Below are 202598 nucleotides of genomic sequence, written 5' to 3'. Positions count from 1 at the left end.
ATATGTCCAACATTTATTATAAGAAAATTCAGGCAATTATTCTCTGTTAATAAATTATAAAAAGATAACAGTTACTTTTTCCTTTGGTGACTTATTCCAGTCAATTTCTGAAGAATGACTGTAAGATTGAGGAGCTTCTATATATCAGTCCCAACTCGGCTATTTACAAACTATGACCTTAGTCAATACAAGTATTCATTGTATTTTAATCTGTTAAATGAGAATATTTATTTGGTCTGTTCATAGAGATCAACAAACAGAAATATCACATGACTACGTAAGCGCCAAAACGGAGAAACTTACTATTCCTTTTCTAGAAAGGCTAGCGTTCCACCTTCCACCCTAGCCTAGCGTTCCCAATTCTACACACCCAATCATAAAAGCTCCTCCTTTTTTGGAGAAGCAAAATTCCATTAGGTACCTTCAATCATTATTTAATCAAATTCTGGGCCTCTCTCTTTTTGAAAAAGTGTTTCATACTTTTTTTAAGTGAAGCACAGATGTAATGTTCTTCAACACATAAGGAGTTCACATAAATTCTGATTACAGATGTAGCCTTATAAATCTGTATCAAAATATTTTTGACATTATTATTACAACAGGCGCAGTAGACAAACATTAGCATTCTTTCTTTGCATTATTTACTTAAAATGGGGAATAACTTCTAGATAGTAACCTCAGAACACACATCACATCACACATTTCACTTTTTGTGGCCTTCATGCACTACAAGATTCATGCAACTATTAAATCCAGAACTCTAACATATCAATGCTCCCTAAATTAGCAAAGCATTTATAAAACAAGTTTTTGGTCCTTTCATTGACTATCTTTGCATAGTCCAAAGCAGCCCTCTGAAACCCAGAGCCAATACGAGAATCCAGCTTGGAGGCATGAAATGCTGAAACTGAACAAGCTGGTACTATATATTCTCTTTCTTTCCCCCCCACCCCCCATAATCTGATGATTCACAAGGAATAGAACCAAAAGTGAGTACAAAACTGTGAAAACACAAAACCACAGCCTTTTAAAAAGTAAACAAAAACCCCAACCCAAAACAACCTGACATCAATAACATTTAGGTTTTTTAGGGGTACACAGAAGCCAAGCAAGACCAGGTGGTTATTGAATCGAGTTTATCAGCTTTTCCATAACAGCATCCACAATATTTCACTCCAAATGCAAAACTAAAAAAAATATTTGCATTCCTATGCTGTTGAGGACAAGCTAAAGCCAGGCTGCAGATCTGCAACACATGCCTATGCACAGGATTGCATGGTGAAATTCACCATAACGCAAAAAATTCATGTGGTCATTCACAGGGATTTCACATAATCCTGACATTAACAAAAATAAGGATTCCAGTTCTTTACAAAGACTGTGAACACAGCAGCTCATTTGTTAACTGTAGCCCTTAGTATACCTACTTAGTATTCGGCCTTGCTTGATCAACTATGGATAACATCAAAGCAACAGCATGACTGAAATATTTGTCCCGAGTGGACTCCTGTAGCCTGTATAAAGCTCAGAGCAGAACAGTTATGCTTTTGGCACATAAGCTATTCAGTTTTAAGCTAGTTTATCAAATACCTTTACACAAGGTAAAGATATATTTATCTGCAGTACAAGCACAAATAGTTAAGGGGCACCAATAAGTTAAGGTCACACACGCCTAAAATAGAAGCGTGTGATAGGCCTTGTCATTATAGCACTAAGCACACCAGCAACTCATCAACTTCCACTACCAGGAAGCCTAGCTCCAATACACATGAAAACAGGGCCCAGAGTCAGGTGGCTTTGCCCATCAAATTTACAGTGAAGAAAACAGACTGATACTGTCCTAATTATGTAAGGAACCACAAGAGGGTGCATGGAAAAGTGCTATTCTGTGCATAAGAGCAGCAAAACTTAGTCTCAAATCTTATTTTCTGTGTCCACAACCCTCCTTATTTACTCTGACGTGAGACTAGCACATGCTGTAGATGGTCTGGAGCTAAGCACAGACATAAGCTGTAGGAATTTCTGAGACTTCTACCCTTTCAAATCTGGCTAGTACTTTTTAGTGACTATTGTCCCAGTCAGCAACAGAAAAATGGGTCAGAAAAAAAAAATACTATTGCCTACCCTTTTTTCATGACAATGTCAAGCTTGAATAAAAATATACAAAACCAGACAGCTTTTTTTATTGAAAAGTTAGAGTTACACAGTTTCAATGGGCAGGTAACAATATATTGTACAGTACATTTATTCTTAAGAATTCATAATAGGACTCCAATGATAGTTTATTCTGCAAACAAGTATCAGTTTAGAACATGTAACTGAGAATAGCTAAATCATACGATTTTTAACACCAGTGGTACGTAGTAGTTTTACATCTTTCCACCAGCAATTTATTTCTTCAAAATCTGGCACACTATAGCCTGATCTGCAGTCATGCACCAGGAGCCTGGAGCACACTGGCCCATGAATGCTTACCTCTGCCCCATGCATGTACGCACGTGTGTGCCTGGAGCAGGCTTCCACACATCCTTTGATTTGACAATAGTTTTTGAAGAATAATTCAATTACTTTCATATTGCACAGTTTATTTCTGGTAGGGCTTTAACAGCATCAACTATTAATTTCCAATCTCACTAAGTAAACTAACCAGCAATGTCTTACTTTCAATTTCACATCCATTTTCTTGTTCATGCAAGAAAGCTTCTTCCACTGTTCCAGTTTGCTAACTTCAGAACATTTAAAGTACTTTGTTTACTTAATTAACACATCTAATACTGAAACAGTAAGTTTCCCAGAAGTAGTTTATACACAGGACTAAAACAGAGCACCTATCCCAGTGCATCCAGTTCCCCATAATCATGTAATAAGCACCTGGTGGAGAATGAAAGGGATTTCATGTCATCAGTACACCAGACAAAACATTGCAGCATTTCCATTAAGTTCTGTTACTCTGCTTTGAAAAAAAAAAACAGCAAACAAAAGAAAACAAAAAACCAAACCCAAACAACTGCACTGCTCCCCAGAAAAAAACAACTACTGGATACCAAACAAAAAAAGGAAGAATGTTTCATGTTTTGTCAACTCCCAGATATTCTTTGGGAAACACAATGGTAGCTCTGTATCCTCCAGTATGTCTCCTCTTCTTACATCTCATCTTTTTAGTGACTCTCATTTAGTAGAGAAGACCAGTACTTAGTATCTTTTTCTTATCCAGTTAGTGAAGAGGTTATATTTTACCTGAAGAAACTTTTAACTAAAAGGCAAACTGATTTCATAAAAGCAACCTAGTGTTAGGCTGTCTGGAAGGCCATCCGCTTCCTATATCCTCTCCACAACGGATTTTTTTTGTAGGCATGCTAGATGCAGAAGAAACAATTTAAATTGACATCAACTTAAAACTAATTTTAAATAAGATACCTGAAATGCTTATACATATATTCTTCAGATTATCACTCACTGTTTTTAGAGTAAGACTAACCCACTACATTACCCAAGAGGCTGAACGTAGATTACACAGCAAATAGGATTCTGAGAGTTCAAGTGTTCAAACTAGAAAATGTCAGTATTAAATTTTTTAATATACACTTGTTAAAAGTGGTATTTATATATGGTGACTGTAATATTTAAGAGTGCCTAAATGGCAGCTACAGATGGTTTGTAGAAGATTGTGCAGACTGTCTGAAGCAGGAGTCAAAAAGACAGAACAAAATGCAATTCAGTGTTCACAGCTCAGCTGAATAAGCCTCTGCAAAAACTTCAGCTAATGAATTTCCCAATAATAATATCCTCATGTAGTACCAGGTAATGTAAAATTTCTATGTACAAACTATACAGAATTAATCTACAGAGAGGCAGTTCGTTGTGACAGAATTTGTGCAAGTATAATTAGACATAGAAGTGTTTCTAAATATTGTGAATCATGCTTTTATAGTGGAACATTGAAATAATATGCATGTACTATGCACGTAACACTAGACAAATTAAAATATAATATTGACAGTAACAGCTCTTTCCCCGATATTAGCACATTATCAATGTCAGCACATCAAAGAGACAAACACCTCTAACAATAGAATCATAGAATGGCTTGGGTTGGAAGGGACCTTAAAGATCATCTAGATCCACCCCCCCTGCTACGGTTCCAGTAGACGAGGTTACTCAAAGCCCCATACAATCTGGCTTTGACCACTTCCAGGGATGGGGTAACTTCGCTAGGCAATCTGTTCCTGTGTCTCACCACCCTGACAGTAAAGAATTTCTACCTAATATCTAAGCTTAATCTACTCTCATTCAGTTTAAAACCTTTACCTCTCATCCCATCACTATGCTCCCTGATAGAGTCCCTCCCCATCTTTCCTGTAGGCCCCCTTTAGGTACTGGAAGGCCACTATAAGATCTCCCTGGAACCTTCTATTCTCCAGGCTAAACAACCTCAAATCTTGCAGCCTGTCTTCATAGGAGAGGTGCTCCAGCCCTCGGATCATCTTCATGGCCCTCCTCTGGACTTGCTCCAACAGATCCATATCCTTTTCATGTTGGGGGCCACAGAGCTGGACGCATTACACCCCCAAGTCCTTCTCCTCAGGGATGTTCTCAATCCATTCTCTGCCCAGCCTGTATTTGTGCTTTGGATTGCTCCAACCCCCATGCAGGACCTTGCACTTGGCCTTGTTGAACCTCATGAGGTTCATACAGGCCCACCTCTCAAGCCTCTCCAGGTCCCTCTGGCTGACACCCCTTCCTTTCAGCATGTCAACTGCACTACACAGCTTAGTTGGCAAACTTGCAGAGGGTGCACTCAATCCCACTATCCATGTCACCACCAAAGATGTTAAACAGCACTGGTCCCAATACTGACCCCTGAGGGACGGCACTCATCACCACTTGGATATCAAGCTTTTGACTGCAACTCTTGGAGTGCGACCATCCAGCAAATTCCTTATCCACCGAGTGGTCCATCCATCAAATCCACATCTCTCCAATTTAGGAACAAGGATGTCATGCGGACAGTGTCAAATGCCTTGCACAAGTCCAGGTAGATGATGTGAGTTGCTCTTCCCTTATCCATCAATACTGTAACCCCATTGCGGAAGGTCACCAAATTTGTCAGGCGTGATTTGCCCTTAGTGAAGCCATGCTGGCTGTCACCGATCACTTCCCTGTTTTCCATGTGCCTTAGCATAGTTTCCAGGAGGATCTGCTCCATGATCTTGCTGGGCACAGAGGTGAGACTTCCTTTTTGTGTTTGAGTTTGTCCAGGAGCTCCTTGTTCATCCATGCAGGCTTCCTGGCATTTTTACCTGCCTTCCTCTTTGTTGGTATGCATTGCTCTTGAGCTTGAATATTAACCAGCTTTCTTGGGCCCCTCTTCCCTCCAGGGCTTTATCCCATGGTAGTCTACCAAGCAGACCCCTGAGGAGGCCAGAGTCTGCTCTCCTGAAGTCCAGGATAGTGAGCTTGATGTGTGCCTTCCTTGCTGCCCTAAGGATCTTGAACTCCACCATTTCATGGTCACTGCAGTCAAGGCTGCCATTGAGCTTCCCATTCCCCACCAGCCCCTCCTTGTTGGTGAGAACAAGGTCCAGCATAGCACCTCTCCTTGTTGGCTCCTAATATTAATGCCCAACTAAGTTGTGAAGACATGAAAAGGGCTTTAGGATCTTTCACATGTGTAAATGAAAGTAGTATTATGGAAATCAATGATGCCCAGCGGTATTGAGTTTTAAATTTTCCATCCACATTTTTAATTCCAACTGCTTCAAGGTAGCCTTCAGAAAGCACCACAGAAGCTTTATTAATTCTCACAGTACAATATTATAAATCTTCTGACAAGTGTGGAAGAGTATTTGTTTTCAGAGATGGGAAGTGGAATTTAAAAGCCACTTGATATTGTATGGAAGTTCCAGGCAGTCAGGTGGCTTGAATCAATCAATCCCAACTCTAGAATCAGTCACACAGATATTCACACCTTTTTATTTTATACTCAGCGCACTGGCATAGATCCTTCCTCAAGTCTTACGTCAAGAATTGCCAATGCTTTACTTAAGATAAGCCTTATATACTATTGTGAGATTAATTTGGTTACAAACACAGAATCCTTATGCTTTTCAGACTTTTTAGTGTTACTCTATGTAACTAAAATTGCTTTCAAAATGCAAAAAAGAAACACAAATAGCCAGTAATAGTTATTCTAAGGCACAAACGGAGCTCAGCACCACTCTTCACAGCATAACATTTCAAAGAGAAGTTTTTAATTACACAGTAGTGCTAAGTCAGAGCTATCACGCGTAGGACATGTGCTGATGCTAGGCATGGCAACATTATTTCATCCCTTCTGCAGTCAAACAAAAAAATCACTGTAGTTGTGCAATCTTATGACAAGCATATGCCTAGAATAATAGTAGTCACTCTGCAACTACTACTCAGTTCCTATTAGAGGATTGTAACTTGTTATTTATGAGTATAAATGGCATCTAGACACAGTATTTAAATCTCTCTCAGGAAGTGTTAAAAATGCTAAGAACACTGCTGTGGCAGCAGCACATATTATATTTAGTAAATGAACTCCAAAGTATTCTGTTGTATTAGTTAAGCATTCCACTATATTCATAATACTCCAATGATTTTGTTTTTGTAGAAAACCATCACCATCTAGAGTACAGATAACAGCAGGAGAACAAAGAGCTCACATTCTATTGAGGATCCTTCAAGAATTTGTAAGTTTGAATGTTAACATAGTCAGTTAAGAATACCTCTTTTAAAAGCAAAAAGCAGAGCAGAGTATCAAGTTGCTTACTCTTTTTGTTTGAGCTCAAAAGTTACCTATACCAAAAAAATCTTGTAAATTGCAAGGTACACATTATATACAAATGAATAAAAATACAGCCCTAATTCACATTTTAAAAGTTTCTGCTTTTGTTCCTTAAATAGTAACAATACAACATATTTTGGTCAGAATTATTTTATTTGGATTATAGCAATTAGTATCATTGATCAGTAGGCCAAATCCAGGCAGAGAGCACAGAATCAATTTCACAAGGCAACAACACGGACTAGTATTTTAGCATACAAATCATTTCACTGCATTATCAAGTAGAAATATCTCCCAAACATGCATAAAAATTCTATGCTTAGTCTTTCAGAGCTCCAAGTAATACCCGATTCCTAAATATACAAAAAATACATTTAACTTATAATAATCTTAGTGAATCAGACTTATAAAATTACAATTTTATTCTTCACAACATAGAAAAAATACAAAAATGACTGTATATAGTTTTCACCCAAATTTCACTGACATAAATATACATCAAAATGTATGATTTGATGTATACTTATGAAAATTTTGGGCTGAAAGATAGGTTTTAAAATGACATTGCAGATTGGTCCACACAAATGCCAACCTTTCTACCGATAAATAAAAAAAAAGCTTTGATAGAAACATCACATTGTGAAAAATTACAATTACCTGCACTGTTACCTGCATCTTACTGTAATTTACAATATGAACATTTCTACAATTCCAGTTGTAAACTATACACTGGTAAGAACCTTGGTCTTTTAGACAGCAATGACTAACTTGGACAAAGCCAGCATGGTAGAACATAAAGTATTGTCGACTGAACCAGTGCACACAACACAAAGACTACCAAAGCAGAAAACATGTCTGCTGCAGAAGTTTGGTGATGCTGACAGAAAACATGCAAGCCAAGTAAATAGTCTGGGGGGAAAAAAAAGCCCTCTAGATTTGTGACAGAGAGTACTAATCAAAGCTTCTATTATAAAGTTCACATAAATCACATTATAATTTCAGTGACAGATAAGGGGAATTTTGTCCTTATTTTATGAGGTGGAAAACACCCACACGTGTGACCAAAGTCAGTATTAGGGCAAAACCCAAACTGTATTAGGGCATCGCACTACAGTTCTTACTCAAGATCACCTTCCAGTGATTTCCATTGAAGCTAAGCCCCGAAAGCTGAAGTGCTGGAATTTTTGTACATACTAACTGCATGTTCATACTTCAGAATATAATTGTTAAATCAACTTTGCTGATAAGATTTCTTACTATCAAAGCAATTTCTTTTTCTTTTAGAAGGAAAAGTAACTCCATTTTCTTTTGAAAGGCTGTGGTTTATTTGCATTTGTGTGGTAAATATTTTCAATTAAAATAAATACTCCATAACAAAGCTTATTCAGTAAAGACATTGGTTGTACAAGCCTTCTCCCTACTGGCAGCACTCTCTGCTCCTCTGTAGTGCCAATGCTATCTAATACAGATCTGTACTATGTCTTTCTCATCAACAGAGCTATGAGTTTTGTTTCATATAGGAATATTACACAGCCACTTTTTTCTCCAAATTGAACCAACAAATTTGAAACCAAATCTTTCATTTGGGCACAGAAATCAAATCAAGGCAAGTTCAGGAGCTGAGCATCAACACTATCCAGTAACCTCAGTACATTAGGAAATCAGATCTTTTAGATAACATTCTTCAGGAATACTGACACTAACTCCTTTGATAGCAAGTATAAGCAAAAGGAGGTGTTCTGTTCAGAGGTTGGAGTTTACACTTTTGAACAATGAGTTCAGTAAAATGCAGTATTTCTGAGGTCACTGCAACAAAGCACCACATAACCTAATGGAGAAATTAATTGGAATTGTTGCATCTTTGAACACAAAACCACTTTGAGGTTGTAGCGTTTTTGATTACAGCCAATAACTGTCTCCAGAAGGTTTAAAATAGAAGCAAAGATCATTATTGTCTCTTACCCTCTCCCTGCTTACAAAGTCCTGTTTGTGTTGAACAGGAAAGATATGTGTTACTGAGCACTAAGAAAATTGTCAGACTTTTTGATGGAGCCAAATTAAATTAATAAGAATGCAAAGTGGATTTTTTTTTAAATATAGCTCTACAAACATAAACCAGAATAATTGTAAATCCAGCTCTCCCCACGTGCTAGAACAGAGAGCCTGTGCCCTTAGTAGTTACTGGCTATGTTTAGGGAGAGCTGCAACGCCTCAAGCACAAGCAACTGGGACAAAGATATGGGCCACGTCCAGGGGGAGGTGCTGGCAGGCACAGCACAAGACTAGTATTGCAGGTACCATGGTAGTGGTCAAACCTTATTTATGCACTAAATCACGTTACAAGAGGCAAGGCAGAGAAGCCCTTGTGTTCTGTCAAGTGGCTCTGACTGGGTGAAGACAGGACTATTCAACTATCAATTCCTAACAGAGCAAAGACCATAAAGTACATTTTGTTTTGCCTTTGCTTGGATATCTGTTCATTTCTCTGCTCTCTTATCCCTTCCATTCCTCCCCCTTTGCCCCATCAGTTTGTTCATATCTTGGGGCACTGCTCAGACAGAATTAGCGCATTCTGCCTCAACACAAGGTTTTCTCAGTTCTTTCCTATTCTGTTTTACCTTCCCAAGGGAATGCTTAGCCTGAGAACCCAGAGAAAGCACCTCAGAAAATTGAACTTTCAATGGTTTTCTGCTCTTTCAAAAGAGCAGATGAGGGAAGGCTTGTCCAATCTGCAAAAGCAGCATGTAACACATGAGATAACCTGCTTTCAAAGAAGGAGCTTATGACTTTGCAATATTTCAAAAGCTGAGTGCCCGGAACTGCCTGCTTGGATGTGCTAGAGTGATATGCGTTAGTCACTTGAGAAAAGTTAAGTTGAGGAACAAGGCCCTCAAATGATTCCACAGTAGACCAAATAGTCCTTGACAATGAAAGACAAGTACCACTGAGATAGTGGACAGTGATTAGAGATGATAATTTAAAGTAAAAAAGGAAGAACTGCACCTGTTTCTGGGTGACCTGCCTCCTTATATTGTTTAGATTCATTACTGATATCACTAGAAATATTACAGTTAGTATTATTTTTTTAATATTTAAAAAAGTATCTAGAGATGCAGTACTTAGAGGGGTTTCAATGTTTCAGATAAGCATTATAGCCTCTGAATTAACATTAACATTTGAGTAAATCAGCTTAAACAAGATCTTCAGAGAACACGATCTGGTCAGACACCCTACTGTTAAATTCCTAAAGAACCACATTCCCCTCATTTCCCATAAATGGTTTCCCGTTCTTGTCCCCATCACCTTTTAAATGCACAACCTACCTTTCTAAATTCAAACACTCTGCCCGGATTACATTGTCCACTGGAGTCTCAAAATTCTAAAGTATTCCAGAGCCTATTCTTTGCTTTCATAGCAATACATACAGTTTCTGGCATGCAGTCAAGCACTTAAAAAAAAAAAAGAGGTATCAGTAATATAATCCCAATTCAAGCATTTAATGGGTACAACTTCATCACTCATACTGCAACCTTCAGGCATTTAGTAATAAATGAAAACCATTTAGCACATCGTTTAAGGAAAAGGCTAACTGCCAAGCCATACAAAGTTTAAAAGTTTTCTGAAGCACTGCAAGCTGAAAATTATTTCTATGTTTTATATTGTGAAATTTCAGTGAATTCAGATTTATTGGGTATTCTTGCTAAATTATTGGTCTTCTACCTCTGACTTATTTTATCCTGGTATATTCTTTATAAATGTGCTGGGTATTGAAAATCTGCAGCATTTTGATGTTTGAAAAGTTCTGAAAAAGTTGGAATTACTCTGACTTCTTGTGTTCTTCAGTGTGAGAGAGTACCTTTCGCCTCTGATGTAGCATATGAAAATACAGCTGAGGAAAGACTGAAGAGAAAACAGACTTAGGTAAGTAAAGTATAAAGTGAGGCTTACATGTCAATGTAAGATGCACGGTCACATGCTCAAGGTCACCAATTGCCTATTACAAGAAAACATGCCTATCCACTTTCCACTCAAGTCATCTATTGCCTTTTATTCTTTAAGGAAAATAAGTTATATTTTCCTTAGGCTTCAGGTACTATTTATTTTTTTGCTAAAGCAATCACATTTCTAATTAAGTGCAAAATGTACAAGCAGGATGACAAGTTTCCTGAACTGCACACACACGGTAGAAAGAAAATACATTGCAGGGAGGAAAAAGTCCTTCTGAAAGAATGAAATTTCCAGATTTGTTTAATTTCTATAATTCTAGTGTCACTTTTTCAGGATCTAAGGAACTTTATATAAACTGGTGCCTCTTTCATCTCTTCTCTCTTTATCCTCCATGCAAAGCTTTTTCTCCTCCTATTTCTAAGACAACATTACACAGTATGCTTGCAAAACAACAAAGTAGGGGATGAAAAACAAACACAAACAGCAAAAGCTAAAATTGTCATGAGACACTAAACCTTCGTGAACCATATGAAAATTAAACAAGGTCAGCATCAGCCTAAATTATATGAATTACACGTGCAAAGCATTTGTCATAAACATAGGCCAAAGTCTATTTAATTTGCATACTAAATATTTTTTTCAGGTCAACATTTTTTCTTTTGGCTTTCTTTACTCTGTATTTCATTTCTTGATTGTTTCCCCCCTATCATGATTCGCTCCACCAGTGTCAGGGAATGAATACAGCTGTCCAGAGACATAACAGAATACAGAGCTACGTGGTTTCTCCATTAGAAGTCTTAAGTAATCCATTATGTGCAAAGAATTTAATGACATCTTTTCTAGCAAGATGCCAATTTTGGCAGACAAGTAGTAAATTAGATATTTAAAGTGAGCTAAATGGTAAGATGCAATTACCAAGAACGTAAAAACTCAATTTTGAACAACAGTATTCAAAGCTTGCTTTCCTTGTGATATTAACATTCCCAAAATTTTCAAGATCTTCAGTGGGTTCAGAAGGCATAACTCCTGCATAAGTAGCTTTTATGAATGAACAACCAAACTGCAATCAACGAGTGCAATGAACATTGCTTTTCTTGTATCTCAGGAATACCGCAGAAATACCTTCATGTGAAAAGGCACCTAAGACTGCTTGAGTCCCAAGCAGTTGGTTCTCAGTGTTAATGTACCAATTCACAATAGTTAAAAAATAATAAAAAAATAAAAAGAAAATGGCATTCAAGTTACGCATCCAGCAAATGATAATAGATCACAAAAATACCTCATTTCAGCAATTTTAATGGAGAAAGTGGGCTAAAATTGTTACGTGGGTTCTCTCTCATATGGCCTGTCAACTGTGATCTAGGTACTGCACAAGAAGTAATTAATACTCGTGGTTATTTGACTAAAACAAAGATATTATTCTGGCTGCTTGACTTGGTAACATCACCATTTTTTTATAAGCGGGACAAAGAGAAACATGCATGAAAAGTGGTTTTTTTTTTTTTTTTTGTTTGTTTGATTTTTTTTTTTTAAGAACAGCGGGAAAAACTTAAGCACCTTGATGTCAGAATTACAAGATGGTTCACAGGAGTGTAAGTGCTTGTTATAGAAACAGCAACACTACTGAAATTTAAATCTTTGAATATGGTTTATCATTCTGCACAAACAACAAGGTTCATATAAAGACAGCTGCAGAGAAAGCCAACAGCAGCAACATCATCACTACATTATTCTGCATGTTAGACTTTATTTGCACATTTAAATTTGCTAAGGGCTTCCGTGTTCCTATTCCCCATTTCAAAGCAGCAAAACAAAACCTTCATTCCATCTATAGAAACGTCAACCAGAGATTACGTCAATTCAAGTTAATTCAACAGAAATGGTTCCCTACACACTAATGCAAAAGCAATGTTCTTATTCCTGATAAAGAACTAAATTTTAAGAGGCTGTTTTGAACTTTGTTCTCCTGAAAGTCTGTAAGTCGGGGGAAAAAAATAATAATGAATATGTCAATGTTTGCCAAGGAGTACCACCATTATTTAATATTCGAAGTGTTAGAGAAAGAACATGTATTACTGTTTTGCAGGTGTTGGTAAAAAGCAATCCCTGCAGTTTTAGCTCTGAAATTTTTCCTTCGATAATTTTCAAAATTTTGCAAAATTAGTGAGTTATATGTATGTTAATCCCACAATTATTAGCTTTTCCTGTCACAACTTTTAATATTAAAAAAAAAACCAACAATAAAACAAACTAGCAAACTCATACTTACTTGGAATGTAAGAGATCATAACCAGGATCAGGAATGTATAGTAGTCAAAAGAAAAATTGTACTTGTTAGGTAAACTAATGGAATACAAGCCAGACTGCCTGACGAAGGGCAATGCAGCATATATTGTGAGTAACTCGCCTGAGACTCCCATTGGATACAATACTATAAACAAAGTGTACCTAAAACAAAACATTTATGGAAAGGATTAAAAGTTATGACAAACTCTGATGAGGTATTTGTTAAATGCTACTATGGATATTCAAATTTTAAATCCTCAACTCAGTATTCATTTACCTTAGCTCTTATTTGATTAGAGCACAGCAAAGTGTGAACATTATTGCAACGCAAGTATTCAAATCAGCAATCGGTTTGAATTATTTAAGGATTAGATTCTCAAAGGTAAAAACTATCTAAAAAATATTCTCCCCCACCTCCCACACACTTTGATTTCTGAACTCTTTGGTAGAGGTCATTATATTACATAAATGGGGTCAAACACAGTTGATATTAATCAATGAGCTTACAGATTGTTTTCAACCCTCAGATTCAAGGGTTACTGTTAAATGTCAGTTTACTTACAGTTACCCCTTACTGTTAAATGTCAGTTTCTGATAAACACAATCACTTTGTAAATGGAACTGAGTCCTGACAAACTATTCTTTCAGCTTACAATGTTATAGATCTTTTTAACCCAGAAATCTGCTGGAAAGAAGCTATGAAGTCACATTCACAAACAGACCAATTACCTCAAGGTAGAATCTAATTTTTTGTACTGCAACTATTTTATAAGATAAATATCCCTGTCAAATCAGTGCTTTAAGGCTATGATTCCTATTATGCCACCTACCTGGCCCATTTGATGAGATAGGGGAGATGGTTTAACAAGCTAAACGTGTAAAAAGAATAACGGATTATCTCAGTGATTGTCCAGGCCACCACAAACAACAGGACGCTATCTTCAGTTTGTACCTGTAAGAAAGAAAAAAAGCTCAATATGAATTCAAGCATTACTAATTAATCAACAGGTTCAAGAAAACCTCAAAGAAATCAAATTCCCACGGGTTGCTTTACTGCATCATTTTAGAGAACAGACTCCAAGAATGAGCTTAAAAGCAACATTAGTAACAACAATAAAAAAAACCCTTCTTATCATGCTCCTTATTTTTCTAGTGTCTTAAGAACAGCTCTGCTTGGTGATCACATAATTTAAGATTGCCCATTCTACGCAAGGTAAAGTAGTATAAGATATCCCTGAAATGATGAGAACAAATAGCTCTTCCCATTCCTATACAATACCAGCTTCTATTTCGGTCCTATGATTGCTTCTTAGTGCAGCAAGGACGCTAACACATTCGTCTAACACTTGATACCTGGTTCAGATTTTATATTCTGATCCTAGTCCGTGCTAATTCTGAGTAGAAACACTGTTTTCCTCTCTCTACAGATGAGAAACTGGGTCCTAATTTTGATGAGCAGCAAAATAGCTAACACCAAGGCGTGGGCTGGAGGAGAGAACAAACAGAAGCTCAGATTGTCTCACCTCGGATAAGGTTCACAGCTACTCGCTTCACTGTTCCTTGCTCCTTTTTCTGCTTATTGTAATCCAGCATAGTCCCTCTAATGTTACACTCAAGGCATTATTATGTTTCACTGCTTTACAGCTGTTAGAGCTTTTGTTTCAGACGCACGTGACTGAACCAGCTTTTATTCCCTTTATACTTTGAAGATTAATCTTCAAAAGCATGTATTTTAAAATGAATTGTTAGATTTATTAGATTGGGGAGTATAATTATGAGGTTTAAGTTTCAGATGGAATAACACTGATGAAGTATATGGGGTCACATACCTGCACTACAAACTCTTGAGAGCGCAAACTTGATTTTTATGCAGCCCTCCCACTCCTTCCCTCCCCTTCAACAGATTTCTCAGCTATATGAGTACCTTGAGCCCAAATTCAGTGGACCGTGGGAACAAAAAGAGCTCAACCACAGGGGCATGCATTTTCTTTTTTCCTCCAGCTCTTGAAAAAAGGGAAAAGGAAGTCAGTAGGTAGGGGTAGTACACTCTATTCATCTTGGGCAAAGTACATGTAAAATGAAAAAAGGAAAAAGAAAATACATGGGCAATCGGAAACCTTTTAATAGGAGGGGACTGATCATATATTCGTGTGTAAAAAACACTCATATGGATTACCCATAAAAAACTTTCTGTTACAGACTACAAAACCCAGAAAGATTTATATAGAAATCTTGGGATATCCTGGAATGTAGAGCTGCTGTTAATCTATATTCTGCTGTGTATAGCATTTCAAGTCACTTTCATTTCGTTTTGCAGCAAATGCACCTTGTCCTTTTTCCACATGAAACTGATAATTTGCTTACATATTAATCTTCCTTACATCAGCACAAAAGAACAAAATCCAAAACTTATTTCAAGATTTTTCAGAGAAACAACCGAATCTATTTTTACAGGATCCAAATCTTGTTTTGGGTCGGCTTTATAAGCAAGACTTAGTTCTCAACCTGGAAAAGTTAACAGCACTTCACAGATTATGCTGTTCCCAAGAAGCAACATGCTTCACAAGCACTCTAGAGCTGCATCTTCTGGTCAAATCAGGAGTAACAGCTTAGAGAGTGCACCTAAACCTATGCATCACAGACTCCAACCTGTACTTTGAAACCCCACTTCTTTCCCTAACTATGGAAGCCAGTAAAACCAACAAACAAAAATTATAGCTTGAAGTAGCAGCCAAGAACACAAGCAAGGACAAGAGACTGTGAAACTAACAGTGAATGATATATGTAGAAGTAGAAAATCTGCCAGTTACAATCCAGTTCTATCACAGGACTTCTGTAACACTGCCTTCTCAGGTCTAACTTTCCCATCTACTTTAATATTAGAACTGTGTTTAGAAGTTATTAAAACAGTTCACACCATTATAACACACACACATAGAACCCTGTTAAGGTCACTTAAAAAAATCACTGATTGTGCCTTTATAGCTTGTGTCCCTGTTTAAGGAAGAAAGAATACTAGAAATTGGTGGTAGTTTTCATACAAAAGTAACCTATACAGTTTTCAAATAGTTCCATTCTGTGCAGTAAGGAACAGGAGACTACTGCACTTTTTGTCATCATATTTTAACTACATGCCACAGCTCATCATTAAAAAGTATGTTTCTTACACACTAACAGATCTGTCAGAAGTCTGTCACTATTAGAACATCTCTTTGAGGACTGACAATTTTTCAGTATTTCAAATACAGATGCCCAAGATGCACATTATCAAACCCCTGGGAACTGATTTACAAAACAGTCTCTCCAGAGTCTTATTCATTTAGGCACTGCCAATGCTGCATTTGTATCATTCCTCTTCCAAGTTGAGGATAAGGAGGATAGTACAGCCAATAAAAAGTAGACACTTAATAAACCACTAAGTCCAACGCTGCCCTCAGAACTCAATTTCTCTTCCTCTACTTTTTCATGCCAGGTGTTAGACAAAGTCAAAGCACATTTTACACTTCACTTACAACTTATTTGTCCGACTGCCTTAATAAAGGTCAGTCATACCACAGGCATAATTTTTTAGCACATTTCAAATGAATTTATCATCAAGGAGGGTCCTGAATATATTTTAACTTATCTTCAATACTATGAATAGCAAACAATGTTTTTTAAAATGTAAGAGAATCCACACCCTTAAGGTGCAAAGATGAGAACTGGGAATTGCCAAAATAAAACCTGAAAGGTTTTTACTGTTCCTTATGTGTGAAAAGACAAATTCAATAGATTTGTCCACGTTAAGACTAACAGTTTGACAAATTATTTGCAGAAAATTTCAGCTAAACACAGAATTAAGCAATCCAGTGCAGAAGAGTAAAACCAGCAGCACTATGCAACTGTAATGATGAAACAGTACATCTCCCTCCAGAGTGCTGGTTCCTCATACACCAACGAAAAAAAAAAAAAAGGCCAGCTTCACAGTAGGCACAAAGGGCCTGACAGACATTTGTGTTATACAGTATTACTCATATTTTACATAGATGTAAAGCAGTGATGAATCAGGCTCTTCAACTGCACTCACCCATTTAGAGTTTCTGAACTTTGCAGCATGGACTTCTTTTACTACAACTTAGTGTTAAATATCATAAATTAAGATGTTCTTCCCTCTTTAAGTATGCTTTACTGCTGACTGAAGATGTCAAGTCACAACTGCAGATACTGGAGTCTTAATTACCAGCTCAATATGCTGTACATGTCATCTTCACACCACCCCTTTTGACTGTCTCTTTTAGAAAGGTTCCTCTAAATATACACTATACTTATCTGCAACTTATCTGTAACTGCACCCAATTGGATAAGCATTAAATCACTGCTGACACCATTTTTTAATTACCCATCAGAACTGGGTGCAGAATTATCTATCAGAATAGAACTCTGCAAAGGGCTGCCATGATGTTACCAGATGATCTCATTGTTCACACAAATTCAGAAAGACAACTTCCAACTGAAGGGCACCTTCTGTTCTCTTATGCCTACTTTCTTCTAGCCCTTCACACCAGTCTGCTCATTTTCTTCCCTCCTTTGTAGGAGAAACAGTAAAATTCACCAAACTGATTCTTTTCCCATGTAATGACAAAACAATTACAAGTACCATATTACATGCCAGGCCCTCCTCCACTAAGCTAACAGCTACTCATATGGTGGAGGTAAGGGGAATCTCATTGCTACCCAAAGAAGTGTGCAATGCTTTAACATTTGCCATGCTTTAACATTATAAATACTTTCATATTGAATTTAACAACACATCAGCACTAAATTCAACAAAAAGCACAAACATGTTAGTGGCAAGAAGCATGCTTCAAATCACATCACATATCTAGAAGTGTATTCTGACAGAAAGAAGGGATGCAATACAAATGTTTCTTCTTTTAACTGTATTATATATGAAAGCAGTCTGGAAAAGCAAGATACTGAACAAGTCTCACTCAAAAAGTTAAAGAGTAAAACTGTGTTTTATTTTACAAGAACCTCATCATGCAACTGCATAGCTTACAAGTTCCATAAAGCTGTGTGAGAATTTAATCCTGGACTTCACCATGGAGCTCACTTGTGCAGACAGCCCTTTAGAAAAAGTAGAACACTCATGACACTTTCAATACATCTCCCCAGGTGAGACTGCATGCTCTCTGCTTGGGGGGAAGGGGAGGGGTCAGAATATAGCCTCTTCATTTGATTTATTTGCTCTAAGTCACAAGTAAAAAACTCATCGTGGGTTTTCTCATCCTTACCATTCTTATGCCCACTTTCTAAGACATTAAAAATAAGTAACACGTAATAGAATCTCTTGCAAGACTTCAACCAAAAGACCACACAAACGCGGGGAAAAAACTGCGTGTAATATTGTTGAAAGAATCCTTGTTAAAAATTGAATGTTAGGCTGAACTTGTTGCTCACATTTTTTTCCCATTTTGCTGGTTTTCTCAGGTGAGAAAAGTTGGCGTAAGTGGGCATAAGTTTCAAAAAACCTAACCCAGAATCATTTTACAGACTTCCTTTTGATGTCTAACAGACAACACATGGAATAATTCTAATCTATGCAATCCAACCTTTAACATTTGGGTTACCTCAAAACCAGGAGGCAATTCATAAAAACAGATTATCACTGTTCTTTATGAAGCACCAGGTACCCTAACATTATACAGGTAACAAGGAAAAATACAGGTATATTTCTTTAAAGATATTTTACACATGTTATCTAAAATCTAATGTCTTGGGATTACAGTTTTTTTTTTTTTTGTTCAAAATCTAGTATTTATCTCCAGTGAATTAAGAAACTAGAGTACATTTATTTGCGCCAAAAGTGAAATCCATACAGAAGGTAAGTATTTACAAGATTTTGAGCTTACTGAGAAAAATAACATTCCTCCACTTCAAACAGCATGAAACTAAGGCTCCACATGAACAAGCATCATAATATCAGAAAGGGCTGTTAATTACTAGGAACACTACAGTGACTTATGTTACTCTACATGTGGATGGATGCTCTGATTACAGGTTTGGAATAAGGAAGAAAAAGCAGCTGCCCTGAAGATTTGGTAATGAGACAAGCTCCTTGACACATGCTCCATGTCAAGTCACAGAAGATCTTATGCATATAATAACATTAGATAACCACCACTTTTTTCAGGCAGCCATGCTGACACTGGCATCAAGACTAACTTCTTTCTTTAACAAGAAGCAAGTTGGCTAAAGTAACAACACAGATGTGGCATATCTGGGCTACTGCAAGGTATTCAGATGATGTGAAAGAATCAGTCAGCATGATCTATATCAATTAAAGCATGTTTAGATTTTAAAATAACTGTCAGGAATAATTTTCAAATAAAATTGCTTCCAAAAGATTCTGCATAGATTTGCATAAAGTACAGCAATATTTGGTGTGGTAAGTAATGAGAAAAAACACGCAGGCCCCCAAACCCACCTGCGCTTGAATGTAAGAAAAATGAATGAAGGACAGAGGGAAGATTATCCTGGAAACCGATAACGGAGAACATCCAGGCATTGCCGTGCACAAACAATTGCTGGGCAGCTTCCACACACCATGGTAAAAGAATGCAAATTTTATATGAAAGAGGGGGCAGTGAGAAGATTTTGCTATTAACTATGGAATAGCGAGATCAATACTAGAATGCTGTCCCAAATTCTGGGTTCCATATTACACACTGGAACATCTTTAACTTTCAGTAAGGACTTCAAAATCTATTCAGGAGCTAGATATCTTTCAGTCTATTTGACTGTCAAGAAAAGGTGACATCAGGTTTATTTTTATTTCTTTTAATCCACAAAAATTCACATAAACAATTTCATGTTGCGATACAAACAGAAGTCATTTTAAGGAAAATAAGACAGCAATCAACATTTGCTTTTCACCATGGGTCATTAGATTTTACATATATTTTGTAACTTAACTTACCTCTTTTACACTATGTGTTACTGCCCATGTCAGGAAAACCCTTGACATCACTTGGAAAGCAGTCAGAACAACAGAAGAGGGAACAATGCCTGGAAGATATTTTGCAATTAGTAAATAGTCCTGACTATGAGTGGGAGGTGGGGGTGGGGAAATAAAACACAGTTAAGCCAAAGTCCAGTTATTTGAAATTTCTGGAAGAAAAGCATTTTTTTTTTATTTGAGAGTATAAATTCTGTCCTGTGGTGTGTTTATACAGCCTAATACAATGCAATCCCCTGACAAGACTTTGTGCATCAAAATGCAAATAAAAGCAATTGGTCTCATTGCAATCATAGCACATTCCTTAATACACAGAACAGCTGAATAAGATGAGATAACCTCAATCAAATAGCTTTTGGGACAGTCTTTCAAATGAATCCTGTTTGATTAAACTATCCAAGATAGACTTCATTGCTGTGATTTAAAAAGTAAAACCAATAAAGATGTTTTGCACATTATATCCCAAAAATCAGCAAGCAAAAGGTAGAAGAAGAAACTTTGAAGAAACACTGACCTAGCCCATATTCTGATAGATACAAAGTTTATAATCCCTCCCTGGGAACACAACTTTTTAAAAACAAAACAAAACCAAACCAAACCCCAAGGAATAGCTGATGTGTTGGTAGGTACAGAGACATTTTTAAGATTTTCTCAAGGAAGCAGATTTCACTGGTTCTTCTAAGGAAGTTCCGAGGTGCTGATTAAACTGCCACGAGAAGGATCCTACACAGTCAGGTCTGACAGAGCAGGAATAGTTTAACACTGCAAGATTACACAAAATTTCTAAACTTAACAACACAAAGTTTTATTTTCTTCCAACAGCATGATGAAGACAAATGGAAGAGCAGTTGCAGCTCCTAATACACTGTAAAAAGTGCTTCTAAAACGAATGCAAATCACAGCAAGCAACGCAACAGCCTCAGAAAGATGTAAAGACCAAATTGGAAAGTGAAAAGGAAGAAAGAATAAGAAAAGCCAAAAGCAAATTTCATTAGAATTATTTTCAGTCACAAAACTGAAGTGTACTGAAGTATGCTTTCAGAGTAAAAGAAGGGAAAAAATCCTACAAATACAGTTCTCTTCAGTTTTATCTCATATTGTTCATAACCTAATTTCTCTTGAAAAACCTCAGGACAGAATTTCTGTTACGCAGACAACACAAAAGGGGGTGCTATAAAATCCCACAGTCTGTACTTATTAAAGGCTCACTCCTACAATATAGAGTAACTTTTCTTTTATACAATTTAGATCATCCTTTCCTAAACAAGATACACTAATGTTCTTGCAAAGGAATTTATAAGTAACCCAAAAAGACTGTGTAGGAACCATCCAAGTTTCTCTCACAAGTAAGGCAAACAAGTTTTTTCACTCCAGCCAAGACAATGCCAATCTATGCCAAAAACAGGAGATCAAAATAAGCGACTCACCACCTACAATTTATGTAAACTTTACTTGCCTCTAATTATTTACTCATTGCACTGAAAAGGTACCTGACAGACAATTTTAAACTTGGTATTTTTAAAAACATCTGTCACCACTCATCCAGCACTACATGTGCTAGAGCAGTGCTTGACAGAGGGCTCAGGTCCAGAACCAAGCGGCAAGTAAGGCATGCCTAGACCTCTTCCAGATCCTGGACTAGGCCCCCCACCTCTAGCAGGAAATCCTCCGACTCCCAAGTGCTTCCCCTCTCCCAGGGAACTCCTGACGGAGAACAGGCTGTATGCATAGCTTACAGGTGGAGCCCTTAGATCCCTCCTAACTGACCAGGCTAAAGCAAAGTCAACCAGTGCCGACTCTGGCTTACCAAAGGGTTACTGGTAAGCATCGCTACCATATGAAGGCTGGTACAGTAGTGATTCTGTAGGCTGGGCCTGTGCCCAGCAAAGCCTTGCTTTTCTCCTCTGTTCCCTTCACGAACTCCCTGTACTACTATTTCTTCTTCATTTTGGTGGCCCCTATCACCTCTTTCCATATCAAGTTCATCCAGGCAGAAGCTCTTCCATGCTATTAATGCCACTCATACACTTGCATTCTGTCTGCTACATAAGTCAAGGAATTGTTCACTTTCTGTTTGCCTGTCCTTCAGTCTCTCCTCTTGGTCTCTGGGTTACATATTACCTCCTCTCATCATGTAGAGCTCTCCTTCCTCATTTTTTAAATCTTTGCCACATGCCAAACTTCTGTTCCCCTATCAATCTTCGTATTTTGAAGAACTTGCCTCACAGATGCTAACATTTCAGATTCTGCTGAAAAGATGTGGAGAGAAAAGTTATGCTGATACACACAGCCATCTGTCACAGATAAGCTCCTCTATTGACAGAGAATTACAGCTCTGGTTATAGCAATTAGTTTAGCAGGGGCAAAGGAACCTGCAAATTTCCTGTTTCTCCCTCCATAAAAAACTTTTACCAGAGTCAGTAGGACTGCAGCAGACAGCGGCGGTGTAACCATGTAACCAGCTGTGCAAAACCCACTCATTTTATTTAGCTGACAAATGTTTCCATTAACAGAAAAAAAAAATAATCCATGAGCAGTTATAATAAGTGGGTTTTTTGGAAAAAACTTTGTTAAGGAAAGCAAAAAGATAGAGTTATAATGGTATAAAATGTTGCACTGTTCCACTAATGGCACTCTTCACTAATATTAAATTGTGTGACTGAGGATAACATGGGCTAAATCGATCCGCATCTCAAATCATCTGAGCCAGGATTATTAGCTTTGCACACAGACAGGCTGTTAAAGTCATCTTGTTTGCTGTTCTATACCAGCCTGAAAGGTGAGACCCAGGACTCTCTCATGCTATTCACTGATTTGTGTGGACATATACACTAAAGTGCAAGGAAAAGATAATCCAATTCATTTTTTTTACACTCTCTCTTAGATTTAGTACCAGTAAACATTAGCATCTGCACACAAGTTTAGCTTAAGAAAACTGTAAAGCATTATAGCTTTAGGATGGTAAAATAGCATTTTATTTGCAAGTTTTTTTGCCCATTGTTCTAAGATTTAACTTGTCCTTCTTGCCACTTGTTAAATAAGACTTCAGAAATTTCACACTTTATTATTAATTTTTGACAAATGTTTTAAAAGTATGGTTTATTCTGGTACAAAACATTAACTGAGATTTAGTAAAATAAAACAGTATTGGAAGGAATACCTTGGCAGCACAGGCAACTATATGATATGTATAGTTTATTCTGAGAAGCCTTTACATTAATATGAGTATATGATCATTCATTTCTTGGGATGATCTGTGATGTCTACATGTTGTCCTTTATGAAATAACATTTTCAGAGTAACAATTATTCAGGAAGGGCAGAACTACTTTATTAAACACAGAATTAGACTGCCCTCTGCTGACATATTTATGTATTTCATTTAATTTTTCCAGCTATGTTTGGTTATTCAGGAAAAAAAAAAAAATCTTTTTCACAGGAATTCAATATGAACTTACTTGTACCATAGTGATACACCCTCCAGTATGTAGATGGCTTGTACGATATGTCAACAATAGCAGGTTTGCAGCTGCAGCTTTAGGAACGTTAATGCCATCTTTCTCTTTAAATGGCAAACATTCAGATAGGAGTGCAAACACTTATATTTTAAGTCACAAGACCACAAAGAGACAGTCTTATTTATGTCCAGGTAGGTGAAGACTGGATTGTTTAGAAAAATCAGAGTTAAGCAAAGGTATGCAGACAGGCACTGCTCCCTTCTATAGCAAACTGGCTTTGATCTTGCAGAGATTGTGAAACATCATCTATTCTATGAACAAAACATTCAAAAGCTGAGGCCAAACTGTTCACTGCTCATGACGACTAACAAACCAGACAAGATGCAATCCTGTTACTCAGACATGAGGCTTTTCAGGTTGACTGAACCATGACACTGCTGCTGACCCCATGCCACTTATACACAACTGAGTTCCTGCTACCAGCCTAACAAACAAGCCCCATAGTACAGGCTAACAAGAATTGTTAAGTCAAGTCTTAAATAATTCTTATTCTCCTAAGCAGTTCCATTAAAGCACAGCCGAGTCTGCGAGAAAGAATGGTTACCCCTTCCTAATTTTACAACGTGTATCTATGGTCTATGGATGTGGGCAAAGTTCTAGTGCTTGAAATGTTATTTTAATTGGATTTTAAATTACTTCCAGCTGGAAATATTTCTTTTGGAGGAAAGACAGCTTAGTACAGATTATAGGATATAGAGATGGAGAGTAATGATCTACTATAAAACATTTATGAACTGCTCTAATAGTTGTAGAATTGGAAGGAATTAGATAAAAATAGAATGTCAAGTAATTGAAAACCTGTTACATTATTTTCCTTTTTGTGATTTAACTTGTCAAATTATTTAGTAAAAAATTGGAATGTACTTCAAGCAAAAATTAGTGAGTTATGCAAGAATTAAATCTGGCAATTCATGGACCATGACATCTTCCATGTTAATATATTGCTAACACTGCAGTCTTCTATAAAAATAATAAAACTGAAAATTTGCAAGCTTACCAAATGCACAGTGCAGGATCTAGAACAAAAAGAAAAATTCAAATCACTAACATTTCAAATGAAACAATTCAGAAACACATTTAGTTCTATCACAAGAGCTTAAGATTCAATATTTGTATTTCAAAGATTAAGCTTAATATTTAGCTCTGCTGCCCAAGCTAAATAGCAGACAGCTCCCTCACCGCTTGCTGAAAGGGAAGATTCAAACACTTGTGTGAGGCATATTTCTTACATTTATGTTCAAATCATTCTATAAATGCTAAATTCTATAAACGAAGAAACGGGTACCTAGAAAGCACTGTTCAACAAAGGCTGCCTTATTTCTCCTAAACAAAACACTCGTGCGAACATTAGTAATTCTAGGGAAGAAGACTACACCTACCTCAAGCAAAGCTCCAGTTTGGAAGAATTTCAGGGGCTTTTCTATTGAATAGTAAAGGCTATGGTAGCTACCTTTAGCCAGGTATGCTCGAACTAGACCAACTGCAATAACAAGCCATCTGAAAGAGAGAAAAAAGTCTAAGATAAGGAGACATTAAGCAGAGCATACATACAAAGAAATCCTTAATCCCTCTTCCAATATCTGAGAAAGCAACAGATATATAACTGTCCTGAGAAATACTTTTCGCCTACGCTCTGCAACACTGAAAACATTAAATATTTGGATTCTCTGCAAATTTATCAATGTTAAACATTATGCCTTTTTTAAACATATTTCAGCATGAACACGATACCAATATCGTTAAAATCTAAGTTTAATTTTCAGTGAGTTGTATTTAATTTACTTATGGAAGGCATTGACGACATTTTAAATAAGACTGGCATCACATTTTGTTTAGTTTAAGCAGAAAACCATTTACCGCTCATCAAAGATGTCTCACCATACTGTAACTTAAAGCAGCATGACATAAACAATTAAGATTCAGAAGGCTTTCATTTTAATGGCGATGGTCACGCCTGTTCCAGTTTTCCCTTTTAAGCAACAAATGTATCTATAGAAGTAGTGCCTATATAACTGCAACTATGCTGTAAACAATGTGACCCCTTAATCCTGCTGATTTTCCCTTAGGTAATTTAGGAAGCAACCCTGAAAGTTTTTACTCCAGTCCTGGCGGAAGCAGTAATATCTTTCACTACCACAGCTGTCCAGAGTTGGTGCTCGCCCACAACCTCAGAAATTCTTCAGTGGAGTCTCGGACAAGCCACAAAACAAAGGTGGGTACACCCTGGTCAAACACTTTTTCATTTGAAATTAGCATCTACAGTTAACTTTAGTTTCCATTTGCTGGTGGCAAACGGAGGGGGTGGGGGGTGGGGTGGTTGGTTGGTTGGTCGGTCAACAAAACGTGGGAATCCTTACCAGCAGCTCCCAAACTTTTCACTGACAGGCTCATCCTGGCTGTCTTGCCCTCAGCTACTCCTAACGCCACCCTACTTTGCCTCCACCTCCCTCCAAACCCAGAAGTACTGTTACAAAGCCTGTGCTAACAGTCACCAAGTGCTCCGCTAACAATGGCGCACCTCAGTGGAAGTGTGCGTAGACACAGAAAGTCCCCTAACTACGCAATAGCTTTTTACCCTTCAAAAAGAAATCTGCATCTGTGGTTTTGTAGCAGGGAAAATGAAGAAATTCCCTTAATTTACAGCATGTCCAATGCATACAAGTACCACATTAGCTTAGGTATTATGAAGTATATACAAATATTGTCCCAAATGCAACAGTTGTTTGAAATACACTGTAAAGTTTGTATTTTTCAATAATAAGTCACTCTGGCATACAAGTTTGTATTCGTAACAACAGTTGTTAGTACAACAACAAAAAAAGCTATTTCATTTCTGCCTGGACTTCCGAGAAGACGAGCATCAAAGAAAAGTAGTAGGAACAGGGAAGAAAAATGGAGAATGAGAAACAAGCCCTCCCTTTTTCAGTAGTGACAAGTTAAAGCTGTCTTGTGAAACTAAAAGACAAACATTTGCCAAGTAACTGCTGTTTACAAAGAAAGAATCAGACTAACGTGGTATTTGGACTACAACATAGAATAAACCAGTAAGCGCGACAGTATTAATGACTCTCTCTTGCGACACTGACTGTTTCTTTCAGAGCAGTAAACCAGCACAGATTGATGCTGCCCTGTTCATATCTGTCAAGTTTCTCGATTTTTCCTCATCTTCTACGTTTGTTGAGAAACTTTGCCAAATTGAGCAATTGCTCAGGTTGCACAAGATCTTGGTTGTGCCTGGAAACTGTTCTCACCTTAACTGAACAACTGGTGAAGTACGGGGCTCCCAGAGGAGCTCCAGCCCCTTGGGTCATCTCCACCCTCCCCATCAGATCACTGACTCCAGAAAGACCGTACTTTCCATTCCCAAAGACCACAACTCTCTTTCAATAATAAAATTACTGCCCTTCAAAAAACATTTCATACATATCAAAGTATTCATCTGTACAAAATTAAAAGCTGTGCCTACTTTGTGTTGAAGATTTTAGTACCTCTGTCCTGCTTCTATGATTCTTAAATAGTTCTTCACCCTCTATGACTACAAAAAATGGAGCAGGATCAGGTGAAAGCAAGGAAGATCAAGCGAAAAAGAAACTTGGTGAGAGGTTTAAAAGGGCAGCAAAAGGCACCACTGTCACATGGAAGCTAAGCTGTAAGTTCATTTTTCCAGCTTTCTGTTACCTAGACACTAAAGTCTACCAGATACATCAGCTGGAATTACATTTCATTGAATTACCACTGCCATGCATGTAAACTTTAAGCTAGACTCTTACACTCTTTGATTAATCCAAATCCAAACTAAAAAAAAATAAATACTGCATACACAAAATTTGCTGAGGGTCTGCATCATTTATGCAAGAAAGTACAACAAAGCTATGCAGTGAATGAACCTGAAGAGGCAGAAGTGTACCTTGACTCTCAACAACCAGTCACTGAAGACACGGACAATGAAAATCATAACCCAGAACACTACTTAACACTGATAACATGAACCTTTGCAAGTTGAAAAGCTATTAAGATCTATCTTGTTGAGTGAAATCCTTTCAAAATTCATTGTACCACCATCAGCTACTTCTACCCAAAAGTAGTAGTCAGTTATGGCACTTGACTAAAACCAAGAAACATAACCACATTTTAAAGCATCTTATCAAACATTTATACTCAGTTAACAGCATGCCCACCTGCCCTCCCTCCCTCCCCGTCTGTCTCCCCTCATTCAGTGACTTCAGGCAACCACAGTTTTTAGGAAATAATTTTTATGCTGTATCTATGCCTCCAGAATGAGCTTCCTATGCCAGGTCAGGCATGACTACATGACTTCACGCTGTGACGGGAAAACAACAGTTTGACTGAACACAAGAGAATAAAGATGCAATGCTTTCTCCATCTTAATGCTTTGATCCATGGTAAAAAAGCAACCCTGAGCAAGTATAGCTGAGAACCAACTGCGGGACTGGGTATTCCCAGTTGTATCATGTCGATCCCTTAACAGCCAAACATGAACCAAATGGTAAGTGTATGCAGCTTCACTTAGGGATCCACAGGTATAGACTTTTTCTACTGTTTTGCTCTTGCAAAAGCTATTGTATTACTAGGAATCCATATACTACATGCACTACAGTATAAAATTAGAAACGAGATCTACTATTTTTAAAATCAATGTTTTCTTTAGCTAAGTCAAGATAAATGCAAAGTAAATACAATAATTATGCCAAGAGTTTTCAATTGTTGCTTGATCCATTTTAAATAAAGCTAATATCTAAGGCAATTATGCTTTTAAAACATTTACTCTACTACCTGAATATTGCATGAAAAAGCTGTTGTGTGCTTCAGTTTAAAAGCCACCTTTTTATAAAAAAAAAAACAACCCAAAACAAAAAAATTCCCATGTGCTTTTACAGCATCGCTTCATCATCTGGGCACTTTCAATTTTTGGGTGTGAGAAACTAAGTCTGAGCACTGATTGACACAAGGACAGTAATCAATTACTGCCACCAGCTGTGTATCAATGTTTTCATATGAAAAACTGAGCTTCTGCCAACCCACCCCTGAAAAACTACCTTATTATGAAGTCTTTTAAAAAGAAGAAAATAACTAATCAATTTTTTTTCCTCAGCTCAACATTGTACATTTCAGCAGTGTCCAGGTGAAATGTAAAATCCTCATCCATTTGAAGCCAAGTCAGAGCCCTCTGTGACCTCCCCCAAAAGAACCAGAATTTTCTAGGAGGTTTGGTATCAATCAGGAAAACAGGTAACATTATGATCAAGGTTTACCTGACAATGGAAAGCTAAATACAGATTTATGCTATTTATTTCTGAGTTTCTAATACTTGGATTTGTTTTACTTTTTTCTTCTAATGAAATAGAAATTTCATATGCTCAGGAACTAAAAAAGTTCAGGACCTTTAAAGAAACACTCCATTTATACTGCAATTTTGCTCCCAGATTTTTGAGTTCTTTTATAAACATAAGTGAATTAAATATGAGCAGCTCAATGAACAGGCAAACGCTTTTACTTCTCAGAAGAGCTCAGAGAGCTTAACTTCTTAACATTGTTCAGGGACATCTCAACAAAACCAAAGAGCCCTCCTGACTGCCTGTACTGTGTTGTATTGCTCATGTAATTAAGATTTCTGAAACAAGAGATTAATTTTTATCAAACTGGTGGGTAAATATCATTCCCCTCTGAGTGAAATACCCTGCAAATATCACATGGAGCCATAAATCTGCTTAGCACTTCCATTTCCCAGTAACATACCTATTGGGTAATGGGTATAACGAGCACCTTACAAGAACTGCGCTCTCCCCTCTCAGCCACCTTTATTCCACCTAAGTGTAACTATCATATAATATGAAATAGCACCAGCTGCCACCAGCAAAGACAAGACCCATCACATGCAATTGCCTTATTGAAATAAATCATACCTATATTAATTCTTTACTAATCTTCCTCAAAAATAGTGAGACTAGTCTGTTTGTCACACTCCTCACCTGCCAGGATTTATCTAGCGGAAAACAGGCTCATTCAGGATCCATTTTAAAGGCTCTTTCCTCCTCCCACCCAAATATCCTCAATCTTTCAAAAGATGGTTTTATTTTTATCTGTATTCCAATAAGACTCTACAGCCCCTTAAAAAAAAAAAGAAAAAAAGTCTCCTTTATATGAATGAGAGTCCCCAGTTGTCGCTATTTTTATTTCTGTGCCGAAGAACACACCCAAGCCTGCACCAACCGCGCCAGGTCTCCATTTTGCTACCCAGGGCTAGAGCGGGCCATCAGGCAGGACCAGGAGCTCACACCTCGCACGCCACAGCCTTCAACCTCACCCCAAGTACAGAGCAGCTGAAGGGCTTACTGGGAAACCTAAAGGGCAGCAGCTTTGCCTTCTTAACTACCCCTATGGATAAATTCCCTGCCTTTAGGTTCTCCTCGCTACTGGGAAGTGCTGGAGTCCACACCACAGAGGCGGTGAGGCGAGAACAGTGATCTGTGCAACCACCTGAATGAGAGAACAGTCGTGGAGTAAATTAAGGTGTCAATTCCAAACTCCAGCAGATCCCAGAGAACGCGGACCCCTGCTGCTGCACTGCCTTCGCCGGGGAGGGGGCGATGGGAGCCGACCGGCGGCAGAGAGGCCTGGCACGGGCAGGGGACAGCGCACCTGTCACCCCGCCGGGTTACCCCCACAGCACACGGCGGAGCGAGCACGCAAAGCGGCTCTGCACACAGGCGCGACAGAGCCCTCCGCAGCACGGGAAGCGGCAGGAGAGGGCTCTGCTTATGGGTTTTTAGTGTTATCGAGAGCGCGAGGCACGACCCCCGACAGCACGAGGAACAGCGGGAACGGCACCGCGCCTCCGCCCGGCGCCGGGGGAGGACGGGGACAGAGCAGGGGACGGGCACCGCCACAGAGAGACCTCATCGTTCACTTCGGCCCAGCGCCCCGCGCCGGAGCTCCTCGCTCAGCCCGGCCCCGGCCCGGCCCCGCGCCCACACGCGTGCGTACCCCCACACACGGCCGCAGCCCGTCCGAGCGGAGCCCCCCGCGCCCGCAGGCTCCCACCCGCTGCCGCTCCGCTCCCGGGGGGCGCCGCCTCCGACGGGACGGGCTCCGCCGAGCCCGCGGGCGCCCGGGGAAGAAGGGGAGAGCCCGACTCGCCCCACCAGGCGGAGAGCAGCCGGCAAGGGGAAAGATTCCCCGGTGCGAGGGACGCCGGCGGCCCCTGCGCCGGGGAGGCGGGAGGGCGCTGAGGGGCCGCGGGGCGCCCGGGGGAGCCCGGGCGCAGGCGGGCGGCGCGCCCCGGCGGGGGAGACCCCCGGCCCCCGCAGGCCTCCTTACCCCGCCGTCATGACCACATTGTAGATAACCAGGTAGGCCGTGGCCAGAGCGCCCGGACCCTTCCTCCGCCGCGGCTGTTGGCTGCTGTAGCCGTTATCCGCCCGGCTACCGCCGCTGCCAGACGCCGCCATGTTGCGGCGCTCCCGCGGCCTCCGCCCGCTCTCAGCGTACGGCGGGACGACGGGGCGGGGCCGCTCCGCCTACCCCGGCGCCGCCGCCGCCATCTTGGAGGCGGGCAGAGCGCTGTGGGCAGCCGCCGGCCCTCCCTCCTGACAGCGCCGGGAGTGGGAAGGAGCCCCTGGGTCTGCGGCGACCGAGGGGCGCTCCGGTTGAGGGCCGGGCCCTCCGCTGCCCGCGGAGGGGAGCTCGAAAACGCGGAGCGGGAGCGGAGGCAGACTGCCGGGGCGCTTCCCGTCACGGCCCGGGCGGGGCGGCCCGCGGGGAGGCCGGGCCTGGCGCTCCCCGGCCCGCGGATAAACGACCTTTTTGGTCACAGTTTAATAATAATAATAACAATAATAAAAAGCAGGTTAAAATGCCCCTCTGCGGTCTCGCTCCTGCAGGAAGAAATAGGTCTGTCATTTCCTTAGGGAAATTAATAGCGTTAGTTTTCAAGGTAAGGTTATTTCAGGAATATTTAGTAGGTTTTCATCACTTGTATGGTTTAACAAGCTGCTGAAGCCGAGCGCAGCCGCAGCTGTAACTCATTTTCTGCTGAAGTTGTATAAAACTTGGGTAGTGTTACTTTCATAGCAACACAAACTCCAGCAGCCTCTTTAGGAGAGGCAGAACTAGCACTGCTTTTCCAGAAAGTTACAGCGAAAGGACAAAAATACTCCTTTTTTTCTTTTCGCTACAGAAATTGCAATTATTCAGTGGAATTACTTCTCAGCTTCTAGGAATAATTCTCAATTTTCTTTTCATGCTGGTTATGGTGCGGTTCCTTGATGAGCGGTGCAGAGTAAGAGCATGAGCCTCCCGCCTCCCCCCTCCCCTCCCCTCCCCCCCCCTCCCCTCCCCTCCCCTCCCCCCCCAGAAAATTCACTTTCGTGTAAGTGTGTACGTGCCCTGATAAACTCATGGCGTTACACGCACATCTCTTGCAGTCAATAGGGCTCAAAATTCAAAGGTGATTTATGAGAATTTAATTTTAAAGTAACGTTTTAGTGCAATGTTCCAATAAATATTCCAAGAAATTTTAGAGAAACGGATCATTCCTTAGTCATGTATGCAACTGAAAAATTTTCTCCATTTAAATCCTGACACCTGCTACAGAGGAGGGAGATATGAAGTGCTGTGCTGACTTCCTTCTGAGCAAAGAGAAACAGCGACAGAGAATCTTTGCATACCGCACATACAATTAGCAAACATCTCTTCATTAACCAGAAATACGCACAGGTTGCTTGGGTGGTTGGACAGACCTGTAATTAAGTAAATTAAGTTTCTGGAAATCCAGAAAGCCAAATTTTCCATGTCTCTTGAGACGACTGAATTTTGTACAAAAGAAACACAAGAAGAATGAAGCCCATCTCGGGCAGTCCCAATGTCCTGCGTAACCTCTGCTGTTGAGGATTGTTTCAACCCTACCACGCCCCAAGAGGGGCTCTCTGCAAACGTTACACAAGCAAGACAAGGTTTATAGGAAGAGGTAGTAGCTTTTATTAGGCCAAGTAGGTTTGCTGGCAAAATTAGACAGGGTTTCAAGTACATAGAATATCCTTCTTCAGTGGAAAGAGAATAATCTTCTATTCTTCAAGCAAAAAAAAAGATTCAAGGTCAAATACAGGTTGGAGTCAATTGCTCAGAATTGAATTAGATTATACGTATCACATAATTTTTGAAGCAGAGGTCATTGTTTCCTGCAGACTAGAAGGGATGTTAATAGGAGGCAGCAGGGAGATGGTAAGCTAGTTATATCCTTGGGGAAAAAAGAAATAGGCGGTTTACAGACATTGAAGGACTGGTAAAGGGGGAGAGGGAAGGGAAAATCTGCGCAGGAACACCAATATTGAGCCTGTGGGTGTTGATACCCAGTACGTGTCCCTGCAGACCTTGCCGTGCCCACAGAGCAGGCCATCAGAGCCGGACCTTCTACTGCTTTGTGCATGCGCCTACCTGAACAGAAACCGGTGGTCAATGAATAAAGTTAGTTACATTCACAGGTCAGTAGAGCACATCTTGCAAAGATGACTGTTTCAAGGGCTGAAGACTTGCTCAAGACGTGTTGCTACAAGCAGGATGTTTCACAGTCTTTGCTTTCAGGATTTTCTGCGTGGTCCTGAGCGGTCTGTGGTGTCTTGGACTGCACGCTAGTAGTCGTCTGCATAAAGGCAGTGCAAGCATATTTGCTAAATATCTTAATCTTTACAGTTTGTAGGAACATAGGTATAAGTACACATCTACATCCCTGAATTTTTTATCTTGCTCTTACGTGCTTTCTGAACTATACATTTCCCCACCATAAGGGAATTCTCAACTGTAAAAGAAAACCGAAGCTGTCGTGGTGCCCCATCCATGTTTATGCTTCTGTTCACTGTGAAGGATGCGGCGAGGCTGGAGACGTGCAGCACACGCTACAACTGCTGTCAGCCCCAGGCTGTACCTGGTGGCGCTCAGGCAGAGCAGCCCCCGCACAGCACTAGCCTGCGCTGAACGGGTCAGAGCCCAGCAGCAACACAAAGATCAAGGAGGTTTCGCTGTTGCCACCTCCTCCGTTTTTGTGCCAAGTAGCTCTCAGGACAGAATAGGAGAAGACCGCTGTTACGGCTCTGCTTAGCCAACGTGAACGCAGTGACGCCTGCAACAGAGTATACAAGGAGCGTGCTTTGTGGTATTATTTATTTAGGAACTGTGAGTAACTACAGCCGTAGCATTCTCATTTTTGCAATTCTGATGGTTTAACAAACTGGGAGAACATTAGCATATTTTTATTAAGGTACAAAATACACCCCGTTGTTGCCTAAAACATTTAAAAAAAAACGTGAGAAAAGCTCTGTATGCTCTAAATCAGATTCGAAACCTTTCTGTATAAGGAATTGTGGCAATACTGTGTTTAGTATAACAAGAGGTTTTTATCAATTGAAAAGGAAGAGACATGCTGGCAATCTGAATTTAGCAACAAAGATTAAAGCAGTTAAAAACCACTGTGTCATCCACATTAGTTGAGCTTTGAATGTAGAAGAGCAAATCATATGAAACACATACACAACTAGGTAATATCAAACAACCTAAGGTTCATATTGTACACACCTGTATTAAAGTACACTGACTACTTAATGGTGAGGTTTTAAGGTAATGTTTTGTTTTAAAAGAGGTAACCTTTGAAATGCAAATGGTTGCACTTTACACACAAAAAGTGGAAAAGAAAAAGAATCACTTTTGGAATGATACATAGATATAAGACACACTGGTTTCGGATTATGCATATCACCTTGCAGCCTCTGATATTACCTCTGAACAGCAACAAAAAAAAAATTAAAAAGTGCCAATACTGTGAAAGGAAAGCAAAGTTACTAAATCTGAGTGCATTAACCATTTCTGAGAAAAAAAAACAAACCCTGGGTTTTGGATTTTTTTGTTTTGTTTTGTTTTTCTGCATTTTTAAAAAACGCAACAGCCTTACTGGTGCAGGTTCAAGACAAAAACAAGACAGTCAAGCTCATAAGGTAGAAATAGGTCCTATATAGGTTAAGATTCTTTGGAAACTGCTAAGTATAAAGGAGTTTGTAATCCAGGCTACTATCTTTTTGCCTACTCCAAAAATCTGTGGGAGTTTCCAGCTTATCATCAGTTGAGATCTGTTTTGCAGTTGCCAAATAAATGCAAGTAAAACTTTAACTAACCTGGGATTCCATTCACACACATGCACATAGAAGTCACTGATTGTGCAATAACCTGTTTCTTTTTTTTTCACAGCAGCATATATATGAATCACAAGTCACTATTAGACTGACCAGAACAATAGAAAATATTCTCAGTCTTTGTGTTTTCAGTCTTTCTTAAATAGGCAGCTGTAACTGCACTGAAGGTTCTATAAGGGAAAGGTGACAAGGTGTGATCAGCTGATTAAAGGCAGGATCAGAAGTATCTCAGGAAACCCCCTGGATGTTTAACTTTAGCCAGTATTACAACGGCACTGACAGCGCACTGAGAAAGGGCAGTAGTTTTAAGTTAGGAGTGTGAAATTCTGTTTACAACAAATGAAAAATGCACCATGCCACCATACAAATTGCAATGCTGGCTGTGTCAGACCTTCCCTTATAGAAGGTACTGCTCGGGGAGCAGCCTCTTTCTTAACGACTGGAGAGATTCACTGTGTCTGGCAAACAGTTCCTTGTAAAGTAGATCTTGGGGCGCCAACTTAGCTGCAGTTTTTGCTGAGGAAAGTAATGGCATTGAGCAATGTTTTTCATTAAGACTTTCAGAATATAACTGTAGACTTGTTTTCCATACATTTGATTTTAAAAATAGACTGGGCAACTTAGTTGATGACTTGCTTAAAGTAAATCCAATCATGCTAGCAACGTAAAATTGCCTGCTGATTTGAATTAATGCCCATACATAAAGCAAACAGGTATCAACTGATCATGCTGAAAAAAGAACCCCCCAAAGACCTACGTATCACACAAGGTGCTTTTGATAACTTGGTTTTCTGAGCCTTATAAGGAGAGTCTTTAAATATATTTTTTTCAATTTTTTTTTCTTTGAGCCTTGTTTCATTCTTCCTCCTCCTCATCTTCATCTTCTCCTTCTTTTCCCATTGTTTCCACAAGGAGTTCTGCGGTGCATGTGGCTTCCCCAAGGCTGTTAACAGCTTTGCAGGTGTATTTGGCATCATCGTCCCCACATACTTCAGAAATAGTCAAAGAACAGTTCCCTTCCTCATCGTAATCTATCTGGAAGTGGCGGGACTCCTTGACAGGCTGATCATCTTTGTACCACATTACCTCAGGGTCAGGATAGCCTGCAATAGTGGAGAGAGAACAGCAATTGCAATAAATGAGTATTAACTAATCTGTAATTACTCTAAGCTTTAATTCCAGGTATGTATATGGACATGCCAATATGTTGATATCCAAATATTTCACTGAATTCTATTTAAAGTAAATGTAGATGATTGGAGGTCTTTTTACTTCACATTTACCCGAAACAACTTTATTATGAATAGCAAAAAATTGAAGGTTGGCACTGAGGGACTCACTAGATTCCACTTTCCACTACTTCAGCAGTGACTGCAGACAGCTTTTTGTGTCTCCAGCATCAGCCAGCAAGGGACTCTTAATAGCATATTTGAGGCTTACCTTATGTTGCAGCTTTTGTGGAAACCACAGTTCCCAACACTGAGATTTAGAATTTCAAGGGTAGGGTGTTTTGGGCTACAACTACAGTTTGATATCCTCCTCAGGTTGCTTTGTTGTGGCTATTCTGAATCCTCCTCCTCCTAATCTGCTCCTTACACACCAGCCTGTCCTGTACGGTGACTGTGGCACTCCCGTTTCCTATGTGTTTGTCAGGATAAGCGAGGGAGTCTAAGAAAAGCATTTTGATTATGAATCTCAACAGGAGTTTTGGAGCCTTGTGTGAAGCAAATGGCTCTGCTATACTTGAAGCATCCAGCGCAGGGCTGTACAATGCATGCTGGAGAACAAGCCCTTATACAGTACTCTTGGCTGCTATAACAAATTGAAGGCTTGTTGTCTCAGCCAAATTCTGGACTGTGACAGGAGGATGACTTCCCACTGAGCAGAAATAAAGTGCAGGAATCCCTAATACACAATGAACATTAAAGTGATACACCAGGAAGTTTGGAACATCAGCCATGGTACATCCATCTATTTTATTCCATGCAGTACTTATACACATACCCCTCACGCTGAGCATCCATCAGCAACAATAATCCATCCTCACATCCCCGCTGTGAGGTAGGAAACACAGGCAGGGAAAGAGATTAGGAGCACAGAAACAAACAAGCAGAAGGTCAGTGAGGCAGTTTCTGAACCTCATTTTAAGATTAGAAATTGTCTAACTTAAACACATGCAGTATGGTACCGACTCTATCTGTTTTATCTGTTTTAACAGCTCTTCCTAATTTCTACCTTTCATCAACAGCTGTGATACAGAAGGTTTGATCTCATTGCAATAGAAGGGCTAGCGGTCTTGGCCTTCAGACTGTTAGGCTGACCAAGCCCAGCTCCTTAAATGCTTTCTCATGAACTTATTCTTTCTATCTGCATATTCCAGTCTGAGTTTTCTTTCTTGAACTTGTAAGTTAAAAAACCCAAACAACAATACAGTATTTTCTAGATGTGACTTTAGTAACCAGCACAATGATATTATCGTTACTTCCCATGCAAATACACTATTAGGGGCTTCTTTGCCTTTCATAAAATGCATGTATGGCTTAAAGTTATCTTGAGGTCACCCGAAACTTGTCTGTCATTTCACACAAGCGACTTCCTACTTATTCTTGGTTTCTGGTTAGCAGTCGCTAAGAACGTACTCTTGCAATTTGTGGTACTACGTTGCATCTTGTTTTTACTGTTTCTACCCTCAAAAAATATCTTAGCATTCCCACTTGCTATTCTGAATTAGTGATTCATACATAGACTCTTGGAGACTTCTGTTCTATGGCAAGCACAGAACAAGCCCATGCAGCTCCAAATAATTTCTCTTATTGCAACACATTCATGCTGTGTTAGGCAGATATTGGTAAAGCAAAATGGCACCAACTCAACAATAATACAGAAAAAAAAAAAAAAACCAACAGAAAAAGTTAAACAACTGCACAATGCAGAAAGCTGGCAAGGTAGGAAAGAAAGAAGGAGATATTCTAATTCAAAGTACCTTCAATTTTGCAGTCAAATCTAGCAGCACTTCCTTCCACAACCTCCATGTCAAGGATTGTTTTAGTAAAATATGGCTTTACATGGGGCTTTTCTTCAGCCACTTCTTCAAGGAAAGCATCTGGAGGAGAGCGAAAAGATAGTTAATTATCTTACAGGGCATGTTCTCAAAAGATGCAATTTAATTTTTAATTACCAGATGGTAGTGAAAGCATCTCTTATTTCACTTAATTCTGTAAGGCTAATGGGACAGAGGACATTAGCTTCTCAGTTTTGTGCCAATCTTTTGCAGCTGGACAAAGATTCAGACCATAAATAGAATGAAATCAACATGCAGGCCTCCACGCTACAAATCATCTTGATTTTTTCCTTGAATTTGTTTCTAACCGAACCTGGACTTTTGCTAGTCAGAGGGGCAAACCAGTTCAGCTTGTATCAGGCCCGCGGTCTATCTGGATGTGTCAAAATGAGTTGCTTGATTTTCAGAAGTGTCAAACATCTGCACCTCTGATTGTTACACACCACAAATCCATATTTCAAATGGGGACATAGAGGAATAATGTCAACACATTATTTTTCTTCTTAAATGCCCTCATCTGAGGAGCACGGTCAATGTCTTGGTTACAGCAAGTGTTAATACTTTATTGCTTGCTCGCTTGCATGAGAAGGCAATACATCACTGTAATCTTTGTATAAACATGCATTCCCAAACCGATAGAAAGTGCAGCTGACAAATCTGCCTTAATACTTTGGCTTTAAAAAGAGAAGAGTTTACTGCCCGTACTTATACTGGGGCATTTTGAGCAGCAGAACAATATGAGAACAATGAATTTTTGATAGATTTCTTTTAAAAGACCCCACAAAACCCCCAAAACAGAGAGAGAGCGAGAGAGAGAGAGCAAGAATAACCAACGTAATTATTGGTCTCTAGAATTTTGCTAGAAGTTTTAGTAGGATTCAGAGAGGTAGAAATATGGTGCAGCAAAATTCCTTACCTTCGTTCTCTACTTTGTCTGCATTTATAGGGCTGGTAGGCGAGCTCCCAGAGGCCTTCCTCCCACTCATACCAGAAATCATTGCCATGGATGACAGCCTTCCTATTGCTCGGACAGCATGGCCCGTTTTCTAAGACATAACATAAAAGGCTTCTGATCAATCCAATCCAAAAGGCATGTGATTTTCTGTAACAATCGTGCTTCGGACAAATTATCTGGGATCCCTGCAAACCTCGCTGGAATTGTTGGACAAACTGCTTATATATAGCTCTGTTGTTTTAGGAGAGACAGAGCAGGCTGGTCTGAATTACCAAATTTAGTTGCAGATATAAACTTCCCCTGATGAACTCATACCTAAATGAATGTCTCTGTTAGCTGCGGATAAAAAGCACTGTGCAAGAGGAGGGCCAGCGAAAAAGCTGTCCTGTTCAACTGGAACTTAAGTCTGGTGGCGGACTGCTCCCTCATAGCCATATGGGCTGGACTGAGTTTCATCAAGGACGAATAACCAGCTAATATGAAATGAATGAAAAAGTACCATCTGCATGATGGAAGCAGACCTCTGACAGGCTCAAGAATCAACCGCCAGGATACTAAAATACGCTCAAACTACGTTGCCTCTAGTACGGACACTTATATTTTTGTACAGCTTGCATGAGCTCCTAAGAAACACATACAGTAGAACGTAAGAGGAAATATAAGGTAGATTTGCATAAATGAATATTTTGTAGGCTACTCAAAAGGCGGGATCCAGGATTTGATATATCAACTCCCCTAGCTATCAGAACGGCACAGATGGACCTGCTACAACAGTTCCAGCATTAAGAAAAAAGAAGATATGGAGACCAAATACATCAAAGAAAATTATTAAATCAATCTGACCAAATCCATGAGAAGCTCGGTGCTCCAACAGGACAGAACTACTGGCTCAGGAAAATGAAACTACCACAAAATGAGGTATCTTTAGAGAGGCCAGGCGGATGAGCTTTTCCCTAGCTGTTCAGGTTTGTGAAGGAAAACATAATCCCCCAGCCCTCAGAGGCATGGAGAGGGCAGGCCCCCCAAAGAATAGGATAAACTATACTTGAGCTCATACGCCTTTCAGTAGCCTGAAATGGAATCATCATGTGTTTTATATATATATATGTATATATATGCAGCAGTGCACCCTCCTACTGCTCGCCCATAGAAACCAAACCTGTTTTACTACATTCATACTCTGGCCACACTGGAGTTTTCACCAGCAGCAGAAATCACCTGGCATGACCTGTTTCTCAGAATCATAAACATTAGAAATAAAGAGACTTATTAGGATAACTAGCCCAATTCTATGTCCTCTTCATTACCTGCCATTTTCTTCTGGCCATGTATTTCTTCATCCTATCTTTGGAAAGTTTTTTGGCTTCCATGGTTTTGGTGTCTTTTTGCAGCCAAGGATGCTGAAGACATTGAGTACAATTTAAGCGACTCCTGTTTTTATATAAAAAGATTAATCAGCGTTGCCATTAACAATAGTTGAACCTACCTACCCGCTTTAACATTATTTTGTGCTCTCTTTTCTGAGAGCTGATTTTTCTGTTTCCAACATAGATCACATGGCACTGCTTTCCCAGCCGTGCTTACTTCTTAAACTTACTTTCACAATTTCTGTAGGGTTTTTTTTTGAGAGAGAAAACTGTGCATTTTTAAGTGTTAATGAAACATTACAAAACAAAGCACAAAAAGCCATATGTTTTAGGCATGGAACACATACAGCAGAGCCACAATGGCAGTGAGTCAGCTACCTCATGCTGGCAGAACCCTGTCCCAGATCTCCTTTCCTTTCCTTCACTTACAGAGATTTCCCCTTTCCCATCACTTAATATCCTACTTCCCTGCAGCGCTGAACATTTACCAAAACAGAAAAGTCCAAATCTCTAATCAAGCCACACCCATTCTTCACTTTGTTCATGGTACAGAGATAAATAACCCTCTGTTCCCCATACATCTGACTGCAAACTCATTGGAAGAAGTACATTTTCTTTCCTCGGTTTGTTCAGAGTCTGCTGTAAACAGGGCTTCCAACTCGGATTTGTTTTTTTCTTGCCCAATTATTAGATTTATAGGAAAGCTGCCTACACAGAGGTACTGCACATAAAAGCAACACATGGAAATAAATCTCGCAAAATTGCAACCCGTTCAGATCAAGACAAAACGTGCCATGCGGGAATCTGTGTCACACAACAGTGAAGATAAGAGTAGCCACACAAAACCTCAGGGTGCATCTCGCCCGAGGGAAGGGAAAAGCAGAATGAGCAGGCGATTAAAAGAAAGTGCTTCGTTCAGACCCTTCGCCCTGCGTGTAAAATAAACGAGAGCTGCACGCAGAGACAGACACAGGCACACAGAGCTCCTTATAAAGTATCGCCAGAGGTGTCTGCGTCGACGGGGAGATTCACAGTGGGGAAACCAGAATTACAAGTTCAGCTCAATGCAAACATAGAAAGTGTATCAAGTCCAACAACTTTACTTCATATCTTTCTTTAGTAGATTGCTGATAAAGTCCTTGGCATCATCAGAGATTTCATCAAAAGCCTCATCATCAAAGTCCCACGTTGCTGAGGTAACATTGGCTAGGGTTTCATTGTCGTTGTCTCCCATGAAAGGAGAAAGTCCACTGACCCTGGGGAGAGAATAGACAGACAGACACAAAACAAACAGTGTCAATTTGCAAATTATCAGAGGAGCGAATTAAAATCGTATGTGACATCTCCTATGCAGATCTTTATCAGTACAAGCTCCCTTTAAAAAAAAAAAAAAGGAGTCAAAGCTAACTACAGATAGTCTTGTGGGAAGGAAGCTGCAAGACTGAAAGGGAATTTTTTGCTGTTTCTTTCCTCTTTTCCCAAGACATTTCTGAAGGGAGAACTAGAATTAGGTGAAAGGGGAGCATACTAGCTCGTTAAATGACTTGTCTAGTTCTGCATTAATAATACTGCGATCTTCACACCAAATTCAGTCAAATAGCTTTTTTTTTTTTTCCTGGTGACTTTGCTGCCTTTACTGTCAAACCAAGGTTTTTTTGTACATTTTATTCCATTTATTCCTGCAGAGAGAGCCCAAGAAGAAAGATGCATCAAGAAATCATGAAATCCACAGGACTATTTTGCAAACAAAACCACCCTGAATTATATAGTCTGATAAAACATCACTGCAGGCTGTGGAGTTATGCAGATGCATCCAAAAGTAATTTGGTCTTTATGTTCTCAATCAGTCATGATGACGCATGAAATGGAAATAATACTCTTTTATAACCTAAGTTGAGCTTCCAAGGCTTTTTACTCCATATAACTGATAAATTGCCAGTGAAAAGCAATTACAGAACATCATGGTGTCATTTTTGCAGAGTATCTTTCTCCAGTCGAGTGTTGTCCTTTATTATACTGTACCTTTGTGCATCCCGATACTTTTGATTCCTGTATATATCACCCTTTCAGTAAAAATTTTCAGGTGAAAGGCTGCTTATTCCTTAGAACTACAAGTTACTCAGTTTTCCAGATCTTCTTCCTGGCATGCAATTTACATAATAAACTATTCTTCATGAAATTTTGCAGACTTTATTTGCTTTCTCTGTACAATCATGTTAAACAGTTACAACAACCAGCTACATTTCAACAGTAATAATCTTTTTTTTTTTTTAAATATAGAAAAATACGTGGAACTTATTAGGGTTCTGAAAATGCTGTATATAAAAATACTGTGGTGCTACTGAATATCACAGAACAGACTGGTCAAAAAGATTGGGATCAAATAAAGTGAGGTACTGGACTAATAATTTTAGTATAATCTCCTCTTCCAAAGTTATTTTGCAACTCTTTTGTTACTAATTACATTTAAAATCTGATTTGGAATTTGTTCCTAAGGATTTTACTTCTATAAGCAAAGCAGAAACACACAGGCTTTGAAGCCTCAGACAAAGCAGATACTAAATCTTTTACCATTTCTGGAAGTTGTGTGCAGTACAGCAGAGCCTAGAATCTTACATGTATACTTCAGAAAATGGCTAGTAATAATACATGAGATGAAGATAAAAGGTTTCTTTCTTCTCAGGCAGAAAGAGGTAAATCAGAACAGAAAGTATTTGCTGCCTTGCTTTCCATTATATGGCCTGCATTCAAATGCAACGGCGAAGCATGACTTTATAAATGTGTAAGGTCGCATAAACCCATTTGTGAACATATAATAGGCATGAGTTGCAGAAAGCTGAAAGATTAACATACCACAAAATGCCCACATAAAACAACTTTACCGTGACTATTCTCTGTCTTTGACACTTACTTTACTGGAAGAGACGAGGCTTGTGCCTGAGAGCACTGAAGAGCTGGTGCAGCTGCTGCGCTATGAGAGACTCTATTCTGCCCTCGTCCCCATCAGCCGTCACGGCCAGGTAAATTGTTGAAGCAAAATCTCTGCCCTGGAATCCCTAAAGCATTCCTGCAGGGCCTTAAATCTATCACCACTCCAATATTTAAGCCTTTTCCTATTTATGACAATGTCATTGTTCCCTATAATGTTTCAGAAAGTGAAAAAATTTCATCCAAACTGCAGTTCTAAGCTTTGGGTTCCTGATTCCTAAATTGTCTCTTTTTTGACTATGCAGTAAGTACAATAATCTATCAGCCAATTCAGTGGCTGCTAAAAAGGCCCACATTTTATACAAATGAAGGGTCTGTGAAGTATTTCTTCAGTCCACTGTCAATATAGGAGATGCACATCTCTTCATCCAGGGAAGCTTCCAGAGGACACCCTTGGGCAGTCAGAGCAATAACTATCCTATTTCCCTTCAATACTTGATCGAAGTATGGCAAAGGTGACCTCTGCATAGTATTACCACAAATAGTATTGTGCAGCTCTTGTGCGACATTAGATAATATTTTGGCCTATTTCCAGAGCTTAAAGTTGCAGTATTGAGAGATCCTTTCCATGCTAAAAAGACTGCTGCAGATACGGAGACACTGCTTCATGTGGAAACACCACTGCCGCCCACTGCCGTAAGAGTCAGTGCTTATAAAGACATCTGGCTTTCTGGGCAAAGGGATACTGCATGTCGCACCCAGCTTTTGAGGGATGAGGATAAATAGGAGGAGATTAGAGAGGAAAAAAGTCCCTTTGGTTGTTTTGGTTGGCTTTATTATTTATTTATTTTTCAAGAATTGCATGATAGAATTATCAGATAAAACCTTAAATCTTGTGGTAGGATTGACCCATTCCATGCATTTGGTGAATTACCAGATGGGTGTCAGTTAAGCCTCCACTCACTTTGTCATTTCCCAACACCAGTGTAACAGTTCCCATTCAAATATTTCAATGAACCTATTTTCGTATTTCTGAATGTGCTGTTGCAAATTTATAAGGGTAAAATAATTTTCTCTTTCTACCCCAGTCTTATACTGTGAATCAGTTGCCTTGTCAAGGAAATACTTGTAAGGAGAACTAGATCCCTGTCTATAGTCAGAAAACAAAATCCAGAAACAAATGTAGATTATAACCTGAAATTCTTATCTTTAGCACAGATTTCACTGACCTAAGTCTTGGTTGTTCATTTCTTAATAGCCATTTAAAGTAATAATGGCCCAGCAACCCTTTTGACAGATTACGGAAACAATTTCTTTTTGGAATGCTGAAGTGAAGTGATAAAGATGAGCTACCGCTCCAGAAAATTAATACTGAGCTTACACTGCAAAGTTATATTAGACAAGCAGCAAGTTGTTTACTGAAAACATTTTTCCAGCTACTTAACCAGGCATCTTCCTGGCATGTTAAGAACCATTTGTTTAGAAAATCTTTCACAGTTTCCACTTCTAAATAAAGAAGAAAGATATTTTATCCTCTAGAAGTTCCTTAGCATTTATTGGTCTGTTCTAACAAAGCTCCGAGTGCAGATTTAGAAATATTAAGCTCAAAAGAGTCCAGTGTGGTTGCCAGTCTCACTGCCCATGTAACAAACACGATAGCGTTTCACTTGGAAATCTTTGCATTAAAACTGCCACCAACCCAGGAAAGATGAGTTTGCTGCATGTCTCAAGAAGTCAGACACTGAGCATTTCTCTGCAATCAGCGTTTGCAGCAATGGCTGATTTGGGTGGACAACACTGAGCTCCTCCTTACAGCGCATTGCATTGGCAGTGAAAAAAAGTAACAGATTTCAGTACGAAGAGTACTCTCTGTTTCAGATAAACCTGGGCAGGTCGTGTCAAATAAGCACATGATAATGCGTGCACCCTGGAGATGATGTAGTAATTTAGTTCTTTTACAAGTGAAATAAAGCAAATAAGTAATCTCAGTCTACTTGGGGGGGCACATGCATCCACCGGACAAAACCACCTTTCCTTAGCTGAAGGCTGACTGACTCCCACACTGGTTGTCTCACAGAAGAAACAAATCACTGAACCCACCTAAAGCAAGAGGGCTCCATGCTGAAGCAAGGGTGTTACTCTGTTCTCATCCTTGTTTTATGTGCCCAGTGGATTAATGAGGAATCGCAATTTTCCAGTGCCACTGAACAAATAATTAATTTTCTTTTGAGCAGTACAGTCATGACATTAAAGCCCTCCTAACTTGCTTTATTGAAAGAACAAGGAGTGTTCTCTCATCTTTATATTAATGAGGTTTAAATTTTTAATAGGACGTGGAGCCAAGGGTAAGCCAGCAGCATGAGTGTCTAACCTTATCAAAGTCCCAAGTCAGCAAACCCAAAAGATGAATGATGCTGAAAAATCTTTCAACCAACCCAAACTGCCAAACAAGGGAGGAATAACAGGAGTGATGAATAGCACAATAGATAAAAAGGAAAGAGAATAGTTGAAGAATCAGGGTGTGTGTTATTAGGAAGGCACTGGCGTGTTATTAGGAAGGTGCTGAAAGAAAAGAGTATACAGCAAGATCAAATGTGATATTAAAAACCAGCCAAAGATATAGCATATTAAAAAATTATAAATTGATAGAGATCAACCACTTTGAAAAGATATATGCTGCCTGGCACTGGTAACGCAAGAAGTACTAATGGAGAGCAAGCAGAGGTTTGAATCAGCCACAGGCAGTTCCTCACTGAAACTAGCCAGATTCTATGGGGACAGAAGGAAAAGGGCTATCTACTTTCAATGTATGTACACGCAGCGCTGAAATCTCAGATCAAAATTTGGTTTGAAACAAAAATAGAATTTAGAAATTGTTTCAGATTACTGAATATTGGAAGCATTGACTCTCCAAATGAATCATCAGAAAATAACTAGAAATAGGAAAAACAACAAACCAATTCAGCAATGCCCAGCAGAACAAATGTGTCAGAAAGAGCTGGAAAGAATGCAGGAGGTTTAACTTTCATTGGATAAAGGTTATTGTAAATGCAAAAAGAAACACTGAAATAGACATAAATGGAAATGATATACACTAGCTATAATATTTGTGGCTTGTTACTTCAAAGGCAATAGATCAACTTAAGTATGTGGGACAGTACTGTGATGCAGAGCAGGACAGAGAACAAGATAAAAGTGGAAGATAAAAAACATGAGGTGGAGAATACAAGCAGGGAAATTTAAGGAAGAACAAAGACTGATGAAGAAGACAGGACTGAATAAGTTATCCAGAAAGATTAAAAGGATTTAATGTGTAGCTTAGAAATGTGGAAAGGGAACCCATGAGCTGTAGGATGGAATTAGGTCAGTCATGCCATAAGGAAGACAGAGGCAGCATCCCAACGGAGAGCGTGGTATCTGTACTTAGGCCTGCATAGCAGAAGGCTAGGAGAGAGGTTTTGCTGCAAGGTTTTGGAGGAGAGCTGACACATTGTTTCCTACATGAGATTACATCCCACCCAGTTATTCTTCTGCAGGAAAGACTCTTCACCCACCAAGATCTCTTTAGCAGCTCTTTGCTAAAGCTGGTTTCTGTTCATTGTTGTACAGGACATAATGGAAACACAGTCTTTCTAGGCAGGCTACAGGTCTCTCAGCACTCTAGAATCCCACCCTGCAAGAGGTGTTATGTCAAGTCATGCAACAGCATGCTCCCTGCTGCTTCACTTGGGAGATATGATGGACACAGCAGCTTTGGGCCATCCGCTGCCTGTAGCAGACCTGTCCTTAAGTCCAGTGCTGCTGCAGTGCACCTCTTCTTTCATGGCCCCGCTCACCGTGCCCGGGGGAGAGGGGGTGCAAATGCTAAGTTACAAGCTCAGTGATGGAATGTGAGACACACACCAAATGAGTGAGCGTTACACTTTGTGCATGAGATTTGGCAGTTCTGAGCTTATAATCAAAACAGGAAAGCAGAGCTACAACTAAAGAGAGATACAGTTCTCAATGACTTTTATTTGCATTCTGTAATGATGATGTGATGGTCCATTTTGGATAGTGGCTCATAGTTGTGAGTCTGCAAAAATAGCTGGGCTTTGAGGAAGTGAAGACAGATTGGGAGCCTGTCACTGGGGTGGAGAGGGAAAGTCCAAGCGATGACTCACAGGTCTTCCCTAACTTCTTACTTTATTCTTGTTGCAAAAAAGACAAAAGCTGATTATGACTGTTAATCGTTACTGTGGCTATAGCTATGCATCAAAAAAGATTTTCACTGCGTTTGGGTGATGTAATTTTCCCCTCACAAGAAGTTAAATGAGCTTAAAGACATCTTAGCAAACAAGTAATTTCATAATATATTTCATAAGGCATATCAGGTCATCTAAATCAAGTGTAACACCACCCCAATCCCATCAGCTGAACATTACAGCATCCAAATATCTTGCTTCTGGTGACACAGGGAAACTGGGAAGAAGCAGCTCTGCCACTGCCGGCAGGCTGGTCTTTGGCAAGACATTTCACCTTTTCTCCATGTGTTTCACCTGCTCCCTTTGCCTCGTCTACTTAGACAATGACAGTGTTCTCCAGAATGTACCATCTCGGAGCAGCAGCCCTGGCTGCATGCCTTAGCGGCACACACAACTGCTGTCACTGATTTTTGCCTCGGTTGTGTGACATGTCACTGCTTATACTGCAAACACACAAAAACTCACATATACTTTGATAACAAATGACAGCAAAAGACGTTAAACTCCCCAAACGTGCGTGTCCCACTGTGGTTAATGTTTTGTTTCTTAACGTGTGAGAGGCCTCTAGGGGGCAATGCAGCATTGATGTAACTGTTGGGTTTTCCATTGCTGTGCAGGCAGCCTGGCATCTCCATACCGCTCTTCCAGTGCTCTGTAACTCAGGAGGCCTCAAAAGCTAAAGAAATAAATGAATTTGTCATCTGAGTACTGCGTGTGTGGTCTACATTATTTGAACTACAGAATGATCCAAACGAGCTTTCAAGATCTAGAAAGAAACGCTGGAAATGAATGGAAAATAAAGGTCCTTTAAATAAACTGACAGAGCAAAGTGACCTTGAAGAGGGTAGCATGCTTCACATAAGAAACAGAAGATAACAGAAATATTCAGAGTCTTTGCTGGGAGTAAAAGAGTTGATGTAGGAGCTTTTGCACAGGACGAGAAAGAAGATGATGTTGCTTAGTTTGGAAGTGAGAAGAATATGAGAACATGTATAGGCCGACAAGGCAAAACAGAATTACAGAAAGACTGAGTAAAGATGAGACTAACAACTGTGCATTACCAGGTGTCTAAGAAGAGAGTAGCCGGGGAGGAGAGGACTCTGAAAAAAGAAAGTAAGGTATTGAGAGAAGTCTTTTAAAAGAAAGAGTGCAAAGCAGATCTGCCGTTTACTTACTACTGAAACTGGAGCGAGGGAGAAAAAAACATGCTCCAAACAGCTTCTCTTTTCATTTGTTTATATGGCATCAAATGTGTAAAGTCACAGCTGGAGGAAGATCATTTGCTGTTCTAGGCATGGAGATCCTATTTCCATATGTTTCTCTAAACCCATTGAAGTTCATAATCATGTGTTATCAAATCACATATAAAGATCAAGTCAAATATAGAAATGTGTAACCAAGAGCTGCAGCCAACTGTCCTCCAAAATATTTCCATGAGCTTGATCCATGCTGATTATAAAATGTATTTATCCAGTGGTTTGTGCTTACTAATAAATTAAAATTCACTGTGAACAGATACGGTAATGCTGGGATATTTCAGTCTGTCCCACAAAGGATACAATCTGAATAAGAAGACCCCAAAATTTCACAAAACTTCTCTCTCGTGAGAATAAAAGAATGGAAATTTCAGTTATTAGTGCATGCCCAAACATTTGTCTTTAACATCTGGGAAGGAAAAATAGTTTAAAGTTAATAATAAAATACTGTCACATTGTCTTTTTAAATGAGATGAAGCATTGCTGGTTTATGATATAAGATATACAGCACTAAATGGCTGTATTTCCGGAACTGCTAGTTCGGCAGTTTACCGATTACGCCCTTCAGAGAACAGAGAATTTTTATTAAACATGCTGGAGCTGGCTAATTAGAATAGAAAAGGCCTGAAAATTGGAGAAAAATTCAAAAGTTTCATATGGGAATTTCCTAAGTTGATCAACTGTCAGGATTTGTGTTAAGAATAGCAAAGGTACTCACAAAATGTAGCAGATAACTCCTATACTCCACATATCTGTTTCATATCCAATAGGTTCATAATTTATAACTTCTGGAGCCACAAACTCAGGTGTCCCAAAGAGAACTTTCAGAGAACCTGCATTTTCTGTGAAGAATGAAAGAGAAAGCCATTAACTGCTGCATGCAGATTTTGAAAAACAATTATCCCCAAGTAACAGGAAAACCAGCTTTGTCCTCGTATTTGTGATTTTGTTAAAGATCTTTATCAGGGAAAAAAAATGGCTGAACTGCTATTTTCTTAGCTGATACATGTATAGCAATAAAGAATTATTTATTAAGCATCCTCAAGCACACAGCACTGTAGGAGGCACACAGTAAGAAGGTTCCTGTTGCAAGGAGTTTCCACAAGACCAAGTCTAAGAAAAAGGAGAACTCTTAGTGTTTAATTCAGATTTGGGTGTCCTGAAATACAAAAGCGTTTCAGCTTCCATCACTTCAGCAGTTGCACAAGAGGACTTCAGGATTCCAGTGTTAGAAAGAAGTTGAAGTTTTCATAAATTATCTAAGATTTATCAAAGCTCAAGGGTTCTACTGTAAAGAGAAACAGTAGTGATAAAATACTACTACTAATAAGAAATAACTATTTCAATCCAACACATTTTTTATTGATTAAACAGGAAATAAAATCAATATTGGGTTGCAATATTGGGTCTCTCAAATTTGAAGTGGAACAGGTTGGTGGTGAAACAAGAAAAGAAGCCGATAACGTGCACCTGTCAGATCACTACCTTGTCAGTAACACTCAGTTTAAGGCTGCTCTCAAAACCAGGCTTGCCTACAAGCAATGCTTAGTCATCAGCTGCCACTCCAAACTTCTGTTCAGCTGATCTATAGCGCAGGTGTCCGACATTTGGATCTGCTTAAACACAATGTGGATGCTTTCAAAATGATACACAAGGAAGCTACTGCCAGCAATATGACCTGAAAGAATGAGGTCATGGGATACATGAACTCGGTCTTCATCTTTCTTGTGCTGACCCACCAGTATTGCTCTACTGGAAAAATATAGTGATGAAGGTAGAGTAACAACCTGTAGAGAGCCTAGTATTCCCAGTTTATGCTGCCAGTGTGCAACTGGCACAGTGATATGTCCAACTTGTAGTCATAGTGTGAAACACAACGCAAGTCATTTAGATAGAAATTATTAGGCAAATCTCAATGGTCTTATTTTCATTGATGCTCATTCTAAATAGGATGGGAAGAAGAGGAAAAGAATAAGTGAGGTCAGGAAGGAAGGAAACTAAGGAATAGATTAAGGACTGGGAAAAAAACCCAATCCCAGTAAAAAAATTGTATTATAAAACTATAAAAATGTCAGGAAAGAAATTGTTTCTGACTTGAAACAGGTTTGGATTTAGGTTGAGAAACTTTTGTCCAAGTCTGCACATGTGCCTGAGCAATCGGTATTTGCCTTAAGCGAGATTCATTGCATTACATTTATCTTTTGTGCAAGAGCTGCATCCAGATTAGGCACAGTAGAACGACACAGTGAGGAACGATAGCTCTCCCAAAGAGATTACCATCTAAATAAAACAGATATGAATGGGAAGAAAAACAGATGTAACAGATTCCAATCCTGCTCCTGTTAAGGTTACCACAAGTACAGAGATTTGCAGCTCTTTAATCAAGAGAAAAGCTTAAAAAACCTCAAACTGTAGCAGATCAAAGCTTTGAGGAGACTACAAGAGAAGCTACTTGTCCACAACACTGAATCTTTACAGAATATTTTTATTTACCAGAACTTCCCAAGTTTTGCAACATAAGTGCTCATCCCAATACTGACTCCGCACCTACACTTACCTCCACTGAAAGCTGTTAAGCCATTTCATAAAATGCAATCACACACCTAAGTTAGCACCCTTTTGAGGTATGCAAATCCCCAATTTACCAAATGAAAATGGAGGGATTTATGGGGTTAATAACTTGCCTAATGATTGAACAGCTTACTTGATGCAGCTTTTAAGCACCACCACGGTATTTCACTCACAGTCATGCCGGTGTCCCATTTTAAATGCTGTGAAAACCTTTTTGCTCTGCTTAGGTATGACGATAATAAATTAATTGCAGAAACCTCATTTTCAGATGTTATCCCTGCTTTCAGAAACCCCTCCCTGCAAAGAGTACCCATTTCTAGAGACAGAAACAGACAGAAGAATGCCTGGGAGCAACCCCAGGAAAGCATCTAGATCCCCTGCAGGTTCACCAACCTCAAGACCTTCTTGCCAGATGCCTTTAAAAAGCACATTCCAAAGCTATTCCACAACATCCCTACACTCACATAACTAGAGTTTTCTTACCCCCCAAAAGTAGGATCTTTTTCTTAATATCCAGTCTAAACTGACTTAGCCTAAACCAAGGGCAATGCCTTCTCCGCAGTGGCAACGAGGAGGGAGAGATCACCCTTCCTTTTCCAAGCACAGACGGGAAGCCCAAGATCCCATCTTCCTTCCCATTTGCCTTCTTTGTAAGGTGAACAGCTATATTTTTTTTCCAACTGTCCTGATGAAAAATTACTGAAATCTGTCACAAAGAACCTATTTTCTAAAAGCTTCATCATGATCATCCAAATCTCAGGCTCAGATTTTCACATCCAAGTTTGGAGGCTTTTCTGGGCACTGTGTAAACTACCACGAGCCACTGTGTATGCAAAAGGCTGGTGTATGAAATGTGCTGCCCATAGGTCAGAGAAATGTTTTTTTGAAAACATGGCACTTGAGTGCAAGTATACAGTGTGAAACAACCGATACAGCATTTTCTGTGTATAAAAGAAAAAAGAAAAGAAAAGAATAAGCCCTTTTCTATGCAATAATATATCAAATCTTTAGCCAGATGTTTACAAGCTTAGTACACAAGTAGGATCTGTGTTTGGATATCCCTTAGTTCAGATAGAAAGCTGACAAGCTAGCTGGAAGCTGGTGCTGACACTGTGTATAATCAACCGATTAAGAAAAAAATCTTTACAGTACTCAAAAACCATTCTCTTTTCTCCTCAAGAAGTTTATCTTAAACAATTTTCTACATGTATTCCTCAGCACACCAAAAAAGGTCAGGAAAATATCCCGCTGCAGCTTTGGTATTTCCTGACAGTGTAAGAGAACTAATTAGCTGCAGAAGATGACTGCAGAAGGAGCTGATTCTAATTTCTTTAAAACTGATCAAAACACTGAATATTTAGAGGCATTGGTTTGCACTAGTTACAAAAAGTTAAAACTAAATCTCAGAAGTTGAAGTGCAAGATCAGCCACTGTTCCCTTCAGCAGAGCCTTAGTTGAGCAGTTCCTGCTCAATCAGGGTCAAGTCCATAGTATGAGGGCTCCAATCCAACATCTATCAAAGCCAAAGTGAATTTGACAGCCAATTTCAAAATCACAAGGCTTGAAGGAACAAAAGTGGAGGAATGCACCCACGGTGCACCACATAAGACAACTGGCAAGAAGAGAGCACTTAGTGAAAAGTGCTTTTAGCCATTTTTGTAAGTAAATGAAACAGTAAAAATTGCTTTTACTTTTGGAAAATATCTCAACCAAGATGTTACGAATGTCTTCGTGATTAACACAGTGCTTTCGCTTTATGAGCATGGAACAGGAGGGCACTTTCTCTTCCTAGGGAAACACCACACACAGTGAGTTATCCAGAACGGCAGGCTGATGAAAGAAACAGCAAATACTTATAATGTAACTTTGCAAGAATTAGCAGCATATTAAGCCGAAGGAATGTACAGTATTGTAAAATCAAAATCAGTGTTGGTGCCCATAGCTCTCATCCTTCTACGTCAAGAAAAGTTATATATAGGTTAGAGATTTACCACATATGACATCCCTGTAGCAGCTCACAAGCTAATGTCAGCCATGCAATACACAGTGATGCCACAAGATCAACACAAGAATGGAAAAGCTGATGAATAGGCTACTGAAAATAGGATCTTCCTTTCGCTAAATGTAGGTTTAACTGTGGTTTGAAGTTACAAAGGTAGTTGAAGACATTTCTATCAAGAGGCCATTCTGTGGTTACATTATATCTCTTGTGGATGAAATCACTCACTTTAGCAGTAAACTTATAGTTTTCAGGATGACAGCTGGAATGTCATGGGATGAAGTCTTTCACACACCTTTAACAAAACCTTCAGCACTGGAATTTAGTTGACAGTTCATCTGTTTCCTCAACAAGAACAAAATCCAGTTTATGCTCCCAGAAAACTATTGGCTTCATACTGGTGAAGGAACAAAAATGGCAGCGATCTCCTTTTTTGAATGAATGAAATAAATGCCTTATCTCTGAGTTCACACTGTCCATGTGACCAAGATTCATGTAACACCCTTTTAGAGTTGAACATCATCTGAAAACCTTAAAAGCAGTTCTCTTTTCTCCTATCCATTCAACATACCATTTTTGGCTTGTTTTAGTGAAATTACATTCTTGGGTATGCAGTAGCTTGTTACTAAAGTGTAAAAGAAGTCGGAAGAGCAGCATGTAGGCAGATAATAAAAATCAGAAGACTGTAATTCCAAACTTTACTCTTACAAATATAATTGTTCTACTTTTTAATAAGTTTTAACCATAATTTTGTTTAAGAGGGAAGGCAAAAGATTACAACTGAGAATCTAGCTGTGAGCGACTTTATATAGAGTATCAATTTATATGAGATGTCCCAATCAATTTAATGGCAGAAAAGCCACAAATCTCAGCTCACCCAGTATAACAGGTTCATAAAGTTATTTTGCTCCTTTTAGTTCCTGGAATGATTTTTTTTCTCTTGTGAAAATACAAGATTAAAAAAGATCAGTGTGTGATATTGGTATTGTTCAACACTAACAAACACAACTGGAAGGCTGCTTTTTAGACCTGAATTAACACCGAGCAATATGAAGACAAGAACCCTGCGAGGCCTTTGGCTTTCAAATTGCAGAGCATGTTGAAAATCTGAGTCCAAACTGAATGATAGGAAACAGCTAAAAACAGCTTAGGAAGAGGAGGAGCTTTTCAAATGGCACTTCCTCCTCTCCCCCTCAAACCCATTGCATTATTTTTAAGTAGTGCTATTTTATTAATCATTTTAAGCATGGCCAAAACACAGCTCTTTACAGAACTCCTCCCATGTTTAACATGTATGACAATATGCTATTGTTTAGGATAAGAAATGATAAAGCTAATGGGAAAATCTAAATTGAATGCAATTATCCATATCTGAAAATCTTCTAGAATATCACCTGAACTCCTGCTGTTACAAAAATTTCAAGGATTTGTAGTATTCATGAAGATCATGGTTTTATTCTATTTTTTACAGTTAGAGAGTTAGTGTTTTGTGGTTTCCTTTAGCAAATGTAAATATTTTTTAACATTACCACTACTGTGTATTTTACCTTGTGATCTCCAGGGATGCCCGCGCCATGGAGTCAGATAGGTAGATTGTATTGATGTCACTGCAAACTCCTCGTGAAGATGAGGTGCCCTACTCTCACTCTTGAGTGTCTTCTTTTTCCCTTTTCTATGTTTTCCAAAAGCCATAACTATTTATAGGAAACGTGTCTGTTTACTCTTTGTACATGAAAGAATATAATAGTAAGTATGAACTACTGCTTGTCATACCCTTTTCCCCATGTGATATTGAAATAGGCAGAAAAGTCATTACCTAATCTTCTTGCAAGTCCAAAGTCAATGAGTTTGATACTTGTACCGGTCTTGTTGACACACATAATATTTTCTGGCTTCAAATCCAAGTGGACAATACCCTGCTTATGGATGTACTGAACTCCTTCTGAAATCTGCTTCATATATTTAATGCACTCTCTCTCTGTTAGTTCAAAGTCCTCATCAATGATTCGTTCAAAGAGTTCTCCTCCAGAAACCCTATGAAAGATGGAATAAAAAAGGATTTCTGTAGCATTTTCATTTTGGGAGTAATCAAAATGTTTCCTTTACACAAATACAGATAGTTCAAACTTGAAATAGTCACTTCAGAATGCAGTCTATGTTTTGTAATGGCACTTTCCATAGATGCCCAGATCACATAGGAAGAATCACCTCTTATGCGTCATATAAATCAACAGATTTTTTCCATTCTGAATCTCTTTCCCAGGTTAGGACTGTGAAACCCTCATACTGTTATGCCAGGCAGTAAGGATGTAACTGGATTTACATCCTGCCTTTAGGATTCGGCCACAGCTGGCAGTGAAGCGTGCATTACATGACTGTCACCCCGCTGACACGTGTTTATAACACTGCTCCAGGCTCTGAGCTCACGTTTCTCACTGCCTCCTTCTCTCCTACGCTCCATCACTACACAAATGCAGATAACATAATTTAGAAATAAAGAAAACTAAAATGGGATGAGTCCCAGGAAAAGAGGACAAAACTTCTAGTAGATTGGCAAAAATTTGGGAAGAAGAGAGATTGCAAGTGACAAAGAAAGGCTGAAGAAGGAAGAATTCAAATGATATGAATAATTGAAATGCAAAGCTCAAAGGGTAAATTACTGACACAAGTGAGCTCAGAGGGAATTTCCTCCTTAGCTATGACAGGACAAGGATATAACCCACAACACTTTCAGTGCTGGTATTTTTAGCTGAGCCATCGTCACACTCCTTGTAGGTCAATTCCATTTGTATGCTTACTTAAGATGTGAAATAATTGGTCTTCCGAGGGTAGAATCTCCTGGATTGAACTCTTTGTGGAACTAAAGTAGGACATTTTTAACCTAGATTTAATAAAGCAAAATTTAAGCCGTGGTGTTTGTTTTATTTTTTTAAATTCTGAGTAATCACTGGACTGATTTATCTGCTTACATACAAAGATGGGAAATACTTTTTTTTGTCTGCGGCAAGTGAATGACCCATACAGAAAGAAGCAAATGGTGAAGAGCAGCTTTGCTTTTAGAAATCTGTTCTAAATTAAATGCTCCATGGTCTTTATATGGCTTAATATTTTGCAGCATTCATGCTTATTACCAAATGTAATAGCACATTTCAGTTACAGAAAGAAAACACAACCGAAAACTGGCCTTGCAGTGTTTGCAGGTTGTCAGATATATGATTATATCCCACGTGTACTAAACTGAAATTGAAACATCTGGAGTTCTGGACACATTTGTTGCTTTGGCTATAAGATTTCATAAAGTATATAATTAGAAATGCTACTGCAGTTTCCTATTAAGATGAAAATAGTAAGAATAGCATATGCTTGACAAACTGAGCGGTTATGTTGGATTAGAACACATTTGTAGCATAAAGCCAATAATATGGTTAGAGCTCTGATAAGTTGGGGATCTAGTATTTTGTTACTTCAGTAAGACATTAACCAGTATGGAAATGCTTATGAAAACTTCTGCATACAAAATGTTTGTATCTGGAGCGCTCTGCAATCCCAAATTATAGCCATCCTAATAATAAAAACATGCCAGTTGCATTTTGACTATTTAACACAGATAATGATGACTTATTTTTACTATAAAAGTGCCATACTTTTCAGATTCCTAAAGTGAAAAATTTTCAGAAATCATACCATTCTCTCAAGTACCACTTTTTAGCATATTATTTGGAAATTAACTGCTGTTAATAGATCTGCATGCTGTTTTTAACCTGGGACCTCTAGAGTGGTGTCAGCTGTGCAATATACAGTGATGGGACCTCAAGACCTCTAGTAACATCACTAGATTGAACTGCAATTGCACTTATAGAATGCGTATTTTTGCATTTATATCCTGAGCCAAATCCAGTTCAATTTTTGCCAGGTTAGGAAGCTGAATTGAACCAAAGCAGATTAGGTTCTAGGTATACACAGAAGGTGAAGTCAGCTTTCTTCACACAGTCACAACTAGTTCAGGAGCTAAATCTGTCATTCTTTTCTGGATTCTCCTCTTTTCAGTCTTCTCTAGATGAGGTCACAGAAGAAAATATTCCTGTCTATAGAGTCACAGAATACACATTTTAAATTATTTTATTCTAAGGTTTTGGTCATGGAGGAACAGTTAGAAGAATTTACCTTGGAGTTGCCCAGGCAAATACTCAACTGCATTTTAACAAATCTCCCCTCGAAAAAAAGAGAAAACCTTAGCGACTTGGGCAGACTTAAATCACACCAAATGAATGGAGTTTACTGCTGAAATTTTTCTTTAATAATCTTAATTTGCAATACAATAATCTTCTGATATATGTCAAAATAAACTCATAATCTGAAGTATGTAAAAACTTTAAGGCACTTAGCTCCCAGTGCTGAATGCCATTCACAACATGCTACTGTTTTTCAGATAATCTTTTTCCACCGAGAATCTTATTGTGGAACAGGTACATTGCTATATTTGAAAAGGAAATGCCTGAGACTTGCCCCTGACTTCCAGCAAATGGTAGATGGGAGGGTTTCCAGGGAAGAACACATCAAATTATTTGAAACCTTAGAGTCTTTGATTTTAAATGAATGATACAAAATTCTGAATTTATTATAAATATGAAAACAAACCATATAAAATAGTGGCACGACAAATATTAAAAGGAGAGAAGGTGAAGTTCAAAAAGTTGTAAGAAAGATATGGGAATAAAATTAAAATGAAAAATTTAGGATGAATATCAGGAAGAAAAGTCCAAAGGTCCTCCTCATCAGTAGCCCAATTTGAGTGGAGGGAGAGCTACTGAATTTCGCTAAAGTCTAGTTTAAAAGGAAACTGATGGCAAGAGAGCTCCATTTCTTTGAAATCCATGCAGGCAGACTATGATCATAGCCCTGAGAACAGCTTGGATACTAAGGTGTTTCCCACAACAACTTTGATATGCAAAGAAATATTAGCTTAATAGCTAAACCAGAAATGAGCCATCAGTGATTCCCTAACAATACAGGTGCAGTTGCCATGCCGGGACTGTGTCGGCTGGCTAGCATGTGACAGTATAGAGGCTACCAAGTCATCTGACACAAAGTTGTCACACAAGCATCTCCCAGCCCAGACCTGCTCCAGAGCAGGGACAGACTGCTGCTGCCTGCCTGGGTGCTGCTTTAAGAACTCCACCTCCTACAGCACTCCACACTGTGGAAATTTCAGTGTGGGGGTTCAAAAGCCAGAAAAGACGGCCATCCCAAACTAAAATCACATCCTAATTAGACTAGTTAACAAAACTATTCTGTATTTTTAAAAAGTAAAACCCCTTTGTTGGCAGGGGGAAACTAATGGAGTGTAAAGCCATATGCTATTCAAAACTCTTTATACATCTCCTTGTTTTCCATTAGGTCTGCCAGCTCCCAATTCCAAGCTAAGCAGGGCTCCCTTCCCTCACCGCCATCAGATTGCTCAACTGCTGAGTTTAAAAATAAAAGCACCTTCTTGCACATAAGTACCAAGGTTGTATAATGGAGATCCACTCTCTGAAATACGCTAGTGCAATAGTAGTTTGCACATAATCTAGGCAAGTGCCAAGCAAGCAAAGCAGACGTATAGTCTCTTGCTTTTACCAATTTCTATCTTATACAGCACTTCCAGCCAGCAAAAAACCTGCTGCTCCTTGAGCAGACAGTGCATGAAGTTGATGTGGCAGCAGAACAGTGACTGATGTAACCTTTTGGGAAAAACATTGGCACAGATCAGGATTTCATTTTCTTTCCAGCTGCTACTGCCACAAGTATGGGATTCGCACTAAGCAGGTGCGTCTTGGATGATGCAAACATTGGCCACGTTGGTTGTTCTTATTGTTTTTGAAGTCTGACCGCTACTTTCCATCCCATGTTGTGCAGATTCTTTTCTTATAATGAATTCTGGTGCACGAACGTGCTCTGAACCTCTTCTTTCCTGGAAGTAAATATCTTCTATCTTCAAATACAAAGATACTTAAGTCACAGCCCTGTGAGAAGCTTTACAGCACTGCTTTTATGGTGCTTTTCTGCTATTTCTCACAGTGGTGTGGAGTAAGTAGCTCATGGCAAGCAGTTTCTGGGACGTAAAAATAAGTTTTGCTATCTTACTCAGCAAGAACAAGACAGCTCCACAGGCTGTGCTGAAATTCAGCTTTACTTAATTGTATAGCTTTGGATGAAGACTGCAATGTCTTTCAGGCAAAGGAGAAATCCCCTTCTACAACTGTTACACCTGGACCATCATGGAGAATCTGTATATTGACATTAGGGGCAGATCAAGTCATGTTTAATTAGGTTTTTCTTTGGGAAACAGTAGGTGTAACCAATCTTTCTGCATCTACTGATCTAGATTTAGAACATTCACTGTGTTCACCTGTGGAGATTTTTAGGACAGCACTCCTTTATTATAAATAAATGTTTTGCAATCAGAGTATTTATATTGTTGAAGGAAAAACACATCAGACTAATCCTTTAAGGTCTCTTAAAAATATAAAACCTGGATAGAGCACTTGATGAAAAATGAAGTGTTCCCAATACCTCTTGGGTGCTATAAATTTGCTTGTGTGAATTTTTAATGGAAGTTCAACTATTTTGTTAGAATGTATCTTAGATGCTACACTCTCAAGCATATCTTTCTCTCCTACAATCTGTTGAGCACCAACATTCATTTCTTTGCAAGAGACAACCGGTCAGTGTTTAAGAGAATTTGACACAATTCTTCAATGCATGCTTAGAACTGCCTAAAGGAAAAAATATTTTTTCTCCTTCTTAAACATGTTTTTGGTTCTAAATGCATGCCCAAATTGCAGCTAACTTTTTTCTCTCTCCTCCCAAGTTGGCAATAAAAGAGTGAGCTGCAGAAAAACACCACATGTACTCGATTAAAACCCAAACAAACTAGACAATAAAGACTGTAACACGCTTCACTGATTTTTAAGAGATACAACAAAGATTCACTTACACGGTTTAAACAAGCTGCATAAATAATGGAAAAACTTGCAGGATGTGAAAACCATCCAGGCCCTGCAGATGCCAAAGTTTTTGACAGTCCCATGTCTAGGTAAGTTGCTACTTTTGTATGCACAATTATTTTCAGCATTATTAGCTTTGTTAGTGTGATCTGCTTTATACTTACATTTCCAAGACCATAACGATGTTGGCTTTTTCTTCAAAGGCATCTACACATTGGACAAGTTTTGGATGATGTAGACAGTTCATGATGCTGATTTCATCCCTTATGTTTTCTTTTTCCTTAGCAGAATATGCTTTGAAAAATTTTCCTGCCCAAACTTTTCCAGTCTTCTTTTCAACAAGCCTAAAGACTTGTCCAAATTTCCCCCTGAAAATATATAACTATTTCCATAAAATGTTTTTGCAATGTATGGGCCATCATGAATAGTAACATTTTACTAAATATTCCAGCACAACCACTCCATTCTGAAATAAGACTGTCTTCATATCAAGTAATGTTCTGTACTGATTTTGTGCAGAGTAATCTGCAAGAACTTTTGAATGAATACTGCATTTAGAGACATCCCACTATTCCAATTAGCAAGTTTTATATAAGAGGGTTCAAAAAATGAACTCCTACCAGGCTTTAATTCATGTGACTCAAGTTTTTCTGCACACAGTTTTCTATAGGTCATACACCTCTGAAGAGGCAGCAGATAGGAGACATCTCAGGTACAGGATATGGGTGAAATCAGAATCAGAATGCTGGAGTCTTTCCATACTATTATTTCACATTGCCGTATATGTACAATTCTACCTATGATACCTTTATCAAGATTTGTTAATGGCAGTATATGGAATCCTCTTGCATTCTGCACCACCAGCAGCACAAATCACTGAAAGATTATCATGGCATGCAATTCACATAACCACGAGTTTGAGGACTGAGAAACGCAGCCAGGCTAATCACTGACCTTCACTGAGCAATACTATTAATGCTCTTGGGATTATGACTGCTGTCAACAGAGATTCTAGTCTGTGGGCAGGATAATCTTATTACCACTAATGGATATAATGGAAATGCAAGTGCACAATGTGTACCTTTTTTCAGCTAGCTTTTAGAACACTGAACAACTAACGAACCCTCTAGCTTTATTCATTTGTAGGCTCCATTTTCCTTGCCAGAAATGCGTGTAGTGCCTATTTAAAATTATCGATTAATAGGAATAAAGGATCTTTATGGAGTGAAGGCCAACATATGTTAAAATCTATTTTTACTGCAACACAGGAGCCCAGCTGGAATGTTGAAAGTGCAAGACACCGTCAAACAATGAATGCACGTGATCTATATAATTGACTGGTAGCCTTGAAAACTCCATGTCTTCAAAAGCACAATACAGTACTTACGATCCAAGTCTTTCTTCAATATTATAGACATCTGAAACTTTTTGTTCAGTGTTGATAGTAACTGTCCGATAGTCGACCTCTGTTTCTTTCCCTTCTACAAATAAGTAATAAGGACCATGATTACAACCTCCATAAAACATGAATTAAAAACACAGATTTGCATTTGTCCTGATTAAAATGTGAACTTCTTACCATCATCAGATAGCTCCACTTCGTCCTCCTTAAGTTCTATGATGAAAATAAAAAGACATGAATAAATTATTATATAGAATATGGTACTTCTTTAAGATAGTCAAATTATTCACAGTACCATGGGCAACTGGTAGACCCTATGGCTAAGCAGCAAAAAGTAGTCAGGGAGTTTGTGCATTAACTTAATAATTAAAAACTCTTCACCACTTCTGTGTGACTATTGACTACATAATCACAATCTGGTGACCATTTGTTAATAAATCAAGTTCATGTGCTTTTCAGTACTTGCCTATCATACCTGCCTCCTAGAAAAATCAGCATAGTGAATCAGCTCAAAGTCATCTAATAAATAACTTTAGGAATACCTTAGTGAAATAGAAAATAAAATATAAAAATCAATAACAACATTTCTGGTTTGATGACAAATCCTTTTCTGGATTTTCTATGTATTTTTTTGATTGCAAAGACTAAAGTAAAGCAAGTTTGTACATGAAAAGATTTCCTCCAAAGCATCCAGACAAATTTTTCAGACTCAAGATGACTAGAAAATTTGGACAGCATGCACTTTCCTGAGCATGCCTGAATTTGGAAATCACTGAGGTCCAAATGGACCTTTAGTTCTGCAGGCATACTCAAAGGCAGGCAGAGATGTTGGCAAGCCCAGGGACATAAGACAGAGTAAAAGCTGGCCAAAGTGTCTTGATTTTAATTCTTAATTTTCATGTGGATGAATTGTCAGTAGCACTGGTTTCTGTGTTGTTCCCTCTGTTGCCTGCAGGTATGAGGGGAAAGGGGTTGTAACTGGAATGTTGTTATATATTACTTACACTGCTTGGGCTTGCTCCTAAGACCTGTGGCTATGACAGTAATTTGAGAAACTGCAAAGGCAGTTGCACAGTGACCTGTACAAGTCTCCCTTTAGCTGCTGAAGCTGCACTTTGCCGTCGTAGAGTGCAAGCCTAACCAAGTGATTTATCCCTGCTGTGTCAACATATTTATGTTATGAAACCTTAATGTGGTACTCTGGATGCTGTTAGGTGCTTTAGAGTATAGAGTTATGTTCAGGGGATGAGAAGAAAACAACAGAAAGAAAGGGGGCAGGGTGAGCAGATAGCTGGTCTGATGCATGGGCATCACCTTTGCACATCCAACACATGATGCTGCGTCTGTATTCTGGTAGCAAAGCCAATCAAGTAGGTGTAATCTGTTATTAAAGCCCTTCTCTCTTTTTTTCTGGATTTGCAACCCTTGTATGTCCCAGCACAGACTAGCTGGTTTGCAGTGATTTACCAGAAGAGCAGGGAGGGAAGCGAGCCCTCCCCACTCAAGGGTAGCTGTCCTCAGATCTTCCTCAGCTAGAAACCACACTTGCATAGAGCACATCACATTTTCCTCCCCTTTTAAGGGCTGCATAAGGGAGCTGATCCCAGCCATGCTGCCAGTAGTTAATGTCTGCCAAATACTGATTAGACAAAGAAGCCAGTTCCCGGTTCTGCAGTGACACTATATTGAAGCCATGAACTAGAAACATTTTGGTCCACCAGTGGAAGCCTAAATTAGATAAGCGGAACATATCTGAGCTTGGTAAGTGCTGAGTAGCTGTGCTCAAACTTTTCTCAGAAATGAGTTAACAGTACCAAATTTTCCTCAAACATGGCAATGCCTAATTTAATCTGTTGTGACTTACAACCTTATTTTAGTAGCTGTTTTCTTTAAATGCACAGTGAAAAGTTGGCCATGCCTTTCTTCACTAAGATTATATTGAGATTGCTAATATGCACTGGCCACTTCAGTATGAAAATCAGTAATCAGTCTTTGTGGCAGCAGTGGAAAATCCCGCTTCGCAGCTAAGTGTTTACATAGATGGCAGCTTAAAGTCCTGACTTTGAGAGGTGCTGAACACAAGCATTTTCCACTGCCTTTAATTAAAGCACCAGTTATATTTACACACTTGAAAAATCACGCTTTGTATGACTTGCCCTTTGTCCACACTAGCTGCAGGATCAAGAATCAAAATCAAGAAGCACAGGCAGTGAGAGCACCAAGACAACCCGCCCTTCCACAAATAGAACACGTTTTCTTTTCAATCAAAACAACTTTTTTTTTGCTGGTTTTTATATGCATCACAATGATGATGATCACAATTCATACTCTTTCTAGCCTTTTTGTATTAAATCTATGTAAGAAAACTCTCAGTCTTATAAAGAAAAATAGCTTGTTTGCTTTGGCAGTACAAGTAGTGCTTGCTCTAGGAAAAAAAAAAATGAAGGGAAGAGTCAGCTCCCTAACCCTAGAAGGTGTTCATCCTGCAACTAAAGAAAGAGGGCATTGAAACACAGGGAATTTTGTTATGAAGAGCCAATACTGTCTAGCTTCCTTTTCAATTTTAATGTTGTTTTTCTCTCTTTGAAGAGAAGCTGCATTTTGATTTAGATTAGGTTTTAAATCTTTAAAATAGAGGAAAGTAATTTCTTAGAATGCATTCAATTTAGCATTTGAAGAGAAATATGATTTACTTTTGCTTGGAAATGTCTGTTGAGAGGCTTACGCAGTTGTGCGATGCTGCACCACTTTGCTATCATTTTGTCTTGCTGTGGCAATAAAAGATAACATCGCAAGAATTATGTGAGACCCTTAAAATTCCAAAGCCCTGCATACATAAGTAAGGACAGAGAGTTACAACACATAGTCCACTCCTCAAAGACAGGAAAAATGGCAAAATACATTATTCCTGATCTGGACTTTTTGGTGTGTTATGACTATCAAATTGACCCTTGCACAGTAGGCAGATGTGGGTGTGCACAAAAATATGCATTCGTTATCTGTTTTTAAAAATAATGCTTATTTTTGTGTGTGCTTAAAATTTTGGTGCCATTTTCTGAATATTTTCTAAAATGCTCCAGCTCTTCCCATTAGTCCTTTGAGAAGATATTAAGCAAAAAAAAAAAAAAAAAAAAAAAAAAGAGGCAAAAGATACTGAAAAATATTTTTACAAGCATGGGCAACTGTAATCAAAAACCCTAAAAAATATTTCTAGCACCCATAACACTGCAAAACCAATATGCTAAATAGGATAGCCTTGAATTCGCAAGATTGGTGTACTCGGGACAACAGGACTGAGGTGCTCTACCCTGCTGGGATGTGAAGCACAGGAACGACAACTAGGTATGAGAGGCTGATTCAGTTTCTGCTGCATATTCAGTGTTTGACTAGCAGCAAGCACATTTATTTTTCCCAAAAGCACATTTGGGATAGTGTTTATGGCTTCTTTTTTCATGGTGTGTCCAGTATAAACTGTAATGAATCCATCACATGTTTCAGGTAAGCCACCAAACATCATTTTCCAACTGGGCACGGTCTGAATGTGTAACTTATGTGTGAAAGGTTTCATCTCCCATTACCTGTGCGCTGAACTACAGAAGTCTATCAGCCAGCACTCGCACAGCAAGCCAGAAGTCCAATTATCGGTTGCTTTCACAAGGCGGGGTTTTGGGATCCCTGAAGCCAAGTTCCCACAACGGATGCATGCAAAACTTATATGCTCAGACACCCACATGAAGTCTGCGAAGGGACTTCAGCACACTTAGAGCCAGCATAAGCATTCACTGCACAGAAGCACACGCAAAGGAGTGTGTTCAGCTGCCTGACCTCACTGGGGAACTGTTAAGATATCGTTTAGTTGAATTTAGATTCTTTTTTAAAATCTTTTAAAAACTAACCTTCTTGTTTCTCTCCAACTTTTACCAGCTCAGATTCTTGACTGGGCTCACTGATGCCATACACGTTAGCAGCTCGCACACGGAATTTGTACTCCCGGTCAGCCAGCAGGTCCTGCACATTGAAAGAGGTGCTGCGGCAGGTAGTGAGATCTGTCCATTTGTTATCCACTGAGTTCCAGATCTCCACAGTGTAGGACTGCACCGCGCTTCCACCATCATAAGAGGAACCGTACCACGAGAGAGTGAGGGAGGAGCTCCGTATGTCTGATGCGCAAGGTGTTCCGGCAGGTGGGTCTGGTTTATCTGCAAAAACATATATGCAAGGCCCATTAGATGACATTGTGAAGGCAGGAGGTAGGACTTCCGTTAGGGTATTACTGGCCCTAGCTAACAGCCCTTTTCTTTCTGTGCCATTGCTCTGCTTCAGAGGTTTGTCCTACAGCAAAAAGGAAGAACTGCAGCACAGAGAGACTTACTGAATTAGCTAACATGGATGCCAGTCCCACATGGGCCTCAGCATGGGCTATTCAGTTCCCCGGGCATCTTGCTAAGCCATGCCGAAGCCTAATGCCCTTCACAGCTATCGTTACAGAAACTATTCATACTAAAACCAGTTGCAGCTACGCTTGCAAGTACTGAAATCAAATCTCCCACAGTAGTGCAAACCACTCCTCAGTGAACATCCTTAGAGGTTTACCCTTGTAACAGTCACCATAGCTGTGATGCTCTTTCTCCAGCTCCCTTCACCTGCTTCTGTACTTCAGGGGCACCGCTGACCTTTCACAGCCTCAGAATGTGCTACTTATCTGACTTTACCCGGGTACCAGGGATACCAAAAGCAGTTTGTTTTTATAGAAACACAGATCTTGAAGGGTGACGATTTTGTCTATGTGCAGTTTTTGGAAGCCTAGTGCACTTTTTAGTAAAAAAGAAGTCAACTTAGAATAAATCATTTAAATATTGAGATTTTTTTAATCTCATGTGTATTTTGGAAATTGTTGGGGAAGTGGAAAATAGAAACTTCTGTATTTCCTCAGTTGGAGGCTTGCTCCCACAGTCGTTATTTGCATGAATAGAGCCAATATCACCAGAACCTGGTGTGCAGATGAGCAACCAACTATGCAAACTTCTAACACAATACAAAAACCTTGCAGTTATATGACTTTTCCAAAATGAAGTTTAATGGTTACATAGTTATTGAAATTAATGTTTTCCTAAGACGGAAAAATGTTGACTTTTTAAAAAAAATACTGATTAAGAATTATGGAAGTTAAGCACTTCAAAAGACTTTAAAGGGAACAAATATCTTCCTTGGGAATAATCCTCACAGAAGTAATCTAGCAAAACCTACAAAATAATGATGACGTTGATCTGGATGTACCAGTGGCCAAAGGTTAAATGAGAAATCAAAGGATGGGATAAAATGACAGAAGATGAAAAGAAAAAGGTAGAAAGTGTGAGCTGCTACAACAGTGGTTACACTGGATATAGTCAGAAAAAATCCTGTTCCATTTTGCTGGTTAAAACTGCTAACGGACATTATCACTTTTCCCTTAAGAAAGGCAGAGCTGCCAAAGAAGCCAAAAAATGCAGCCACTTTCTCAGCAATAAAAACATCCAAATGCTGGGGAAAACTGCCGCTGACTTTGATTAAAGCTTTACTGTGGTAGACTATACCAGTTATCCCTCCATACTCAAATTACCATTCCTAGGAAAATCACTGAGCAGACAGAAATAGCCACAGTTTGCCATAAACATGCCTTTAGTTCTTGGACAGAGGGACTTTTCTGACTGCTCTGGTTTTACTTAGAGAGAGGGAAAATGGGGTAGTCTCATCTGATCAAGACACTGAAATATCAGTTCACTATTTGGAAGAGTGCAAGTTCCATGATCAATGATTTCCCTGAAAAAACTTTTGCCATTCCATTTAGTTCAGCTGTGATGGAAAATCCACCTCCCCGCACAACTTAAACATATTAGAAGATACATAAATCGAACTTCTGAGTACGAGGGAGAAGCCTGGGAGGGAGGAAGGGAGATGGGCACCAAGGGGTTGCTGCTGCATTCAGCATGAGAATGCCCAGGCGGAAAAAAAAGACACTGCCAGAACGTAGGTTATCTTTATTCATTTTGGCAACACTTAAAACACCATTCCACTAGGAGTCATCATTATACAGTACATATCTTGTTAAACACAAAAATCAGAGACCAGATGTCCTTAACCTCTGGAATGGCTTATTGCCCTGCTTAGTTGTCACATTTTACTTGCCCCATTTTCTGGCAGAATAGAAGGGAGTATTTAAACAAGCATGAATTTATAGTGTAGATATCACGAACTGAATCACAAAGAAGTTACATGATTTGTCCAAGATTAGAAAGAGATATTGTAGCAAAGGTAAGAACTGAATCTTGACCTCCTGGTGCCTGAACAGCAGCACCCCTCTTCCCTCTACAATGCTGCCCCTGCCTCCCCAGAGCTGCAAGAAATGTGAATTCAATGCTCGCACCATTCACAATAACAGAACCCTTGTACAGTGCTACAGCAGCCACCAGAGAGCTGGTTGTGTGGCACACGTGGATTGTATGATTTTAGTGAAACAGCAGTGACAGCCACCTTCTTTTCACTACAACTAATTATCCATGCAGACCTTGTAGGGAATGATGCTACCTCTGTCCTCTTCAAAATCTGTACTTTAGGAGAATATTCAGCTCTGTCTTGTTTGCTTCCTATATAATCATCATTGCATCATCTCAAGATGTGGATAGGAGAATTTGGATAAGTTACAGCTGACTTAACCTAAATCCCAACAGAACAGAGCAGTTGCTGATAGCAAGAAGAAAATACTTTGAAGAAAAGCTAAGCCAGTAGTCTATTACCTTACAGAGGCATCTGTTTGGGTTTGTCAAAGTGGTGCAGATTCTCTGACATCTGCTATGCACACAGTTCAATGAGGATGGTATGTGTTTGTTTGTTGTTTTGTTTTTTTTTTTTTTTTTAAAAACAGTTAGCTTGCTTTAATGTGCTGCACTGAATTTTACATTGAAGGAGGAAAGAATGCATATGCTTCAGTCCTTGCAGAGCACAGTAGCCTGCTGCCCATGCAGGACATGAAAATACAGTCTCTCTTTGCTGACTTTCAACACACTTCTGTTTCCAGATGAAACTCTGGGCATAATTTATCAGTTGCCTAGGCCACAGTTACCTTAGTGACCTCTCTTTCCATGACTCACCTAGATAAGTGCAATCCATTTGGCCAGCATAGTTTACAGAAGCAAGGCTTAGGTATGTGAACGCTGGAGAGAAAACATTCATGGCCAAGGGGACATCAGCGGTAAAGAAAATGCTACATGGCTTTAGTATAATATCTACCAGCCCTGGGAATATTTCTACTTTCCTAATAAATTTTTCCCAGTAGGCAAAGACAAAAACCTGCAACCCTGGTTGGACTCCCTTGAGCCAGAAAGATGCATGTTTTTGTTTGAAGTCTACCATGTGCCGCTGCTTGCAGATTTGCTCAATGTATAAATACTGGGTCAGTAGCTGCTATGGGAGATCATAAACAAGACTGAAAGCCTAATCTTTGCTTTTTCTTAATGTGACAGATGTATATGTACCATTTTACCATGCTTAAAATTTATTTGATATCAGACTGGATGGTACTCTACAGCTCTGCACATTCAGAGAATTTGCAGATGGTCTCTCCATGTGTCTGTTTTGTTTCTCAGCAGTTTATTCTATGGGGATTTTAAAGGTTACCCTTTACTCATCTGTCTGTATTGAAAGCTACGATATTTTGCCAAACTGCATTCCCTTCTGAAATACAAAATCTCTATCAGCACAATTAACGGCTTCCAATAAAAATATTCCAGTGGGTTGAGTGAGGAAGGGTGTGGAAGTCAAGCACAATTCTCTATTTTGTTCTTCTGTTTTAGTGTTTAGTGTATCATGAATGTCCTTGACCTGCCCATCTTCAAGGTTTCATGTGCGTGTCATGTGCAGTCTCTTACCTACACAAACATACCTCTTACTTAGGCTTATGAGGGCTTTACATAGGCTTCATTGGACCACAATTTTGTTCCTGTTCTGGACCAAACCATAGCCACAAGCCAACATGTGAACTAGAAGGAAGGGAGTGCATCCAAAAATACACACATGTTCACACTTTGTGAACATTTCTATAGGGGAAGTAATTAATTTAAAATATCAAGCTCTAACTTCAGTTTCGCTATTATATGCAACAAAAGAAAAGTTATATATTCTCTACTATGAGATGTCTTAACTATACAACACTAGGGGTACTCCAGTCTTGGCTAACTTACAGCTTGCATATAACACCAAAATTAAGACTTAGCTACACTTTATGATATTCTAGATTGTCACAGTCAAATTGCTGTATCCACACGGTCCTGTTGAACTTGGTCAGAATCCTACAAACTTCACCTCCTTTGTAGCAGATAGCACTTACACCTCTTTTACTAGGATGCGTGATCACTTCATTTGCCTAATAGTATGACTGCAGAGGCTAACAAGATAGTTGGAGGTTGGGCAGTTAAATGCTAAGGGGGACTCAAGCACAAAGCTCCCTACCCGATCTCTTTAGGAACATTAGTAAGGTTGCCCCGAGCTGGCTCCCAAAGTCTAGCGGCAGGCAAAGGAGATGGACAAGCAGCTAATTTGGCCTCCAGCCCGCCTCAGGGACGGTTCTGCACAGCAGCACAGACTGCACTGACTCTAGTGGCACAGAGGAAACAGCAGTAGCAACTCATTCGTGCTATATGCCATGCATAGGGGCGTAAGAGGGGCGTGGAGGTGATGTGAAGGGGGGCTCTACTGCTTTCCTCCCTTTGTGCTCCAGCAAACTGGGCACAGATTGAAAAAAAAAAAACACTTCCCGACAAAGGGAGACATAAATTACCACTACCGCAGACCAAGGAGGTCAGATTCCAGTTTATTGTTTGTAGTATGTGTTCCTTAGGGCAGATGGTAAGGTCACGAGCTGGCCTCACACGAAATGTATAAACCACATTTAAGACCATACCAGGGTTGAAGCGTGCGCTTCTTATTTACTCCCAAGTTGGATTCAGCTGCACTCCTTCCTCAGACAAATTCTCAGAAATATCTTGGCAAACAGGTTTTGAAATACAGCTTGGAGTAACCTTTAATTAATTTGTATTTATACACTCTGAGAAGCATAAAGCATAAGCATGCTCAGCCTTTAAATCATTGCTATTTATGAGACAAATTTGACTTGAGGTCTTTGCCTTTTTTTTTTTAGTGGTATGTAACCCAAAATTCCTCCTGATAAGGAACGGGCCTTTCGCTCTTTCTGCATAGGTTGTGAACCCACAGCTTGTACAGGACACCCACATAACATGAAACCGTGCTCTGTGCTATGCAGATCTCACTGCCTTCTCCACATGGCTCAGTTTACAGAGTCCGCAGAACACAAACACCATTCCAGGAGACCAAAAAAGGCAGCAATCTCCTTATCTAACTCTGAGTGCAGGGAAATGGAAATAATTCTGCTCCTTGATGTGAGGGTCACGCTGAGCCAAAGCAAGGCACTAGGGCTTGCTGCACATTAAGAGCTTGCCGGGCTCTGGTGGTTTCTTAAGCAGCAATGCTGTTCCAGTAGAAAGCCTCCGAAAACTGAGAACAGGATAACCATAGCCTCTGAAAAAAGTTATTTTTCTTTTACAAACAGAGACAGCACTGAAGCAACATCTCTGAAGCAGTTTTCTTTATCTGTTCTCAAAATTGGTTTGGTTTCTTTCTAAATCCAGTTATCATATTACTGTATAATACTATTATTAGCTATTGTGATATTTGTCTGGCAGATAAAGAACAGACAGAGAGAAACAATTTAATTCCATTCCACAAGCTGTTTAGCCAGAGAAGGTATTTAATATGCTGCAAAAGCCAGTTGAACACTGTCCATGCCGACAGCACTGGCAAAGCCTTCATTTGAAATTCATCAGCAGGAGAAAAGCGAAACCATAAAAGGTCATAACTGAACTCTGCATTATTGCTGACAGGGTTCGGGGTCATGGCAGACCTCTCTGCTTTGCTCGGAAAACTATGCCCTGCAGCTTTTTTTCCAAGGGAGAGGAGTGCTATAAGTAGAGATATTATTACCCCTTAACACCCTGTAACACCCATTAGCACCCTTCTGGATGTTAGTGTACCATAGATTTAGCATAACATTAAACTAGAAAAGAAACAACACCAGAGAAGTTGAAATGAACAGAACTTTTCTCCTAATGAAACAGCCTCCCCAGCAGCGCCGAGGACCACATGGACAAGGTTAAGTTAGCTCAGGGGACCAGAGTTTGAAATTCACCCCTCCCCTGTAATACACACTGAGGACTGCTGCTAGCTTCCTCCAAGTGTGACCCCTCACCATATTGCCCCTCCCAACAACTCTGACATAAAATGAAGTTATTTAAAAACTGCCCTTTTGAGACCTGTGAATAAAGTAGCTCACAAATCCTGGAGGCCCAGAGGACCACTTTATGCAGGTGTTCCCACTTTGCCAGTTGGGGTAACTGAGGCATAAAAGAGTAAAATGACCTTGCCCAAGGACACGCAGGAGAATAGAGCTGGAACGAAACCAGAGCTCACCACTCCCACGCAAATGCCCTCAGCACAAGAACATCTTCTTCTGCCACAGGCTAATGGAACAAACAAATATATAATGCATTCTCAGGAGCCCTTTTTCTAAACCCTTTTTCATCTGCTCCTGTGCCTGAGTCAACAAGCTATTCGGATTACTCATCTGCTTCACGTTAGGCATCTGGTTTGATAACTGATTGAATTAGAGCTCCGATACCTGTCCACGAAGAGGCAGAATAAATTTTAGGACTTTCCCCAGTAACACTATCAGCAGATTCCAAGTCTCCACCGGGTCACTTGGGTCCTAGGAACCCCATGTTTGTGTGCAGGAGTTGTGATGAATCATTTCTTAGTAACTAAGGCATTCCTAGCTTTTAACAGCAGGTAAAATACAGGAATTTTGTTGTGAGAAATACTGTCATGATATTTCCTTTTCTTCATCAGAAGAAAGGTGAGAGTACGTATGAGGGAAAATAACTGAGCAGGGAGTTCTAATGGTATTTCTCCTAACAGAAATGACATTGAAACTAGATGGCCCTTCAAGGAATAAATCTGGATTAGTGTACCGGCACTGATGGAGAGGGCAACGTCAGCTAGTTTTCCTCTATACATTGTTATATTGCTGTGAGAATTTAGTTTTGATACAGCTGCAGAGTTTTGTCACCAAGCATTAGTGGGGAGGCTGACAGGGGAGGTTACAAAACTGTTGAACTACAACAGCAGCAACAACACCAGCAACTTTGAGACCTCTCTTTCTTAACCACCAGTCTAGTTGCCCTTTAACCATAAAATTGGTGACAAAAATCCTCCAGCAATCCAGAGGAATTTAAATGACTAAAGGTTAGAGACCGAGTCCACCCACATATTCTTAGGAAATTCACTGCATTCTTGACCCCAACTGTAAACAGAGAATCACATGGATACTGCAAGATATAATCTGATGCTTCTTAAAAGAAGATGAAGTTTCAGAGGCGTTCATGTTAGCACTTCTGAGCTGCAGTGTTTTCTGTAGAAGCGTCTATGCTTGTTCTGCTTTACTATCTGCTTACAGTTGTCTGCACTTGCTTTTCCAGAGAGAGAACCACAGTTTTCGATTCACTCAGTCTGGTGCCTAGCACTGACCCAGACTTCTCAGGCACTCACAAAAAATGCTGATAGTGCCACTGTGAACTGTTGGTTCCACATTGCCTTTTAACAGAGTTTCAGGGCAAAGAACTAATGCTGATATAGCATGCATATGTGTCACTTGTCGAACCAGGACCTTCATATAAGAAATGAATAATTCTACCATTATATTCAATGACTATTGGTGTTAGTGATGATCAGGTCTTATTCTCAAGCTAAACTTGTATTCTCTCATTTTTGCTTGGAAAGACTCTACTCATACAGATTCTGCTAAAGGCATAGAAGTAACAGGTTCCTCAGGCAAACTAACTTCTCTGTCCCAACTCAGGTATGGAATTGTAGCCTCATGCAGAGGAGCAGGTATTATTTGGTGAATTCATGTTATACTACTTTTTCACTGTGAGGGTGGTGAGACACTGGAACAGGTTGCCCAGAGAAGTTGTGGAAGCTCCATCCCTGGAGGTGTTTAAGGCCGGGCTGGATGGGACTTTGAGCAACCTGGTCTGGTGGCCTATGGCAGGGGGGTTGGAACTAGATGATCTTCGAGGTCCCTTCCAACCCAAACCATTCTATGATTCTACTTGCATGCATGTGTGCAACATGCTTATATATGTGTCCTTAAGTACTTGGTTTATCACTGTCCAACAGTGCATGAGGACACAGTATGCTGTATGTGCACAAATGCTTAGAGTAATAAAACCACCATAACAATTACCTTTAGGCCTCTCAGGTTATAATATCGCTCTTATTCTTCTGCATATATCTATCATATAGCTCACTAGTCACCACGATAAATTATTTTATACAATACCACAAATCTAAAGGATTTATAAAAGACAAAGTGGACCAAAATCAACTCCCATGTGTTTTTACTTCTGTATTAACAAAAGTAAAAGGTGTCACTAATATCCAAAGTATCATCATAAAACCCCTGTATACTAGGCATGGAAGCATGAAGCAGTTTGCCCAAAGTCATGAAGGAAGCTTGTGGCATAGCTGCAGAACAGTCTGCTTCTCTAGTGCCAAATTCTCCTTGTTGAATACTCTGTTATTCTTTTGACTTTTTGTCATAGTATCCAGCTTTAGCCAGTATGAAAACCAAGTCCCTTTTTCAAAAGTGGTTACAGATTGGGGTATTCCTGTCACACAACTAAAATGTTTAAAACCAGAAATTTGATAAATTTACCCATATACATCTGATAAATGGTATGAAAGGAATGAATATTCCTTGCTATCACCGTAGAGTGAGTGCTCTACTTTGTCTAAATCAGTTCTGTCTTACACTAAGTTCATCAGTGGCTCATTTAATATAGCTTCGGCAACAGAAGTCCACTTTAATCTGTGGTAGTCATTAGCTCAGTCCCACATCAGGCCACTTTGGTTTCGGAGCAGAAACATGTTGCAAAATCTCTCTAGAGAGATCATTCAGCTAATGAAATTGCTTATTTAAGAGAGCTAATCATAACAATAGAGAAAAGCTCACATGGACGTTTTGGGATCAGTCAACCCTTTAAAAGATGACAATGCTTAACTTGGATATCTCACTTCTGCTGCAGGTCTCCCAGTATTATTAGTGCTTATACAGACAAAGTTACACAATGAATCAATGTGGAACTCAAGACTCACTCCTTGTGGCTCAGATTTAGATTAGATTTTAGGGAGAAATTCTTTACCCTGTAGGTGGTGAGACACTGGAACAGGCTGCCCAGAGAAGTTGTGGATGCCCCATCCCTGGAGTTGTTCAAGGCCAGGCTGGATGGGGCTTTGGGCAACCTGGTCCAGTGGAAGGTGTCCCTGCCCATGGCAGGGGCGTTGGAACTAGATGATTTTTAAGGTCCCTTCCAGCTCTAACCATTCTATGATTCTATGATTCTATTCAAACTCTTTAAGTGTCAGAGCCCCATCTCAGTTAAGTTAAGCTTGCAGTTGAAGTCTGAGCCTGACAGTGTGAGCAGTTAAATTTAAGACTTTAGGAGACAAATTCAAAGGAATGCAGGGTAAATTTTTTTCCCTGAAAGTCATTATTAAAAATAATTTATAATAATCATACCCAGTTTACAGTTGAGGACTCAGGGTTTATATCATAGCAGGATCATTTCTGATTTGAATCCTGGCAAATAAGCTCAGTCCTCTGTCCTCTGGTTGGAGGAAGGCAAATAATGTTATTTTTTGTGAAGAAAGGTCTTTGAGAACTGAAAGCATAAACCCAAGATCTTAAATATCCTTAGGAAGGTCTTTAGACCTTCTGCTTAAAGCAGGATCAGCTATAAGGTCAGACCAGATTGTTCAGATGCTTATCCAGTCTGAACTTGAATACCTCCAAGGATGGAGACTGCACAACTTTTCTGGGACACCTGCTCCCTGGCATGTGTTATAGTCCAAATTTAATTCGGGAAATGCTTATTGGAGTCTTTCACATGAGAAGCTTGCCCATCAGCATGAAGACTTTGCAACCGACATGGCTGTAAGGCGACTTTATTTCCTTATTTATTTCATTTTATATTTTAAAAAATGCCTTTGATTTGATAAAATTCAGAACAGACAAGCTTGTTAGCTATCTCTTTGAGAAACATAGCTCTAGGTTGGGTCAGACACACTCCTCCAGAGAGCAGATGGTCTCTATTTGTAGTTTCCCTCAATACATTCAAGGATCAGTTGTAGACTGTGGTCAGTCAGCAGTGTTTTGAGCACAAAGCATACACATAGATGTGCCTTTTATTGGTAAACTCATGGGGAGGCAGCCCACACAGAGTTTAGAGCCTTATAAATAGCTGAGGCAAACAGAGCTGATCTTTAGCACCAGGGCTTACTCTACAAACGCTTGTTATGAACGTGGGGTGAGGGCAGGGAGGGCAAGTTTCTTCCCACTACTTTGGATGGAGCACAGAGAATGGACAAGTGGGAATTTAAGACTAAAGATGAGCTTTGGTAGACTAAGAGGTCACACATTTTGCATATTTAGAGAAGTACAGTTTCCCTGTTTTGACTGGAGCAGGCTTTGGGGAAAATTACCTTCCAACTTGCATGAACATTTAACACCTTTGAAAGTGCAATCAGGGTGAAAGATTTTATCTCAGTAGTGAGAGTCTAACCCGCTTCCTAGAAGGAAGATATTTTTCCTCCCTTTTCCCACATTTTTGAATATCCAGGTGGAAGAATCTGGCCTTAAAATGCATGTGTAGCAAAATAGGAATCTTGAGGCTTTGTCATGCCTTTGGCAGTGCTGACATCAGCGAGATGTCTCACTGAAGAGCTTGGCAATCTTACAAGAGGGAATTTATTCTTTTCAGTTGGAAACAGATGGCTTGTCATCAGCTAAAATGCATGGCAAACTCTAGCACATTGTAAGGATTCTTCACCCAACTGTCCCAAAAGCATCTCTGGGAATCCCACTGTTCTCTGGCACATTTCTTATGGAAGGGCAAAGCAGGAGGCTGAGATGTAGCTTTATAAGGTTATAGAATTCAAAGACTTTCAAACCAACTAACTCCAAAGGATATAAACCAGCGACTTATATAATAATGAGTCAAGGCTCACACCATGACAAGATAATAGGAATTGTTGGCCTAGTTCAGCTAAAAAAAAAATCCATCTTGCCCAGTAACCTGCTACAGTTAGCAGCCTGCAGCAGTTGCCTATGAAAGAGTGAAAAAAAGGGAACTATAAAGAGTGATTAATCTCTTGCTGTTCTTCTAGCTGCTAATCAGCTGTGTTGGGCCTTTGGAGCCAAAAGCTGTACCCAGCACAATGTATATGATGATTATTTGAGGACCAATTTTTCATGGTGTTTATTTTTAATCTAGCTATATATTTCTGACCTGCACAACCCCCTGTTGGAAGGGGCAGTACAATATGTAAATGCATCGTGTGAAAAATACTTATTCTATTTTCTTCTATTCTTGAATTCTCTGGCAAGTTGCTGGAATGTACTCGATATTTATACTTATTCATTCAGTTATCTCTTAACTGCAACAATAGCCACAGATTAGATGAAAGAAGTTCATTTAAATAGTCAGGAGGCCTCTATTGACAATACGTACAGCAGTATGCAACTGAGGGACATTCACTCTTTAGCAGTGGGTATTGTACTTGAAAGTGTGATTCTGCTCATTAAAATTTGTATGTTATTCACTGGATTGCTGGAATCAATTTCCAGGCCAACTTGATTTAATGGTATTTTGCCACTGATTACATTGGAGTCAGATTTTCATCTTTGGCCGTATACGTGTATTTCTTTACTTGCTCGCTAGCCCACATATCTGTTAGGAGAGCAGAGCCAATGCAGTTACAAGTGTGTGATTAGGATGCAGCCTTGCTGGTTGAACTAGAATTCATCCAAATGCCTGGGCAAGCGCTGCCCTCCCCCGTCTTCTGTCAAAATCCCTCAGCAGTCCATAGATAACAGAGCCTAGAAACAGACCTATCCCACAGACTAATGTTTTAATCAAATCACCTCTTTGCTTGTAGAACTTTCCTAGACTTCCCTGGAAACCATTTACTGTGTATCCACACCAAGGTGGGTTCATTAGCCCTTCCAGAGCTAGATGTCACAGCTCTAGGTTTTGTCTGATGCTCAAGCTGGAGGGTCTAGATCTAGGCTGCAGTTTTATCTGCAAACATACTGCAACTGTCTACCAGTCTACAACTATTTGCAGTTGTCCACAGCCTGCTACAACAAACTTCATGGCCTGAACGTGTCATCTGGCAAGGCTGTTTGAAGCTTTAAAATACATCTGTGTAAAAGCTCATATGCGAAGGGCTCCATATTCAAAATAGACTGTCCTTATTCCCTGCTTTCTGTCACTATAAACCAGTAGACAATGGTAGTAATTTCAATTAAAAGGATAAAATCTCCCTCCCCCAAGCAATAGGATGTTTTCAAATTTACAGTGTAATAGAAACCACCTCATTCCTTCCTGAACCAACAGTTTTAAAATTTGCAGTGTAGCAAACATCTGGATGCTGCAAACGTTAAATGGGAAAAAGAAATGGTACCTAACCAAAAATGGAGACAGGAGCTGTTTTTCTCTTGTGTTTGTTTTTTTAAAGACTGAGCTACTTTGTACCTCCATCTGTAATTAGTAATTTTTCAAAAATAAAATGCAGTATGCCCTACTGAACTTGCTTATCGACCTTATTACAATGTTACTGTCCAGTCCTTATATTTTTTAAAGTACTAGTTTTTCATTTCAGTCTTCTTATTTGATTGTTTTATTTAATTTTTTGCATGTTATCCTGTATAAAGCAACTGTAGAGTGATGACTAAAGAATACGTATATACCTAAAACATTATTATGGACTTACCAACAACTGTAAGGTTGACTTGTGCTTGTCTGCTGCCAAGTTTGTTCTCTACGACTAGGGTGTAACATCCACAGTGTTCCTGCTTTGTTGACGATATTGTTAGCTTGCTGCTGTTTTCAGCATTCTCAATTTTAATATATTCATTTTCTTCAATCTGCCAAATTCAAAAGAAAAATAAAAGATTTTATGGGATAAATTTCATCATATCTGAAAGAGCTCAAATTACAATATGAAGTTATCATATTGAGCGTTATCTGCAGATAACTATTACGGCAGTGAATATATGCAGCTGGTAAAGAGTGTAGTCAACACAAAACATCTAGAAATGCAATGGAAAGTTATAATGGTTCCAGTCCTGCAAAGGCAACAGGGAGCATTGGTGTTGCTGGGACTCCACGGAGGAACAGGAGTTTCACTTTCCAACTCTTCTTTGACAGGCTGAAAGTGCAAACTGTGTAATTGGCAAAAGATCAAAGTTTGGTCTCACATATCTCACAGAGACCACAGCGGAACAAGGGTTTAGCTCTAAATTCCCTATTCATTTGCCATTCCCATTCACAGGCCCAATGTGCAAATCACCCATAGTTGTGACTTTTACCCTCTTGTCTTAACCAGCCTGATTCTGTACTTCCACATAAATCAGAGTAACAGCTTCCTGGGTTTGAACAATTGATGATGATGTTGTCTGAAATGGAGACGTAATGCTACAGCTGTGCAGAGAGACATACAAAGAGCAAATTTAGCTTTCCTATAGCATTTTTATTTTCTGGAGAGGCAAAAATCAAAATCTCAGCTGAATACCATAGGCATATTATGAATTAGTTTTTAATTGAAACAAAGCTATCATAGCATAAAAGGCCAAGGAGGCTTAGATTTTAATCAGTATTAGCTTGAGACATGACAGATTATTTAAAAACCTCATAATGCTGCACTGCAATTATAGAAGCTGTACACTGTGTTCTTATGAAACAGACAACATAATGTCAATGCCCTTCTTCCTCCCACCACTTCCTTCTTAGATAAGTGACTCTTCCAACTCATTCTCAGAATTTCATTAAAAATTAAGGCTATTTAGTTTGCCTTATCTTGTCTCATATATTCAGAGAATAAGAAAGTACAAGGCTAAGAGCAGGACTTGCCCTGCTTTCTCCCCAACAGAGATAGAACACATGCATTGCTATATGCTCAAAAGTAACCTGAGAAAGATGCTTCTACAGTAACTCAAATAGAAAGTTAGCAAATGGGATTATGTAGGATTCCAGTTTAAATTATAATGAAAGTTGTTCCTCCCTGCTCCCATATTTGGTTCTTTTGAGATTTTACACTGGCTTATATGTTTGGCTTCATTAGAATTAGTCAAAGGGTAATAGTAATAAAAAAATTAGTCTAGTAGAACTAGATCTGTGTTATGCAGGGAAAGCCCTGAAAGGATGCTCAGTGGCTTGCAATGGCTGTAGGGAACAGGAAGCTGGATCCCTGTGTTCACAAAAGAAAGGCACTGGTCATAGTTAAGAAGCTCCAACAACTGGCAATGTTAAATGCCAAAAAAATTTTCAAAATAAAATACAGTATAGCCCTACTGAACTTGCTTATAGTCTTTATTACAATGTCACTGTCCAGTCCAGATATTTTTTAAAGTACTAGTTTTTCATTTCAATCTTCTTAAGTTATTTGATTGTTTTATTTAATTTTTTTTTTTTGCATATTATCCTGTATAAAGCAAATGTAGAGCAATGTCTGAAGAATGAGTATTTGAAAGCCTCTTTGTTAAGAGGCTTTCAAAGGCTTTCCCCTTTCTAGCTGAGCACGGTTCCAGCATCCCTCCATTAGACTGCCATCACGTACAACAGTATGGGTCTCAACTTTGTAACATTCCATTTCTCCAAGCAAAAGATATTTGTCCATAATATAGCTGTGAGAGGCCACTGTGGCTCTCTTGAACCTGAGGGAACGTGAGGAAGGAACACGGAGAGGACAAATCCCTCTTGTGCACCGCAGCATATAGCGGGTGAAATCACAATTCAGCACTTACCAGATTTGCTCAACTACTACAAATAGCCCCCAGGAAAATTCTAAGAACACTTGGGTGATTTTCACTTTTCAGACTGGGAATGGAACAGAGTTGAAATCAACCACATTTATAGAAAAGGAAGAAATCCAAGAATAAAACAATGTGGTGAAGTATAAGTGAAAAAGAAAGCAAAATAATGGTGCAGCATGGTACATAGCTGGCTTCCCATTTAATTTAATAAATGAAAGACTGCTACCCTCACTCATCGTCCTACAGTGTTTATTAACCTTCCTGAAGTTTTTTCTTTTCTCATTCACCTGCCATAATGAACCATTTAAAAATTTATATATCATTTTAATGTCTGACTTTGTAAATCTTTAGATTATCTCATAGAGAATAACTAAAGACGAAAGCATAAAGATGGTAAAAATAACATTTTACAAAGGAAAAAGGGTATAGAATCACACATCATGGATCTGATATGGGTATTATGAGCTGCTGGTCTCTGTTATCACATAGATGTCGTGTGTAAAAATGGCCTTGTAATCTATGTAAATTGGATTGTTGTATTCAACAATGAACTCGGAATTCTGCACAAACCAGAAACTCACTTTTGAGGGGTACATTTTACCCACATGTTAAGACAGAGCTCAGCAAAACAGGACCTTGAATGTCACTGGAGCTTGAGACCTATTTTTGTAGAACGAGTAGGCCACTTTTTAACTCCAGTCTTGAAACTAAAGAATTTTAAGAAAATATAGGAGTTCGCGAAAAAAAACATTCTTTCCCCTAAAGTAAGAGGTTATTTGCGGTTAGCAAATATGGACACTGCAATACCCTTTGCACTAGCAAACTGTTTTGAATTCTTTCAATTAAATGCTGACACATCTGGATTTAGAGTAAAAACTTCCTTGTAGGAGGCGATGTTTTTATTTACGTTCTATAGAGAGCATAATAAGTTGAGAATGAAATAAACAGAATAGTAGCTACAGTACATATTTATATTTGTTCTATCCTAACATGGCACATCATCTTCCAGTTTGCACTTGCATGTTGGGTTGATATAAAGTGGTTTTATTATTTGCTAAAGCAGCTTTATTTAAAAACTGCCCTTATGGACACATGTAATATAGTTCAAGGAAATTAATTCAAGTAGAAGGAACTTTAAACCTAGGGGGTGAGGGCACTCACGGCAGCATAATAGCTGCATGGTGACATTTGTGTTGTAAGGCATTTCACTCAAGCTTCTTGTATGGCGTTTTGCCCCTTTAGACCAAGCATCAATGAAGAAGAGGTTATTTTTGAAGGAAAGAAACATTTCCTGTGACAGATGCTTTTCAGATACCTGATATCTTTCACATCACTTATCCTTTAATTACATGGTCTAAGGCTTTTCTCAAAGGAACAGTCATTTGTTATAGGAGGGGACAGGCAGCAACGGGTTTAAACTGCAGCAAGAAAGATTTGGGTTTGACATTAGGAAAAAATTTCTAACTCTATGGATACTTAAGCACTGCAATAGGTTGCTAATGGAGGTTGTGAAATCTTCATCATTGCAATGTTTTCAGCAGAGGTAACGAAAATATCTGGCAGGAATGACATGGACTTTGCCAGTTCTTGGGGAAGGGAGATAGACAAGATGGGTCATTAGAGTTCCTTTCAAGCTCTACTTTTTCAATGATTCTTAAAACAGACCAGAAAACAATTTACCTGCTTACGGAATTTCATCCAGGTGCAAGTTATGGGTGCTGTTCCTGCCACCTTGGCAAACAGTTCCACTGATTCACCCGCACGGACTTTTCTGTCTTCTGGGAACTGAGTAATCTGAGGAGGAGCAGCTGATGAAACAAAAAAAAATTTCTCTTTAGGTGACTATAGTTTCAATTTTTCTTAAAATTAAAAACACATATATCTCTCAGCTCAACAGTTTCAGGGCAGCGTTTGAAATCCGGATCAGCAGTTATCTGTTGCTTGCAATGAAACAATTCTGTGGACATTGTTAATTCTGCTGTAGTGAAGCAATAAAAATCTACCTATCAGAAGTTCTCTCATGGAAGACCAAGGTACAGAAATCCAAAGGCCAAAAGTGTTAAGACCTACCACCAATTCTAAATATATAGTTTATGAAATTTTGTGTTGGTTTTTTTCAGAAAAACCTCTTTTTTCTTTTGCACTTTGTATTTTTGAAGAATGGCTCCAGCTAACTTCATATCAATTTGTGTGGGCTCAGGGGGTCTCTAAACCTTTTCCCCAATGTCATCAACAGCAATCAGAAGACTCTGGCTTTGGTAGCCAGGTCAATATCACATAGGACATCTATTAGAGAGACAAGAAAGGAAATCGACATCTTTCTCCATCACACTCAATTCTCCCTTGAGCAATGACAGATCCTTTTATTTGTGTATTACAGTGCTGCTTTTAAATCTTGCAATCCCATTCATACTCCTCTATGTCTGGATCAGGTATTTCTCCTCCTCTTCCCCCTCACTGCCGGAGTATCAATAGATGGCAGAACATCTCTTTTGCTAATAATGCTACTTCCCAACTCTCAGCTGTGATGCTGAGTGTGCCAGACCCCTGGTAGCTGCTAGGGACAGATGCCAGAGATATCACAGCCCAGACAACTCCAGGGTGAAACCTGCTCTGTTGCTTTATAGAAGCAAAACAATAAAAGGCATTCCCTAACATTAGAATGACCTCACTGCCAAATGTAACATTCCTGTCCAAAGCACAGGGCTACTGGGCATGAAAAAAAATTATTTTTTTTTCTTTTCAATGTAATTAAAACAAAGTGGGTTTTTCTTTTCCCCTAGATTTGTTCTTTGAAAAGTTTTTTTTGCTTTGAAATACTGAAGGAAACCAGGCTGAGGGACGCATCTGGCAAAGAAAACAGCTCAAACAGTTTAACAGTCTGACAAAGTTATATGACACTGAAAGCAAGTTCCTATAAAGGAACGTTCTGGGTAGCTTTAAATATAGATAGCTTTGCCTAGGAGTGTGAACAGGTTACCATAATGTCAGTTATGAGGAAATGCAGAATCTATCAACTTCTCTGTGGTAGCTACTCATGCAGAGGTGGCATTCTGCCATACATAGAAAAATGTCTTGCACTGAAGGGTAAGGTGTGTTGTTCCAGCACTACTGCTGACGTTTGGTAGGATCTTGGGGTAGTTTAATTGATAGTAACTTTTTTCATGTTCATAATTTAAGTCAGTGCAATGTAACCTTATGAACGAGTTTGAAAAATGGACTTTGCTTTCCAGTTTTCTCTTCATAGAAATTCACACGCACCATTTAATCACATACACAAACAAATTTAGTAGACAAACAGCTTTACTTAGAAATGAGGTGCCTATTCTTTAAAACTATATTGGTTTATTCTTTATTCCTACAGGATGACACGTGCAACAAATTACCTGCTTTTGGAGGAGTCTTTGGAGCTGGTTTCTTCTTCACTGTGGCTTCACCTAGTTAAAAAAAAAAAAAAAGAAGCATAATAATAACAGTGGTTGATGCTCAGGAACCACTCGCTTGTAAGGCCAATCCCAAGCACAAATACAGGCTGGGAGGAGAATGGATTGAGAGCAGCCCTGAGGAGAAGGACCTGGGTGTGCTGATTGATGAGAACCTCAACATGAGCCAGCAATGTGCGATCACAGCCCAGAAGGCCAGCTGTATCCTGGGCTGCATCAGAAGTGTGGCCAGCAGATCAAAGGAGGCGATTCTGCCCCTCTACTCCACTCTCGTGAGACCCCACCTGGAGTACTGCATCCAGCTCTGGAGTCCCCAACATAAGAAGGACATGGACCTGCTGGAGCGTGTCCAGAGGAGAGCCACGAGGATGATCCGAGGGCTGGAGCACCTCCCTTATGAGGACAGGCTGAAAGAGTTGGGGCTGTTCAGCCTGGAGGAGAGAAGGCTCCAGGGAGATCTTCCAGTACCTAAAGGAGGCCTGCAGGAGAGCTGGGGAAGGACTTTTTACTAGGGCATGTAGCGATAGGACGAGGGGGAATGGCTTTAAACTGGAAGAGGGCAGGTTAGATTAAACATTAGGAAGAAGTTTTTCACTCTGAGGGTGGTAAGGCACTGGAACAGGTTGCCCAGAGAGGTTGTTGAGGCCCCATCCCTGGAGGTGTTCAAGGCCAGGCTAGACGTGGTCTTGGGCAACCTGGTCTAGTGGGAGGTGTCCCTGCCTATGGCATTGGAACTCGATGATCTTCAAGGTCCTTTCCAACCTAAACCATTATATGACTCTATGATTCTAATTCAAAGGTGAGCTTTGGAAGGTACCAGCTTAGCTGCAAAGTTTAGATCCATAGAGATGTTTTGTTGGCAGCTGAATATCTGACATGTTCTTTCAGCATAATTAACTCAAGAATTAAAAATACTTTTTAAAAGCACTTTTATTATCCTGAATGATCTTCAGAATATTCACAGTTGAAGCTGGAACTTTTAAAAGAATCAAAGCAATCTGCTACACATCTCCCATACTCTGTCATACTCTGTTCCTTATAGCAGTTTAACTGAGGTGAAAACACCGGGCCAAGATCCATCTCATACTGAATTTCTGCTCAGATTTCCAGCATAATCAATGCTGAATGAAATCAGTTAAAACTAGGGTAGTTAATATCACATACTACTTCCTACACCACTTCTGAGCTAGCAAAGAAACAGCGATATACGGACAGTAAACACCAGTATCACTCCTCTGCCTCATCCTCTTCCCTCAGCAGGGACAACTTTTTGCTATATTCACAAAAGAAAGGGTCAAAACAGAATTTGAAACCTGGGCACGTAAATATTGGGAATACAATGTTCTACATATTGTGAATTGTAGGCAGAAAGAAAGTAGAGAAAATAGGTAGGTAGAAAATGACTATTAACTATTTTTCCTAAAACAAGAACTAGGGGCCACCCAATTAAATTACCAGGCAACAGGCATAAAAGAAACTAAAGAAGTATTTTTAAATACACCATGCATAAGCTAGGTTCACAAAGTAATGGTTTGCATGACAAAAACATAAACAGGTTCAAAAGGACAAATTCATAGGAGTTAGGTCTAGTGGTGGCCATTAAATGTAACAGTCTGGATGCCTTCAAACCACTGAATTCCAGAAATGGAGGGGTCTGTTCCTTTTAGAGCACACTCTTTGTATCTGCTATCCTAAGCATCCTTGTCAGAGGATGGCCTCTGCTGTGAAAGGACATTTCTTATTTTCTTATGCTCAAGTAGGCAGCTTGATTGAAGTGGTCTGGCTTTTAAGATATTATTGCCTCCAACGGAGGCAGTATCTGCTAAGTGCTTTTGAATATCTGGCAGCATACATATAGGTGCCTGGTGATAGCCATAACAGTCCCAAACGGTTTGAATTTTTTGGTTTGTTGTTTACTTAAGTCATTTCAAAGTAGCAAGACACTGAGCAGCAAAAAAAAAAAAAAAATCTCAAAAAATCCACCAAACCGATAAAGAATCGTTTATTTTAACCCCTTCTGCTACAGCAAACTACAAGCTGTGCATGATACCCAGGGAACACATCACCTGATGCCATGAGTTGTGAACTCACCATGGAAGTTTAACATTATAGGTCAAGCAACAGACAGATGTGAAGATTGATTTTAAGTTTTAGAGTCACTGGTGATAGTAACTGATGTGCTATAGGTTGTTAAAAGAGTAAAGACTTTAATAAATATATAATGGTTTAGCTGTCAACATCAGTGTTTATTCAGTTCATTCGGGGGAATATTTCACTATGCACTGAATATAGAAGAAGCTGTTGCGACCTGCTTTTTGTAAACTTCCATTTCATAGTAATTTTCTCTCAAAGCATGCTTAGCTTTTACCTGCTCTGTCTTTATTGATTTTGTTCGAACCAGAAACACAATACTGGAGAGGTAAGATATTCTTACTTACGGCTGAGTCAAAAAAGAATAGTTGGATATCTCCCAAGGAACCCTTCCTTCTAGGACTGTCAGCTCAACAGAACTATTAAAGATTTAGATTAGTACTTGTGAGGTATATCCTAGTATAACTGGACCACCAGGGCAAGAGCTAGTTATCTGTCCTGCCATGTCTTCCATGTGGTCCCATTACTTTTTGAGCCATGACAGACTGACATGTACCCTGCCTGCTCTAGTAAGTGACAGCAAATATATTTCCAGCTCCTCGTTCCTGCTGGAGCTGTATGAGCAACAAGTGGTGTTTTCAGAGCAGCTTTCCTCTTTGTCATTGTACGCTCACACCCTGAGCTGAAACTCTCATTTATTTCAGGCTATAGTCACAGTTATGTGGATGAAACTACTTATATGATCAGGTGCCAGCTGGCAGGGCTGTAGAGTCTGCCTTATCATCTGCTGTTAAACATCCCTATTAATGGCAGTAATCTATTAGTTATTCATTAGATGCATAATCCCATGCAAACTAACTCAGTTATATGATTTAAAAACATGTAAATATATGTGTATGTACGTGTGCTGTATGTGGCACCAGATACTCTGCTCTTCCCTAAACTGAGAATGAAATAGCTCTTGGGTATCTCCTCAGAACTATAATGTTTTTTAATACAAGCTAAATCAATGACACGAATTTGATTACTTCCACACTCCATTAAGCCTGATATGAACAAAGAGCATCAAGAATGAGCAAAAAGCAGCATTTGTCAAGTGCCATCTTGGGTTGCAGATATTATCGCTATTTTTCAGAAATGTCACTGCAGACAAATAGGAGGAAATGCAAATTCCTTAATCCAGCGTGGTTTTCACTCAGCTGTCACCCGTTGGCCTACATTGTGTATTTGCTGCAGTACCTTAGTTAACAAGCAAGGGGCTGGTGGAGTCATCACACTCTCCAAATGTTCATGTTTCATTCCGACTCTTAATATCTCAAGATTTTTTTTCCTCCTCACTGACAATGTCATTCTCTGCCTTTGCAAAATACATGCACAGAATGGATATCTATATACTCAGATACCCCTCTCACTTTTCCCTGCCTATTATCAGCCACTCAGTTCACCACGGCAAGCACCCCAATAACATAACTTGTTCATTCACAACTAGAGTCAGTTACGTTCAATTCATCACTGTTAAAGAACAACGTTTCTGTACAGGCTAGGATGTATAATGAACCACCAGGTATTACATTTACCCTGTAAGTGGAATAAATGCACGGTGTCCCTCCTAGCCCTGGAATAACTAAGGCCTATGCTTAAGGCAGTTTAAAAGGCTCTTACCAAAATGAAGATTTCCATAGCAGCAAAGCAAAGAACGTGAACCCATCAACTCATTCAGCTAGGGTACTGCTTTTTTTTTGCAAATGTAACATTTTGATTTTTAGTTTTTACCCCCCAGGACGTTACATTCACTTAACTGAGGACATACAAACTGTCACTGGGCTTCATCAAACCATGCAGATTGCAAAGGGTTGCTGAAGGTCTGGCTGAATATCCTGTTTTGCAGACACAAATAGCCCTGAGCAGAAACGACAGGCAGGGTCAGCGTGGAAGGGGGTAAGTACAAGGATGTGTCGCTGGGTCTATGAAGCTCACTTCTTTGGCTAATAGCGTACACTCCATGGTTCTTAGATCTTCCTTAAGAATACCAGCACATCTTGTGCATCTTTTTGAAATGCAACTTTTGTTTCAAAAGCTGCTGGAGACAGTTAGGGAAAAAAAATCTAATAAGATTACCCAAAGTTGACAAGGTCAAATGATTGTTTTCATTAAAATATTTGAGTCTCTTGGAAATGTTAGTTCAAGTCTGCCTCTGCTGCTTTTTAAAAAAAAAAGACAGTTTGTCTCTCTTTTGATATTTACATTGAAACAGGCTGAAGCCTGAAAACCAGCCTGGAAGAAAAAGGACATAATATTCCTTCCTTAAATGAATCTGCCTTCTAGAAACAACTTGATGTAAACATTACAAGGCTGGTATTTACATAACTTTATAGGCAGGTTTGCCTGTTAGAGAGCTTGTGTCTGGGGGACGGACGGACATACACTAAAAAAGGGAAAGCTCCCATACAGGCTGATAACTGTGGCACGTTTGGTTGTGCCGTTCTTTGCCCTGATGTCGAATTCGTGAGAGCAGATATGTTCAGAAGCCTCTGTCTTTCTTTTTTGTTTCCCTTTTTTGGAATTTTACTAAAAATAGGCATGTCTCTCTGCACAACTTGCTTTCATAAAGCATGAAGTAAAACTGAAAAAACCATCAGTACTCAAGATAGCATTTCCAACCAGTCCATAATTCCTACTGTCTTCCTTGAGGGACATGCCTAAAAATATGTGCATGTCTTCAATAGTGATGGATTTCAGCACCTGGTAAACAAGTACAGTAAATACCTAATTCCATTGACACAAGGAGCAAGATGTTTCCCTGCTTCTGTCTGCAAGTGGAATAGCCTCATTTTAGCTCAGGATATGAGAAGGGCTAATGACGTACCCTAATACTATAGTCATATAGAAAACCATTTTCCCCTCATGCAAAGGCTTTCAAGATTTCATCTTCTGAGAGGAACTACATTTTTTTTTCAGAATTTCCTTTCAGAGAAACTGAAAAAAGAAGTCATGCCTGTAATGTGCCAGATATCACGGTAAGAAGAATATTAATACAGGAGATGGAAAACTCAGATTCAAGTCTCTGCTCCTTCTTCTCCATCTCACTTGAATTCTTGAGACATGTGGGACCTGACATTGTGAAGTGTCTGTCTACCACATGTAAACGAATGAGAGAGTAACCTCCTTCAGACCCTTCTGGGGATAGATATCAGGGTCTGAATCAAAGGCGACTGTTGTCTGTAAAGCTTCACTGCTCACTGCTATGCTAGAAAGCATGGAATGACTGACACCTAGAAGTACAGAAAAAATAAAACACTCGGCCTTGTGGTCAAGGCACTGAATTATTCAGTTCTATCCTTGCTTCTGTCACAGACTTCCTTGACGGTAAAAAAATTTATTACAGGTATTACTTAGCACAGCCAAGATGAAATAGAAGAAAGTGGATGGCTACAATTGTACTAGAAAAAGACAACACCTCATTACTTACCAATTTATTCATATATTCATGAACCTATGCTAATTGCTACAGAGAAAAATGACAGCGACCATGCACAAGCACCAGCAACCTGAACACTTCATCAAGGTTTGAAAGCTTAAACACTTTTGCTTCAGTGCTTCTCAAAGAGTAAATTCCTCATACTGTTTCCAAATAACTGTTTATTATCTAAATGCAATAAAATAGAAAGCAACTCTGGCTTAAATTTGATGACAAGCAGAAATTAGAAAACTAAATGCCATACAAGTCAGTTATTGGAGTTTGCGTGTTTCGGAATAATTTTTAATAGCGTTCATTTTTTTCATTAAAAACAACTGTCATTTTGTTGCAACATTCCATATTTAGTTTCTAAATCATGCAGGGATTGTCCCCTAGTTGAAAAAAATCCAGCCTCCTCCTCAAAATAAAAATAAAAAGCCAGGAAATACTCACTCCTGCATTGCAATCAAGAGCGAGCTAGCATATACTAGCACACGCAGAGCTTCCATAATGCAACTTAGTACACTGAAAAGTAACTCAGTATTTTAAAACAGCTGGGCTGGGGGAGGAAACAATTCCATAGCAGTTTCCTAGCACAGTGTTTGAGCAATTTCTGCAATTAAAGCAAATCTGAGCAGTGCAGAAGAGATCCAGTATCAAACAGAGCTTACAAACAACCCAGGTCGCATGAATTCCACTAAAAGCTCTGGTGGGAGCAAGACAACAATGTTATTTCTTAAATATAGATTTAATTTTCATATTTCGCGTGTCCGGCGAGAACAGCTACAATTAGATGCTAAAATACTGTGCCCAAATGTGTAGGAACAGCAATCTAAACAACTAGGTTACTAATCTGCTACCCAGCCTATTAAGGAGGAAAATACTGTCAGGTCGTTTGGACGTTCAGGACCTCCAAATGATTTCAGTAGGAAAAGCTAGGTGTTATGTGCTTTTGCACATTAATTAAGCCAATGGATTTAGGTCCCTGTTTTACAGAGAAGAAACTTTGGTCAATGCTTCTGTTACATGCCTAAGGTCTGCAATTTCTAGTCAATGGGAATTAATGGTGCATGGCACCTCTTCGGTTCAAGGCCACGTTGCAAAAACTCTACTCATTTTTCTCTGCATGAGACAGTCAATAAACATTTCTGTCTTCCTCTGTCAACATATAGCTATGTAGGATGGACTTTATGAAAAACACATGGAAAATACTGTTCAGTGCCAACATTAACTTAGAAAATGTCACTATGGTGTGAGCTGTACAGTAACCTGGCAGAGTTTCAAAAAGGCATACCTGGCATTAGCTAAACAGTGCTAACTGGGCATCAAGGAGAAGTCGTTTGCACAACAAATTAGTTTTTCTCCATTGCTCTCTTTATATGTACAGTAACTGAATTTTCTTTTCATCTTTAGAGGCAAAGAACCTTCGAGGCACCAAGTTAAACCTTACCCTGCCTTTTTACTTCAGCTAGTTTAGTTGGCCTTGTGCCACAGCTATTTACCCTCAGACCCCAGTCCTGAGGAATGAAGTCATAGAATCATAAAATCATAGAATCAGTGAGGTTGGAAGGGACCTTTAAGATCATCAAGTCCAACCATTAACCTACCCTGATAAAAACACCACCACTCCTAAACCATGTCCCTAAGCACCTCATCTACCCTTTTCTTAAACACCTCCAGGGATGGTGAATCCACCACCTCTCTGGGCAGCTTATTCCAATGTTTAATAACCCTTTCAGTGAAAAAATGCTTCCTAATATCCAATCTAAACCTGCCCTGACATAACTTGAACCCATTTCCTCTTGTCCTATCACTTCTCGCCAGGGAGAAGAGGTCAGCTCCCATCTCTCTAAAACCTCCTTTCAGGTAGTTGTAGAGGGTGATAAGGTCTCCCCTCAGCCTCCTCTTCTCCAGGCTAAACAACCCCAGATCCCTCAGTCGTTCCTCATAAGGTTTGTCCTCCAGACCCTTCACCAGCTTTGTAGCCCTTCTCTGGACACGAGAAGTCAGCACCTTTCACTAATCAGCGTTTCAAAGAAATCATACCTAGGTCTTAAAAATATCTCATGCCGATTTTATTTACGTATACTAAAAGAGGAAGTTTCAGCTTCTCTTAGAAAAAAAGATTAAATATTTTTCCTTGAAAAAGTTTTGTCAAAGGCTTCCCTCGCGGTGTAACTCATGTTATTCCAACACACTAAGTACTTGCACTCACTGTGCAGAAAATTACTTGGATTCTCTGACAAGATTGTTTATGGAAGAGAAATAACAGAACTACGTGCTAATTACTTGGCCACTGACTCATAATTTTTCCACGGTAATTAAAATGTTTAGAATCCCACCCACTACAGAAAAGAATATATAAAACGGTAAGGAGTCCTGTCTGACATATTTACATTTGTGACATGCTGCTCAGCCTTGCATTCAAGTCCCAACAACGTTGAGAAATCAGATCCGTGAAGATAACAGTGCAGCCTTCTAGAGGATTTGATCTGGACAGTGTCAGTGGCAACATTTTATTAACAACTGTCAGCAAGAGAATGAATCCTTACTTAACCAAAAATGTGTTTGACAGGAAATCAAACAGATTTTATATTGTAGCAGATATAAAAGCTTTATATCAGCATGATACTAAATACGGCTAAGTAATGTATTTTGGGGCCCTTTACTTGAAGGTGTATGGAGGAAGTTGTTTTCTTTGATGTAACTTTAACAGGGCAGAAGAACTTATATTTGTGCAGTAAAACTCTGTGCTGGGTCATCCCTTCAATGTATGTGGTTTGGATGTAAGAACAGCGGGTTTAACAAGTGTATTACTCAGATGAGGGAATCCAGGATATCCTGGTAGGTTTTCATATCACTGATTATGACAGGTGATAGTTCTCATTTCTTAATATTTACTGGAAGTAGTGCTGTGAATTAGCCCTACAAAAAACAGCGGGCCTTTCTTTCCAAACACTTTAATCCAATGCTTAGGTTTAGGAGGGTTATTTTCTAACGCATTAAAGCCAATTCTTTTCTCAGTAGCAACGATTGGGAAAAAGTTTCTTCCTACTATAGTAAAGTTATGTTGCTCTGCTCAGCCCTGGGGAAGTTTAAGAAATAGCATCTAACTGTTGTAATATGCCTTTTCCCCCAATACAACTTGAAAAAAAATCTTTGAAAAAAAAATCTGCCTTTTGGAAAACTCATGTTTTATGTAAATTTTTGGAATGTGAGTTTAAAAAATCTATAGTATTTTGGTTGTAGTATGTAAACTACTCACAAGACTGAGGATCAAGAAAGCTTGGTTCTACACCTGCAAATAAATGTGTGATCTTGGGCTCATGGCTCAAGCTATGATTTACTGCTGTTTTGGTCCTCAGCGTAACACACAGTAAGGAGGACAAGGTTTTAGGAAATGTGGGGTAGTAATAGATTTCTTTTAAAAAGATATTATTTATTTATAAGCCATCAAATCAGCAGCACTTTGATTTTTTTCCAGAATCTGTTGGGCTTAAAACATTTATTTAATAGGGACTGAAGATTTTGCAGGTGGCCTTGGTAATTTAAATAAGAAATTCCCTTTAAGCCTAATTTGAAGTAACTTCTCATTTCAATGGGACTTCAGTGCCCAAATCCCTTTACAACAGATGCTTTCAAAGCTCCCTAGAGAAATGTTCAAGTGGTGAGAATTTTTAGCTTTGTAGTTCTGCTGCACGGTTATGTCAAACTAGAAGACCTTTATACGATCCACTGATTGTTCTGGCATAGCATGGAGTATGCAGCATGATAAATAATGAAAGGTTCCAATTTTCCACTGCCTCTTCTAGTCTTTTATATCTGTGCAGAAGAAACATAACACTTTATTATTCTAACTCAGTAGCATTTCACATCCACCTAGCAAAGACACAAGAACAAAGCTGAAGCCGGTACAATCAGTGAAGAATGAACCAATTCCAACATTAAAAAATCAGGTGTCTTTCCTCTGTTCTTCCTCAGGATTGATTGAACTCAGATTCAAAGCTGGATCTGCCTGTTATTCTCAGAAAAAATATTATTTATTCTATTTATCATTACAGAATTGCATTCTGCAGGGTCATTAATAAATTCTGGTGACAGAATATTAATTGTAAGCAAAAAGAAATACACCTCAATTTTCCTAATTTGCTAGCATGGGAGCAATCTTTCTGCACGTAAACACTGCAAGCATCCGTTCAGAGACATTGTTAAACGTTGAATGCTACAAAGCTGCCTTCATAAATGTTTTTTTCTGAGAATAACTGCTTATTTTAAACCAGAGCCTAGTATGTATTGCATTTTAAAAGAGGTAACGCCTAAAAGTTTTCTTACTATTGGATTTCTGTAGCTTACAAAACCCAAGCTTCCAGTAATAAAATAAGGTTGTCAGAATTAGTCAAATGACCTGGGTCAGCAACTATTCTCACAGTGAGACAAATTCTACAGATTAACATACCGACAACATTCATTCTCCTTCACAAAAAGAAATGTATTGATCATTGCTTTCAGGAACTAAAAGTTCATTAATTTCCTATAGGTATCCACTGGGGCAAAACCCAAGGATCACTTAGAATTTTTTTGAAGGGAGAAAAGGTTGACCTAACTGCTAACCGTGAAATTTGACTTGCAGTTTCTTACAGAAAATGGAAATTAGTGGTTTTTTCCCCCTGAGAAGTACGTCTAAAAATGACGTTGTATATAGCTTATGTACCCCATACAGTATATACTGCTGTGACTGAATTCACTATTCAAAATTCATAATTTATTCAGTGGGATTATTAGGAATTTTTGTTCTCTATTTCTTCAATATCATTCCTTAGACTCTACTTGCCATTAGGACTGTTGGTACATGGCAACAAAGACTAGAAGAGATCAGAGTAAAAATTTATCACCTTATTAGGTCTTCCTTCACAGTCATTCTTTATTAACCTTCATTTTGAGAGGAATACAGTAAAGTTGCACAAACATCTGACTTGTTAAGCTTATTCTTTTTCAGATAAGGAACTTTAAAATCTCTAGATCTGAAAGGGATTTGAGTTTAAATTGAAACTGTGATGTCTACTGTATCAGTTTTGTATATTTTGCCCCTAACAAACGTACAAATATAACACTTATTTCAGGCAGACAAATACTCAGAGACTGAGGCTGAGATGTTAAAAACCACCTGTGGAATATCTGCTGCCAAATCTTTTTAAAATTAAATATGTATTTTTCCAAAGCTTTCCAAAAGCTTTTCCAAAGCCCAGCTTCCTCACATTGTCTTTGGTTACCTTGATGTTTTCAGGGCATCAGGAAAGATGTTTTAAAGGCATTTTGAAAAAAGATCTTATGAGAAGTTGAAGAACTTTAAACACAGATATAATATGCCTCGGAACAATCTTAAGAAAACAGTTCACCATTATATCAACCTTCTTTTCCCAATCATTTCTGAAGCCAGGTATGCTAGCTTCTGTTTTGCTCCCTATATCCAATTTCCACTAAAATCAACAGCGATACAAGCAGTGATTTTGGCACAATGTGGATTGGGTCACATATCCGCGGATTTAGACTTAGTTCCCAACTCACGCTTTCTCCTGGGGAAGCTGCAATTGATAACACTGCTGGGAGGATCAGAAACGTATGTGTTTGTGTGCATAGAAAATGCTATTCAAAACAATATACTGTGAAGCTTTAAATGACTTTAAAACTTTCTTTTCTATTGATGTTCAAGAACAAAATGATTGTTCTTAATTGCTATTATTTACAGCATTTGAAGCTCAGGTACAGAGGTGGAGAATGTCGGTGTGACCCTTCCCACACCCCCAAATGACTGGCTGGAGGGAAAGTTATAACGCTCAGCCAGCAACTCAGAAATAGCTGTAGCCCAGGACATAGCTCTATGTAAGTCAACAAACAATTCTGGAAGCACGATTGTTACCTGTGATCATCAGCAGTACAAAACTGCACTGAGTCCTGCTGAAAATGTTCCATGCTGGAAAATCAGATTATAGGGTTGGGTTTTTTGTTGGTTTTTTTTTGTTGTTGTTGTTGGTTTTTTTTTGAGAGAGAGAAATGGACAAAATATTTCATGATTCCATTAGAACTGTGTCTTTACATCTTTTTTATGAACTCACATTGTGAACTTCTTCGAGACACAACTTTCAAAGTCCAGTGTTTGATTTAAGAGATATTTATATCCCATGGACACTTAATTTCAAAAGTAGTAGTGGTATTAGAAATTTCTAAACTGACATTGTGCTGCCTTTACCATTAAGTTTCCTCTTAATCAAACACGTATGCAGAGTAGCAAACATGGGAATTTATAGCTAATTTGTTATTTCAGAAAGCATTAAAAGCAAGTAAAGCATTTAGGCTTAAAACAAAATTTAAGGGTGAGGTACTCAATGACTTTTTTGCCATGGTCTTCACCAGCAAGCAATCTAGCCACACGGCCCAAGTTGCAGAAGGCAAGGGCAGGGACTGGGAGAATGAAGAACCACCCACTGTAGGAGAGGACCATGTTGAAGACCATCTAAGGAACCTGAAGATGCACAAGTCCGTGGGACCTCATGAGATTCATCTGCAGGTCCTGAGGGAACTGGCAGATGAAGTTGCCATCATATTTGAGAAGTCATGGCAGTCTGGTGAAGTTCCTGCTGACTGGAAAAGGGGAAACATAACCTCAATTTTTTAAAAGGGAAAAAAGGAAAAGCCGGGGAACTACAGGCCTGTCAGTCTCACCTCTGTGCCCGTCAAGACCATGGAGCAGATCCTCCTGGAAACTATGCTAAGGCACATGGAAAACAGGGAAGTGATCGGTGACAGCCAGCATGGCTTCACTAAAGGCAAATCATGCTTGAAAAATTTGATGGCCTTCTATGAAAGCATTACAGCACTGGTGGATAAGGGAAGAGCAACTGACATCATCTACCTGAATTTGTGCAAGGCATTTGATGCTGTCTTGCATGATATCCTGGTCTCTAAGTTGGACAGATATGGATTTGACAGAGGGGCTGCTAGGTGGATAAGGAACTGGCTGGACGGCTTCACTCAGAGTTGCAGTCAATGGCTCGATGTCCAAGTGGTGACCAGTGACAAGTGGCATTCCTCAGGGGTCAGTACTGGGACCAGTGCTGTTTAACATCTTTGTTGGTGACACAGACAGTGGGATTGAGTGCACCCTAAGCAAGTTTGCCAACGACACCAAGCTGTGTGGAGCAGTCGACATGCTGGAGGGAACGGATGCCATCCAGACGGACCTGGACAGGCTTGAGGGGTGGGCCCGTGAAAACCTCATGAGGTTCAACAAGACCAAGTGCAAAGTCCTGCATTGTGGGTCAGGGCAATCCCAAGCACAAATACAGACTGCACAGAGAATGGATTGAGAACAGCCCTGAGGAGAAGGACTTGGGGATGTTAGTTTATGAAAAGCTCAACATGATCTGGAAATGCACGTTCACAGCCCAGAAGGCCAACCGCATCTTGGGCTGCATCAAAAGAAGTGTGTCCAGCAGGTCAAGGGAGGTGATTCTACCCCTCTACTCTGCTCTTGTGAGATGCCACCTGGAGTACTGTGTCCAGCTCTGGGGCCCCCAACATAAAAAGGACATGGATCTATTGGAGCAAGTCCAGAGGAGGGCCATGAAGATGATCCAAGGGCTGGAGCACCTCTCCTATGAAGACAGGCTGCAAGATTTGGGGTTGTTTAGCCTGGAGAATAGAAGGTTCCAGGGAGACCTTATAGGGGCCTTCCAGTACCTAAAGGGGGACTACAGGAAAGATGGGGAGGGACTCTTTATCAGGGAGTGTAGCGACAGGACAAGGGGTAATGTTTTTGAACTGAAAAAGAGTAGATTTAGATTAGATATTAGGAGGAAATTCTTTACTCTGAGGGTGGTGAGATGCTGAAACTGACTGCCCAGAGACGTTGTGGATGCCCCATCCCTGGAGGTGTTCAAGGCCAGGCTGGATAGGGCTTGTAGCAACCTGGTCTAGTGGAGATGTCCCTGCCCATGTCACAGGGGTTGGAACTAGATGATTTTTAAGGTCTCTTCCAACTCAAACAATTCTATGATCCTATAAGGAATGGAAAATTCAACAAACCAGTCCCTGTGGTCATGGAAAAAAGGACGGATTATGCTACAGGACAGTTCAGTCAAGCTACCTTGCCTACCAATGGTAAGACATTACATTGTCTACACAGGACACAACACGACTTGAAGCAAACTACTTGAGAATTTCTATTCTCTTTGGGAGGCAGCAAAAAATAAATCTGTGTCATAAGTTTATTGCACCATTATGAAAAACTGGGAATAGAGTGGGCTAGGTCTGAACTTGCAGCACTTACTTCTAATCCCCACAAGGCAAAAACTCGTTTCACATGACTTATGTGCAAAGGTTAAAGAAATGGCACAAGCTTCTGATACTATGCCTGCAAACAGGAGGGGATGACCATAGAATCCCAGAGCACTCTGTTGTTTCCAGTGAAAAGGGAGTAATCAAAAGTCACTGTCACTTACTCTCTGTTGGCAGCACAGGGGGAAGTGTGGTCTTAGGCTTCTTGGTCTTCTTCTCAGTAGGCTTTGAGGTCTTTGCGGATGAGGCATCTGCAATCAAAAGAAATAATAAAATATAAATCCTATTTAAAAATCAATAATGAAAAAGCTTCCTAATAACATCAGTCTGTTTTGGATCTTTCTGCAAAGTTAGAGGAAATTGCTGTCCCTTTGGTTTTTAAGAAAGATTTTCTGCACAGACTTGCTGTAGAACGTCACATTCTAAAAGGAAGGGGGAGAAGCTCTCTATGAAAGCAGCTGCACTCAGAACCTGAGAAAGCAACTAGACAAGAGGCACTATCTAAGCTGTTAGGTCTATTTTAACTGAATAGAACAAAGTACAATGTGCACAAAGCCCCTTTATGCAGTGCATGGGAGAAGGAAACAAAGGCATATTTGAAGTACCATTTAATCCAAAAGAATCTCTTGGCATGTCATTCTTCTATTTCATTGTCTATATGATCTACAGAGATGAACACATTTTGAAAAACAGCATTTCCTCTGTATGTTTAAATCTTTTCAAGAAGATATTATTACATGTTGGTTCATTCCTGAAGAAAAATGGCAGAATGGACACCACAGGACTCAAGTTTGATGGATTTCGTTATTCTCAAGACTGCACAACTTGTATCCAGCAACTACTCAGCCCTGCAGGCTCCACCGGCAGCTGAGAGTCAATAAAAGCGCTCTTCCACGTGTATCCCATATGACATAGACACATATAACTAGAAGGTGCAACCTTTTTTCAGCAGGGTCTAGCATGTTATACAATGCAAATCCTAATGAGCTACATGTGTTAGATTGTTTGATCCTGACATTTCTCTTTGGAAGAAAGATCCCAAATCTGGATTATAATCTCAGCAATAGTTGTATCAATTTATAGCTTTCAAATAAAAGGTTTCTAGCTTTCAGAGGATTTGTGCATGAGATAGCTGTTTGAAATTTAGTAACCAGAGAAAAGATAACATAAATGTTACAGAACCATATATTTCAGGCACCTACTCCTAGGTGAATAAAAGTTGGTCTCTCTAAGTTCCCTAAAATGTTAACAGGGGAAGACAGAATCTCCTATCAAGCAATTCAGAGCAGAAGGCTGTGCTAGATCTGAGTTCAGACACAGATTCTACAGATTTGTCCCTCAGCTAATTTGACAACAAATACTCCTTGAATCTGATTGGAGTCCACGGGGCCAAAAGGAATGTAATTATATTTATGGTTATTTGTTGAGTCTAAATATCAGCATCTGAGATCCTGACAGGAGACTGAGTAGAAGTGAGCAATTTTAATGGTTGTTTTAGATCACAATTCTAATTTAAAAATAACGGCCATCCCCTCTGCCAGTCACAGACATGGGATATCAAATGGCGTTTCTCCTAATAGATGGAGTTTGCTGTAGTGCTATTCCTCAAAAACCTCTTCTTGGCCATGCAAAGCAGCATGCCAGTAGGGAATGGAGAAGACAGATGAGGCAACTGGTATTAAGGTCATTCTGGTGTCCAATATTATGTGAGCAGATAGCTCCTAACACCATAGGTGCCACTACCAGGGTGAGCCAGAGAGCTGATGTAACACCATTCACGGCATCCTGCATGGATATAGCATGAGCCGACTGCCTCCCAGAATCAAGACCTCACAAGCCAAAGTCTACCTCCAGCCTCCTAGAACGTGCATTAACCAGCAGGAAATTGGAAGTGGGAAATGTGCTAAGGGAGGCTTCAGGAAGAAAAGTAACTAGTTGAAGGAGATCAGAAGACAAAAGTCAAAGGAAAAAACACATGGGTGACTGAGACATTTAAAAGATGCTTGGGCAGCTCTGGAGAACTACTGTGTGCCAAGCACTTGATCTGATCCTTTAACCTTCTGCATCTGTGGTAGTTAAGATGTTACATGGTACTAGATTTTGCTTAAAGCCTCTTCTTGATAGTCATCTTTGAACTTCAGTGCTGGTAAAATGTCTTACTTTAAATTACAGAAATATAAACATTAGCTTATCAAATATCTAAGTTAGACTACATTGTGACCATAGTATCACTGAAGGTGCCATTGCAGGAACCAATATAATTAATTGTAATTATATGTATAATTAATTCCTTTTCCAGCTACATGAAGACTTGCCCCTTACTGATGGAGTTACAGGATCACGTTCTTACTTTGTGCCATGCTACATTAGTAAAACAAATAACAGTTTTCTTTTCTAGCCCTCCTGCCCCAAATATCACATCTGCAACACAGTTGAAGGCTTAGTACCCAAGATCTGTGCTATCAGGCTTGTTGTTTAGTTTTGTGTTATGTTTACTTACAAAGGAAAGTATCAGAGTATTCAAGGATGAGCTCACCAGAAGGTGAGCTGATAAGAAGCACATTTGGTTACTTAAAGTCTTTTAAGTAACTTAAAGTCCATGGCAGTTTTAAAAGTCTGTGCTTTCAATCTCACAACAGAATATTTGCCCAAGGCCAAGCTACGTGGAAGAGTACAGTGTGTTCAGCATGAGTGACGCTGAAAACAGGTACCGCAGTCAGCAAATTCTCCATGTTCTAAGACTATGGCATATAAGGGTGGTTGAGCTGTTAATTTGTTTATTTTTACTCACTTCCACTAGAAAAAAAACCAAGCAACCAAATGTCATTGAATGCAAAGAATTGAAAAGTTGTAGGCTGAGAAATGTGCCATACATAGTCCTGAGACAGACTGGTACCCAGGCTCACTGACCGAAATCTGACGTGCTCTTAAAGAATGCATGCAGCTCAGAAGCTAATCTTCATGGGTTCAACTTACTGCTCTAAAATCCTTGTAGAAATAGAGTGGGCAGCAGGAGAACATAGATTATTCCACAAAGTAGCCAGAGCCCTTGGCTCTGTACTGTCTCTCTGCTCATGCTCCTTTATGGTAGACATTGAATTACGTATTGACCAAAAAGTGCAGGAGGGAAGGGAGCAGAGTTCTTTTTGGTGTATGTGGTTCATAAAGGCTGATATTTGGAAATAAAGGGGAAAAGGAGGAAGTTCTAAGGAAGGTTTTTCCCATATCCGGCAACGTACTTACCTTCTATCAGCACTTTGCAAGCACATTCAGCTTTTCCTGCTGCATTCTCAGCTATGCATTTGTATTCGCCCCCATCTTCAGGCATGGCTTTCTCAATGGTAAGTGAACACAGTGTCCCTAATACAAAGGAAGGAGAGATCAAATGGATGTTATGTTGCTTTTCACAAAAACCTTAGTGCTATTAAGGAACAGAATGCATCAAATGATCCAATCCTTTACTACAGGAGATCTTCACCGCTAGAAAATGATGTCTTATCTTTAAAAATACAACATCAGAATTGGAACCTTATTAATGCTAAACAAAATAAAACCACATTGATAGGTCAATTGAATCTTATTGCTGTTCCTTAGGATACACAATGCTGTCCCTGCAGCCCTAAAGTGGTTAATGGATGAGGGTAGAGAAGACCCAGAGCAAAATCTCTGCTGCTTTTCTTTGCCTTATAGCAGGGGTAAGAAGTCCTCACTCTGATGATCTTTTTCCAAAAGTGCTAGTAGTGTAGGACTATAAATAAGAGGGCTTCTTTCAAGTGACCATCTGCAAAATTTTGATTCAGCCTTATCTCTAGCACTCCCATGAGCATCCATGTGTGAAAGTAGAACTTCAGCTAGTGCCCAAGTTTAAAAATGACACTGAGACACATTTTCTTTTTGCTTTAATAACTCAGAGAACATGTGTCTGATATTGTAAAACATTTGTTAGGAAGTCCAATATATCAGTGGTGATCAAATTTGCCACTGCAACAAATCCATTTCTTTTCAAGCAAAAAAGCAGATTTTACTTCATTAGGTTTGCAGAAACAGGATGCGACATAAGCCGTGTAGTTACCAAGTGAAGCTTGGTATGACCCAAGGGAAATACATTTCCTCTTAAAAAATAAAACTCTGTGAACCAAAACAGAAGCTGTTCCCAGTAGTTGGGGGATGAGGAAGGAGAACTGCGTTTTACCTAATCCCTTACGCTCACTTGGATTGCTTGGAACAACAAACTACTTTGCTCTCCAGGGAGAATCCCAATTAAAACACTCCAGACTTCCCCCTTCCAAATGTCCCTCATTAAGTGAGGGTGAAGTGTAGGCTTACTTTCTCTTTCCTCCACTGGCCTGTCCCCTAAACACAGCCGGAGACATTGTGCACTTCCACCCATTGCTGTTAGCTTGTCCAGAATGCCTCCATCCTCTACTTACTTCAGCTGCAGTAATACCTTCCCCTCTTCCTCCATTTACCTTTCTCACAGTCTCTCCTAATTGATGGCAAAATTAGATAGATTATCTGTTTTAGACATTTCTCCTGTGTCCTGAGACGTAAGGAAATTTCCTAGCATCTCTTGCTCTTTGCCACCTTTCTCTCTATGTTAACTGGAGGCTGCCTTCTGTCTTCCAGAGTGCCCGATCGCAGGTTTATTATGTTTTTGGCATTCAGATTTTTCCTTGTTGTAAAACTGGATGATGCTATTCAAGAAAAAAACATTCAAATGGTTCCCAACAAATTTAGTTTGCCGGACACACAGAATGGTTAGAAGAAAATTAGTTTTTTCCACCTCCTCATCCTCCACAAAATCAAGATGCTCTAAATAATGACAGTTTTCCCCCTGAGAAACAATGTGAAAACTATCTCAGAAAAGAACAGACCCCTCACTTACATGTGCTGTGCTCAGCCAATCACAGGGTGAAAAGCCACGTGCCTTCCTTGAGGCAACTCATCCCCATGAGTCAGACTGGGCCAAAAATGTCACGAGCTGCAGTTCCATTCCAAATGGAGGAGGGAAACTAGAAAAGTATTCTTGCAGGCATCTAGCAAATATAAATTCACGTGTCTCTGATGTTTACAGAGACAACTGGAGAGCAAGCCAAAGATAACTCCCAGTCTAAGAATTTGTACAAATCTATATAACATGATTGGAAAAGATCACATGTTAGAAGCTAAAAATGCTCTTGCAAAAGAACATAAACTATGGAACAAAGGCACATACGTATGAAGGAGATCTCTGGCCACCTTACTGCAGGAAAGGAGTCTGGCTTGGAAGAATAAATGGATTGGTAAGGGACTAGAACAAAGCAGCATTTACTTCAGTTTTTGCTGCAGTTTTTTACCTGCCCAAAAGCACTACCTCACCTGCATGCTAATCAGCTCATTGAAAACTAATGTGACATATGGTCATTCCTCACCACTCATCCTGTTGCAGTGCTGTCCATACAGCACACTGCAGCAACATGAGTTAACACCTTAGGAGAAACACTTCCTTATGCAGCATATACAAACGGAAACATCCCACCCAAACAATAAGTAATTCTCCACACTTATACTTAAGTCTAGAAGCAAATCCTAGGGTTTTCTCATGATGATCCTCAGCTTGTCATGTGCATTCAATGCTCTGTTAGTTTTGCTTTTAGAATCTAGCCCTGGCCAGGCTGCATGGCAGGGGTCTGATTGAAGCTGCATTTGGCTTATTCCACTGGAAGCAGAGTCCTCATGAAATAACGCCAGTCTTAATCATTCCAAAAGAATATTTATAGGTGTTGAATTTTAATGAATTTATTTTGTGAGAAGGCGGATGAAGGAAATCTGTTTTTTTCAAGGGCTGCATCCTTTTTCTCCTGACTTCCAACCCCCTACAGCAATAATCTGTATCCTATTTCCCTCCACTTCATGCTTCCCAGCAACTACACTGAAATGGCACATACAAAGTACACGGGGATTGCTGGGCTTGTTGCTACACACAGATGCAATGGTGGTATTCTGCTCTCAGTGGAGGAGTGAAGGGGACATGAGATAATTTGGGTCATTCTCCTTTATTTAGCCACTGGTTTTCACGAAACTGTGGACTACTGGGACTTAGTGTGAAATTTGCCAATGCTTCAAAAAAAGTATTAGGCTGACTCAGGAGTGTAAGGGGAAGCTGAAAGAGCACATGGCTGTAGAAATGTCATTTTCTTAGAAAACCAGAAAAAGAAACCCCCAAAAAACAACGATGAGATTTGATAAGGACAGGAAACTCCCGAATAGGCCTATGTTCTGTGGTCTAGAGCTACAGTCAATTCCTGGGGCTAGAAGGCCAAATGTCTTTCAACAAAATATTTACTGTGCAAAAACCCTTCATGATCTGAAACCAGCTTGTTCTCTCAAAACTGCAAGACGGCCCAGACTGGTTGCCCCAGTTGGATATTCTGAATCTTGGCACTTCACAAATCCCAGTCAACTAAAAGAATTTGCTATCAATTTTGTTCCCCCATCACTCTACTTTTTTTTTTTTTTTTTAGGAACCAGCCCACAGATAGTCTTTAAAACACTGTCACAAAGGGCAGGATTAGAGTAAACATGAATACTGGGATCTTCCACTTGGCCACTGGAACTGGTGCAGCTCTAGAAAAGACCGTAACAGCCACAGAAGCCAACAGTTTACTGGAGGCTCTGGTTTAGATACACAAAGCCTTTCCCTTGCATTCTGAGCTATTAAAGGATTTTCTGACTTACTCAAAAATAGTGCAAGCCAGTTTAAAATATCTCTAGGCTTCTGCATTCTTTCCATGAAACTCCACAGAAAGCCTACTTCAGATATAAAACAAATACACAAACCAACAAAAAAAAAGCTCCTGAGTCTAATTCCCCACACTGGCATCTAGCTGGCCAACCTCCTGACTCCCATCCATGATGCATACTGAAGTTTATGTCCTTCTCATTTGTATCCCACGGGATAAAGAAGTACTATGGAGTATTTAGGCAATATTAATAAATACTAGGCCATGAGAAATTGTGCCTAGGAGCCATAAAAAAATTGTTAAGGAATTTGTTGGCTCACTGGTGTTAATTTTCTAATACATCACAAATTGGGAAAGTGCAAATATGTGCTAGTGTCACTGTCATGTTTAAAAACAGCAAGTGGGTTGACCTAGAGAATACTGACTACAGTTACAATGATAACAGACAAAGTAATGAAAAAACTCACATGAGTTTCAGAGAAGAAAAATTGTCAAATTTAATTATTGCTAATCGATAGTGTTTTAAGTAAAACAATGTAAGAAACTTACTTTCATTATTCATGAGATGACATATTTAACTGAAAAATGTATCTGTACAAAGTTAATTTTCTTAATCTTTACTGAAATATTTGTGTTATCTCACATTATTCTGCTTTTAATTAATGCTACATTACTATATTAACTACATCCATGTTAGGAAAAGTTAGAGCTGCCAAAATTAAGATTCCATGAAGGAGTCAATAGGAAATCATCACTTGGTATGTTTCTGGTGGATTTCCTCTGTGATCAGACTAGGACCAGAGTTATTCAATATTTAAATCGTGATGTAGAAGTATTCATAAATTAATGTTATTAAACTTACAGATAATAGAAAGAATGTTGGAAAGCAAAAGACAGAAAGAGAGAGAAAACAGGGCAATCCTCACAATCTCATTTACTTGTTAAGCTCAGTCCTGTTCACTCAAAGAAAATGCAGCTTAAGTGAAATGACGGCCATCCATGGACACCAAGGGATGCTCTATTTTCAGGTTTAAAGGTTTACAACAAAAAAAAGTAACAAACATGAGCTCCACTTTTGTGAGGCAGAAAGAGGACCAATGACCTCCAGTAAGCACAGCAATAGGAAGGTGACCTCCATCTCACTGATGCCAATACCAACATAGGTTTCTGCTGCCTATTTTCTAAATAGGATAATAAACCAACAAACAGTAACTGAAGAGGACATATTAAAAAGAAAAACAAAACATTACAACCTCCAAGGGCTGGATAAAGTGCATCAAGGAGAGAAAGTTAGTGAGAGCTTGACTTGTCAAATTTTGAAAAAAAGAGAGATGGAGAGGTATCTTGATTACAGAGTCAAAGCCATTATGTCGAGTACAGATGGGCCCTTTAGCTTAGCAGAGAAAGGAAACAAGTGTATGGAAGATAAATTCAAATTAAAAAATAAGACATTGCTTTGTTTGTTGATTTAAAAACAAAATACTTATGAGAATAATTGGACATTGCAATAAATTACCCATGATTATAGCAAATGTCTCTCTTTTGCTATATTTAAACCTACATGCATTTCTGGAAGAAGGAATATTCAGACAAAAATGGCAGTACAGATGGAAATTTTGTGGCACGTGACAAACATTGATTGTGTCAGAACTGATGCTCACACTGTCTCCCTAGCCTTAATCTTTCTGAAGAAGCTTTTTTTAAGCTGCAGAATCCATCTACTTTCAGCAGTACATAGAGTTGTGTTAATTACACACAAAATTCTTGCTCAAAGTTAGTTAAAAAGAAATCAAAAAAGTCATGGCAGAACCTAGTTAGATTGAGAGACACAGACTTCACAACTGATAGAAAGATTTAGGATTTAGGTCACAAGAAAGTTTTTAAGGCATTATTGCTAACAAGATTACCAACTGTTTATGCTACCAAGACACTTAGAAAGAAAAAATTGCTGTCTTACACAAAGCAACACAAAAGCACCATTTTCTAAGCTACACCTTCAGTGCTACCTGAGCCTATATTAAGTAGTTCCTCTTCAATCTATATAGTCACATGGTACTAAATCTAGCAAAAAAATGCAGAGCAAGCTGATTTTAAAAAGGGCAAGTTTGCCAGTTTTGACTTCTCATCATTGTGCACCTCAATGCTCCAGTCTAGTAAGGATGCCAGCTTCCAAACCCCTTTCACTGTTGTCTTCTAGAACAACTTTCGTAACCATGCAAATATTTTCTATCTGGATTTTCTTTCCAAGAGCGAGTCACATAGCAGGCCACTAGCACAGGGCACTGCTGTGCCAAGTACTATACAAATGTAAAACAAAATGGTTCCTGCTCTAAAGAGTTCACCGTGTGAGGAAGCTTGTTCTGCTCAGTCCTTATATGTCTAACTCCACTGTAATGTCTGCTACAGCCTCCTTAAAAACTTTTTTTCCAAACAAGAGGCCCCCCATAGCTTCAAACAAAGAATACCACTCTCATATTAAAATCAGCTACCTCTTAACTATACGCCATTGAACCTGCCCGTATAAATCCATAATGCTCTAATTTATGAGTACCCTCTTTTGTTTATTTATTACAGTTACTATTTATTTGGAGATTTCACAGGCAAAAACCACATTAATATCTATCCCAGGAATGTAGATAACTGCACTCAGACAAGCGTTTAAAAGGAAAAATATAAAATCAAACCATTATTAAACTCCTACCAGGTCAGTCATGTTCGTAAAAGAAAAATGGTGTAAGAGCTCGCTTTGTTATAAAAATGATACTTTAGGCAACAAATCACTCAAGCCAATCAACTGACAGAATACTATTTGGGGAATTTTTAAAAGAATGGATAAACAAGTACTGATGATCATGATTTCAAAGGGAAACAAAACAGTATTAATAGTTCAAATGTAAAATGGAAGGAAAGATATTGATCTTAAATATGCTGTGATTGTGACCTTCATTATAACGTTGCTCAGATTCTGACTTCTAATTGCTAATGTAAACTTAATCCTGGAATAATGGAATACATTGCAAGCCTTAGATTAAGTACTAGAATACAGCTCAAATACTGCATAAATATGCCTGAAGATGAAGGCCTTTTTTGGACCAGGATTTAATTTTTAGTTTGCCAAAGTCCTTACCAATCACTGATTATTCTGATGCTGGTGTTTGAACACAGGCTTCTTCAGTGGTACAGAAGCGGGCATAAAGTCCTCCCCTTCTCTGGCACGCTAATGGCTAAACTGCCCCAGACAGGCAGTACCGTGTTAGCCTCTTCAAACAGAGGAGACGTGTGAATAGAGTTGTTTCGAACAGGTAAAGGGCCTTACTATCAGTTAGAACAGATATGCCAAGGCAAGTTACTTTCATTAAGTGACTACTTAAAGGGACTAGTTAATTCGCCTATCCTTTGAACTTGTTATACACAAGTATACTTTCAAGTCTGCCCTTCCTGCCCAAATATGCCACTTGTTTTATCAGGTGGGCATGTCCCTATAACTAGATTTTATGTATTTATCTTCACAATATATTTGGCACCAGATGATCAACGAGTTACTATCTCATTTTGCTTTCTGGCAATGACGCAGAGGGTTAATTTAATTTCCAAAAGACAAATACATGGCATTCTTCAGGTTCATGTGTGACTTACATTGAATAGTTTGTGGGCCAGTGGCTCATACTAACTAAGATGGGCTTGTAGTACGATAAGAAGCAGATAAACATGTCTCACTCGAGATAGAGGATTTCCCAGTATCCAACTCACTAAGAACAAGTAAGTTACTCTTTTGTGAGATAGCTCTGGAACATTTTCCACACGTGAGAACCAATGGTCACCACCAAACATCACCGAAACACAAAACCGGTTGGTGAAATAGCTAAGAAAAGACCCAGTCTATCCCCTTCCATAGTGGTATTTGTTGCTGAACACGAGAACCAAGGTCATACAGAAGAAATGAAAAATGGCTTTGTAAGATCTAAGCCCATTAATGTGAGCTAGATCAGTTTGCTCTGAATTCCTCTCCTTCCCCACAGACTCAACCTTCTTTCAGCTGAGGATGACTCTAGGGGATTATCTCCAGAGCCCATTAAATGCTGCCCCAAGGTTGGCCAAAGGCACTGCTGCTGAAGGACATGACACCTGTGGGCGTGACAAAGCTGCCTTTTCAGCGTTTGAGGCAAAAGAAAGATGGAATCTGTGATTTTGGCCTTGGGCTGCTGAGTACTGCATCCAGTTTTTATTGTTGCTCTCTATGTTTAAAGCTGCTTCAAACACCTTCTGTGAGTCTATTTCATACGGTTTTTCTACTGAACAGTATTTCCTGATATTCATCCTGAATGTGTTATTTCTTAGTTCTAGTCTGTAGCCCTAATTGTTCCCTCTCCTCCCTTGGTTCCTTCAACTATTTATGTGTTCCTAATTAGCTGAAAAGAGAAAAATGAATCTCTAAGAAAAGTGGAACTTACTTAAAGTAAGTACTACGCATACCTAGTTAATGACTTAACAGTTGGCATGAAAGCATTTCACAGTGGGAGAGCAGCAACACATTGTTCTCCAAGTGCCAAAGCTAGCAGGTACTGTCAGGGAAAAACCTAAACTGACCATCATGCAATGCATCGCCTCGGTGTGCCAGATTTATGTAATAAGGTTTTAAAAAAAACAACAGTTCTAATCCTCATTCCATTTCTTTCCATTAAAGGAGAAAACTATAGCATTTACTTCCCTGTGTAATTTGTTCTAAGATCCTCTGCAAATATGTGCAAAAGAAAGCATAACTTTGAAGTAGTGATAATGCTGACTCCCTAAGCATGATACCAGCGCAATAATGCACGTAGAACTCAAAAATAAGGACTGTTTCTTCATGCCCTGCCAGAAGCTGTCCTGAAACAGTGGATTCCTTATCCAGTGCTGACCTTCGTTCCTTACCTCCATGGAAAGCACTGCTAAAGTTTGACATCCGGACAAAATGCCAGCTCTGGGGTGTTCTGACCAAGAGCGTCACCTAGCCCGAACTGGATGGGATGTCACATGCCCTGCTCAGGCAGGTGGCAGAGCATTTCTGTACATGAGGATTACTTCACTGTGAACATAACTACACTGGATTTTCAGCTCCACAGTACCATTTTGTAAACTGAATATGAGTTGAGGGATTGTAACAGTCAATTACTCAGATTATTTCAGTCAAGAAAACAGCTTTCTGCAGCACCACAACACCAAAGCTTCGGGACTGGGGGTTGGACTAGATGATCTCCATAGATCCCTTCCAACCCTGACCATTCTGTGATTCTGTGACTTTAGGATGCTCCACCATAGCTCAGAAGCTTTGATACAGAGATCCTGTGTACCTGATGCACTTTGATGGGAGATATGAAACTTTGAGATGTGTATTATATTTTCACTCTGAGCAACACCAAGAAAACCCTTGAAATCTTGCTTCCACTGTAATGCTAATTAAATTGCAGTCTCCTACCTTCCTGATCCTGTCTGTCCCTTTTACGAGGATGGCATTTCCACCAGTCAACTTTTTTGCATGTACGTGACAGTTACCCTTATTCTATACTGTCCCTTCTGGTGAAAATCATCATGTACTCATAAATACAATTTTTATGCTACTTCAGGCACATGCCAGACACAATGTACCTCTCTCCATCTACTTACTTTGGTATCCCCTTAATGTAGTACCCGGGTACCTTTTTTTCCCCACCCTATTTGAAGGCAATGTTGTTTCTGACTGCATCCACTTTAAAGGAATCCTCATGTTTCAGTGCTTGGAATACTGCGCAAGGATTCACTAGTGGTGAACCATTGTGTGTATTAATTTGGTTCTCATTTAATAACACTGAAAATAGTCTGGATTAAATGAAGAAAGATTCACAATTAAGAGTGCAGACCCCTGTGTCAAGCTATAATTCTTACTGTGGACATGAACTTTTTTACTACAAGGTGCAGGACAGAGTCATTCTCCATGTAATTCTGTCATTGTTTTATGAAACAAATATGAAGAAGTTTCTTTTTGTATTATCAGTTATCCTCCCTATTTTTGTCCCAAGAAAAATATATTTTGTCTCAATACAATATTCACTTTCATACAGAACCAATCTAGTAGGGCTTGATTATCAAGAATGTGGAATAGAAAGAAATCATTCAATTTGGCAACAGTAAGTGTTCTCTCTCAGGACTTTTACTAAACTCTGTACTGTTTTGAAATTAGTTAAAATTCATCATGCCAGTGGAGTTCAAATATTTCAGTGTCTGTACAGGCAACAGAAGCATCTGTGGTGGGGCATTAAATACACTGGAAATCAATTCTCAACTCTGATCTTAACTATGTAACTTGAAGTTGTAGTAATTTCTTTCTATAACACAACTCCTCTTTGCTTCTGAGTTTCTTATTGCAATAAAAAGCCTGAAATATTAAACATACAGAAGAATTAAATTAGAATTTGTAAACCAGCAACAATATTATTCTGTTTTCAATGTTCTAAATCCTTAACGTTCAGCTTAAATAAATGTCATGTACCAGCTCCTTAAACGGCGTTAGCAATGTAAACAGCATTTAAAAATACAAGAAGTTCAACTTTATAAAAATTACATCTGCAGGCTGTTAAAGGAGAATCTGCAAGAAATGTCAAACAATACTGTTCCTTGAGTACTCCACTGAAATAACAAGAAAGTTGCATCTGGAAACAGTTACTGGCACAGGACTCAAATAAAGTATTGCGTTACCTTTAATGAACTAAATATTATTAATCAAGAAGCGGATATAACAGCATGCCATCCAGCTGGCTTGTAATTCAATTAATTTACCTTCTTGGGAGATGACAATTGACTTTGATGATTTGATGGTTTTGCTGTCTAGAGTCCAGGTGACAGCTGCAGGGGGATCAGAGGAAATCCGACATTGTAAGACCAATTTTTCACCATCTACTACTTGAGCATCCTGAAGCTTCTCTGTAAAGGAGGGTGCTGTTCCTTTGCTTGCTGGTGGTTTGCTTGCTGTTGCTTTGTTTTCAACTTTTTTCCCAATTATTCCACCATCCACCACTGCACACCCATGTTCACAGTTTCTGTCATTCTTCTCTTCTTTTTTCACTGCTGGTTTGGCAACAGGGGCTTGAGAATTGGGGGTCGCATTCTGGGCTTCAGAATTGTTGCGGGCATTTGGTGCTGGGGTGCTCGCGCTGCCATTCTCTGCAGGTGGCTTTTTCTTTGAGCCCAGCACAGATCTGAAATCTGTAACGGCTGGTTTAGGAGGTGGCACCTTCTCTGGCAATGGGGTTTTTGGGGTGCCTTTCTTGGCCAGCACAGAGCGGAAGTCCACCTGCTGGGGAGCATGAACTTTCCTTTCCTCCTCTGACAAGGTCTTGGGTTTGACCTGCCGCTGCAGGTTTGCTCGGAAGTCCATTTGCTCGGCTGGGATTTCTTTCAGTTCCTCCTCGGAAAAACTTTTAGTGTTGACTTTTTTGCCTAAAATGTCACGGAAATCAAGTTGCTCAGCTTCCTGCTGCCTCAGGCTTTCCTCTGTGTGTTCCCGAGTTTCTACTCGCCTCTTCAGCACACCTCGGACGTCTTCCTGCTCTTCCTCAGCTGCTCTGGTTTCACTGCTACTCTTTTTGAAGCCACTTGTTCTACCAAATGTTAGTTTACCATGATCTCCACCATCTCTTCGCTCTCCGGAGCTGGCTGATTCCCTCCCACTACGATCCGAAAAAGAAAAGAAAGAGAGAGCCAGGAAAGGGGCTGGTTTAAAAATGTCAGGGAACAATCTCAGAGCAGGAACAAAATGTGTTTATAGAAGGGGAGGTTGATTAGAGGAGCACACTCCATTAGTTTATTGCATCAATGATGACTTCAGGAGCCATATAAGGGCACAAACAAAAAAGATCTTCTCTACTCTGGCTTGGTACAATGTGCTTAGCCTGTATGATGAAAACAATTTGTTGGGTCACATTTGGGGATTAGATTGAACAGCAGCCAGCCTGGGTCTGTAAGGGCAGGGAATTAACGGAGCAAAAAATAGAACCCACCCATGCAAGTCCCTGGGAAAAATACTCACTCTCTGAGCATTTCTGCTCTGGAAGCTGAACTCTCCCGCAGCATCAGAGACACCTGGCAGCTGCATTCTCCAACTTGGTTCCTGAAATATTTAAGTGAAAACAGAAAAGCAGAGGTTTCTCCCTCCAAAACTGTAACTTGCCCAAGCTAAATGATTGTGTGTTGCACTAAAGTAGCTCAATCCCAGTGTGGCATCCTCCTTTCCTATGCCCAGCATTGTGGTGGTTGACTGAGTGTATTTGGTCCCCTTGTATTTGGATCTCAAATAGCTTTCACTCATCTGTTGCTGTCTACACTGGGAACAACATACTCCCTGAACAAAAATCAAAGCAATTTACAGAATGAAACAGCTGCAAACAAACAAGCTAAAGGAAAACAAATACAAAAACTGGAAAATCAAGGCAGAGGAAGGGGCTCTTTTGCAAAGTTGAAAACCTTTCCAACTCTGCCTACTGTTTATTTATTCAAACCCAAGCTCTTAAGTTTTCTAATGTTAAGATATTAAAAGCAGGGTCTCATTTCCTTCCCCCCCTCCCCCCTCCCCCGCCCAACCAATCAGCAAACCCCATCTACATGGATTGCTCCAGCCTGTACATGTTTATATTAAAAAACATAAAAGTGTCACCATATATGGTGCTGAGTACTTATTCTTCCTTTTGCAGAGGAATACCATGGATGCCTTCTGGAAAGGGCTCCCATTAAAGAATTCATTTAAAGTGCTCCCCCCACCCCCGCTGCTCCCTCCCTCCTGAAGATATATATCATTCTTCTAGCCCCAAATGGCTCTTCTCCACTTAACTCGGGAGATGCCGAAAGCAAAATTTAACTCCCCCAGGGCAGCAGTTTTGTAACTGTTGCCACCACTCCCCTGAACTGCTATTAAAAAGCAGACTTGAATTGATTAAGGACTAGAGATAGCTTTTATTAGTGAAAATGCTTTCGTTCTTCCCAGTTTAAGCATAAGCTTGTAAAGGGACTACAAACTCCTGAATGATTTTACTTTTTCAAAGAAAAATAATTTTTGCTACTGAAAACATTTCCTGGACATGAATAAAACAGATGTGTGTTGGGGGAAGGAAGGAAAGAGAAGTGGGTTTTCCCAGCTGTGTTTGCCTTTCAGAAAACTTGCTAGATAGCAGCACCTTCAAGTCCACTTTACCCTGAAGTTTACAACACAGACTCAGGAGTGCCTTTCTGTTTGCCATAAACATATTATCTGGCCTGTTCTTTAAATAGTGCATAGAAATATATTCCTAGATATGGTTCTGTTTGGGTGAATAAACTATAATTTCACCCATTTGCAACTTGCAATGAAGTCACACAACAGGCAAGACCATTATCACAGATGCAGCACTATAACAGCAGTTAGTGCCATCAGCTTTTCAGATGGATCACCTTTGACTTCTGTTGCTTTAGAAAATGAAACAGTAGATCAGACTAATATGAAAATCAAGCTTTTAACACCAAGAAGAAATCGGTGGGGTTGACCGAAGTAACTGGATTGCAAGCTAAAGGCCCTGCTGGAAGGAACACATTTTCTTTGACCTTAAGACCATTAACAACAAGAAGCAATAGAAACGTTTTCAACACTGTATATCCAACAAGTCAGAATATGTACACTAGACACTGTTATTAAAGGCAATCCACAAGGACAGCACTGAAAGCCTGATTTCCTTCAGTACAAAAGACTAGAAAGCCTCTGACTACCGAACAGAAACTGTCCAAATGGCAGGAGAGGATCCAAGTCAATGCAGAGAGTATTTAACTTAGTTCTACACTGGAGACCTGCTGTTCTTACTTCCTCTTATATATGACCTCCATTTGGAAGCAAGAAGAACAGAAAGAAGGAAAGACAAATGGAAAGATGAATAGAAAGAATTGCACCTCCTCCCAACATACTGATTGGCATCAAAGGATGGCAGGGTATCAACATTACTGAAAACCTGTTGTCTTCAAACCATGCATTTCAAACTGCCCCCTTTTGCCGCTATTGAAACTAAAGAATTTTCTTCCTGCTTCTCAGAAGCTTTTAAGAAAAGCAGACAAACTTTGAAAGTGCTCAAGTACTTTCTCATTCACCACTACAGTGCTGTTAATAGGCTGTTGGTTTACCAGAAGTTCCCTCCCGCAAGTCTCCTAGAGCTCAATTGCTCTTCCTTTAGGACTTAAAACCAATCCAAAGTTGACAAAGTAGGAGAAGGCACGCAAGCTGAAGTATAGACAATTTACAGCATACATCAAATAGGGAGGCATCACTGCTCAGCTTCTGTCATGACTGTGCGGCAAAAATATTTGCCCACAAGAATTGTGTCACCAGTGGGAGAAGTTAAAGCAGCAGACACAGCACTCTCCCGGGAGAGGGATCTAGGGATGCTGACTGTCATCCTGACCACTGTGAAGAATAATAGCATTTCTGCAGGACCCATTTCTGCAATGAATCTTTCCCTCTGCAAATACTTCACATGTGCAGAGAAGCAAATAAGGAAGGCAAAGTAAACCTCTCTACACTAAGCTATTTTTCACAGGGTTTGGAAAATAAAGGAGGGGGTAAGAAAGCAGGAGAGCATTTTGTTCCTTCTATTTTTAAAACCTTGGGAAGCACTTACAAGTTATGGCAACACTGGGACATAGAAGTACCTAGATGGAAAAATGATTCACAAGGTAGTTTTTTTATGTTAATTATGGTTTCTGATTCATGTGAATGGCTGAAAACCAGACCACTGGATACAAACCTCGAGTCTGTGTCTCATTCATCATATTGCTGTTCAAAAATGTAGCATTCTCAGGGCAAGTCCTGCTCCCAATGAAATCAAAGTGAGTTTAGTTACTGATTTTAGGAGCAGGGAAAACACAATTTTGTCTTTTGAATTCAGTTGCGGAGTCTAAAAAGGTGAAGTTAATAACACTGATATAACTTGGAGGTCACAAGATGGAAAAAGAGAAACAAGCCAAGAAAAATTAAGGACTAGATGGTTTAGATGCTAAATTCAATCAAGAATAATTCTGGAAACTCTGTAAATATTTTTACATTTACGCAATTTCAGAATCTAGGCAAGGCAAAATACATAGGGGCAGTTAGAAAAAATAGAACTTTGTAGTACACAAGCACTACTTCAAGTCTTTCACATCTCTGCTGTTTTGAACCTTGGCAATAACAACATTACTTCTGCAACTTGAGGTTCTCCGTGTGGCATTTTATCAACAAAACCCTAGACAAAAGACAGATCTTAGTGGCTCTGTTATTGTGGAATAATGATAGACATGGATAAAACCTATGCTTAGTAGCTATGCTCTAAAAAGTGCTTGGAAGTGTTGACTTTTGCAGGATAGTTCTGTAGAATGCCCATGCAAAGGACTTATCTTTAAAAAGTCAAGGAATAATAATTAAAAAAAATACAACCAAAACCAAATAAAACCACAGCTGCAAAGCCTGAAGCAATTTTAAAAATAGCTCTCTGTCCTATTGTGGGATCAGCTTTCCCTGGAATGGCTTTTATGTTCAAAATATCTTGAAATATTAGTTTCTTGGCAGAACGTACTCAAATATTTTCACTGAACCTTAGATGAGACTTATTGTCTGCGTGTCCCTAAGAAGCACTCTCTGGAGGAAGGGGAAAAAAACCCACTGTTAATTATAGTGTGGGGACACACCGAAAATTCCTACTGGCCTACCAAGTGTGAAACAAGTATTGCAGATTAAATTACATTTTTTTAAGAATGAACTGAAAGGGGCAAAGAAGTTGATCCCTAGCTCTAGCTGGTGCTTCCGTGCAGGTAACTGCAATGCCTCAGAATGAGGGTTTGCAACTCTTTTGTGAGTTAGTTAAATGGAGAGAAAGTCCAGACTCCGTGAAGCTTTAACCCCAAAGAAAGTGACTAATCTACTGGATCACAACTTCAGCTGACATAAAGCAGAGCAGCTCTACTGGCTTCAAAGAGGATGTAATGATTCACCTCACTTGAGAGTTTGGCCAAAAGCTTTTTCTACCTGTAAGACCCATCATTTTATTTGCATTTTACAACATTGAGTGGGAGAATGGAAAGGGAAGGGGTCATGGTTTTCTTTCCTGAAAATAGACAATGTGTTGATTGCAGAAACAAGGTTTGCAAACTGTATTTCACAGAAAGATAGAACTATGTTTACTGTTTGGTGTAATGGAACATAATCTCACAACTGCTTTTTATATAATCTGAATTGCAGAGTATTTGAGTTACCACTCATTTGTAAGATGAATGTTTACGTCTGATTTTAATCAGATTATCGAAATCTCTAAATAAGATCAATCAACACTAACCAAACTTCTATGGAAGATGGAGTGGGGGAGAAGAGAAACACTCAGCATCTGAGAAGACAAAAGGTTAAGAAAGCAGATGAGTTGTTTAAGGAACTGCTGGGGGATTTCTGAGGTCTCTCATGTTGACTGTACTGTTACAAAGATAAAGGCTTTGCTCAACAAACAGAGTCTCTGTCCAGTACTCCCAATTTCTTTGCTCACTTTTTCATTTACAATGTACACACTGACTGAAAGAACATGGGAAAGTCACACTGGGATAAAACAATACCATTGATTGCACCACTGGGTGGATGCAAAGGACAGGAGAAGAAAACGATGTCTGTGGCTTTCTGAGTTGTTATTTCCCATTTCAATCATGATGGCTCACAGAGACTCTGACTGATTTCTTATCTCTCTACTGCATGGGCCGGCATTTTGCAGGCTATAAACTGCTCAAATTTCAATATATGAACCTCAGTAGTAGGTGAATCTGTTGTTCTTATGTCTTTGCAACACCATTCCTTGAGGCCTGAGCAATAACAGGTTCAATAGAACATTATTAGGACAATTAAAATGAAGAATGCAAGTGTAGAGGAATTGGAGGTCTGTGTAGGTTTAAAACAAGGACCAGGAGAGGTTACAATGACTACTCTCTTAAAAGTCAGATTTAGTAGTCTGCTATATTGTAAAAGGCAAAGCAAACACATATTCTAACTAATGCTGAGGGAGGGAAAGACAGAAAGCCAACCAGCAATATTGATGGATCACATTAGGCTCACACTGGGCTACAAACACTTGTCAGCTCACTCTGATGAAAAGAGAAAGAAGTAGGAAAAGACAAATAGATCTTTTGTTAAACCCCAATTTTTAAGACCAGAGTTTTAATTTGTGAGCAGCCCACACAAAAGAGGAATTGTGGAGGTATTAAGACAGAATTTGGAGCTTAAGAATAATGGAGAAGAAAATTGGAAAATAATTAACACCGGTAGGAAACAATGCCCAGACTAAATTAAGGGAGTTGAAGAAAAAATGACTCCCTAAAAGCAGCTATGCAACATGCTTCTAAAATTAATACATGAAAAAGAGCTGCACATTTTATTTGAAAAGAAAATTATTATGTTTAAAAATAGCCCACTGTCAAATTCTCTATAAACTCTTAAGTGAATTGACTTGTGGTTTCTCAGTTATTCCATATTTTTAACGGACTTTGTATGAGTTTTTGAGAGAAAGACACTAAATGCAGCTCTCCTCCTCTCAGGTACTGTTAAGACTGTTTCTGAATATATAAACAATTCTCAATCAAGTATTCAAGACAAATGCAGGCAGTTCAAAAGCTATTTAGACAGGACTATTTGCTGCTGAAAATTATTTTAGCTCTATTGCAAACTTGAAGTTATACAGCTGACATTTGGCTCCTTGGATATTCCTGAGGCAGTTACATCTCTGTTATTCATGGTGTATAAGCAATTCCCTAAAAACATACGGCTTTTGGTCCCCCAAACAGTAACAGAAATTTTACAAATGGCAGCAGGGTAAAAAGAGGCATCAGCATTCCCCCTGCTCTAATTGCAGCATAGCTTTACTCATTATGGATTAGAAAAAGCATGAATGCACTGATCTTTGTGGGTTCCCCAGCTATTTCTCCAGTAAAAGGATTAGGGAATAACTGAAACTAGCATGTAATCTGCTGTGTTGTTTTCTAGCTATAACTTTACTTCTTCTCACCCCTCCCCAAAAAATTCTGAAATAATTTATTTTCTAAGTGTACATTTTGCTATGTTCTAGAGTCATGATATTGTCAGGCTTCCACTTTGACAAATGTCTTCAGCGATGAATTTGGTCTGGGTGATCACCAACTACACCTGATGATTAAGGTCACCTTGCTCAAGTTAGCCACAACAGAGTCTTCCACAAAGCCCTCTTGTCTCTCTTTTGTTCTTCCTGTTCTCTTTCTTTCTTCCATCCCTGAAGTTTTGCTGAAATATCTCCTCTTTTATCCAAGCAAAACCATCAGCATATCATAAGAGAAGATGCCTGTGTCCAGGGCACATAAACTGAAGTGTGGAAATGTACAAGTAGAAGGTAGGAATTTTCAATTTGACCTGCTCTCTCATGTAGAAGTTGGTAACCTTAGTGAAACTGAACTGGCATTTCTCATCCCAAGAACCGAGTGTTAGAAACACCACTGATTCCCAGAGAGACTTTTCTTAGATGCAAGGACGTATGTAGACATGACCTGCACAAATCAGCATTATGAACACCCTAGATGACCTGGGCTGACTGGGAACAAGCCAATTTTTCTGAAATGAGCCAGTTCACAATTTATTGCAGAGTACAAAGGGCCTAAATCTACTGAAGATCTTATTTGCAAAAGGTCATGGCACATATGACTCTAGCTACATAAAAGTTGTTAAGGAGACTTGAAATTAAGTGTAGAAAAAATTCTTTATAGGAAATCTTGATATACAACAACTATAACTTCTAAAGCACCTTTTTCTGGTGAAAGGTGCGTGCCTCCTCTGACTTTAAATACTAAAATATACCGAGGCTAGTTTCTGGCTGCCTGTGATAGTCTATGGAAACATACCTTAGAGCCAGGCATCTACACAGTGATGTTTCTATCATTCAGGAAACACTGGTTGGAAAACAAACTATAACTATAAAAAATTAAACTCACTGTATAGAGGCTAAACAGGTTAAATTTATTAAGAAATGCCCTCACTCCTTGGGTTAGGAAGACGTGAGTAATTTATTTGCAAGCAGGCAAAGGAAAATTTAGTTTTAAAATTTTGTACTAGACTGAAGTATAGGAAACAAAAATAACTCACTTATAGCATGAAAAAAGACAAAAAGCACTGTGAAGCAGGCAAGTGCAAGCAATGCAGAACACTTCATAATACTGGGCAGTATCTATCTAAACTGTCTACTGGACTAGTCTGTCTGGACTAAAAAGCTAGTGTGTGGAGCAGAGCAGAGAATTTTCTTCCAGTGTAGTGGATTTAAATGTCCCTGATGGTTAAATAAATTTTAATAAAGAAAGTCATAAATATTAGCCCAGTGAGGCAATACATCTATGCACAGTAAATATCACAGAATGATAACATCAGTTTAAAGTTGTACAGTAAGATTTCTGTACCCACATAGGGGATATGTAATTACATCCAATCTTCACCATTGGAGGTGGAAAATGCTGTGGCACTTTCTAAAAGGTAAAGAACCAGCAAATCTGATTCTTCATTGAAAGGACAGTTCTTTTACCAGGGGAAAAAAGAAAAACTAACCACAATTCAAAACAGCTCTTCCAAATTTTGTAGGAATGACAAGAAATTCAAAGCATCAGGGTGCCTCATTTCAAAGATACATCAGAAAAAGGAAACTACAACTTCCATATAAAATTCTGACAAACACGGCCAGGAAACACTTTCTCCCCTTAAAGGTATGGATCATCATCTTGTGCAACTACCCTTCCTGATCAGGTTGTTCCCATGGAAAGTAGGCATCCTTACAAATATTCAGAGGCGTGCCAAACATGATAAATGATAGCTCCAAAATCAAGACATTGATTGTGGTTTCCCTTGGTAGAAACCCAAATTGCTTCCCATACTGCTGCCACAAAGCTGTTTTTTTCAGGATCCCAAATGGAAACTGCTTTGTCCTTTGTTAGTTCTTTTTATCCCTCAGAAATATGTTGCTCCTTTAGTACCCTACTGGTTTTTTGTGAACAGGAGGAAACTCTTGTCTTCTTCAGGCAGGAATTTCAACTTGAGGGTAAACATAACTAATTGTTCCAAGGGACCAACCTCTTCATGGCAAACATACCTGAGCTGAATTTCATATTGCCCTGCATGATGAGACTGCACATTCCTCAAGATCAGTGTGAAGATGTCTTCATTTTGCAGGATTTCACATGCTGTTCCCGGCATTATTTCTTGCCCATCTTTAAACCAGTGAACAGTGGGGAAAGGATCTCCAGCAATGGCACAGGATATAAGGACGTTTTGCCCAGGAGCTGCTGTCACTGATCTTGGTTTGCTAATGAACCAGGGCTGAATACCATCCTGAGGTTCTGTAGTTTACAAACACAGTTAACAAATCAGGAGAAAATGCCAAGCTTGAACACAACTAATAAGCTAACTAATTTCAGGGAAAGCAATCACATACAAGCAAAGTTATTTTGAACATGCACGGCATAAGTTTTGGATCTGAAAATAAGTCAGGCTTTAATTTTGGAAGTAACTTGTGTTGGTACTAAAAGTAATCATTTACTTGGCACTTTACTGGCTCAACCCAGGCTTATATTAAGAACAAAGCAAAGGGACTTTAAAGCTGCCGTAAAAGGAATCTTGAAGATTTCTCCTTAGAGAATACGGGTAGGAATAGCTTTAAGGACAAGTGACAGTACTATGACTGCTGTGCAGTTGAGAGCTCATGTAATAAATCACCATTAACAATTGTATAAAATTGCATTAAATATAGAAGACTGACCCTAAGGCTAGATCTCAGGGGAGCTTGGAGAATAGACGAAGGTCTGAATTCAGAGGAGACAGTGACAACAGACTACAGACCCTGGAGGCACAGCTCTCTGAAATCCTGGAGTTAAGATCCTTTACATTAAAAATATGAAAAGTCTCCCATTGATTTCCAATAATTCTCAGTACAGCTGTGCTACTATTCAGCATGACCTGGACACACTGGAGAACTGGGCGGAGAGAAACCTTATGAAGTTCAACAAGGGCAAGTGTAGGGTACTGCATCTGCGGAGGAATAACCCCATGCATTGGTACAGGTTGGGGGCTGACCTGCTGGAGAGCAGCTCTGGGGAAAGGGACCTGGGAGTCCTGGTGGACAACAGGACGACCATGAACCAGCAATGTGCCCTGGTGGCCAAGAAGGCCAATGGCATCCTGGGGTGCATCAAGAAGAGTGGGGCCAGCAGGTTGAGGGAAGTTATCCTCTCCCTCTACTCTGCCCTGGTGAGGCTGCATCTGGAGTATTGTGTCCAGTTCCGGGCTCCCCAGCTCATGAAGGATGGGGAACTGGAGAGGGTCCAGCAAAGGGCTACAAAGGGCTACAAAAAAGCTACAAAGATGATGAGGGGATTGGAACGCCTCTCTTATGAGGAAAGGCTGAGGCACTTGGGTCTTTTTAGTCTAGAGAAAAGAAGACTGGGGGGGTATCTTATCAATACTTATAAATACTTACAGGGAGGGTGCCAGGGGGATGGGAACAGTCTTTTTTTGGTGGTGCCCAGTGATAGGACAAGAGGTAACAGGCACAAACTTGAACAAAGGAAATTCCGTCTAAACATGAGGAGGAATGTCTTTCCTTTGAGGGTAGCAGAGCACTGGTACAGGCTGCCCAGAGAGGTGGTGGAGTCTCCCACTCTGGAGACATTCAAAACCCACCTGGATGCCGTCCTGTGCAACCTGCTGTAGGTGACCCTGCTCTGCCAGGGGGGTGGACTAGATGATCTCCAGAGGTCCCTTCCAACCCTGATCATTCTGTGATTCTGTGATTCTGTAATGACTATGGGAAAATGTTGGCATACAGTAAGATTAGATGAAGTCCACTGTCATGAAGGCAGTGAATGCCCAATCACAGGAAGTTTGTAGGTTCTTCAGTGTTTACTGTGGGATTTACATCATATGTGGAGACTCAAAGCAAATTTTTTTGCAGCTAGTTCTCAAATTGCAGAAATGTGTTCCTCACCTGCTGCCACTACAATACTAATATTAAAGCCAGGATAACTGGCTCCTAGACAGCTTTTCCAAATACTCAGGGCTTTAATTAGAAAGAAAAACATCATTAAATGGTTTACATTAAGTCCATAGCTAAGTAAGCCTTATAGTTATAATTTGAAGCTGCACTTAGCAGAAGTCTTGCACTGTCCCTAGGAATAGGACTCAGGAATGCATTTTTGAAATAGTAACATAATGTTCCAGAGTGAAAAGATTTTTTTAAAGTTGCTTCTGCTCAATATCCTTTTTAATTCAGATGCAGAGACTGACAGCTCCTAGCATCTTTCACAACAGACATTATAAACACTCGTGTACTTTAAATAGACACTCCTCCAGTACAGTAGATTTTCTTTTAGCATTTCCTAAGGTGGAGAAGAACTTTATACCTTGTACTGTCAATGTAGCCTGGGTTTGAGTTTCTCCTAATTCATTCCAAGCTTCACAGGTGTATTTGCCTGTGTCTTCAGGAAATACTTCCTGGATGTAGAGACTGTACTCATTGCCTTTCTTCTCAAAGTGGAAATCTTCTGTCTCCTGGATTTCTTTCCCATTGTGCAGCCAGATAATTTCAGGAGGCGGGTTGGCTGAAAAATAGGAAACAACAAAAATCAGAGACAGACACAAAAACTCACCATATATTGATTAAGAAAATGAACGAGGTTCATGCCACCTGATTCTGCAATTTCATCTTGAAAACATTCAGGAATTTCATTAGCTCTATTGATGCTGAGTAACATATTACAATTGAAATACAAATGAATAAGGGAAGTTTGTATACAATAGAGGGAGAATGAGTTCTAGATCCCATGAAGGTGGTTATCAAGGGTTTCTATTATCATAGTTCATACCAGGAACTGCTGCTCTTTTCTGCAGCACTAATCTTACCCCAGCTGACAGGAATTCAACTTGTTTGGTTCACAACAAAAGCTATTACGTATTACAAGTCGACTGAGAGTTTTAGTTCAACAGCAGGGCCCAATAATAATATTATTATTATTATTATTCCAATAAAGAAACACTTGTACAGGTCTGAATACATTAACACTGGATAACGTTTATCCACGCCGAAGATGAGATGAGACAAACCTAGCTTTTACGTTTAAAAAATTGATTCCTTGAAATATTATTCCAAATGTAAAGACACCTGCTAAAAGAAAAGGACAGTGGAAAAAAGCACATACTTTGCAGCAGGATTTAAAATTTTTAAATAATTGTTTTCTATAGCTACGCACCTGATACCTCCACAGTCATTATCACTTGACTTCCATCCATTACTTTGAGGTCAGTCAGGCCTTTAAGGAAGATGGGTGCAAAAGTCTTGTTTAACTTGGCAGCCTGTGCACTTTCTGCCTTGTTGCTGCTCTTCTTTTCTGTAAAGTCAAGAAGAGAACAAAAGTGGTCTCTTACTGCAATTTTCATGACCAATTTTAACTGACCCTAGTTTTGAACTGATTTTGAGTCAGTGGTCTTGTTTCAGCTCTCAGAAGGCAAAAATCACTGAAACCACCCAATATAGCTGTTTTGCCTTGCCAGTAGTCCAAGCAGAAAGGCAAGAAATGGGAATGGAACTGTCCTTCCTCCAGGGATCCTCTTAGATCATTGTTAACAGATATTGTAGAGTATCACACAGAAAATTACACTCATTTTCCACAAGTACACATGCAAAAAACCCCCCTCAACAACTTGTATCCAACAATTCAATGTGTTTAATCACTGCTAAATTGACATAAAATCTTCAGATACATCACAAGTTGCTGTTCTTATGATTGATGAGTTAAAAATGTAAACTCACAGGAATACAGGATTCACCACTCTGAAATTACTAACCATTTAGATTGTTAGATGGTCAATATCAAATGGGTTTGAGTTCACTCATCTACAAGATGGGCTTAAAGGAGGATCCAGGAAATGATAGGCCCATCAGCCTTACTTCAGTCCCTGGGAATGTTATGGAACAAATCCATCTGGGGGCTATCACAAGTCAATTGAAGAACATGAATGGGAAAAGCCAGCATGGATTCATCAAGGGCAAATCGTGCTTGACAAACTGATCACCTTCTGCAGCAAGATAACCTGCTCAGTTGATGTGGGGCGAGAGGTGGACATCATCTAACTGGATTTCTCCAAGGCTTTAGACACGGTTCCCCACAGCCTCCTCCTAGAGAAACTGGTGCATTACAGTCTAAAGTGGTCTGTGTGTCAGGTGGGAAACTGGCTGACAGGCTGCACCCAGAGGGTGGCGGTAAATAGGTCCTTTTCCAACTGGCAACCTGTCACAAGTGGGGTCCCCCAGGGATCAATACTGGGTCCAATGCTGTTTAATATCATCATAAGTGATGTGGATGACGGGATCAAGTGTACCCTGATGAAATTTGCTGATGATACCAAACTGAGTGGGGAAGTGGACACTTTGCAAGGGAGAGCCACCCTGCAGGAAGACATGGATAGGCTGGGAGAGTGGGCTAGCAAGAACTTTATGAAGTTCAACAAGAACAAGTGTAAGGGCTTGCATCTGGGAAAACATAATCCAGGAGTGCAGCACAGACTGTGATCTATTTGGCTGGGGAGCAGCTCTGTGGAAAAGGACCAGGTGATCTTGGTGGACAACAAGCTCAATATGAGTGAACAATGTGCTGCAGCAGCAAAGAAAGCTAACAGGATGCCGGGTTGCATCAATGAGGGCATCACCAGCAGAGATAAAAAAGTCATTATCCCACTCTACTCAGCACTTGTCAGGCCACACCTGGAATATTGTGTTCAGTTTTCATCTCAGCTACACAAAAAAGGCTGGACAGGGTCCAGAGAAGAGTCACAAAGATGATCAAAGGACTGGGAAGCCTGACATGTTTCAGCCTTGAGAAAAGGCTTAGGGGAGACCTTATCACCATGTTCCAGTATTTAAAGAGTGGCTACAACGATGACAGAGACTCCCTTTTTATTAGGAGTCACATGGAAAAGACATGGGGTAATGGGTACAAGTTACTCTTGGGGACATTCCAACTGGACACAAGAGGAAAATTTTTCACAATGAGAACAACCAGACCTTGGAATAATCTCCCCAGGGAAGTGGTGGATTCCCCATCATTGGACACTTTTAAGATTCAGCTAGACAGGGTGCTGGGCCAACTCAGCCAATTGATTGATGTTGGGAAAGATTGAAACCTGAGGTTATCAACATCTGCTGGATTAGATATTTTTTTTTTTTTTTTTAGGCCATACTATCAAATGATGAGTGCTGGAGTTACATTAATCACTTTTAAAAATAAAATCTATCTGTGATAGATAAGTAATTTCCAGTGGTCTCCTCTGTCTTGGATTCAGAGGCTATGAAGCAAGATTGTTTAACTGTGACCTGTATGATACACTAGACCAGGAACGATACTTCTGCTCTATAAACCTGAGCAAAGACACTTCTGAAGCCAAAGCAGTGATCATGACCAAATGTAAGAAGTCATAAATATTTATCGGTCACTTGGATACACATTTTGTTTTGTTTAGCTTGAGTTCAGACCTCTTACATCTTGCCTTTAGAATGTCAACTCTACTTTCTGTCCATACATGAAAATAGCTTCATTTTGCTTATTCCCACCTTCAAAATTTTGAAAGGTACATTGAGATCATCCCAAATAGTATTACAGCAACATGAAGTGCCAGGCTGGAAAAAAACGCCATTCATAAAAGGATGGTGATTAGAAAAACTGAAAGCACCTCACTGAGGAAGTCCACTGAACCTCCTGGAGGCAAAAAGTTAAGCTCTTCCCAGGGTTATTTGAGCTTAATGTAAATTTGGAAGCTGCCTAGAGAGGAAGTTTTTCCTCTTCTCTAGCAAAGCTTTTTCTGGCCAAAATCTTTTCTTGCTGGCTTATGTTGTAGGTCTTTTCTTGGCATTGAGCAGTGAGACATTGATGCATGTGAGAATGGAATTACGAGACCTGACTGAGACCCACTCAGCTTAGTGTTATGGACACTCTGAAATGCCTGATTTGCCATCAGGCCACATTGATCAGTCTTAGGACTTCCAATAGCACCTGCTTCTAAGTGACTAATGCTGGATAGAATATAGCCATGAAGTTGGGTCAAACCCATCTACAGTAATAAACTGTTGTGATTCACCATATTCATCTATTCTGTGCTGTTTACTCAGGGAAATAGCTTCAAACAACTGCTGAACTCAGCAATATCAGCACATGCTCCTTCACTACTCTAATGCCTTGCCTTTGTCTCTCAAACAAACAGGTCTGGGAGGGAAAGCAGAAATCCATATAATGGGAAAAAGGAGAAAAGAAGAAGACGAAAGGAGGAACAGGAAAAAACAAGAAAGTAGTAAGACAGGAAAGAGGCATAGGGAAAAAAAAGAAAGAAAAGGATGCTTAAATGATAATGTTTCTGTTATCCCTTTTATTGAAATAATTCATAACGTTGCAAATCAAGAAGGCAGATATGCAGTAAAAGGAGAGAAGGGAAATGAAAATAAAAGCAGAGGTGTGGTTCTAGACCAACAGAGAAACAAACTTGGGGTATGATCACAGAAGTTCAAGCCTTCGGAGAAGGACAGATAACAAAAAAAAGAGCTGAAACAGCTCCCAGGAGAGAGTTAACAGTGACCAGGAAACAAATTTGCTAGTAGTGGCTCTAACAGCAATTCTCTCAGAACAGCCTGAGCTGCCTCCAGCAGAGCCCTGCTACAAACAGCAGTAAGTACTAGCAGCACTCCACATCCCTCACAACTGGCTCTTTGCTTTGTTAGACTGACATTCCTGTTGCATGTAGTCTAAATAAATGGATTTCTGTAATCAAGGAAGACAATACAGTATAACAGCCTCAGCTTATTAACAAGAAATGGGTGAGCCACTACAGAAGTAGTAGAGCAAAATCATTTCCCAAAAGGAATTTTTCAGCAATGCTAACTCCTCCAAAATATGTGCTGCAGAAATGAAAGTTTCATGTACTGGAACAAAACTGCCTTCTTGCACAGAGCTGCATAAACATTAAACGGAAGCAAGCAAATCATTCACGGTAATTGCATATATGAATGACAAACCCAACAAGATTACAAAAAAGTTAGGCCTCAGTTTCTGAAGCTATCTTAGGCAGAGGTATCCTACGCTGGTGAGGAAACTTTCTGATATGAGTGACATTAAGATGATTTACTGGGGATGCAGGCCTCTACCCCTAAAAGAGTGACCTGCAAGATTAAAGGATGAAGAATGACTTACTGATCTGTGCTCGCTATTTGTAAGTGAAGCTGTCAAATTGAAAAGAAGGGGGCCAGAACTTGCCTCATCCTTGCACAAATCTTAAAAATAGCATTTGCACTAAATTTAAGCACTGCACAGGTTTATGCTGATCTCCTGTATGAAGACCATTTCTGTGCTTAAACAGAAAATTATGACAGTAAGTATCAAAAAAAAAGAAGTCTATGGTATATAAGTAGTAAAAAACTACATGGGTACAGCTTCAACAGTGCAAGAAAAGTTACTGGAGAAACAACTTATTTCATTAGAGGAAACCGAATGTAATCAAGTGGAGGAACATTACGATGGATTATTAAGTCTGAAATATTGAAAACTTGAGGATCACTCCAGGGACAGAAACAAAAGCAACTTTATATATCATAACCTTTCTGAAGACATTCCTATCCTTGTAAATGTATCATATACCAATGCACATACACTTTGATTTAGTCCCTGAAGTATTACCTGATTTCTAAAAACCTATTACAAAGCAGAAGTAAAAATGTCTCCCTATCTATGGGTGATGTTCTTTGGAGCATGGGGGCAGTCAAGGCATTTCTTTACCAACAGATATGAAATCCGTTGTATGTAAGAGCTCAAAAACTAGAAGCTTATCATGGCTAAGGCAACCAGTATTTCTTTTCAAACGTGTGACATCCAGGATACAGTAAACATAGGGCTACAAAGACTGACTCCTTGGCAACTTGAACAGGCTTTCTTCAACACGCAAGCACTCTCCCCTACTTTTTAAATATTTTTTTTACTGGGGATCTCTAATCTTATGCTACTGTTGTTCAGTAGTATATGTTGATCAGTAGCATATGTTTATTTTAGCAGCAACTTAAGCAGTATATCACAAAAATTGTCTAATGTTTCTTGACTTGGCAGCAACAATTGAAAAGAGTTAAGTTCTAATCCATAAACACTATTTGTTCATTAAGAAACCGTAGGGGCTTGCTTCATGTAACATTTCTTCCTTTACTTAAAATTTCGTATTGTGGACGTCTAAACTTAGAAAAAAATTAAACTGGCCTACTGACAACTTCAGTTTCTCGCAGATGTTTTACACAAGACAACACAGCCAGTTTCAGATACGCTATTTAGTTTTATTTAGTCTTAGTCTAAAATCATTGCATTTTCTCAGAAGGGACTGATACAATCATGCAGAGGCCAAATTACGGAGCCTGAATGTTAACTATTTTCAAATTCTTTTGAAGCTTGTAAATGCTTTTAGTTGTGTGTTTATTACATAGCACCATGCAGTGACTCAGTGCTCCTCTGATGAAGGCTTTAACATTTCACAATTTTACCACGAGATAGCAACACTGTACATTTTCACAGCTTATTATAATATACCTAAACGTTTCTTCAATTTTAGCCTTTATAGCTCTTGTTAGGAAAAACAGGAATCAATTTGATTTTGGAAGGTACTCGGAAAAAGAAGGGACACTGCTCATTCAAGATTAGGCAAATAACTCCCGTTCCTGTTTATGGTGAAAAGATACTGTGCGATACTACTTCCTTTTGAAAACACTTGGCTAATTGCTTTGCCAAGTAAAAAGTAGTACAAGAAAAACCACACACCAAAAAAACCCCAATCGTAGAAGTTCACATGCCCTGGCCACAGCTAGGTGCTAGCTAGTCTCATACATCAGGAACAAAATCTGTGACTTGCAACAGGAAAGTGAAAGGGCAAGGAGATAAGAAAAACAGGACACAAATAAGCAAGCTACACACAACGAAAGGCCAGCATTAGGGCTTGCTTTCCCTCATTCCTCCAAAGCCTCTTTCACCACATGAACTCTGCTGGGGTTCAAAATTCACATGCTCTTCAGTGAGAGCTGGCTTCAGAGCCCAAAGTAGGGGGAAGGAAGAGAAAGAAGAAAGCACAGGTACAGCTCCCAGCTCAGATACTGCAAGTCACTGTGCTTCTGGCTGAAACAACCTCTTTCGTAACACTGCAGGGTATTTTTGCTGCCAAAACTACAGACAATAAAAATATGGCACATCTAGCACCAGAAAGGAAATCTGGAACATAAGGAAAATTTTGTCTGACATTAGCATAAGGGCATGACTTTGTTATATGTCTATGCGTCCTCGAGCTTAATCAATTGGATGTGAAAAAGAGGAGATCCGATCTCTTCCTATTATGTTAATGCGTGCTAATCGCCTGTAGCCATTTAACATCTCCCTCACCACTCTTACTTCTTGTTACTTCCAAATAGGAGTAGGTTCATCTCTAAGAATGGAAAGAAGGAATATAAGAGTTAACCGATAGCAGTACTGCCATAGCGACTAAAAAGATTCTACCGTAAACAGTTAATTCTCTCCCTCCCTTTCCCTTCCCCAATCAACTTCTGCTGCTGCCCTGAGTTCCCCTGAGGTAGATCATGTCAAAGCAATTAATGAGGAACATCAGAAAGCGCTACATAGTATAGGCTTGATAAAACACAGATGCATTTCAATAACTTGTTTTCAGACTGTGCAACCGGTTGATTTTACAGTAGCTTATAAAAGCTGCCACAATTTTTTAACCATAGCTGTTAGTTTCATGCAGGTCAAATCATGCAAGATAATACAGAAGATACTATGATTTTCTGAAAGGCTGCTTATAGAGCACCAAATTCTCAAAGACTGTTATATAAAATTATAGGATCAAGAAGTTTAACAATTTTTGCACGGAGCTGTGGTTTGGCATAATACATAAGCCCAGCCAGGGCATTCTCTGGTGAGCAGTGGTCTCTCTGAAATTTCAACAGGCTTTTGATAAGGCATTACGCAGAGTGATAGATTTAAAAGTCCACCACAACAATCCCACTTATATGGTTCCTATGGCGTTTGCCTTTCCTCAGGCTTTAATATGCATGAACGGTGGGAAACTGCAAGTAGTAAGATGCACAGCTCAGTGGGAAACACAGCCTGGGAGACCAGAAATAGTAAGCAAAGCATTTAAAGGGTACCTTATATACCCACATATGTTTTCTACAAAGAAAAAGTAACATAGGGTTTTCCCACAGCGTTGCCTTACCCTAAGGGTTCATTTTTTTATTAGGAAGATACTCTAATAAGCATCCAAATTTATGCTTAAAAAAGCCACTCAGTGCATTAAATCCACAGAGGTTAAAGAGAATTTAAACTCTTCCAGTTTCTTACAAAAATACAGATTCTCAGCATATTTGGATGGCAATGGGAAAAGAGGTATATTGCCTCTGATACACAACTATTTCTATTAATCTCTTATTCTGTTTTCCTGTGTTTGTGTAATCAATAGTTAATCCATCTACAGCTACCATATCAAACATCTGTTTATTTATTAACCTGCATTAATAGAAATTTAAGGTGACAAAAAATGCTTTCCTATTATTAGACTTTTATCAATCCAGGATTTAAAGAGTCCTTACATAAAATTAACCTCACCATATCTGCAGACTGGAAATTATTGCAAGAGATGTCTTAATGTTAGCTGTGTGCCTAAGCCAAAATACACTTAATTTTTTTAAAACCTAGACCTGCATCAGAACTTGGTGCCTGAACACAATGGCAAACATCTTTATATTGATAAGCATGGGTGAGTTACTGAGTTCAAGGTGTATACGTAAAAGAAAAAGTGGAAAATTCATGCTGTACTGAACAGTTAACCTACTACCAATCAATTGTACAATATGCAGTTAAACTGGTACATGTAAGTATGCAACCAACTATTTACTTTATAAGGTAAAAAATACAGATAAATCTATACACTCGGACAGAAGGAAATGAAGAATAACCGCACCGTGGCATTTCCATTGCCAGATTTGCTGTGGAAACTGGGGTAAAGAAGAAAATCCAGATCAGGATGCAAACTTTAAGAAGATTTCCAAAGACTGGACCTGGGTTTTACCTGGCCTGTAGTCAAAACAGTTAACGTTTTACGGGCATTATCTATTCTAGTAAATTTTCTTGTTCATTTGACTACCCAGATGTCCTGAAGACTTTTAATGTGAGCTGCAGAATGCTGACATCTCCTGTTGAAATATCAGGACTTCAGCATGCTCAACACTGCACAGAATCAGACAAAATTATAACTGAGTTCAGAAAAGACCTCTGGTGATCTTCTAGTCCAGCCCTCAGCTCAACCAGGGTCAGCTACAGCACTGCACATATACACCTTTAATGCAATAACTCAGCTGCACAAGATCACAGTTACAACTGGTTACAAGTCAAGGACATGCAAAGAATAGAGAGTTTGCTGCTTTATGTTCAGACCACTGCAAACAACTTGCAGTGTTTAGTCTTATAAGAGATTTAATTATACTCAAGGAATCTGTTTGCCAGAATCATGTGGTTAACTGCCAAATAATGCCTAGTCTGAGCTGCGCGAAAGGACTGTCTCAGCAACGTTTACCATTTATGGTGTTTAAATATCATTTTGGCTCAGCGGCTAATAAGTCAACTGAGCTGAGGAGAACACTTAACTCAAAAAGCTCTGTGTGTGAGCAAGCTCAAAGAGAGAAGCAGCAGATTCCACTAAAACCTCTCAAAGCAAGATTCAGGTTTGCACACAGATCTTGATCTTGGAAAGACATTTATCTCTCCAGTTTCAATGTAAATAAATCCAGCTGTTACCAAATTACCTGTAAATTATTTTTCTGTCTCAGGCCTGAAGTGATACAGTAAAAATATTTTCTGCAAGTTTTCCAAGAATTTCAAACTTGATTTGTACTTGGGGGGGGGGGGGGGGGAAGAGACACCTTTATGTTCTTGAGACATGTAGGGATATTTCTGCCTTATTAAAGATCTCGGGTTGGTATGCCATTTTGCAAACTTAGGTCATAAGAACTAGATGTTTAATGACCTAGCAGTGTTCTTTATGCATCTACCTCCCATCATTTATTTCTGCAGTTGTGTTCTGTTTTTGTAAATGGATGGTGAGATTTAAATATCCTTGGGAGATGCTTTCACTGAAGACCTGGGCCAAGTTATAGTCTGGATGTTGTGCCTCACATTACACAGAGAAACTTAACCCAAGATTGACAACGCCCTAAGCCTATATTAGTCAGGGTGGTTAGGGATTCACAAAGGAGGTCATGTTCCACTTCACCTAGTCTGGCAATCTATTTATTTTACTGCAGGGTAGTCTTCCAGCTCTATTCTGCAGCTCCATGTACACTCCTCCTTTCCCGACTCTTTTCCTCTGTATGGGATATCACCAGGTCATCAGTGTTTTAACCTCTGTTGTTCTGCAACCCACAGCATGCCACCCCAGAAATCCCACTATCAAAGGGCTGACTACACCAGTACGAATCAGGATTTGGGAGAAACAGTCAAAACAGAATAGCCTATTTCAGTTGGAAGGTACCTACCCATGATCATCTAGTCCAACTGCCTGACTAATTCAGGGCTGACCAAAAGTTAAGGCATATTGTTAAAGGCGTTGTCCAAATGCCTCTTAAACACTGACAGGCTTGGGGCATTGATCATCTCTCTAGGAAGCCTGTGCCAGTGTTTGACCACCCTCTCAGTAAAGAAATGCTTCCTAATGTCCGGTCTAAACCTCCCCTGGCAGAGCTTTGAACCATTCCCATACATTCTGTCACTGGATACCAGGGAGAAAAGATCAGCACCTCCGCCTCCACTTCCCCTCCTCAGGAAAAAATTGATTTTCGAGGGCAGGGGCCAGAGATACAAAGTAGCCAGCTGAGTTCACAGCCGATCACTTTGCAGTCAGCAGACCTAATTCCTCAGTGACAGTCTTCACTGGAAGTTTTTGCAGCTGAAGTAGTGTTTGCTTTTGCCTTCAGAGCTGTCTGCCTTATTAATGACTAACCCTGTTTGCAAGTTATTTACATCAAGTAATTGCTCTTCTGTCGCTGCCACAGACTGCAACTTCATGGAAAGCCTGAGAGCGTGTATGCCTACCGAATGTGTTTAGAAGGCAGCTCAGCTGGCCCACTGCTAACAAATTCCCCGTCATTTAGAATCACAGAAATCATAGAATCGTCTAGGTTGGAAGGGACCTTTAAGGTCATCTAGTCCAACCATCAAACTAACACTGCTGAAACCAGCACTTAACATGTCCTTAAGCACCTCCAGGCATGGCTACACAACCACTTCCCTAGGCAGCCTGTTCCAATGCTTGACAACCCTTTCGGTGAAGAAATTTTTCCTGATATCCATCCTAAACCTCCCCTGGCACAACTTAAGGCTGTTTCCTTTGTCCTGTCGCTTGTTACATGGGAGAAGAGACCAACCCCCACCTCTCTACAACCTCTTTTCAGGTACTTGTAGAGAGCGATAAGGTCTCCCCTCAGCCTCCTTTTCTCCAGGCTAAACAATCCCAGTTCCCTCAGCTGCTCCTCATAAGACTTGCTCTCCAGACCCCTCACCAGCTTTGTTGCCCTTCTCTGGACACGCTCCAACACCTCAATGTCCTTCTTGTAGCGAGGGGCCTAAAACTGAACACAGTACTTGAGGTGTGGCCTCACCAGTGCCCAGTACACGGGGACAATCACTTCCCTAGTTCTGCTGGCCACCCTATTCCTGATGCAGGCCAGGATGCTGTTGGCCTTCTTGGCCACCTGGGCACACTGCTGGCTCATATTCAGCCAGCTGTCCACCAACACTCCCAGATCCTTTTCTGCCAGCTTTCCAGCCACTCTTCTCCAAGCCGGTAGCACTGCAAGGGGTTGTCATGACCCAAGTGCAGGACCTGGCACTTGGCCTTTTTGAACCTCATACCAGTGGCCTCGGCCCAACGATCCAGCCTGTCCAGATCCCTCTGTAGAGCCATCGTACCCTCAAGCAGATCAACACTCCTGCCCAACTTGGTGTCGTCTGCAAACTTACTGAGGGTGCAATTGATCCCCTCATCCAGGCCCTTGATAAAGATATTAAACAGAACAGGCCCCAGTACTGAGCCCTGGGGAACACCAGTTGCGTCTGGCTGCCAACTGGATTTAACTCCATTCACCACCAGTCTTTGGGCCCTGCCTTCTAGCCAGTTTTTTACCCAGTGAAGCATACACCCACCCAAGCCATGAGCAGGCAGTTTCTCCAGGAGAATGCTGTGGGATTTGATACCAGTCTGACATGGAGAACTGCAGAAAAGGTCCTTCATATATGCTAGATCTAGCCAGGTTAGCTCAGTAGTGAAACTGTGCATGCTGCTGAGGCACCTTCACAGGTACACTCAATTTTTTGTGAGGCTGCCCAGTTAGAATTTAACTTAATTGCAGTGTATCATGGTGTATAGAGATACCACTTCCATTAGAAAAAAATCTGGGCTGCGCATGAGCTGAAATGCAGTGGAAGCACAATAGGAACAGGCAGTCACATAAAGTGCCAGTGTCCCCGAAGACGCCACTGATATAAAGATTTACAGCTCCTTCAGCCCTTCTCTCCTCTGGCAAATCCATACTGGCAACAGAATAGTTACCTGTAGTAATATTAAAATAGTTCCACTCACTCTGTCAAGTGGGTAATCAAAAGCATACTGTATTAAGAATGCTTTTAAAGAACTCAGACAAATAAGACTCAGCTTGAGAGCAAGTAAACTTTTGAAGTTAGAAAGGAGAAAGGGAAAAAAATAATACAGCAACATTGTATTTCTGGGTAAAAGTTGGTGTCAGAAAGGAATTCTAAAGCAAGGCTTCTTTGGCTTTTAAGTCCAGAAAAGATAAGGTAGTTCTAATATGGCATTGTTTGTGGTCAGTTGTCTCTTCTTGATGAATTTATATTAAAAATCTCTCAAACTAAGACATTACTTTAAAAAAAAATGGCAAAATCTGTGTATGTCAAATAGCAGTCAAGGCTTGACTTAAATGAAGCTGTGCAGAAACACATCCAGTAGTATACAGCTAGACAAAGTTCCGTCCCTCTGTGCCTTTCCTCTACTGCAAAGGAATGACCTGCTCATTAGGACTCACACTGTAACCTGCATTAAGGCGCTTAGACATCTCTGTATTGCTCATTTTTCCAGTTTGTAAAATAGAAAGCTAATTCTTCTAAAAGTGAGGTATCACTACGTGACAAAATTAGATCTCAGGAATTGCTAAAGCAGGTGTTAGACTGGTATATCTGCCTAGTTAGATGTATTTTCTATCCTAAATGTACATACAACAAATTCTGTTATGGTGCTTCTGTTAAGTGGACATTTTTGCCTTTTAGGGCAAGAGAACTGCATAGACTTGCGGAACTCGTAAGGACAAGGCAGGACCTGCTAACTTTCAGCATGGGGCCCCTGTATTTGATTTGCCAGCTTTGTTTCCAGTTTGGTTGGTCAGACCTACCTATGGAGTCTATGCTGCAACCTGGTTAGATGCTTGAGCAACACACTGTTGAATTTGTAAGACTTAACTGAAGAAACATACCTATAAGAACTTGCCATCCTTACTTGGCTCTATACACACCAGCTTATGTATTTTAAATTTTCAGATTTCTCTTTATTCACCTAACTCAAATTCAGGTACTGTATTTTTTCCCTTAGGCAAACCCATCTCCTCTTTTCCTTACTTGGACCTTCCTTTCCTACCACCCTACTTCTCCTCCTGCATATGCTGTTCATAAAGCAATTCTTTAATTCTCACCTTTACAGCTCTTCTCTTTCTGCAGGTGCTGAATATCCCTTGCTTACACACAACTCTTCTCCATGGTCCTCCCATTTCCCTAATCTTTTGATAATGGGACTCAGAAAAATATTTATACAGAGAAGAAACATGCACATCTCCCTGCTCTCAAACCAATCACTGAGTCCTTTGATTAAAAGCTATTTTTTAATTATTATTTTCTTGAACACATGACAAAGTGCTTGTGAGACCCTGACATCCTCTGCTTTTCTGTAAGCATTGGACATGCTCCTCTGCTTATGCAAGAATCCTTCTGTAAGTGAAACTTCCATGAGATTTTTGCACTGGAGCATATATACGTTTGTTTGTGTATGTATTTTACATCAGCTGGTAATGCAAGGTACTCAACAGGCTTCGAAATACTGTCAACATGTCTACTGCCAAATCCAAGAGAAACTAAGAGACAAAACTCACACTAACAGAAGTGCTAATTATCTTTTAAAAAAACAAGTGAAAAAAGTAGACACAGATATATCTTTAGAGTCTGTTTTGCTGCCTCTATAATTTTAATTCTAACATTGGGAAACAACTTCCTTAAACATGTATTTCACCTTTTGATTTGTGGTTTAAAGACAAACATCGATCCTATAGGTACTTTTCCATCTGTGACTCTCACTCTGCCTATGTATGAGGCACTAGAGATGGAAAGCTTATATGTTGAAATGGGACACTTTTAGCACTTGGTTAGCCATTTTACCTGTGATGTCATGTTTTTTAGTTGTTACATAATTATTCTATGGTCTAAATTTGTCTCTGGTAGCTACTCCATCTGATGTATCCTGACTGATGGTACACAAGTGACTAAAATATGCATTTGGTCTTTGTCATTTGTTTAGCAATATTTGCACAACAGGACCGTGTTGTGATTAATTCAAGTTAACCTTGTAGTCACGGAAAGGAAGCTCAGTGAAGCTAGGTTGGAAGTCAGTTCATAGAAGTAACATAAGGTGGGTGAATTCATAACTACATGAGAAAAGCAGGAAAAAGGCCAGAAAATGAATGAAGATAGAAATGATGCTTATTGCCAGAAACCAAGTCCATTTTCCTCCAGAAAAACACACACTACATCCAACTCTCAGATGCTTTGGGACTGATTTTCAGTGATTAAGTCTGATTAGGGCTTCCTCCCATCATACAGCTTGCCTACTTCAAATCTACCTGCACAACAGTCATTTCTGGAGAGTTTTATAAATTGAGCTAATCTTATGAGTTAGTTTGATGGCTGACTGTTTGAGTTCCCATTAGCTAATCCACATCAGCTGCTCTTGGACACACTCTTTGGGGTGGTAACATCATGCCCATGCTTTCAAAATTACTCAGGCATATATTCAGTTAAGAGGTTTTATATGTATTTTGATGATTTCCACTTTTCAATTGAAACTTGGAGCATTATAGAATTTGGCAATCCAAGTTGGGACAATTTGCCCCTCAGCCAATGCATGGCCATTCCCAAGAATGTTATACTAACCATCTGTTTTCTGTCATTCTGGTACATAATAGCTTAATGTTCACAGCATTTGATCACTTCACGGTTGAGAAGACCATCAGATGCAGTGTTGGCGATTTTTTCTTCTTTCTTTTTAAATTAAACATTTTCTTCTGTCAGCATCTCATCTTTGTTTTTCATTGTAAGAAATATTAATGCAATTCCTGCCATTTAACTTTTGCTCATTTTGTAAGCACTCATCCCTCATTTGTATCCAAATTTGGTTCCCCTTTTACTGGAAATGATTTACATCATAGAAGCTGCCTTTAGAGAATATTGTTTATATTGATGGCACAAATCCTATATCATTAAAAGCTTCCACACGTGTTTTGCTTTTGTCCTTCTTTTTTGGTCTTTAGCCGGCATTGTATTTCACGTTTGGTCCTGAGGTGCTGAAAGAAGGCAATTTTAAAGAAAAGAATCTTAGTCTTACAGATTACAGCTGTTAGTGACCCATATGGAGTGCTGGACCGAAAACTTTGGGATACCCTTGAAAGCACTGGAACAGAGTTTCTTTGATGCTCATGATAGCTTACCTCTGACCTTTCAATACCGCAACAAAAAAACCCCTCCCTTTCACGTAGTGCTCTGAAACCAATTCTTACAGAGCCAGGTGGTTCCACCAGACTACTGGTCTGGAATGCCTTTTGGACATTTAACAAGACTAGTCTGGTATATTTTGGAATGTCTTCTACAGTCGTTCATATTATTGACATACTTGAAATACAGCAAAATGCTTTCAAATAGTGACTTTGAAAAGCTGTCACAAATATTTCATCACTGTAGGCAAGCAAGACATCATACTTCATTTCCCTTAGGCAGAAATGTATATCTCAGAGAAAAAAAAGCCGTAGCCTCTCTCAATTAAGTCTTCAGAGAGAGGCTGCTTATTGCAGTGATAACCTTCTTTAAAAGATTAATGTCTAAGAGAGGTCATTCTGAGACAGAAAGGAAAACAACCCACAACCTAAAGACAGCATCTCTCATGACTGGAAGAAAAGACTCCTACCTGAAAGCTTTTTTTCCACCTGGTTGTATTTTATGGTCCCACTCACACCAGATGTAAGAGCGACAGGAACAAAACAAACTGGTTTTCCAGAAAGCATCTGCCTTCACTGCTCTGATAAACTGGTTACAGCAGGGACTCTGACAGGCTTTCAGGTGACTCTAATCTGCTCGTCCAATGATCAATGAATGACTACAGTAATCGGATTGTAATGGCTACAGGCTTCCCAACATAGACATTTATGCTGGGAAGGCTGCACTTAAGAAAAAAAAAAAAAAAGTGTGAACAAAAAGTGGTGGGGGAGAAAGGGAAGAAAGTGCACTGCCGGCAGAGAGGGAGAAATGAGGTCAAGAGCCAATGAGCAGGACCAGCAGTATTTGCTGAATAGTGTTTGCTCACCAAGGCAGGCTGTATTAGGCCTCTATTCAAAAAAACAGTGTGCAGAAGACAAGCATCAGCAAAATGGGTGGCAGCAGAGCATTAGAACCCACAAAAGTACCCTGGCTGCAAGCCTGTGCTGCTGCTATCACTACGGTGCTTCATGCCCTCCCTCCTCACTTCAATCAGTGATGCTGCTGCCTGGTGGGAGGAGGCTGGAGAACTCTCAAGGAGCCTGCAGTGGGTCAGATATTTTGTTTGTCATCTACTGCAGAATTGCAAGAGAGATGGACATTCTCCTAGGAGTCAGCCCTCATGTGACAAGTACTCCAAAGCCTCCCAAATTCTGATTTTCCTGTGAAAATGATGCATAAGTTTAAAGGAAAAAAAATCTAACATTTGCAGAGCAGCAAATGGTACCATTTGAGGAATGTCTGTCATTGATTGAATAACCTGGACCATGTTTCTCACCTCTCAGGTTTTCTTGCATTAGTTAATTAATCTAGCATCTTATCCAGTGCACCAGAGAGTTCAGTTAGAAAAAGGTCTCATGGTGAAGACATTTGTTAGGCTGTTTTTTCAAAGAAGTGCTGCTCATTCTCTGTAGTTCATCTCTACCTGTACTTCAGCTGTAAGAAACCGCTGTCACAGGGAAGACAGCTGTCAGGGTTCAATTTAGTCTACTTAGTCTTTCACAAGGCCAAAATTAGCTTTACCTTGATTAACTTAGTTTCTCCACAGACTACCTAATGGATCTATCCCAATTTACTCAGCCTTCAGATCACTTAAGTGATCTGAAGATGTTATTTTCTTGTCTTAAATAAGCAGAGGACTGATTAGTTTGAATTTTTTAAGACCATTGCATTTCTTATGCCCCATCCATATGAAGTGTGGGACTTTCGACACAGTGCCAAAAGCCTCCTACAAACAGCTAAGTACCTTCAGCGTTTTTCATACAAAACCAAGAAAGGACTGAGGTTGCTCAGTGCTAGGCAGAATTTATCCTGCTTAATAATAAGGAAGCAAAAGACAACCATAAATGAATCTGAGACTGATGACTAAGAAGGAATGCTATGCCACAATAAGCCTATCTACTTATCCAGGGCCCAATGCAAAGCATACAGAAAGTATGGGAAAAAGTCCGTGTTGTGTCGTCCCACCCCCCCCCCCCGTGTTTAACAGGACTTGGAGCAGGAGCCCTTTATGGGGCAAAGGACCTTTAAAATGTCATTTCCTACAATAATCCCACAAAAGGAAATTTCCTTTGACAAAAACAAAGCAACAGATCTTCTAAAGGACAAAGAATGCACAAAAGATGATCAGAAAACATATGTGGCCAGATAACACCTGTAACCTGTATCATCTTGTACTATAATTCAAACATGAGCCTTATGTTGTGGTTGTTTTTTTTTTTTTTTTTCCTTTGAACAGTTTGTCACTGACTATCCCTGCTGCCAGTATGGGACTTTTCTGAGTTATCCGTAAGCTTAATTTAATTTAGTAGGTGGAGCTTTTTGCCTTTGAAAAATAAAATTGATTTTTACTGTTAAGACAGACAATTCACTCCAGCTAAAGTTTCCCCAATGATCACAGCAGATATGCTCCTCCATGAGACCCTTGCTGCATTAGAATAGCAAAGCCAAAAATGGAAATATGAAGTGAAATGTAGATCCAGACAGACTCAGAGATATGTCCCAGGAACACAGTAGCAAGTTAAGGAAAAGCTGAATTCTGACACTGGTCTGATTCTGATGATATGCCAAGAACATCAATTCCTTTTTAGATTAAATACAAATTACTTTTCACATACTAAAGGAAAATATTTCTCTAGCAATGACTGAACAAACTAAGCACTGCATGAAAGCTGAAAACCTTAAAGCATCTTGGAGACAAAAAGGAACTGGAGAGAGATGGGTTACAATTCAGACACAGTTTTTACAGATTTTATTCCAAAAATCAGTGCCTGGTCAGGAGAGGATTTTTGGTTTTCTCTTTTTCTGCACGCACACAGATTTCCTGCTGTAATCTGTCTGCAGAAGCTGAGCATTTAGAAAAGCCTTAGCAGCAGCAGTCAGAGTCTCAGAGAACTCTAATGCCAATAAACATTTGCTAGAGGGTCTGATGAGAAAAAATATATGAACAGATAAGAGATTTGGAAATCACGATTTTAAATTTGGTACTATTTTTGGCAGGCAAATCCACATTGATCTGAGTCTTGGGGAAAGTTATGGTAATCCTCATGGCAACAGGGCCATAATGAGTTTTACGGAGGAAGTGGAAGGGACAGCTAAAGCTGTAAAAATGTTGAACACATGGCTTTACAGCCTGTCATGCATGTTCTTAATTCTGCTCTTGTTCTTCCCCCCATACTCCACAACTCCCAGAAAATAGAATGGGATGTAAACAGAGGAACTAACTCCCCATAATAGTGGCAATGCAGATTTCTAGCCCCAGACTAGCTAAAGTACAGGAAGAATCCAACTTGATGCAACAGCTACTATGTAGCCTGAAATAACTCAGCAGGGTACACAAGCCTAGGGAAAGGCTAGGTCACTATTACTCCCTTGTTAGCATTGTACGTCAACCCTAAAATAACTCAGAAATGGTTAGTAAGAGATGGGCTGTCTTTTTGGTTTCTGTGTCCCAGTGAAGAATCAGCAGGTCCTATGTCAAAGAAAGCTCCCTTGAGGTGGAGTGCTCCTGATTGGCCCTTGGCTAATGCAGATGAATGCTTCAGAGAAATTATAAATGACAGCTTTGAGAACAGATTAGTTTCAGGCTTATTTTAAATCAATGTTTTCCTTCTTTGTGCCTTTTCTCAGTGGGGGAGGGCAACGAGGGGATGACAGCATATTCAAGTTGGTAATCAAGAAATTAACTCATAGGTTTACCAGAATTACTTTGTTTTCATTTAAAGCTTGTCTAGGGTTTTAAGTGGATTCATACAGACAGAATAGGGGCAGGCATATCACTGAAGTGCTGAAGACAAACACCACAGAACATTGGCAAACGAAGGCAAATCTTGGGATCCCAGGGATCATTTCCCACCAAGCTGCCTGTACAAATTTGGGGCAGATATTATTTGGTCATAGACAAATAGAATAGCTCCCTTGGCAGCTGACACGCAGCAGTCTGTTGGACAGGCAGTGCCAAACGATTATAACTTTGGGAAAAAATCATTTGCAGATGACAAATACCAAATACAGGCTTGATCGTAGAGGGAGGGGTAGCCTGAGGGAGGGGGATTGTAGAGGGAAAGACTGATCATCTCCAGGACATAAAACAAAACACCTGTAAAAACTGATGCCAGCTGAGATTATAGGAATAAAAACCATAATAGTGATTGATACTACCTCACTGTTCAATTTATCCGTGGGATTCTGTCATCTCTTCATTGCACTCTCTGGTCTTTTAGACTGTGTTTGTTCAGATCCTAGTACAGAATTAGGGCTTTCATGGACAGATCAGCTGTGTCAAATCAGCACTGAGGGTATCAAATTATTGATATTTGCGAAGAGGGTGCTCTCAGATTTCAGAGGCAACAGATTACCTCAACTGCTTACTACAATCTTCTTCTGGTACTTTCACTACAAAAATTCTGCTTATTTAGAGAGATACTGCTCCCAACTAGCTGATATGTACCTTTTCAGAATTATCTCTAATAAATCCTGGTAGCAGAACAAGAATATTGGCATTTGCTATCATAGTTGCAGTCCCTGGCACTGGTCTCTGTGCTCTGCCTTTCATGAGAGAAGGGTAGCATCTGCCTCCTCACCATAACACTCTGCCTGATGGGTGACACTAGTGCTACTGCACTTATTTTTCATTCAGCAGCAACAGTCCTTTTCTACACTGGTACACCTCTTCCAACACTTAGCTTCACTGCTCTGTACCACACGAAGCCCTTCTTGGTAAGGTCAGAGCATTAAAACCTTTTTCTGAAACATGCATTTTACTTTACATTTCACAGTGCCTAAGCACTTGAGTTGTACACACCTCCAAGGGGAAGAAAAGGTACCCAGCTGCCAACAGCCTAGAAAAAACATGGAATCCACCTACAACCACCTCTGTTAAGGATCCAATATTTTTTGGAAAAAAAAAAAATTATAGCTAATATCATTGCAGTAATTACAGCAGGCTGAGATATTCACCTTTGACTGTGACCTGAGCACTGCAAGATGCCTGTCCTGTGTTGTTTTCAGCCAGACAGGTATAAATGCCATCATCTTCTGGTAGGGCATCTTGGACAGTCAGTTTTGCAACTCCGTCTTCAAAAGTGGAATGGGCATACTGAATTGGCTGGTCTGCAGACAGAAAGGAAGAGAATTGTCTTAATACATCAGCCACAAGTTTCAAAAGCACGTCTTGTTTTCAGCAAAATCTGGATGCCTACCACCAGCCAGTATATCAGCACAGAGCCAAATCCTGCTCTCCAGTGCACAGACACTGCTCTCTAGTGACTACAAACAACAACATCCCAAGTACAAGGCAGAATATGGTTGTCAGACAAATCTCTCCATTAGGTTCACTGGGTGCTATCTTGAGTAGCAGCAAGAGGAGAAAGGTTTATCTTTATATTTTGAATAGATTCACTTTCAGGTGGATAAGAAAAGAAAAGCCTTGTGTGTTTGCTTCAGATATTGTCTCTATCTTGTACTTTGCCTGAAACTAGATATTAGCATTACTGTCTAGATGTGCAAAATCTGTTGGGCGTGGAGAAGCACTTGAAGCCCTCCATCAAGTACATCATACTGGAAGACATTCCAAGAGAGACAGCAAAATCTACGATGGAGCCAAGAGGCTGATTTACACAAGCCGTCAATCTACACCGCAGTATGTATAGTCTGGTAACAGACAGGTACAGTCTGATCTGTGGTGACATGACTATTAAAGAAGTTCATTTTAAGAAACTGATTCCTTGAATTGGTTTGGAACATGCTTAAATGTTAGTGAAGACTGGTTAAAGTTGCCTTGCTATTGTTTTGAGAACTGTCATCAATCTCAGCTTTACTTTCTGAAATGTTTCTGCAATCTGTTTTCCCAATACTAAATAGTTTCCACTACTGACTCATCATTGGTTGCTTTCCCAGTGTATGCAATGCTTAAGAGGGCCTGGTATCTGCGCATAAACATCATGCTGGAAAAAGAAATTAGGGTCATCTAAGAGAAGAGGGTGAAACTGCAGGGAAATTGTGCAGTCACAGTCATACTGTTTTTAAATTCAGCAGAAAGTTTCAATTCAACTTGTGGAAAAAAAAAAGCCCACATGGAAAGCAATATGAAGAGGAAGATATTTAAAATATAGTCATATAGGCCTTATTCCTGCAATTAAAAAAGAAGTTACCAATGCAGTATTTAAAGAAGCTAAAGTAAATGGGAGCTCCATACTGGAGTATTGTCACAGAGAGCATGCGTAAAAAGTTATTTATAAGGCTTTGGTGAGGTCAGATCTAAAACACAAGAGGTTTACTTTCAGGGAATTTGCCAGTAAATCAATGAAAATTCAGAAAGAAACTTAAAATAAAGGGCAGAGTAAGAGCAATAGGACAAAAAAAAAATCTTGAAAAAGTTGGAAAAAAGCTTTAAATCATTAAAATAGGGAAAATTACAGGAAAGAAACTGAAGATGGTAGAGCTGCAGAGAAGAGTAAGAGCTCGATTAAAATCCACAGTTCAGACAGATAGCTCTTATTTGTGCAGTCTCTATGAATGTGGAAAAACCACTCATCCTCACAGATGCTAAGCATACATAATCTATTTTTTGTCTTGGTTGACCTGAAAGAGAGGCTTGGAAAGTGTTTTAAATTCATATGTAGTCACAGCTGGTAAAAATGCTCAGTATCTAAAGTAGTACTTGTATGTAACATCGTACAAAAAGTAATTGCAAGTCTTTTAGTTCTTAGGTGGTGTGGATTCCTCGAAGATCGCGGGAAGGCAGATTGGACAGCATACAGGCTGTTCAGTATCAAGTGATACTAATGATCTCCTAGCCTAGGAGTGAGACTGTTCTGCTTTTTCTCCATTTTTTATTTGTTTCTCAAAGCAGCCTTCTGTTCATGTTTCTTATGATTTGGTAACTTGCTCTTTACATTCATTATTTCACCAAGATATACATACTTTTCTCACTATTGCTTTAAAAAAATAATTCTAGTTTGTTATCATTGTCACACTTGGAAGACAATTTGCATTTGATATTTTCTTGTGAACTTTACACATCCTGTCCCATATGATTTTGTATTTCTATAGAGTTCTGCGAAAGTGCTATATTTTGAACAGTACTATGATTGCTCTCAGCAGATTTCTTCTGAGTCTTCCTGCCTCAAATTATATACTGTGAATATACTGTTTTCTTCATATGGCCAGTTGATGAAAGTTAATGCACTGGCTTTCACTTATAGAAACCTAATGGTTTGAAATCCAACTATCTGAAAACAACGTGCCTGCTTCTGCCTCCTTGTGATATTGATCCAACTGCAGTTAGAAGCTGGGATACAAAATAAACACTGTTATACCTGAACAGGGGCAGACCTTAGTGAGAACACAGGTCGATGCAGAACAAACATCATGAAAATAAGGCGGGGGGGCACAGTGCATATTGGAAGCCTACAGAAACATGTTGCTTATTGATCTCTAGGCTGTATTTTTCAGGAGACAACAGTTTTCTGGTTAGCAAAGCAGAACATGGTTACATCAATGGAGATACTGTACTTATGCCTGATGAACTGTAACACACAAAGTCATTTGAGATGAGAAGATGCTCTGCATGTGGAAGACAACTGGGTATAAATACGTCATTCAATGACTAAGGGAAACCTTTATGAGCAGGGTGTACCCTTGGAACATGAAGATGAAATGACTGGCTCTATGGGTCAGAGTTGCTCCTTCTGTGCTACAAGAAACAATTCTGGCATAGCAATCCAGTGATTCTACTCACAGCTGCAAAGGAGGAACTGCAGAGTAACCTTCAGACAGAGAAACAAATTATTTCGAATGGGAGAGTGTCAGAGCCCTTACTCGTGTGTTTTGTGTTGTAAATAAAACAATGGCCTTTCTATTCTAGACATGGAGCTATTGGGAAGGGGAACAGAGCAGGCTGTGGGAACATATCAGTCTCAAGGTCATGCTTCATTTGCCCTGTCACCTTTTTCAGTTATTTCATTTACTCTGAATAGCTAGAAAAACAGAAGATCACGTGCAAATAATTAATTTTAAAACAATCCTGGAGGAAACATCTTTAAGGCAAAGTATGCTATTCTTTGTCTTTAAATCATACACACACATGTACACGGATAGAGAGCTTGGGAGAGTCTGCAAAAAAATCAACTGCACTTCAGGAGTAACAGAGGTAATCAAGGGTTAAACAGAATAAATCTGTCTAGTGTTTAATAGATATGGCTCAAAATGGAAAGAGCCCTTAGCCAAAGTGTGTAATCCCTGCATCTCTGAAATTATTTGGAATCTAAGCAAAGCGCTGATGTTTCGGCCCAACTCCGATATTAAGAGAGGACTGTTAAGGAAACTTGCACGTTCAGTTGTGCAATCAGGGCAGGGTAGGAGATTATACAGTCTGATAAAATGAAAATATGTTTTACTTATCCTTTTTTCAGTCAGCTTTGGGCAAGTGTTAAATTCTCAAGGAACATATTTCTAGTAGAGAAGCAACCAGAAAAGCTGTGATTTTAAGTACTTGGGGACATAGCTGCTAATACCAATTAGCATAGCATCATATAATCATCTAGCTCGGAAGGGACCTTTAAGGTCATATAGTCCAACCATCAAACTAACACTGCTAAAACCACCACTAAACCATGTCCTTCAGCACCACATCTACCTGTCTTTTAAATACCTCCGGGGGGGTGATACCACCATATCCCTGGGCAGCCTGTTCCAATGCTTGACAACCCTTTCAATGAAGAAATTTTTCCTGATATCCATCCTAAACCTCCCCTGGCACAACTTGAGGCTGTTTCCTTTGTCCTGTCACTTGTTACATGGGAGAAGAGACCAACCCCCACCTCTCTACAACCTCCTTTCAGGTACTTGTAGAGAACGATAAGGTCTCCCCTCAGCCTCCTTTTCTCCAGGCTAAACAACCCCAGTTCCCTCAGCTGCTCCTCATAAGACTTGCTCTCCAGACCCCTCACCAGCTTTGTTGCCCTTCTCTGGACATGCTCCAACACCTCAATGTCCTTCTTGTAGCGAGGAGCCTAAAACTGAACACAGTACTTGAGGTGTGGCCTCACCAGTGCCCAGTACAGGGGGACAATCACTTCCCTAGTCCTGCTGGCCACACTATTCCTGATGCAGGCCAGGATGCTGTTGGCCTTCTTGGCAACCTGGGCACACTGCTGGCTCATATTCAGCCAGCTGTCCACCAACACTCCCAGATCCTTTTCTGCCAGCTTTCCAGCCACTGTTCTCCAAGCCTGTAGTGCTGCCCAGTTGATGGAATGGTGGAATCTGGCATGGGTTTTCTTCCTACCGTAAAAAGTGATATAATGCAATTATTTTGCTTAGAACTTATCTCTGCAAGATCACGGTGCCAACTCGCTACTCTCAGAGCAGAGGCTAGTGCCAAAGGAGTGGGGTGGCACAGCATTCAGCATACAGTAGCAACACAGGCATTGTCGCAGTGTGGTGAAAAGCTTTGTTGAACAAAACCCAGGAAACCCACTTGCGTACAATCCTGTCACCAGAGTCCCCTGCTGGACATACTGGAAAACTGCAGTAAGACAGAAAATGCTCAAGAAAACCACCCTTCGTGCATAGTATGTGCATATAAACTGATTTTCTTCATATAATCTAGTGGATTATATTACGGTGATTCGGAGTGCTTTTGTGCAGTATTCACAGCCTTGCTATGTACTGATCAGAGAGGTATTTCAGACTGCGGATGTTAAGTTTGTGCATGCATTTATTGCAGACCAGGGGATTCCTTACCATTGAGAAGCCATGTGATCTGAGGCACTGGTATGCCTCCTACACAGCACTGCAGCACAAAGTCTTGCCCTTCACTCACAGTGCATCCTTTCAAGACACTGGAAAAGCATGGAGCAACCTCTTGAACTTTAGGCCCTTTAAAACCAAAATGAAAACAGTTCCTTTAACCCAAATTGAAAAAATTCTCTTTATCACTTACTGACTTTTTCTAGGTATGCTTAGGTGACATGACTGGGCTAACAGATTAATCCCATGCAAACAAGCAAAAAACAAATAATAATCAAAACTATGGTGAAATGTTTTATTGGGAAATAGAAATCATTGTGAGCAATGGATTGGTATAAACAGGGAGTTTTATAATCTACAAGGCAGGCGTTGCCAGCCCTCAAGCTGTATCTTAGGTGGTGGTGTTCTATGCCAGAATCCACCATTTGCAGCCAATCACTAGAATTGTATGTAACATATTACCAGAGAGCTCAGTGCAAAGAACAGGAAGGATAATTCTTCACTCCTCTTGTTTGCCTTCTCCCAGTCCCTCTCCCAAATTTTCCTTGGGTGGCAGTGAAACAGAGTGAAGTAAGGATGCATTTTACAGGTCTCTCACATGAGACAGAAAAAGAGTAACTTGGGTATCCTGGTTTAACCTCAGGCACAGCAAATAGAGAAATATTGCATAAACATGATCATAGCTCCAGGACAAAACCTAAAACCAGGTGAAAAGATTAGAACTGAGGACACAATTTGCTAACAGGCCCACAAATTTTTCAACCAGACCAGTAAAACAGTACCTTCAAGCTCAAAATAATTTGTCACCGGGAAGTGTACTTGAATTTAGCAGAACTGAATTCTTATTCCTTCACTTTTTCTTATTGGCTTTACTGCACAGGATTGGTTTGTGCTCACAAAACAGATATGCAGTGTCCTACAGAAATGGTAAGCAACTCCAAAAGAACTGAATGTAGAAAAACAACAAAAAAATCTTTGGTCAACCTGTATTAAATACAAGCATTAATAGGAAACCTCAGTGGAGAGCAGGCCTCCCTGTGTACAACACATTCAATGAGATGGTTTTAGCTATATAAACAACAAAAACAAAAGGTGAGAAGGGAAACCGATGCAGGAAGTGGCTTGCCAGCTCTCCCACACCACATTATTCACAGAGCTAGGAATCAGAATTAACCTGCACTGAGAAGTCATAATAGAAATTTTCTAGTCACCACCCTCTGACAGCATAGAAAAGCCCAGCCACAGTTTTCAAAGTGCAGATGGGCTCACAAGAAGTTACTTACTTCTGACAGTTAACAACCAGCTGGTGGAAGTCTGTCCTTTGGGGTTGGAAGCTGCACAGCTGTAAGATCCACTGTCCCCCAAGCAGGCTTTCTTTAACCATAGGCAATGAATTCCATCTTCTTCGTATATTTGGACACCTTCTCCAGCTTTAATAGGTTCACCCTCTTTGAACCACTCCACATCTGGTTTTGGTTTCCCTGAAACTAGACAATCAGGTATTTGAATTTTTATGAGCAGGTATTCCCCTTAGTGTAATTTCATTATTTGGTTTAGTAATATATTTGCTTTATATAACTATATAAACCTTAACGAGCAAGTAATGCACAAAACTGACTTCAAAAAGATGGTTCGATGTTTCTGATCTTCCAAAACCTCTTAGCCAGTCCATCTTTTAAAATAACAAATATTTAGTAACTTGAAAAAACCCAAGCACTTCTACCTGAATATTGTTCCTCTAAAAGTCACAGACAAAATGGATGTGATGAGATATTAGAGGAGAAAGAAAGGAATTTCTCCTCATTCCTTCCTACCCTGCTAAATTGCTTTCTCTGAGCACCTAGCGGTACTTTGCAGTCCACAGTACCTACCACTGAGGTTGTTTATTCTGGGACTGCTCAGCCTGGAGAACAGAAGGCTCGAGGGGAATCTCATCAATGTATATAAATATCTGAAGGGAGAGCGTAAAGAAGACGGAGCCAGGCTCTTTTCAGTGGTGTCCAGTGACAAGACCAGAGGCAATGAACACAAACTGAAACACAAGAGGTTCTGTCTGAAAATAAACACTTTTTTACTGTGAGGGTTACTGAGCACTGCCAGAGGTTTCCCACAGAGGTTGTGGAGTCTCGCTCCCTGGAGATATGCAAAAGGCATCTTGACATAGTTCCTGGACAACCTGCTTTAGGTGACACTGCTTGAGCAGGGGTGTTGAACCAGATGACCTCCAGAGGTCCCTTCCAACCTGTGATTCTGGCTAATTTTTTCAAGACTAGGGTCCAGGTAGAGGCAAAGCAGGTAGCTTCCTAGGACAGTAAACTTCCAGGGGGCAGAAGCAAAACAGCTGTGGCTTCACGGCCTGCTTTACCTGTGGCAGAGCTCTAGAAAACCAAATTTGGCTCTCAGTAGTGCTGAGGGAGGTCTGGGCTTCATGGGGCAGTTGCTATGATGTGCAAAGAGGAGAGATTAGGAAAGAATACCAGAAAAGGTCACCTACCCCATCCTTCACTTAATTTCAGCAAAGAAGACCCTCTGGGGCTTCCACCTTGCTGATGTTTCATCCCAGCTCTACCCATTTCACTACAGCAAGTGCTCAGCCTTGGAGGAAGGTACAGACAGTAAAAGACGGCAGGAATATCCACAACAAAGACATGTGATATACTGCAGGAAACCCTTCTGAACAGAGCAAATACAAGCATATGGGAGTGACTTCTCAAGAAGAGGAACCCTTAGCTAGAAGCAGGACCCCACCTGATACAAAGGGCTAGAAACAGGAAAACAAGGAATTCCTTCTTTTTTAGAAAAAAAAAAAGGGGAGTGGGGGGAAGCAGTCCTTGAATGCAGCTCCAAATTCATAAAAAATTTGGAAGGTGACAGGTTATGATTACTCCCACAAATGAGGCAAAATATGGAATGCCCATTGTATACATTGGAAAGCAGGAAATGTCCTTTTTCTGTGAATTTTCTCCACTAGAAACCAGACATTATTATTCAGAAAAGATTCTCATTCCTACTCAGCAGAGAATGAGCACATTGGAATCCACAGACAATTAGTGAAGAACAATGGAGGTGGGAGAACCTCCAAAAGCTGGGGGAAAAAAATAAATCAAGCCCTGAAGTGTCAAAGAACCTGCATGCTTTGTAGTAATGACACAGACAGCCTGGCAGGTAGAAGTCTCCTTAAGGGTGCAATAGCATTTCCATTGTCCATTGCAACTAGGAAGCAGAGGTGCTGGTGAAACCAACTCTGGTCACCCTTTGCGGAGAGGATTCTCAGGAAAGAGAGTTTCTTAGATAACTTATTAAAGTGCACTAAAGACATTCCACTGTAACTCCCCTACAGACTTTGCATTTGCATATAAGAGTTTGTGCTTTGGGTCCAAAGCCAAAAGAAATTGGTTTCAATAAGAACTGAATGATCTCCTTGGTTTCTGCACAATGGGACTACATTTCCCTACCAAACAGGATGATGAATTAGTTAAACCTTGCAAAGTTTTTGAAATGCTCTGATGGAAAACAACCCATGTTCTTAGTACAAATATACCTGAAAAATAAACTATTCAAAAGGTGCCAGGATCTTTGGAATATTTTCTCCCCTCCTTACTCTCTGGGCTTGTGATATAAATTGTATTCTTTACTCATGGGGCAAGAACTATCAAGAAATGAAATAAATTACCATGGTTTTGTTGTGATTCTTTTTTCCTCCAGAGACATAAAAAACAATTTCTCTCTCACTTGTGGGAACACTTTAAAGTGTGAATGTTATTTTAAAAAAATAGCAGAAAAATGCTTCAAAATTATTTTCTACTAAAATTGTAATAAAAAAAAAAGAGAAGTGTTCCAAATCTACTCCCTGGATTCAGCAAAATGAAGCTCTCATTACTCTTCTGAGGTTAAAACCCGGTCAAATTATGCAAAGCTAACTATAAGACTCCCTTTTAACTCTGACTTTATCATTTCAGCTGCTAGGAAGCACTCAGATCGGCACTCAGATCGGCACCACATATGAGGGGTAAAAGTAGATACTGCTAGGGAAATGCAGTGACTGATTGTAGTTTCTTATCTGATCATTTATCGGGCTCACAGGCAATATAACTAGTTACAGTTCTGGAAAGGATACCATCCATTTTCTCTTTTGCACCCTCATTATCAGAGGCCCTAAAACTACCTCTTAGAAAGAGCAGCATTGATTACATCTGGGAAAACCTCAGATGAGAGGAGGGATGGACACTATGGAATGGAATGATTTGAAAATTTCATTGTGTGGAAAATTTCATTAGTGTGGAACCAGCATGAGATTCTGCATCTATTTCAAAAATGCTTTAGGAAGAAGGCAACTTGCAATGAAGAAGGAATTGCTTCCCCACTTCCACACGCAGAAGGGGAACCTGACTTACCCCAGGGCTCTGATAACTTTCATCCCTTTACCTTTGCTCTTGAATTTAATCTCCTGGCCTTCAGATGCTTCCAGGCTCTGTGGACGGCTCTCAAACTGAGGGGGAATTCCCAGATGCTCCCTCTTCTCCTCTATTACAGCCTTCCGGGCTCCAGATCTGTTTTCTGCTTCTCTACTCCTTGAACTGACTTGCCCTGTCAGAGATGGGGTTTGTTGAACTGACATCAGGGGCTGCACAGCCCTTTTCCTGTCTTCACCCTGTTTGATGAAAGTGGCCTGGGGTTCTGCCTTTGGTTCTGGTTGCAGTTTGACAGCTTGTAGTGTGATGGTGCTTGAAGTTTTCTGCAAGACCTGAGATCCCTTTTTTCCTTCTTTAAGTTCTTGAGGAGACACAGAATTGGCTTCTTGGTGCTGTCCCTGCTTAATGTCTTTGGCTTCTCTGGTGATGTAAAAGGTCTCTTTCTTTGCTGACACCCTGTCGTTGGTTTCAACCATGAGTTCAGTGCTGTTGGATTTCAGCTCTTTAGCAATCCCATTGCTAGTTGCCTGTTTGAATTCTGAATTTTCAATGGCTTTAACAGCAAGTATTGTTGGTTTTGATGGCATGCTGAAGGAAAATGATAAGTTTACAGATATACAACACTGTATAAAGACTAATTATTATCGGCAATAACATAAATGTACAAGCCCTTAGCAAGGAGGTGAACTAATTAGCCTTTAGTTTCCTTCACACTGATTAAGAACATGGATGAAAGAGGTAAAGTGAAAAGCTTCATCAAATGTGATCAGTGTTCAGACAGTCTCAACTGAGGAGTTTCTGGATACAAATCCACCGCTCAGGTTCTAACAAGTTTTGTGAGTCAGACACTAACCTTGCTTACACTGCTTTAGAGAGAGCAGTTACATGAGACCCTGAAATGACCATGATGTAACACTACTTTATCCTTCAATAAATTGAGGCCATGTATAATTATTGCTCAAAAATAGTTCCCTGAAGGGAAATGAAGATGTAAATTGTGCAGTGAATTTACTATTTCTAATTATGGTGTCTTATAATTTAGGTGATTTCAAAAGAGGACTGATCAAGAATGCTGACTAAATTCTAGGGGAGGGAGAGGGGATGTTGTCAAAAAAAAAAATCAGTTGACTGGATGCAACGATATCAGCTCTGGTTTTACTAGGAAGAGTTTCTCAGAATTATGATGGAACTGCTGCTCAGTACTTTGGGGGCACAAGAGCAGCTGACTAACTGGGGACTTGAATCTAAGTTTCCTTCATTGAACTTGACTGCCCTGACCACTAAGCTAATACCTGTGGAGCACAGTGTCTCTGTCTCACACTTTCAAAGTATTATTCCAAGGCAGAATTGCAACATATTTGAAATATGGGAAGTAATTTCTGGCCCAGGTCTGTTTTGCTATACTTAGTGCCATTGATCTGTTCTCTCAGGGAGATTCAGGGTATTTATTGTGGTACTTCAGCCTTCAACCTTTCTCTAGGTACTAGAGAAATAATGCCTATGAGATTTGCAGTTTACAACTGTAAGATTTTTATGTTTTACAAATTATCTCTTTTCCTGTGAATAAACAAAGGAGGAGGCAAAACTACTCTAGAGAACCCAGTACACGGGAAGTTCTGGCTGTAGAGCTGCACAGTTTAATTTACACTAAACTTATTTTAAAGTATGTTCCTAAAAATCCCACAGACCTGAAAAACAGGGTAGCACAGCATTTTCAGATCCATTTTGTAGTGGACATGGAGTTAGGACAATGTAGACATGCTATTGTGAAATCCCATCCAGGGCATGTGAGGACAGATTAAACACCCTGGAGACTGTAAAGCAACTGGCCTTCATGAAAGCATCTTACACAGACAGCTCAGAGCATTTCATTCCTGCGTTTTCTATTAATGAAGAAAAGCCATTTTACAAACTTTTTTTTTTTTAATATAATAATTTAACTTTAAAAATCTTGACAAAGCCCTAAAATATGATTTTTTTTGTTTGTTTCTAGTTACTTTACCCATACTTTTGTATGCATTTTCAGACAACAGCAAAGACCATGGCCGTACCACGGTTTTGCTTATGACAGCAAAGAACAACTAGCTCAGTACTGCCAAGATGCACGCAGGATTTTTACTCCAAAAAAGAAGTTTGACCAGCTGGTACAGAGTATAATTTCTCCTCACATAGTTTTTGTTCAGATTATATAACTGTTTGGCTACATGGGAAGCCATCTAAATTTTGCTTTCCTGAATCAGACCAGAACTCTGTACTTCATAGTGTTGCCACCAGTTCCACTAACTAATTCACCGGAGTCTACCAGGACAGCTGAATTTGGCAGTAAGAGAGAGTCTCATTCCATGTAAACATTTTCTAACTTCTAAATAAAAACTGACCCCAAAAGATTTATCACTTTGTGAGGAAGGCTCATGCAGTAAAAGTCAAAATTAATGCACAGCAATTAAATATTCTAAGAAAGTACTTCAGTAAAAACATACCATGGTGGCTGAGTGTATGTCTCAGTCTTATCTGGACCTGAAATAAATAAAGAAAAAACAGGTAAATTATACACACAATACTGTACACAATTCCATATATTTCAAAGATTTTAAGCAAAGAATATACATAAGAACCTTCATTCTTCAAACTTGTATATTCCTGGTCTCTAAATTGGAGAGACATAGATTTGACCAATGGACCACTTGGTAGATAAGGAACTGGTGGGACAGTTGTACTCAAAGTGTTGCGGTCAACGGCTCCATGTCCAAGTGGTGAGCAGTGACAAGCGGTGTTCCTCAGGGGTCAGTATTGGGACCAGTGCTGTTTACCATCTTTGTTGGCAACATGGACAGTGGGATTGTGTGCACCCTCAGCAAGTTTGCCAACGACACCAAGCTGTGTGGAGCAGTCGACATGCTGGAGGGAACGGATGCCATCCAGACAGACCTGGACAGGCTTGAGGGCTGGGCCTGTGCAAACCTCAAGAGGCTCAACAAGGCCAAGTATGAGGTCCTGCATTGTGGGTCAGGGCAATCCCAAGCACAAATACAGACTGGGCACAGAATGGATTGAGAGCAGCCCTGAGGAGAAGGGCTCGAGGGTGTTGGTCGATGAGAAGCTCAACATGAGCCAGCAATGCATGCTTGCAGTCCAGAAAGCCAACTGCATCCTGGGCTGCATAAAAAGAAGCGTGGCCAGCAGGTCAAGGGAGGTGATTTTGCCCCTCTACTCTGCTGTCCGGAGATGCCACCTGGAATATTGCATCCAGCTCTGGGGCCCTCAACATAAGAAGGACACGGAACTGTTGGAGGGTGTCCAGAGCAGGGCCACGAAGATGATCCAAGGGCTGGAGCACCTCTCCTATGAAGACAGGCTGAGAGAGTTGGGGTTGTTCAGCCTGGAGAAGAGACGACTCCAGGGAGACCTTATAACAGCCTTCTGGTATCTGAAGGGCGCCTACAACAAAGCTGGAGAGGGACTTTTTACATGAGTATGTAGTGATAGGACGAGGGAGAATGGCTTTAAACTGGAAGAGGGGAGAGTTAGATTAAATATTAGGAAGAAATTTTTCACTATGAGGGTGGTGAGACACTGGAACAAATTGCCCAGGGAACTTGTAGAGGAACTATCCCTGGAAGTGTTCCAGGCCAGGCTGGATGGGGATTTGAGCAACCTGGTCTAGTGGAAGGTGTCCCTGCCCGTGGCAGGGGTGTTGGAATGAGCTGATCTTTAAGGTCCCTTCTAACCTAAACCATTCTATGATTCTATGATTCATATTTTCAATCCATTGAAGTCAAGATTGATTATCACCACACCTGAAATATGATATGGACAACAGCAAGCAGCTCAGCTGAAACACAAAGAGGTCTCCATCCATTTTGAGACATTGCTGGGTCAACTAAGTTCTCAAGTCCCTTGAGAACTAAAGGTTCTGTGAGCCTCAAAGACTCCTTGTTGGGGGAGAGAAGTAAGGAAGAGATTTCTACTGGGAGGCAGCTCATCAAATCTTATGGGAACTCCACAGACCTTGCAGAAGTGGAGAAAGACAAACGATCATGCCCTGAGCATGCCCACAGTGAAACTGTAACTGTCTTCTGACTAAAACAGAAACCCAAATTAACAGTAGTAAAAACTCCCCAAACCTGGGCCACCTGTAAACTTTTACCAACTCATTTGCTGTGTAGCAAGTATTATCATGTTTAACGTGAATAACACAAATGCTAATATATCACATTTCTTCACTTTGCAACACCACTGGGAAATCTGGGAACATGGCTGAGCTATATTGACTTGCCAAGGTACCTCATCATCTGCGTTGATATAACTGACCACATATTTGCCCATAGTCAGTCTCTTACTTCATATGTATTTAATCCTCCATGAGTTCTCCCAAACCTTGACAGTATTTGTTTCTCTTGGGGGCAGCATGAAATAATAAGTAGTTGTGAGGAGAGAAATACCACTCCAGATCAAGTACGAAACACATCTCTCCATTTTTCTGTAGTTAACAGTACAGGATGCAGCTTGTTTTCTCCTTGTCAGATCAAAGTTGCCCCTACGTTGTTGTCAGCTGTGAGACTATAAACTACAGTAGAAAGACATGTAATAATGAATTTGCAAGATAATGAATTTTGCAAGTCATCAACAAATACGCCATAAAAATGCTTTCAGAGTCTTTGCCTCAGGGGAAAGACAAAAACATGTAATGGAGATACCCTGATTTCCACTGTGTTTTGCAAAATCCACATCTAAATGCTTGGACATGCCGCACCATTCAGAGTGACCAAAACAATCTATTTACACGCACACAAAAGTTGCCGTGAGAGAGGGAAATAACCCACTGACCTCACTTCAATAAACCTGTCAATAAACAGTAACAGAAATTCTTCACATAAAAATTAAAGCTGAAAAGAGACTGGATAAATGCAGAAGAGGAAGCTGAATAACTACTGGCTGCAGGGATGACGATACCATGCAACCCTGTCAATTAAAAGAACATTTTCCCCCTCCCTCTCCACTTTCCACTACAGGAACTTGGGGAAAAAATGTAGCTCTTGCAACAAGATTATCTATATATGATATTGCATGGATTTAAAAGAAAATATAGTAATTCTGAGCCACTTGATTGTCTGCTAGCATCTTGCAGCAACTCCTATGACCTGATTTAATTGATAATGAAAGAATTACATATTATATATTGTGGTTAGGTAAGTGGAATCATCCGATTAGTCAAGTACATTGCAAGAGACTGCCCTTTTTACTGACCTGTACTAATCCAAGGAAGAATGCCTGCTTTATTCAGAGATGTGGTCAGCATCTGAAGCAAACATATACCACAAGTGACTTTGTGACCCCAGTTCCGCATCATCTCTCAAGGCAGATGTACCCATTACACAATAGAAAGCTCACCACTTCAGGGAGAGCAAGTAAGGATCAAGTTTCATTTTTTTTTAAAGAAAGGCTTATTGAACAAAATGTCCCTTTCTATAAAACATCAATTGAATAGGCAACCTGTAGAAGCTCCTTCTACAATGGCTTCATCAGATTGGAACTTACAGATAAAAAGTACAGCTTTAAATGGTAAAGGGTAGTTGTAGTTCTGAGGATCCTAAATGTAAATCCTCTTGTTATTTATATTCTTGATATCTTACAGAGTGACAGCATTGATGTGAACATAAAAATCTTGCATCAAAAAATTCACTGCTGGGTGCGTATGTAACCCACTGATCTTATGACTGCAGCTGAAGCCAGCAGCTGTTAATTTAATTATTTAATTGGGTCCAGTGACTGCTTACCCACTGACTGACAAAATTCCTCTTTAGTGTGATTGCTGAAGGCTGTATGATTTTGAGGCTGACACAAAGGGCACCCTAAGAAGCATCAAACTACAAAATGAACTGTATATGGTAATGCATATATGGAATAGAACATCCTAAATTATTTATGCAAAGACATTTCTTTCCTTTAACAGCAGTAAAATAAGGCAGGGTTGGGAGTTGAGAAGTCTGAATTTTAATCTCATTAAGCTGTTTTTTCTCTTACAGTTTAGAATTATGCTCCTTTACTATACTTTCCTGGTTCTACAAATATATATATAATTTTGTTTCCCAAAAGGGAGCTGGTTATAAATGTGCATCTGGTGTTGGTACTCAACAAATACAAAATTAATTACTGATTATAATGACAAGTGCAAGGTTTCCATTTGGTGAAATTAAAATCTATGTTCAAAACATATGGAGGTCAAAATAACAGTAAAAAAAAAGAAGTGAAAAGTTGGTTTTAAAGAAAGTTGTTACAAAGCATTTGGATAACCCTTTCCTCATTAAAACAACACAATGTTTTCAGCATGCATGTATCGCTTAGTACAGAGAGAGGAAGATCATAGGAAAAAGTGAATGCTTATACTGAGAACACAACTAAAGATATTTTAAAGGAATGTCTGTGGTTCACTTGTGCTCTTTCCTGTAAACTCTTTGCTGTACCTTGAACGGTGAGCTCTGCAGACACAGATGCTTTCCCAGCGCTGTTTACCACTGTGCATGTGTAAATTCCTGAATCAGCAAGCTGAGCATTTTGGATTTCCAAGAACTGGATGCCTGTTTTCTCAAACATGTTGAAACGCTCATTTTGCTGCAACTGAGTATCACCCTGCAAATATCACAAGACACCATGAGACAGCTAGCTAGTGATAGGAGGAGGGGAGCAAGAAATTTTTTTGGTAAAACATCAGGTGAAAATGCCTTTCTTCTACCTTTTAGCCAAATTCCTTCTATGAATAATACTCAGATGGTATAAACAAAAAACTGTGTCCAAAAGTTCTATAATTCATATCGGCAGGAGGCTGTTTTTCCCTGCATTTTGCCACCTGCTCATCTCAGTTTGGTTTTGTTTTTTCATTATTTACTATATCCATATTCCTAGGAAAATTGCTTTTCACTGTATGTGTGCTTAAACCAGTTTTCTGTTCATGTTTGTTCCAGGAAGTCAAACACCACACTTTTAAGCAAAAGCTTCCAGGGTGGGGAGTAGTTCTCTATCCCTCAATAGCTCCTTTATGCTGTATTACTTCAGGAACTGGAAAAAATCCTGAATAAGAGGACCTCATCAGTGGCCGGGTGGAGGTGACAGAAGGCAATAGGCATATGTTAAGAGACCTCCTTTGCAGTGCTACACTGGAGTTAAATCAAAAGATATGGCTTTGAGGCAGGAAGAAATGCATGTAGTTCTATGTTCTCTGTTACGAATATTAGATGATCAGAATTACAATTTTTGCCTTTAAATTCTATGAAATAATTGACCAACACCTCATTTCTGAGCAAATCTGTGCTTCTGCTTCAGCATCAGCCATTACAGAGGACTCCCTTGCTATCAGGCACCACAGCTTTTTCTAAGTTTAGGAAGGGAAAGCATACAAATCTATGACTTGTAGGGCTTTGGTCAGTAAAAATTTGGGAAACACTACAGCGTTTTCAGATGCTGTCATTGCTGAAGTCAACTATCAACTTACTGCTATCTGAGTACTGTAAGTACTATTTGGAAAAAAACCCAAAACTAGTTCATGTCAGGGGGTCGGGGGTTTGGTGGTGATATAGTAGAAGCTTCTGTTCTTTGCAACTTAACAAGTAAGAAAAGGGGAAAGAAAACAATAAGCAGAGTAAGACATTTACAGAAAAGCTTATTCATTAGTTCTGAAAAGTGCAATTTTAATTGTTTATAAAGATTCCATGCTGTATGGAAGGTGGTCATGTGTTGGCTCTGCACTAGCCAGATGTGGTCCAGCAGCCATATATGTTCATTTTGATGATGCTGAAATACCTGCCACTCAGCAGGACCCTGCAGCGCCATCCTGACATGACCGGAAACATTGTGGGACTGAGTTTGTTTGCAGCTACCCAAAGCACATGCATGGTTACCTGTTAATCCATGCCTTATGAACAGGAATGTAAAAACATGCTTCACAACAACCTGCCAATAAAACTGATAAAGAGCAACAACACATTTGTACTTTACAGAGTATATGAATTATTGAAAGACAGCTTCATGGTGCTCAAAATAGGTGCTAAAATACTAGTATGAAAGCCTAAAGAAAACCAATTTAACCAAAAAACAATGGATTGAGGCTAAGTTTAAGACAGTGGACTGGGTGTCTGCAGGCCAGCAATGGAATGACTACTGAACCTCTGAACAACACACCTGTGGTGTTTTACAGAATGATATATGCAGACCTGAAAGTGTCAAAATATGTTTTTTAAGGACATAAACATGAACAGAACTCATGGAGCTGCTAATAACAAGAACTTTGCATACTTCATTCATTTGATCAGACAATGAATGCCAGATTATAGAATAACGCATTATAGAAGCTGACAATCAATAGCAAAATATATAATATAACCTCTAACAAACTGCAAAAAATGTATGAAGAAGTACCAAAGTGTAGATCCAAGCTGCTGGATTGCTAGTCCCTACTTGCTGTTTACCACACAGCCCTGAACAAAGAGAACTGAATGAGAAATCCTGTTCTGCACCGAGTTGCGTGTCTGGAAAACCTGAGCGAGTTTTAAATATTGCTCATTTATAAAGCTTTTTTGTAAATGAGAGATGTTCACAATTCCCAACTTTAATGTAGATATGAATTTGACAGCTCAGGTCTCCTTTATTTTATGTCAGACTCTTTTCTGCTACCACTGTTTACCAGAGGTCAGACTGAAACTGTTGAACTGTTGTTCATCTGCCTTGTTTTTTTTTTTTTTAATTTGCAAAAAACAACCGTGTGTACCAAAACCCAATCGTATCTGTTCATTTCTAAACAGATAATTTTCTTTTAAATTCAATTTCATTTCTTTGCAAACATGATCTTCATTCTAATATACAGGTAAAACCCTATGTGAGTGATAGAGAAAAGGCAGTTTATGACTGAGACACTGACATGGGTCTTGAGAAATACAGCTGTAATTTTCACAGCTGCCAGAGACTCCTCTGTAACCACAGTCAAAGCTCTAAAACCCTGCAGACCTTCTCTATAAAACAGAGATGATGATAATATTCACATTTCCCATCCTTTTTCTATTTCTCTTATCTAGTTAGTAAGGTCTTTGGGCAAGTATATCCCATATTCGCTATGTTTATAATGGAACCTGGATCTTGTTTGGTGCTTTCAGATGATTTTTGTGTACAAATATTTTCAACAATGAGACAGATAAGGGAGAAGTCTGTACTGAGGAGGAATGCTATGATCATTTGTGAGTTTATTCAACATAAAAATGGGGAGGGATAGGGCTCTCCTTGTATGTAAATTCTCACCATGATAATTTGCAGTGGCAAGTGCATTTCATCCTTTCAAGTCACAAAATTTCAAAAGAGAAAGAAAAAATAATTATTTTTTTTTTAAATCATACCTTAAACCAAGTTACTTGAGGCTGCGGTCGTCCTGTTATTTTACACGAGAATTTGCCTGTTTGGCCTTCACGCACAACAAGTCTATTGGGTTTTGTAGCAAACTTGGGTGGACTCTCTCCCCAGATGCTTGGCCTGTGCTCCACAGATGGAACAGTAAGTCTTCCCCTAGAAAGGCAATTGACATCCTGGTTTTACAGAACAACTGGAAGCTGTTGTGGTTAGAGCTTAGGAAGCATTTTAGACCAATGGTCTGGCAACAAGGGTATGTAATTGGTGGTAACCAAGATTGCCGTTACACAGTATTTGTTTTGGCCAATGAAAGAAATGGAAATGCTGGTGATGACTGTTCTTGACACCTCATGCAACTCAACAGTATGATGCTCCACACCCTCACCCAACATACACATAACCCACATAACAGATCCTGGGGACAATTTCAGTTGCTTATGAGCAGAGCTGGGCAAACCAAATGATAGGAAACACTGCATGCACTTAATTTTTCCTGTTTTCTGTTTCCTAATTGCCTCCTAATAGATTATTTATGCATACTTGTTCACTGTTCACAGATCTTTATCATGTAATTTGCTTTGACATTGAGTGCAATGACACAGTAATTTCTGATTTATGAATCAGCAACTTGTTTTTGCAACATTTGTGACATGTCCTGGTAAAGATTTTTGGCTCGGGGAAGGCTTCTCTTTGGAATCACATTCACTACAATGTTTGCAAAGAAAACACGAAAGGGGCACAAAACCAAAGTACTTGTTAAGTGTAAATACCCAGCTTTACTTACAAGGATGGCACAGATGGGAAACGACATGTGGAATGAAACTAGAGTGACATCAGGAAATGCAGTGCAAAACCCTCAGTTACACAGCCATAAAACATAAAACATCAACAGTATTACAGCAAGAAAAAAAAAAATAAATGCAACTTCAGGTCTGTTAATGTCAAAGGGAACACTCACATTCTTTGATCTGAAGCCCTGGTACAACAAAGACACACAGTAGCAGATGGCAGTTGGTGACATTTTTTTTTTTAAAACCTTTAATTTCAAGCAAACAGAACCATTTTCAAGGCCTTCTTTTCCAGATGGCCTTTTACTACATGCAGGTAAGATGTGTCAATACCTCACCATTTCTACCAGGTGTCAGATACTAACAGAGATCACATCGCGTTACTCCAAGTTGCTGCCAAGACATGATGGTTGCCTTATAGGCAGCTCGAGGTTTCTAAGTAAGAGACAATACCATAATGAAAGGATTCACACGGACAAGAAGACCAGCAAAACCTTGGGAGAGAAGGGTGACTGTAATATGCTAAAATGGAAAATACTTCATCATATAATTAAATAACTAATAGCTTTTAATGCCATCTTCCTCATGTTACCACTAAAGCAGGACATAAATGTGTATTAAAATTTTTTTTAGCGACCATCTTTATGTACCATTTCTATATTTATATATCCATACACACATAATTCTCTTTAATATCTTTATCAATGATCTGGACGAGGGGATCGAATGCATCCTCAGTAAGTTCGCAGATGACATTAAGTAGGCGGTTAATGATTAATGGTTGGACTTGATGATCTTAAAGGTCCCTTCCAACCTCAACAATTCTATGATTCTATGATTCTATAATAATGCATTAAAAGAAAATCAACGACTAGCTAGCCTGCAGCTTTATGTCTCTTTCCTGATATACGCAAACTGAAATGTGTTTTTTTCTTTTCGCTCCTCCCTGTTTATGTAAGGTATAAACTTTCCATACCATAAAATTTTTAATACTGAATGGGAGTAAAACACATGAGAATGAAAAATGAGGACAATTATTCTAACTCCATGCAATACAATGGATTAGGATAGTGCTTTGGAAAGTCTGAATGTATAACAACACCTAACAGCAACCTCGACTGTCCTTTCTTGCTTTGATTATTTAGTATGTGTGTATTTCTGTAGCACATTTGCAATACAGACATTATCATGTAAAAGCCTTCCTGATTACTCAGTTCATTTACTATTTTCACTTGTAATCTCAGTTAATTTTAAAATTCAAAACATACATAAACAATATATCAATGATGAAATTAAAATCTTCAGGTTTAACTACCTGTATTCCGATCACTAACATAATCAGAAGTGGGTATTTTTGTCTACAGCCAGGGTGACTCAGTCCCAGGGATATAAATCAGAAATTATTCTGCTTAAATTCAAGCTACTTATAAATAAATTAATTCAGCTGTTGGAAGAATTAGGCCTGGGGCTTTTAAAACAGTGGCATTCACTTAATTGTAAACGCTTAGTGAAGTGCAGAAAGTACATGACAGCAAAAAGGCTTCTCTGTGTGCCAGCGTAGATCACCCCATCAACCCATTCTTCCTAACACTTACTCCAAACTGGAACAATTCTTTCTGCTGGACCAGAGTTTACCCTGGAAATACTTAAATTGTATGTGAGAGAATGCTGATTTCATTTGCTTTTATTTCTTCCTGATGACTCTTAAAGCAGAATTTGCTCTGGTTTATAAGAAGACTGTCAGGTCATGGAAGATGTGGGGATGGATTTCTGAATATCAGAAAGCAGAGACAAGATGGTGCAATATTGCAGCAGAGGAACACGCAATACTGCAGATACCAGCAAGATGTTCTGTTTTCAGCCAGATTAATTCCTGTCAGTAGGAGGAAGCAGTAGCTGTATCAAGCTACTTACGTCTTCCTGGCAGCGTCAACTATTTTACTAACAGGGCAGCTCTCATAGTAGCTATTCTGCTTGGGATAAATGGAGATTTGGACTTACAGCGTTTGAATTCACAAATATCAAAGTGTTTGTTTTCAGATGTTGCTGTAGCTGGCACTGCCCTGGTTCTGAGAGCAGCCATTCTTGCTTTCCCCATCTCGCAAGTGTGAGAAATCATGCCAACCAGTTACTCTATTCCAATGCAATACTGTGGAGAACATTAACCACCAGGCTTTGCTTTCGTCCATAATCTCTGATTCTTGCACAGGTAAAGAGCCTTGGGGATACATTTCGAGTGAGGAATTACTGAGAACTGGACAAGAATCCAACCCGTTTTGACTGGCCCTCAAAGTGAATCAGAGCTAAATACAAAATGCAAGAGACACTTAAAATGGGGAGAAGTGGTTATTTTTTAGAAAGAGTAATTTTACTTGTTTTCCTACCAAAACATATTTGGGTGTCTGTTAAACAATATCAAAGCCAGTGGACTTCTTACCCTGGGGTTTTGGCACTGGATGGCAGGCTGTATTTCTTCAAGGAGTTTCCTGTAAGCATAGGGCAGAAAGACAGGAAGTCAGAAGCTTTGTCTAGTCCATTGGGAATTACAGATACTGAAGACTATGTAAAATATGCATTCATCCAGGTTTCAAACATAAAGGAGGAATGCAACACCTGCAGTATAAGGTTACATCATGTGTAGTCCAAAGTTAGGCTCTCCAATTTCTAAAACAAATTTTAGCAGAGTTACCACCTAATCTTTGGCCTCAATAGTAACAAAACTGCAGGTTATTCATGCAAAAATATTTTAAACAAGTGAATGCAACATTATGTCTAATTTCTACAGTGCAGCACTAATTCAAATTAAGATAGCAAAAAATGGGGTTTGGACTCTGAAAGTGGTCTTACTTTACTCGATTTGGTTTTTAGTCCTGTGCTAGACTAGAGTACTTTTTCTGTAAAATGATTCTTTTTGAAGCTCAATTATTCATCACACTTGCTGGTGTAAGGAATAGGGAGACACGTACGAAGTCATGTAAGCTCAGCGCCATCTACTGCACATAGCATTCCTGGTAGCTTTGGCTCATTAAAAAAGGGTAGTGATCTGGGGTAGATCCTGAGTGGCAGCATGAAACAAAGAGCTCTGATGGCTTTGAAAAAAATTGTTCTAGAGCCTTATAAGAATCTACATTACTGCCAGATAGGACTGCCATGCAGGATGGAAAGACTAGATTGTGTTTCAGTCACTCTTTTTTTTCAGGTAGCAGTCAGCCCCACATGGATATCTTTGCTGAGAACAGAAAAAAATCTGTGGTTTGTGACCTTGATGCATAGAGGGATTTTTAGAATAACGAATTGTAATTTTTTAGAACACAGTGAACTGAGAAATTCAGTCTTTGAGTAATGTCGTGAAATTGCTTCTAAACTGCAGCAAAGCCCAGGTCAGAAAATCTGATATGAAAACAGCTTTAAAAAATCCTCCACCTTCATACAAGTTGTCACTCATGAAAGTTATCACAGCTTAAAACTGGGAAAAAAAAAGATTTTGCATAATTTTTACAACAGAAGTCAATGATAATCATGCCAGATCTATGCATATTTCAGTATGTACTCTGAGGATATCCGTTAGAGATTTCGACTAATGCTGATCGTTTCAGGACTGCTGCAGATTTTTGCTTTGCTCCAAGAATTCAATATGAAGTTGTGATCTGAGGAGCTTTGATACTCAACAGATCTCTGACATGACCAAATTACAAAGGGAGAAGTAGTACAATTGATTTCCAACCTTCCCTGGCTTTGTGTCACTCTTTACATTTTAAATTTGGCAGTTTGCAACTATCTAATATACAGATGTTCTCTTAAAAATTCCTGCGTTTGATCTTGGCTGTTTCCCGTGTGACATTAAGCATGCAATTACAACCAGGCATTCAGCTTAGCAAATGGAACCATGCATGGAGAACTCCAGAAACCCATTGCCTCAGTGAGCCCATCTGATAGGCTGTGAAGCAACCAAGATGGCCACAGTTTTTACTGCCTGGGGGAAAATGCTGACTTTCCAGGACTTTGTTTCTGTCCTGAGTGGTGGCTTTCATGCAAATTACAAAGTTTATAGCAAAGTCTTCAAAGCTAGGTCTTTTGTTACCTGGGCATGGTCATACACATCTGAAACTGAACGCACTCTTTACCTAGCTATAGACGTTGTGGTTCACTGCAAAATGTCTTAAACTGTGAAATGCAATTAACTCTTGCACCAGTGAGAAAGCATGTGTGTACAGTTGTGATACAGACATTTAACACAGCTTGTTTATTTAACTAAACTCTATAATCATCACAACAACAGCATAACTATCCTCTTACCTTCCACTGTCAATTCCACGGTCACTTGACGAACCCCACCATCATTTGCAGCCTCACAGGTATATTTACCGCCGTCACATTCCTGCACACTTTTGATTACCAAGCTAAATATCCCCCGAATGCTGCGGTCCACAACATAATGGTCTCCCTCTGGGACAGGATGTCCATTTCTGTACCACGTGATCTGAGGCTCAGGGTAGCCTCTGACCTGGAAAGATGCGAGAGAGAGCAGAGAAAGAAGGCAAACGTAACAGATGATGGTATTAGGAAGAAATGTTGGACATTTAGCAACACAGTGGAAAGTTCTTGACACAGGAGCTGTTAAACAGATACTCTTTGCAAGCCAAATGGCAGAACATAATGAAATGAAAAAAACTCTTGGATAAGACAAACTGTTAAAATCATAAGCCTAGTCAGGCAGATAGATACCTACACAGAAAAGTTTCCCACTGTAATGGTTTACCTGCAGAGGCATAGTGACAGTGCCAACAAAGAGTCCTGACACATGGGTCCCCATTGTTCAGAGACTCAAGGGCAGTAGTGCTACTATACCTCTAAGTACGCAAGATTGCAAGGTATCTAGACCAAAAATTTCTTGCACGGTTGCCAAGTATTAGGCTTATATTGTAAATCTGTATGGAGCCATCTAGTTCTCAAATGTGCTGAGATGTAGTAGCTCCTGACAATATACAGGCAAGAAATCCAGACACATACCAATTTTTGTCTTGATCTTTAAAAGCAGAAGATAAGGGTATAATTTGAGACAGTGTCATTAAGGGTCATTCTCTAGATGTATTCACAAAAACACACTGCTCAACATAAAGAGCTTTGTGGTCTACTGTTAATCCAAAGAGGAGTTTTCAACAAAATCCTGTGCTCATTAAATAGCAACCATATTAATATATCCTTGCCTGCTATGGCATTAATGATACCTTCAGATTTGCAGGCAGATTCTTAGTTGGAATAACTGAGAATGGAGTTATTGATTTCAACTGAGCTGGTGAAACCTGCTAAGGATCTGTGTTTTTCTTTCACAAAAAAATGGGAAAAGCAGACATACACCAGTTTCCACCAAAGAATTAACTCCTCAGGCAAAGATTCTTCCTCTGCTTTATGAGAGATGCCATCCTCTTCGAAGGTTGCTTTAGTATGTGCTAACTGCTAGCACACTTCCCCAGTCATCATAACAACTCCCGATTACAGTATTTCCCCCTTTTTCCCTATTCCCCTACTCTGATATGTTACCTCTCCATCTTCCGACTCTGATCATTAGCCTACATGTCATGAAGTAACTGTGGATCAAGATGAGCTGGGATGAGTAATAGTTGTGGCTATGTTTGCTCACAGGGAAAGGAGCAATGTTGCATTTTGAACTACGTTATCAGATCTTGGCAACTGAACAGGAAGTTCCTTCAACCTCCAGGTGGGCAAAATATTGATGATCTGTCTTGATTTGAAGAAGGCTTGGTTGTGGCTTGCACAAATTCCTCCCAGAATTCTCTGTTTCCAATCCGCATTTCAACTCTGCTTTCTTCTGACTGCACAGCACTTACTTTCCGAATTACAATCTTTAGCTAACCAACCTTACCCATTTGTAGGTTCTCTTCTTTCAAAACCTTTCATTTTTAATCCAACCCCACCTCACTCCAGCTGGGTTTCTCATCTGTTGGAGCTTAACCTACAGCTGTCAAAAATTTTTCTCTTTCCTTTAATTCCTTGGGTATCGGTTCAAACAAATTAATTTTGCCAGTGATGTGGCGACCCCTTCTTCCTGGCACTACTTACTCAATATATAGAGAGAAGACATTAATGTTTGCCAAGAGCATGAATGTGCTGAATAAGCTGGAGAAACTTTCCACTTCTGGTACAAACTTCTCAAGTTCTTTCTGAGTCTACCTTTACCTAAGTAAGAGCCATATTCTATGGAGAATACACTGTGGCATCCTGCACAATGGCAAGTCAACTGCTGTTTAAAAACACCACAGCATCTTTCTAAAGCTCTTTGTGACCATGCCTTTTCTTTCCTGTGCCTTCTGAAAAACAGCAGCTCCCACTCAACCATGCCCCCTAAGACTCCTCCAGCATATTGGTTTAGTGCTTACTCAGAGGGCAAGCTCCCAGGAATATCTTTCTCAGCACATCTCATTATCAGAAAAAGGGAGTTGTGAACATCAATATGAGATTTTTACAGTAGTGTAACTCTTGTTAATTGATAAAGTGCTCACTGGTACAGAAACTGACTTGTACCAAAGACTGGTTTTCTTACTATTAACTTGTCAATGCCCTCCTGCCTATCTTCTCATTTTAGGTTAAGAAACCAACAGAGAGGTTAATGAGTTACGCAAAGCCAGAGAGTATATTAGAATGGAGTTTCTACCTCTCATTTTTGCTTCACTGGATATTAAGATTTCCTTGAATTCAAAATATATGAGGCAAAATGGCTTTGAAACTGGTATTTCAAGTGATATAATACAGTAAAATGACAGAGTAGCGCTTGAATTGGTATGAAGAAAGAAACATTTTTTCAGTGCATTACATCGCAACCTCTTTACTAACGTTAGTCTAGCTACATCTGTTTACAGCTGTTGAGATTCTGGCCTGTGAATACAAGTCATCACTTACACGTCACCTAATATATTTACTATTTTTTCCAGTTCACAATTGTTCCTTCTGGTGTATTTTCTTCTATGTATTTCTCAACCCAGCTTCAAAGCTCCAAAACATAAACCTTCCATCACTTATCCCAGGGAAAAATTGGGGTTGAAGCAATAGGAAACACCTTTCTTCCATTTTTCTTTTTGTTTTATCATATTCTTAAGTCCCTCTTGGACCACACAGGGCCGTTTTTACCTGACCCCTCAAGCTCTGGTAGACCATCATACATGCCCTTCCAGTATCACATGGCTGAGCCTACAGTAAGTATTTTTCCATTTCTTCCATGTGTGTTTATTTTATGTTTGATGTCTGTATTATTTTGTTCATCCACACCTCTACACTGAGGAAATGCCATACAGAAAATTACAAACACAGGAGATCAGCATGCCAGTCCCTTGCAAAAGGTTGAGTCATTCCTTTCCCAAACTCTGTGTTTTTTTCTTTTATTTTTTTGTCAAAAATGATATGATGGGAAAGAAGAAGTTTACAGAATTGCTCTGTTGCAAGGATTTATTTCAGGTTTGGGTTTGGAATGTGTTTCAAACTGAGCCAGCCCTCTCTGAAATACATAGTCTTGCCATAAAAGTGTCAGGGACCCTTAAACGAATCACTGGTTACTGGTTTTTGATCCTAATGGATCAATTCCAGAACTGCAGCAGGTTTTATATTCCTTCCTAACCTTTCCAGAGCTCACTAAAAACATCTGCCTTGAATAAATCCACAGCAAAGAGAAATTTATCTGCTTATTTAATGCCCAGCAGCAGAAGGCTGTAACCTTTATTTACAGCTTGGCCTGTGTGAGTATTGCCAGTCCCAGTGAGGCTACAGCTTTTCTTTACCCGCTCGACAACACTAACAAGTGGAAAATTGACAGCAAGCAGCAAATAACCATTGTATTAGCTCAAACATGAGTTTTGAGTTTTTGTCTGGACCCATCAACTGCTTAGAGTCTTCCTGGAAAAGACTGCTAAGGTAAAACAGGCCTCCTGCTCTACGCATCAGCATGGCAAGTGGAAGAGCTGAGAGAGAACCTGCTGCCTGTGAAACTTCCAGAGCTAAGATTCAGTTCTGCATCTAGGTCTGGGGGAATGCTATTGAAAAGGGATGGTACTAGGTTCCCAAAGAAAAGAAATAAGGAGAAAGAATACAACAAATCTATTGAAGCTGTACACTGAAGGACAGTCTTATTAAAAAATGAGCTACTACAAACTAGTCCCCATTGTCCCAAACCTAACAGCAGTCAGTGACCACCAATGCCAAATATATTCAGTAACCCTTCTTCTTGTTTGAAAGTGCAGGAAAGATTTTCTAAAACTTGGCCTATATCTATGCTCCACAAAAGAGCTCTTTATATACCAATTTAAAAAAAAAAAAAAAAGGTTTGCCTACTTAAATGTATCACAGTTGCAGTAGCAGTTTAGGGCAACGAGATGCACTCTTTCAGCTCATGCTTTTAACTTCAAAGTCATATCCTGCTTTGTAATAACTGTTGCTGGTTCCAGCGAGGTTAATAATGAACACAAACCCACAGCACCCAGAGTCAGCCATAAGTGACAATAAACCAAAGTTTAATTATCTGTTGAACACTGATAGGGTGTGTACTATTACTGAGCGTTGCTCACTCTGACAGTAACACCTTAAGACTATTGAAAATGATGGCAAACATTACATGACATATTCTACCATTATGTACATTATACTGGCTGAGGCGTTCAGTGCTTGATGTTAAGGACTAGATAAATGTCCCACGTTGCTGTCCAAGGTCACATCCACACACAAGCAATGAAACCAGGAAGAAAACAGCTATCAAAAGGATGTCTTGGTTTGTAAAATTCTCCCAAGTTACATCATATATAGACAGGCACATCAGAAGTTGTGCGAAGACTGGCGACGATACAACTGTTGTGAAGTTATTATTCAGAATAACTTCCCCTCATAGAGATGATTTCATATGCTGCAATATGAATTCTGCTAATGAATAAAATTCCTCTCAAGAGACAATCCTTCTCCCATGAAGTAAGAATTTTAAAACATCCAGCTTCTGTCAGCACATAGTGTTCAGTTTTGCTGCTATTTTCGTAAACTACCTTTGCCTTTAATTCCACAAAATCCAGAATTAAGACCTATGCATGCAGAGTATTCAGTCATTGAATAAAAGAATCAGTTATATTTGGGTGGTTCAATCCATGTAAAGAAAACTTACTTTGAATTTACTTTGGAAAGACAGAAATATTCTCTATTTAACTTTTTATACTTCACAAGCTATTTAAAATGTAGCTTTCAACCCAATTTGCATACCTTGCTGATTTTTGAGAAAGGTTGACTGCTTTGTAGGCTGTTAAAGAATAACAGAGTATAGTAGGTAGTATTTAACATCCTAAAATGAGCAGGTTTGCTACTCCTGCAGCTAAGTGACGCTGATTTTTGACACCTGGTTCTCAGTGAGATTAATTTGGTATCATAAATGCCCATTTATATTTGAGATGGAAAATTACAGTATATACTTCTTAAAGAAAATGTATGGAAGTTTTTGTTGTTTTAATTAATGTGTGCACTGATAAAGGGTTATGGAAAAATAGACTTTTCCACTTGTCTTGAGACTTTTAGGGATATGCAGCCCTTGAGGCTATTAAAAGTGATGCTCTTAGCTTGTATCTCATTCACTGCAACACAGGTAATTAATTTATTAAAAATGCTGATGGTTAGTAGTGTAGCTAGCACATTTACAGTTAGACTGTAACTTCTGGAAGCATTAAAACAACATGAAAACAAAGTTTGCATGACCAAGGTAAAAAGTCTTACAAGAAGAACAGCAGTAATGAGAAATGTTTTCTAATGCATAAAGGCACCTGCAAAGCAGAAGTGAGTAAACTGTTTCCCACATCCACAGTGGATCGGACAAGCAATAGACTTTTAAAAGAAATGGGCCAGTAGGTTGGTAGATGATGTCTGACAGCAGTGAAGTCTTTTCGGACAGCCGGTGTTTTGCTTATTTGGCTGCCTGCTTATCTTACATTAAGGAATGTCAGAGTGAGGTAACATTTTGAGAGTCATTTGTAGCCTATGCTCTGTTCCATGCCCACCTTCAGCCAGAAACCAGTCGTTTCTGGGAACTACATCTCAGAAAAGGCCACAGAGATCAAAAGTTGCAAAGGGATAAAAAGAGGATAGCCCCGGTTATAGTTGCCAGATGTTACCATTGAGCCCCAATGTGTATGCTTTTGGCAGATCATTAGAAGTCACACCAGGAGGAGATGTCAAGGGAGATGTGGAAAACCATTCAGAATATCTGACAAACTTTGACCTTTATTCTGCTACCTGCAAACAAGCCTGACACAGAGAAAGAAGGGACTTGGCCTAGCAAATATTCATTACTAGCAGGGTGTAAACTGCTTGCACCTTTTGCAAAACTTTGAGTATTGATCCATCAGATTGTATCAAGAAAGCAGCAGAAGAAATGCAATTAAGTAGCATGACAAATTTTGTAAGTGTAATTCTGCTGAAAAAAAGGGAAGATATAGAAAAACACAATGTATAGCACTTACACTTGAAATGCAGTAGAGACTGTATAGTGTACCTCTTCTTCCAATATCTAGGTATCAGCAAAAATGGAATATTGTTCACTTTATTGCAAGTTATATATTAGATGGGCTTATCTGAAGGTCATACAGTTGAAGGCTCTCATGCAGACCCAAGAGATTCAATCAAGACAGTAACAGCTGTTCTGTGGATGTGGCTTATCCTAGGTCCTACAAAAAAAGAGGTGTATCCCACAGTCATCAGACGCTAGCCAGTGTTCTCTATCTTCCTTGAATCAAGAGCCAAGAGTTTTTGGATCTGGACCTTGATTAACAGACTTGTGAGGGGAATGAAGTAGTTGAGAGCAAACTTAGCAGAGGAAGCTAAGAACTGGATACATGGTAACACGTGTTCCGTCCATGTGGACAGAGATGTGCCAAGAAAAAACTTCTTGTAGTAATAGTTCATACTGATGTAAACTGTTAATATCAGTCTTATGAAAAAAGTACTAAAAAACAGTGGAGGCTACAACATGAATATTGTAAATACAACCCCACCTAACAGGTAGTATATTTTTATTTTAATTTAAGGTTTTTGGTTAGTGCAGGTGGGAAACATGGTTCTGGGCAGTGCAGCTCTTTTGTAAGTCTTGTAACAAGGCTCAAGCTGCAGTTTGCTTTAACAAATGAACAGCAGATGTTCTTGATAAAGGAAAGTGGACATGATACATTTTTAAGCTCCTTCTGAGACTTTAAACACACACAAACTATATCTCAAGAATAGTTTATCCATTTTAAAAGCTTGCTTCTAAAACAGAGAACTTGCCTGGCAAGGTTAAACATGAAAATGTAAAATATTTGGAGACCTTGCAAACAAAGCAAATAACCTACCTCTTCTACAGAGCAGTCTAGAATCTACAATTGCCTCATTTAAAGCAAAACCAAAATACATACTAGGGCTAAACATAGCTCACTTCAAAGCATTACCTATTGTACATACAAGAAACAATAACAGTCTTTCTGTAAACGTTGGATATGTTTAAGTCCTGAACTCTGGTACACTACATCTGGTGTTTAGGTTTCTTGTTCCACATGCACACAGTCCCCATAAATGAGTTCTTTGGGCATAACTGAAACACAACTCTGAAGACGTAAGTCTTCACAAAGGGTGTGTGCAATTATCTGTTTCTTCTCCCGAATGGTGTGGAGCAGGGAGAGAAAAATGACAACACAGGCCTTCAAACAGACTGTTCTCTTGCAATAAATACCCCCAAAACAATAAAAAAACCAACAACAAAACAAACCCACAAAAAACCTCCCCAAACCAGCAACAATAAAAATAAAAGAATCAAAAGTGGAATCAAACATCTGCAAAGCACCACCAAATGCTACAACTCATTCTTCAGGCACCCGTCTCTGGCAATCACTGCATGCGTTTCTTAGGCAATCTCAGACCATGCATAGTTATCTTGAGCTCCTTCTCAAGGTTTTACCTATAGAAGTTTCAAACCCTAGACATCTTGCTTAATTCTCATTTGTGGCAATGAAAAGAAAACCTTTGCTGAACTGAACTCCTTAATATTGCTAATGTTAACATCGTGAGTGAAGGAAATCTAGTATTCTTTTAGCCTCAAGTAGAAAGATCATATGCTGCAGCAGTAAAATAGAAATGCTGCAAGATTTGTCATTGTCCTGTTTGCCCTGATGAGAGATATGGAAGAATTACCAGAAGATGCAATTCATAGAATTCAATGCAAAGGGTAAGAAGACCCACAAGGTAAAAAGAGAATTAGCACTTTCTTCCTATTTATTAAAATGTTCATTTCAATGCAACTCTTAGTGTGCCATATGAAGTTCTTCCTAGTCCCATGGAAAAACCTGCGGCCCAATTTCAGAAGATGCTGAGTAATGTGTAGTTTTCACTGACTTAGAAGATGATAGGGAGTGCTGAGCACTTCTGGCTCATTTTGACTATGGGGATATGAATGAAAACCAGTATACTTTAGTTTGTTTTTAAAAAGTCTGCTAAAACCCTCACAATATCACAGAACCTACAAGGACAGAGAACAGCCAGAAGTTACACTCTGGAGCATACAAGCCTGACCAGGTGCAGTACCTTAGTACATCATTAGGGCAGGCTTAGGCGGGCCTTCCAGACTGCATGCAAGGCACGGTCTGTTTTAATCTTGTTGTCTGACATTTTACTGTGGCTTTCTATTTTTTAGATTTTGGAAAATAACAAATAAACATTCTTTATATGCTTCCATGTCATTCATGATTGTATTAACCTGTTTCAAATCCTTGCCTGCTTGTATTGTTCATGCTGAAAAGCGCTTGGTTTTTAACCTGTGCTTGTACCAGGAGCCATGAAATACCTTGGGTAATCCTTGTCAAATTTGCTGTCTCTTTTCTAGCCTGAGATAAGGACAGATCAGAACTGCATGTAGCTTCCAAAATGTGGTAACCCAAAGATTTCTAGCTGGACACAGCCGACTGTTGTTTTTTTTTTTTTTTCTTTCCATTTGTTTTTAACACTATTTGCTATTTTCCCCACGTTGAGCTAATCAGTCAGAGAGATGTTCAGGACAAGATCTCTCTTCTGAATAGTAAGAGCTAATAAAAATTGAACTAATTATCTTTTATTTTTCTACTTTGTACTCAACAATGCCAAATAGCATTTGACGTTTTATAGTCCAGGCACTAAACAGAATGAGATCCTTTTGCAGATGGCACCCCACCAATTTTAGTTTTGACTTTTTAAAGTAGTTCTGCATTATCCACAGATTTTGTTATCTCACTGTTCAATCCCTTTTTGCAGATTGCAAAGGTGCTGAACACTACACATACTACCACAGTCCTTTAGGGGGATTTTAGGGGCATTTGTGGTACTCCCAGCAGGGAAGAATTTATGACTTATCCATGGAAGACATGGTCTGCTAACTGAAAAGCAGACAGCAGCTGCAGATCATTTCTTCTTCAATCTTCTACATTTAATCATATTTTTTTGTAAAATTCAGTGTGGAGAGTTCCCAGAGGTACACAGAGAACTGGCTTTGTGCGTAGTCACCAGACTATAGCTGTTTGAATAAAGCATTGCTTTCCCAGGTACCATAACATCTACAAGTCCATTTGTCCTAAATTATTTCTGAACGACTCAAGTGGACTTTCGGAGCAGTGCTGGGTGTCAAGCTGCTTTCAGTTTACTTAATTTCTAAATTCAAACACCAGCCCTAATTAATGCAGCTCTTAAGAAAATGCTTAAGCCCTACTTATGTCTTTTGGAATTCATCACATGCATAGGTGTTTTCCCTAAATTAGATTTTATTTCATTGAAAGAATAAGTTTAAATTTATTACATTTAAAGTAACGTTTTTATAGGAGTCTTCAGAAAGCCCCCAAATAACCTGAAACATTATTCAGATGAAATATAGAACACTATCAAGGTGGACTCTACCCTTTCCAGTATAGTGGACATGAGGGGAACACACTGCATAGAGAAACACAGTTCTGTGTAGCTGTAATGTCAATCAGCAAGTGAATCAGAGGCTGTAACCCTCTGTTACGCTAATGGGGCCATTTTCACACAGGTGTTGCAGCCTCAGATTGGCAGTGGTTTTTTGATAGGGGTTTAATAAATCATTCTACCAGCAGCAACATCTGCCTTTTTACTTTCTCCACGCTGTAGCCAGCTGACCTGTAGCCGTAAAGCACATGAAGGGAGTTTTATGCAAACTACCCATATAGCTCACCTGGACCTTTTTTTTCTGTAAATAGATTTTTTCTGAACTTAAGATGGGATTATAAGTAGACTGAAACTCTCTCCATCTTTAGATCTAGATATTTAATCATTGTCCAATTTTATCCATTTTTAAAAAGGTTTGTCTGGGTTGGCAATTCAAAAGCAGTCAGATGCCATAAACCTTGGATAAAGTCTAGGAGAAAGCTCAGGCTATTTCCCCCATTGCCATCCAGATGCTGCCCTGGCTTCTTCCTACTCCCTTGTAGTTGTTGCACATTTTTGAGTTACACTGGCACACAAAGATGACAAGGTCTCTGCAAAATGGTGAAATTCTGACACTTTGTCGAAGGAGTGTGCAGGATACTGTTATGTACAAACTGAAGACAATTTCAGTTCCAAAATAGGTAGCTGTCATGTGGGAAAGTATCACTAAGTATTCCCAGCCAAGGATCTGAGACATGGAGACACCCAGAGACTTTGCCAAACTCACACTAAAAGGAAATTAGCTTCCCATATTTAGTAATGTTAGATCAGAAAATCTGACCACGTTTCCTCCTTGCCAACAAATTTGCTATTGCAGCAATCAATGCAAAGACTGAACTGAAGTTGCAGCACAGGAGGGCAGCGGCTCTTCTTACCCTGAAAAATGACTGAAGCCATCAACGTCATGTTAATGTGTTAGTATAAAGGTATCAAAGTGCCTGTAATAGTAAAGAGGGTCTAGACAAAATAAGATTCAGAGCCTTGGCAGCAAAACAAGAACAAGTAAAATAGTGTTAAAAATAAGAGAATGTTAACTCCCCACCCTAGGAGAATGTAAGCAACATACTAAGATACAACTCTGTCAGCTCTCAGTAACTTCAATACTGTCATATGGCTCTGCAGAGTAGAAGTGTCTGTAGAATGGGCAAAAAACATTTCAAAGGCAAGGGAAAGCACAAGAGCTCTCAACAAAACAGGGAAGATAAACTTTGCAGCCCTTACTTGGGTGAAACTCTCATCAATTTTAATGAGAATTTTCTCTGCTTCTGAGTCTTTCCTTAAAGAAAGAAAAAAAGACAAACTGCAAAGAGGAAGCTTTCTTCCCATGGACCAGCTGATGTTAAGACCTTCTAAAAAGTGTTATTTTATGAGGTGCTGAATAGTTTGAATAGCTTAAAATGCCAAAAAATGCAAAGAAATAGCTGATCTGTGTGCATGGTTATGGGTCATTTAGGATTACGCAGTAAGAATGTAAATGTGTTCAAAGGGAAACAACTGTGACTGCTGAATGGAAATAAGGCTCTTGCTAATCGTTCCACATAGTCCAGTAAGCCCCTAAAATATGCTGTCTTTCCCTATCCTTCTCTTCCTCGCCATCTTTGGCGATTCTGAATCAAGATGTCTATAAAATATCACTAACTGAAGCAGCTGCTTTAAGTCAGTAGCGATGAGTTTAGGAGCATGCCAGAAGTTTCCTGATAGGACCAGTGTTCATTTCAGAGCAGCACCAATCTTTGCTACAGAAAACAAGATTGTGAAAAATCAGCCCAGAGTTTCACTGTGTTGTGACAGCTGTCAGAACAGGAGCAGTTCATTCATTTCCACTTTAACAGGACAGCCTGATTTACTGTGTTTGCTGCTACTTTTGTTCGTAAATTTTATTTGGCAGCACTAGAAGAAAGGCTGAAACATAAAACAGTTTAACAAAATAAACAGAAATAGTTGGGAAGCTGTCTCCCCTCTTCCCACCACAAAAAGATTATTTTTTCACACTTGACAAAGATTTTTACTTTCAGTTGTGAATTCTTCATTCAGTAACAATTCAGAAAGGTGGATACAGATTGTTTAGACCAAGCACAAGCAGTAGGAAGCCCCCTGACAGATACATGATGAAATTAACACCAACATTTCACTCCGTCATTAGCATAAGTGTGAGTATGTCCCACTTAGAAGGAAAACTGTAAACATTTAGCTGTTTTATCTCACAGATCTGATCATAGAATCCAGACACTCTGAGCCACAGTTTGAGACTGGGACATCATCAGGTCAAAAAACTCTGCTGATACCACATGAAAAAAGCAAAACTAAACAGCGTCAATTATTTTCAGAGCAACAATCCCTTCATAACAATAATATTTGGGGTTTGAATTGGCAGTCACTTTTTAAAGAAGACAGTCCACTCTCTTTCTTTCCTCTCTCAAGAGAATGAGCATCATTCACTGTAATAACACTTGCAAAAAACTAATTTTTCCATTGCATATTATTTCTGGAAGACAGAAAGATTACTTTTATTTAACTTACTGGTGCAAAGTTTCTGTCTTAATAGGATGCAAATTTATTTTACACCTCACTGAATAATAGCAGCCCTATCTTCTTGTAGGAGCTATGCCACTGACCAAAAGAGCTTCATACTTTCCTAACTTGGGGATGCTGTTCTTAGGAATTCAATATCAATACATGCTATTAACAGGTAAGGAATCTCTATAAATTTACATGAGCACACACAGTATGCATGGCCTTCTGTGGAAAATTAATAGAAAAAGAAAATTTGTGCTTTCTTTCTGTGCCCAAAACACACAGCTACTGGAAAATATGTTTGAAGCTATAAAATTCACAATTAAGGGCAACAATCCATATCTGGAACGTAAGGTGGTAACAAAAACTCTTTGCTCTGAATGAACATGCCTGTACTTTATCGATTTCCAGGCAGACAAGATTTATTTCCTGCAATTTAGGAGTCTGGCAGTGGCCACAGAAAATGCAAAAACTGGATTTTGTTGACGAGTTGACTGCACAGTTGTATGTTCATTTAAAGACTGTCTGCTGATAGTGATGAATGCTGCTGGCAAAGGCAGTGGTCTGGATAGGTTATAAAAATTCTCTCAGTTATGTGTACTGCTTCGTTGTTAATGCTAGTTGGTAGGACTGGCAAGCACACCGGGCATGAAATGTCATTTGTTTTAAATTACATGAAAAAGTAGAACTGATGTGATTATGAAGAGGTATAAAATGCAATGTTGGATTGTGAAGATACGAATACATTAGACAGCCTAAACATCTAGCATTTCTCATTGCATTGTTTATTCCACTACATGCAACTTACTGCTATGTATTAAATAATTAAGACTTCCATACAAAAGCCTATGGCAAAACATCAGCTGCTCATTAGCAACTGTCAGCAATGTTTTTATCCTGTAATAAACTGTAAAATTTATAAGCTTTCCAGGCTTCACACATATACTTTTTAATAACATTTTAGCAGAGATAACTCATACAGTACAATATACAAACAGCTACGTTTAAAATAAAAATAAAAATCCAGGGCTGAGCAACAACTGTTCAAAAGAAAAAACCCTCAAAGCACTAACTGAAATACTAAGTATAAATTGATGTGGCTATAAATTTCTAGTTCAACAGTTCAGAATAAATATTTATAGACATGCTGAGTTCAAGAGAAATTTTGTGGGCTTGCCTCTTCTTTCCAATGCTTTCTCTCAAAACTAAAATTGCTGTGATCTCGGTAAGAGCAACACACACGTGCACTCAAAAATAGCTACATTTATTTAGGTTGTGGAAAAAGTGCTTACTCTGCATATGCTTTCAATAGAGCTCCACTTAACTGCAGTTGCTTGCATTCCTATTGAGAGATCTGAACAAATCCAACATAATGTTTTCCATTAAACTTCTGAGTGTGTGAGTCTCCCGAGCAGACAAATCTTTGTCTGCACTTCTGTCCATTAGCGTATCCCAAGAGGAAAACAAACTAGCTTTTGTGTCAGGGCACTGAGGACCTAGTTCTGGCATGGCGTTTTCATTAAGTGATGCTCCTAATCCAACAGCAGTCACCTCGATATTGGTGATAATCGCACCTATTGCAAATCTTAACTTTCTCTTCCAAAATCAGAAGGTATTTATCTCTAATAAGGACAGGTTTGTGTCTAAGGTACTGGATGGGAATTGAACTTCTAGAAGACAGCAGTTCAGTTCTGAATCCAGGCACGTACTTCTGTGTGATCTTGCACAGATCAGTAAATATCACTGTGCCTCAGTACACCACAGGAATATCAAGGGGGGTAACAATGCTATTTCCTCTGTTGTCTTCTGAAGGTCATCAGAGAAGGGTCCAACTCTAGTCTGGCCTGTGTATGTGTTAAATACTACCAGCAAACATACGCTAGGACTCCAGTTGAATTAGGCAGTTTAAGTGGTATCACGTAATAAGCAAAAATCAATACCATTTACTGTAGTTCTTTAATCTGTATTTCCAAGATTTTATAATAATTTTTCTTCCAGTGCCTGGCTTTTAACATAACTTAGTTTTGAAATATTTATATTTGCCTCCCTGTAGAGACGAACTGCTGAGTTATTCTTCTATAAAGGAACACCAGAATTTGTAGAGACAAAAGAATCAAGATTAAGTATATTGAACTCTTGTTCCAGGGTGTTCACGGAACAGAAAAATTCTTCGTTCATTGTTTGTCTGATGAGTATGGGAATGTGATATAAATAAGTTAGATATCAGATATGAGATACCAGATACTACTGTGTGTTGAGGGGTGCTTTTACAAAGCTTTTACAAAATAGAGTACATTACACTAATATTCTAAGCTTTGCAAAAAAAAAATTTAAATAGTACATGCGCCATAACTATAGGCTTGCTTGTGTATTATAGGGCACATGGAAAGAATGGCAACCTCTCAAGCCACACAATTACAATTTGATTCTACTGTGCAGCTAGAGGAAAATTACCGTTCTGATACAACATAAGTCAAGAGAGCACAGAGCTGGATGAAATAAGCTCAATATTCTGTCGCCAAAAGCCAAGTAACCGTGAACAGAACTATTTAATTTGTCAGTCTTTGCTTCTCCATTTTCTTTGGGCTACATGTGCAGATTGTTGTCATCTTTAAATGAAGAGTTCTTGTATACATTACACATTGGCAAACAGTATGACTTTTAATTAGTATTTTAGTAAGTTCAGCTGTTGTATTTATAATAAATAGTATATTCCATAGAGTAACATTTACTGTAGTATTTTGAAAACATGTGGAAAGGCAAGGAAAATTCAGAAAGAAAGGTAAAATAATTTATTTTTCCATTTCACCTCATTCTGCACATGAATTACAAAGGTCTCTATGTAAGCAATAAACACATGCAAAGCTGACTTGGAATTTGTACCAGTTTTAGCCACAGTATTTTCAGAAGACAAGGATTGCTTTGTTCTCTCTGGCTGCAGGTTTACAGCAATGCAGTGATTTACAGATGATAAAGCTATCTTCATCATCAGAAAGTCTAGAAAAAGATTTTTTTTTTTTTTTTTTAAATGGAACGTGTTCAGGTTTTCACTCTCATGCAAAATGGTGTATTTTCCTAAAACTACTCTGAAAAAGAAAGGCGTAAGAGCTTTGGTCATCTCACTACCACGTATCCATAATGTGGGAAGGCTAGCCCAGAGGTCAGGTTACTAACTTGAGAGACAACACACATGATTTAATTCCCAACCAATAACCTGGCTATTGAGTTTCCTAGAAGAATAAATTCAACATATTTAGGCAAGCAATTCAAGGCCCTTATACTGGACTAGTCATCTCAGGGATGACCAGTCAGTGGAATGCCTTGATTTTCTGGCTCTTACGAGTGCAGAGAGCTTTGACGCATAACCTCTGACAACAATAGGAGTAGCAGTGTCTCCCTTATCAAGCACTACCCCAACATATCAACATCTCTCCTCTTTCGAAGGTTATTTCCTCCACGTAAGAGAAGAACAAAGAGATGTGTATTCACATATGATGCTCAACTATGAACTGGGATGAAGGCAGATTTGTCCCCAGACACTAAACAATGAACTCGGGCAGCTTAGGCACAGAAATATGTGCTGTTTCAGGCACCTCCTAGAGATTCAGTAACGTCCAGTAACATAGTGATAACGTCTTACAGACTGAACATTAAAAACTGACCTGGGCATCTAGGTCATGACCTGGGGGTGCTGGTGGACAGCAGGATGACCATGAGCCAGCACTGTGCCCTTGTGGCCAAGAAGGCTGATGGCATCCTGGGCTGTATTAGAAGCGGGGTGGTTAGTAGATCGAGAGAGGTCCTCCTTCCCCTCTACTCTGCCCTGGTGAGACCGCATCTGGAATATTGTGTCCAGTTCTGGGCCCCTCAGTTCAAGAAGGACAGAGAGCTGCTGGAGAGAGTCCAGCGTAGGGCAACTAAGATGATTAAGGGAGTGGAGCATCTCCCTTATGAGGAAAGACTGAGGGAGCTGGGTCTCTTTAGTTTGGAGAAGAGGAGACTGAGGGGTGATCTTATTAGCGTTTATAAATATATAAAGGGGGAATGTCATGAGGATGGAGCCAGGCTCTTCTCAGTAGCAACCAATGATAGGACAAGGGGTAATGGATTCAAGCTGGAACACAAGAGGTTCCACTTAAATTTGAGAAGAAACTTCTCAGTGAGGGTGACAGAGCACTGGAACAGGGAGGTTGTGGAGTCTCCTTCTCTGGAGACATTCAAAACTCGCCTGGACACCTTCCTGTGCAACCTCATCTAGGTGTTCCTGCTCCGACAGGGGGATTGGACTAGATGATCTTTTGAGGTCCCTTCCAATCCCTAGCATACTGTGATACTGTGATACTGTGATCTATGGCAGAACAATCTGGCCTTGCCTACTTTTGCTCCTGACTGTACCCTCTAGTTGGATCCTGAACCTGGTTCATTGCTTGCCATGTCTGGAACCATAAGGGTAGATGGCACTGCCTACTGTGTTCAGAGCCTGTGGTTCAGAGCCCATTGGTGATGGCACAGCCTGTGCATGGCTCGGCTCGCCCTTGGCTCTTGGCTCGCTTTCCTTTGGGGAGCAGCCAGCCCTAGCTGCTCCCTGTCAGACAGACTGGTTTCTCTCCTTCATGAATGGGTTGAATTGTACATGATTCACAGCAGTGTTATTTTCTGTTCAGTATGCACTTAGATGCTAGGGAGTCCAGATGTTACATTTAAAAAAAAAAGTATGTTGTCTGGTTTTGCCCAGTAGGTTTCCAAACTTCATAATGCATCCATGAGTGAACAGAGCCAAGTAACATGTCAAAAGCAGAAATTTTTTGCTTTGGAGTCTAGGTGCTAGAGTCAGTGTGGACTGAGCAAAACCACAATGAGTAATGATGTGTTTTGATTATAAACCTTCCCCACATGTGGCCTTCTGCAAAGATTCTGAATGCATCATGCTTGCTGTCTATTAATGACTATTTTCTTTTCCTTGAGGGGAAAAGCAGAATTATACCAAAAAGTGTCATTTGGTGCAATATAGGTCAAACTCTCAGGGATACATTTATAGACAGTCAAATGTGTACTTTGCTATTTTACATGCTCTCACAGTTACATATGGAAATGAACCCCTCCCTGACCTTTGTGGTTTCATCAGCCAGATGAAGGCAAGGTGCTGGAGTAACACTTAAGCCTTGCTTATGATGGGAGAAGTTTTATTACTAGTTAGCCAAGTGCATGTCTGATGATAAGTATTCCATCCTACATTTTGGTTCAGCTAGAAAAAGGAAATTTAAAGTTTTTCTAGCCAGGGGAATATTTCTGGAAGGAAAAAAAAAACCAAACCAACAAAAAAAAAACACCAACAAAAAAAAAAAACCAACAAAAGCCTTTTCCTCATTTCATCCCTCTCACACCACTATAGGCTATTGCAGCAGAAGGAAAAGAAAGTTAATTGATCACACTGTTCCAGTTACTAGGTCTTCTTAACATTTAAACCTATGCTGACTGTGAAAGGTGTCAAATGCACAGTTCCCCAAAAAAGCAAACTTAAACCATCATAATGATAAGTTGCAGTCATGTTTCATGTACTACTAAGAACATTTATATATATATAAAAGCACAATGCTACATGATGAATTTTATTGCCAGTGGAATTGACCACAACAAAGACTTAGGCACTGACCCAGAGGAGCAAGGGAGACTAGCCTGGAAAAGATTATGATATTTTTCATATTAAAAGCAGAATTTAAGAATCTAATAAGACTTTGTTGACATTTGAGAGATTCATGATTAATCATCATGGGACAAGAAAAATAAGAATTATACTGACCACTTCTACCCTGACTTACATGGACTCATTCTCCGAACATACCTTTGTTCAGCTATTTAGGATATGCAGATTGGCTGTTTCTCTCTTGTGAAACAGCTAGATTTTCTTCTATTCCTTTTTTCAGACAGTTTTATCTTAATCATCCCTAAACAGTGGACTTGATTATTAGTCATGGTATTTATTTCATCATTACTTTTGTAAAAGACTGAACCTTCTTTACACCACAATATAAATATTTTATATCTATCTTTCCTCTGCAAATTTTTTAATACATAATTCAAATTTTTTTTTCTCTGATTTCTATTCAAGGACTATAGATAACTAGCAAGTCCAGAAATCCCTACTAATGAAGTAAATTTTCTTCAAAATCAGCTCTAGGAATATCCCTATGGATAAAGCCTTAAACACACACACTTGCCGTCTTTAGCTGACATAAAATCATGCTTTATAAGGATACACCACAGTAGTGGGTGATCACAAAACAGATGTCTACAATAAACTTTTCAGAGTCAACAGTTTGTTGGTTCCCCCAACTCGAACTGGGAGCAGGTAGATGCAATTAAATCACACAGAATTTTACTGTTAGGTTTCTCATGTGACTTTAATTGCTTCCATCTCAAAATCCAAACTAATTGGAAACACGTTAAAGAAAAAGTAAAGAAAGAAAGAAAAAGTGGTGACCAAGAGCAGCACAAATACATGATCTGGCTTCAGCCAAAATAATGCTGGTTTGAGCAGATACTACACAAAATAATAAGATTGTCTTTAGCTCTATATGTATATTAGTTGAAGTGTTCTAAAAAGCTTCTATTATTCTCATTACCACCTTTAGTATTAAAAAAAAACTTGGGTTTGATGTTCCTTTGATTACAGTAGTTAGCAGCAAAACAACCAAGAATAGGGAGCCAGTCTTTCTGCCATTGTACAGAGCAGCAGAGGACTCCTGTCCCCAACGGGCTGTAGATAAGCGGTTAAGGTGGGAAAGGAGATAGAAAGCAAACAGAATAATAAAAGTGATAGTGGCAAAAAGCACATTTCTTGCACAGTCTGGGGGTGGGTTACTGAAAACAGGCTCAATTATGTAAAAAAAAAATCAACGCTGAGAAATGGCAACTGAGAATAAGAATACTGTATGTCCAGTCTTCCCCAGTCATGGCTTCTTTCCCGCTTAGAAATTTTGTCTGGGTGGAATTTGGGGATATTCAGCATTGTCTAGGATTTCTGAACCTCTGGCAGATTGGAGCAACTTCTGCAAAAGGTCTGACCAAACTTTGCTGCCAAACATCCAGAAATCTTGGCTATTGCCTCAGCGCATGCACAGATCAGCTGCATGGGACAGTGTACCAAGTCCAGCGCTTCTGAGAATCATCACAGACCCTGCACACAGGCTACACAAGGAATGCTTAAAAACTTCTACCTGGAAAGTCCTAATTATAACTATGATGGCCATAGGTGACAGGAAGGCAGGTATGAAGTGAATTTATGAATTAAAGAGACTGAGAGATGGAATTTGAGGTCACAGACCACCAGTCCTGTCTAAAGCCTAGAAATTTCTTAAGCAGCACCTTGCACCCCTGCAGTTTTTTCTAAAGGACATATCATGTGCAAGGCAGGGAAAACGTGTGTCAACACATGGGTGCTTGTGTCAGTTGATGACGAGAAGTGTCTTTGAATAATTCTGGGGGTAGATGACACTGTGTGGGGAAGCAATTTTGACTGAATGCCACCTTAATGACTTCCCAGCAGAGCAGCCACTCCTACTTTGCCCTTGTCTAAAGCTAAAACTGTTTTGAGCCACTGTTTCTATATGCCAATACAGAGTTATACAATCAAATAAACCCAAATAAAATAATGCATGCATTACTCTTGAGAACATGTAAATGGGTAAAAAGCAGCACTGTGGTAAGTGAATATAACTGGAGGTCAATTACACCAAAGAAGAAGAAATAGCAGTAGAAGATACAAACAGAAAAAAAAAAAGTGCAATAAGATGTTCACAGCCACCTAACTTGTGTTTATTTTCCTTTTTTACTTCAGCTGTGTGTACCCCAATGTCTGTTTGATACAAAATATTTCTGTAATTTCTGAACCCACCACATTTTTCCTAAGAATGCTCACTGATATGTGGAAAGAAAGATCAAGCAAAATCTCCGGTAACTTTTTCGACTGTTTGCTCCCCAAAACATGTCTCAGTGTTTCATATCAGGTTTCTGGGAATATCACAGTGCATGATAGTTTTACAGATCGGCACAAGTCCTCCCACAGTGTTCGCTTTCATCAGACAACGGTCTCCCATGAAAATGTGGATCTTTCCTGAGTTTCTTCCTCATATGGCTCAGAACAGGCACCCCTCCAGAAAGTTTAGATCCAAAACCACTGGCAGCTTCATGCAATTAGCTGCCCGGTACATTTTGTAACAGCAAACATCTCATGCCGACAGCAAAGGATTTTGTGCCACGTCATCATCGTCTGTCATTATATGGGTTTCTCTCATTTCAGATCCTGCCATCTCAAATTTAGACATACAATATAATTAAGGCATACTTCTGGAGTGCCGGCTGACTGAGGCTTGGAAATGGAGCACGCACTGCTGCTTCAAGTCCAAAGCAAAGGGAAGATAACAAAGGTTTTGCCATGCAAAGCTGGTGCAGCAGCCGCAGTAAAGCAAACTGGTTAGATCTGGTTTTCCATTAGCAGTCGTTGAAAGGATTTACAAATGCTGTGGGAGCGCTTCCCTTCAATGTTTCCCTACTCTTCATCTCTTAACACACCACATAAATGGGTCTCCCCTCGATCTCAGAACAGATGGCAGAATGACTGTCAATCTTCCCATTGCCTCTTGTTTCTCATTGCCTAATGCCAGTTTATTTTGTCAAGCACAATGTTTCAAAGAGTACCTGTGCAACCAGCAGCAGCAAAAGCAGCTCAGAAGTTGGCAAATTGATGCACATCATTGGACTTAACTGATTTGAACAGATACAGATGGGTTGTTGCAACAGCAGGGTGATAGAAAGGGACAGGATTTGACATTGACCTGCCTTGCTTTAAAATTTACCATCCAGCTCCCTTACCTGTAGGGGGGTGGGAGGAGAAGAGCAGCAAACTCGATGGGCAACAAACTGAACTAAGTACCGCAACACCTACTCAAAGTATGAACTACGTATCATTACGTGAAATCTAGCTCCCTGGGATCAGAAGACCAGACTAGATTTAGTAGTTTGATATCTTGGTTCTGGCAATGGACCATATATGATGGTTCACATGAAGCAGGAAAACAACCCCTACTGCACAGTTGCCAGCTGTGCAATGCTTTATCCCAGGAGAAAATTCCTTTCCTGATCTCTAGGCAATCAGTCTGTGGTCTGTAGCATGACATTTGGCTGTTCCTCTCAAGCAGAACTGTAGCACAACTACTCTTTAGGTTTATAAAATTAATGACCGTCAATATTACCCTCAAAAATTATAGACGTGCAGCCAAAGCAGGTTGAGTTAACTTCCTGCCACAATCAAATGTGGGTGTTAATATCACTCTGGCCAGGGAAGGGTTTGTTGGAAACTGTCAGTTCTTTGACTTGCCATTTTTTTATTGCTTGACACTCAGTGACATTACACTAAGGAACCAGAAGTGTTCACAATATATTTTTGATGTAGTGCATTTATTGCTATTTAAGTACAGCAAAATTATGTGTGGGCAGCTAATCACATAGTTATCAACTGAAAATGCTTGTTTTGGGCAACCACCTTAATTTTTTTAAAGCAACAACCCTGCTGCAAACTATTTTATTGGCCTCAGAACCCAAAGCTTAAAATAGGAAGGGAAAGATCAAGAGAATGTGGTTCAGTGGTTAGAGAACAGTAAAGATTCTAATTTTCAGTTCTGAGCTTCTCCATCAGTTTGCTGCAGAAACCTAAGTAAATCTCTTTATGCCTTGAAGTATCCTTCTGTACAGAATTTAACATGGATGAGAGCACTGACATTCACTGACTCCTTATGCGGGCAGACACAGTGCAGAGCCCTGCTGGGGTCACTCCATCCTGGTGCTCCATTTACCTACACACATCACCAGGACTTCAGCGTCCCAGTATTTTTTTCTGCTGCAGAAAGCCAACATGCTTTTTAAGACTTCCCCAGACAGTCATGAAAGAACTTTTTAGTGCTTCTAGACACAGAAAGGGAATCGGAGGATTAGCTTGCCATCTTAATACACACATGGTAAGGTTCACAAACCCAAGCAAAAGCTGAACCTGAGCCTTAACACTAGGATGGGCCAATTCAGGCTGAGAGCAACACTTAAACTGTGGGTATAGGTGGATGTGGAGTGGAGTCAGAGCAACATGTAAATACTGCTAGGTTCTACAATGGAGACATATCTTGCCCTCCGAACAGTTACAATGGAAACTTAGAGCTGGACAAAGTTGTCCATGATTTGAAAGTCAAATTTCTAAATATGAAGGAGGAGGTCTCCTCAAAAATGGTGCAGTTTGAGACATAGGACAGGCTTCAGTCTTAAGTTACTGAGCCCCTAGTCTCTGAAAGACCAGTAAACAGGATCCTAAGAAATCAGGTAGGCACAAAAACATGCAAAGTTCTGGAAATCTGTGCCCACCCTCTGCCCATCACAAGAAAAGGAAACTTGCACAGATTTGCAAATTCCAGTGAAAAAACTTTCTAGGGGTTTCTGCCCAGCACTCATATTAATATATATATGCCTGCTATTGTCATGAGTTAGAAAAGCTAGCGAAATTCATGGAAATGTTTAAAATCTTTATTCCATTTGACTGTATGGAAAATTCTACTGTTTGCATCCATATTGGTCTACTGTGATGTTTTGAACCTTTGCTCTAGAATAGTACAGCTGAGTTTGGAGAGTAAGAGAGACTGAAACAAATTACATTTTAAACTAGTTATATGGCTAATGATCTTGTATTTGTAGGTCAGCATGGTAATGTGCTCCATGTTGTAATTAAAGTATCCTGCACAGTTTCAGACAGTGAAATTTAGGAAAACCCAAAGTCTGAAAGAATTTGATAGGATACTGGGCTTGGATTATGAATTGATCAAATGTTATCAGCAGCATCAAAATACCACCTTGCCTGATAATTTACAGATGTTTATTCAGGTGCAATGGCTGAAAAGGATTGCCCTGTCCTGTCATGTGGCACTCACCACAGAAAGTCCCATATTTGCTACAAAGAAAGGAATCTTCTTTGATAGTATGCCATTGAGCAGTATAAAATCTAGTGATGTTCAGATGAATTAGAAAAGTAAAGACGTAAAATTCATAATTTAATGTTGCATAATGTTAAATATTCCAGTGTTCAATATAACAGAGAAAGAAACAGCTTAAAACAAAGCCTCGTAATATTTTGGCCTGCTCTTCTTTTCAAAGAGTATCTTAAAGGCTCTGACGAACAAACTGAAATGCCTTAGTGAAAGGCAGGAGATTACTAGTCTGAGCTGTTCACCTCATGTATGATGTGAAACTGAAGAGCAGGACATCAATCAATTCCTAACAAGCTGGGAACCCACAACACAATTTCATAATAATCTGGGACGGTTTCCCTAAAAATCACCTCAGCAATTGATTGATGAACAATTGAGATGTCCACGCAGCAGATATATGGGGAGCATGTAGGGAAGGTAACCCTGCCTTTGTCTTACTAAGTGGTTCCACCCCATGGTCAGTGCTCCAGGCCAAAATCATGCTCATATACTTGAAAGATGATGAGCTAATTTTTTGCACTGAGGTCACATTGGAAAACTGAGATCTGCAGTCAGATATAGATAAACTTGCTGAGATTTTAGTAAGAAAACCAGGGTGGGTAGTGGGCAGAACAGAAAAAAAATTATTCCTGTTAATGGCAACTACAGTTCCTTTCTACCTCCAATTTCCTACATTTATGTGCTATTTCTCAATTTCTGTACTCTCTTTGATCTTGAATTGCCATTTCATACAACTTATCTTACATAACGCTGGAAAGAAGAGAGACAAGTTTGACTCTGGGGCCCTGTCTTTCTTGTTCACTTAATGAGAGTACAAGATCATCACAATATCGGATTTATATCCTGTCCTGGATTCTCAAAATGTTTGTTCTTTCTGATAACATGAATTCCACTGCAGAGGAGCTCTTTGAAGAAAATCTTCTGTCTAGCCATTTTTAAAACTTTTTAGTTTTCTTTAGCTTGAGTCTAGTTTAATATTTATACTGTGTGATGAAGCAGAGTATCACCAATACCCTGTCATAACATCTGCAGTCTATTTTCCAGGATAGAAAAATGTTCAGCATGTTCAGTAGCTACTTCTATTACTAAATCTTAATAAATTGTTTTTATTAAGATTGTCCTTCTGAACAGGTCCACTGTCCTTCTGAACCTCTGGAACATTAAAGTGACAGAAGAAGAAACATTGTACTAAGCAGCTGAAGATGGACCCAGGTGATACAAGCTCTGAAGGCTGCTGCAGCTATTAAGTGACAGTATCCTTTCAAACTGTACAGTCGCGTTCCCTCTCACCCTGCCCATGTTACTAGACCAGGAGCACAAGCAAAATACTAATGTGAACCCGCCCGTTATAAACAACAGAACCAAACACAATCTCCCCAACCATGTTACATTACAAACAACAGATCACACAGACTCAATTTTAATAGTATTTAATAATTTTTTCTTGCACAAGATAATAAGGAGAACATGCTGTGCTCCATTACTGTCTATGTCCAATTATTATAATGTAGCTTGTTCTCCCACACCCCACAAAAAAAAAAAAATTAAAAATTGCAAGTTCATATCTCAGCCTCCAGCTAGGGTGAATTCCAGGAAATTTGGAACTAATTCACAATGATAAAGATTGGCTGTCTTACGCCTTCAGCTGTTCCTTCTCACCTGTGTTAGCTGAGAAAGGTAAAACAAAGCTCCTCCAGGGCAGCAAGCTGGACTGAAAAAAAACAGGCAATGCTCCATGCCTAGCAGAGGCTGAAGTGCCAAAGGCAGCGGCTGTAATTGCACCATCTTGGTTTGCCAAACCGTTAATGCAGGCTACTTGTGACAAAGTAATTCCAGATCTCACATGTATTTCAGTGAAGCTGTGCTCTTAATGTTTGGCACTTACAAAAGCACTTTGAGCATTAAAGGTTTATTTCAGCTATATGACATGTATGCAACTAGTATATTATCATCCCCGCTTTAAGAATGGAAAATTAAAGGTTTCAGCCATGCTCATATACCAAATGGGCAGAACTGGAATTTAGATTTTCATCGAGTAGGTTCAATCCAGGACTTCAATCAGAGCTTTGTTCTTTCAAGAAACTTAAGCCTGTCAGTTTATTAAGTATTGAATTTGAGTATGTTTTTGAAGCAACTAAAAAAAAACCCTCAGACTTCACCCTTCCAACCTTCAAAGTGACTTTACAAAGGGGATAGGTGTCCCTGAAAAATTAACACTTTAAAACCAGATCTGAAAAAAAATGCAAAGCAGCGATGGCACTCTAGCTTGCAGGTCATTATATTTTATAACTGCTTCCATTTGACTAATAATAATGTCTGCAGAGTCCACTAAAAATTGGAAATATCCTACTTGAGCTTTTAATTAGGAAACATGAGAAATGTAAAACCAAATCTTAGCAACATCGCATGCTTCAACTTTGATTTCACTGAATTGTTATTGCTAGTTGCAGTGTTGTCTGGAAGAACAAGACAGAGTTAGAATAGTATTGTGCATGGGTGTCCCATGCATAAAGTAGCAACATGTTGCCATTTTTCCCACTGTGTCTGCAACAAAGCAAGGTGAAAAAATGAGGGGCAGGGGGAAGGATAAAAACAGTAAAAAAGGGAATGCTCATTAGGACTGGCCAATGTCATAGACACAGAGGGTTTCTGACTGGTGACTTAAAATCACAATATAAGTAAGCTATTTTAAAAAAACCCCCACCTTTCTAAAGGTTTGATAAAGAACCATTCTTTAGTTTAAACACTTTCATTGAAATTATCTGTTTTCTATGAAAAATGTCAACTTTTCTTCAAAAAGTCAAATCCAAGAACTACTTCTGAGTTTTGATTTTTCACTTAAAAATTTATATACTCCAAAATTGTTTCTTTGCCCAGTTCCTGTTGAAAAATCCCAGTTCCTGGCCTGCTCTTGCATAAACAAGTAAGATAAATATCAAATGCCCTCTACCGGCCCTCTGTTTAAGTTAGTTTCAGAAGTTATGAATTTCCCAAATTCCTTTTAGCCCTTGCTTTTGTTACAGTAAAGCTGCAGTTTCCTGCCTCTGTCAGAGAAGTCTCACCACTTCAAAGATTAAAAGCGTGGTCAGTTTAATGACATAGCCGTCAGCATGCAATCAGAGTATGACATGGACAGAAGGAAGCTGAAAGGGCTGAGGGGGAAAACTGGCAGCTCCAGGAAAAAGATGTGGGTTAAGGGAGGAGACAGGAAGCTGGCTAGAACAAGGAAGAGATCATACCAGGATTAAAGCATGAAAGAAATATGGATGCCAGCAAGCACAATTCAGTGTCCCAAGCATGAGGGGAAGGGGAGAACTTGGGATCCACACCCTTTTAAACCCCTTGACTTGACAAGTTTCCTTGAACAAATCAATCTTTCCTCTGAAAACGCTCTTGTTGCTTTCAGATTAACAACATGTATGGCAGGTGGTGCAGATACAAAAATGTCCCAACTCGCTTTACAGATTCCTAGCTTGACTACTAGGAAGAACATGCTGTAGCAGGGTTAGATTTGTGTTATACGTGAAGCTTCATAAATAGGCAGATCTGGGATACAGAGACGTGAATATGCAGTAGTAGAATAAGTACTCTGATTAGAGACAGCTCTTGAAGCAGTTTTCCGCTTTGCACGCTCAACTAGGTTGTACTTAGCACATACTCAGGTTTTGCAAGTCTCCTCTACTCAGAAGCAGACTTGTAATGGTTCTGCCTCTCCAGGAGGGTAAACACTGGTCACTCATTTATTCTTCTTGAGTAAAGGTCCCGTATTGCAGAAGCAACTTCACTATCTTTGCAGCCCACTAGGCAGCTTCAGGAAAGAGCAAAACCAAACAGAGAAGCTCTCCATCATCTCTGTTCCTTACCTTCCCCTCAAATCTTGCTGTGGCTCCCAGCTGCACTCGAATATTCCGAGGAGGAAGAGTAAATGCTGGTGCTTCAGCAGGGACAGGGGAGCTGAGTGTCAGGGAGGTTTTGGAGACTTGAGTAGATGTCACCAGTTTCACATCCCCCATGATGTGGACTGTAAAAGAGAAACAAGTGGTAATATTGAAGTTATGATGATTAGTTAGTTACATTACAGTAACAGCTAAGAATTAGATCAGGAGCAGATTGTTCTATATGTATGCTGTATTCATACACATAGTAAGAGCCTTCAGCCTAGGGTGATGAGTGCTGTTTTCTAGGTGGGGAACCGAGACCCAGGAAGATTGCCTGGTGTGCCTACAGTCACGGTCAGGGTCGCAGCCTTGAGTTGAACTCAGTTTGAACTCTGAAGTCCCAGGCCAGAACCTTAACAAAAAAGTCATCCTTTACAACTGCATTAAAACGTAATAACTTATTTTGGGAGGATATTTTCACAACGTGACTTTGATTTTCCTGGCCTAAAATACACCAAAATCAATAAGTCTTAGAAGTAGAGCCAGTGTTAAACAAGTACTTATGAAATAAAAAGACCTCTGTTTGCACTGGATTTAAGTTGCAAGCGGGAATGTGGAAAATCTGATTTTTCATACCATGCTTTCAAGATCTTAAGAAATATCTGGATATCTCCCTCCAAAGTACAGCTAGTACATAACAAATACTTTTGCAGAAATTCCAAGTTTCTACTTTACTGCAAATCCTTCTACAGCACATAGACTAGTAAAATAGCATGGAGACCAAATTTCATAATGCTACAATAATGGCATTTTAGAGACCTCATTACAGATATCTGCTTCAGAGGTGATTCTTCTGCTACACATTTCACACTTCTCAACAGAAAGCAAAAAATATTGTAGTTTTGAAGAGTAAAATTTCAGGTTTTCCAGAAAAAATAGTACTAATTCCTTGAGTCATCTACGGAAATAAGAAGCCTCACTGTAAAATGCCTATTTAATAGACAAGTTTAACAAAGAAAAAAACCCTGAGAAATGGGTTGACCCACCAACAGGTCACATTGAACCAATGAGGAACACTGGGCTTCCAGTCATAATCCTCTGCCATACTTACCAATCCATGATAGACTATGTATTTCTTAATCAGATTCTGATGAAAGCTACAACAAATAATACTTGAGTAAACAGTGAAACTTCAATTAGAACAAGAGAAAAATCAATTAAACTAGGACCATATTACTTTTGACTGTATGAAGGATACTTTTTCTAGAACAGGCTGCAGTTATTTGGGGAGCAGGGAACACAAAACTCATTCATTTTCAAATAGGATTTACAATCCTCTATCAATACCTGTCTGAAAATCCAGTCTGAGAACATAGTTTTCCATATAGCATACCTGATGTGGTCCATAAACATACAGAAACACCTCCTCTACATTGATCAAAAACAGTTTACAAGGGTAGCTCCTCTCATGGAAGTTATTAGACTAAAGTTAGATGTTTAATCTGAACTAGAAGTTTTGGCTCCCTCACAATCAACAGAGAGAAAGAGGCACCTCCAAAGGGTGCTTTGTTCTAAGCCACAGAGCTTTCTGCTTCACAGCGTGCACTTGTCAGGAACTGTGGTTTAGAAGGCAAATCCTTCCAAAATATCAGTTAAATTATGTATGCACACAGATTTTCAAAAAATGCTTGAAATCTCCTTCCTCATTCATAAGAATCCAGGTGATGTGGACTTTCAGTTTCTTCTGGAATGGTGTTCTGTTAGCATTTCTGCATATCAAACTACAAAAAAAACCCAAGAAAATCCTCTAGTGTTTCTAACAATTGAATTGCTGAGACCAACACCTAAACAGAATAAAGGTGATTTCCTTAACCATAATGCAAAGCTTTAAACTGAGAAATTCTGTCTTCATTTACATGAGAGTTAATCTTGCAGTGAATCTCTGTATTGGCACCAGTCACTTGAGAGCACAGCATGTCTCCCTTTCCAGTATAAACAACTCTTTAAAACAGAAACAGAAAAAAAAAAAAACCAACCAAAATTATCTTTGTACCTTAACTTACCAAAGAACCATGGGAAACCATAATATATTTTAAATAAGGAAGAAACTGTATTCCCGAGACAAGAGATGAAATCAAAGACTTGCATCATTTCTTCATTTCTAACAGTGTATTTTAGCACCCTAACAGACAAAGAATGACAATCTCTCACAGCTATAGTCACTGCAATGAAAAACCATTTGCCTGAAAAAGTGAGAAAATTATTCTTTCAATTAATTGTTCTTTCATTAAGGACAAGACTCCAAACTCAGTTCTCCACTCAGAACGGTCACTGCAGTGAACTTCAGTTTATCCCAGCAGAGTTTGAACCTATTACACAGCTGTAAACTGATACATACTGAGTCATGGAATCATATTTGTCACAGAGTACATATTTGCCAGCACATTTGTAAAATTTATTTTCCTTTGCAGATTAAACATTTTTCAATACCCAAACTGCCATAATATAAACTGTGATCTTTCGCATTTTTAGTATATGATGTTGATAATTTTGTATCTGCTTACCTCTTCTGAATTTGCATAAATCCCACTTTAAGGTTTATTTCTAATTTTAATTTTTCCTGTCCTCTTTCTCAAAGTGCTTCCTTGAATTTCTCTTTTCCACAGATGATCTTCACTTTTCAACATGCTCAACTAACTACAGAATCTTCAATTTTTCTTCCCACATGTTCTTCTCTGCTAAGCTGCATCTTTCCATAGCCTATAAATGCCAAAATCTGCAATGTCTAGCTGTGAAACTCTTAACTAACAAATCAGCCTGCCACTACAGGCATGCAATAAAATTTTCAGACCACCAGCAGTGACAATAATGTGCCAGGTATAATACAGATGCTATGAAAATTTTCTCCAGTCTGAAGACACTCTAATACATTTGGTTCCATAAGAAGCCTTTGTTACTACAAACCCTATCCTTCCACACACATCTGTATCAACTTTGCAGAGAATTTACAAAACCAGAACAACATCAAAAAAAGCATATAGCCCCTAAATTTTGGTTTTAAAATAACATTGTAAGAGTAGTAAAATTGAAAACAAAGCAAAAACAACCAACATCCAGAATCCTATTCAAACTTGGTATTCACCCATGCAGATGGAACTCCATTTTGGTCAATGCCATTATAGTGGCTGAAACAAGCAAGAGAGAAAATTATATGCACTGCAGACGCTCACAGGACTATCCTGCAGGGACAAAATGCTCAAGTCTTTAGGTACAATGCACTGCTTATGCAGGGCAACTTTAAGGAAGTTATTAGGCACGATACCTGCTTAAAACACAGAAACCTCCACACTGGGTATGCTACAAGACCAAATTCACCAAGTACTTGAAACAGAGCCACCTGTACATGCCTGGAAAATACACCGTATTCAACATAAGCTTATCCTTGAAGCATCACTGGGCTCAGGTATGTCCAGATTGCATTGGATGAAAAGTCCTGTGGCTAGGAAAGACCCTGTGATGAAAAGACTGAACTAAAGCTCAAAGCCCAACACCAGCTTTGCAATATTTTCTCTGGCTATTGCACCATGTTCTACACAAAATTAAGGGGGGTGGGAGTGGTAAAAAAAAAAAAAAAAAAAAAAAGAAAGAAACGAAAGAAACAGGAGGGGGGAAGTAGAAAGAAAGGAAAAAGTCCTGAACAACTAAGCCACTCCTACTGGTCAGGTTACATTTCTATTGCTCGTTGGTAAGATGCCAAAAACTGCCAACAAATTAATGCCTAATATAGTAAGACTGTAAAGCATAAAATAAAGTAATAAGCACATCCTGCATGGTTTTATGTTTTTCTAAATAAAGTGTCTAAACGGGATTGAATTTACAAATTAATATTAGCTCAAATCAGCACAAGCAGTTTTCTAGAAACATAAGCCTCTAATCATCCACATTTAGCAGGCTGACTTTAATTAGCTATGTATGCTGAAGATGCTTACAGTAAATAATTAGGAAAGAGTTTTTTTCAACTTAGAGGATGTTTAACAGTTATGTTCCCAAACAAATAAATAATTCCGTGTTGAGCAGTCTGGTGTTACAATGGATCTACTATGTCCGAATATTTTAAAGAAATAATGTTCCAGAGAACAAATCTTGTTCAAGCTTAACATTTGATAGACAGGAAGAAAGCAGACTCTTAAAAGCTATGGAACGTGTCTGATTTTTTTTTTCTTTTATTTAAGCGACTTTCTAGAACAAGCCTATTCCTAAAATCTGTTTCTTAGGTATTTCAAGCTTGCTGCTGAATAAGGTTTCAAGGCTGCTACATGAACTTGTAAGATCTCATTTCACATGCTGTGCGCACCTAGACTATGGTCTTTAAGCAAAACCAACTGTAACTGAAGTTGCAACACAAATATTGTGATATTAAACATAAAGGAAAACCACCATGCAAATGTTGGCTTGTAGGGTAGTGATGTGGTTAGACAGCATTTCTAATCTAGATTTTTTTTATTCTTAATCCTTTCTAAAAAGCACATAAATCCTTACAAATTCTCACAGTGTGCCCTCTAATCTTTCTAATACCAAAGCAGACTAATGTGTTTCAAGCATTTTCTACTGGGAACAAATCTCTGTCACTCAATACTCTGCTCACGAAAATAAACCCCAAAAAGCAAACACTAAGAAATCCACCTCATAGTTTTTTCTCCTCGGCTTATTTTATATAAGTAAATACTTACATCAGCTTCCGACATAACCATTTAATTATACTAATTTCCTTTTACCAAGTCCTTCCTCCGAGGCAGAAGAAAAATGAGTTGCAGAGAGGGCAAGTGTGTGCATAGGAGAGAGCAAACTCGCACAAGTAAGAGGAAACCAGAGCTGCCAGCCAAAAAAACCTTTATTTGACTTATTCACATCACAACTCTACACCTAAACAGCACATTTTTACTTGGTTAAGCTATTCTGCTATTTTAGCCAGACTGCCTTCAACAACCTCTGAACCATCTTTGAAATCTGGATAGAACCTTTTGAGCTCTTTAAAGATAGGAGCAAAAGGACAGACAGCCCAAGGGTTGAAGCATTTGTCTGCTGTTTGGGAGTCCTGATTGAATTCCCTGCTCCATAATGGGCTGCCTGGATGACCTCAGGCAAGTCACTAAGCCTCTCTTTTGCCATGGCTCCCCATTTGTAAAGTGGGGATTATTGTACTTCCTTACCACAAAGAAGTGCTCCGAGGATAACTATATTAGAGGGTGGGAGTCAGGCTACAGTAACAGGACCACATAAATAGCATAACTAGCAAAAGGCACAAAATTACCATAAATTTACAGGAAGCCGCATCTTATTTTAGCTTTCTTTTTTTATAAATCAATCAAGGGGTGTTTTCAAAAAACACAAGTTTTAAAACACCATGGTTAAATTTATTCCCCTCACAGATTGCTGAATTCAACAATTGCTAGGGACTATAGGTTATCCATTTTGCTTCAAAACCTTCGGTATTTAAAAATTTCTTTCATTTCTAAACCTGCTTGACAGCTTCCCCTTTTCACACACCTTATTTCCTTTCCTACAGCTTCTTCCTTTACCACAAGGACTAACATGTGGTTACCATACTTCTTACAAATCTATAACTGAACACATTCTGCACAGAACTACAGAAATGAATTTTTGCAGCCATATGACTTGTGACTGTCTTTTTCAGTCTTGCCCTACAAGACCACACAAGAAAGGATCCTGCCTCCTGTCAGCTACTGGTACCCAAGAAACAGGACGTAGGGAGAACCATAAACCCTAGAGGACCAGCAAAGGTGATAAAGTCATGTAGATTTAGCAAATGGGAAGAGGTTAGAAGCTGGAACAGGAAGCGAGGGACTTGTAACCCCACCAATCGTAGCCACCCTATTCCTGGCAGCTTCTCCTTCAGACCCAGTAATTATAACAGATATTGGTCCCTGGTAAAGGAATAGGACCAAGATTATGTTGCTGCAAGTAGGACTAATTTGAACTGGCCATGCTATTAATACAAGAGAAATAGATCTTTAATTTTTCTAAGGGAACAATAGGATACTGTCCACAAATCATGCTTTTGTGATGTTCAGATCTTGTTGTGCCTGTGTTCTGCTACTTGTAGGTCTTGCTAAGTGCTGTGATCTGGAAAAGCCTCAGAATGTGTCCTGACGCTATGGGAGCAAGTGAGATTTTGTATCAGTCCTGACTCTACTGGGGCTGCTTCTTCTATTTTCTCATCCATAAAGAATCACCATCATCATCACCTCATTTGTTCTCTACATACCTAGTTTCCAGAAAAGCCCTTTCATCATAAAAATTTTCAAGGTATTTTCAGCCCAGACCCCTTAATGTCCTATCCTTTTCCCAGTAAAATTTGATAGTGACTATTAGATGAGGCAGTAGGAACAGGATCAGATGCCAAATCTTCATGCACAACTCCATGTTCCAAAAATTTTGCAAGCTTAAGTTTTGGCAACACCATGCATGTAAAATCCCTGGGTATGTTCCCACAATATGCATTTGCATAACTATCCCACACAAATGGGAATTACAGATCAACTTGCAATTTGTGCTAAAGCTTAGGCTTACTAAAGTGACAGCAAAAAAAAAAATTCCAATCTGAATTACAATTTCATTTGGGACCATAATGTCTAAGATTTTCACAGAAGTAAGCAAGTTCTTCAGATCCCATCATTTCAGTGCCTTGGATTGCACACACAGCAAGCCAGCCATGAGGCTTTGCATTAGCAAGAATCTTTCTTGTACATAGAAAAAGGAAAGAACAGGCTCAAATTGTTCCAGGTGCTCATTTTAACGAAATACTATTGCAGCCCCTATGTTTTATTCTGATACAATAATGTTCTCCAGGCTGCTTTAAAGACTGAACTACTGTCACGCTCCAAAGGAGATGTACGCATGTGATTGTGTTAGAGAGTTTGAGCTACAAAGTATAGTAGGAGCTTTCTAAAATAAAGCTAGGTCATTTTCTTATGCAGCACTGTGCAGTATCTTCTAGGAGTTCAGGCTACACTGTTCGAGATAAGAGGAGAATGAAAGTGTTTTGTGGCAGATTTCCTTTAGTCTACTGTATGTCTTGGGTATCCTTGCAAGAAAAAGGACAACTCTTCCTATGTACTCTTTCAGGGCTGGTGCGATACTCAGTATCATATTTAGTATGAGTAACTAAATGTGACACACATTCGGCAGCTTTTGTTGAATATGCAAGTCACAACAGTGGCTAGTGTAGAAGGGTCCATAGGTAAAAGTGGCTAACATGATGTGACTGAGAATAAACTTCATAATTAATATTCAGCTGATAAGTCTCTGAAAGAGACTAAAAGATATTGTCAAAAAGATATTGTCATACAGGTTGTGTGACACAGAACTGAATTATTTTTAGCAGATCAGAGAGAGAGGTAAGAAGAGAATCTATTTGTCTAATCAACAGATTGGTGGTTTTGTTATATTTGCATTATGAACACAGCAAGGGCTTTAATCTGAAATGGTTTCCTTTGTACAGTCACACAGCTCAGTGAGGAATCTCATCCCAATCTTATATAAAAGAAGAGCTCAAGATGATGCTAAGTGACCTACATTTATTTAAAGATACATTTATTAGAGCACAAGAAGGATGGCAGTCAAAAACCTTTACTTATATAAATCATATAAGTAAAAAAAAAAATAAAATTCCCATACGTTTTTATCAAGGAAAATCATGCCCTTCCTAGCCCTCTGTGCTGCCTAGGAAAGAAATCACTAGCAAGGATGTGACTTTCTTGTATATATGTACAGCTGTAAACATCCTCTAATTTTTCCTCAATCTAACAGTGCTGTTTATGGTACTAATGATACCAGGCTAACTAGATCGGAACAGATATTTAACTTCACCTACTGTCAGTAGTCATGTTGCTGCAACGGATCACATCTAACAAGAGCCCTGATATGTGCCCTTGCACAATTGCGCCTTAAAGGTTTATTGATATATTAAAGTAGCTGCAAAGGGTATTTCAGGTACACGGAAGGATATAAAAGAGAGAAATGGATGTATACATTTGATAACATATACTCAACTTGATTATAAGCAGACATGCTACATTATTCAATTATTCCATAACCACTGAGCATTAAACTTTAAGAAAACACATGCCCATTACAAAGCAGCTGAACATGTGTCTTAAAAGAATGCAATGACATTTTAAGACTCAAAACCTTGCATGTTTAATTTGAAACATCAGATTAAGAAGCAGTAAATCAGGACAGACCACAAGAAACACAGCTTCTTTGCAGCTGTTATCTTAGAAGAAATATGAGTAACTAAATGTGACATGCATTGGACAGGTTCAGTACAGCATCCATACCT

General features: G+C 39.5%; 2 protein-coding genes across 5 annotated transcripts; both read right to left on the bottom strand.

The window, feature by feature from the left end:
• Positions 1-10020: 10020 nt before the first annotated feature.
• Positions 10021-31067, bottom strand: HACD2 (3-hydroxyacyl-CoA dehydratase 2). 3 transcript variants are annotated; one of them, XM_082484090.1, is made up of 7 exons: positions 30898-31067; positions 24939-25056; positions 24557-24575; positions 20004-20092; positions 13876-13997; positions 13029-13207; positions 10021-10711 (listed from the first exon to the last, which is right to left on the bottom strand). In XM_082484090.1, exons 1-7 carry the CDS (start codon positions 31026-31028, stop codon positions 10629-10631), a joined length of 741 nt encoding a protein of 246 aa, XP_082340216.1. In that variant the 5' UTR covers positions 31029-31067; the 3' UTR covers positions 10021-10628. The 3 variants fall into 3 exon arrangements, with proteins under 3 accessions (XP_082340216.1, XP_082340214.1, XP_082340215.1); XM_082484088.1 differs by lacking the exon at positions 24557-24575 and having other exon boundaries at positions 20004-20127; positions 24889-25056; positions 30898-31050; XM_082484089.1 differs by lacking the exon at positions 24557-24575 and having other exon boundaries at positions 20004-20123; positions 24933-25056; positions 30898-31050.
• A 2651-nt stretch (positions 31068-33718) lies between these two features.
• MYLK (myosin light chain kinase) lies at positions 33719-194379 on the bottom strand (the record flags this gene model as incomplete). 2 transcript variants are annotated; one of them, XM_082483392.1, is made up of 31 exons in its annotated part: positions 33719-35860; positions 37741-37860; positions 38735-38864; positions 40081-40204; positions 41244-41396; positions 49287-49410; positions 54955-55172; positions 60292-60495; positions 61515-61608; positions 61707-61742; positions 65426-65728; positions 78468-78621; positions 82189-82316; positions 83895-83945; positions 97998-98084; positions 101077-101193; positions 111348-112237; positions 112597-112677; positions 120689-120935; positions 122994-123191; positions 123840-123977; positions 143466-143618; positions 148254-148388; positions 149543-149746; positions 152685-153259; positions 155152-155188; positions 159136-159301; positions 162052-162217; positions 165287-165335; positions 167146-167353; positions 194222-194379. In XM_082483392.1, 31 exons carry the CDS (start codon positions 194369-194371, stop codon positions 35613-35615), a joined length of 5688 nt encoding a protein of 1895 aa, XP_082339518.1. In that variant the 3' UTR covers positions 33719-35612. The 2 variants fall into 2 exon arrangements, with proteins under 2 accessions (XP_082339518.1, XP_082339519.1); XM_082483393.1 differs by lacking the exons at positions 148254-148388; positions 155152-155188; positions 159136-159301; ... (2 more) ...; positions 167146-167353; positions 194222-194379 and having other exon boundaries at positions 152685-153147.
• Positions 194380-202598: the final 8219 nt, after the last annotated feature.

Source organism: Vanellus vanellus, assembly GCF_965231255.1.
Source record: "Vanellus vanellus genome assembly, chromosome: 5".
Taxonomy (NCBI): Eukaryota; Metazoa; Chordata; class Aves; order Charadriiformes; family Charadriidae; genus Vanellus; species Vanellus vanellus.
The sequence above is the reverse complement of the archived record's forward strand: the minus strand, read 5'-3'. Positions and strand labels throughout refer to the sequence as shown.

What these genes read in the sequence shown, in the direction of transcription:
- HACD2 (XM_082484088.1), bottom strand. Translation starts at nt 31,028, where the DNA reads ATGGCGGCGTCTGGCAGCGGCGGTAGCCGGGCGGATAACGGCTACAGC. An exon ending in AATGTGGTCATGACGGCGGG is followed by an intron (nt 25,057 to 30,897) that starts GTAAGGAGGCCT and finishes TCTCTCTTTCAG; the next exon opens with ATGGCTTGTTATTGCAGTTG. An exon ending in TATGATCTCTTACATTCCAA is followed by an intron (nt 10,712 to 13,028) that starts GTAAGTATGAGT and finishes TTTTCTCTTCAG; the next exon opens with TCTTTCCTCAGCTGTATTTT.